The sequence below is a fragment of the Schistocerca americana genome, chromosome 10 (assembly GCF_021461395.2).
Source record: "Schistocerca americana isolate TAMUIC-IGC-003095 chromosome 10, iqSchAmer2.1, whole genome shotgun sequence".
Taxonomy (NCBI): Eukaryota; Metazoa; Arthropoda; class Insecta; order Orthoptera; family Acrididae; genus Schistocerca; species Schistocerca americana.
In genome coordinates, this window is record NC_060128.1 from 186,494,252 (window position 1) to 186,782,609 (window position 288,358).

Sequence of the window (288,358 nt, forward strand, 5' to 3'; positions counted from 1 at the left end):
CCTACACACATTTTTCCTTAAACAAATGACAGCCAAAAGTCTTACAGGTGGTTACCCAAAAACAAGCTGTAAACTAATTTCATATATGGTTAACTAACTGAGCAGTTTGAGGGACAACATTTGGTTGGTGAAGTTCCCAAATTGCACTGCAACTGTACCCTTCTCTTTTCAGTTCATAAATTTCCCACCTTTTTTTGGGGAAGAGTTTCACTGAGGAACATTGACAGCTGTTATATGACAAGCAAACTGTAATCCAAGTGAAAGTACCAGCATCATGTTTACATCTAAGAAAGAGACTGGGGTAGAAACTAGGTATACATTGCTATTGTTCCAAGTAGAGCAGTGTCATGAAGTTTTCAAATGATCACTGAAGACACTGGTACCAGAATACAAAAGTGGCTTCTGCTTCTCATGTTTCCAGTGCAATATCATGATCATCAGCGAACCTGGAACTACATTCCACTTGCTCAGCCACAAATAATGACTACTTGCATGCACTTTGCCCCATACTAATTTAGTTTATGTCTGACTGTGTGTAACAAGACTTTTGACGCACTTCAATAAAATGTTTGACTGCTTTTCAATCAACTTACCTACAGCAAAAATCTAAACTTTCTTTTTTAAAGAAAGGATATTAATAAAGCTGATCTGAAAAAAAAAAAAAAAAAAAAATATTTTTCATGTAGCTGTGTATTGAATGTACAGGATAAGACCTAACAGAAATTACTCTTAACATTTTTGATATCTTAACCCCTCAGATGTTTATTTCATCATTTTTACTGTTAGCACTGATCTCTTACATTTTAAATTAACAGCTAGCAGTCACATTTTCTGTTGTATATTTCTATGCTAAAACTACCAAACAACAGTGCAGGACATCACACACATGTATGCCCGAGGCAGGATTTGAACCTACGACCGTAGCGGTCGCATGGTTCCAGACTGAAGCGCCTAGAACCGCTCGGCCACAGCGGCCGGCAACAACAATGCAGAAACACGTTTTAATGCAACTATATTTTGACATGCGGTCCAGCTAACTTCCTGCCACAGTTAGGACCACACTCGGCACCACTCTGGAATATATAATCATTTTTATCTTTGAAGAGTTGCTCTATTTAAAAATGAAAAAGAACAAGTTGCCTCTATATCTCCATATAAGAGTTAAGTATGTCAAATTATTTGACCCCTTTGTATACTGTAGCAAGCCTGCAAATTTTGTTTGACAACATTAAGCTTCAAACATTGAAAGTGTCTAAATTACACGTGTCATGGCATGGAATGCATGCTAAGTCTCATTATAAACTGGAACCACAGAAAATTGGATGACTATCTGTGACCAGTACACTCTTCTGAATAACAGCTTTTGTAGAAGATACATCCCCTGAGATTGTATGGAGAGTTCTGACAGAAGAATATGTCATAGCCTGACTTTATTCAAGGAACAATTAGTGCCAAGAATACTGCAGTACACGAGAATTTATCACTTCTGCTGGGTACTCCTAGTGTGTCACCTTCCCGAGCCCAAAAAATCAACAACAAAATGGTCCCCACATCCATGAACATAGATTTGTTACAGGTACAGAACTGAAGTAGTGGAGGCAGTACAATTTTACTTAATGAGCTTTTTAAGTTACATTTTCTGAACACATTCTGTTTGAGAATCAATCAAGAAAGGAAAGACAAACCTGACAGACGCAAAAATATTTCCCACATTCTGCAAAGAGCTTTGTTATAATGTGTAATGCTGAAGTTTCTCCCCTTCTCCCCCCAAAGGGATCGTTATACAAATGTCTGCTTAATCACAATTTCAGAGAGCTGTGGTATTCTACAACACCTGTTATTCAATACCAGGACTAATGTTTAGAAGGAAAACCTGCTCTACGACGTATTCAAAAACTGAACATGAAGCCTACCAAATGCAATCAAATTTCCGTGAAACTTCCAGTCTGTATCACCCACAAATAGCTTGAGAACCACAAAGTTGTGCCTTATTTATGAAAGACAGTTTTCAATCTTTGGTAACTGAACAGCCTCTATTAGCTTTCCCAGAATCTTTTTGCAAACATCACTTACTTATTTAAAACCAACTTCAAGCAATACTTCCCAATTTCCTTTACTCTTTAAACCTCTAATCTAAGCTATTCTGTTTCTTAAATGAAACTAGTATCAAATATATACTTACAAAATGTAACCAATATTTATATTAATGGTACGTTAGTTTCATTAAGATTTTCCAAAGTTCAGAGAACAATAGCAGCTATTTACCAGCTGTAAAGTTACACTAATTACATTTTACAACACAATAACACATTTTTAATCTCATATTTTGTTACTTGTCTCCACTCTGCAGATGTGCAATACGGATATGGCAAATAAAATCAGCAGAGCAAGATTTTACAAGTACTACAGACACACCCCATTAGCAAAACAACACTCTCAGCGAAACAAATGGCAGAAGAAAAGAGACAAGCTGAAAATGTGTGCTAGACTGGGAATAACCCAGATACCTGAAGCAAATTCGGTTCAGTTTTTGATCAGACAGATATACACGTGTGAATTTATCAAATATAAAACAGGTTCTCACAAATTCAATTAAACACACAATTATGCAGAAAAAGGTAATTTAACAGTGCAAATAAATCAAGCACCTGCTTGCAATTTAACTGCACCCAATGAAATACAATAACTAATTATTTTACACAACAATCCACAAGAATAATTTGGGAATTTCAGTAGTTATACTTTTCCTACCTCACGGCTGTATCATTTATTTTGGTAGGAAAAATGCTACATTTTAAGATCGTCAGCCTGAGCTAAAATGCCAAATGATAAAGATTTCCTTCCAAGCAGTTTCACACAAATTTCTTGCCAACATACTGCACAGTTAAATAATTTTTATGATTAAGAATATTAACATTGGGAGATATGAAAATAGCTGAAGCTATTGTCAGGAAGAATAAAATCCACATTTACACAATTGTAAGTTTTTTGGTTAATAGTGTTCTCGTACAATTCAATTTATGACAGCTGTAGAATTAATTCTTTAAGTGGATTTTTTAAAATTGTTCTTTATAAAAAAAGTAATGAAAAAACCAATTCGAGTTTAAATACATGAACAAAAACTTGAGATTAACAGAGCTATTGTTTTTCTGTACCTCTCCTTAATATCTTTCAAGTATCAACACTTTTTATTCCAACACAGTTGTTTCTTTTTCCTTTTAGGTATCTTGTGTACGAAATTATTTAAGTACATCAAGTAGTAATGGTATGAATTTAGTACGAGGCATATACTATTAGTTACAGATGAAATAAATCCCAATAATATTACAAATCATACATGTAACCTACAAACATTTTTACTGGTTATTCCTATTTGGGTAGACTATTACAAAGCAACTTTTCATTACAAGGGGGCAAGGAAGTCTTCCAGAACTCCTGGCGCTATACGAAAAGGACACCACATGTCAAGACATGAATAACAAAAACAAATTACAAAAAAATTGTTTCATATGATCCATACAGACATTTAAACAGTATTTTTAATTTACTCCATGTGTAGTGAGTTAGAAATTAACATAAATGATGTGACTCACTTCTTTCAATTCACTGTTATCAAAAATGTAATACTAGAACAGTTACTTGCACATCATAAGAAACTTTGTTACAGCAAAGCAACACAGCTAGGGATATCGCCGAAACACTAACATTACACTACTCTCGAACTGATTGAATGTGTGCGCACGTGCACCAAGAATATGGCTTTGCTGGCAATGTTCTGCTAGCTTCCTCCAAAACGTGTGAGAAGCAGAATGTAGCTCTGTTTAAGTGCCCAACATTTGTCACTCATCTTCAGCACTTACAAAACAGCCTGTGTAATAGTGACAGGAACGTTGATAAGCTAATGCAGTCCATTGCCTCTTCGCCTAGTCAAAGCTAGGTCATTAAATGTAAATAGTGTTAAAACAGCTTAAAAACATTAAGCAGGGGATCGCCAGGACCCCCCTGGTAACATCGAAAGCTTCCAATCCACAGCTCCTCGCTGCACGTCTCTACTTGCCGAGCGCCTTGCGCAGCCGCTGCACTTCCTCTTCCAGCTCCGAGACGCGCCTCTCACGGTTTGCCAACTGCTTCTTGAGAAGTTTGAGCTCTTCACACTGCCTAGAGTACGCCCGCTGCAACTGCAGTAAGCAAAAATTTGTAACAGACGTCTTATTGCAAAAATAAGAGCATGCAGCACAGGGTGGGTTACCAGTGATGGCCAATAAAAATGTGGTGTTAGATCTAAGAAGAAATCTCTGCAAGGTGTTTAGTATTCTACCAGGTGCTATTCCGAAGTTCCCAAAATATATTAAAATTATGTTTATTGAACAATGGAAAAGCCAGCATGGAATAATGACGACACTATGAAAGGATGACAAAAGTCATTTACAAATAATGTGTTTCACCTGGTTCATGCTTCATCAGATTTCGTGAAAAGGTATCAAGAGCATTTCATACCATCAGACAGCAAGGCGATTGGTCAAAACTGATTGTGAAAAACCATCTACAACACATTTCCATCAGGATAGATCCACTTGGAAATCATGAACACCACCAAGGAAAGTGCAGCATAGACCCACACATAAACCTGATTTTCAGTAAATAATAAAATTAATGTGACGTGATAAATAAAAAGAAATAGAGCCGTGAAAAAAGTGTGTGTGTGTGTGTGTGTGTGTTTTGGTTTTTTGTGGTGGTGGTGGGGGTGGGGTGTTCATGGCATGTGTGTTCAAGAACATCAAATCAATCTTTAATAGCTGTTGCATTACACTGCTGGCGTAAAGTGTAGATCCCGCTTTACAGATAAAATAAAATGATAGGAGAGTACCATCAATTAGAGCATATACTAGTTTAGTAGCCAGGATCTGATGAACTATTGCAAATGTGTATAAATGAATTCTAAACAGTAACAGCAAAATTAGTACCTGGTTTTGAGACTTTGGACTTCCATCCAAAGCGATGACTTCATCCCTCTCCTCTGACGATCGTTTGTATTCTTCATTCAACAAGTTATTATTTGGCTGAAAAACATACACTATGTCAAAAACGAATTCCATTCACCCAAATCAAGGTATGTCAAAATAATATAAAACTCAAATGTTATACAATTAGCCATGTTCTGTATAGTACAAGGTTTGAAAATTCAATTAAACTTAAACAGAAGTGTTAATTAAATGGATTAGAAAATGAGAAATAAAAAAATAAGAAGAATGCAGACTGGCAATAGAGAAATTTGTTACCATTTCATGCAACTTAAAGTGTTAGATATTATTTTCTGAAGGTATTTGCTCAAGTGTAACCTAGAATGTGTTTGATAAATAGCATAGGCAAGAAGGGATTAACTTTTGAAACCCTCTGTACTGTTGTGTATGTTAGGTTCCCAGGTATCACACCTTCAACCATTCATCATGTTGGACCCTAATTTGCAAGTAATCAACAGAGGGGGGTGGACTTATTATGCATTGTGCTACAGAGATTTAAAAATATTTACAGTAAGCAGATTAGTGGCGTAGTGTAATGGCTAAGGTGAATTCCTCATATGAAGATGGTTGTGGATTTGAATTCTTTTCTGGTGCTTTGAAATATTTTATTTTTTAATCCTTGCAAAATTATTTTGATTTTGCTTTTTACTCAATTAAATGGTTTACTTGTAAATTCTTTATTTCTAATCCTCATTCTCACTTTAATCATTGCATTAGCTTTTTAATTTTCTCTCATGGTGTCATCATTTAATCTAGAATTTTGTTCATATGATTTAAATTAGTATTATTCATTTACTTTGATTTGATTTCTTTTGTTTCACCATTTTATAATTTTGTCCACTACTTTCATTATTTCTGTTTTTCATTTTTCTTGGCTTCCTTTGTAGTCATAACCCTGCCTTCACTTAAATCTTCATCTGCATTATTCTGACCATTGCTCAACAAGAATTTATGTCTTAAATCTTTGTGTTATGATTACAATCCAGAAAAATTTACATCTTGCAATGCAAAATTTAATTTTTACATCACTGCACAGTCAACATAAATTTCGTCTTTTGTTTTTAATTGATAGTCTTTAAACATTGAAAATTATGAAAGTTAAATTTAAAAAAAATTAAAATCATATGTGCACAGTTTCCAAATGGAAAAACACGAAAGGTAGAAAGCTTGACAGCAAATCAAAGTTAAAATGTTGACTAAAATAGCATGACATAGGATTAGAAATAATAAAAGAACACATTTAAACCAATTAACTAAATAGAAATAATAATCAAAATAATTTCAATAAAGATTAAAAAATAAAAAATCTCAAAGAACCTGAGTGGATTTTAACACACAATCTTCCGCATGTAGTTAACGCACTTTAACCGTTACGCTATGTTGCCAGTCTGCTTACTGCTACTAGTTTTGAAGCACTAGAGGATCACCCAAAATTACACAATTTCTTCTCGTTGACTACTTGCAAATGGAGGGCTGCCAGCATGACTAGCTGCAGTGCGTGATATGTTGGATCCTAAACTTTAACACCGTATGCACAGCTTAAAAAGCCAGTCAACCCTGGCAACCTCTCTTCGTGTCTACCGAGGCACCGAATGCTGTGCTGTGAGCAGTCACCTCAGCTGAGATGGATGGTGGGGACAGAAGAGGCAGAGGGAGGGACAGCAGGTTGGGGGTCGGGGAAGATGCTTTAGTGATGCATGGGAGTGGGGGAACTGGTGCAGCACTGAGAGGCTGTGCTTGGAGGGAAAGGTGAGAGCAGAGACACAGGAAACATAGTTGGAGTCCAACAGTGAGGTGGTGAAAACAGTTAGGCCAGCACCACTTGTGACTGATGAAGGACGGCACGTACATCATGACTGTCACCGTCACAGGTGTATTACGTAGCCCACGCCTCGTCACAGGTGCATTACGTAGCCCACCGCCCGACTGAACTCGACAGGGCAGTACAGCTCCACAGACACGACAGACACATTTGTCGATCTGCCTATTGTTACTGTCTATGTGGTATAGGCAGGGCTGCGCCCCTGTATGTTCAGTCACCACACTTGACCTATATCCTTCGTGGACCAAATACAGTCCCTGCACAACTTTGGAGGATGTTTGCTAATGGAAGAGTCACTGACAAGGGTGAATACCCAGGGCTGGTATAAACTTTTGAAACCATCCGTACAGTGATGTAGGTTAAGGTCTCAGGTATTCTGCAGCCACTCATCCAGATGGGCCCTTGTTTGAGAGTAACTGACAATAAGAAATTTTGGTATTTCATGTGATGATATACAACTTAAGAAGGAAATTTTATACAGACTGATTGTGTAGTATAATCGTTATTATACAGGTCTCACATGAGGTTGTGAGTTCAAATCTCATCAGGTGCTTTGAAATGTTTGATTGTTAAATCTTGATTGTATTGAGTTTGATAATTATTTTTATACAATTACTTGGTTTAAATGCAGTTTTCTTATATCTTTTTCTCTGTTCCATCATGTTAATCACTGTATTAACTTTTTCAAGTACTCTCATTTTTTCTTCGTATTATTCTTATTCCACTTTAAATCATTGTGTATGTGAATTTAATTATTTTTCTTTATCTACCATAATATTTAAATTGCCAATCAATCACTTAAAAAACAAAAGACAAAGTAATATATTTGTATTGACTTTACAGAGATGTCAAAACATATTTTTCCCTATGAGATGTACAGTTTTTTGGATGGTAATTGTCATAAAAACATTTGAAACAAATTCTTGTTGCTCTGTGGACAAAATAGCACAAGTGAAAATCTAAATGAAAAGAAAGGATAGTAAGTAAAATGACAGTCAATCAAATGCAGAACAGAAATAATACTTGCGATAACATGGAGGATAATACAGGATGATAAAACAGAAGAAATTAAAACAAAGGTAATAAACTCACATGAACAAACATTCCAAATTGAAAAAGAACAACTGGAAGAAAAATGAGAGAAAATGAAAAAAATAATATGATGATTAAAAAGATGTGACAAATAAAGAGAAATAAAAAATTACATTTTCCCAATTAACTGAATAGTAATAATAATAATTATTATTGCAAATCAAATCAAAGGATACACTCCACAAAACCTCTGTTTCAGGAAACAAAATGGAGAATTGGTACAAACTAAGAAAATTGTCAAGAATCATCCAATTATTTTTCATAACCAAGTACGAAATTCCTCAGATTACAACCAGATCACATGAATGAATAGCTTAAAACCTTAAAACTAATAAGCCATCAAGAGAAGATGGAATTGCAGCTTAACTACTGAAGAACCTTGGCCCAAATTCCTTAAGAGCGATCACTCAAATCATTCAAGAAATTCTGCAGACAAAAAATTCTAATGATTGGAAATGTGCACTAATTTGCCCATTGCACAAAAAGTGAGAGAGATCAGATGTAAACAATTACAGAGGCATTTCACCTTTGCCAATCACTTACAAAATTTTATCTGCGTCTCTTCTAAAGAGAGCATAAGAACAGCTACAACATACAATTTCCTATTACCAAGCAAGCTTTGGACATAATAAATCATGCCCAGAACAGATCTTTAATCTTAAGACAATTTTAAAAATTACAGCAATCAAGTCGAAACCAATAGTCTGCACATTTGTTAATTTTAAGAAAGCACGATTCTATAGACAGAATCTCTATGCAATATTCTAGAAGAACACAAACTAGACACCAAAACTGAAAAACTGATTGAACGAAGAGAGTCAGAAATCAAATAAAAAAATTAAAGTCATAGATGAAATTTCTGAACCAGTCTTGGCTAAAACAAGAGTAAGACAAGGAGATGGGATTTTGCCACTTGTTCAACGTAGTTTTAGACAAAGTAATGAAAGAATGGGAAATTGAACAAAGAAAACAAAACTTTTGGAAGCCAATCAAACTAGGAAGAGGTCAAGGAAAATAACACATTACATACTTAGCATTTGCAGACGACTTTGCGATTCGAAATGAAAGAAGAAAAAAAGAACGTGCAGAGATGGTTGGCCTGCAACTCTCCTTTGAGAAGACTGAATTCATGCATTCCAAACTCCGAAACTTAAAACAAATTATGGTGAAATCAACAGAGTCAAACATTTTAAGTACTTCAGGGAAATTATTGAACCAACAGGACTTGAACAAATAGTACACACAAACAGATTGCAGAAAATTAAGAAAGCGTCAGGACTTGTTTCGAATTTGTATAACAAAAAATTTCTGTCAAAAGGCCTTAAATTCAGACAACAACACAGCAACCAAGCCGACAGTCACACATGCAAGTGAGACACTTTCACTTAATTGAAAACTAGATTTACAAGAAATTAAGAAAATAGAGAGAAAGATTATTACAAAAATTCTGGGACCACAGTACACACTAGATGAATACGGACTGCAAACTCTTGAGACAACAGAAAAAGTATCAAAGATTGAAATTGACGTCAGAAAGAGATGAAGTTCTACCGACACCTAGACAGATTACCTGGAAACAGACTAGCTAAACATCTATTGAACTATGTGACATCCCTTAAAGCATCAGTATCTTGGGTAACTGAAGTTAAGAAGGATTTGACAAAAGCAAAAATTGATGTAACAAACACATCAGGCAGGGATACATTCAGAAGCAAAATTGGTAAGTGGAAGTTTATTCCAGAGATGGAACCAAAACGATACTGACGAAAGTGGACTGAAGAAAGAAGGCCTTCGGGGAGAAAATACAGAAATGATGGGAAAATAAGAAGAACCCTAAGAAAGACTGAAAATCACTTGCTTATTGTTCTCCAATGGGGACATTTGCTAATAATGATAATGATCATCATCATCATTTTGGAAAAGATTTAAAAATAAATTTCCAAGCATCTGATGAGATTTTAACCTACAACCTTTTGTAAGACCTTTACCTTAACAATTACACGATGTAATCAAAAGTGTTGATCATTACTTTTTAAAGCAGTGCAGCATCACGTGAAATTCCATTTTTTTTTCCATTGATTATCCATAAACAAAGGCCCATCAGGGTGAATGGCTGCAGACTGTACTAACCGGGACTTTAACCAACGTCACCATACAAATGGTCTCAAAAAGTTTATCCCACTGCTAGGGAACTCTCCTTCTGAACTGCGTACCATCGAGCCTCCAGCAGCTGCCATGTGTCCACGGGTGCAATCCACGCAACTACGTAGCAAGCAAGTCGTGGTACGCACTGCAACAGTTGAAGGCATCTACTCGTGACCACATAGTCACGAGTCCAGACGAAACTGCGCAAATTCTTTTCCACAGATGCCTACTTAGGTTGGTGCACTAGGCACTCCAACCTTCGATGGCCAGTTCCGCTCCAGGCTCCAACTGACCGACAGCCAGCAGCTACGAGACTCTGATATGGACCGACATCCACCGCTGTCTATTGAGGAACCATCTTACCTACACTGTGAACCCCACATGACACTCCATTTCCATCTCATTACCTTGTGCGACAGTGTTGTAACGACACTTTGCTGCTCGTCAGTGGAATGCTTGTGAGCTCCCAGCCTCGTGGAACTGTGCCATTACTTATCCTCCCTGGACCATGCACATCTCTACACTTCTAGTGTTCACCTGATAGGCACTGTCAAGTATTGGCATTTCTGTTATCAAGTTGCGTGGGAATTCATTCTCAGAAGCTGTTTGTAGTTTAGTCATGTTAATAAATAATTTTATTGCAAAGTGTGTACTGTCATTTACACTACTCGGCTACAGTGTACCTCAGCCTTTGTGAGACATTGTCCATCGACTTTTGAGCACAGTTTTGCAGATGTGCGGGAGGATTTTGGAACATATACTGTGTTCCAACATTATGAGGAAAAAAAAAAAAAAAAAAAGAAAAACCAGCAAATATCATTTTTGCAAAACACAACTATCTCCTTATTCACAAAGTAATGAGTGTTACTGATATGGAATCTCATACTGATACAACATTTTTACAATTATTGAACGTAAAATTTCACGTCTGCGTATCATCATCTCAGTTGTGTGATGCTATTCATGATTTCCTGTTTGAATGTTCACGGTTTGTAGTAAGTGGCAGGATGTTACCAGGTGAAACATAAGTGATATCTGGGTTCTCTAAGGAAGCGTTATAGACCCTTTGATGTTCTTAATCTATACAAGTGATATCTGAGACAATCAGAGCAGCCCCCTCTGATTGATTGGAGACAATTCTGTCTAACATCTAATGTAGTAATCAGAAGCTCAAAACGAACTGCAAAATGACTTACGCGAGATCTGCATAGAGCAAAAAGTGGCAACTGGACCCTAAAAAACCACTAATCGTGAGATCCTCCAAACGAGTACCAAAAAACCTTAGATTTTGGTTGCACGGTAAATACCTCAGATTTAAAGGTTGTAATTTCAACAAAATACCTATGGAGAAGAGTTACAAACAACAAAAATTCGAATCATCACATAGAAAATGTTGTGGAGAAGGTGAACCAAAGTCAGCACTTCATAATCTGCTCTGGAATATTATTCTGGGGTAAGCTCAAAAACGTGCTGTAGGAATAATATGTGGCGCTCACCAACAATCATCTCCTATAAATCTGTTTAAGGAGTTAGGGATTTTGATTACAGCTTCTCAGTTTTCTGTAAATTACCCACTGCAGTGGAAATTGAACAATGAAGTAGATAATTACAATACCAGAAGAAAAAAATGACATTTATTACTTCACATTAAGGTTGACCTTAGCACAAAAAGGACTGCACAATGCTCCAACTAAAATATTTGATCATTTAGCAAGTGATATACATTGTCTGACAGACAGAAAAGTAAAATTTGAAAACAAATTGAAAAGTTTCTCCTTTACAACTCCTCCTATTCTGTACAAGAATTTTTAATAGGGTAATGTAGAAAACATGGCAGGTAGGAATTACTTACTCAAATCTGTACAACCTGGGGCCACATTTAAAAATTAATTTGGGGTGTGAATGTAAAATGAATCATTTTGTATCATTCTGATTTATCATACAATTGATCTGTGTAACATTAAACTATGAGTGTGCTGAAAAGCAAGGGCTCCAATTTTTAATGTGAAAACTCTTAAAGCCACTAGAGAGCTCCGAATTTTAGCATGTAACATGACGGTACGTAACATAATAATGGCAGTGTGTGAGAAACAGCATGGCACAATTGAGTTTCGAACTCAAAAGAATTTGTCCACACAAGGAGCACCCTCTCTTTCGGCAAGACAATGCCAGACCACACAGAAGTACTGTGACATCTGAAACAATCCAACACTTCAGGTTCACTATCACCAATCATCATCCATACGAGGTGTGTTCAAAAAGTAAAGTGACTTTATATTTTTATGAAAAAATATTTATTTACGCAACAATATTCACGTTGTCCCCTTCAAAGTAATCCCCCTCACATACAATACACTTGTGCCAATGCTTCTCCCAATCCTCTAAACACTCCTTACAACCACTTTTTGGTATAGCTTTCAGTACTTCCAGTGACACAGATTTTATTTCCTCAATTGTTGTGATGCAAAAGCAATAGATTGTTTTTCCACAATTCTGGACATTTTCTGCTAATTGCTCCTCGCAAACGGTGCATAACGTCAAGGTAATACTCCTTATTGACCATACGACCTTGAGGCAAAAATTCATGATGCATTACGACAGGGTAATTGGAAGGGGGGGAGAAACAGTGAGCAAAACTTTGACATTTGACCAAACTTGGCATGCTTTTTTCGGTCTTGGCTCTCTGGGATGCTTCCATTGGGACAACAGGGCTTTGGATTTGACGTCACAACCATAAACCCATGTTTTGTCACTAGTTATGACCATTTTCAGCCAATCAAGATCATCACTGACGTCATTCAAGAGCTTCTGTGCGATGCTCATGCGACGGTTCTTCTGATCAAAATTGAGACGTTTTCAAACCAACTTCACTGACACACGTCTTGTGCCCAAATCATCTGAAAAAATTGAGCTGACCAATATGCCAACATCCTCAGCAACTTCTCTTATGGTAGTTTGACAATTTTCCAAAAGGGTCAATCCAAGAAAAAAAAAAATTGGTTGCTTGACCATCTCAGAAAGAATTTAGATTTGCTGGGTGAATTCCCCAATGTTTAGTAGTCACAAAAAATTTTTTTTTAAGATTTTATTGTTTATCATTTTGAAATGGCGGCCATATTTGTCCCAGGCCGCATGTGTTCTCTCTTATTTGCAAGCATCTACATTTTTTACTATTATTCAGTAGTGGATTGTCCTAAGCCTTTCAGATAAAATGCATTTAGTTCAACACACTATGGGCTACAAATTGACATCATTATCACTTAGCTGAATGTATTCTTTAATATATTTTTAATAGTTCAAAGTTATCAGCCACAAATTAAAAAAACTCAATTTTTGAACAGAAGTTTTCCAAAGAGAGATTAATTTCTCAGCTTTAATATTTTTTCTGCTATTACACTGTATAGTATAGTTACTTTTTATAGAGTATCAATGGTGAGCAGTTTGCACTTAAAAAATACATTTTAAAAAATGGAATTTTTTAATTTTGTGGCCTGCAATATCTTTGTTTGGGGGGCCAACTAAAAATCTGAAAATTTCACCTTTATGATATCAAACATCAGTATACATCTAACTTTGAGATTCAATTGGAATTTAAGGAAAAAAAATTACAAATACAAGTCAAAAATACGTTTTTTAACATCTGCGATATCTAGGCTTATGGAATAAAATATATCAGTTACTGTATATAATTTAATCATATCTATGATTACTTACTTTTTTATTGAAAATAAGCCTACTAATTACATTAAACTGTTCTCTTGTTGTTTGTTTTTAGTACATCGATCATTGTACATTTGAGAAATTGGTTCAATCATTTTGGGTGTTAGATTATAAGTCCACCCAGTCACAATTGTAAATTCCATGGGAGACAGCTTCCTCAGTACATTTTTAAGTGGCATCCAAACTTGATTCTTCTCAATTTTTTTAAAAAGATGTCCTTGGTCATGGAGGGTGACAAAATACAACATGTACATCTTGGTTTTGACAATCAATATTATCAACTTTGCCAATCCACCACTGTTCATCGTAAACACAAGCCACTATGTCTTTATTTTGAAGAACCAGTTGTACATGTTTTCCACAATGATTAAGTTCACTATCAGGCAAAGTTGATGTGATCTTACACTTCAGTAAGTTGTGTGAGTGGGGTACAAAACAATGAAAAGATCAAGTGCCTTTAACCTTATGACACCAGTGTTGCACCTTTCCTTCAAGACACTGTCATAGACTTCTTGTGTTTCCTCACATTGTACAAAAATGTAGGCAATTCCTTTGATGTGTTTTTTACAGAATTCAAACATTTCTTGAGGTGTTACGATATGATTGTCATCGGTCCGCTGCAGAGCTGCCTTTGCGACAGCTCGCTTTGCTGTACCCCCGACACCATCAAGCATTCTTTCCATGGCATGGAGTGAGAAAAAGCCATTCCAAATCAAACCCAAAATCTTCTTTATGAACGGAGATTTTAACATTTTTTTTTTAAATATTGACTTGTTGCCCCATCCGAAAAGTAAATCAGTTTTCTTATGGAAGGGTGCTGCTGTTTAGTGGTGCCCTTGTACTTCATCTTGAACAACAAAGGAATAATTTTCCGAAAAGTCAGCAAGAACTAAGCATTCATCAGCTGCCAAGGTTTGCTTTTTGTCTTTCAAAAATTTACTTTGAGCTTTTGCAATAAAATAATGCATTTTCAGATTTTCAAGGTTAGTCACCAACATTTCAAAAAATTCTTCTCGTGATTTTATGACTGTCACCATTTTAGTTCTGTCTTGTGTCACCCATTGTTTGTATTTTATATTGTCAGGCATCAAATCATCTTCTTCGGATTCTTCAAACATGTCAAGTAACACTTTCTTGGACAATCTTCACATTCTCCCTTGATCATACAATTGTGACTGTCAATATTGCATTCCATAACTGCCAAAAGGTCTTTATAGTCAACTCTAAGATTGGCCCCATCTATCATCAACTTTACGTTTTGATGATACAAACAAACAAACACAAACATTACGGGTGCCAGATGCCCCTGCAACAATACACCAGCTTAGTATCAACTCTTAAAACTTTGATCTTCCAATTTTAATGTCAGGAGTTTCTTTTTTAAATTCAGTGAATAGTTCATTTAAATTACACAATATTAACCTTTTTTGTCTTTGAATCTTCGAACCATTTTCTTTCAAAGAAGCAAAGTCTTTTTTGCAAGACATCAAACAGCTGTTATTGGCATCATCGTAATACTTAATAACTTTATTGATTGTGTTTTCATCAACCAAATTAGACGCACTTTTCTTTTTTAATGCTGGTAAAATTCCCTGTGCTTTTTACTAACTGCCTTGTTAACTTAAAAACATGTTCTCACACACTAAATTCATCACTAACTTTTGCTTTACAACAAGAATTCGCCATTAAATTGATGATCTTAATTTTATCCTCTTTGTTTGAAGTACTGCATTTAGTTTTTCTAACAAATCATCATATTCTGTCGGTGAAGTCTTAGAACTTCCATCTGTTTTAGTACAAATTGTATTTTGAAATGAAATTTCCAAATTCTATTCGGCTGTAGCTGCCACTTTCTCAATTTCTGTATTCAAGGCATTTGGTCTTTTATCTTGACTTAATTTTCTAATTTTACTAGCAGGCGATATACCCAGGATTTCACAAGCTGTGTCTACTTTTTAATGGTTGCTGATAAGTCACAAAATTCTGTACCTGAGGTTTCACTATCCTTTCTCTTGTGAGCTATAAATATCTTAGAATAACATGTTGGACACAATGATTTTCCTGGTATGAGACTGACAAAAGGGCTTTTATTTTTTGAATAACAATCAAATGTTATTTCTCGTAGACCTTTTGTTATAGGTTTCTTATGTTTCTCAAAAGGGTCCATGCAAGACTGACCAAAAACGTGATGAAATTTTTTTAAAGTATTTCATTTCATGCTACTTGCATGTTGATTTGACCTCTGGGCCGACTTGTAAGTAAAACAACACTTTTTCTTCTTCACTGTAATCGTCGATTAAAGTAATGTATTTAAGATACGCTCCATACTCAGCTTTATGATATGCTTCATTAATAATAACACCAACAGAACACTGAGACACTATTTTTCAACTGCACACTTCAAGAACTTCTAACTAAATAAGTGTGAGTAGACAATTGTTGGTGTAAGGGGGAAGACAACACTCAGACTTGTATAGGCTTGCCGATGCAATTGTTAGCCTGCTGAAACAATTACCATAGCATCGTTTTGACAGATAATCATTAGCTAGTGTAATGTGGTGTGTTACATTATGCAATTGGTATACTTTATGTGATTGACCTACCAGATATCGCAGATGTTAAAAAGCGTATTTTTGACTCGTGTTTGTAATATTTTTCCAATTGAACCTCAAAGTTGAAATTTATACTCAAGTTTGATATCATAAAGGTCTATTAACTGTGAAATTTCCAGATTTTTATTTGGTCCCCCAACAAAGATATTGCATGCCACAAAATGGAAAAACTAAAAAATGCCATTTTTTAAAATAGTGTATTTTTTAAATTTAAAATGGTGTATTTTTTAAAGTGTAAGCTGCTCATCATTGATACTCTATAAAAAGTAACTATACTATATAGTGTAATAGCAGAAAAAATATTAAAGCAGAGAAATTAATCTTTCTTTGGAAAACTAGTGTTCAAAAATTGAGTTTTTTAATTTGTGGCTGATGCCTTTGAACTATTAAAAATACATTAAAGAATACATTCAGCTAAATGATAGTGATGTTAATTTGTAGCCCATAGTGTGTTGAACTAAATGCATTTTATCTGAAAGGCTTAGGACAATCCACTACTGAATAATAGTAAAAAATGCAGATGCTGGCAAATACGAAAAAACGATGCAGCTTGGGACAAATATGGCCGCCGTTTCAAAATAATAAACAATCATTTTTTTAAAAAAATATTTTTGTGGCTACTAAACATTGGAGAATCCACCCAACAAATATAAAAATTTTCTGAGATGGTCAAGCAACCAGTGCTGGACCACTTGGTATGGATTGACCCAAAACAATTTTCTTCACAGATTCAACGTTATCATCTGTTGATGTGCTGGGGTGTCCAGAGCGAGGTTCATCAATGGCATCTGCTCGACACTGGAGGAGCTTGTACCACATGTAATTTTTTATTACTTACAGCAGGCTTGCCGTATGCCATTGTCAACATTTCAAGTGTTTTAGAGCACTTGATTCCATTTTTCCTCAAAAATTTGATGCAAATTCTTTGCTTCATTTTTCATAATAATCGAACATCGCCGAGCATACTAAAGTATGTCTAACCTTGTTATCTGTCAAAAACAAACTAAGTATGCTGTAGACTTGAAACTGTGAACATATGTTCGAGATATGTGCGCAAAAAAAAAAAAAGCAAGCTCGATAATCGAATGTACGTTGCCTGCGCAATTTGAAAAGTCACCTTACTTTTCTGAACAGCCCTCGTACACTCCCAATTGATCTGTTTCCAAAACACCTTTGAAGAGTTCAATTTGATAGTGATGAAGCACTGCAAAGTGAGGTGAGGTTATGACTCCATCAACACAATCAAATAGTCTACAGTGGTCTCTCGTTGGGAGAAATGTGTTCATTTCCCGGGTGACCGTTGAGAAATAAATATGTAGACATGAAGAGTAATGATGCACAATGTTAAGAAAGTTAGTTTGATTTAAAAAGCTTTAAGAGTTTTCACATAAATTCAGAGGCATTATGTTTCAGCATGCCCTTGTAACTAACTATTGGCAGAACAATTAGAAGGTGCAACAAATGTTTAATGCTATATGGGTGTATCACATAAATAATGAAGACATACCCAATTATACTGGTGACACAAAAAATCTATGGCACAACATGACTAAAAGACGAAATTAGCTGACAGACAGCACCCTGAAGCATCAAGGATTAGTAAATTTTGTGATGGAGGCAAGTGTGGAGGGGGGGGGGGGCGGGGGGGAGGGGGGGTAAAATTGCAGAAGAGACCAAGGGTTGATTTCACTAAGCAGGTTCAAGTTGATGTCAGGTGCAGTACTTATCCGGACATGAACTGGACAGGACAGAACAGAACAGAAGGCTGCATCACTAGCATTCAGACTGACGAAAACGGCAACAACAAGAACAACATGTACTATGTTACCCTACCACAATATTATTGCATTTGGCCTCCTATAGTCACCACTGGAACAAACAGTGACATTGCAGTAGAAAAGCACAGTACTGACTAAGGAAATTGCGTCATACTGTGAACGATTTCGAGACAGTTGTGCATGTACTATAAGATGTTCAACTTGCCCTTGTGAAATATCACGATAAAAACTCACGAAAAGCCGAATGAAATGGTCTCACTCCCAGGTGCAATAATATTATGGTCGACTAAAACTACTCAAAATCCCATACTGATACGCCTCATCGTTAGCGAAATATTACGAATATCGCACTACAGGTAATTTCCAAACGATGAAAAGGTGCTGGGTACTAACCTGTCCAGATGCCCTGTTTGCAAACATCTGCTGCAGCTGCTTGAATTTTGTGGTTTGGTTGCTTTGCGTACTGACCTGTCCAGATGCTCTGTTTGCAAACATCTGTTGCAGCTGCTGGAATTTTGTGGTTTGGTTGCTTTCCGTCTTCTGGCTCTTCTCTGTAGGAGGGCTAACCTGTGATATAAAGCATGTAGTGTACATTCAGCATATGGAAGGCAAAACATTCTGAGTAATACATACAATTATGTTACATATACAACGTCAAAAATTAGAAAAAAGGTGAATGAGGAACATTATACAAACTATAGGTAAAAGAAAAATCCAGCAGAGGAGATATTGAGTTGCAGACAGGCACAACAAAAAGACTGTTATACATTTGAGCTGGCCACTGAGGCCAGAGACAATGGTTATGTATGTGTGTTAGTTTTGCTTGTGTGAAATTGTGTGTGTGTTTTCTGCTTTAGACGAAGGCCTTTTGGCTGAAAGCTTAAACATACAGCAGTCTTTTTGTCATGCCTGTCTGCAACTCAACATGTCCACTATACAGTGAGCAGCAATCTATCCTTTCCTACGACAATGAATCAATCTATCCTTTTCGTAATACTGAAGTCAAAACTACACATTTCTTACATGAAATGTCCTTAAATTTGCAATATAATCCAAGCACTGTGTTGCCCTGTCATAATTTCCCTTCCCTTCTCATAAGCACTGTGTTCTATTAATTCTCCCTCCTCAAAGTACTACCATTGTAAATTGTGCATATTATAAAAAATATGAAGAACAGTTATCAAAATTATATGTGGCAATGTGTTGTGCTCTGAAATCACATTTAAATTTTAGTTTGCATTCTCATATATCTTACCAAAATGATGTATTGTTTCCCTATCACCTGTACCACTGTAAGGAATTTCTTCCTAGAGTAACAATTTTCTGAGCAAGATCAACTGGAAGCAAAGCATTTGCATGCTGGCAGGTGTTGCACTGCACTTGCACACAGCACCTAGAGACACTGAAGACTATTGGACACACCATCACTCCAATGAGAAGTATTAGCCAACACTTAATGAGATACTTTACCCACGTGCCACAAATGTTGGCACTTCTACACTGCAATGAATAACATGAAGTGTTACCCAAAAATTCTCAAAATTTGTACGAGCCCTACTTACAAACGGTAGTACAACCAAACACCACTAAGAGCAGTGTAATACATGTTTCGTGCATCAGTATGCCTAGTGGTTTCAATCTTAGAGGACACGTTTATTGTTGTCGAGCAGTTTCCCATTTTGACGTTTGCTCGTGTTTGCAATTTTACAATGACCAACCTGAGAGGACACAGTTGCTGTATCAAGTTATACATTAGTGCAAGCATTCATTAATGATGTGACCAGACACAAACATATGACTGGTTTACACATTTTAAAAATGGCTGGATATCTACTGATAATGTTGATGATTGATTGAGAAGACCATCTACCAGCACTACACCAGAAAATCAGTACTCTTTGGAATGCGACTACGAAAGAGTGAAGGCAGACCATCCACGACATCTATAACATAGTGGGATTATCGTATCACACATCAGTGGATTTTGTCAGAAAAATTGAACATGAGAAGGATTGTTGCAAAGTTCGTACTACGACTGCTTAGTGATGATCAGAAAGCAAAACATGAATGTCTGCAGGGAAAAGAAAGAACTCCAAATTGATTCAGATTTTCTTTGTAATGTCATTATAGGTGATGAATCGTCCCGAAGGTAGGGACCATTTCACCTCAACCAAAGAAAGCCTGTTAAGTTCAGAACAACATCAAATCCTCATTCTTTTGTTTCTTCGATACTGATGGGATTATCCACATACATCGTGGTCAGATGAGTAATGGAGAACTCTTTCACAACATCCTAAAGTGGCCCAAGCGAGGATGCGAGAAGGAAACATCTGGGGTTGTACTTAGTGATAGATTTTGGGGACTTTTAGGTAGCATTTCTTATATGAGGGGTACGTAGTCGTAATTATGACCTAGAAAAAATAAAGTTACTTAATTAATGTTTTGTTTGTTTGCTGATACACACGAGTGCCCTGGTAGACATTAAAGTCTTCGTGCCGCAGTGCTGTAGCACACAACTAGAGGAAACAGACCAAAATGGCACAATCCACTGACAGTGAAGTATTGTGAGATAACTTGTTTTCTGCAATTGAAGGAGAACAATAAGTTGATTTGGTGGAAATGTGTTACAACAATGCACCACCGTGGGACATGGCAGTGATATGTCTGTCCACTGTCCACATTCTTTGTACCCCTCATCCACAATTTGGTAAATTAAAATTATTGAAGAAAAAACTGAGCAAGTACAAGCATATTTAACTGCATTGAGAATCTTATTAGAATAGTTTTGATGAAAACCACAAAATGATCTTAGAAGTGGATCGTGAGATATTCAAGTTTCAATCCAGCTGATTGATCTTAATTCACGAGTGACCAAAGCGAGTGGGTTCTGCCTCTGTTGCAGAGGGGGGGAGGCAGTGGTCGAGATAGCGGGAGTCATTGGGGTGCGAGTGAAGTCGTGGGGCCTGGAAAGTTTTGAAGGCTGATGGATGGATACAAACTGTGTCCTCAGCTAAAATACTGCATAGTTTACAGCTCTTCCTTCCGAATGAGTGGTCAGGTCCGAGGTAACCTAGAAAGTCAGAGGCAAAGTAGGGTCTGAAAATGTTACGGACTTTAATAGTTAGGAGGAGATATCATTGTGTAAGGGTCTCACTCGTATCATCAGTGGAAGGCATTGTAATATAAAGAATATTAATAATTCTCAAAGGCAAGGTTGTAATTAAATTGTTGCCACTGCCAGGCAGTAGTGGAAGGGCGTGCCACTGTTCAAGAAGAGTGCAGTGGGAGCATCGAGCGAGCAGACTTTTATTAAGACGTGGCTCTACAGTTGTGGCAAAATATGCTTTGTCTTTGTATGTATTACATAAGTGATGTTTTGGGGAGCCAAGTTGCATACAAGTGAATTTGTTTGGTGAAGACCTTGTGCCAGTCACAAAACCATTACTACAATGCATGTAGGTAAGTTGGCTGTCTTCCCTGTTCCATGTGCACAGTCTCAGTGCTATGAATATATCATCACTGATTAGCATCCAGTTGTGACAGGGAGAGAATTCCATTATTTTGTGTTAGTTGAGAAAGTGCCAGCATTTCCTAAACTACCCTGGCTGTGTGGTAGCAAGACCTGCGTGACAGGTACAGGTTTCTCAGCATACCAGAATTCGAGGAGAGTAGTATTGTACCTTCTGGTGCCAGTAACTTTTCTCGTGTGTCAGTAGTCTATGACTGAGAGCTCAAAGTTATGTTTACTTTTCTGATCCAAGCAACTGGAACTTCGTGTTATTGCTGTAACAAATGTACGTCTACAATACTGGAGGACAGTGGGCCTCAGCAATATACTGAGGTTCAACTAGATTTGTCTGTGACATATTTGCAAGTGGAACAGCTTTCAGAGAGTATTATATTTGTAGCACATTCATTCTCAAAATTTATATGCCAGTGTGCAACATGCTGTAAACTGTCCTGTAGATAAGTAAGGTAAGTCTGACCGATATGGATACCATAGGTGGACTTCAGAGATGCAGAACCGACAAGGTACGTCAGCTAAGCACTAGATCTACACATCCCTGTTACACTACGGCTTCCTGAAACATGCAGTTTGCATGTGGTACATTGCAAGTTAGAGTATGAAGAGACTTGATGTCTCCCTGCACACATCCTGCACCTTTTTTTCATTTATGATGACAAATGTTTTGGAACACACTTTGCAAACACTTTCTCAAACATCATCAGTACAGTACGAACAATACAGTGGGCTGATCCGACACTGATGTTCATTGTTGTTGCAACATCATTCATGCCCATTTTCCCGTACCAACACAACTCTCGTAATGTTATTCTCTGTGGCTGCATAGACAGAGTATCCTGGGCACGGTGAATCTTCAACACTTGGCACATCCCGTTTGAAATTATCTGCCCATTCTTACACTTGCATTCGATTCAACTTTCACCACAATGCACTGCCATCCTACAGTGTGTTTCAATTGGTTTCAACAAAGAAGCACAAGTTTTATCAACGTTTTGTATTTTTCATACAACTTTTCCAGTTCTTTATTGGATGGATCTTGTGTAAATAGGACTGTGTATTTATAGGTTATAAAATCCAATTGCAATTACGTACATGTACGAGCATACCAATAACAGATAAACAGCAGCTGTATAGGAAAACTGAGGAGGAAGTAGCTGTTCTCGAAGTAGAAGCTTTCTTACAAATTTACTCAAATTTAGATGCCTAGGTGTGAACAGCATTAAGCAGTGTAGTGATAGTTCATTGTTAATGCAACAAATAGATAGAGTTTCTATGATGTCCTTGTCTCATGTTGATATACACCCAACTCATTCCACATCCCTGAAGGTTTTTCTTTTCGATAGTATCTACAGAACACAATGAACGAATGACCAAATGAATTGGTGAATGGACAAATTAATGAGCGAATGAAGCATCTCAAAAAGCTGTCCAAAGGGACATTTTTGCTCCACGACAGTACCCCAGTTCACTCTGCACACGACACAGTAATACATGCTGCTTTTCCACACTATCAAATTCAGCCTCACAGCCTGTATTCTCCTGACAAGAGGCCCAGTGACTACATCTTTCTTCAGGTGAAGAAACGATTACATGGCAGCCATTCCCAGACTGCAAGTTAATATTGTACTGGAAAATTTCCTGAACAGTTTAAATGCAGACTTTTGTAACTGAGGTCTCTGGCAAGTCATCAACCGTTGATAAAAATGTTTCGCTTTCAACGGTGGACATCTAGAGAAGGACGAACTCCATCATGGAGTTCTGTGGTCACAGTTTGATGTTTCTGAAGTAATAATTAAGGCTTTATAATAACCCCCTACATTTGTCGTAACATCGTTTTAACATGATAAACAAATATTTCAAATAATATGATTTTTTGGACTAGTTTTCCTATGTAGGGTTGATATTTTTAACTTTAAAAAGGAACAGTGATGACTGCTCATTTAATTTCCCGTATTTTCTACCTTTGTACAACATACAGCTAATTTCATTTTGAAATAAATATTGAGTGAAATCAGTTTGATTTTTACTTTGCATTTTATTTCTGAAGAATTAAGCACACAATTTTTACTTCGAAGAATTAAGCATATATCAGTTACAGCGTTTGAATGGAATGTACATCGAACCTCTACACACCACACCGGAAAATCCTTTGTGGAATACAAACAGTGGAATTCATAAAGACTCTTAATAAAGCAGTTTTTGTGCACATAACCAAGAACTTAAATGCAGTACCATAGCTGTGCTCACAAATTTCTGTTGTTGTTCAGAACACATGCACACATTGCCAGTAACGAGACTTTAATCACAACGGATGGACAGGGATTTGAATTTTGCACCTCCCAAGGAAGAAACAACAGTCTCTGCCACAGAATCACTTCCCTCCAGTTTTCTTTTCTTCTATCTTTACAAAGTGCTCTGTGTACAACTTAAGTGCAGTTGAAGATATCTACAAGACCTTAGATTGACTAAATTATAAAATTAGAGACATTGTAAGGGGAAAACAACAGGAAGAAAATGAATAAATGGCATACCAATTACAATAAAATTGTTAAGAGTAATATTGAGGTGCATCCAGGAAGTACTCACTCTACTCTACGGAAGGCAGCTGAGAAGAATGTCTGTGAGGGGTGAGAGTAAATAGTCCTATCCCCCCCCCGTGACCCTTTTCCTTTGTGCCCTGTACCTGACCACAAACTGTGTCATTGGATGCCCCAAAAATGATGGCTTACTAATAGACGTGATTGTCAGCCTTATGAGTCTATTTCCTGTGTACAGCCCCACTACTGAATAAGAAACCTCAAGTGAAATGTGAATGCAGACATGACATCCACCCTAGAAGCAAGAAACAGATGTGAAAATTATACCACTGGCAATGTTTAGACTAAATAAAACAAAATATGAATCATAAATACAGCAGTTGCTGATACCATGTACAAAAATAGAAAATATGACCAACAATATTCCAGAAGTATCAGTGCACTGGATACGTGAGATACTTTAACATCTTTATATCACTCACATCTTTTCGAGCTGGTCACAGTTACAATTTTCACGTAAGTGTCCGTGAAAATGTAGCATGCTATAGACTATGTCACCTCATTCCCCAATCATAGCAAAAAAGTTCCTATAGCACACATTCTTCTCAGCTGTGAATATTACAAACATTTACAATGTGGCATAATTCTTACACAAATACGTACCGCTCTCTTCTACAGAGAAAAGTTGATGCACAGAAATTATAAAAAAATAAATTAGTCAAAGAAGAAATAGATATACATACAAACACATGCTTAAGAATGAAGGCAAGAGTGAAAAAAACACTATGAAAAGTTAAAATAGTAGTTAAGAGTCAATCTTTCTTTTTTTATCATAAACTGGCAAAAAAAAAAAAAAAAATGCACACAAGTACACCCTCCACAACTCACACATGCACATCACAGTACATTACATATATCTAAAACCCTCAAGGACTTTTAAGAGGGGTTGTGGAGACAATACTCTGAAATTGAATTCATGTCTGGACACATACCATTTCCACGCTACAGCCATTTGGAAATGTCTTTACTAGGTACCTATGCAAAAAGGTAGCCACGATGGGGATTGGCTATGTTAGATATGTCGAATGTCATCGTTCTCCACAATGTCTGACTCCATTGCTCCATTGTGTACCCTTTTCACCACAATTACGGAAAGGCTTTGAGAAAGGGTACCTTCACTGTCAGCAGGCATAACTGCGGTGCTCCAAGGAGATGCTGCACACCCATATCGAATGAGGCCATACTGCATCACATCGTAGAGAACCCACTGACGAATACATGAGCAATTTCCTTGGATATTAATGGGTGGAATAGTAAAAACAAATGATGTACTGGGTCAGGCCCAATAAAATACTGGCTGTAGCATGGAAACAGCACATTTCCAGACGTGGGTCAAATATGATGTCTACGGATCACAAGCTTGTAAAATGTTAATGTGGTTATCTTTAAAAACTACATAAACATCTGCATGACTTACAGCATTAATTTCTCTTTTTCTTTTTTGTTTATAATAATGACCTGAAGATCTAAGGTGATGGTACAATCTGGTAACAGGATCAAACTGCAGAACATAGTTCTCTGTGACATTACTTAAAAAACTGTGAGATCGCACCAAGATGATCCAGTACTGCAGGAGAGTGTCCAGAGTTTGGAAGGTATGGGGAGCAGAATGTGGTCAGGTTGCACTGTTAGCTGATCCATGAAGAGTATAGGGTAAAAATGTATGTTATTTGCAAATTTGTTAAGTAACTAACACTGATAATCACTGTTGCTAACTTCGGGAGAAAAATTGGGTAGTCTCTCTCTCTCTCTCTCTCTCTCTCTCTCTCTCTCTCTCTCTCTCTCTCTCTCTCTCTCTCTCTCCCTACCCAATATTAGGCATAGATTTCTGTTAAAATTGTGTGGGAAGGGGTATCACAGAGAGCTGATAACAATGGAGGCCTCATTCATATTGGCGGGTACTGTTCACGCAGTTACAGTCTAGTTACTGAAATGTTATTTTGCCCAAAACTAGACAGAAGAATAAAAGGCAGGAACAATTTTGTATGAATGTGCCTCTACATAAGAGCCAAACAACACTGAATAACTGACAAATTGTGTGTTTTGTAACTCTTTTTACTGCTGGGGTGCAACCTATTTAATTTTTTAGTACATAATTTTTATTTCTTTACTACAAAATGTTTTCTAAATCTAAATAAATAGAACTAAACAACAATTCAAACATCGATTCTGCAATAATCAAACAGCCATTGCAGTAGAGTTATCAAAATTTATTTTATTAGATTACTGTGTGTGTGTGTGTGTGTGTGTGTGTGTGTGTGTGTGTGTGTGTGTGTGAGAGAGAGAGAGAGAGAGAGAGAGAGAGAGAGAGAGAGTACAAAAAGTTTTTCCAGGACTAGATTAACATAAAATAAAGGAAAGTTAAGACAGTGATTTTAAAGCTTATGGTGTTCCGTATAGTTTCCCCTCACTTGAGTACAAGACACAGAACATTCATATAAACATGTGATACTGTCACCAAAGTTCTTCAGGATTTTGTTCAACTAGTGTTTGCATTTGAACCAGATCACAGTAGTCACGTACAGCATGTGATCAAAAGTATCTGGACACTCCCAAAAAACACACATTTTTCATATCAGGTGCATTATGCTGCCACCTACTGCCAGGCACTCCATATCAGCAACCTCAGTAGTCATTAGACATAGTGACAGAGCAAAATGGGGCACTCCGCGAAATTCATGCACTTCGAATGTCGCCAGGTGATTGGGTGTCACTTGTCTGTACGCGAGATTTCCACAATCCTAAACAGCCCTAGGTCCACTGTTTCCAATGTGATAGTGAAGTTGAAACATGAAGGGACACGTACAGCACAAAAGTGTACAGGCCGACCACATCTGTTGACTGACAGACTGCCAACAGTTGAAGAGGGTCGTAATGTGTAATAGGCAGACATCTATCCAGACCATCACACAGGAATTCCAAACTGCATCAGGATCCACTGCAAGTACTACGTCAGGCGGGAGGAGAAAAAACTTGGATTTCATGGTCGAGTGGTTGCTCATAAGCCACACATCATGTCAGTAAATGCCAAACGATGCCTCGTTGGACGATTTAACAGTGGAAAAACCATCTGCCAGCGTGTGTAGTGCCAACAGTAAAATTCAGAGACTGTGGTGTTATGGTGTGGTGGTGTTCTTCATGGAGGGGGCTCGCAACCCTTGTTGTTTTGCGTGGTACTATCACAGCACAGGCCTACATTGATGTTTTAAGTGCCTTCTTGCTTCCCACTGCTGAAGAGCAATTCGAGGATGGCAATTGCATCTTTCAACATGATTGAGCATCTGTTCATAATGCATGACTGTGGCAGAGAAGTTGCATGACAACAAAAGCCCTGTAATGGACTGGCCTGCACAGATTCTTAACCTGAATCCTATAGAACACCTTTGGGATGTTTCGGAATGCCGAGTTCGTGCCAGGCCTCACAACCAATATCGATACCTCTCCTCAGTGCAGCACTCCGTGAAGAATGGGCTGCCATTCCCCAAGAGACCTTCCAGCACCTGATTGAACATATGCCTGAGAGAGTGGAAGCTGTCATCAAGGCTAAGGATGGGCCAACACCATACTGAATTCCAGTATTACCGATGGAGGGAGCTATGAACTTTTAAGTCATTTTCACCCAGGTGTCCAGATACTTTTGATCGGATGGTGTACGTGTTGTTATCTTATTTGGGATTCACGGTGAGTGGGACAAACTTTACACACTTGTCTCTTCTTCAAACCACACTGGAGACTATCTCTAATACTCAATTTACTCATGTTGCTCTGTTGCCGTCTGTGACGCAACACTGACACCCTATGGCCGCACATCCACAACTGAACATTGTCTGCTTGCAACTGGCTGGACCAAAGCATGTCTGTTGTTTATAGTTGTTACTTCAAGCAGCCACTATAGTTACTTCACTGACATCACTTACATTCCAGGAATAAAATCAGTCTTTGAACTTTTTGGACTGATGGAGTATACCCGCAATGCGTGACACTAAGAATAAAGACCCAACAACATGTATGCAGCTGCAACAACACCCCACCCCTCCACCCCTTATTAAAGCTGTCCAGAACACAACGAAATGTCTCATGTACAGGATTGCATAAAAAAAAGGAACTGACTCCAACTTGCATAAATAGCAGAATACAGCACAAAGAGCAGCAGCAAAACTTAATGCATATCAATGTAGCTGGCTAACTCAATATTAAATCTGAGGTACTGGGGGGGGATATTCATATCAGGTGGGTGACAGGGCATTGAGAATGAGCAGTGTAGCGGGACTTTGAATTTCGCCGCGCTACACTCGTTCCCTCAGATAAAAAATATCCCGTCGCAGCGGGAATCAGAAAATTGAGATCCAAACGCAAAGGAAATAAATAGGAGACAACTGGAAGTTCACAGAATTGCCACCAGAGGTCAGTGCTAACACAACAAGGTTCCTGCATAATAATAAGTCATCTTTTATGAGAAAACATGTGATGTGTCAGTGCTCGGGGTAGTGATATGTGGTGGGAATATCTTTGTCATTCCTATGTTGTTATTTCTGTAGTTGAAGGCGGGAAGAGAGAGGAAACGAGGGTGGGAAGTCGAGATCTGAGCAGTGATTATGTATTTCGTAAAAAAGTTATGAAAGCAAAGGACATTCATGCTGATTTTCATAACACTCTGGGGGATTCTGCTGCTTCATGTTCAGCTGTTGCTAAGTGGATGAACAAGTTTCAATTTTGTTAGGACAACTTGGATGATGAACCAGTGTAGTGGCCGACCAACATTTGCCACTATCCCAGAAATTACTGCGAAAGTGCATAAAGTGGTGATGGAGGATCACAGACAAAATGTGACAAATTGGGGAAGCTATAGAGGTGTCATCTGAATGGGTATATAACATTTTAACAATGGAACTGGATATGAGAAAATCTGTACTGGCTCTTAAAACAAAGCCAGATATGCATCAGAACGGAAACGCCCGAACAATGTTTGACCTGTTTTAAAAGGTACCAACAGATTTCTTGCACCAGTATGTGACCACAGACCTAACTCAAGTATATTGCTATACCCAGGAGACAAACCAACAGTCAAAAGCAGTGGAAACATGGTTGATTTACCACTGCAAAAATAAGCAGAGGAAATATGTTCAGTGAGAAAGATCACAGTATCTGTTTTCTGGGCTGTGAAAGGGATTCTGCTGATCGATTATCTACCCACTGGTCATACAACTACGGGAAAATGCAACGCTGACCTCCTGAACCAACTACAATGAGAGATATGCAAAAAATGGGCATGTTTGGCAAGGAAAATGCCGTCTTTCATTGAGGCAACGTGCACCCACAAGCAAGTGTCCTTACTGTGGTAAAAATACATGAACTATGACACTAATTGTTGCCACACCTGGCTTATTTGCCCAATGTCGCTCCTTCCCTACACTCAAAATTTTGCTCAGTGGATGGAGATTAGTTTCAAACGACGAACTGACTGCAGAAGTTGATAGGTACTTTGCAGGCCTGGAAGTATCTAATTTTCAAAATTGTATCAAGGCATTGGAACATGACTGTACTAAGTGTGTTAGTGTAGTGGGAGACTAAATGAAAAATAGTTTCACTGAGGCAAACTGTTTTTTTCCTATTTCACTCTGAGAACTTTTCAAACTATCCTCTTACACTACAAATGCAAACAAAAGAGAAGAAAATTGATTTTTTAATATGTTCTCTCAATACTTTAGCACTTCAACTTATCATAATTTTAAACTTCTACAAAGTCAACAGAAGAAATCCAAAAAATCCCTAGCAACTAGATAAAAAAATGGGGAAGAGAAAAAGAACTAGCAGTCTCAGTTGGATAAGGGAAACAAAAGAATTTTTTTTTTTTTTTGTATCTGTGTATGTGACAGACATGTGGAGATGACAAAACACCACAGCTTTCAATATTTATATTACTTTTTGATCAACATAATCAAATCATTTGCCAGCACTGTAAGACGTATTCTACCCCTCAACAGCACAGATACCACTGTTCTAAAGCTACAAAGGAGGGCACCTGATGACCGACTTCTTACAGGTCTATGTGGAACAACAAACACACAGGCCAGATCTCATTATGTGATTGTACTTATCATGCACACAGTACTTTCAGTACATGCCCTGTACTGGATACGAGGGAAGTTTGTTAAGTCTGGCAAATTTCTATGGGAGAATGGTAAATTTTGTTTTTGCTAACTGTGATTATTTTATGGTCCTGGGCATCTGAGGATCTTCAATGAATGGAACCAGTAGGAGAAACTGAACCTGTTCTCAACAGCAGCTGAGGTGGTGTTTTATGCACAGTGTTACATTAAACCTTTAAGATTTTACTGTGTCTTAGCTGCAACAGAAATATTTTCCCCCAATTTGAATCTGACGTATGCATTTGTGAATGTTCAAGCTTTTCATTACGTGCAAGTGCTGCCAACTGTTAGCCATCACAACAGTGTGCAGCAGCTCGTGACACCAGAATACCCTGATGTGGTTGGTTCACTATATTCCACTGTATAATTGAATATTGTTATTGTTATTTTGCATGATAATTATTGAATGGTCATTTTATTTATTACAATAGAGAATATTTCATTATTAGTTATTTTATTCAATAAAATGAAGCCAAGTGTACAAAGTATATTTTGAAAACGGGTACATATTTTTGCATAAATCTTGCATCTAAAATCATTTAAAAAATCACCTAAGGGCATTAATACATAAAGAAAAATGTTTCCTTCCTCCAGCAAAAAAAAAAAAAAAAAAAAAAAAAAAAATCAGGTCTGAAAGGGTTAAAGTATTAACAGCTGTGGCAGCAAATGCACAAAATTATTGTATCATTTTAAAGTTTTTGCTGAAGCTATCAGACGCATACTACGTTCATGTCAAGCAGGTGGTGTGACATGGGATACAGAAGATTGTTGGTATGTAGCTACAGGGGAACAGAAACAGAAGTGTGCTCCAGCTAGGCTGTTGTGGTCACTATGCAAAATTCGTCAAGGAAATTAATACTGAAGTAAAGGAAGAACAAAAAATTAATGTGTTACATATAATTGCTACTGTAAGCTTTCCAATGACTGACACACTGCACAAAAGCTTTGTTAGCACTGGGAACAGTGACAGTCTACTTTTGATCAAAGATGCATATAGAACAACTCTTCAATGCAAAATCCAGCAAGGTCCAATCTACAGTCCTTTCTGCACAGATTTTTAATAGTGGATGAACTTTGATCCTCACATTAACAATGAAAACTGCTGACAAAGTAGTCAAAGGTTTGGTGGTTGTGGAGATTGTAGTCTTGCTGTTTTTGGTATCCTGACTACAATCCTGATGAATTATTCTGACAACAGAAGCACTACAAGTGGCTGCAGTTGCACTTTGTTATTGGACTGCACACAGAATTACATTGCATATTGGTGGGGCCAGTGTACATTCACTGGGACAACACTTCAAACAGCATAATGAAAGAGAGAGTGGTGAACATGCATCAGCTATGATTCAAACCAGTTTACCACAGACCTCATTCTCCTAATGTAGCAACAAGTTCTTTTTCGTAACTACAGTTTGAAAATTTGACTTTGAGGGGAAATATTTTCCTCAAGTAAGAAAGTGATGATGGCTACAACAGAGTGTTAAACAGTTTGAAAAAACATACTTTTGGAATGGGATGGACAAATATGGATTCTTGGTGGGTCAAAAGTATAGCGATCAACAGACATTGTTAAGAAATAATAGCCTTTTTAAAAGAAATCTATTTTACGCTAGACTGATAAGCTTACTCTCTTAAAACCCGAAGTAGATTGTCCCAACTTCCTACTATCTAAGTGCAGAAATAAAAACACTTCTATATTATGACTTTTTCAATCAGCTTATCACAAAATTTAACTGAGTCCCAAGGAAGGCAACGTGATTATTAATGAACCAACCACTTTATTGAATCATGATGGCAAAATACTAACAAAAATTATTCATGCATGTATGGAAAGATGGATCTTAGGAGATAGGGAGGCAGGGACTGTGTAGGGAGTGTTACAGCCTATCCCTCGAATTTATTCAAGCTGTAAAGTACACAAAGGAGAAATTTGGAATGAGAAATCGAGTTCAGGGAAAAGTAATTAAAACTTTGAGGTTTGTTGATGAGGTTTTAATTCTGTCAGAGATGGTGAAGGAGTTCAAAGTGAAGTATGGATAGTGTCTTGAAAAGAGGTTGTAAGATGAACACAGACTAAAGTAAAGCAAGGGTGATGGAATATTAGTTGAATCAAGTCAGGTGATGCTGAGGGGACTACATCAGTAAATGAGACATTAAAAGTAGTAGATGAGTTTTCCTATTTGGGCAGCAAAATAACTGATAATTGTAGAAGAGAGGGGGATAAAACACAGACTGATGATGGCCAGAAAAACATTTCTGAAGAAAAGGAGTATGTTAACATTACATACAAATTTAAGTATTAGGCCTAGTAAGGTATTAAAATGGGGATGGTAGGCAGTTTAGACAAGAAGAGACTAGAAGGTTTTGAAATGTAGTGCTGCAGAATATTGAAGATTAGATAGGTGTATCAAGTAATTAATGTGTTGGATGAAATGAATTGCCTAATGAGCACAGAAGATGGAATGAGAGTAAACTGAAGAAAGACAAAAGTAATGAGAAGTAGCAGGGATAAGAGTAGCAATAAATCTAACATCAAAACCAGGGATTACAATATATAAGGAGCAGTCAAATGAAAACTTAATCCATCAAACAGGAACACAGAATGGTTCCACTGAAAAGTAATCACCACCTGCATTAAGACATTTACCCCACTAGGACATGAGACGATCAATTCCTGTTTTGTAGAACATGGTCTGCTGCTGATGGATCCACAACTGCACCTTGAACTTCCCCATCCAACTGAAACCAATGTCCACGCTCTTCTTTCCTCAGGTCGCCAAAGATGTGAAAACCACATGGTGAAAGATTGGGGCTGTACGGAGGACATTGCAATGTTTTGTAACCAAATCGCAGAAGCGTAGCCTTTGTCTGCTCGGCAGTGTCGGTGCGGGCGTTATCATGCAGCAAGATGATTCCATCAGACAGCACTCCTGGGCATTTCGACTTCATGGAGCAAAGCTGTTTCTGCAAAGAGCTTCATAGTGCTGCACACTCATTGTGATTCCACAGTGGAAGAACTCTGTAAGCAGACAACCCTTGCAGTCGAAGAAGAAAGTCGTCACAACCTACTGGAACTTGTGTGAACAGCTTTGGATTTCTTTGGCGGGGGAGATATGGGATGTATACACTGCTGGTTTTGTTGTTTGCCCTCAAGATGTCGTACAGAATCATCCTTTTACTCAATAACACCTGTCCCCATACTACCAATCTAGTGAAGGCCACGATCCAGCAATTTGGTTGGGAAACATTGCAACATAAACTGTATAGCCCAGATCTTTCACTGTGTGATTTTCAAATACTTGGCAGTCCGAAGAAAGACGTGTGGATATGGTTTCAGTCAGATGAGAGAGTGCTAGTGTGGGTGTGGCTGTGAAGCCATCAGTGGCCAATGGCATTCTATGAAAAAAGAATTAATTGTTTGACTCACAGTGGAATAAATGACTTATTGCATGTATGAATGTTTTTGAATGATCACAGATAAAGTTAAGGAATCCTGCTACTTTGGAAGCAAAATAATACATGACAGACAAAGGACATAAAAAGCAGAGTCTCACAAACAAAGACGGCACTCCTCGTCAAGAGAGGCAGCTACTATGGAACATCAAATGAGCAAGAAATTTCAGAGGATGTGTGTTCGAAGCACAGCACTACAAGGTAGTGAATCACAAACTGTGGGAAAACTGCAAAAGAGAAGGATCAAAGTGTTCTAAATGTGGTTTGTGGAAGGATGTTAAAAATATGAGGACTGATAAGATAAGGAATAAGGAGGTTCTCCACAGAACTGGGGAAAAAAGGAACATATGGGAAACACTGACAAGAAGAAAGGACAGGATGATCGGACATGTGTTAAGTCATCACATAATAACTTCCATGGTTCTAGAGGGAGCTGCCAAGGATGAAAACTATAGGGGATGACAGAAATTGGAATACACAAAGTAAATAGTTGAGGATGCAGGAGTGAAACTGCTACTGCGAAGTGAAAGAGGTTGGCACAGGAGAGGACTCTGTGGTGGCCGCATCAAACCAGTTACAATATTAGGTGTCAAAAAAATTATAATTACGGTGTTCATTTAAGAAGCAACGGAATAGTCATTTAACCTCAAACAGTAACTAAACATACCTTAACATCGATGGGCCGGTAGTCTGGCACCGTCTCTTGGGAGAGGAAGGCAAATTTGCGGCTGTTGTTGTTGTTAGCCATGGGGAGCACGTTGTCCCGCGGCTGACGGACTCGAGGTTTGTGCGTGTGTACTGTCACACCTTAGACAAATGGGAACACTATCAGCTATGAAAGGCAGGAACACTGCTACAACAATCAATAACTGCTAACAGCCTAATCTTTAAAGAGTCCATCCAAATCATGTGTCACATACTGAAATTCTCAAGAGTACTATAACTTCTTGTGCTCCTTTATATGTAAAATTTCTTGCATAGCACATTAAACTTGATAAACAACTATTCCTAAATTCGTCATTTACAAGCGCTTTGAACTCCTTAGCTTAATACCATGAGTTATCTAGTTTTTATTGTTTTGATAGCAACTTAAAATCCAGAGTATACTCGGCCAACTGAAGAACAGACCATTGGGAGGAGAGAGAGGGGCAATGCATATATACTTTTCAGCAGTGATAGTTAAGTGCTCACCCACTAAAGAACATCTGGTCCTACATTTGTAGCCCGGCTATTGTGTTTTGGTTGAGGTGGCTACCTCAAGATATCGTCTTTACAGTGTTCAGCTTTGGATACTCGACATCAAAACACGTGCTTTCATACACTCTCCTTGTTAAGACAATGCTTTCAACACAGAATGGCTGTAGTGATCCTGAGTCTGACACTGAATTTAGCAGGTTAGAAAGTGTAGAAGAATGTGATATTTCTTCAATGAAGACTGAAAGTAATGACAATTCGCCAATTGAGTGAGAAGTGCTCACCAGTGGTATGAGATGAATACATCCACTGTGCTCCAGCCAGCCATTCAAGATTTATGTTTACAGGAAACTGTTGTGAAATACATGGTTAGACTTTGTAGTTACACAGAAACTAAAAAGTGATTTCAAGTTTCAGGATATTTTAGTCAAAGTCCAGTGCACGTGTATACTAGGGATTTTATAATTTGTGCTCTTAAAATTTTGTAACTTATTTTGAGCTATAAAAGCTGTCTTTATTTGTCTTTAGGTAATGTCATCCATTTTTCATTAATAAAAAGATTATTTTTTGAACATAATTTGAAAAAAGTCATTAAAGGATTAATCTTACAGCCCATTTCCTCTTGCTCCACCAAATATGAACACCTTCAAATAGCTTTTAATTGCAGGTGTAACACATGGACAATAGCAAACACACCAGACACTTTGACATGCGCATAAATTTTTAGTTTTAAAACAATGCCACGTTTACTTTTAATCTTGGTCCAAAAATGCAAAATTCACAAAGAGAATGTCTTACTTTCTATTTTTTAAATGTGCTCATACACCAGATATTCAAAATCAACTAAATTTGAAATGTTTTGACTGCAATGAATAGATGTAACCAACTTTCATCATAAAAAATTATTCAGGAAAAGAACACGAACAAATATCCACACTGTAAAGCCCCTGATGCAACATTAGTGGCAATGCTATGATACTTCTCTCGAAATCTGTTTCTCCAATTGGCCAATCGTAACTGGTAGATTCTGTCAATTTGTTGATTTATTCAAATAAGGATTCATTTTCTCCTTCAGTAGCAGACTATGATACAGACAAAGGATTTAATTAATAACAATTAATGATGGGATCACAAAATGTACTGTTTATTGTTGGACTATCTCTCTGTCCAAAAAATTTAATTCACAGCTTTAATCAGAAACAAACACACACACACACACACACACACACACACACACACACACACACACACACACACAAAGCAACATCAAGAAGGAGTTGTGCGACAAACGAAAGTTGGTAGTGCATTTCTACATCTGAAAGATGATGTCTATTCAAATTTCACACCAGTTGTATAAGAGTGATGCTAGTAGCATCACTGTAAGTGTGCAAATCACACATGCTGTAATGGTCATAAGCATTAGTTACCTTTGAGATTTGACATGGTGAGTTGATGTTGGTAAGGACTGCCTATAAGGCGGCAAAGATGCCATTATCAACATTTCATTGAGTTTGAATGACGCTGGGTAATACGGCTGCGAGAAGCTGAATGGTAGGAATGTAGCCACTATACACGATCACTGGCAGCGCTGATCGTGAGAGTGTATCGTTGCAAGTAGACTGGGCTTTGGAATGCTACGTGGCACTACCGGGAGAGAAGACCATCGTGTTTGGTGTATGGTTTTGGCAAATTGTACTACATCTACAACAGCAATTATAGCAGCAGTTAGAACCACTGTGAAAGAACCAACTGTTACAAATCAATTACTACGAGGACAGCTCCTAGCAAGACACCATGTAGCATACATTCCACTTACCACAAACCACAGCCATTTGTGACTTCAGTGGTGTCAAGTGAGAGTTCACTGGAGGTCAGTTGTGTTTTCTGATGAAATATGGTTCTGCCTCAGTGCCAGTGGTGACTGTGTATTGGTTAGAAGGGGGCCACTGGCGACCTACAAACAACCTCTCTGCATGCTAGATACATTGGACCTACACCTGGAGTTATGGTCCAGGGTGCAACTTCGTGTAACGGGAGGACCACTCTCATGGTTACCCTACACACCCCGACTACAAATTTGTACACCAATCTGTTTATTCGACATCATGTGTTGCCATGTGTGAACAGCATTCCATGGGATGTTTTTCAAAAGTATAACACTGGCCCACATACTGCTGTTGTTACCCAACAGGCTCTATAGAGTGTCTACTTGTTGCCTTGGCTTGCTCAATCACCATATCTGTCACCAATCGAGCACATATGGGATCGTACAATGACAACTCCAGCGTCATCCACAAACGGCATTAACTGTCCCTGTATTGACTGACCAAGTGTGGGCACTGATCTCCATCCCAAAGACAGACATATAGCATGTTTGCATGCTCACATTCAACGTTATGGCAGTTATACCAGTTATTAATTTGTCAGCATTTCTCATTTGCATTGGCTTAATTTTGTGCTTACATTAACCTGTGATCTTGCAATGTCAATCACGTAAATATGATGCCTAGATTAAAGTATTCACAAAATTTCATTATTCTACATAATTTTTATTGTAATTTTTTCCCCATTGGTGTATTAAACTCTGTGTGCCAACAATTAGAATGAGAACAATAATTTACAAAAAATTTTCTGCAAGCAAAGATAATTTTTATTGCTGGATATAGCTTCACCAGCTGTCACTTCATGATTATTGATACTCTATATGCAGGCAAACTAAAGAATAATCTTGTAAAATAGTAAATAATATGACATGATGATAGACAATCCTTGCAACATGCTAGAATATGGTGGCAAAACTAATTTAAAAGTGGGAAGCACTAGATCTGACAGAAGACAAAGAGAAGGTAACTTGGTTAAGGTGCCATTGCTCTTACAGATGTTTTGAGGAGTAGTGCTGATGGCAGGCAATGAGAGAAGGGCAGGCAGAAATTTTTATAACTAGGAATTTGAAGTAAACTCTCACGCCCCAAATGAACCACAACTACAGGCAGTGTTACATACACAAAATAATAAGTTTTCAATTTCAGAATTAAAAAGACATCTGTTTTGTCACCTCTAGTTTGTTACCAAAATCCCCCTGTTGGCTATACATGACTGACTCTATGCTAATCTAGAAGCAGTATTTGAAAAACTGCCTGATGTAGCCTTACGCTTAATTTTAGCCAAAACCTAATTGACTATCAAAAACTCCCACTTTACTGCACTATTGGCTTTTTTCCACAGAATTAACAAGCATCTGTGGAGCCCATGACTTCTCTTTAATTGTTTTGTGCTGGTTTAAGTCTTACCACAACAATACCTTAAAGATAACTGGTGTCATTTATGTGTTGTGTCAGCAGTTCATAAAACAATCACATTAGTCAATTTAAATTAGTGTTCACTGCTTCATACATTAGTATCAACTAAACTAATTACTGTTTGAAGCATACACACTGCAACATTACCACAAACTAAGGGACCACACACTGTATCTTATTACAAAATACTCAAAATTCAGTAAAAATGCATTGAACAGGATGACAAGCAGATCAGGGTCAAAATAATTACATTAAGTTGCAAACTACCATTGTCACCACTAAATAATGGAAAAAACCTCCAAGTGAACAGATGAGCAAACTAACATTAGAATGTTAGTAATAGTGAAATTTCTGCTACCTAATGCCTATTATAGCTAGCTTGCCCTGACGTCTTTATCAAAACTGACTGAAGTACTGGCATAAGAGCATCACACAAAAGGAAAGTTGATACACCGCTGGGATAGTGGAACACTGATACTCGTATACCACACAACTAACTGAAAACGAATTTTTACTTGTGAAAAATAATTCATTCAACAGACAAAACTAGTAACAGCAACAGTTACATGAACTTCAACAGCAATTTGGCACACTATGAGGGTTCCTCTGAATGCCTTGAAAATGGCAGTGTTCTGAGCCTTACTGGCACAGCTATTTCGAAAACAGCATTCTATTTGTGTGTTACAAGACAGAGGAACTGTGTTCCTTACGAATTTTTTAATCTGCCATTAAACAAAGAGGTTTCCAAATATTTCAGAAGGGAACGAAAATAAACAAATATGATGATAGTGGAGGAAGCAGTGGTCGAACAACTGTGCCAGTCTTAATGACAAAAGATGATAATTCTCAATAGATAAATGCAACTATATTCTCTTAATTGACAATTACTCACATAAGTCTTGATTACAACTTTTTTCACTCCTTTAAGCGAGTTTCAGTTATCCAGTTTTGGGTCTTTTATGAGAATCTGAAGATGATGAATACAGAAACATGTGAGAGGTGTACTAGGTCCATTTTTCAGAAATTCTAAAGTACCTCAGTTTTTGTTTACCTTACACACCTGATGGCGGCTGTAAAGCCAAAAACCACTTACCTGTTACCTGTCCAAAGAAACTAAGACGTTGTCTTGACTGAATTCTACAGATTACCTAAATCCATACACATGCTAGATAACCGAGGACATCTGAGACATCATGGAATCAATCAGGATGTTACAGGAACTATTGTCCAATGTATAACAGATACTGATGAAAGGAAAATTGTTGAGCAGGAAGCCATTCAGGAACAAATGATATTCAGTCTGTCAATAAATGTAAGTGGAAACTATTTGTTCTCAGTTATTTAAAAGGGAACCTATTCCACTTCCTGTTCAGTTCAATACTGATGTCATATTACAAACAATTGTTTACATGCATGAAGAAGATGCAGTTAGACAAAGTACCTCAATCATCGTGAATGGCCTGCAAATCCTTCAGTGTAGAATTTTACTCGAAATGTTAATTTCAGAAAAACAGCACAATCAAAGTTTTTAAAAAAAGTAGTATTATTTCACACTTGCAAAATGAACTTACGGCCTACGCTAGTTACCAAACGTGAAGGTGGGTGTAGCCTCTCAAATTTCGCTTTCACCTGGAACTACTTAAGGAAACAAGAATTAATGCATAAATAATGTACACCTCAGCACATTCACACCACTGGAAATCTCAAACACGTCACAGCTGTGTTGGTTTGCTCCATTTACCAAATACAAGCCCATGTGCTAACTGTGTGTGTGTGTGTGTGTGTGTGTGTGTGTGTGTGTGTGTCCTGTGCTCAGACAGGAAGTGTGCGTGGCTGACCCCACAGGACAACAAAAAGCAGGAAGCTCTCTTTCGGATGAATGCCTACCTGTGCACAAAACAGCTGCGTCAAAAGAACAGGTGGGAAGACTTTCTGGGGGTGTGGCTTCCACCTCATATGTTAAATATATAATATATATAATTTCTCCACACAATAGCAAAGAATATATTCCAGAACACACACACACACACACACACACACACACACACACACACACACACGTGTGCACATGCATGGTGTGTGTGTGTGTGTGTGTGTGTGTGTGTGTGTGTGTGTGTGTGTGTGTGTGTGGGGGGGGGGGGGGGGGGGGGGGGGGGGTGTTTTTAGTACTCCACCTTTTCCTCGTTTCCTCATATTGTCTTTCCCTTTCTTCCATCCAAACTTCTAATTTTTTTCTGCCTTGAAAAAATTGTGAAGGAAAACCAGAGTTTGATTATGATGAAAAGGTTGAAGAGGATGTACGAGGCATGTCCAGAAAGTAAGAGTTATGAGCATCTAATCCTAAAAGGGATTTTTTTTGGACAAAGCTGGCAACAATGCCTACCAGAACAAGGTGTTGGCAGTAGAAGGTACATACATTTGTCTCAGTCTACTGAACTCTTGTTATAGTGTCTTGATGAGATGGTGAACCAGATCAAGTACACGATTTGTGATGACCAGCGATTGACTCTGACACGAGATGAATGCAGTGTTTCCAGAAATCCAGACCTCTTTTGCATGAAATCATTAATGAAACACTGTTTCTGAAAACCATGTCAGAGGTTGTATCAAAGCAACTCACATAAAATACGGGTCAACAGAATTGCATCTCCACACTAACCTCAAGAGCCCCTTGAACTGGAAGATCAATAATTCTTTGACTATTGTGCCTGACCACAAAACTAGTATGGTCTGTTACACTCTTGAGGCAAAACAGCAAAAGCAAGCAAACATTGAAAAAACTGTTTTGCCCTGAAAAATAATGAGCTCTGTCTTTTCAGATCACAAAGGGATTCTGTTCAGTGAATTTTTGCCCCATGGGAAGACAATGTTGTGCAGTACTGTGAAGCCCTAAAAAAAAAAAAAAAAAAAAAAAAAGAAAAAAAAAAAAAAAAAAAAGGGGGCGATACAGGACAAAAGAAGCTAAATGTCAACAAAGGAAATGCACTTGTTGCATGAAAATGCACTCCTCCGCACAGCCAACTCTTGGATTCAGGTATTTGGGACATCATCAAGCACCCTGCTCACAAATCTGATCCAGCACTTTCATCTTTTCATCTATTTGAAGTTTTGTACGGGAGGAAACAAGTATAATGTCAGCTTTTGGAGCCAATGGCTCCTTCTTGCAGAAGGGTTGAAGGGGAAAGACAAGAGACAAAGAAAAAAGACTGGTAAGGTTTAGAAAAGTCGCCTAGAACTCCGGGTCAGAGGAGACTTACCAAACAGGATGAGAATAAAATGTGGATTGTTAGTACCTGTACTGGATGAGATTTGAAAACCTGAGAGCTTAAAGCTGGAGGATAGGATAATTGGCAAGACAGAGTTTAGACAAACAAAAGGGGAGTGAAGAAAAGGAATAGGTAGGATACTAAAATGAAATTCTGATAATACATAAACTGACGCACATCTAGAAGAGGAAGACGGTGACAACCAAGCACAGTTGTAATGCCAGTTCTCACCTACACAGCTCTTAGAAATTGGTATCACATTGTATGTGTGGTGAAACAGGTATCAAAGTCATGACTGTCATGTTGTACAGTGTGTTCTGTACCAGGGTAGTATTTACTATCAGTACACAGCCTCTGAGGATGGCCATTCATCCTAACTGATAACTAGGTGGTAGTCATAACGATATGTACCAGCTGTTACGTAAACACTGTTCAGCCTTCTTTACTAGTGTGACTACCACAAAGTTATCAGTTAGGACGAACGGGTACAGACACAGTATCCTATTGCAGAACATGCTCTGCAACACGACAGTCTTGACTGAAGTACCTGTTTCACCTCGTCATCTGGATTCTCCCTCCTGACACCAGCTTCTCAGAATTCCACATGTGGGAACAGGTGTTATTTGTCCTCAGTTCTTACCGCCCTCCTGGCATTAATTTATGTTAATTTGTGCGGTCTCAGTATTTCTGCTCACCAACTATTCCTTTCTTCACTACCTTTTAATTTTCTACATCTTTTATTTTCTGACCTGTCTATTTCCCCTGCCCCTCACATCCACTGTATGCAATGTAACCTCTGTCTTGTGTATTATCCAATCTTCCACCTTTAAGCTCTGAGGTTTTCAAATCTCGTTCAATGCAGTCCCCAATAATCAGTACTTCCTTCTCGTCCCAGCCTGTACGTCTCCCCTGACCCAGGGTTCTGGACAACTTTTCTGAACTCTCCCCATTTACTAAACTTCACCAGCCCTTTTCCTTCATCTCTCTTCTTTTTCCTTTAATCCTTCTTCCAGAAAAAGGAGTCACTGGCTTTGAAAGATTGGACATTTCCCCATCATTCAAGTGTGGTTGCTCATGCCATCACTTGGTGAGTAATTTTTATCTATTCAATTTTTATATTTTCAAACATTGGTCATTTTTGTTAACTTGTTCATGGGTGGAAAAAGGTTTTCTGTCGACCACGAGGTCCAGAGTGGTGTCAAATAATGGGCTAAGAGGCGTTGGGAGGATTTTTTGAGGAAGGTATCAGAAAGCGCACTCCTCGCCGCACTAACTGTATCGAAAAGAAAGGTGACTACACGAAAAAATAGTATCCGACATATATATGTGAATCTGTAAATTTTTTGGAAATATATTATCTTTTCGATTGTTAAACAATTAATTTCTGGACACACTTTGCAAATTGCCTCAGTTATGCAGGCATGGCGAGAACAGCCCATGATAGACTAGCATTAAAGCAGTCTGTGAACTGAAAATCATGACAACAATAATTCACAGCAGTAGTCTCGTCCATGTCACTTAAATGACAGATATTAACAAAAAGCTGAATTTTAATGTTTGAAAACTGTTTGATGGTGTTTCAGCCAACAATTTTCTATGACACACTGTACCAGTTATCACATCATTTGAATGTTTCCAATAATCTAAGCCTCACACAGAAAAAGATATAATTTTCTAATTAACACTCACTGCTACAAAGATATCACACTCCACACCAATGAAAAACATAATAAACAGTACAGGATCTTAAACTGATATAAACTGCCTATAGGAGAAAGCAGACCGATTAAATACAGACAGGGCACAGATGGATTTGGAGATGCGACAACTGCTCGACACAACCCCCACCTACCAAAACCGGGTACAAAACAACTTCACAAAAGTGGAGAGAAGCCCGCGACAGGACGTGAAGGACGAGACACCTCAGCCACCCGTCGACGCTCCGCCACCTCCAGTACGAGTGGTAGCGTGCGTGTGCAGTTGTGAGCTACCTTTACAGTCCTGGAAAGGGCACACTGTGTCTTCGGCGGCTTTTGTTGACTTTTCACCTGTCTTCATTGACATCAGCACCGGGTTCCTGTTCTTGAAACTCAGCCACTCCTGGGCAGAGAGCGCCGGTGTTGGAGCTGCCGTGTCCGGGTACAGGTCATCCTGGAACTGGTCGCTCTGAAAAATAGTGCCAAAATTACTTCAGTCCCCACTCTCGTCATACTCTATCCTAGTGCAATTATAAATTCTCTCTATTTAAATATCTACAAACAGCAGTTCAAAAGTTGGTGTCAGATAAAGCACAATTCAAACAGAGTTTGACAGACTTTTTGATACGCAACTTCTTCTACTATATAGATGAATATTTTGACGGGGACTGTTAGACCAACTTAAGTAAAAATGTCTGCTAAATTTCAGTTTAGGCAGTACTTGGTCAGAACAGTCACGATCAGGTATTTTGTGTAAAAAAATTTATTAAAAATGTGTAACTATGTTTCATTCTGACAGTGTATTAATTCTGTAAATATTAGCAGTCTCAATTTACTGTAATGTAATCGCATATCTTGAAAATCACCTGACAAATTATCAGGATAGTGAGTGTTATGTTCAAATATTCTGTGTTTTTACATTACACTTTCTGGCGTTGTCCACACCCACAAGAATCATCTCTAGAATCATCTCTTTCCAGGTCTGTAGAAGGAAAACTGAAATTAATCTAATCTACTCTACTCTACTCCACTCTAATCTAATCTAATCTCAAATACAGGGAAAGGGTATTTTGCAACTATGGAACAAAAGAGCTAGTGTGTGGTATTGGTAATTTTTTAAGCAGTTTCTTCAAGGTGAGAGGGTAGAGAATAAAATGTACGGGTGACACACACACACACACACACACACACACACACACACACACAAAGGGGGGAGAGGGATGCTTCCATAAACCAATCCCGCAAAGCGTGAGAAATTGTCACCTTCAGATTGACACTAAAAAAAGCCTTCTGAATCATTTGATATAATTAAGTCAAAGCACAAGGTCAAAATATTTCAGTTCCAATAACAAGTTTTGCTTAAAACACAAAACACTGTCCAGCCACAGAGAAGCATTCTCCTCGTAACTCAGTACCACTCAGGACTGGAGCAACTGAATTACATTCACCGCCAGGGTTTCGATTACCTCTTGCCATGCCCTGAAATGAAAAATGTTCTGCCCACGACCCTTCCCACACTTCCCTCAGTGGTATTCCACTGTTCACCGAACCAACACAATATACTTGACCATCCTTACACAACCCCACCTCACAATCCCTTACCTCATGGCTCATACCTCTGTAATAGACTTAGATGCAAGACCTATCAGATACATCCTCCTACCACCACCTACTCCAGTCTGGTCACTAACATCACCTCTCCCATCAAAGGCAGGGCTACCTGTGAAACCAGTCATGTAGTCTACAAGCTAAGCTGCAACCACTGTGCTGCATTCTACATAGGCATGACAACCAACAAGCTGTCTGTCTGCATGATGGCCACTGATAAACTGTGGTCAAGAAACAAGTGGACCACCCTACTGCTGAACATGCTGCCAAACGTGGTATCCTTCATTTCTATAACTGGTTCACAGCTTATGCCATATGGATCCTTCCCACCCACACCAGCTTTTCTGAAATGCGCAGGTGGGAACTTTCTCTGCAACACATCCCACGTTCCAGTAACCCACCTGGCTCAACCTCTGGTAAGTCACTGTCCTCACCCATCCAGCCCTTTCTCTGTTCGCATTCCAGCACTACACAGTCATAATTCCACCACCACACCCAGTCTTTTTATTTCTCTCCTTTTCTGCTACTTCCCTTCCTCACATTCCACCTGTCCTCAGTCTGACCTGCAACATTTCGCTATCTGCCACCCCCGCCATACTATTCCCCTCCCTACCCGCTCCAGCCTCCTCCTCACCCCCACCCAGTCACCACTCCCATGATGCTGGTTAGGTTAGTGCTGTTTTAAAGTCCCGTCGACAACGAGGTCATTAGAGACGGAGCGCAAGCTCGGGTTAGGGAAGGATGGGGAAGGAAATCGGCCGTGCCCTTTCAAAGGAACCATCCCGGTATTTGACTCAAACGATTTAGGGAAATCACGGAAAACCTAAATCAGGATGGCTGGAGACGGGATTGAACCGTCGTCCTCCCGAATGCGAGTCCAGTGTACTAACCACTGCACCACCTCGCTCGGTTCTCCCATGATGCACTGGTGCTGCTGCTCACAGTGTGGTTTCAGTTGCCTGAGACTGCAGTTGTGTGTGTGAGTTGCATTTGCAGGAGTGTGAGTGTGTGTACTGTGTGAGTGTGTGTATTGTTTACAAAGGCCTGAATGGGAGTCTTTTCATTGTGTCTATCTGCGACTCGGCATACAGTAGGTACCAACTTTCCTTCTCATAATATTGTTACATTCCATCCTGGATTTTCCGTTGTTTGAATGTTTTAATTACTGTTCTGTAATACTTTGGCTGGACAAAATCCAGTTTCTGTTCCTTAATTCTCCAATCAAACAGAGTTGTTTGATATATATATAAAAGGCATTCAAATGAAAACTGAACACCTACCACAATGGGACCATGGAATGGTTCAATCCAAAAGTAATCACCACCCACACGTTAAGATCTTTATCCCACTGTGAGCCAAGACAATCAATTTCTGAAACTTCCTGGCCAGACTCGAACTTAGGACCTTTGCCTTTCATGGGCAAGTGCTCTACCAATTTAGCTACCCGAGCACGACTCATGACCCATCCTTACGGCTTTACTTGTACCACTACCACATCTCCTACCTTCCAAACGTCACAGAAGCCCTCCGGCAAAACATGCAAGATTAGGACTCCTGGAAGAAAGAATGCTGTGGATACACAGCGTAGCCACAGCCTCATTCTCAATCAATTCCGAATCCACAATTGCACCCACTTTTGAAATTCCATGTCCAACTGAAACCGGCATTCACACATATCTTTCTTCAGGTTGCCAAAGATGTCAAAATGAAGATCCAGGCTATATGGATGACGTTTCCCAGTCAAAACGTTGAACTGTAGCCTTTGTCCAATTGGCAGTGTGGGGGCAGGTGTTATCATGCCAAAGGACGATTGTGTCCCAAAGTATTCCTGGGCATTTTGACTTTATGGCATCCTGCAGTTTCTGCAAAGTGTCTTCCCAGTGCTGCGCATTGACTGTGATTCCACGCACGAGGAGCTCAACAAGAAGAGGATCCCTGCAGTCAAAGGAGGTCACCTTGATCTTATTTGGTGTCATCATTTCAAGCCCGAGGAAATGTCCCACATCTCCCCCATCAAAGAAACCTGAAGTTCCTCACATTAGTTCTGATAAGGTCACAATGACCACCTTCGATTGCAGGCACACTGCGGGTAAGAACATAGATCTAAGCTCCCAGCAGCCATAAAGTCAGCTGAATCCAAAGTGAAATTATAACCAAATTTAACCAATGTATTACAACCACTGTTGTTATTCAGTTGCCAATTTCAAATCTTAGTAAAAAACTCTTATCTCTCATCTGTGGCATACATTCTCTTCTCAATCAAAATTGTAATTTTTAAAACGCAATATGCTTGTTGTGAACAGCACACAGTTTAACTTGGATATCTGTAGTTATTCATAAAACCAAAAAGACATACAGTTTGAAATTTAGCAATGTCCATTATCTTTGAGAACAACAATGTCACTCTGCGACTAATATTAAGCTCTTGCTTACTGAAATACTTATTTTATTTTACTGATGGATACGTAGTACAGCCTTCCCACACACCAATGCTATGAAATACTGAACCCATTTGATCCACGAAAGAAATAAAAATGAAATGAAACAGAAGAAACTTAATGTACTTATCCTTAATTACCATATATAGAATACTGCTTTAAGTATTGAGTATGGATATTATATTGGAAGTTTCAAGTGTGCTTTTTCACTCACTTCATAACTACTACTCTCCTTGCGATTGTGGATTTTATCACAATATTATTTGACGATTGGACAGGTGGACTTCACTAAGCACAATAGATTGAGATGGCTCTAATAGTTTACTATACCTTTTGTAGAAAGCTGCTATTGAATTGCAGTAACAAAACAGTGCCAAGAAATTCATATAAAAATTATACTTTCACAGCTTGGCTTGTGTGCTCTCAAACAAGAAGCCTAATAACTCATTGTTGAGCCCAGAGATGGTCAACTGTGAATTGTCTCACCATACAGAGCTTAAACCCTAATGTGACAAATGTCATACGATAATGTTATGCACATATACAAATGGAGGTAGTGTCACGTACACAAGGTACTTAAGGGCAGCACATTGGCAGAGCTGTCATTTGTACTTAGGTTATTCATATGAAAAGATTTCTGATGAGATTATGTCCACATGATGGGTATTAATAGACTTTGAACACGGAACAGCAGTTGGAGCTAGATGATTGGGAGCTCCATTTCGGAAAACGTCAGGAATTCAATATTCGAAGATCCACAGTGTCAAGAGTATAACAACACAAAATTTCAGGCACTACCTCTCACCACAGACAATGCAGTGGAAGACGGCCTTCACTTAACAACTTCGAACAGCAGCGTTTGCGTAGTGTTGTCATTGCTAACAGACAAGCAACATTGTGTGAAATAATACGGAAATCAATGTGGAACTTACGTCAAATGTATCCATTAAGACAGTGTGGCAAAATTTGGCATTAATGGGCTATGGCAGCTACTGCATTTGCTAACACACGATATCACCTGCTGTGCCTCTCCTGGGCGCCTGACCATATTGGTGGGATCCCAGATGACTGGAAAACAGTGTCCTTGTCACACGAGTCCCAATTTCAGTTGGTAAGAGGTAATGGCAGGGTTTGAGTGTGGTGCAGATCCCACAAAGCCATGAACCCAAGTTGTCAAAATGGTGTGGGCTGTGTTTACACGGAACAGACTGGATCCTATGGTTCAACCAAACCGATCATCAACTGAAAATGGTTATGTTTGGCTACCTGAAGACCATTTGTAGCCACGTTCATGGACTTCAACAATGTTCCTAATCAACTATGGCATTTTTATGGATAACAATGCGCTATGTAACCGAGCCAACATTGTTCGTGATTGATTTGAAGAACATTCCAGACAATTCTCATGAATGATTTGGCCTCCCAGGTCGCGTGACATGAATCCCACCGAACATTCATGCAACGTAACTGAGAGGTCAGTTGGTGAACAAAATTCTGCATCAGCAACACTTTTGCAGTTATGGAGGCATCACAGCTTACCATTTCTGCAAGGGATTTTTAATGCCTTGTCGAGTCCATGCTATGTCGAGATGCTGCACTATGGCAAGTAAAACTAGGTCAGACACAGTATTAGGATGTATCCGACAACTTCTGTCACCTATGTGTATTTGTTCTCATATTAATTTAGATGCAGCAATGCTGACACCACAACAAGCACAAATTTCCAAAACTGTGGGCACAGTTTGGAGTAGATCTGGGACCTGTTGGTTAATATTCTAGTATTTTATAACGCATATATGTTTTGCTAATATTAATATTCTTGGTTTTGAGTCAGCTCAAAATCTTAGAAACAATCAAATTTAAAGGCAAAACTGTAGGCATATTGCAGTAGCTGCTTTGTGAAACTAGGACAGTTTCTAAGTAAATTTGTCCATCTCCACAATAGCTCCATTGCTCAACATAAAAATAACTCTGGTCCAATAGTTACCAATAACGAGGAATCAACTTTATACAACAAGGATATTACAACAGAAACTACAAACAATAGGAACTCCACATTGGAATATCACCAATTTAAGGAAAATATAACATAACTGTATAGATAAAAAATCTAGTCACCAAGTGGTGGCAGGACACACACATTACAGAAAGTTATAATTAGGCAAGCTTTCAGTGTGAGTGACTTCTTCAGGCAGAAGGGTTGAAGGGGGAGGAATAGAGAAGAAGGAAAAGGACTGGAGAGGTCTAAAAAAAAAGGTCAGACTTTAGAAAAGTTATCAGAACCGCAGGTCAAGTGAGACTAACCGGACGGGATTAGAATCCCGGTAAGTCTCCCCTGATCCACGTTACTGAATGCCTTTTCCAACATCTGCCCCCATTCCTAGACTCTCCAGCCCTTTTCCTTCATCCCTCTTCCTTTCCCTTCAAATCTTCTGCCTGAAGGAGCCACTGACTCTGAAAGTTTGCCTAATTATAGCCTTCTGTAATGTATGTGTTCTGCAGCCGCTTGGTGAGTAGATTTTTTTTGTTTATCCAATTACATTATATAGTCAAAAATTGTTTTCCTTGTTACAATGTAAGGCGACACTTTAACCTGCGGACAGGCACAATTACGACACTTACATGTAAGCTTTCAGCCACGGCCTTTGTCAGAAAAAGAAAGAGAAACACACATCATTCATTCACTCCAGCAAGCACATCACACACACACACACACACACACACACACACACACACACACACACACACACACACACACAAAATCGCCAACGCTGGCAGCTCGAACCAGAATGCCACTGTCGCACAGAATGGAAGCAAAGGTCTGGATGGGGCAGAGAAGGGGAAGGGCAGTGTACAGATGGGCAGAGCGTGCATTTACTAGACTGCCAACAGGTGCAACATCAGGAGGTTGTGAGCCAGGGAGATGGGGAAAATGAAATGAAAAAGGAGAGGAGCAGGGAAAGATGGGCAGATGCATTGGCAGAGGGTGGCACACAAAACGGTGGGATATGAGAATGTGGAGGAGCTGATAGAAGAGAGTGGTGGAAACTGTTGGGTGGAGGGTGTGGGAACAGTATGTTACCGTAGGTTGGGGCCGGGTTAATTACAGAAGCAGAGAATGTGTCATAAGAATAACTCCCATCTGTGCATTTCAGAAAAGCTGGTGGTGGAGGGAAGGATCCAGGCAGCTCAGATAATGAAGCAGGCATGGAAATCAAGCCATCTGGATCCTCCCCTCCACAACCAGCTTTTCCGAACTGCACAGATGGGAGTAACTCTTACAATATATTCTCCGCTCGCATAATTATACCGGCCTCAACCTACGATAACATACTGTCTCCGCACCCTCCATCCAACAGTTTCCACTCCCTCTGTCCTTTCAGTTCTTCCCAATTTTCATCTCCCACCCTCTTTGTGTGCTGCCCTCTACCAAAATATCTGCACATTTTTCCCTGCTACTCTCCTTTTCACTTCATTTTCCCGCTCTCCCTGTCTCTCAACCCCCCGACACTGCACCTGTCAGCAGTAGAGTCACTGTACACACTGCCAGACAACACTCCTCTCTCTCCACACCTGTTTTCTGCTATCTCTTCCTCTTCCCCACCACCTCCAGGTTCTGTTTCCATTCCACGCGACAGCTGCGTTCTGGTATGAGGTTCCGAATTTGGTGGTCGTGTGCATGAGCTGTGCTTGCTAGTGTGAATGAATGGTGTGTATTTCTCTTTTTCTGGTTGGTTGTTGTTGGTTGGTTTGGGGGAAGAGACCAAACAGCGAGGTCATTGGTCTCATCGGATTAGGGAAGGACGGAGAAGGAAGTCGGCCGTGCCCTTTCAAAGGAACCATCCCGGCATTTGCCTGGAGTGATTTAGGGAAATCACGGAAAACCTAAATCAGGATGGCCGGACGCGGGATTGAACCGTCGTCCTCCCGAATGCGAGTCCAGTGTGCTAGCCACTGCGCCACCTCGCTCGGTCTCTCTTTCTGGTGAAGGTTTACGGGTAAGTGTCTTAATTGTGCCTATGTGCAACTTAATGTGTCATTCTTACAACAGAAAATACCAAATATATACATCAATAACACAATTAATTGACTAAGCACAGCAGAAATTTTTTGCTAGCAGCAATTTCTCATACCTTACCTTGCGAGGTACTATCATAGAAATTGGCTCGCACATCCCCTTTGTTGCATGAAGCTTGTAGAACCGGAAAATCTCACACTGGTGAACATCACAGCCTCTCTTTGGCATAAATCCCAAGCCACGCTGCAACAAATCGAAACAAAAACAATTCTTAGATACGTGTATGTGCCACTGTTCCTCATTATAATCTCAATCACCATCTTCAGTCTACGTTTACCTCCAGTGTACTAGTGCCATATTAAGACAGTGTTTCATAAGGCGTGAAATTAAAGGCCAGAAGTGTACATACATACTTCATGACTCCATGTCTATTTTAATGATAAACTTTTAAGTTCAGAGAGATCCGATATACTGAAGTGTAGTAATATTCAGTTTTTTTCCTTTACTCATCATGACATCATTACTGCTACATCATTCGTAAGGAAATAAGCTTCCATTCATTAGAAAAAATAAAGAATGTCTTGCATAACAGCAGGAAGAAGTGAAGCTTGTGTCGATTCATCCTGTGAACATTCCACATCAGAGCTGATGAACAAAACTAGAAAGAGCAGAAATCAGTTTTACATTAATTTTCCTTGTGTTGTTTAATTTTTTGCCTATAAGCTCCTTACCTAGTGGGGTCATAACATTGGAGAGTGTTATACAATAACTGGTCAACACTTCATAACACTGGTTGGTGGCACACAGTCTGGCACACTGTTAAGGACTAGAGGAAAGGATGAAAGTTGTTTAGTAGTGTCAGGTCAGTTCATTTATATGTAATATTCATACTTTGTTTCGATCAGGATGAGAGTGGTAATTTGATGTACAGGGTCCAATCACATTCGTGAGACCACCACCTACATTTGACACCAACATACAATAACCACTCACAGATGGCATGTGGCAGCACTAGCAATGGAGGGTATATAAAGCGTGTCATGGGTGGTGTGGAAAACGGTGCAGTCGTTGCCATAATGCGGAAATGGAGCAATTTATCTGACATCCAAAAGGGCACGATCATTGGCTTTCTGGGCAAGGATGCAAGCATTTTCAAAAATGGCCAAGTTTGTAAACTGTTTGCATGTAGCTGCGATTGAAGTATGCTGTGCAAAAAAGCGCTATGCAAAACTGGCGCCGAGGCAACTGCAGTGAAGCACAGGCCATAAGAGGCAGAGGTGAATGATGAGTGCAAAGATACTTATGGTCAAACAGTGGTGCAACTGTTGATCAACTGACCGCACAGATGAACTAGGTGGGCCCCCAATACTGTCTCCTCAGTGACTGTTCAGTGAATGTTGCTGCATATGGACCTCCACAGCAGGCACCTGGTTTATGCACCCAAGGCCACTGCTGTTCACTGGATGGAACGAAGGATGGAATTTGCATGTCAATACTACAACTGGACGTCCAATGGGTGGCAACAGGTGATCTTTTCGCATGACTCGCATTTTACACTCCGTGGATCGACACAAAATAATGTCGACCCTTACCAAACTCCCCGGATTTAAAACCAATTGAGTATCTGTGGGACCATCGCGACTGGAATGTTTGCATCGTGGGCCCTCAACCGAGAAACCTACTGTAGCTGGCCACGGCACTGGCATTGGTTTGGCTCCACGTCACTTTTGGTATCTTCCAGAAACTCACTGACACTCTTTCAACTTGTCCACACTACAAAAGGTGGCTATTTAGACTTTTGCCAGGTGGTCACAGTAATGAGACTGGACTGTGTATTGTGTGTTGAGTGTTATAATAAGAACATAAAGTAGTCTAAAATTTTCTAGTACACAGAGTTATCAAAATAAACTATTCCGTAAAAGAATGCTTCTCACGCAAATGAGGTCAAATTAGATTTAAAAAAAAAAAATGGCCAGTGAATTTTTAAACCAGTTATTACACAAGAAACTGTTCACTGTGCAAAATTAATCTACAAGTTTTGGCCAAAGCAGGATTTGTAAAGTCAATTTTTTTCCAGTTCTTCACCTGGGGAGATCCAGACAGGAACTGGTTCAAATAATGCAGCCATGGGGCCTGGTCAACCACCTCATAGTACCTGATGTTGCCATCTCCCTGCAAATAAAGCCAAAATTAGATTAATTTCTGAGTGACGGTCTCCATGGCTACAGATTAAGTAGCTTTAAGAAATAGAGCCAGCTACTATTTTATATAATTTTATTTATGCCACAACACATTTTGGGTTTTCACCCATATTCAACTGGCTTAATACATTTATATCTTCATTACTACTACATTCTTGTTGACACCATTGGCAACTTGCTGCTGAAACACATCATGTTAATAAATACCAATAAAAAGTAACTGAAGCAGCTTACATTATTTCACACATTTAAAATACAGTCAGAGTTCACACATTTCCATAACCATAGATAACATTAAGTCAAATTATAGATTATCAAAAGAAAAACATTACTATTTTATAATAGTGATAAGAGAGAGATCACATCTATATTTTTTCTGATTTTGCTTCTGTTCTCAGCCTGGACTGAACATGCTACTAAAAAAAAATCTTAAGGAAGAACTATGGGGTCATCTGAAGAACAAGTCCCCATGTCAAAGTTGGTACCTCACAACAGAATCACAAGTGAGAATTGTTGCTGCCCGACACAGCAATGAACGAGAGGCGTCAGCATAGGCGCGCAACAACTGGAAGATTACTTACGTCACAGTGCAGCGCCACTCTGCCCCCCCCCCCCCCCCCTCTGTAATTGCCACCTACTACAAGAACAGCATCATCTTACTTCAGATCCAGAAGCAAGCGTTGGTTTAGAAGCCAGTAACATATATCAAAATTTACAGTCAACTGTACACTGATATGAGACTATCATTCTGTATTGTATCAAGTGATACAAGTACTAGTGTTCAGTGACAGTAGCCAATACATTTAGTCGTTCCTGTGGACCTGGCTTGTCCAGGTCTAGGGTGGCCTGGCAGACCTAATATATTCCCTGCCAGCTGAATTCTAAACTGATTGAAACAAGGTTTTTTTTTTCCCTGTCACTTTGTTTAGTAGAACATATGAACTGAAAAACCCAATGTCCATCAAGTAAGAGAAAATTTTCTTATATCCTTTATCACATCACTGTCACTTTTATTCAACAGTTTTGATTTCCTTGTCTGAGAATTTTTTTTTTTATATAGTATGGCACAGCTGCCGAAAAACCCTCAAAACAGATTGCTTGTAACTCACAAAATTTCGAGACAAATTGAGTATGTTATGCATCGCTAAATAGATTTCTCAGCCTTCCAATGTTATATAACATGTTGTGCCATCTATTGACAGAAAAGAAGAAACACTAAGAAGAAAGCATAGCTGCACGGCCCATCTTACAGCCGGCACTGTAATAACAGACTTGAAACCTGCAGCAGGCTGTGAGCCAGCTGTATAAACCAATGGGTTAATTGATTGAAAAGTTGGTATTATGCAGGCACTTAACAGGGTCGAAACTAGATCTTTTTAATGGCTATTTGAAAGATGCCATTTATCCTGCAAAATGTTAAAAATACTCCGTGCCTCAAGTCTTGTCGTCCCCATCCAAAACTACTGTACGGGTGCCCTTTAGAGGTAGTATTTAATAATGGAATGGGACAGTGTTTTAGTCCATGTCTCATAGCATTCAGCATGTATGTTAAAGAAGCAGTGAACAGACACAGGGAAAAATTTGTAAAGGAAATTAAAGTTCAGTGAGAAGAAATAAAAACTGTGATGTTTGCTGATAACATTGTAATATTGTCAGAGAGAAAATACCTTGGAAGAGCTGTTGACAGAATGGATAGTTTTTTGAAAAGAGTATGAGGAGGACATCAAAAAATACAAAACAAAGTTAATGCAAAGTAGTTGAATTTCATCAGGTAATGCTGAGGGGAATCAGATTAGGAAATAAAACACTAAAAGTAGTTGACGACATTCACTATCAGAGTAGAAAACTGATTGACTATGGTTGAAGTATAGGGCATAAGATATGCAGACTGACTGTAGCAAGAAAAGCATTCCTGGGGAGAAAAAATAATAAAAATAAAATAAAAAAGAGGTCCATTTGTCAACACTGAACACAAATTCAAGTATCAGGAAATATTTCCTGAAGGTATTTGTCTGGAATGTAGTCTTCTATGGAAGTCAAATATGGATTATAAGCAGTTCAGGCTGGAATGCAATAGGTGCTACAGAATAACAATGAGAATTAGGTGGGTAGATTACATAGATAATGAGGAGGTACTGAATCTCATTGGGTAAAAAAAGAAAATTTATGGCACATCCCGACTAAAAGAAGGGTTAGAAGTGGAAGTAACTTTGGGTGTGCCCCAGGGAAGTGTGTTGGGACCATTGCTGTTCATGTTTTATATTAATGATCTTGTAGACAATATTAACAGTAATCTCAGACTTTTTGTATGTGATGCAGTACTGTCTGAAAGAAGCTGTACAAATATTCAGTCAGATGTTGATGAGATGTCAAAGTGGTGTAAAGATTGGCAACTGGTTTTAAATGTTCAGTAATGTAAAATTGTGCACTTCACTTCCTATGACTACAATATCAATGAAGCACAAATGTAATGGGTGAACACATGCAAATACCTAGGGTAACACTTTGTGGGGATGTCAAATGGAATAATCACATAGGCTCAGTCATGTGTAAAGCAGGCGACAGACTTCGGTTTATTGATAGAATACTGGGTAAATGCAATCAGTCTACAAAGGAGACTGCTTACACATCACACATGCAACCCATTCTGGAAAATTGGCTGAAGTATATGGGACTCGTATCAAAGAGGACTAACAGTGATATTTAATGTATACAGCGGGAGCAGCACCAATGGTCACAGATTTGTTTGACTTGTGTGAGACTGTCGCGGAGATGTTAAAGGAACTGAAGTGGCAGGAACTTTGAGACAGACACAAACTATCCTTAGAAAGCCTACTTATAAAGTTTCATGAACCGGTTTTAAATGATGAGTCTGGGAATATACTAAAACCCTCTATGCATTGCTCACATAGGGATTGTGAGGAGAAAATTATTAATTACAGCATGCAAAGATGCATTTAAACCACCATTCTTCTCATGTTCCATTTGTGAATGGAACGGGAAGAAACATTAATAACTGGTATAATATAATGTACCCTTTGCCCTGCACTTCACAGTGGTTCACAGAGTACAGTTGTAGATGTAGACTGGTTGACATGACACATTCTGAGATATCAAGGAATTGTCAATTTGTTAGTGGAAGGAAGTCTGGGGAGTAAAAATTGCAGAGGGGAACCATAGGGATGAATATGTAAGCAGGTTCAAATGGATGTACGCTGCAGTAGTTATACAGAGGTGGGGGTCAAAATAAAATTCGTTTTGCAACACACCTTGCCTGCGAGGAACAGCACACGGGTGTCGTGGTCGTAGTAGGGGAACAGCACCCCCGAGGAGCTGTCGATGGTCTCTATGCAGAGCGGCTGGGACAGGTCACTCTGGCTCCACACGGCATACTGCCGGTCCGAGTGGCGGGAGAAGCCCGTAGTCAGGATGCGGCCCGTGTTGCCCAGGAACACCGCCTTGCACGCCTTGGTACCTGCGTGGCATACCCCTTCCTGCACGCAGAGATGAATAACAAGTCATTATTTTGTCCAGTGTGCTCCTCATCTTGACATACGGCATATGCAACTGCTGTTTCCAGTTTGATTAAATAGCTATTCCAGTTACGTAATAATGTCTTTGTTGGAAATAAGTCATTTTGCCAAAGCTTTTGGTCAGTCCAACACAGGCAGCATTCCCAAAACCTCCTCAGTGCTTATGTATCATATATCCTATCCAACTTTTCTTTCTTAATATTAACCCTTTTGCTGCTAAAGACAAGCTCTGCATTCCGTACTGAGGCTACTACACTAAGGCTGCAACGGCCTCCAAATGCTGATGCCTGTACTGGGCGATGGCATTCTGGCCAACATGAAATACTTATCATCCAATTTTTTGAAAACTACTAGGTGAAAAGGGTTGATTTTTGTATTTCTTACAGTCCTATACCTTCACTCACTAAAAAACTGAATTTCAGCATCAAATTAAGTAAAACATTGCACAAAATTGTAAAGATTTTGCAGAGGTAAAAAGGCATCGCATAAATTTTGCATGTGGTTGATTTTAGCTCATACATTGCAGTGAATGAAATAGAGATAAGATACCAAAATTTTATTTAAAATGGAGCAGAAGGATGTCTCATTTCGTTATTGGGTTATATATATCCAGCTCGAAGAAATGCATAACAACACAGTGTGCTGTCTTACAATGTATTTATTCAGTGCTGGTTTCGATCATGGACCACCCTCATAGTGGAAAAATATCTATTGTAACAACTTCACATGCCTTAAGTGTTATTTAACAAGAACTGTGTACACCACTGCTAACTTGAAAACATTAAAATGATACTTAACACCATTATACCAGCTTAAGCAAGCAGGAAACAATGAAAACAAGAAAAAAAATCTAACAGAAGTAAGTGCACAGCAACATTGCCTGAGCAATTAAGTATTATTTTAAAATTTTCAGGTCAAGAACAGTGTATACTTTTCTGGTTAAATAGCATGTATGACATGCGAGTTTCAACTCTTTGTCTTTAAAGATGTCTGCTTGTGTCTGTATATGTGTGGATGGATATGTGTGTGTGTGTGGGCGCGCGCGCAAGTGTATACCCGTCCTTTTTTCCCCCTAAGGTAAGTCTTTCTGCTCCCGGGATTGGAATGACTCCTTACCCTCTCCCTTAAAACCCACATCCTTTCGTCTTTCCCTCTCCTTCCCTCTTTCCTGATGAGGCAACAGTTTGTTGCGAAAGCTTGAATTTTGTGTGTATGTTTGTGTTTGTTTGTGTGTCTATCGACCTGCCAGCGCTTTCGTTCGGTAAGTCACATCATCTTTGTTTTTAGATATATAACCTGACATTCTGTGTCATATGTTTGTTGACTTTCAGTATTTTAAGCAGAAACATGACCCTAATGGAAATCAACAAACACATGATACAGAATGCCTGCTTAGTATTAAAAGATCATGCTCAGTTTCCTTTTTCCCCTTCATTAAATTAAGTTTCTATTATAAATACCAGGCTCACACTGTAAATTCACCTTATTTCTCATCAGTTGATAAAGTATCTCAGCATAAAAACTCTCTTCCCCCTTTTCAGGTTATGTAATTATATCTAGATGATAAAAAATATGATGTTTTCTATGCAAACACTCCATTTTCGTATCTTCTGTACAAATAATATCGTATTTATCTGTGCTTGTGACAATCATTTCTCACCCAAAAGTGGCCCGAGAATCCAAAAGATGGTTTGTGACCAAATAACTATAATTTTGCAGAACATTAGGTAGCGTTTTCCTTTCCAATAACAAACATCTGCTTGAAGAAAGCTGTTAATCACAGTGTCAGCATGTCTTCAAGAAATGGAGGTAATTTGTGCCTCTTTTTAGTAATTTTGGACTAAAATGTATTAAGAACATGCTGTGATACACTAATATACCCTGACCTACCAAAAAAGTAATAATATTTAAAGGCCGTCTTATGGTTTCACCTTAGCTATTGTTTACACGTGTTTACTCTATTTAGATTCACCTGACTGGCCAGTTTTGGCCTCACAGGCCATTCTCAAGCGCTGTAGGTGCCAACATCTCATAATGTATCTAATTATATAGCAATGGACATGCCAGTTCTGATAGCGTGCACACGTATGTGCAGACAGCAAATGTAAAACAGAATGCTTTCAGTAAAGAGTAACAGTCTCTGCTATCGTATATTTAGACACGGTATGTGCTCACTTTTGTACTTGACTGCTGCATCTACTTTATTATTATCTTCAGGTGTATGCACACCTTTTTAATATTACTTTTTTTTAAGTTATTTTTTAATTTTTGTGAAGTTTTTTAACTCTCATTATTTTCACTGTTGCTTAAATTTTTACGATGCGATTTTGTGATGACATGACACACGATTCATTGACATATTTTATTCGTTGTTTGGAATTTTTGTATCTCATGAGCAAGATGTCAGTGGATCAATCATTTCTGAAGATGGCAACTGATTGCCAAAATGTTTAATTTTCATCATATGGTTATTAAGAGACCTTGATGTGATAATAAATTAATCAATTCAAGTATTGCAAATAGACACAATTATACCTAGTTTTTGCAAATTATATGATTCTTCCTCAGGGAGTACAGAGGGATAAGTATGGGAAGGTTAGAAAGGAGGAACAGATAACACAATAGGTGATCAAAAATAGGGCATTGGTGAGCGGTCATGCCAGCTTCAGTCCAGAGATAATGAAAGGTTAGACAGCAAAGTAAAGACAAACTGAAAGACACAGAAATTAGTGGAAGCTCTATTACTAAAATGCTATCCTGGAACCCAGACCAGTTTCAGCATGTGGACAAACAAATTTGGTTTTCAATATTTCGTATGACTATTAATCGAATTTAAAAATTTAATGTGCTTTTATAACCTATTCATCAAGGGGTGTAATCTTATTTTAAAAGTTTAACACAATACGGCAGGTATTGCAGTTTGAAAGTGTGTGTTTTGAGGCAGCATAGGTCAAGGCACATAAATACACTGACTTCAGGTCCACTATTTGAGAAAGAGAGCACTAAACAATTTCCAATAAACTTCACACTTAATTTCAAACCTCTACGAAACTTTTCTGCACTGACACCTCCCACAAAATGAAAGGAAAAATGTTTGTCACTTATTACATTTTTGTTGTTCATGAAGTGAATCTAACATCAGGCATGACATTTTCATTTATCATTTCTTTACAACTAATTCCACTCATAACACAATTTGCAGACAGTATCCACATAAACCACTGAATATACCTGCAAAATTATATTCGTGGACAAAGTATAGGTCAAGAGATATAACATCGAACACTGAGATGTGTGGAAAACTAGCTTTTGCTTAAAATGGAGTACAAATTACCCAGTTATGTTCATCCAATAATTTCAAACCTTTAAAAAACGAAACTCCTCTCGAACAGGCCATGAACGCCCAAAGATACCGACCAGCCAGCGGCCCATAGGCATCATCAGATGCGGATGTGGAGGGGCATGTGGGGTCAGCACACTGCTCTCCCAGCCGCAGTCAGTTTCCGAGGTCGGGGCTGCTACTTCTCAATCAAGTAGCTCCTCAGTTTGCCTCACAAGGGCTGAGTGCACCCCACTTGTCAACAACGCTCGGCAGACCGGATGTTCACCCATCCAAGTGCTAGCTCATCCCGACAGCACTTAACTTCGGTGATCTGATGGGAACCGGTGTTACCACTGCAGCACGGCCGTTGGTTAACTTCAGACTTTTCCTGCACTTTTCCTTGCTTACATTCTTAAAATGAAATATGTAACACATTAACTCATTTGTAAAGTACTCAGACATCTGAAGCTGTTTTATGCATAGGAGTTTGATTATTTAAAGAATTGAGGGTTTACTGGTTAAGGGCGGGGAGGGGGGGGGGGGGGGGGGCGGCGGCGGCGGCGAGGATGAAAGGACGCAGAGAAATTTCAAGACTTAAAAGCCTAAAACACATACTAACATATAACTCTAAAATTTCTGCTCCCTTGATATGAATGAGTAAATGTGCAGAGTTGTATGTATTGATTTATATTACATGGTATTCTGCAAACTCATGTGACGCTTATGTATAGTAGACATTTGTCTCTGTTTGTTTTGTGCAACTTCTGTTTGAGGTATTCACTGGGCTACGGGCAGCACTGGGGCATGGCAGCCAATGTGACGCAGAACAAGTGCAGACACGTTTCACTGCCAACTGCAACTCCAAGAAATATGCAAGACAGAAAGCTTCTTTAACACTAACAAACAATGCTGGAGAAGAGAACATTGAGCTTGAGTGTACATTTTAAGCAGGCTCTTGTTTGACATATCTGAACATAATTCTCTTATTTGTCTACTGATTGAGTAGAATGAGCAAATAACTGTTTCGTGTGATGTACTACAGTTCAAGAACTGTACGGGAATACTGCACGATCATCACTGTCAGAGTTTAACATATCATTGTTAACAAATTCATGCAGCAGCTGCAGAAGGATAAGGCATACTACCAAAAAAATTGTGTGTAATGGTATTACTTAGAATTCCACTTTCTGGAGGTAAGTAAGTGGTGGTCAGAGATCCCATCCCCCTGCAATTTTACAGTTTTCTTGAGTGAATTGTTCTTTTGATACAAAGGCTACATTACAAGGGCATTAGAAATGTTATTCATTTATACAATATCAGCATAGGGTTCTTCAAGCAAAACATGCAATGCCATTCGAGACACCATCCAGATGATTCACAACAGCTTCTGCTCACCGAAAACACTATGCCTTTCCGTGGCTCGATGACCCTGAGCTTCTTGTCCTTGCACGTCGTTGCGATGAGCGAGCCGTCACGGTTGAACGACATGGAATAGATGACGTCGGGATGGCAGTCTATCACGTTTACCGCATCGCCGCTCCCCACGTCCCAGACAATCATCTGCAATGCGAACAGGGCAACCACACCCGGTTACATCACCATTCAGTCGACACACAATGCATTCCTCCAGAGGCCAGGTTACAGATGTCTTGTCTCTGAGACAGAAATAAGTTATGATTACTCTTTTCAGAAAACAAGATGCCCACAGCTTTGAACGTGCAGAGTTTCTGAGCAGAAGATAAGCAGTAAATATAGGCTATAAATACAAAATGTTATCTCTAGTATCACCAACACAGGGAAATCTAGCAAGACAATCACACTTTTATATTGATGTCCTTCTACGCAAGAAAGAATCATTCAAAATGAAAGTACAACAAACCAAAGAAAAACATATTGCTTATTATAAGCAACTGACCAACTGTTTTGTTACACAACAACATAACTAGAGGATGCAATGCCACACACAAGGAATCTTTCAGTTCAAATGTGTGTTTTAGATCATTCTTTCCACCCATTTCTATACATCTGGACCACAAACCACCTAATGCTTTTTGGTTGCGGAACAAAGTTGTCAAGCCATTTGCAGAGATACCAACCTGTTTGGAATTTCAGCTAGTCTCCTGCAAGACACCGGTACAGTCTCTGAACTTCTTATTTGTAGCTTTTGAGACATACAGAATGTGTGTCACTGCATGGCATCATTTTTTTCAATAAGCACAGTGCAGTAACTTACTCACTTTGTCCTGGCAGTCTTGGAAAACATTTATCTTGCCTCTGATGTGTAGCATTTGTATCACAGATCATCCTCTGCAATTCTATGAGTTGATGGTTTACTTCAATTGCAAATTATTGACTTGGATTTTCCAATATCAGAGCTTGAACACTTTTGACATCAGGGGTCCTCACCATTCACTGTCTACAGAGTGTCATTTCTTTATCTGCAACTGGAATATTCATTTGACAGTACCTACTGCAACCTACATCCTTCTGAATCTGCTTAGTGTATTCATCTCTTGGTCTCCCCCTATGATTTTTACCCTCCACGCTGCCCTCCAATGCTAAATTTGTGATCCCTTGATGCCTCAAAACATGTCCTACCAACCGATCCCTTCTTCTAGTCAAGTTGTGCCACAAACTTCTCTTCTCCCCAATCCTATTCAATACCTCCTCATTAGTTATGTGATCTACCCACCTCATCTTCAGCATTCTTCTGTAGCACCACATTTCGAAAGCTTCTATTCTCTTCTTGTCCAAACTGGTTATCGTCCATGTTTCACTTCCATACATGGCTACACTCCATACAAATACTTTCAGAAACGACTTCCTGACACTTAAATCTATACTCGATGTTAACAAATTTCTCTTCTTCAGAAACGATTTCCTTGTCATTGCCAGTCTACATTTTATATCCTCTCTACTTCGACCATCATCAGTTATTTTACTCCCTAAATAGCAAAACTCCTTTACTGCTTTAAGTGTCTCATTTCCTAATCTAATCCCCTCAGCATCACCCGTATTAATTTGACTACATTCCATTATCCTCGTTTTGCTTTTGTTGATGTTCATCTTATATCCTCCTTTCAAGACACTGTCCATTCCGTTCAACTGCTCTTCCAAGTCCTTTGCTGTCTCTGACAGAATTACAATGTCATCGGCGAACCTCAAAGTTTTTACTTCTTCTTCATGAATTTTAATACCTACTCCAAATTTTTCTTTTGTTTCCTTTACTGCTTGCTCGATATACAGATTGAATAACATCGGGGAGAGGCTACAACCCTGTCTCACTCCTTTCCCAACCACTGCTTCCCTTTCATGCCCCTCGACTCTTATAACTGCCATCTGGTTTCTGTACAAATTGTAAATAGCTTTTCGCTCCGTGTTTCCCATAAGGTGGCTGATAGCAGTACACAATAAAACTCAGTTTTCCCGTTTTATCGCTGCTAAAACTTTTGTTTTTCCTCACTACTGTATATAATAACTCTCATTCGATTCTGAGACAACTAACTAGCATACAGAACTAATGTCCTTCATAGCTTATAGTTTCATATCACACCTCGATGATGAAATGCATTTTTCTTTCTTTCTTTCTTTTTTTTTTTTTTTAATTCTGGTCATAGTGACTGTTACACTTAATTTCCTACAACTTAGCAACATAAAATTTGAAGGGTCTGCAGTGAAAAACGTGGTGGCCGACTACTTTACATTTGTTTCATTTTAGGTGATATGTTGCTGTGTACTGAATGTAGCTAACAAATCGAAATTGTTTTCAAGGTTGGAAGAAGCAACATCTCACTAGAGTATACATCAAATGTAAGTTGGAGTATTTTATTTGAGTGTGCTGCCTGCTTATGCAGTGTGTTGCTAGCCTGCAGCCCAGCCGTGAATGATTCATTTAAGTAGATACACGTTTCTGATATTACTTACAGTGATTTATTGTTGTACTTATAGCTGGAAGAAAATAATGACGAAAACATTCCACACCAAAAGTTACCTAATGGAAAAGTTGAAACACATCTTATATTTAGGACAAAGCCTGCCAAAAGTTTCTTGGTGACACTTATCAATCATCACCTGTTAAGCAAACATATTTTGTATTGCATTATACGTTAGAGCCAACTTGCAGGTGTGGGTCTAATTCTAAATTTGAAAACTTCATTTGAAGTCATTCCTAAGTTATTTCAAAATAAATTTGCTGACTGCAAATATCTTTGCATCACCTTTGTTAGGTATACTACCCATTAGCGACATGAAAATTTGTGCCGGACAGAGACTCAAACCCAGATTTTCCCCTCTCACCGTGAGCGGTTGCAGCAACCAATCTGCGCACACCAATTAATTTCGAATTAATTTCACGCAGCTGTCAATCATCATTAATTACTTTTCACCCATACATTCAATTAAATAATGCCAATGTCTTACTTTCAGGCTGAATACATGAATTAAAATTCCAGCATTGATACAAAGAGAAATTCATGCAGAGTATTCCATAACAGCTGTTTCTGTTGAAAGTGAAGTTGATTTATAGGATCAAAGTCTCAAAAAATAAAAATTAATAATGAAGATAAAATTGCTGCAAGGAAAAAAAAAATGAACAAAGTATCTTCGTTACCATCTGAAGCTAAAAGCAGTGGCAGTTCACAACTTGCACAGGTGGCTAGCTTGTGATATAATTTTTTAGCTAAACATTTATCATATGTTCCATTAGCATTCCCTTTTGTAGAAGTTTCCCTTTAGTCGGTTAGATTACTTCCGTTTCGTATGAATGTCCATTTCGCACCACAGTAATAAGCAGCCATCATTTTGCGTTTGCTTGGATTCAATATGGTATCAAGCACAATGCTTAACTTCATACAAATCAAAATAGCTGGCCTTTGCTTTCCTTTTTATATGCTGTCTATTCTGTTCCTCATAATGAAAGACTAGTGTTACTGTCATTGTGTTCTTGCTTGTAAGGTGGAGTAAAGACCATTGCTTATAGGCAGGAAGAAAATACAAAGAAAGAACTGCTTTACACTGAAGCTAATTGACATGAAAATATGACATATAAGCACAGTAGCATTTCATAAGCTCACCAGGTGGTCAAAGCCTGCGCTGACGAGGATGTTCTCTGCCGTCGGGTGCCACTCGATATAGCCGACACGGCGTTTGTGCCCGTGCAGGTCCACGATCCAGTCTGAGAGGTGTGTGGCCAGTCCATTGTCGGGTATGTACCACAGCTTCACCTGCAATGCATTATTAGGACATGTGCTTCCTATTACAAAATCACTGTAAATTAATAAGCACATAAATAACAGCAAAAAAGTTACGAAACTTCACATGCTGAACACCCAAGGGACTGGGTGATTATATGGTCTATGAAACATTTTAATTTGTGTAAGTGAATGACTGAACATAATTTAGCAAATGATGCAGTACGTGAAAGAGAAACATTCAAAGATTTTTTCGAACATTATGCTGACAAGTTAATTTGGAAAACCACGAAAAGGTGCACCAGTGGCTGTAGTTGCTGAAAATGGTAGTTAGAATTTGCCCGCTGCCACTGGAAGTGACTGGTCAAAGAACTTCCAGTGGCAAATTTCACAAGACACCACTGGTTTATAACAGCAAAGTGAAATGAAGAGGACGGATGTTTTTACAATGTGTAAGATGAAGAATGAACTTGGTTTGATTTAGAAATCCTCGCGATTTTTCACATAAAAAAACCTGGAGGCATTACTTTTCTGCACACCCTTGTACTTGTGAATGAAAATCTTAAAACAACTTATACATAAAATAAGAAAACTACAACCACTTACCTATAGAGGTTTGGTGCATGGCGCACCGAAATACGTAATACGAAATAGTTAACACTAGCTTTCGAGCTCTTACTATTTTTCTAGTAAGAGTACTGAGGTGTAACGTGATGCCCCACCTTTTCCTCACAATCAGATGAAAGATGTTTCTGTTAAAATGTTGTTTAGGTAGTTAGCATGTAGTGAACTTTCCACTGTGTGCACACTGGTTTGATGAATGTACAGAGTCGGAGCCAGACGTGTGAGCAGAGAATGTTACCATGGTGCAACACTGATTGGGTGTCCCCATCTGCTGTGAAGGAGTCTATTCTTTGGCACTGTGGGTTGGTGGTGGTTTGAAAGCCAGAGAATGTGAGGTGCTGCCTACAATGACAAATCCAAGAAACAGCTGAACGAAGTTGAAGAGAAATGTCATTCCCTTCTGTTCTGAGATTCAGTTCAGAAATGGTGTCCTAATTAAAAAGAGATCAGATCAACAACATACGTAAGAGTTCTTTAAAAAGCAATTATGCCACTCTGTAGCCTGAGTACTACAAAGTTCCCTTCCAGCCTTCGAACTTCTGTAGATGGAGAAGAAGCCACACAGCAAGAGTTGATGACACTTGGTAGGAGGTCCACTGTATCAAGAGAATTCTAGAAAGGTGACAGTACAAGAAGATAGATAGGGTAAAAAGCATAATCGATAGCATCAGGATGACAGATTTTTTGGAAGGTAACATGTCTTCTAGGCTCAGTACAGCTACAGAATAGCACTGTTATATGCCAGTACACACATTCAGACAAACAACCACACAGACAACCAAAAGCACACACTGTTAGTAGCAGCCAGACTGATTAGTGTATATTATCGAAAGCAGTTGTCTTGGTACCACGGAGGTCGAGAAAGACAAACGAGGTGAGGATGGGTAGCAGGATAGTCTGAGGCAGTTCTTTTGCAGGATGATTTGGAGGCTACACAAGACAATACCAGTTCTGAGGGTAGAGATTATGCGGGACAGAGAGAGCGACTTGGAAGGGAGTGGGGGGGGGGGGGGGGGGGGGGCAGGTGGGAGGAAGGAGAGGAGGGTGATAATGGAGAGAGGGAGGGCATGGATTAAGGGAGGGGGGAGGAAGGGAGGAGAGAGAGAGAGAGAGAGAGAGAGAGAGAGCTTATCTTCAGAAACACTCACTCTTGCAACTGCTAACTAACTTACCGTGCAGTCGTCAGAACATGATGCAATTATGTTGTCGTTGAAAGGATTCCACTTAATGTCGAGGACAGGACCCCTGTGGCCCGTTACCCTGCTGGCATTAAAATCCAAGCGACCAGTCTGCAAAATATACATTACGTTGGAAAAACCTTCCCTCTTAACTGTCAAGAAGCAGCAAAAGTTTTAACAACAGTATCCTTCAAACTGCCATTACATATATGCAACATTAATTCAGTATAAATTGTTTCTATGTTCAAAAACAGAACTCGTCAAGGTCTGTAATTATAGATGATGTTACATTAGGAAACGGAAATAAATTCAAAGATTACTGTATGAATTATTCTGAAGGAAAATCTACATATACTGATGCTCTTTTTATTCTTAACAGTTTATGGAATACAGTACATCCATTTGATAGGCACAGTATTTGCAGTGTTAACCAGTTACTGCCCACACAAATTGAGTTTACACTTGGCACAGTGGTTGATGGACGTGACTGTAAATGGGAAATTCCTTTACGGCCACTCCCATCAACCAGCATGCAGAGTGTCAACTTAGTTTGCACGGACAGTATATAGGAACATCATTTGCAATCCATCTTCACTAGATTGCTCTTTGTAAGGATGGGTAAAGACCACTGCCTACAGGCAAGAAGCATAAGCAATGGAAGAATTGCTTGCTCCCATTTTGAATGTGTGTGCTCAAGTTAAAGAATAGTCAAGACACCTGTTCTGCAGTGCTATATCTGTACAGGTGAGCAACAAAATTCACTGAAGTCACCTCTGACAGTTTTCCATATTTTATTTTAAATCTGCTTTGAGAAGGCACCATCTGTAGAGTTATTATCACCTGCATCATTCCCACTCCTGACATTTAACTATCAGTTATATCTGAGCAATGAGGATATGTTTGTATGAAGCATCCTCTTCAGAATCACCCATACTATATGCAACATTTCAATGCACACGTACGAACGGGAGTCAGATGAAAGCCTTGAATATGTATTTAAAAATCAAGATTTTATGTAAGTGTTCTGTAACCAATAATGTAGGGGATGCCCTATTGGCAGCGGCATACTACAGACAAGCGGAAGGTGGCTGCAACACCATTTTAATATGACTGCACCACTTGTGACATACATAGAGGAAGAACAGCATTCTGTTATATGTTTTCTGAGCAGTGAAGGTACAAAATCTATTTAAATCCAGTATCCATGAAACTATGAAGGTCCAGTGTGAAGATGTTTGGTTTGTGGGGCGCTCAATAGTGCGGTTATTAGTGCCCAGTTCCAGTGTGGTGATGCACATCTGTCACTGCAGCAAGTGTACAAATTGAGTAGAAAGTTTGGAAATGGCGTGACTTCTGTGACAAACGTTCAGTGGCCAGGTCAGGCACACTAAATTGTGACACCAGAGTCTACTGCAGCAGTTGAAGCCATTGTGATGGCAAATCACTGTGTGATGGTGGATGAAGTAGCCACAAATCTGACCATTAGTCATGGCTCAGCATATCACATTATTCAGAAAACACTTAAGTTTTGCAAAGGGTCTGAAATAGTAGCTCACTACGGAAGTGAAAAAGCAACACATTGACATCTGAGAAGAACTTCTGTGACACTTTGAATCAGAAGGTGACATCTCCTTCATGAGAATTGTTACAGGAGATGAAACTTTGGTATACTTCCACAAACCCAAATTGAAAAGTGCAAGCAAGGAATGGTGCTATTTCTCATCACCAAAACCCAACAATTTCTGGGTGCAGTCATCCACACAGAAGGTATCACTGACTCTTTTGGGATAAATGAGGTGCTGTCTCTGAACATTAGGTGATACACCATCACCAGCATGTTATAATCCAATATGTTAAAAAATCAGTTTTGGACAGTGATAAGATCAAAGCGACATGGATTTCTGACTGCAGGTGTCTTTTTGCAACATGACAATGCTCTGCCCCATAACACTCATGCAACACTTGCAGCCATCGACAGCCTGCAATCTGATACTCTGCCACAACTGCATCAAATGTTTACCACATGTTTAGACCATTCCAAGAAGGGATGGGAGGAAAGAAATTTCATTACGATGAAGAAGTGCATCAGGCTCTGTACAAGTGCCCATGCACATCAAGGGAAGATTTTTTTTTTTCTTTCTTCTTCTTCAGAGGAGTCAATGCAGTTCCTACATGCTGCAGGATCTGTGTTTAATAACAGGGAGACTATGTCAAAAAATGACACATTTGTGTTCCACTTTTGTTCAAAAAATGAAAACTTTAAAAAAAATTAAGGTTTTCACTGACACTTCCTCATATTTGTACCTGAATCACAGTGCGTATGAATTTCAGTGATTAAAACTTTCTGCACATTACCGTCATGTTAAGCTGGCAAACTGTGATAGACTGTGATAGCAGTCTGCTTTTTGATGCCTGCATAAGTATTTGACACTGAATAAAAATGGAGCCAGAAAAAATATTCAGGTTGTAATTACAATGTTTTTCACCGATCCTGTCATTCTGAAGACACTGTTGAACAATCAATCTGTTACTGTTGCAAAAACATACACAAGTGCAAACAAGAATGTGACAAAATATGCTGTTGAAGTTTGCCACTGTACATTTACTTGATAACGAAATAATAACTAAAAACTGAAATGTGCTGAATTATCATTAATTGATATATTAATGTGTGTTATGTACAAAGGTATATTATATGTAAAACTGTTAATATTAACAAAAAATCCAAATATCTCTTGCACATTGTGCAGCTGTAGATGAAATGGATCAATAAAAAAAATTATCTAAATAATTCAATTTCTGCAAACACAGTCCATGAGAAACTGATTACATGGAACAGTAAGAAACAACAATACCTTCTGATCACCAACCACTTATTACCACCATAGTTGTCAAATCCTCAATTTTTTTCAGTTATTTTACACAGTCAAAAACTTTCAGCCATATACTTTCACTTAATATGATTAAATTCTGCTGGTATGATTGCAGGAAACAAACAACCGTGATCTAATATTAAACAATATATCACATTCTTTCCAGAAATGTGTTTTGAATTAAAGAAATTCACCCTCTATCTATGAACAGTGAAAGGGAAAAGTCTTTGGAAAACCTGCAGAATTTCCTGCCAAAAAGATCATTCAGCAAACACTAGAAAGAAATTTTTCTCAGGTGATGAAGAATAGAGAGAGCAGTTTTAATACATACTCATTAAAAATAGAATATATCCACAGGAAGTAAGAGCTGTTCTACTTTTTTTCTTTTACTGTGCTTAAATCTGTAGTCTGTAAGCTACCATATAGTACGTGGTGAAGAAATAAAAAATACCAGTGTTGCCTTGTTATAGTTTGGACCATGGTAGTCACGGAACCACATATGTGCAATAACTTAGGTCAAAAAGAGCAGTCAGAGGAATTTCTCTCACTGTGGAGCAAGCCATTAGCAAGACATCCTTGGCAAAGTATTATGGAAAAAAAGGGAGAGATTATTGAATCACCTGTTAAGGCACTAGAAGGTGCAGATGAAGAGTAGAATGTGTGGAAGTGATTATTCAAGTTTGATGGGAAGAGCAGATACACGCAGCAGCACTGGGCTATTAAAAATAAACAAATGTTTGTAGCTATGTAGCAGATGCATGATTGGGAAAGGAGACTTTGAAGGTCACACTGCATCACTGTGTAATCAGCATGCAATTGAAATGGATAGTGTATTGTGTCTCCTGCCAGCTGCGAAGTATTTATACCAATCGCTTCATGTAAGTGGGAGACAATGCTGTAGAGATTTGTCATCAATTGTGTCATATAAGGGTGTGTGACTACGAGTGATCGTGTTGCAAAGGAGTGGTGCAGATAATTCAAGGTGGAGTGCACAGTTGAGCTTAATGAAAGTGGTCTAGGGAGACATTCAGATGCAATTGATAAACCTGAGTATTCTGTTTGTGAATTTGTAGGCATTAGTTATCGGCTAATAACTTCTGAACTTTCTGAAGGCGTGCCTCATATTTCAAGGACAACCTTCTTTAACACTGTCATAGAAAGGTTACCTTAAGTTATGCGCATAATGTCTACCAAAATGTGAACCGATGTTCACGCAAAACTGGAAGAGTGAGTTTGGCCTAAATGCTCCTTAAGCACTGCCATGAAGTGGGGGAACTTTGACAACAGATTTCATGAGTGTAACACATGGGAACACTGTGGTATCATAGATGTATTGAGACACTTACAAATCTCTGAAAGTCAATCCAAAACAAACAGTGCAGTATGATTACGAAAGGAATCACCCTCCTTCACGATAATGGTTGACCTCATACTAGACTATAGGGAGGATCTGCGAAAATCTTGCAGCCAAAAAGACTTGTTTTTCCTTCATTTGATTAATGAAGGAAAAAAGTCTCTTTGGTTGTGAGATTTTCAAAGATCCTCCCTATAGTCTAGACATGGCACCATGCAACTCATATTTATCCCAATAAAGAGGCGCAACCAAAAAATTACCATAAGGATTCTCTCAACAACTTGCTGAAGCACCAGGTGGCACCATTCTTTGATGATGGGATAAAGAAGCTAGTGTCACAGTACGACAGATGTTTGAATTTGGGTCACAATTATGTGGAGAATTAACGTCAAAATGTAAGCACAGATTGTATATTTAAGGAAATTAGTTTTTATAACACATCTGAGGTTAACTTATTATAAGACAACTGTGAGTATTCACTTATTGCATTAATGCAAGACAGGGCCCAATACAGAATGGTATCAAAGGATACGAATGACTGATGAGGGGTAGAAAGGATGCACATGGAGCCACCTTCATCACAAACTGACACCACAGATTAATGCGGTCAGAAGCTCCCTCTAGACTGTATTTGGAAATGAGCAGATAGGGCAAATTTTTGGGCAGGCCGCCTAAAAATAGCTGTCAAACAAAGTCAACTCTAATGAAACTTTTTCTTGGCCTTGTCAGAATTTAAAACTTAATTTTATCCATTGTTTACAGTGTTGCAGTGACTGTATTACTTTGGTAATAACAAAGAAAAACCACCTTCAGCAACAAATCACGATTTCATTAAAATGTGTGATGCATTTCGAGCCCCGGTGGCTTATCTTCAGTCTACGCCAACTTCACATTTCGTTTAAACAAAAAGTAAAGTTGATGTAGACTGTCAAAGCATCTGAAGATAAGCCTCCAGGGCTTGAAATGCATTGTCCATTTTAATAAAATCATGATTTGTGGCTGAAGGCAGTAGTTCTTTATTATTAAGAATTTCAAACATTTGAAGAAACTTTCAATTATTTTATCATTATACACTGCCTGACAAAAAAAAGCGAATTACCCAGAAGACACAGTTGGGTGCCAATGTAACTTTGGACACGTAACTTTGGGTACGTAAATGATCGAACTCGCAATTCTCTGGAATGGAAAAAATGGCCACCAGAGTGCACTAGGGCTGTTCGTGTTTAGTGCCATTACCAGGGCCGTAGGGTATACAAGGGCTGTGAACAGCGTCAGATGTTGACTCCTTACAGCACAGAACACAGGGATTGCTCATACTCTTGTGAGACAGCGTTATCAGCACCCGACAGAGTTAGAAAGAGGCCTCACTGTGGCTTGTCACTTGTCCAACTGGTTAAATCGTGCACTCATCAGACTTGTGGGGCATTTGGACATACTACTGCTGCTACTGCTGATTAAGAATTTAACTCCTCCCGAACAGGCCATGAAGGGCCAACACTACTGACCAGCCGTCAAGTCATCCTCAGCTCATAGGCGTCACTGGATGCGGATATGGAGGGGCATGTGGTCAGCACACCACTCTCCCGGCCGTATGTCAGTTTCCGAGACGGGAGCCACTACTTCTCAATCAAGTAGCTCCTCAGTTTGCCTCACAAGGGCTGAGTGCACCCCGCTTGCCATCAGCGTTCGGCAGACCGGATGATCACCCATCCAAGTGCTAGCCCAGCCTGACAGCGCTTAACTTCGGTGATCTGACGGGAACCCGTGTTACCACTGGGGCAAGGCCGTTGGCAATTTGAAGAAGCTAAATATCAAAGACCATCAGTCACTTATTCAACCCATACGACATAATATGTATATCCTATCTGACTGTGTCTGAAATTGATCCTATGTGAAAGTGAGACGACGTTTTCTAAAGGTTTCCATAAGGTGTATCAGAGGGAGGACGTGGGCACCAGTCTGGTATTCACTTAGTGAAATGTGGGATACTGCCTAAAAGCTATGTCCAGGCTGGTCGGCTCACCGACCTACACTGTTGCTCCGAGGGGCAGATTTGACCTGGGCCTGGCTCACCTTCCCTAGTCTGGGAAAAAGAGCATTAAAGGCACTTGGATTTGACAGTAAGACAAAGTTAAACTGCATGGGAATGTGACAGTAGTCATACTTGTCAGTGTTCCACCTGACCAAATCTGACCACCAGAAAGGCAGGACAGCCATATTGTGCATCGTGTACATCGTAAACTCTTCACATCTGTGAAGAAGTAATGGACTCCATGCAACATTCTGTGTCATTTCATACAATTGGTCAGACTAGTAACAGCCACCGGACTATGGAATTACTATCCCACGAGTAGGCCGCCACTAACACAAATGGTTGTGTTTGGAGTGGTGTTGCGACTGGGAAGCACGGACTGCTAACAAATGGGGTCGCATCGTGTTCAGTAACGAATCACAGTTCTGAATTAACCTAGATGAAGATTGTTGGCAGCGATCTGGGACGATTCCATTCTTGCAATGTCTTGAGATGCACTGCAGTGTTAGTCCTGGCATCACAGAGTGGGGAACAATCAGGTACGAATTCAGGTCAGGGCCAGTAGTGATTCGGAGAACTCTGACTGCACAGTGATATGTTGTACAAGTCCTGCATCCTTGTGTGTTACCCCTCATGGAACAATATCGTAGGATCATTTTTCAACAGGACTATGCCCATCTACACACGGCACGACCTCTCCGAGTTGTCTGCGAGACGGTGAGGCACTTCCACGGCCAACACGATCCCCAGATCTGTGCCCGATAGACCATGTGTGGGACCAGTTCAGATGTAGACTCCGTCAGTGCCAGTATCTGGGATGTCGAGGACCAGTTATGACAGTTGTGTGTCAGCTAGCCTCGGGAGAGGCTACAATCTTTTTATGACACCCTTCCCAACTGAATTAATTCACACGTTCATGGCTAGAGGGGATGCAATGTCATATTGGTAAGTGAGCTCATACTGCTAAGTCATTTGAAAATTTGACTATTTTGTTATCGGTGAAATAACATCTCGTACCCTCTTAATTTGTGAAATTTCATTTCGTTTTCTCATTCCCATCTAGGTGCTTCACTTTCTTTGTCAGGCTGTGTATATTATTAAAATAAATTTCCTTTTCAACTTACATGCTGCAATAAAAGAAGCAACAGACTGTAACAAAAATGTTGTGTGAAAACTGCCACTCACCTCAGAAATTGGCAGCACAACAAAAGTGCCCCCACCTGCAACCTCCGTAACGACGGCGACAAATTTCGGGTTGACTGCGCAGAAATGGCCATCGTGTGCATTTTTCGTTATCTTGATGTTTTCGTAGCAGTGCTCGCGTTTCGCCGGGGCTCCGTACACGTGGCGGAACTTGGAGCTCCGCACACCACGAAACCACAGCTGGTCGGAATGTTGAAATGATTTTTTAGCAAAGGACATAAAAGCAGCTCTCTACATCATCAGGTGAAATTTCTTAAACTTGTGGCATATATTATGCTTGGTAGGATCTTAAAAACCTATACTTATTTGGAGAAAACATCGGGTACAGGGGGAAGACACTACAAGAATGAGATCTATTCATAAATTTCCTCAGATTTTTCAGCATCACTTAAATAGGGTTTCTTCATATGGTTATGAAAGGACTAGTCTCTTAATGAAGAATTCCAGGCTGGAACTCTGTTCTTATTTTCCTTTACCCCTTCCCGAACCCCCCAGAAAAGTATATTTTTGGCTATGAAACTAAAACAGAGACCTGTCTAAAACTTTTATTCAAAAGTGAGATTTTCTCTAACCACAAAATATTTTTATATACATGATAATGGTGATTTATAATGCATATCACATAACAAAAGACATTTAAAAATGGAAAAAAAAACAGTTTTTGTCAGGTGTGTCCTCACACACAGTTTCACTGTCCATGATATGAAACAGGATAAAGCAATTTTTGTCAGTCTATCCACCTGATTGATGGACAAACTACCAAACTCTCCAAGGACATGAAAGGGGAATTATTTTGAAGTAAATTAAAATCTTTTCTCATAGGGTAATGTTTATATTCATTTGATGAATTTTATTATACTGCTTACTATATGAACCGGTAGTATAACAGCTGTAAAGTACTAAGGGTATAAAATTTATATAAGATGCAACAATTGTTGCAATAATTGTAATACTATTATTTCTGACTGTTGCGAAAGCTGTCATTTTGATGGCTCTACACAAGGAAAATGTAAATAAATAAAACTAAATAAAAAAAGACTTAAAATTTTCTTTTACTGCTGACTTTCCTGCAGATGTACTGAGAACAAATCTGGGTGGAATATTGCTACACATTTGCTCTGCCTATCTGCCACAGTTCAAGTTCTCAGTCCTCTTATTTATTTAAATTTGCACAACAACATTTTATGTATTAAAAAAAGAAAGAAAGAAAGAAAACAGTAGCTGAGGTGGGAGAGGGAGGAACACATTGTTTCACAGCATTTGAGTTCTTTGTCTCAGTGAATGAAATGTAGACAGCAAATGGGTTCCACGGCTCGAATACAGTACAATGCTGTAGGTAAGAGGGGAGAGCAGGGCAGAGCCTTGATGAGAGGGAATTGGAGCAACTCAGTAAACTGAGGGACAGGAAGCAGGGCCAACGGCCCGGACAGGCATGGCACCTCACCACCAACAGGCAGCCCAATACATACCGCTATACTGGGCAACCAACTTTCATTTGCTGCTTGCATCTCTGTTCTCCCTAAGGCTAATTACTTTTGCCTCAAATAAATGAACATCAAGGGTTTAATTGCCTTTGGAGTCACAATAATATATATTTTATTTCATGCGTTTCTAGGATTTTGGTGCCCATTACTTGCTCCAGATAACTAATAAAAAGTCTCTTCATCCTAGGATACAGTGTAAATTACATTGAGCTGTCAGAGAAAGAAAAAAATATATAAATGGAAATTGTTATTTTCTGCAATCCTTTCTTTATTCTTCCTGTGAATGAAAGAGACTTTTACAGTATCTTAATAATGCAAATGAATGAATTGGTAAAGTAGGTTTTAACTGGCAACTGCTAATGTGGTGTAAGGGATTTTGGTAACTTCAAACAATCAGACAGATCAGTTTTCTGTTACACCACACAGCTCTTAATTTATAGTCTTGATTGCTGAAGCAATTTTCAATAAAATCAACCCCCCCCCCCCTCCTGCTCAAGTATTAAAAAAACACCCAATTCCATATTTTGAGAGGTGGTAGGTAGTACAGACAAAAATGTCCAGTAAATAAGGGCTCTAAAATGCCTACCTTAAGTGCTATGAGCATTTGTTACGAAAAAAGATTTGTTTCAGAATAACAATGATGAACAGTTCGTCTTGCTTTGGTCCATATTACCACCTCTTGATATGTGGAATGCCAAGAGCTTGCAGTAGATGAGATCTGTTTCACAGTACTGAAGATGAAGAAGTGCTCACAGCTCCTGAGGTATGTATTTTACAGCCCACATTTTATAGACTTTTTCACATCCTAAGAACCAACAAGTGTATTTTCAGTGGTGTTTTGGATTTTGGAAGAAATTTGCTATTTTGTTTAAGTGTAGATGAAGCGAGCCAAAACAAATTACACTCATCAAATCTTTCATACTGCACCCAGCATCAAAAGAAAGTGTCGATTTGTTCGCCGCTACAAACAAAAAGATTTTTAAAGTGGAATTTCACATGGTCACTTATAGAGCCATCACCTCATGTGATATTTGTTTTATCAATATGTACTAACAGGGACAGTAAAACACATAGAATAACCAGTACTCCAGCAGCAACTGAGCAGCACTGTTGCAAGACAGTAGAGGTGGTGCTGCCACTGTTGGAATATTGGTTATTCTTCATGTTTCACTCTCCCTGTTAATACATATGAATAAAACAAAATCACACTAAGCTAATTTGGGAACAAAATCACACTAAGCTAATTTGGGATCGCCGCGCGGGATTAGCCGAGCGGTCTAAGGTGCTACAGTCGTGGACTGTGCGGCTGGTCCTGGCGGAGGTTCGAGTCCTCCCTCGAGCATGGGTGTGTGTGTTTGTCCTTAGGATAATTTAGGTTAAGTAGTGTGTAAGCTTAGGGACTGATGACCTTAGCAGTTAAGTCCCATAAGATTTCACACACGTTTGAACATTTTTTTAATTTGGGATCACCCTATCGGACATCACATTAAATTCCACTTTAAAAAAAATTGATTCTCGTGGGAAACAAACTGTCGCTTTCTGCCAACACTGGGCATTGGATGAGCAGTATTTGCTTGGGATGATTCCAGCTACACATTGCAAAAACGAAATTGTACATGTCACCAGAGACATCACAGGAAATGGGTTCAAATGGCTCTGAGCACTATGGGACTTAACATATATGGTCATCAGTCCCCTAGAACTTAGAACTACTTAAACCTAACTAACCTAAGGACAGCACACAACACCCAGCCATCACGAGGCAGAGAAAATCCCTGACCCCGCCGGGAATCGAACCCGGGAACCTGGGCGTGGGAAGCGAGAACGCTACCGCACGACCACGAGATGCGGGCTCAGAAAATGGGTCCAATGACTCCGTAAGAGGTTTACAAGGCTTTGAGAAATACCCAAGCTACCCCACATTTTGTTCCTGCAGTTCATATGTATGATACATCACTGTTTAGAAAACATTAATTACTGGGAAGTCAAACTGTCTGATGGAAAGTTAAAGAGAATTAAAAAATCTATTTAAAAGACTTAGCTAATGAAAACTGCCTTTAAGGCAAATGCTCAGTAAAAAATAAATAAATGAAAAAAGAGAAGAAAAAGTTTCTAATGTTTCTGGTATCTTGTTATAGTAGAAGTACTATCTGGCCTCTATAATCACTTTGAGTATGACATTAACAGTAATGAAAGAAGACAAATTGTAGTTCCTCTCTTCATCCACTTGCACAGACTTGTCATAATTATGCCCTGCTGCAGATGGAGATACAGTGTCTCATGGATTTATATGGGACAACATGAAAGAAGATACGGATTCCAGTATTCTCATGTATGCCCTTTACTGACTGATGAATTTGGAAGAGAGAATCTAGAGAGTAGGACATTGATTTCAATGTTCATTAGCATCTCTATCTTTGCAGTGAGTTAGCACCTGCCACGACAAAATTTGTGCATGTGGCATTCTCTTACACCAGGCAAGTTATTTGTTCAGTAATAATATTATGCCACCTTTAACCTGTCACTGCAGTAACTCTGAAGACATAATAAGGAAAAAGTAATCTAATGCCAAGTTGTGTTGGCACATATTAATGCTCCTTTGCTCCTTAACAAGAACTGAAGAGAGAGAGAGAGAGAGAGAGAGAGAGAGAGAGAGATTTTTTTCCCTGTAAATTAATTTAAGAAGAGGAACATTATGATATGGGGGACAACAGGGAAAAATTACAACTAGTGATAACAGCTAACAGTGAAAGACCATCATAATGTGAAGAGCAGACTCTTACATGTCCACTTTCAGCAGATAAAGAGACTGATAACACATTAGCATCAGGAAAATTAGATCAACATCTGCAAGTGTGAAGATTGTATTCAGCAAGCAAGTGGCAACTGCTCAGCAACATGATGTGTTGGGGCAGTGGGGATTGGGTTTCTAGAAAATGTTTGTAAATGTAGCAACTCCATTTGTTGTTATCGGTCTCTGCACTAAAAGCAAAATACTGTTCAGTTTTCCAAGTTATTACTTCATGTTGACCAATTTTAAGTGCTCAATAGTGTCTTCCCATTAGTTGCAACTGGTATCTAATCTCAAAAGCTTTAATGCAATAAGGCTGAAATTACACATTTAAAGAAGTTCCTGATGTGTATATCAAACCACTCAAGAAAATTATCATGGATCACGTTATGCGTCTAGAATTCAGGAATGCAAGGTCACTGACATGTATTTTCAGCAGCACTGAAAATACACGCACACGCACACACACACACACACACACACACACACACACACACACACACACACACACACACACACACAGTGCAACCCTCCCCCCCCCCCCCCCCACCCCCCCAAATCTTTTTTCCCCCAGGGAAATTACTTTATGGATGAAAATCTAATTTGTGACCAACAGAAGATCATTGCTTTATTTGTTAGGTTAATTTAATGGCTGCTGACAGAAAAGCGTACAACAACTAACAACAACTAGTGTCTTCTATATCTTATAATGGCGTAGTGTAAGCAAAATAAAGAGAAGACTACAACTAGGCAACATCCATGTAAAGTAGAGGCAAAACATATCTTGACTGCGGAGAAGTCAAGTTTATGAAATGAGAAACTTGTTTATTACCTGAAAATACACATTTTAATCTTTTATAAATAAGATTCATATTATCTGCACTTAAATATAAACGTATTTCAGCTTCTTCAATACGTCTTAAACAGATCTGGTAAACAATTCAGTACTTGTGAGTCTTCAAGCTTTCCCGATGGATATGTTGTAAATAGTCTTCACGGGTTTGCCACCAGATAACCTTGTGCAAATTCCAGACTATTTCCTTGAAGCAACGGTAGGCCACGAGCTGCCATCATCCTACACAATGCCGTAGTGCATTACATACCTAGCCACTGGCAAGGCTGAACCACCTGAAGATGTTGGACAGTTGCTCTGAGGAAATATTGAGGAATTTGCGCAGGATCCGGTGGTAAACCCGTGAAGACTATTTACAATTAAGTACTTATTCATGGCACAAAAGAGATATTCTCAAGATAACATTGTGTTTAACTCAATGACCATTGTATACTGAAAATATTGTTTATATAACTAAACAAAAAATAAACACAATATATGGTTATCAAAATAGTGGGATTACCTTCATTTATTAGCAGACTGAAGGAATATGGTCTGAAGCTGTGATGCAACATACTGGTTTGAGTTGACCACAAGGTCACTGTATGCAGAATGGAACTTGACAAAGCATAGAAACACAACACTTCTTCCAGCACTTGGGGTGATGACAAACTTATTAATTCTTTCTTCTCATTCTGTCCGGTAAGAAGCCATCAATGCAAGGTTCCCACTGATTTCTCTCGCACCTTTAAATAGGCACTGTGAGTGCATCTCCTGACCTGTTCAGTCATACTTTGACAATTTACTAATTAACTTATTGAATTAACCTTAGGAAAACTCGCTAAAATGTAGAAACCTGATTTGTGTGACTTTACCCTGAGAAATAAATAGAATGAATTTTTCACTCTGCTGCAGAGTGTGCACTCATATGAAACTTCCTACCACATTAAAATTGTGTGCTGGACCAAGACTCGAACTTGGTACCTCTGGTTTTCTTGGGCAAGTTCTCAACTAACTGAGTTAGCCGAGCACAATACACAACCCGTCTTCACAGCTTTACTTCTGCCAGCACCTCGTCTCCTACCTTCCGAACTTCACACAAGCTCTCCTGTGAAACTTGTGAGACTAGCACTTTCGAAAGAAAGGTATTGCGGAGATACGGCTTAGCCACAGCAAGGGGGATATTTCCAGAATAAAATTTTCACTCTGCAGTGAGGTGACAAGTTCACTTCAGTCATGAGTCTGGACATGATGAAGTAGTTAGACATAGGTTTAGAGTTCGTACACACAATTCCTTTTTCTTGTCATTCAAACATTTCCTACCTTAATACCAAAGAGGCTACGTAAAATCTTAATGTGGCAAAGGATACGGTGGAAGGAGGAGTGAAGTTAATGTAAAATTTCAATGGACTAAATAGTAGTTAAATACACACGCATAAACACTAATAAACAACACAGAGTGACACGACGCTGTTTCCCAGGCTCTGCAGCATGGGTTCCTTATGTTCATTTTCAACAAAGCAGGTCTTAAAATTCTTATTAAAACAAAAGTAGAAAAACCAGGTGGTGTGAGTGAAGAAACATGAAATTCGAAAAAATGAGGACCATCCTCAGGGGCCACGTATAAAACTTAAACATCAATTATCTTGGAAACTGGGGGCTGTCACATGAAAGGCCACTGACCAGGTTCTCAGGAAAGGTCCCTCTACGACATACCTAAGATTCACTAAAATCTGTGATTAACAGGTCTGATGGTCCCCTTGTGAGATTAACTTTGGTGGCTTAAGTTTTCCTTCTCATAAGAATCTTGTGAATAGGGAGGCAATTTAACATGCACGCATCTAAGAGAAGAAAAGACTGCTTTGAGCTAAGCAGTGTGTCTTATTTGTCCACTGCAACCATAGACTCACTGTAAGCCTACACATTTTGGTTTACATTTTTCAGTATCAGTTTTTCGGTCCATTTTCACGGCCAATTTCATTGCATCTGTATAGTATGTGGGTCATCAACATACATACATACATCTCTTTCATCGTCCCATTTCAAAGTCATCATAGTGTCTGTTGACCTAAATTCTATCTCATCTCTTTGTAGTTTGGCTTCAAGTTTTGGTGTACCTTTCCTATTCATGTGAACTGTACTTTTTGCATTTGTTGTTCTTTCATGCAAAGAAAGAGAGAGAAAGATGGACTTGCGTATCAACTCTCCAAACACAGTGTGCATTTACTAAGAAAACCTTGAAACTTATATATCCAATGTTAGCACTCTTGGTACGCTCAGCTCCTGTCGCACATATGGGGTGATTGAATCTAAACATATGTAAGTCTCATGTGATGCAGTTCAAACCCAAACAGTCAAAATGTGAGCAGATTAAGATAGTACACAACAATCAAGGTATAGAAGAAGCTGGCCAAGTCAAATTCTTAGGTTTAAATGTAAATAAAAATTTGAGCTGGCAGGCACAAATTGAATACCTGGCGAACAAACTGAGCAGCTTTGCATCTGCAAACTAAATATTATCAACTGCAACTGACATGGACACACGAAAAGTCGCATATACAAGCTACTTCGAATCCATTATTAGGTATGGTATTGTTTCTTGGTGTACCTTGACAAACACAGTGCGGATACTAAAACTGCAGAAAAAATCATTTGAAATATGTGCACTGCAAATCACAAAGAACCATGTCAACTATTATTTAGGAAACTTAAAATATTAACTCTGCCATCCTTATACATACATGAGATTATTATATTTTTGTACACCAGACATGAATTATTCAAGGGAAATCATTTTGTCCATTCACATGATAACTAGAAACAAAGAAAAATTTATGCTCCCCAGCCGCTGCCTCAGACTGTATGCCCAGGGACCTTAATACATGGGAATGAAAATTTGTAATAAATTAAAAGGGAACAAGTTGATGCAGATGAATTTAGGTTAACTTAAAACAAAGCTATGTGACGTACCGACACTGAAGTGTTATTACTCAGTCGATGAATTCGTGCAGGGCAAACTGGAAATTTGAGCTGGAGACAATGTGTTACACATTTCAAGAAATATCCTTATTGTGTTATTATTTATTACAGTGCCATTATTTATTAATGTAAAAATCACTGGAACTGTCTTATAAATTTCTGACATGTCTCCTGTACGCAAACCAAACAGATTGTAAATGTGCATCATGAGATGAATAAAACACAATTCACAATTCACAAAGCCAGGAGGAAATGTACATGGTTTGAGGGATAATAGTATTAGCGATTCTGGGCAAAAAATTATAATATGAACATGTCATGTTCTTAACAGTTTCCAAGGAGACTGATGGAAACAATAGGGAACAGGACAGATGCAAGTGATGGTAAAAAACATTGTGATCTAAAGTTTTGTTTAATCTGCACATTTCTTCACAAAAGACATTCAAAAAGTTAACCATCATCTGCAATGCATTTTGCAGCACTTGTAGAGAGCTACTGTGCTGCTGATCTGAGACCATTTGCATGGTCCTTTACTTACACACAAACACATAAAATATGAAGTAGAAGTCCTATGTAGTAAGCAATAGCTTTGTTGTTTCCGCTGAAATGTAAATAACCGGAGTAGCACCAGCCAAACTGTTGTACAAATCAACTGCTGTGAAGATGTACTGGAACCCTACTGCTGGACACTGTGGGCACACCAAGTGAATGTGTACGTGGGGAAAAATGTGTGGTTTCAGAAAAATAACCTATGGTCAGTAAAGACAACACTACAAAGCCCAATGTCACTTTTTTATTCGCAAGTGAGTGTCGGTGAAGGACATGTGACTGATGCCCGTGATTTTCAAAGAGCTGTATGCTGAATATGGTTAAGAAAATGTCAAATGTTAATTTCTTCTTCTTCTTCCCTTCAGAATCACCAATACTGTCCGTCCTCAAAGCATGTACCTCTCCTCTTGGCTCAATATGTATGTGTCAATAGCACTGGAGGCACAATGACTCTGCACAAGTATGTATTCCGCTAAAAGATAAAGGGTCAGTCTTAGAATTTGTTTCTTTTTATGTACCAATGGACTTAAAAACATCCCTTCCAGTCTGTTACACTGCCAACCTCGTAATAAAATAACAAACACCCTTCACTGTAATCTACATCTACACAATTATTCTGCAATTCACACTCAAGTGCTTTGCATGGGGTTCATTGGTTCACATCCAGACTATATCTCGGCCTTTAAACTCACGAATCTTTCTGAGGGCTCTGCATTCTCCAATTACAAAGGTCGCTTCTCTCTCGGTAGGCAAGCATTAACAAAGCATTTTGGCATTTAGAGAAGAAAGTTGGTGATTAAGATAGTGTAAAAAGATATTGAGGCAACAAAAAATGCGTGTTTTAATGACTGCTAACCCCACTCCCTTACTATATTCATGACACTCACTTCCCTATTTTGCTATAACACAAAATGGGAATGGGCTGCTCCCCTTTTCAATGTCTTCCATCAATCCTATCTGGTAAGGATCTCATACTACGAGGGTTGCCCAGTAAATAATGCCCCATATTTTTTTTCTCCGAAATAAAAAATATTAGAAATGTGACACTTTAGGTGCGAGTTATTTGAAGTTTTCCGCGTGTGTACGCAAAGTTTCAATTTCCTCCGACAGAGAGCGGTGGTGTAGGAATGTTCTAAAATGGCGTCTGCAGGTGACATCCGTTATAAACAACGTGCAGTGATTGAATTTCTCGTAGCAGAGGAAGAAACCGTGGACAATATTCATAAACGCTTGTGCAAAGTCTACGGAACATCTGCAGTCGATAGGAGTACTGTTGGTCGCTGGTCACAGAGGGTGAAAGCATCAGAGGGCGGTGCTGCGGAGCTCCGAGATTTGCCGCGGTCGGGAAGGCCTCCCACGGCTGTCACGCCTGACATGTTGCAGCGGGCTGATGTTCTCATTCGACGGGATCGACGCATTACGACTCGACAGAGGCTTATGTCAAAACATTAGACAAACTTAAGCAGCGCTTCCGGCGCCTTGGGCGTCATGTTAACCCACAGGATGTTTTGATTCAGCATGATAACGCTCGTCCTCACACAAGTTTGAGGACTTGTGAACACATCGCGAAAGTGGGTTGGATAGTGTTACCCCATCCACCCTACAGCCCCGATTTGGCTCCTTCAGACTTTCACTTGTTTGGGCCAATGAAGAATTTCATTCGTGGAAGACGTTTTGCCGATGACGAAGAATGATTCACGAAGTGACAACCTGGCTCCGTAGGCAGAGTACAGATTTTTACCGGCAGGGAATACACGCTCTTGTGTCTCGCTGGAAAAAGGCCGTCGAACTTGAAGGAGATTATGTGGAAAAATAAAGCAAGTAGACAAAACATCAGTCTTTCACATATGTAAATTTGATTGTTGTGGAATAAATACTTCTGGAGAAAAAAAATATGGGGCATTATTTACTGGGCAACCCTCGTACACGCTTATAATCCAGAAGATAACGTATCAGTTAGTTTCAGAATTCTCTTAGTAACCTACTGAATCTTCTTAGTATTCTGCCAATAAAACACCTGCTTTATTTAACTTTCCTACAACATTTTCTATGGGATGGTTTTAATTTCAATGGTCTGGTACTGTACTCCCAAGGTATTTAGTTGAATCTACAACAAATTTGTGTTATTTATTGTGAAACCAAAACTTAATTTTTTTGTTTTCATGTGGAGGACATAACATTTTTTATTGTTTAACCCTTCTAATACCGTGGGGTCTATAATGACCCCAGGCTGTAATTATCTGTAAAATATACCTTACTTCCTATTCCTAAAAATTATGAAAAATTCGGACTTTTCCCGAGTTAAGTAATGGGTTCATAATATATTAATATAACTTTTTGAAAATATTTAGTTTTGCATAAAATCAAGAGAGAACCACTGAATAGCATTGGGGTTAAATGCGACCCCATTTTTCTCTTGCGGTATTATTACCCAATAATGCTGCATTCAATCCATAACTGCTGCTGTATTTCCTTTGCTTTATTCTCGTAAATATTGTTGTAACATGTGATTGTTGCCAACACTTTATAAGCCGACAGTTGTTCGTTCCATACAAGGGGAGACTACTATTGTGTGTGTTGCATTTAGTGTAAAATGTCTCGTCACCTTTCCGAAGACGAAGTACTTGAAATATTACTGCAGGATAATCCTCTATCTGGAGAATAAAATAGTGATATCAGCGATATAGTTTCTGATGTCTGACGCAGCGATGAAGAAATTGACGTCTTAGAAGAGAATATTCCTCAATCTGATCGAAGTTCAAAAGAAGATTTGGACAGCGCAGATGTCCAGCCTGAACAGGAAGTAACACATATGTCTGACTGTTACATGTATGTACATGTTGTATTTTTGTAAATGTGCGTTATGGTCTAGCGCCAAGATATACCCTTTGTATTTTTTATTTTGTGTAGGTCTAAAAACAAAGAAGAATTGTGGCACAAACACGAGTTGAGAAGAGCTTGTGGAAGAGAAGAGAGATGGAACATAATGCGAGTAAAGCCAGGTCCAACAAAATTCGCAGTGAAAAATGTAGACCCCATAGAATCAGCTTTTCAGTTGTTTCTTAGAAGAAACATTGTTGATGTAATTCTAAAGTGGACTAACAAAGATGGTAGTCTTGTTTACGGTAGTAAATGGAAACCAGTGGATGCCATTGAACTGAAGTGCTTTATCGGTGTCTTGATCCTACAAGGCCCATAATGAAGCAGTTACACATCTGTGGAACAAAGAGGATGGTAGACCCTTTTTTAGTGAAGCAATGGCTAGAAATCGATTTACGCAAATTTCAAGGTGAATCCGATTTGATGACGCAGATGTGAGACGTTACAACTCCTGACAAGCTGGCTCCCATTAGAGAAATATTTGAAATGTGGATACACACATTTCAAGAAGCATATGGTTCTCAGTAATGTAACAATTGATGAACAACTTGTGGCATTTCATGGTAGATGTCCATTTCGGCAATATATTCCTTCAAAACCAGGAAAATATGGGTTGAAATTATGGTCTGTATGTGATAGTGCAACGTCTTACGTTCTCAATCTCCAAGTATACACTGGTTGACAAGAAAACAAATCTCGTGAAGTTGGTCAAGGCAAGAGAGTTGCTTTAGATATGGTGAAAGGCTTGGAAAACAGTGGCAGAAATGTAACAACTGACAATTTTTTCACTAGCCTTAGTTTGGCGAGAGAACTTCTGAAAATCAGTCTCACACTCTTAGGAACAATTAGAAAAAATAAAGGAGAAATACCACAAGCATTCACTCAGATCAAAGGTCGAGTCAAATATTCATCTATTTTTGGATTCCAAGAGCATGCTTCAATTGTTTCATATTATCCGAAAAAGGGAAAAGTTGTAACTTTGCTCAGTACAGTGCATTCAAGGAAGAAGTGGAAGACTGTGAAGAATGCAAGCCAGTAATGATTCTGGTTTATAATAAAACAAAATCAGGAGTAGATACCATGGACAGGCCTGTTAGAATGTACACTACAAAGAGGGTGAGCAGAAGGTGGCCAATGGAGTTATTTTACAACATGATTGATATCAGTGCACTGAACGCGTTTATCATATGGCTACATCTTACACAAGACTGGGCAGAAAGGACCAACTACAAGAGACGGGCATTTCTCATAGAATTAGGAAAGCAGCTCGTTGGAAGAAATTATTTCCCCAATACTCCCATCAAAAAAAAAAAAAAAAAAAAAAAAAAAAAAAAAAAAAAAAAAAAAAAAGAAAGAGAGAGAGAGAGAGAGAGGAAGGTGTCCATTCTGTAAAAGGTCTGAGGATAGAAAATTCACTGATAAATGTTCAAAATGTGGATGTTTTGTGTGTAAAAACCACTCTGCAATTTATTGCTGTAAGTGTAATGCATCATAAATGTCAATTTGGAACTTAATCAAAAATGTTTGTAGTTTCATGAGAATCGTTTGTAAATTTTACAGAAGTAAATAATTTAAAAAAAAAAATATGCATTTTAATTTAATGTAATGTCACTGAAATCATGTTTTAGATTGTGGAAGAAATAAGGAATGTGATTTTATTCTACCATTATTAAAACTATCCTTAATAAAAAATAAATTCCTTTGGGGTCACTAAAGACCCCAATGGTACTCAGTGTAACAAAAAATACTTGGTACTGGAAGGGTTACGGTCAAATGCCGCTTTTAGCGCCATGCAGATGTCGTGTCTAAATCATTTTGCAATTCACTTTGATTTTATGACAACTTTACGAGACTGCAAAGAGGCAGCATTATCTGTAAAAAATCCAAGAGGGATGCTCAGATTGTCTCGTAAATCTTTTATATCAGATATGAACAGCAAAAGACCTATAACTCTTCCTGGGCTGTAAAGAAACAAATTAGCCAGGAGTGAATAGGACTTGTGCTCTGACGGTCCCATAAAAATTTAATTAATTATATAGGCAGTTCATCCACCCCTGGAATCTAGAATCTTTATGATTTTTGCCTTTTATTAACATTTGATACTGGCAAGATGTTTGTTCCACGAAACCCAAGGCTTTCATGAACTGTTTTGGATTTACTTTAGGAGTCTGATAACAAATAATTTTTTTTTCATGTAATATAATTACAAATTAACAATTTTCTGATTTTTCTCCTTTACTTATACTGTGAAAACTTGCTTCTTCCAATCTGCTTGATACTACATCAAACAGAAGTACGCAATAAGTTTTGATGAGTGGATTTGCGAGTATCAAAATGTGTGACATCAGTGGCAGTACCTTTTGAATGCACTGACTTAGAAGCTTAAATTTATTACACTGCCGAAGGACCATAGTTCTTAGTATGCGTCAATTTTCAATTTGATACATCAACATGCTTCTGAGAAAAAGAGGTTTTAACAATTGGACAGACAGATGGATAATAAAGTGATCCTATAAAATTCTATTTTTATCATTTGAGGTACAGAATCCTAAAAATGGACTCATCCATTTCAAACAGCGGTAATTACACTGTGTGAAGGGCTTCCTGACAACCAAGTAAGCTGCTAACTAATTAGTGAGTGCAGTTGTTAACATGTCAAGCTGTGCAAGAAGAACCTAGAATATTTCCATTATTTTGATAACCATATGTATATACATGTATAGTTTAAAGTAACAGAAAATTTCCCACACCCACGCCATCTTGTGTTTAAGTTGATATTAATATACAGTAATGAAATAAGTGGCTCAAAGTTTGCCACTGGAGAAGAGAAGAAATAATACAGCACTTACCTGAGTGTTTGTCATTGTATCCACACACTCTTGCTAGACTGCCAAGTGCGTTAGAACAACATACTACTGGGGGGAGCAAGCAAAGTACTCACAACTGAAATCAAGACAGGGAAACAACAGACATAACTAAAAAACAAACAAAACAATATACAGAACAGAAACAGATAAGCACTAATTCAAAACAAAATTTCAAATTACCAAATCCAACAAAACTACAGGGATGAAAAATAAAGCATTCTTTACATGTTCCACAATGCATTTCAAACAAGTTTCTTTCAGGAACAAGTACCTCAATGCTACTTCTAAAAAGTCCAAATACTGTGGGCAGCGTACCAAGTTCCAAATAATTAAGAGGGTAAATACAAGCTATTGGAAGAGAGAATTATAAATGCTGCATCAGTACCATATTCCCACCTTTGTCAGTGACTTCTTTGACAAAATGTAATACAGTAATATTTCATCTGTAACAAACTCTTATACACACAAACAAAAATATAATGATTCAAAGCATGTAAAATGTAAGGAAGCATATCAAAACAAACTTTACTGGTGCTGCTCATAATAAAATTAAGTACGCAGTCAGATGAAAAGATTACAGCTTTTCTTTACCCAGCTTTTTCCTTAATGCACTAATAGAAGATCTGCACAATTTAATTCACGTGATCAGAATTTGTGAAATCATTACAGAAGAACAAATCCAATATAAAGAGACATATCCAGTGTCAGTTGCGCAAGACTAAAACCTTTTTTACTTTTTGAACACCTCACAATATTGAAAATTTTCAGCAAATGACAATATGCCATTTTTGTTACACTTAATTCTTTGATCAACTGAGCTTTTGTAATAGAGTGGAATGTTAATGGCATTGGAATTCTCTTGAAAATACATATACAGTAACACAGCAGTTGTTAACATTGGTGTTGAAACATTTCACGGAAGCATCTGAGAAATGTTCTAAAACAGAAACAAGACGGCCAGAATCAGTTATTGCAGTTACACACCATCAAGTGTGAGTGTCATGCCAAGCCCTGCTGATTATGGAGCTGTTTCTACAGAAACTGTTCACTGAAACCTAAGGACACCACAGAAACTGTTTAGTAAAACCTACTGAAGTTGTCCAACTGCATGCAGGCCCCTAAAGATTGAGCTCCTAGAGCTCTAAATACATCTTATATATGATAATCAAAACAATCTCGATTGACTAGCAGTTGAATATTAGAAAGTAAGCAAGTTATTCTTTCTAGTGTCGTTACTCACAAAATAATCACAAACATACCACCCCCATCAAACAACCCTGCATTCTTTTGCAGCAGTAACTCCTTTGTTTTGATCACAACCAGCATCAATATAAACAACAAAACAACATCTACTGAAATAGCATACCAATGCAGTTTCCACCTATGTACATAAGAACAGCAGCATCTACGATGCGAGTTTACTCTAGCTGTGCCTCAATTACACCAAAGTTTTGTTTCCCCCTCCACAACTCCCACCACTGTAGTGGCAAAGTGAACACCAGCTGTAGAGGAAGAACACACAACAAGCCAGTCAAGCATTTATCAGTCTCTTCTCTGGAGATAAGGCTGCTATGTGAGTATTGCCCACACCACCCTCCCATTGTGCGTCACTGATAAGATCGAGCACCTGCTACTCTGATGCAGTCAATAGTTTACATTACACTGAGACACTATCAGTTCCGGATGAGTGCATGGAGGCTTAAGTCTCTCCTGTTTAACAGTATCTCCATACATGAACATTCCAATACGGCTACCTTGTTTGGACAAGAACTGTACCACCACAAGATATTTCACAGCATGATGCAAAACCTAATTTCTTCAATAAATGCTAATGTATTTCCATGTTTTACATAAAAATTGTGCACAATGAGTTTATGGCACAAAATGGGAATTCTTTAAAAATCTGCCAATCAGAATCTCAGCCACATAACATTAACAATACAGTTCATAGCGGATTAAGAAAACAACAGTTTATAAATGTTGATGGTACATGATAATCTGATAACAGAAAAACCATTAGTGAAATCACAATGCATCAATACAAACAGAGAACAATACGTGGTGGCAATAAGAAGTCCACTCAGAAAGGCAGAAATATTATGGGCTGGACAAAAGAGGTGGCGAGAATAGTTTTAGGCTTAATGTGTTCCATAGTTGACTGATGCATCATGTTCCATAGATTCCTTCATGAAAGGAATCTTCATTGAAGTACAATGAGTAATGATATTTGAAATAAGGAAGAGTTGCACCAACTTAACAGCTATATGTGTATGTGTGTGTGTGTGTGTGTGTGTGTGTGTGTGTGGGCGCGCGCGCACGCACGCACGCACGCGTTTTTTTTTTTTTTTTTTTGTTTAACCATCCCGGATTTCCCATTATACAGAGTGTCCCTTTTTAAGAGTCGCCAGGCAGATTTTTTCCTGGTTTTTCACAAGATTTTTCTGTTTCACTTTTGTAATGTGTAGAATGAGTCGGCCCAAACAAATATTTTTCATCATATGTTCCCTGCGACTCTCACTCTCAACAGAAATTGTCAGTTTCCACTTTTAAAAAAGCAGAATTTTACATGCCCCTTTAGTAGAGCAGGCCCAATTTAGTCTAGTTCAGTGACGTGTTATTAATAGGGACAGTACTCCAGCAGCAATTGAGCAGCACTAATGCACAGCAGTAGCATACAGCATGGGTCTGGACGATATACGAGACAGCGCACATCAGGAAATGAAGCTGTGGCAAACAAAGGTTTTACTTTCAATGTTAATGCATATCATTCTTTGAAGTGAATATCACACTAGACTAATTTGAGACTGCTCAATTCAAAGGGTATGTAAACTCCATTTTAAAAAAATCTTTTTAAACAGATTAAATTTTGTGTTCTAGAGACCTTTCCAAACTTCAAGCTTCTATGCATATATGCAGACTGAAGCAATGAACGAAAGATTGTACTAAGGCCGGGATTCGTACCTGGGTCACCTGCTCACTAGGCAGATGCACGAACCAATGTATCACCTTGGCACAGTGGTTTGCACAACTGCACAGACTACCCAAGGACACCTCCCTCCTCAGTCGTCCAGTGCTGAGGCACTGTTCCAATACAGTTCGAGAGCCTCTACAATGCTGTTCGAATTCAGTGGGCTGAGATGCGAATGGGAATTTGGAATGAAGAGGGAGGCACGCCAGGGTAGTCCACATAGTTGTGCAAAGCCACTGTGCCAGGATGGCAAAGCAGTTAGCGCATGTCCCTAGTGAGACACACCCAGGTTTGAATCCCATTCTTTGTACAAGTTTTCAATCACAACTTCAGTCTGCATATATACAAAAAGAATTTTGTTCGTAACGGAAAAAAACCAAGACTTTCTGTTGACACTGGGGATTGCATGATGAGCACTACATATGTTTTCAGTCATTGAAAGCTACACTGCTGAAGGCTTTTTGTCTCCACCTTGAAGCAGGTGTAACTTCCTTGAGGTGTATTTATGGTCATTTGAACGCTTTTGCGCCTTATCCTCTGAGGGATTGTTTCCTGCAAATTGTCCCATTTAGCAAAATCACTGCGCATGTGTGTGTGTGTGTGTGTGTGTGAAAACAAAGTGCAGTGTGAACTATTTCTGGCCTGGCTGTCAGGTGGGAACATGTAATATAGAATCGACAGATATACCATGACAAATGCCTAGTATTTCATCAGAATGCAACTACACCTACAAAATTCAATTTGCACCTTCCAGTTTGGAACCTACAAAAGCTAATAAGCTTCCTACACATAGCTTCACAGAGACCATAAAGCTAAAACACAGTTACAATTAGTTCTCACTCTGCTGAACATTACTTTAAGATTTTCCTAACTTTGTTTCTGGTGTGCCTTATTGCTTGCTACCAATGGAAGTAGTGGATCAAGTCACTCTGAGGAGAAATTCTCAATGAAACACTAGAGCACAAGACCGTAGATGATTGTAGTGCAGGCTAAAACACCAAAGTGTACTGGCAGTCATTCTTTCCAGACTCCATCCAGGAATGGGACACTCGAGGAAACTTAGTATACTGACGTTCACAACGCTGCCATTCTGCAGCCACTACTGACAACACCATCCGTGCTACTTCTTTACATGAGGTTTGTGGCAGCAAACTAGCCTGTACCACAAAGCCAATAAACGGGCAATGGCAATTTCTTTTTATGCATTGCGCATTCCATATTTACATCCCCCAGTGAAAAACCATATTTTCCTACAGGGATGTCTTAACACTTTGACAGCTGAGAAGCAAGTGGTTTTATGGTGTCATAGTCGTAGTACTGATAACACAATACTGACAAATACCTGCATCACTGACACCCTCATCAGTCAAACTTGACAGGTTGCACTGTGCTTGAAACAGGTGGGTAATGGGGAGGCTACAGAGCTACAGACCCCGGAAAAGTTGTGCATAGGAAATTGTTATTTTAAAATTACTCATGGCACATTAAAGGAAACCAATCCCCTTGCAAGAACATTTGTAGATTTTAAGAAAGGATGGAACTGTGTCCATAGACCTTCAATATATGAAATCTCAAGAAACTTCAGACTGCACTCAAAAATAGTCAACTTTACAGAACTCACCTTAACACAAATCAGTCACGCTTAGAACAAAATTTCGTGAGCAGTTCACTGAAACACAGGGAGATCGGCTGTCACAACTGCTGTTCAACTGTGTTGAACTATATATACTGAGAAAATGGTAAAAGATTAAGCTGAAGAATGTTGAAACTGGAAGACCCAAAGACAACATTTTAAATTTAAACTGCCTTGCGTTCACTGACTGACTTGCTATCTTGTCCAACAACATTCAGTAAACATGGCATTGGTTAAATCACTAGAGGAAATAGCACAGAAAATCGGTCTTTGAATTCCTTAAAAAAGACACCCACCACTCAAATAACATAATACTAGTACAACAGAAAATTCAAATCTCTGAAAACTTTAAATAATTGGAAGAAATCATAAATATAACCTCAACAAGAAATTTATGTGGCACAACAGATTAAACTAACAAAAACACAAAGATCACTAAGAATACATAACCATTAAAGTGCTCTCAAAAAAAAAAAAAAAAAAAAAAAAACTGTATAAATAGACAGAATGCTCAAGATGGAAATGAGGATAAACAAAAATACTAAGAAAATAAAGTCACTCGAGACTAGCTGCTTATGAAATATAATACTACAAAATGGAACCAGTAATGAACACAGTAAGAAAGTAGAATTTTATTCTTTGGTCACAAGAAAACAGAAATTCAAGTACGATAGAAACATTATTCAACAGGAAGAACAGCATTAAACGGCTTGTGAAGATCAACGTAGGTATAAGGGTACACCAAAATTTCAAATTTTTTTTTAAAAAAATAACCAAAGCACATAAAATCAAAACATTCAAAGACACAAACACTTCTATAAACCAAGATTAACAAATGAGGGGAAGAGTGATTACAGAGAAAGAACAACATTTGAGGTATGCAGGACTGAAGCAGTGGTGGGGGAGGGAAGACACTTTCTATTTGTAATAGCTAACTGCTTGGTAAGAGGAGAAGGGAAGCCACATAGTCAGCAGTGTGGAAATGAGGTGAAGAAGATCAACAGCTTCCGAAGCAGGTGAAGATATTAATATCAAGAGCAAAAAAGACCGATGCGTCTTTCTCCTCACAATGATACCTCAATGGTATTAAAGGCGGAGAGTGTGGACTTCACTATGGTAGACCTAGTGAAAGCAGCAACCCAAAAAGCAGAACTGAAGTTCACGTCACGTCTGACTTGCAACTAGCAGTTAACACGTTCAGCGCCTGTCTGTATGTTGACAGCTGCTGTAAAAATCAGTAGTGTCTGTTCCCACATTGAGCAGCCTGTTAAGACCCATCTGGTGACTTAATCACATATGTAACATACCACATTCAGCCAAGACGTGACGGGAAACACTGAACGGAAAAGTACTCTAGCGGGTAAACAATCCTTCATCACTGGAGACATTGATGCAACTAGCAATTGGATTCTGGAGAGCCTAGAAAATCATGTAAGGAAGAGTCGGAGCTTTTTAGAACTTCTGCATATGGCCTATGAAAAAATATCTGCTAAGCACATTGAACATCAACACTTTAGTAAAGACTAGAAAACAGACAATTGATGGATGTATCAAACAGATGCAACATAGTGATATTAGCACTTCAGGGAACCAGATACTGAGATGAGAACATATTTGAATGGGAGTGCTACAAAGTTTATAATGAGAAACCAGCCATAAAGAATATACGGAAAGGTACTGCGCTCGGAATGGCTTTCATCATCAAATGAAATCCAACAGAATCCATAACAAGTTTTGCATCCCCATTGGAATGAATATTAACTTCTCTCATTTCGATCAACAAACAAGGATTATAGCATCACAACTGCAGAAGCACCTACCAACAATGACAACAGAAAAAAAAAAAAAAAAAATCCAGAAAAAGGCAAACAATTCTGGGAAAACCTAGAAAATGAGATATCAAAAATGCCAAAGCACCACACAAAATTAGTCGTAGGAGGACTTCAATGCACGGATCGGCAGAGACGAGAAATGCCAGTTGACGGCAGGAAACTTTCCTGCGCACAGACACGCCGACAAGAACGGAGAAAGGTACGTCAACTTCTACAGGCAATTCAACTTAAATCTAAGGTCAAAATTTTTCAGAAATTTACCAAGGAGACAGAAGACCTGGTCTGCTCCTAATACACATTTAGGTTTATATCAACTGAATCATGTGGCAATAACCAAACAAAACCGTAGAGAAATCACAAACGTACCGATCAGAAAAGGACTAACCGTAGAGCCGCACAATTTTTAATAGAAATCAAAGCCAAATTTCAACCTAAAAAACCAAACCCAAAAATTAAAGTAATCTATATGATTGATACAAAATTTCCATCAGACAGCAGGAATGAATTCGTTACAAAGCTTCACAGAAAAAAGATAGTAAATTGGGATGAAATCAGATAAGCAGCGACAGACACAGTGAAAGACAGAACAACCACGAAGAAAAAGGAAACGTAGGTGATCGAATAAGATATATGACAAAAGAATACAGGACAGACTGACAACTTGGAAAAAAATGGAACGTCTGCAAAAAGGAAAGACTGGAACACTTTCATTGCGATCACAAATCAGACATCAAAAATTATTCAAACAGAGAAATGAAAGTATGGTGAAAATGATTAGAGGAAACAGATACAAATTTCAGACGGAACAACACTAGAGATTTCTACAGAGTTTCCAAAAAAAGAAACAGCAGGGTACAAGCCGGTGCCCTACACTGCACAAATTCAATCGGAAAACTGATTACCGACAACAAAGACCACTGTGAGATACTAGCAAAATCTTCGAACTTGAAGGAACGGACAGCTAATTTCCAGAAAGCCTCAAAAGGAAAATCCACCTTTGGAACCGACAAACTGAATACATTCACCAGATGAAAAACAACAGAGTGACAGGTGAAGATAGCCCATCAGCAAAGATGTGGAAACTGGTGCCAAGTGGGTAGCTGAAACCATTTCAGAGGTTATTAAAGATAGCTGGGAGAAAGGTAGAACACCAGACAACTAGAAACAAGATATAATCCACCTGCTACACAAGAATTGTGACAGGACAGATGACAAAAATTATCAATGTGTATCTCTACTTTCAGTCACCTTCAAAATTATATCCAAAGCTCTACTGAATAAGATAGAAGAATAACCAGAACAACCAGAACAACTGGTGAGTACCAAACAGGATTCATAAAAACAGACTGTGCAAATTTTTAGCTTTAAAACAGTTGACAGGATCCGAACAATAGGGAACCTTAACACAGTCACCACATCCACTGATTTCAAAAAAGCCTTAGATTCTGTAGACAGACAGACAGTATTTCTAACAATTGATAAGCAGGTATCAACAAAACCAACAGACAATTACCACGCATTCCACAGGGCTCTCACCGATTCTCTTCAATCTCAGACAAGGCCACGAGAGAGATGGAGCAGGAACTACAAGAGAAAACCATTGAAGGAATCCATATAGGACAAGGAAGAGGAAGATTTGAGGTGAAATGTGCCTTTTGCTGATGATATTGCAGTAATTTCTAAGGAGAAAAGAAATGCAACGATAACGATAGAATCACTTTGCGACATTGAAGCTAAAACCGGCTTACAAATATAGGTAACATAATACATTGAACATATACGCAATAGTGAAAAGTACTTACAAACACAACACGGGATCACAAAAGAGCTAATAAGTTTAAGAATTTGGGATAATGGATATGATCAAATGGTATTATATAGTACCACAAGTAAATAAATATCAAACAAAATAGAATTAGCATACAAACTCACCAAAAACCGATATAATAAGTGATAAGTATCATTCCAGGAAAAAATTAAACACTGCACAAAAGCAATTAAACTGGAAGCACTTTAAGGATGTGAATGCCTTAAAAAAAACTGGGAAAGAAAAAAAGGAAAATACAAAAATTTTAGTATGACAAAAGAACAAAGATAACACTGGACAAAGAAGAAGTTACGATCTATACAGAAACATAGAAACAATCCCAGACACAATAAAGAAGAGTAGGTTAAAGTTTTACGGTCATATCTACAGAATGAATGACAATAGCCCAATGAAGAAAATTTTTAATTTCACTTCAGAATTAAAAAACAGCATGGGTTAACTGGAAGGGATAAGAAGGTACTTGAGAAAACTTAATGTCACAGAAGATATTGTACAGGCAGGAAACTATGTCCTATATGTGCCATTTAATCTCAGGAACTACTGTATGGATTTTGATATGGGTTTTACTAACAAATAAGTCTGAGTCACGAGACATTTTTGTGTGTGTAACTAACTAATGAATCCGGCAATGCTTTGCAACTGCTAAATACGCGCATCAAAAAAAGTTTTGCATCACCTCGGTTCAGAGAGTTCCGGAACCTGTACAGAAAACTGGAATAGAGATCAACATAAACATCATTTCCGCCCTTTTTATTGTTCACGAAAACCACACATTGCATGTTGTACCACCACACAGAGAGACCTTCAGAGGTGGTAGTCCAGATTCCAGCACACACCGGTACCTCTGATACCCAGCAGCACGTCTTCTTGCATTGATGCATGCCTGTATTCGTTGTGGCATACTATTCACAAGTTCATCAAGGCACTGTTGGTCCAGATTGTCCCACTCTTCAACGGCAACTTGCCGTAGATGCCTAAGAGTGGTTGGTGGGTCAGGTTGTCCATAAACAGCCCTTTTCAATCCATCCCAGGCATGTACGATAGGGGACATGTCTGTGCATCATGCTGGCCACTCTAGTTGAGCGATGTCTTTATCCTGAAGGAAGTCATTCACAAGATGTGCCTTTTAACCTTGCATTCACCTCTCTGTGACGCAGAAGTTCACCAGAAATGACCCATGGTTTGGATTCCACACTGAACTGTAGGTCCCCTTTCTCTGGTTAGATAACTGGCATATATTACAGACATGCAATTCACCAAAGTGGTGTGTAACTCAAAGACTTGCACCTGACATTGGAGCCACACAAAATTATTATTGCCAGAATCTATATACATCTTAATGTTCTATACATATTACAAATTGAAGTCCCCCACCACTCTTTTCTGTATGTATGTGAAGTCTACTTTCAGTTTTGGTCCAGTTTTCATTAATACGCACACTAAATCAGAGATACATAATTTTCTTTTGTAGCCCTGAAAGTCATCACCTAACAGCCAAAACTGGTAATCAACTACATTACGTTGTAGTACTATAATAAGTGATCCCTTACAGAGGTATGTATTTATACTCTCTCTCAACACAAATAGCATACACGTATTTGCTCCAAGCGAAACTAAGTCCAGTCGTACCTTTAATGTAGTCAATCTGTCAATCCTCTGTTGCTATTGATACTACATTCGTGATTTTTAGGGTAGGGCCATTTGCATGCAACCAAATGAAAGCAATATCCGTTTCAACATACAATTACACCTCAATTTATAGCTATCATCAGTACGTTGAAGTGACGCATACAAATTAAAATGCATATTTACTTTGGACTACTGATGGTGCCTTAATAAACTGAGGCAAAACATGTCTGGCAAAACAAATATTGCCTTCATTCAGTTGCACAAAGAGAGTCTTAATCAAAAGTCACTAATATAAATAAATCCAGTCTATACTGCAGCACAGATTTTCTCAACCAATATATATTTCTGTTCTACTTAGTAATATAGCAAATGGAATTGGAATTATTATCCTTATATCTAAAAGCTAAACCAGAATATGATAAGACAGCACAAACAAAATAGCAACACAGTGAGAGAACTTGTTGAGGCCACTTCACAAACCAGCTTCTGCAGGCAGACAACACTACAACCACCCATGAGCACCACAGCCAGCTGACTGACTGACAATGTGACACCAAGAACACAATAAAAGCACATTTCAATCCGCTGGCACCCCCTTCCCCTACATCACACACTTTGCGACCACCAAATGTAAGCTCCACCCACCTCCAGATGGTCTGAACAGGCCAGCTGCTGATGCTGAAAGCAACAGACAGCAGATGTGGAGAGAGAAAGAAGTGCCTGGCTAAACTTTCCCTGCTGCCTGCCACAGTGGGGGGCCGAGGCAAGCAGCAAGAAATGTGGCCGGCCTGACTTCACAGCTGCTGGTCACGCAGAATGCTCATAAGAAAGTGATGTCACTTCCATCTCCCCATCACAATTGCAGGAAATAAACCACATACCTAATACTTGCATCACGTGATTACTTACCATTATGTGAAATAGCCAAAGTGATGCCAAGATGCTATTTTGTCTAAAACTGACATACATTGATGCCAATATATTTTGAGAACTAGTCTTAAGTTTAAATCCATGAGCAGCATAGGTGGTATGGGGATATTTTTCACCATATAACTACAAAATCTGTTCACTTGCATTGTACTCTCAGCTACATATTCAACTACATATTCAACCCAGACAATTAATTTAATTAATTTGGTGCTGTGCAAGTGGCAGGTCTTGTCAAACAATTTTAACCTGTGGGAGTATTGTGGTCTGCACTATTGATGTATGACAACATTCAGTTTCAAAACAGAAGACAAGTATTTCCTGAGGTTTGTGCCAACAGACTTTAAGAGAACACCTGAATGGTTTCCTGTCAAGTACAGAGGACTTATGATGTGACAATGTGTTTTCTGAGTTATCAAGTACGTGACAAGTGCACTCCGACAGCTGATGAGACAAAGCTTTGACACAGTAATAGTGCACCACCCCATAGAACCCCAAATGAATGAAATTTATTTTCTGCATCAGAAACTGAACTACTGATTTGAAACTCTTAAACAAAATTTGGTATCTGCATAATGAAAAATCCTTCATACAATAAAAAAAAGGGACAGCTGCAGGTGCAGTGCATTCCACTGCAATGACAGGAAAACAAATCACAAGAGGGAATTGCAGGAAAATATAACAACTCCTTGACAGTTAAGAATTATTGACAAAAGTGGCAGACCAATCAGTCCATTCACTATTTTTTTACTACCACACAATATGGGTAGGATTGGGAAAACAGGAGAGGGAGAGTGGAGTTGGGGGGGGGGGGGGGGGGGGAGGTTGATTGTTGATGCTGTGGTGTTTCATTTATAAATGACATTTGAATGTACAACAAGGTAAGCAGTAATAAATCAAAATTATTTCTTGCAGGAATTCAGTAACAAAATAATTTTGGTACTTTTTCAAATGTTTTAATAGCCTTTACCACTACTTTTAGACACCACTGTCTTCTCTAAAAAAAAGTATTCCAACTGCAGTGCAACTTTAACAGAAAAAAAAACTCTACTAATTGCTAATAAGGCAATACTTTGTGCATACACACCATTAAAAAACATAGCGATGAAACTAATTATAATCATACACAAAAATACTACAGATTTACTTAAATATTAATATACAGACCACACGGCCAAATATTAATATACAGACCACACTGCCAGATAAAACTGCTGTCAACACAGCAGATGGCAAAAGTGAACTTGAGACTGTATGAAACTGGCATTACTGTGATTTCAAATTCCAGCTTTCGCACAGCCAGATCCATAAGAATTGCTAATGAAATAGTTAATACTACAGACTCCATAAATAGGGTGCCTTGGCATATTACGGTCGCCTCAGGCAAAAACCTATAAGCAGTGGACATCTCTTGGCCTATTTGTGTTGTGGCTTACTACAGTATGATGATTACATTTTGTGTAAAGTCATGAAAGGAAAGCTAATTAGAAAATATGGTACAGTTGTCATAAAGAACAATTGCAATAAATCAATGAAATTTCTAGAAAATGAGAAGCATTTAAGAAAGCAAACAGAAATATGTAAAGAGAGAAGTTGTTAGAATCAACAGACAGAGGAAGAAAGTTGTGTTCCTACATTTTTCTTAGAAGTCGTGACGACAGTTTTGTCATCACTACCCCCCCCTACACACACACACACACACACACACACACACAAAAATTAATAAATAAATCTGTAGTTCGTCCAAGGGCTGCTTGTGTATCCAAAAGGATTTTTATGGCCATTTTCTCAATACACACAGCAAATAACTTAATTTGTGGCACGACCACCACATTCACAGTTCAGCTTTTAGTACTCTTCTGTTGTCTACATTCTTTTATTTTTATCTACTTTTTAAACACTTTCACAGCTCTTAGGAATCTAATTTCAGATGCTTGAACCTTCTTTCTCTGTCATTTGGCAAGTGTCCAGATCACACTGCCACTTTAAGTTCAGGGACTGCTATAATTCTATTAAATTTAATTTTAGTTTCTTTCTATTCATAGTGCCACACACATATTCTTACATACATTTTGATCTGGATAGCTTCTTTGATATCCAATACAGTTAAAAATTTTTGCTTGCTGTATTATCTTCAGTTTTGATTTTATCAGTATTTTCTTTACTATTAAAAATATGCTCTTCTTCATACTCCACATATCACTGGAAAGCACACGACTACTCTGAACAGATATTAAGTTACATGCTTTGAAGTTAGCAACCTGAATAAGGAAGATTACCAATGGAAGACTCACTGCACGTAAAGCTTTAACATATTATTTCAGCGAGGAGCTTTAAAACAAAGTGAAGGTCCAGATGTGTTTGTTATGTAAGTAAGAAGCTCTGGAACAGCATTCCTGAGTGAAGGTGTTCACCCCGGCAGTGGCTAATTGGTGGGAAAGTGCGGGCACTGGGGCGTTGCAGATGAGCTGCCGCGCTCTGGTGGCCAGGAGAGAAGGCCGGCTGCAGCTCACACCTCCTGCCTCACTGGAAAGCACTCTACTTTATCTGCAGATAACTCCACTCACCAGGAAGTTTCTCAAACCCCTCCTTCCTCCTACACACTGTCACAGCACATACTCGTACTAATGGTTAGGAACTGAACCACCCAACACACAGCTGCAGTTATTTTTACTTCCACAATCTATCTCAGGCACAATCTGACCATTCTTGGGCCATGTCTGCCACAGAAGAACAATTGTAACTTGGAACCTTGCATGGTTATTTACTATAAAATTAACTCAGTGTGTAATCAGGTGTCAATGTGCATCTTAATTCACAGTCAGAACATGTTAATGATAAATTCTGTTTTTAAGTATTAACATAGCACAATTACAAAGAGCAATCTGTGCCTTCATGTATCTAACCTGACTAGGAAGTTTTACTATAACAACACAATCAGCTGTCAATGCCTTTATTTAAACGTAACACCAAGGCTTAGTGAAGAAATGATGCTGGAGACTTTTAGACTAGAATTGACATTATTCCTATATCAAGCAATCATAATTTCTTATGACTTATTAGTTAATATGGCTACATATACACCCAGTGTCTGGCACAAGGCAGAATTCCTCTCCAGTTGTACCTACTACTGTTTAACACAACTACACTTGCAATATTTTTTTTCCCCACAAAGTATTTGTGCAAGTTACTTTTGTTATTTGAATGCATACACATTTTTATAGATGGTATTTCAACAATTTAATCTGAATAATTATGATTGTAGAATCTAACAAAGGAATAATTAATGCAAAATCTTGATCCCGCAATAGTTTCTTGAATTTTAGAGCAATATGATGTCATGGTTATGTTGTTAGAATATAACAATTAAAATGTTTGCAATATCTAAGCCCTGCAACATAAGATATTAAGGACAGTCATAACAGTAGACATGTTTAATTGATGAAAAATGTTTTACAAGGCACTATGTACACGTTTGTTATATAGTTGTTCTAATTTGGTACAGATGGCCAGGTGTGTGTGTGTGTGTGTGTGTGTGTGTGTGTGTGTGTGTGTGTGTGTGTGCGCGTGTGTGGGCACGCGCGTGCGTTTTGTATAATTTAGAAGCAGGCCTTTTGGCCTAAAGTTCACATGTTTAGCAATGTTTTTGTTGTGCCTCTCTACGACTAAACGCCTGCTCCATATGAGCAGCCATCTACTCTTTTCATAAAATTGTCAAAGAAATTAAAGACAGTTTTATAGAAACGGAAGAGGAAGTGATTAAAAGGAGATGAGACACTGTAAGAATAATGTAACACAGTACCGAAATGTGTAAGTTGAAACTAGGCATCTGGAATAGGTATTCTTGAGAAGTCCAACAATGACTAAACTGTTACAGCTGGGGTGAAAGAGAGATATGACATGTGAAACACCCTGACAGTTCAAGAAGAATGTAATAACTGCAGTTTCAAGTAACACAGGTGTGAGTATTACCAAATAATTAGATTAATAAGTCATGCTTGCAAAAATGCCAACACAAATTATCCACAGAAGTTTGGAACAACTAGTTGAAGCAGATATGAGGGAAGATCAACATGGATTTAGGAGAAATGTAGGAACAAGAGAGGTCATATTGACTTTACAATTCATCTTAGCAGATAGATCAAGAAAGACAAACCGAAATTTACACATTTGCAGATTTAAAAAACACTTTTGACAAGGGAATAAACTCTTTGAAACTGAAGTTCTAAGGGATAAAATATAGGAAGCAAAAGTAAGTCTTCAAAAGATTTGAAGGGCATGAGAGGGAGGCAGTAAATGAAAACAGATAATAGAAAGTATTGAAATACGGTGCTACAGTAGAATTCTGATACTTACAAGGGTACATATGACGATTCATTACGTGGTACTGAATAAAATTGGCTTGAACATATTTTTGTGGTGCAACTAATGTTAAAGAAGGGATAGACTGGTAGGACAAATCTTGAGGAGGCATCAAGAAACAACTAGTATGGTGTGTGTGTGTGTGTGTGTGTGTGTGTGTGTGTGTGTGGGCGCGCGCGAGTGCGCGTGCTCTCTGAAGTCAACTGCAATACTAATTTTGATCCAAATGTAAGGGAGACTTTATGTTTACAACTTAAGTGAATTTTTATCCCACTTAATCAAGAGATTCTCAGTTTCCGGCTGGTATCATATTTGAGATTTTAGCACCACTACATAAAATTCTGTTCTAAATCCTAGGCGAGGATATGTAGTCTACACAGATATTAATTTTAGTATTGTGGTTGTAAATTGCAGTTACTCCTAAATTCACTCTTGTTACTAACCAAATACACATTTATGGAGGGTATTTGTATCATCCTCTAGCTAAGGCGTAGATTCTCTAGCTGAAAGCTTTTTAACACACCAGAAATTCTTATGACGACACTGCAATGGGGCTACATCTGCTCAACTGTGGGATTTGTGGCGAAAAACAAGAGTATATTCAAAATGAACAGTTTAAATTCACTGAACCCAAAAGAAGAATGACTCTTTTCTATCTTTGCATTGACAAAATATGTTCAGATAACAACTTCAACTCTTCTTTGTTGTTTCTTATTTTTCCAGTACTCATTCATCTGCTCTCCATGTTGTCTTTTCTTCTGTCCACATTGTTCCTAATTTCTCATTTCTTCTGTCTTGAAAGTCTTCTAAATGTAGTATTTTGTTCTTAAAAAGATTCCTTTTATTATTTTTCATTCTTTAATGAGGTTTCTTTCTAGTTCTCTTCTTACTTCTATAACCTACACTACTACTGAGTTATTTTTCCAAAATATAGGAATATTTGCTTCATTAGCCTGTTCCTGTTCATTCAACAGTGATGTCAAAAGAAGATTGATCTTCACTTTGCCACTATTTGATATTTCTGTATATTTTGGTAGATTTTTATATTATAAACTGATTGTAGGCAATGAAAACCTCATAACTCAATATGTCTCTGAAAACTCATCAATCCAGTAACAAGTAACTCCATAATCATAGAGAGATTTGAAAGTGCACGGATTTCTCTAATCCGTCAATAAATAGGCTTCTACTATTCAGTTACATGCGTCACAACCTTCTTAATCACTTTATATTATTTTTTAAGAAACCGTTTTTGCTTCACCTGCAAAATTTAACAAAATGGAGTTACAAGGTTTTCATTGCCTATTATCAAAATATTACAAATGATTTCTATATAACAAATATAAGGGGCGTCAAAAAGTTCCATTTTAGGATTCTGCTGAAACATATATGCAACCTAGTGTTATTCTGGTGCTAGTATATAAGCACCAAAATGTACACACGGGATCAGTGGGGGATTCACATCTTTCCAACATGCACGCGATAAATGCAAAATTGTGAACTATGGTGACTTTATTACCAATCGTGTAAAAGCAGGAACAACATTCTGTTATTCTTTTCTTGGCTGTAAAGGACAAACACCAGCAGACATCCATCAGAAAATGAAGAATGTGTGTCAGCACGTCTGTCGAAAACTTCCGTTATGGAGCAGTGCGCCAAGTTCTGTGCTGCTGCTTTATGATAATGCATGTCCTCATATCGCATGTGTCGTAATGCAGAAGTTAAATCGGCTCGAGTGGAAGACACATTACCACCTGCCATACAGCCGCAATCTCCCCCCATGCAATTATCACACTGATGGTCCCTTAAAAAGAAGCTTGAAAAGTCAACAATTCCTGTCGGATGAGGATTTGCAGCAAGCAGTTACAGACTTCATCACACAGCAGGACATGGTTTTTGCCAAACTGGTATTTTCAAACTGGTGCTTCAGTGGGACGACTGCCTCAATGCTCACAGTGGTTCTGCCTGATTTGACATACCAACTCTGGAGAATGGTACATTTTTTATCATCTCTTACATTTCTATGCCTACATGTGTATAATAAAGGTCACCTTACGACCTACCTCAAGCCCTTTTTCTGACAACTATGTAAGTACTATTAGGAGAATGTGTGCGGCACCCTGCTACACACATTTTCAACAAAAATCTGAAGGCTACATGTGATGAACTGTAGGTTTACAAGTTACCTACGTTGCACGTTTTTCTACTGATCATTCATTCACAGACTGCATTCTAAGAATTAGAACCTTTGGAGAGGTGCAAGGAGTCAAACTGCACACCGATAGACAGAGGTAGCCACGGCAGGCTACTTTTGTAAAGTATACTAACAACAAATGATGACTTGTGATTATCCACTCATTAATTCTGACAAGGAAATTGATTACTGCACACATTGGGCATTTAAACAATCATTCTCCCTGTAGTGTCATAGTTTATTGATAGTGGCACAGGTGGTACCTCGATGAAGTTTCCTGGGAGCGCAGTGAGTGGCACTTTGAACATCGCCACCAATAGGATGACCTGACCAATGAAGAATCTATGTGTTGAGTTACCCCAAATCATTATTCTGTATGACATTAGAGAGTGAAAGCATGCAAAGTACGTTAGCTCACTAATTTCTATATCCTCAAAATTGGCTATTATTCTGATTGCAAAAGTTGCTGAACCTAGTCGCTTCACAAGATCCAAAATATGAATTTTCCAATTACGATTCTCACCTGTATGTACACCCAAAAACTTAGTATGCTCTACCCTGCCTACTGACTTCTGTTGATGTGTTATATTTATTGAAGGAACTGTACTTTTTGCAGCACAAAATTGGATGTACTGTGTTTTTTCAAAGTTTGAAGCAAGACCATTTTTCCAAAGACCTTATTTGTATCATTTTCAATTGAGTTTCTTTTACTGGATTAATAATGATGCTTGTATCATCAGCAAACACTGTCAGTTCGGCTTCTTGTTTCCGGTAAGAAGGGAGGTTGTTCAAATATATCAAGAATAGAAACGGAACCATGACTGAACCCTGTGGAACACCTAATGTAATTTCACACCAGTTAAGATGAAGTGGCAAACTTATTTACATCACTTAACCCGTACAAAGAAACTTTTTGTACCATATAATTGTAATTTCTGTAACATAATGTCATCATTCACACAATCAAATGCTTTGGACAAGTCACAGAAAATTCCTATTGGCAACATTTTACTATTTAAAGACTATTATGCCGACAGTGAAATTGTATATTGCTGTCTCAGTGGAACAGCATTTCTGAAATCCGAACCGTGATTTACTAAGTGCCCCATTACCGTTGAGATGGCTAACAACTCTTCACTCATCAGTACATTACTTTCCCGAAGATTTTTGAAATTGCTGTAAGCAAGGATCCTGGCCAATAATTATTGGCATCTATGGTGTCCCCCTTTTTGGAGAGAGGCCTGACAATGGCATATTTTAACACGACTCGGAAGAAACACTAATAACTGGTATAATGGGACATACACACTGCCACACCATCACAATGGTTTGCAGAGTGTAGAAGTATGAAGAAGTCCTGCTTAATTGTATGAATTACTTCTACATCCCTTTATATTCATATGAAGAAATCAGCTACACCAAAGAAAGAAAAAAACATCACTGCTGCTACTCTTGTGCTAGTCAGTTGCCGATTTCACCGAATACTTCAAACCCAACACTAATGTAACATCACATAGTACATTGGCAGAAGAACAACATTTTGGACAAAAACATAAAACTTAATTCTCAGAACTGGTACAATGGGATGTACCCTTTGCCATGTACTTCACGACAGTCTGTAGACTGTAGATGCAGAATGCATAACCTGTATAGAAATTATTTCATCCCCAGGTATTGTAGATGCGAATTGTACTACTCATCCTCAATTCCATCTCTTTCACCACAAATATCGTTAAGAAGTAAATGTACTGGCATGTGAGCAACAATCCGTAAGTTGCTGAAAAGCTTTTGCAAGCTGTTCTGTCATCAACTTTATGTGATGATTTTACTCCAAGCTTCTGTTGTGCAAACAGTTTTCTGGTCTTAGCAGCACTGTCCCATAAGACTATGCCATAGGACAGTATTTGGGTGAAACTGTGCAAAGTACACTTCAACCATCTTCTGTTCCCAGTAAGAATAAATTAGTAAAATTTACTGAGTGCTAATGCACCGGACTAGAAATCCAAAGGTCATGCATTTGAGCCTTAGTAACTCTTAGCATTTTTATCTATACTTATCACTTCTTTTACCTCTGGCAACGTTCGTCAATGTGAAAAATGTCGAGCCGCAACTTAGTTTGGAGTCCACATTTAAGTACATATCATCCTACAATCGACTCTATACGGCAATTTAAAAGTCCGGAGGAAGCAGTGAGGTAAAAGGCACTTATAGCATCAATGACTTCTGCATAGCATGCTGATGTGGGCAACAACTCTTGTGATGATCACTGGGAACTGAATATGCCAAATTGTTAATCTGTAGCCAATTAGAATGCTTGTTCATAACTTCCTAGAGTTTGTAAAATAAAGTTGGATGGAATTTTTTATTTAGGTTAGAATTTAACTACACCGTTGGAATTTTCCGTAAAATCTGAAATAAGACTTACTGTGCAAGTAGGTTACTACAGTGGTGAATGTATATCTCATTGATACATATCAATCTATTACTGCAATCTTAGTTTTGCGTTCAGATTCACTGACTTTGCTAACTCACAAGCAAACTATCACTTTACAATTTAATGTAGGCTTCGAGCTATGCTACAGGTCATTCTGTCAGCAAAGCTATATTTTTCTTGGCACTAAAAAAAAACACGAAAATCAGTAACAAACATTAAAATTCTTAATATCAAGACCTTCAAATGTTATTCTGCTGCTCTCCGAAACAGAAACAAATGTAATCCATTAGTATTTTCTGCCAAAAGAAATCATATATTCAGTGATTCTCACAGGCAACCATGTGCTATTACCAACCAACATCAATGAATTGCCAACATCAGCATGCAACACAAGAGCTACTAACATTGTAAGCACACTTTAGCCACCAACAGCATACCACCTCCGACAGGATCTTATGGATCAAGAGCAATATTCGATACAAGTTATCTTTGACCACTGACAATGTTAATGACTGCTATTACATCACCTTTTGGTACATATACTCACATTTTAGTTGTTAGTTGGCAAAACCGGGAAATGTGACAGCAAGAAAATGTAGTTTGCGCCGACAGACTGATCTGTGTGTGTGTGTGTGTGTGTGTGTGTGTGTGTGTGTGTGTGTGTATAGTCACTATACTGTTTGGCCCATGTTCCCATGTTACTGCTCAAAGCCGACAACTTGTATTGGACATAACCCTTTACTCAATCATGCCTAGTAAAGCAAACCAATCTTTAGGCTGATAACAGCTTTATTTTACTAAATGTGTTAAAGGTCACTTTTAACTCACTATACAGAATTCAACAAAATAAATCCTCTAAAAAAGCTAGTTTACCAACACCAAAATAAAGGAAGGAAGATTAGGATTTAATGTCCCGCTCACATCAAGGTCATAAGACACAGAACGAGTTTGAATGGGATCCAGGATAGAGGAGGGATCAGTTTGTCAGGACAACCTACACTCCAAAAAATAATATGAATCCAAAAGAATTATTGTTAGTGTTCTGCTCTCTTTGTCTACACATGTATGACATCACGCACCACATCTCGTTATATTACAGAATGAATCCCACATCTGGTAATGGCAAATTCAGTTGACTCCACAGAACAGAAGGGCTATCAACCTCACGCAGTGCAGCCACTGTACTTAAGCTTTATATTGTTTGTTTATCTGAATTGTCAATAAAAATGTGTGTGCTTTTAAAAGGACATATCTGCTCCTTGTCTTTTGTTTTCTAAGTTCTGAATAGATCAACAATACAGGTGAGCCAAATTTAAGATGGGGCAATAACACCGTCAATAAAGCATGCCCCACCGTTGGCCCAAGTTTATATGATTACATTTAAGTTCAAGTCATGCCAATATTATTAACTGTTTCCTATACAAACAAAATACCTAATGAAATGTGTGCTTTGCTGAAGCATAGGACTCTGAATTCAGCACGAACAGGAGTCAAACACCCATCTCGCTACATGGGTTTGGATTTTTCAAGGTTTCCCTAAGCTCTGAAGATAAATGAGGGGTTGGTCCCACTGATATGGCCAAATAAATCTTCGTCACAATATTCTCCAATTCAAGCAAGTTACATATGTTTGTATATATGTGTAAACAAGTTAAGGAAGGATATTTGGTATGACTCACCAGCTGTGACCGGTGATACATGAAACATGCTGTAAACAACACATGATTATAGTACGATATTGGTGGCGATTTTTTCAAAAAGTACAAACTACAGATAAGTCTGCCCCACATTGAGGATTTTCCTTTTTCTTCCAGATTTTGCAACTAAACTGTCACCTTCCAACCTACCTAGACCAGGTATCCCCCCCCCCCCCTCCCAGTCTGTTGACCTCTCCACTAAGAAGACAACTGAATATACACACCAACAAGTGACTTCTTGGGAGCTAGTAACATTAAATCAGTAATCAAAGCTGACCACTCATATTGAATTTTCCTCTTGACCAGTGAGAATACATAAACCGTATTTGACATGTCCTATAATACTGTGTTAAATGACAAAGCAAAAATAAATGAGAAACCCTTTTTTTTCCAAGAAGCAGTCACCGGCTGTACCTGCAATAAATTAGCAACTGTTTCAGCACTATCAGGATAAATGTGACAAAGCAAAACAGAGGACATTCAACCAAGACGTCTTAATTACTACTGTAAAACACTATCATTTAGATGGCAAGAATTCTGGCCCAAAGTCTTCTGTCTTCCATTGATTCAGAACTAAGGAACCGAGAGATGAAATAATTTACAGACTAAGACAATTTTGTACCACAGTTTTGCTGGTTACTACACCCATAATAAAGATGACACAGAACAACCAAGATGTCAGGTAACACAAATGGTATTTTTCTATTTTCCAATAGTTACTCTGTAAATATATATTCAACAGAATACCCTGAAACCATCTCCTCCAAGTTAACTGAATTCTTTATTCATGTGAGGAGAATTGATTATTTTAGTCATTTTATTAATCCATGGAATCTTATTACTCTACAATTCACACATACAATAGCAGTTATAAAATAAACACTTTTCTTGATGTTCTACATCAAAAACATTAGCTGCAGAACTAAAACACCTTACTATTGCAATTTTAAATTATCATCAGAAGTGTTATTTGAGTTGAGTAGTGCAAAGTGTACACAGCGATCATAGTAGGCATACACAAGGTGATCACCTCCACCTCGAATCACAGAGCTGTGACAATCCCAAAACAAACTGTCAGATTTTGTTTTAGTCGACTAACCATTCGTAACTGATGAATATCATAGCTACCAGTATAATAACAAAATAATAGTGAAAAAATACACCAATTGATTTTGGGAAAAATCTTCATGGGGCAATCAACTTTCAAAAATATTTGTCCTGTCTACTTCAGCGTTTTTAATGATTTAACGAACTTATATGTGGTGCTTCATCAAGGGAATAAACAAGATGTCAATGACAACACAAACAATTTCCGTCATGTACGAATCATTAGTTGTATGTGAAATACAGATCTTTAAATAACCATGTAGTGGAAGACACTAACAGTATTCTACATCTGACAGTTACATTTTAATAATTTTTCTTACATCTTCCGATTACATAATTCAAAGTACAATGAAATGTCAACCATACAGTAATTTATGAACAGTTGCTCACTGTGTCAATAACTTACAACACACAAAACTACTATCGAAATGTCATTTCACCAATATAAAACACGCATTCATAAAAATTACTCATTTAATAAAAGTTGAGGTTGCCGCAAAGTTCTGTGAAAGATAAACAGATTTTTACTGGCGTATGAGGCATCGTCTTCGTCTTGTGTTGAGTGACGACAGTTTTAGGAGTGTTGTGTCCTACTGATTACCTCTAAATCAGTGAACGAAACTTTTATTTTTCTTCAATCTACAGGGAACTTTGGTTGCCGCCTCAAAGACAAACGTGCCTCTCACACAGTCCTATGGTTAACAGACATAGTGTACGACGCAGAATTTAGAGTAAGAGGGGCGAGATGGTAGAAGGAATATAAATTTTGGTAAATCTAAAGAACGTCACTCCAAACGCCGCACAGAGGTATTTTGCAATTTATTCTCATAAGTCTGACTTATCCAAATACGCAAACGTCAAACGTGTACAAAGTTCACCTGATTAAATTCCAATCAATACACAGTGATAGTACATACGCTTATGCGGATACTTTTGCTTATTTACACTATCACTTCTGATGCTAAAATGTCACACTGCAGAGGATGAAACTTTCGTTTTCAAAACTGTGGACACTTTTTCTAGCAAATAGGGGCCTACTTGGCAGATGACATTAATTTCAAAGTTTAGATTATAATTACCAGGACACGTCGAAGTGGCAAACATTCTTCGGAGTTCTGGTGGAATGCTAAATAACTACTACTAAACCTTCCAACACAAACGCCGCACGAAGCGCAACACTTAATTATTTAAACTGGGGTTAACTATTGATTTAAAAATTTATCAGTGCACTCACCTTCTCTACTGGTTTATTGCACGCTCTAACATCTATCATGTTGTTAGACAATGTTTTTTTTACATCCAAAACGCTGGAAGCATCTATATGAACGTCCGACACATCAAGCATGTCAAACGAGGTAACTCAATGTTATTACGTCAAGCGAAGCGCTACTGCTGACAGAACACCAGCGAGGGAGGAAAAAAAAAGGTACGGATATCGTAAAGCACTACTGTCGCGTTCGTCGAAGTAAATAATCAATTCTCTTTTAAAGGCACAGCGAAGTTCTTCAGTACATTACATTCGAGCTTGCTACAGGCATGACCACATGGCAATAAAACCGTTGCTTCGTACAAAAAATTGATCCCCGCTCTATTTACTCTGTCTCCGGCGTCTTCTGTTGGCGCACAATGCTTCCATCTATTGAGTAACAATGGAACTATAACCGTAAATCAATGTCGTGAAACTATTGACAGACGTGTTAAGAAATGAAACGAATACGGCGCAATGAACCGTTTACAAAGCACTGTATTGAATTTGTCGCATTTTTAGCGTTTCAAGCCAGTTACTCCAATGAATATGGCGTTAGCAAGTGGCTCTTTGTAATCGCTGTAATATCATGGCACAATCAGCTTACCAACATCGACAACGCTTGCGCAACAAAACGGATCTGTTACAATTTGTGATGAGCATGGACTCTAACAATAATAAATTGTCTCGAGAAACATATTTACCGTGGCGACTAACTATTTCTCACTTTTCTGCTATTTAACAGCCACCCATCATGTAGGCCTACATTATATGGGTTTGATGAATAAGTATGAATATGGCCATCGCTATTTAATCACTTGAAGGTGTTTTCACGTCCACATGTTCGCAACTAGAAATCTGTTTCAACTGCCATACACATTCAGCTGAGGATATTGCAATTTTCTTCCACGAGCGAGCTTTTTATTTAAGTTTCCTGATTCCGTAGACTAACATACGTTGTGTACATCAAGTCAAATTTGCATCACAAGCAAAGCATTCTCTTCAACCGGAACCACAGCTGTAGTACCTCACCTAGATTCGCGTGTATTCAAGTTTTCATGCACTTCAGACAGTGCAACTTCGTTATCCTTTGCAAAATTTTACACTTTTTATTAAATTTCTCATCGTTTGTATGCCTGTCTCATAACGTTGAGGTAGTTTTACTACAAGTTCGCCTTTCTCCAACATATCTACAACTTCTGATTTTTTTTTTCCAATCATTAGAACAACACTTTTGCGTTTTTCTCGCGTCTTTCTATTGAAACTATTGAAGAGTACTATCAACAGTGCTTTCCTTCTGACAATGTTTAACAGTATGCTTTCACTTTCTATCAACACAGAGCAAGAATTCTTTATTTACTTACAATTTTGTCATTTGGCCATTATGCCGATGACTTTGGCAAGTGACAGTTATTGCATTATATGAAAAAAAAACGTAAATTAGTTACAAACTACGGCGTGCACACACTTTATTCAATTTGTAAACGTCACCACAGATATTCGGATTTAGGTTGTGACATGTCCGATATATGCCTGTCACCAGCGACATTGTGCTTGACCTGCTGAAGTATTGGAACGTCGATGACCTCCTGAATGGCTGTTTTCAGCTCAGCAATGGTTTTGGGGTTATTGCTGTACACTTTGTCTTTAAAATAGCCCCCAAAATAGAGTCCTATGTGTCCAGATCCTGAGAATATAGATGCCCAGAGCCAGAATGCGGTCCCCAAAGTGCCACCCAGGACATCAAACATCTACATCTACATCTACATTGATACTCCGCAAGCCACCCAACGGTGTGTGGCGGAGGGCACTTTACGTGCCACTGTCATTACCTCCCTTTCCTGTTCCAGTCGCGTATGGTTCGCGGGAAGAACGACTGTCTGAAAGCCTCCGTGCGCGCTCTAATCTCTCTAATTTTACATTCGTGATCTCCTCGGGAAGTATAAGTAGGGGGAAGCAATATATTCGATACCTCATCCAGAAACGCACCCTCTCGAAACCTGGCGAGCAAGCTATACCGCGATGCAGAGCGCCTCTCTTGCAGAGTCTGCCACTTGAGTTTATTAAACATCTCCGTAACGCTATCACGGTTACCAAATAACCCAGTGACGAAACGCGCCGCTCTTCTTTGGATCTTCTCTATCTCCTCCGTCAACCCGACCTGGTACGGATCCCACACTGATGAGCAATACTCAAGTATAGGTCGAACGAGTGTTTTGTAAGCCACCTCCTTTGTTGATGGACTACATTTTCTAAGCACTCTCCCAATGAATCTCAACCTGGTACCCGCCTTACCAACAATTAGTTTTATATGATCATTCCACTTCAAATCGTTCCGTACGCATACTCCCAGATATTTTACAGAAGTAACTGCTACCAGTGTTTGTTCCGCTATCATATAATCATACAATAAAGGATCCTTCTTTCTATGTATTCGCAATACATTACAACACTGTCCTGCTTCGACTGGGTCGAGCTCCGTCTTGTATGAAACACATCTTAAGTCGAAATCAGGGTCACATGGGATAATGGGGATTAAATCATCTTCCAAAACCATCTCATATCGTTTGGTAGTCACCGTACCATCAAAGAACATCGTGACTGGACATTGTGCACCACACAATCACCCATTGAAGGTGAAGAGATTTCTTGATCGCGAAATACGGATTCTCAGTGCCCCAAATTTGCTTGTTGACGAACCCATCCAAATGAAATGGCCGACAACACGGCGCGTGCGCATGCACATACTAATTCCTTTCATGCCGCGCGGCCGACCGCCCAGTTTGAACAAGCTAACGCAAAACGTACATAAGTTATTACGATTTTATTTGATATAGTTCAATTATTGTCACCCCGTTTATTCATCTCGACAATCTCACTGCAGAAGTCCTGTAGCTTAGAATTCACAGAGTGAAAACAAACAAATATTTACTAGGAAAACTTTAAAGTTCCCGTGGAACAGATTTGCTTCACAAGTTTTTAAAGCATGTGGCAGCTTGTTGAACTATATCTATCCATTGATACACAGACTAGTGCCAGTTTTATTTAATATTGCCCTCCCCTTGAAGTATTTACTCTTGCTGTCTGGTGTCATAATTATGCATATCACTGCAATTTTTCTAATTTTGTTTCGACTTAGACCAAAAATATTATAATTTTACACAAATATAAATATTTATGTTGGGCAAAGTATTCACGTTAGGACTATCTTGACCTTACCGATAGTTTATGCATTAATCTAGCTGCACTTTTCTGCAATACTAATATTCTATTCAGGTCTGCACACAGCCTCATAATTTGGAAATGGATAAATTGTTCCCTGGTGAACACTTTTTAATGTTTAGTTTGGAAGTATTTTTTCCAGCTGGCTGATCAGATACAAGCCATTATTGATTTTCTCATTCACAAAATTGAGGTAGTTCACACAATGATGATTTTTTGTCAAACTGAGCACCAGAAAAAAGAAATGATACCATATCTATATCTACTGATATAATACCATATATATTGTTTCTTCAACTTGAGGAGAACAAGTTGTTTTAGATGTCAGTCCCTGGAATTTAATGCTAGTAATTAGACTTTGATGTGAAGGCGTCCGTCCCATAACGAAACCTAAACCAGTTTCTCTTACTGTCGGCTGTCAGTGACTTGAAAGTTATCAACCTTTTGGCACCTAGGGAAAATGCTAAACCACAACCCTCTTTGGGGCAAAGCCGCGGCCAGGCAAACATATCCCTGCATTGACCTACAGATAAAATGGGAAACAACGGGAAATTATTTGAGAGAAGTCTGGCAGAGGGACTGGTGTCCGCATCTTCATCCGATGGTAAATTATTCGTTATAATATAAATATAGTTTCGGAATTGACGAACAGAACAGAATGGCACGGTACAGAACGTCAGCACATTCCATATTGCATCTCAAATGGCGGCATTCGCAAAGGTCGTGAACTGAACGGGTCATCAACGTTTTTCGGGAAAAAATTTTTCATGTTAACTTGGGGAGGAGGAGGTGCCGTCGTCTGCTACGTCTGTTAACCAATTATTTTCACGTCGGGGACAGGGAAAAGTGCTGTTGTCTGCTAATCTATTATCTTCGCATCACTTATCTTATAGTAGTGGATTTCCTGCTATCCCATCTTTCGTCTTTATTTTATTATTTTGCCTTGTTTTCTTGACACTTTGCAAATGTTCCATGACGGAGACCAGCTGATACCTGAATGCTGTAAATGATTTAGGTTTTACAATACCTAGCCAAAGAAAAAGCCAACATTAAGCATGAATGAGAACATAAATTGATGAACCAACTTTAATTACATAACGTTTTTCAGCACTCAGAAGGTTGGCTCTCCCGAAGGAGAAAAATATATTTGTTTGCTGGTATTTGGTACTACACCAGAACTAACATAAAAAGGCTCAATATTGCCTTGTAAACATTTTTATGTATTTGTTTTCGATGGTAAATAAATGTCTATGATTTTGTTTCGCTTCTCAGTAGTTTATCTATAACCTTTATCAAGGGCACTCACTGGTTATGAAGTTGGCTTTCACCATTAATAAACTTCATCATTGCTAGTTTCGTACTAGCGTGTTTGTGTGAACGCACCGATATTTAACAGTGATGACTGCCGTTCCGTTAGTTCTAGTATGGACCGGTGTCTTGGTACCATATCTAGTCTTTCTTCCTCACTTTTGCTGCAAGATAAATACAATCACTAAAATAGTCATGTAGTCTAGAGCTGGTCAGCTTACTGGTCAGATTCATTAACTTTATCCTGCTATCGTGCAACTGGTCCACCCCCTGTCGTTCAGCTTAGCTTGCGGTAGTTGACAATCAAATGAAAACACAGCAAAGTTTATAATAAGTGAACAATGATTTATCCATACCAACTTCCGATCACAACGGACTTAATCTTTACCACTTTCTCACTCTATTTGCAACGACAATCACAAATCTAGATACTTATAAATCTTTGGTGCTGTGAAACATCTCTGGCCTTTTTTCTCTAATGTAGAAAAGCGCGCCAAAGTAGTGGCGGGTGTTTGTGTGTATACTTACTAGGATTTCTAATTTCATTGTTTTAGTGTTGTAAGTAAGTTTTAAATTTCATTCGATTATCATGGATGTAGCAGACAGTAATGTTGGACAGATAAGAGTGCAAGATGAGGTCGGAATTCGATGTCAGAAGCTATTTCGTGATTTTTTGGAGGAGTGAGTAAAAGGTCCATATGTTCTGTATGCTCATTTGCTGTAAAACCCGTTGTTTATACCGCAACTCGTTTCAGATTCCAAGAGGATAATCGTTATAAGTATGTGGACGCAGCAAGCATCTTCAAACAGCCAGAAAGAAGTGTGCTGGAAGTCAGTTTTGAGGATGTCGAAAAGTATAATCAGAATTTGGCGACAACTATTATAGAGGAATACTATAGGTAAGCAGAAGCTATTTTGAAACTTTTAATTGAGGTGCGTAATTACTCTGTTGTATACAAGTTGGTTATATTGACTAAAATGCTCGTGAAATGTAATGTAGTAATCTAGATATTTTATAGCAAAATACTGGAAGAGGGAACAATTTTTTTTAGTAACTTTTCGTTGAACAACGGGAAACTGAAATAAAAAAGATTATATGGAATTATTATACCGACTAGTATTCTACAAAAGTAAAGATATCAAAGTAATACTAAATCACTGTTGATCTCACATACATCTACATACAATTTTGTACATGATATATGTGTGTGTAGTATGAGTAACTGAGGTGAACAGCTCTCTCTCTCTCTCTCTCTCTCTCTCTCTCTCTCTCTCTCTCTCTCTCTCTCTCTCTCTCTGTGTGTGTGTGTGTGTGTGTGTGTGTGTGTGTGTGTGTGTGTGTGTGTGAGGGGGGGAGGTCTACTTAGCTTTGATTTAGTTGTTTTGCACTAATACTGCACAATCTGACTTTTTTAGGATTTCATCTTATATCAACCAGGCTATCAGCAATTTTGCTCAAGATCGTTGGGAAGCTAAGGCAGATCGTGAATTCTACGCAAGTTTTGTAGATGTACCAACGCGGCACAAAGTGCGAGAGCTGACGACAGCAAAGATTGGTACACTGGTCCGTATATCTGGGCAGGTTGTGCGTACACATCCTGTTCATCCAGAGTTGGTACTGGGAACTTTCGTATGCCTCGATTGTCAGACTGTCATCAAGGATGTCGAACAGCAGTTCAAAGTATGTAGTTCCCAATATATGTTTGGTTATCTGAATCTCTTTGGACTGAATTGTTTCTCCTTTTTATATCTCTAACATCTTGTGCATGCTGTTTTAAATCCAGAGATATTTTATTTTCATTTGTTTGCAGTGTGTCTATTTTTTTATCTCACTTAAGTCTACTTCTTAAAGACTGGCTTCTGCTTTCATGTTAGTGAAAGTTGGTATCTAATTTGATCTGCACACATTCATTGATTTCATTTTCTACACTATTTTTTTAACCCACTGTTTTGAGTATTGCATATGGTTTCCTTGCACGCTAGACTTACTTCATTTGGTGCTTTATTTGAAGTGTCTGTGAATAGTCACAATCAGTGATGGATTGAAATAGTTTACAAGTGACATTGTGGTCATTTGTGTCTGGTGGACACTGACATCAGCAGTTCAGCCTTGGACTATTTCCATATGAAATACGCTGGGAGAAGCTGAAGAATCATAATGTTATGTTGTCTCTTCGTTTGTGTTCCTCTGTTGTTTCTGAGGCCTGAGCAGCCAGAAATAAGTTTGTCTGTGTTTGTTTGTTTTTCTTTTTTTCTGATGAAGGCATTTTGCTGAAAGCTTAATGTGTAACAGTCTTTTTGTTATGGCTACCCGCTACTCAGTGTGTTATCTTTACAGTTAGTAGCAATCTTCCTTTCCATAGTTTTTTTTTAATAAGATTCAGGTAAGCAAAATTCAGTATGAAGTCGCAAGATAAATATGAACATCAAATTTTAAAAATAATGAAAATCAATAAATAACAGTTTTATGAAAAGTATAGATTGCTACTCAAAATATACAGGAGACATTGAGTTGCAGACAGGCATAACAAAAAGGCAGTTATACATGTAAGATTTCGGCCAAAAGGCTTTCTTCTAGAATGGAAAACACACATTCATTCAACGGTTCTGGAAATGTGTGATCTTCTGCATGGAGTGTTCCCACCCGAAGAAAAGCTGGTGTTGGTCGGAAGGATCCAGACAGCACCCCCTGGATTTTCTGTTGTTTGACTGTTTATAAATACACTCACAGTAACCTTCATGTATTGTTATTACACTTTATCCACTTAGGTTATCAAGTTATTTTGCGGAAAAAATCAAACTGCAATAATAGCCAGTGTTATGCTGGCCAGTGTGAGTGCAAAAACATGCCCATGTTAGTAACCAGCTGATGGTGGGTGTTTGGTGGCCACTGTGGGACAGGGAAACTCTTAAGCATAAGCTGTTCTGATGTTGATTCTGTGAGAGGCTCTTTTTCAGAAATGTTTCTGGATTGTTTCACTAAGTGAAGTTAGTAATCTTTGAGTTTTTATCAGGCTAATACTTTTAGCAGACACCTAAAATTTGTTTCAAATAAAGGAATGAACTTGCGACTTTGTCTCTCCATTGTGTGGTCTTTACCAGTAAACCTTGAACAGAATACACCATTGTAGGAGTTTGAGCAGAGGACAACTTCCTCCAGAAACTTCCGCATCCTACACAGTGCTGTAGGATCGCGCAGATGGATGGACTTGGGATTCTGAGGGCTGCCAGTTCAATTGGCACTTTAATTGAACATCTCAGACTTAACGACTGTAGTGTCTGGCCAGCGGCTAGGTTTTGTGGCAAAGACTGTATGTGATCGATAGGATCCCCGGTAATGTTTGCTACAAAGCATATGTGATAGGTGGAGTAGTTGTGGAACTGTAGCATCTCCGGTGACGGTGAAGCTAGTTGTGAATACCAGACGGATTTGGGCTTACAGCTGAAAAGTGTTGTTGTCCTTTTTGTGAAGTGATATCTGTGGTTTCCAGATGACAGCTGTATTGGATATTCACTTGGAAGGACTTATGTAGAAATAGTTGGTGGCAAGGGAGCATTATTTTTTTTTAGAGGAGTGGAAGGTGAAAAGTGTATCAGTATGGGGCCATGGGGGGTGCAGGCAGTCAATTCTGGAGTGAATGGTAACTGCAATGAAAGGTGATATTCCTAACTTGTCTGTACGAAGAGTCACAATGAAAGATAAAGTGCCAACGGGATCTCAGTATAGTTTATGTATTGAAGCAGGAATTTTATTCAGTAGAAGGGTGCAGGACATGTTTGCTGTTGAGGTAACTGCCTTTCTGGACAAACTTGAAGTGAAGTGTCTAAGGATGTTACTGTGGTGTCCTTAAACCATGTCTTAACCCTTTTGCAGGCCTTGGGGAATATACTTCCAACTAACTGTAGTTCTTTACAGAGTTTAAGGGAAGTATTATCACTTCTGTATGCTCATGGCATCTAGTGGCAGTCTGCTGCACCACCTGTAGTTTCTGTTTGTTGTGAAATATAGGCTTCAGGACTGTGGGAAGTATACAGGGTGTTCCATTGATAGTGACCAGGCCAAATATCTCACAAAATAAGCGTCAAACGACAAAACTACAAAGAACGAAATTTGTCTAGCTTGAAGGGGGAAACCAGATGGCGCTATGGTTGGCCTGCTAGATGGCACTGCCATAGGTCAAACGGATATCAACTGCGTTTTTTAAAATAAGAACCCCCATTTTTTATTACTTATTCATGTTGTTGTTGTTGTTGTTGTTGTTGTGGTCTTCAGTCCTGAGACTGGTTTGATGCAGCTCTCCATGCTACTCTATCCTGTGCAAGCTTCTTCATCTCCCAGTACCTACTGCAACCTACATCCTTCTGAATCTGCTTAGTGTATTCATCTCTTGGTCTCCCCCTATGATTTTTACCCTCCACGCTGCCCTCCAATACTAAATTGGTGATCCCTTGATGCCTCAGAACATGTCCTACCATCCGATCCCTTCTTCTGGTCAAGTTGTGCCACAAACTTCTCTTCTCCCCAATCCTATTCAATACTTCCTCATTAGTTATGTGATCTACCCATCTAATCGTCAGCATTCTTCTGTAGCACCACATTTCAAAAGCTTCTATTCTCTTCCTGTCCAAACTATTTACCGTCCATGTTTCACTTCCATACATGGCTACACTCCATACGAATACTTTCAGAAATAACTTCCTGACACTTAAATCTATACTCGATGTTAACAAATTTCTCTTCTTTAGAAACGCTTTCCTTGCCATCGCCAGTCTACATTTTATACCCTCTCTACTTCGTCCATCATCAGTTATTTTGCTCCCCAAATAGCAAAACTCCTTTACTACTTTAAGTGTCTCATTTCCTAATCTAATACCCTCAGCATCACCCGACTTAACTCGACTACATTCCATTATCCTCGTTTTGCTTTTGTTGATGTTCATCTTATATCCTCCCTTCAAGACACCATCCATTCCGTTCAACTGCTCTTCCAAGTCCTTTGCTGTCTCTGACAGAATTACAATGTCATCGGCGAACCTCAAAGTTTTTATTTCTTCTCCATGGATTTTAATACCTACTCCGAATTTTTCTTTTGTTTCCTTTACTGCTTGCTCAATATACAGATTGAATAACATCGGGGAGAGGCTACAACCCTGTCTTACTCCCTTCCCAACCATTGCTTCCCTTTCATGTCCCTCAACTCTTACAACTGCCATCTGGTTTCTGTACAAGTTGTAAATAGCCTTTCGCTCCCTGTATTTTACCCCTGCCACCTTTAGAATTTGAAAGAGAGTATTCCAGTCAACATTGTCAAAAGCTTTCTCTAAGTTTACAAATGCTAGAAACATAGGTTTGCCTTTCCTTAATCTTTCTTCTAAGATAAGTCGTAAGGTCAGTATTGCCTCACGTGTTCCAGTATTTCTACGAAATCCAAACTGATCTTCCCCGAGGTCGGCTTCTACTAGTTTTTCCATTCGTCTGTAAAGAATTCGTGTTAGTACTTTGCAGCTGTGGCTTATTAAACTGATTGTTCAGCAATTTTCACATCTGTCAACACCTGCTTTCTTTGGGATTGGAATTATTATATTCTTCTTGAAGTCTGAGGGTATTTCGCCTGTTTCATACATCTTGCTCACCAGATGGTAGAATTTTGTCAGGACTGGCTCTCCCAAGGCCGTCAGTAGTTCCAATGGAATGTTGTCTACTCCGGGGGCCTTGTTTCGACTCAGGTCCTTCAGTGCTCAGGTCCTTCAGTGCTCTATCAAACTCTTCACGCAGTATCGTATCTCCCATTTCATCTTCATCTACATCCTCTTCCATTTCCATAATATTGTCCTCAAGTGCATCGCCCTTGTATAGACCCTCTATATACTCCTTCCACCTTTCTGCTTTCCCTTCTTTGCTTAGAACTGGGTTTCCATCTGAGCTCTTGATGTTCATACATGTGGTTCTCTTATCTCCAAAGGTCTCTTTAATTTTCCTGTAGGCAGTATCTATCTTACCCCTAGTGAGATAGGCCTCTACATCCTTACATTTGTCCTCTAGCCGTCCCTGCTTAGCCATTTTGCACTTCCTGTCGCTCTCATTTTTGAGACGTTTGTATTTCTTTTTGCCTGCTTCATTTACTGCATTTTTATATTTTCTCCTTTCATCAATTAAATTCAATATTTCTTCTGTTACCCAAGGATTTCTACTAACCCTCTTCTTTTTACCTACTTGATCGTCTGCTGCCTTCACCACTTCATCCCTCAGAGCTACCCATTCTTCTTCTACTGTATTTCTTTCCCCCCATTCCTTTCAATTGTTCCCTTATGCTCTCCCTGAAACCCTGTATAACCTCTGGTTCTTTCAGTTTATCCAGGTCCCATCTCCTTAAATTCCCACCTTTTTGCAGTTCGTTCAGTTTTAATCTACAGGTCATAACCAATAGATTGTGGTCAGAGTCCACATCTGCCCCTGGAAATGTCTTACAATTTAAAACCTGGTTCCTAAATCTCTGTCTTACCATTATATAATCTATCTGATACCTTTTAGTATCTCCAGGGTTCTTCCATGTATACAACCTTCTATCATGATTCTTAAACAAAGTGTTAGCTATGATTAAGTTGTGCTCTGTGCAAAATTCTATCAGGCGGCTTCCTCTTTCATTTCTTAGCCCCAATCCATATTCACCTACTACGTTTCCTTCTCTCCCTTTTCCTACACTCAAATTCCAGTCACCCATGACTATTAAATTTTCGTCTCCCTTCACTATCTGAATAATTTCTTTTATTTCATCATACATTTCTTCAATTTCTTCGTCATCTGCAGAGCTAGTTGGCATATAAACTTGTACTACTGTAGTAGGTGTGGGCTTCGTATCTATCTTGGCCACAATAATGCGTTCACTATGCTGTTTGTAGTAGCTTACCCGCATTCCTATTTTCCTATTCATTATTAAACCTACTCCTGCATTACCCCTATTTGACTTTGTGTTTATAACCCTGTAGTCACCTGACCGGAAGTCTTGTTCCTCCTGCCACCGAACTTCACTAATTCCCACTATATCTAACTTTAACCTATCCATTTCCCTTTTTAAATTTTCTAACCTACCTGCCCGATTAAGGGATCTGACATTCCACGCTCCGATCCGTAGAACGCCAGTTTTCTTTCTCCTGATAACGACATCCTCTTGAGTAGTCCCCGCCCGGAGATCCGAATGGGGGACTATTTTACCTCCGGAACATTTTACCCAAGAGGACGCCATCATCATTTAATCATACAGTAAAGCTGCATGCCCTCTGGAAAAATTACGGCCGTAGTTTCCCCTTGCTTTCAGCCGTTCGCAGTACCAGCACAGCAAGGCCGTTTTGGTTATTGTTGCCGGCCGCGGTGGTCTAGTGGCTCTAGGCGCGCAGTCCGGAACCACGGGACTGCTACGGTCGCAGGTTCGAATCCTGCCTCGGGCATGGATGTGTGTGATGACTTTAGGTTAGTTAGGTTTAAGTAGTTCTAAGTTCTAGGGGACTGATGACCACAGAAGTTAAGTCCCATAGTGCTCAGAGCCATTTTGGTTATTGTTACAAGGCCAGATCAGTCAGTCATCCAGACTGTTGCCCTTGCAACTACTGAAAAGGCTGCTGCCCCTCTTCAGGAACCACACGTTTGTCTGGCCTCTCAACAGATACTCCTCCGTTGTGGTTGTACCTACGGTACGGCTATCTGTATCGCTGAGGCACGCAAGCCTCCCCACCAACGGCAAGGTTCATGGTTCATGGGGGGGATATTCATGTAGTACATAAAAAAATATGAATGTTTTGGTTGGATCACTTTTTCACTTTGTGATAGATGGCGCTGTAATGGTCACAAACTTATAAGTACGTGGTATCACGTAAAATTCTGCCAGTTCGGACGGTATTTGCTTCGTGATACATTACCCATGTTAAAATGGACTGTTTACCAATTGCGGAAAAGGTCGATATCGTGTTGATGTATGGCTGTTGTGATCAAAATGCCCAACGGGCATGTGCTATGTATGCTGCTCAGTATCCTGTATGACATCATCCAAGTGTTGGGACCGTTCGCCGGATAGTTATGTTATTTAAGGAAACAGGAAGTATTCAGCCACATGTGAAACGTTAACCAAGATCTGCAACAAATGATGATGCCCAAGTAGGTGTTTTAGCTGCTGTCGCGGCTAATCTGCACATCAGTAGCAGACAAATTGTGCGAGAATCAGGAATCTCAAACGCCAGTGTCGAGATTGCTACATCAACATTGATTGCATCCCTACCATTTTTCTATTCACCAGGAATTGCATGGTTCGAATTTGAACGTCGTGTACAGGTCTGTCACCTGGCACAAGAGAAATTACGGCACGATGACAGATTTTTTGCACGCTTTCTATTTAGCGGCGAAGCGTCATTCACCAACAGCGGTAACATAAACCGGCATAATATGCACTATTGGGCAACGGAAAATCCACGATGGCTGCGACAAGTGGAACATCAGCGACCTTTGCGGGTTAATGTATGGTGCGGCATTTTGGGAGGAAGGATATTTGGGCCCCATTTTATCGATAGAAATCTAAATGGTGCAGTGTCTGCTGATTTCCTATGTAATGTTCTACTGATGTACTACAAGATGTTTCACTGCATGACAGAATGGCGATGTACTTCCAACACGATGGATGTCTGGCACATAGCTTGTGTGCGCTTGAAGCGGTATTGAATAGCATATTTCATGACAGGTGGATTGGTCGTCGAAGCCATCACGTTCACTGAATCTGACGTCCCCGAATTTCTTCCTGTGGGGAAAGTTGAAGGATATTTGCTATCATGATCCACCGACAACGCCTGACAACATGCGTTAGCGCATTGTCAATGCATGTGCAAACATCATGAAAGTCGAACTGCTCGCTGTTGATAGGAATGTCGTTACACGTATTGCCAAATGCATTGAGGTTGACGGACATAATTTTAGCATTTATTGCATTAATGTGGTATTTATAGGTAATCACACTGTAACAGCATGCATTCTCAGAAATGATAAGTTCACAAAGGTGCATGTATCCCATTGGAACAACCGAAATAAAATATTCAAATGTACCTACGTTCTGTATTTTAATTTATAAAACCTACCCGTTACCAACTGTTTGTCTAAAATTGTGAGCCATATGTTTGTGACTATTACGGCGCCATCTGTCACAAAGCAAAAAAAGTGGTCCAACCAAAACATTCAAATTTCTTTATGTACCACACGAATATGTAAAAAAGAATGGGGGTTCCTATTTTTTTTTAAAAATGCAGTTGATATTCGTTTGACCTTTGGCAGCACCATCTAGCGGACCAACCATAGCGCCATCTGGTTTCCCCTTCAAGCTAGACAAGTTTTGTTCTTTGTAGTATTTTTGTTTGACGCTTATTTCGTGAGATATTTGGCCGGGTCACAATCAATGGAGCACCCTGTATATCCCACCAAACAGCGGTGTTATAATGGTTATTGGGAAGTATGGTTACCACCAAAGTAGTTTCTGGAAGGGGCTAGCGAAGTGTACTTGCCACAAAATTAATCTGTCATTAGTGGTTCTTGGCAGCATACTTACCACCAACTTGGGGGTATCCCAAAGCTTTTGGGAATACGTCTTGCTGTCAATGTCTATTCCTGACATCTTGTAGTACATTGTACAAGGTGTATGAAAGCTGCTACAACAATCAGTTTCTGTTTGTCGTGGAATCACTTCTATTATTGGAACACATTGCTTCGCCTCTGGAATTTACGTTGTTGTGACCTGTATTGGTTCATACCTTTGACCTTTGTTGCATGATAAAGTTCCAAGGATTGTTTTCACATTTTGATAAGTAAACTTTAATATTGGTAACAATTATTTTTAATTAAAGTAAAAGAAAACAAAATAAAAACAGAAAACACTGTTCATTATTTTTTATATGCAATGACAACACATAACAGCTCAAAAAGAGAAGTGGGAAGTCCATTTACCACCACAGTTTTAATACCTCACAAATGTGCTGTGGTGATGTATGCATCACCATATATGTTTTGACGCTAAATCATAAAATAAAATTAACAAAAATTAAATAGTCAGTTGATCACAATTATAACTGGATAGCAAAAGAAAAAAATTGTCTTCACTGAGCTGCTACAAAAAAAGTGCCCATGAAAGGGTTGTGTGTGTTACTGAGGTTAACTTAATTGTTCATTTCAAAGTGTGGAAAAGTACGGAGGAGTTAGTTAGTGGACAGTAACAAAACACCTTCCCTTTCAATTTATATTGATGTGTCCTTTTTAATTGCATTTTTCCCAGTAGGATACTTTGTTCCGTTGTTCTTTTGTCAGTATGTGCCCTAATCTTTGTGTGATATAAATAAGTGAATGGAAAAGGTGATTGTCTAATAGGTAATTTCCAAGAACGCTTGCAAGGTATGTATATCAAACGTGCGACTGCCACCGTGAGATATCGATTTTGTTATTAGCAATGGCAGTTATGACGACAAAAGATGAATGACATGGAATTTGTTTATAGTGTTGGTACTGAGAACAACCATATGTGAATATTGTCCAATGATGGCATTAAATGTAATTTCGCTTGTTCATCATCAATATCTTGGTCCTGGATATTTCCAAGTAATGTGTATGTTGACGGTAGGAGTTTTCTCATAGCTGGAGTACATTCTAGCAGTAGCTCTTAAGAACATTTACCAAGTCTCACGGGGAAATTTTATACCACGTAAGTTCAAATTATGGAAGTAGAGGTATTGAAAAATGGAGAGCTTGTCTCAGTCATCTGTCATCCTTCTCTTTTATAGAGGATTACAGAGATTTCCATGATCGCTCACTGTTTTGCAAGTGAATAGATGGATCCTCAGAAGACACGAATTCGAGATAACGGTTTATAAACTCATGGTGAACTACTACTTTCTTCAAAGTATTGTGCGATTTCCATCTGTCTGTTATATCTTTGGTTCCAGGCAAGATGAAGTTCTTAACAAGTGGCAGCTAAGTTTGTTAGTCCAGGAATACACTTAAACAATGAAACATTTCCTAGGTTATTTTTCTATACCTCCAAATAATAAAATTTGTTCACTTTCATTCTTGAGAAGTGACCTTTCCTCAAATTTCCAAGTTGTGTCGGACTTGTCTTTTTCTGCAACCTTGTTGACACTACCTATTTTGTCACTGTCATTAGTCACAATTACATCACATACCTCCCGACAGAAACTGTATTAAAAAAAAAAAAAAAAAAAAAAAAAAAAAAAAAAAAAAAAAAAAAAAACAGTATTAATCAACAATCCAGTTTCCGAAGCTCTGTTTTGTACACTCCTGGAAATGGAAAAAAGAACACATTGACACAGGTGTGTCAGACCCACCATACTTGCTCCGGACACTGCGAGAGGGCTGTACAAGCAATGATCACACGCACGGCACAGCGGACACACCAGGAACCGCGGTGTTGGCCGTCGAATGGCGCTAGCTGCGCAGCATTTGTGCACCGCCGCCGTCAGTGTCAGCCAGTTTGCCGTGGCATACGGAGCTCCATCGCAGTCTTTAACACTGGTAGCATGCCGCGACAGCGTGGACGTGAACCGTATGTGCAGTTGACGGACTTTGAGCGAGGGCGTATAGTGGGCATGCGGGAGGCCGGGTGGACGTACCGCCGAATTGCTCAACACGTGGGGCGTGAGGTCTCCACAGTACATCGATGTTGTCGCCAGTGGTCGGCGGAAGGTGCACGTGCCCGTCGACCTGGGACCGGACCGCAGCGACGCACGGATGCACGCCAAGACCGTAGGATCCTACGCAGTGCCGTAGGGGACCGCACCGCCACTTCCCAGCAAATTAGGGACACTGTTGCTCCTGGGGTATCGGCGAGGACCATTCGCAACCGTCTCCATGAAGCTGGGCTACGGTCCCGCACACCGTTAGGCCGTCTTCCGCTCACGCCCCAACATCGTGCAGCCCGCCTCCAGTGGTGTCGCGACAGGCGTGAATGGAGGGACGAATGGAGACGTGTCATCTTCAGCGATGAGAGTCGCTTCTGCCTTGGTGCCAATGATGGTCGTATGTGCGTTTGGCGCCGTGCAGGTGAGCGCCACAATCAGGACTGCATACGACCGAGGCACACAGGGCCAACACCCGGCATCATGGTGTGGGGAGCGATCTCCTACACTGGCCGTACACCACTGGTGATCGTCGAGGGGACACTGAATAGTGCACGGTACATCCAAACCGTCATCGAACCCATCGTTCTACCATTCCTAGACCGGCAAGGGAACTTGCTGTTCCAACAGGACAATGCACGTCCGCATGTATCCCGTGCCACCCAACGTGCTCTAGAAGGTGTAAGTCAACTACCCTGGCCAGCAAGATCTCCGGATCTGTCCCCCATTGAGCATGTTTGGGACTGGATGAAGCGTCGTCTCACGCGGTCTGCACGTCCAGCACGAACGCTGGTCCAACTGAGGCGCCAGGTGGAAATGGCATGGCAAGCCGTTCCACAGGACTACATCCAGCATCTCTACGATCGTCTCCATGGGAGAATAGCAGCCTGCATTGCTGCGAAAGGTGGATATACACTGTACTAGTGCCGACATTGTGCATGCTCTGTTGCCTGTGTCTATGTGCCTGTGGTTCTGTCAGTGTGATCATGTGATGTATCTGACCCCAGGAATGTGTCAATAAAGTTTCCCCTTCCTGGGACAATGAATTCACGGTGTTCTTATTTCAATTTCCAGGAGTGTAGTTTGTAGTCTTTAACCTAGCAGGAAGCTGAGATTATTCTCTGCTGTATTGTCAGTTTTGAAACATCAAACCACATGTTTCTTCTTATAGTAGTTATTTTCTGACATTTGGTGCAGTATAATTGTAATGGGAAGTCAAAATCACTAATTTTTGAACCAAGTTTGACAATCTTTGTTGATCGATTATGGACTGTGGGACAACGGCTGGCATGTATTTCTTGATGCAATAATTTACCAACAGCCGCATGTATTGCAGAAATTTATTTTATAAACTTCTTATATGCTATGAGTTTCGGCATTACATTGATGCCACCTTCAGGCCCCAAACGTCATAGTTGTAAAATCTCTATACATGGAAGGAGCCATATAACTGGATCCATGAATCAAATCGCTATGCAGCAGCTCTTGGTGGCCAGGCGACGCAGACTTGAGTCTGTATCAGACTTGAGTCTGTGTCGCCTGGCCACCAAGAACCTGTTATAACAAGGGTGCTGACACAATTAATTTCTGTAAAAACTATTTGTGGGGCAAAAAGAGACAGCTGGTTGTGAATATCTTTATTTAGGTAGCTAAATGAACTGGTGGAATGTCACACTTGGCATTCTCTTTTTGTCTCATATGCTTATGTGTTTTTCCACTGCACGTTGTTTTAAATTGCATGTGAGGATTTTTGGTAAGGGTAATTTTCTATGTTTCTAGTTCACATACCCTACAATTTGCCGCAACCCTGTGTGCAGCAACCGCCGTCGTTTCATGTTGGATGTGGATAAATCAACATTTGTTGACTTTCAGAAAGTTAGAATTCAGGAAACACAGGCGGAACTGCCTCGTGGTTGTATACCTAGAAGGTAAGTCGAACAGATTTAAGAGTTCAGGGTTGGCGAAATGGTATCTTGAGGGATCAGTTAAGCTGTTGTGAAATGCAGAGATGGCAAAATTTCATTCTAATTATCAACCTCTAATATCATTAGGAAATTCGTGTTGGCATGTTGATTATCAACTTTATATAGTATTATTATTATTGCACACTTCTGTGGAGTTCTTTTGTCATCTTTGATGCAATGCCCCAGAGGATTTTGCCTTAGGATAGAATTGAGTGAACATGTGCTATTAAGTCAAGAAAGTGAGAGTGATTTCTGGGTGTAAAGCAGCCAAAAGTGAGGCTTTTCACAAACTTATATCACACATTAGTGCCACCTCAGTCTGTTATGTCTGATGGCTGGGAACTTCACATATGGGGCCTCAACCAGTATATGACCATTGATTTCTTTCCTTTTTATTTTTACTTTTTTATTATTTTTATTTATTTATCCATCCTTAGACAATATACATCGTATGGATGTCAACAATGAAAGTACAAATTATGGTATGAAGTCTAAATATTTTTTTAACAAGTGCCGTTCTACATTGTTTAATAAGCATAGGTATTTTGATGTAGAACTTACATAAATACAATGCCCTGCGTACATATTACATTATATTGTTCAAATAAATGTACTAGGAGTGTTGACATGGAACTAGCAGACATAAATACATAATACATGAATGGGGGGGGGGGGGGGTGTAAGTCAGGTATATCTTATGCTACATGTTCCCAACAATTCTTTGGTTTTCATTTAAGATATTCGTCGAAAGTGTAGAAACAATGCTCTTGCAAAAATAGTTTTACAGTTTTTAAAAAAATACATACTGCTAATTTCTTTTATATTCTATGGTAGCTTATTTTAGATTATCACACCTCGATAATAGAGACTGTTCTGAGCTTTTAGCTTATTCTTTCTATCTAAATGGAGGCAATAACCCAACCTTGTGTTATGATCTTGAATAATGTTAGTCAAGCTATTATTTTCAAGATTTTTTCACATATACATTATGGTCTGAAAAATAAACTCGCAAAGAACATTCAGAATGCTCAGGTTTTTAAATAATTCTTTGCAATGAGCCCATTTATTGCATTTTGTTATTATTGTTATAGCTCTCTTTTGTAATCTGAAAACTGTTTGCAGATTCTGGGTACTATTTCCCCAAAAGATTATTCCTTATCTAAGCATGGGATGCACATAACCAAAGTAAGCTGACCTTACACAGATGTCACTGCATACTGATGAAAGAACTCTAAGCACGTAGCATGCTGTGGAGACTCTCTTTGAGATAATCATGATATGTTCATTCCACTTTAGTTGGCTATCAATGTACAGTTCGAGGAATTTAGTGTTAGTTACATATGTTATTGGAGTGTTATATAGTTCTAAATTTATGAACTTGTACTTCTTGTTTATTCTAAAGTACATGCTGTTTGTTTTATTAATGTTGAGAGACTGTTCTCTGTAGACCACCTTGCTGGAAAAGTATCCATGGTTGATATTCTTACAACTGTGGGGCAATGAACTGTTGCAAAGCATCTAACTAAATGTTAGCAGTAATGGATTTTCCCACAAAGGAGAGCGGTCCAAAACCTTTGTTACGCATGAGGTTGCACCTAACATTCACTTTTTCGCTGTCTTGCTGTAACCGTACAGTAGCATGTGGAGACTCTGAACCCTATATACAGACATTATGCTTATTTACCATTCCACTGATGTGAAAGGTGGATTCATTGGTAAAGCATATGCAATTTAAGTAATCATTAGCACCATCATTCCTGCTGGGAATCTCAGTTGCAAATTCAGCGCGTGTCAGTAAATCATTCGGTTGCAAGGCCTGCACGATTTGCACTTTGTAGGGTTGCAACCTAAGAGTTTCATAAAGAATCTTCACCACACTTGCTTGTGGTATTTAAAGTTCACGTGATGCTTGACGAGTTGATTTAGATGGGCTCTGTTGAAATGATTGCTGAACACGATCAACAGTTGCATCTCTCACATGAGACCCGCCACTTCGAGGATGATCATTAACGCTGCCTGTTTCGTTAAACTTTGCATACCATCGCTTTATTGATTTAACATCAGGAGGGCTGCATCCATAAGATGCCCGAAATTTACACTGAGCACTGATGGGCGATTTCGTTTTGTGAAACCAAAGCATCCATTGCCCTTTCTCCTGCTTCATCGCCATTTTGCCAGTAACTAACGTGATCTAACAGACTGCGTCGGTGTTGTTTAGCACTAGCGCCATCTATTGGCCACAACAACTAGTAACACTAACCTATGTAATGGCATCAGATGTAATTATTATGTGAAATGGTTATTCTGTTATACATTTTTATAATCAGGGCAGGACTTTGTGCTCACCCTGTACTTCCTGACACTTACAACTGTATTGACGTTAACAAATTTCTCTCTTCCAAAAACAAATTTCTCTCTTTCAGGAACGCTTTTCTTGCCATTGCCAGTCTACATTTTATATTCTTTCGATTCAGTCATCAATTGCTTTGCTGCCCAAATAGCAGAACTCGTGTACTACTTGAAGTATCTCATTTCGTAATCTAATTCCCTCAGCATCACCAGCTTTTAATTAGACTACATTCCATTATCCATGTTTTGCTTTTGTTCATGTTAATCTTATACTCTGCTTTCAAGAGTCTGTCCATTGTGTTCAACTGGTCTTCCAAGTGCTTAGCGATCTCTGACAGAATGACGTAAAAGTTTATATTTCTTCTCCCTGTACTTTTAATTCCTTCTTCAAATTTTTCTTTTGTTTCCTTTGCTGCTTGCTCAGTGTACAGATTGAATAACATGGGTGATAGGCTATGATCCTGTCTCACTCCTTCTGAACCACTGTTTTCCTTTTATGTCCCTCGGCTCTTATAACTGCCGTCTGATTTCTGTACAAGTTGTAAATAGCCTTTCACTCCCTGTGTGTTAGTCCTGCGGCCTTCATAATTTCTAGGAGAGTATTCCAGTAAACATTGTCAAACGCTTTCTCTAAGTCTGCCAATGCTGCTAACTTTGGTTTGCCTCTCCTCAACCTACTTTCTAAGATAAGCCATAGGACCAGTATTGCCTTGGTGTGTTCCTACGTTTCTCCGAAATCCAAACTGATCTTCACAAGGTGAGCTTCCATTCTTCTGTAAAGAATTTGTGGTAGTATTTTCAGCCGTGATTTATTAAACTGATACCTTGGTAATTTTCACACCTGTCAGCACCTGCTTTCTTGGCAATTGCAATTATTACATTCTTGTCGAAATCTGAGGGCACTTCACCTGTTCCACACATCTTGCACAGCAGATTGAACAATTTTGTCATGGCTGGCTCTCTCAAGACTTTCAGTAGTTCTGACAGAATGTTATTTACTCCTGGGATCTTGTTTCAGTTTCAATCTTTCAGTGCTCTGTCAAATTCTTCTCACAGTATCATATCATCTCATCTTCTTCCATTTCTGTAAAATTACCGATAAGTGCATTTCCATTGTGTAGAGCCTCTATATACTCCTTGCACGTTTCGGCTTTCCCTCTTTGCTTAGGACTAGTTTTCCATCTGAGCTCTTGATATTCATACAGCTCTTTCTCTTTTCTCCAAAAGTCTCTTTGGTTTTTTTTAGGCGGTGTCTATCTTTCCTCCTCACTGTACGTCCGCACTAGTTCTGATTTTACCTCATGACCATGATGTCTATAACCACAACATTCCAGCTGCCCAGGGTAAAAGGATTTTCACCACAGAAAAGCCTTGTCAGGTTGTTGAATTTTTTTCAGCATGGGATATCCTGGTTTTTTGAAGGCAGCCCATGTAGCTGAGAGGTCAGGACAGCCAACTGCCATGGAGGGGGCCCAGGTTCGATTCCCGGCCAGGTTGGAGATTTCATTCACAAAGGGACTGAGTGTTGTATTTTCCTCATCATTTCACGATCTTCAACACACCAGTTGCTGAAGTGGCATCAAATAAAGATTTAGCAGTAGGCGGCTGAACAACCCCAAATGGGATCTCTTGGCCAGTCTACATCTGCATAGATACTCCACAAGCCACTGTACGGTGCATGGCAGTGTGTACTCTGTAGAACTAATTGTCATTTCCCTTCCTGTTCCATTCGAAAACAGAGTGAGGGAAAAGTGACTGTCTGTATGCCTCCGTATGAGCCCTAATTTCTTGTATCTTATTTTAATGGTCTTTACGCGCAATATATTTTGGTGGCAGTAGAATTGTTAGGCAGTCAGCTTCAGATGCTGATTCCCTAAATTTTCACAATAGCGATTCCCAAAAAGAACATTGCCTTCCCTCCAGGGATTCCCATTTGAGTTCCCAGAGCATCACCATAACATGTATGTGTTGCTCGAATCTACCAGTAACAAATCTAGCAACTCTCATCTGAATTGCTTCGATGTCTCCCAGTAGTCTGACCTAGTATGGATCCCAAAGACTGGGGCAGTTCTCAAGAACAGGTCGCACCAGCATCCTTTACGTGGTCTTCTTCACGGGTGAACCATTCTCTCCTAAAATTCTCCCAATAAATCGAAGTCGACCATTAGCCTTCCCTGCCATAGTTCTCACATGCTCATTCCACCTCATATTACTTTCCAACATTATGCCCAGATATTTAAATGATTTGACTGAGTCAAGCAAGACACTAGTAATACTGTATCCAAGCGTCACAGGTTTGATATTCATATTCATCTTCGTTAACTTACATTTTTCCACATTTTGGGCCAGCTGCTATTCATCACATGAACTGGAAATTTTATCGAAGTTGTTTTGTATCTTCCTACAGTCACTGAACTTTGATACGTTACTGAACACCACGGCATCACCAGCAGGCAACACCGTATTGCCGCCCATCCTCTCCGCCAAATCATTAATGTATATGTAGAATAACAGTGGTCCTATCACACTTCCCTGGGGGACTCCTGATGATACCCTTGTCTCTGATGAACACTTGCCATCCAGGACAACATACTGGGTTCTGTTATATAAGGAGTCTTCAAGCCATTCACATGTCTGCAACTTATTCCATATGCTCATACCTTCGTTAACAGCCTGCAATGGGGCACCGTGTCAAATGCTTTCCAGAAATCTAGAAATGTGGAATCTGCCTGGTGCCCTTCATCCGTAGTTCTCAGTATATCATGTGAGAAAAGGGCAAGCTGAATTTCACATGTGTGATGCTTTCTAAAACCATGATGATTTGTGGCCATAAGCTTCTCAGTCTCAAGAAAGATAATTATGTTCGAACTGGGAACATGTTCAAGGATTCTGCATCAAACAGAAGTTAGTGATATTGGTCTGTGATTTTGCGGGTCTGTTCTTTTACCTGTCTCATATACTGGAGTCACCCTTGCTTTTTTCCAGTCACTTGGGACTTTGTGCTGGGTGAGAGATTCAAGGTAAATGCAAGCTAGGTAAGGGGCCAATGCCAGACAGTGCTCTTTGTAAAATTGAACTGGGATCCATCCGGACCAGGTGATTTATTTGCTTTCAAATCTTTGAGATACTTTCCTGTGTCAGGTATGCTTATTACTATGTCATCCATACAGGAGTCTGTCTGATGGTCAAATGATGGTATACTTATACAATTCTCCTATGTGAAAGATTTATTGAATGTGAAATTTAAAACTTGGGCTTTAGTTTTGCTATTTTCAACTGCCGCACCAGACAGGTCAACAAGGTTCTGAATGGAAGCTTTATACCTGCTTAGCGATTTTACGTATGACCAGAATTTTCTCAGGTTCTCTGGTAGATTCTTTACTAAGGTGTAATGGTGGTAGTCGTATGCTTCGTGCATAGATCTTTTCACAGACATATGAATCTCTGTTAACCTTTGCTTGTTTTCGTTTATGCATTCTCCTTTGAACTGATAGCACAACAGCCTCTGCTTCCTCACCGTCTGCTGAATTTCTTTATGAAACCATTGTGGGTATTTTCCATCCTTTATCCACTTACGAGGCAGCTCATGATACCCAATCTACTTAAACTTTGTCCATAATTCCTCTACTTCCATGTTACTGGAACTAAGTGATGCCAGTTCACTGCCTAAGTGAGATGTTAATAACTACTTACGTGCTCTAACTAACAGAAACTATATCCTAGCCTTCTTGACTGATTTATTAACTTCTGAAATCATAGTTGCTATGATGACATCATGATCGCAAATCGCCATTTCTGTATTGACATAGTCAATAAGGTCCATCATATTTGTAGCTACAAGATCTAAGATATTTCCATTCAATGTGGGCTGCTGAGCTAGTTGCTCAAGACAATTTACCGTAGACTCTCTCTGAATGACTAGAACTGTCACAGCAGAATCGGATAGCCGGTAGAAACATCCAACAATTAACTTAATTTCACCTATACCTGTTATCGTGTTCATGTGACCTCACTGCCGCACTCAACTTCGATCTCAATAGAGGCAATATTTTTGTCAACTGCAATGAACACTAACCCCTCCTAAGGCCCGTAATCTGTCTTTCCAATATACGTTCCATGACTTCCTAAATATCTCAGAGCTTTCCACTTCGGGTTTCAGCGAGCTCTCGGTCCCAAGAGTAATTTGAGTGCGAGAACTTTATTACGAGTACTTCGACGGTTTACTGATAAAATTGTGATAGTTGAAGTGTTTTTATTCTGAATGCCACGTGTCTTCCCTTGCTGTGAGGCAACTGGCGAGAGTTTATCAGAGCATCTCAAACCACAGCCTAGCCTAAAAAACCCTCATTTACTCTTCACAAGTACTCCATTGCTGTAGTGCACACTTGACCTATCAAGGGGAGTCCTACAAATACCCACACAATAATGGAGGTCTAGAAATATGCAGCGAAGACCATCACAGAGTCGACAAAGGCTTTGGTTGAGACCCTCCTCTCGGCTCGAAACCGAAGGACCCTGATCAACTCTGGGAACAATTCTGCAAATTGCGAGCTCTGCTCGCACCCCGCATGCGAGGGCGGCAGTATTCCCCCCCTCTGCCAGCTGCCTGTATGAACTGAGGATCGCTTCGGAATCCGTGTGACAGAGGTCACTGGTGCCGATGTGAGCCACAACGTGCAGATGACTGCAAGCTCGATAACCACAGGCAAGGCCGCCTCCATATCTCAGATTAGGTCCCCAAGCAGACATACTGAGTGCACACAGACATTCTGTCCAGCCCTGAATGCTATCTGCCTAAGGCACTCCTTAATGCACTTGACATTGGAGCTTCCAATAACTAGTCAATCCCCTCCTTCCGTGTGACTTCTCAGACCCTGCTGAAGGAGCGGACAGCTGTAGGTGTCCACTCAGAGGGTGAATGGGTGAGGCCAGGCAGCCAGTCTCCTCATTGGACCTCCGCCTCGAGCAAAGCGAATGCGTTACCACCCGCCACTCACTCTGCTGTAAGAATGGATCCACTGTGTTGGGTGCACTAGCAGGTGCCTTAGAAGCAGAGTCCGTGGGCAAGACAACCAACATCTGAGGTGTCCCGTACGACATGCCAGATTCTCTGCCTCCGCTAAAACCCGAGGCAGCAGCCTGAAGGTGACCGACCTTGCCAACACCACATTGAGCTGTTCGCGAACTGTGGCCAGCTGCTCATGCGTCTGCACACAGCACGCACACATCCTATCCGTCATAACGAGACTAACTGAAGAAGTGAACTATAAAAGCAGACAATCCTAAATATGCAATCTGCAACCCTGCTGATCTGTCACCAATGGACGCCGATGCTTTAAAGAGCTACGCAGCTGTTCAGTGAGCAACTATTCTGCTTCACACTGAAAGAACTTACACTCACAAATACACAAGATTAATCCTCCTAAACAGAGAAATACGCAGGCGATAATTTCATTTCATGAGAACAATTCGGCATGAACAAAACATATTCTGTGAGAAGATTCCACTCTATCTGCTGAAAAATTGGAAATGCTAGTCCAGCAGCAGCAATAAGTAGGGCCACAGGTGTGTGTGTGTGTGTGTGTGTGTGTGTGTGTGTGTGTGTGTGTGCGCGCGTGCGCAGAATAGTTGCTCACTGAACAGCTGCGTAGCTCTTTAAAGCATCGGCGTCCATTGGTGACAGATCAGCAGGGTTGCGTGTTGTTCTAGTTTGTCAAAGAGTAATCCCAAAGCTAGCAAGTTTTCTTTCCTTTGTGTGTGGCTATTGACAATTCAATGTTTCGGTGAGAGCTCTCCTTTAATCCAAAAGTATTTACATTCTCCAAGAACCTACCTGCAACACGGACGTTAAGTATAGTTGTCTTTATGTAATGATGCACTTGACTTGATCATGATCATTTAAAAAAAAAGTCCTGGAATTTAATTTTGTATGTATTCTATGGTATAGGTGTTTTTTAATTAAGACACTGCTGGTCATCCATGGAAGTGAGTCGCGTTGTCATCTGCCACCAGAACTCTCCTTGTTCTCTCTGTGTTTATGAAACATGATACAAAGATGTATTTATGTGAACAAATAGTAATAATTCTAATTCTTACAATTATGTAATGCTGTCAATTTTCTGTATTGCAATTAGAAAAGGGAAACATAGAAATTTACTTATAGCTGTGGGGTTTTTGTATGTGACAGGAACATACATATAATTGTTATTTATGATATTTCTACTTCAAAAGTAAAGCTATAATTATTTTGTCTGTATTTTGTGAATGAAATGGTAATCAAACTTACCAATACCTGTTGAAATGAGTTTCCATACATTAAACACATTACATCATCCAGAAAATCATGTTCTGTGTTGCAGATAGTACGACAGTGTCTTTTGCATTTGGCAGTGCTGTAAAGTGATAGTGTGAGGCGTCTCTTAGGAATGAATGTAAAACAGGGATACTTGTACTAGCATGGTTTATTTTAATTATATAATCCAATCTCTGTCATCCTCTACAGTTTTTATCCCCTCCAGCTCAGTTTCATTACCATACAATGCTGTGCTCCAAATGTACATTTTCAGAAATTTCTTCTTCGTATGAAGGCTATGTTTGATACCAGTAGACTTTTCTTGGCTGGGTATGCTCTCCTTGTCTGTACCAGTCTGCTTTTCTTGTCATCTTTGCTTCATGTACGACATGTTACTTTGCTTTCAAGGTAGCAGAATTTCTTAACTTCCTTGTCATTGTAGTCCTCAATTGTGATGTTAAGTTTGTCACTAATCTCTTTTCTGCTTCTTATTCTTTGGTTTACTTTCAGTTGATATTATCTACTTATTAGACTGTTCCTTCCATTTATTACGTCCCAGTGGCAACTTACTGAGGTAGCATGCTTCAAAATCTTGCCTGTAATGTGATACTGTATTATACTTCCTCGTATATTCTCGAGTGACTCATCACATCATTTATTTAGCAAAACATGAAGTTTACTGTGTCATAGTAATGCCCCAACTGTGACTGATGACTTAGATTTCCTTCCCCTGACACTTTCTATACAAAAATGGATTATTGTTGTTAATATTTATGATTGGAGTTATTCTCTGAGTTAGCTGTGATCCATACAATGTTTGAAAGATGTCCTCACACAGAGTCCCACTCCACATAGCACTGACTTGCTAGCAGCATTGCACAACATGGTGTATGTGCTGAACAAAGTCTCCCTGGCTGTAGGAATGCTCCCCCCAGCCTGTTAACTTGTACAATGGGATGTCCCCACTACCATGCACTTCACTGGTTTGCAGAGTATAGATGTAGTTTGTTAGTTGTGTAAGTATCTGCTTGACAAAGTATTGTAAATTTTGAGTCTCTGTAATAACTTAAGACACATGAAGTCAAAATTTAAGTTCAGAAATATTATTTTATGTGTCGTATCTGCATCTTAATGTGTGTTGCTTGATAAACAGAGTTTTTGTGTATTACTTGGTTTCTTACCAAACTGAACCCGATGTATCGAAGAGTGTTAGCCATTGCAGCAGAAGTACTGAGGTTAATATTTAGGATTTTTTGTGCTCTTACCTGGTTATGAGGATTTTGTTTAATTGAAAAGTTTTGAAATAACATATTTCTTTATTTATTCACATAAACAGAACTGAAATCAACAGCACTTAATACTGAGTCTCTACTACTACAACTACTACTAATGCCAGCAGTAGCACTTCTACCAATAAATAATAATAATAATAATAATAATAATAATAATAATAATACCGAGTGGTTGCAGCTGCAATCTCTGATATAACTTGCCGACAATGTAAGCAGTCTTGGGTATTATCAGAAATGCTATTTTAAGCAACTTACAGTTAATGATAATCTGTAAAAAATCATTTATGCTTGACAGCACACTTAGCAGGAAACATACACAGCCGGCCGCGGTGGCCGAGTGGTTCTAGGCGCGTCAGTCCGGAACCGCACGACTGCTACGGTCGCAGGTTCGAATCCTGCCTCAGGCATGGATGTGTGTGATGTCCTTAGGTTAGTTAGGTTTAAGTAGTTCTAAGTTCTAGGGGACTGATGACCTCAGATGTTAAGTCCCATGGTGCTCAGAGCCAATTTTTTTGAAACATACACACATCTTTTGTACTCGGTCAACTTTCCCACTTCACTGACGTAAGTTGCAACATTCTGCCACTAGAGGACTCCAAATTGTAGCATGTGACATAGTGGTGTGCAATGTAACTGTCAGTTGTGAGAAATAGTTCAGAAAACTGAAAGCATGAATTCAAATAATTCATCCACACATGGACAATGCCAGATTGCACACGAGCATTGCATCATCTGCAACAATTGGTGCCTTGGATTCACTGTCATCATCTCAACTTGGTCCCATATGATTTTCATCTATTTCCAAAGCTTAAAGAACATCATTGAGGACTTGACTTTGATAGCGATGAAGCGATGCAAGTAGAGGCGAAGTTGTGGCTCCGTCGATGAAGTCAATCATTCTACAGTGACGGTATCAATAAGCTGGTCTGTCGTTGGCAGAAATGTGTTCAGCACCAGGGTGATTATGATGAGAAATAAATAAAACAATGAAAAATCCAGGACAGAATGTAACAGTAGAATGAAAAGGATAGTTTCTACTCACCATATAGCGGAGATGCTGAGTTGCAGATACGCACAGCAAAAAGACGGTCGGAAATTTAGCTTTTGGCCAACAAGGCTTTTGTCGGAACACACACACACACACACACACACACACACACACACACACACACACACACACACACAGTCACAGTCACAGTCACAATCTGGCTTCAGCTATCATAGACTGTGCTCATCTGTGCGTGCGTGAGTGAGTGTGGTCATGGGTTTATGTTGTCTGACAATAGCCTTGTTGACCGAAAGCTAACTTTCCGACAGTTTTTTTGTTGTGCCTGTCTGTGACTCAGCATCTCCGCTGTATGGTGAAGAGCAACTATCCTTTTCATTACATTGTTGAGAGATAAATATGTAGAAATGAAGAATAAAGATGTAGAATGTTAATAATGTTTTCTTTAACAAGCTGTAAGAGTTTACACACAAAAAATTGGAGGCATTACTTTTCAGTATTCCCTCATACAGTATGAGTATTTTTAACAATTAATTTTACAGTATGTATGTTTTCATTAGTACACCGTCATACGTTTTACATAGTAAGTAGTGCATTTTTACTTTATGAACAATAAGGCATGAACAAAATTCTGTTGAAGTATTTGCCATATTGTCTCAAATGTCACTAAACAAAATTTAGCGTAAGGTGAAAAATAGAGAACTCACCAAAATTATTTATATAACCATGTAATAAGATCACTCTGTATGTGTTCTATACTACAGTAAGTTAATCTCAGTCTTTTACACAACACACATCACAGACTTCACTTTGAATCCTAGACAAGGAGCCATGGTTTACATGAAAATGAATTTTGTATCTTGTATTGCGATTGTATCACAGTTCAGGGAAAGTGATGTCTGTCAATGAAAAAAACCACTAAGGAGTAAATGTACTTTTAATATGAAAACATAGGAATTAATACAGTATAAAATTCCGCTTTTACATTCCCGGAATTAACATTTTCTTTCCGTTACATCATTTTTTAACACTCCTGTCAAATTTCCTAGGTTAACAATGTTAATTCACACCTGATTTTGTGTTAACATATTTAAACTTTCCCACAATTTACCCTTTACGAAACACTGTTCATGGAGAAAAAACTGACTTAATTGACATAAAATGACTCTGGGATGGCGTTGGCTTTCAGTTAGTGTTTACAAATATTATGCTGTTAAGTTTCTCGACACCAGTGTGCTCCTCTCAACAGTTCGAATCCAACAGATCTGAACTGGCAAAAATTGGAACAATTTGTGGTGGCTGATTGGAGTAACTTCCTTATAGGTTCGTTCGAATAGTGACCGATCACAACAGTTTTGAAAGTCTCCACTGTGTGTGTTCAACATTTTGATCATCATGACACATCAAGTACATAACTCAAGTGTTTCATTTGTTAACCACTTGAGCACTAGTTGACAACCTTTGCGCTTTTTGAGTTGTTCAAATGCTTCCAGTTTGAGTAATGAATCACTGCACAAGTTGTGTATTTTTTCATGCTTCGCAAAATATTTTGAAAATTTATATAATATGTTTTTAATAACATATACCTAAGTATTTTTTGTGATGTTTCACACAGAAATAATGTGAGTGATGGTTTGTGTGTCTGAGGATTTTTTTTTGCAGGGTGGAGGTGGCACAATATCTTATAACCTCAAAAATATGATTATGGTGCTTGAGATGCAGACCAGCACATATGCAAACATCTCACAAAATAGTTATGTGGATATCTGTGCTTGGCAACGAGAATAAATTCTTGAAAAGTGTTGTGCTAAGCATGAAAAATATGTAACTGATGCAGTGTGTAATTGTCAAATAATGAATAACACAACTGCAGGCTTTCAAAAAATATAGGGTATGATAAATGACATTAAGTCAAACGTTTCTGCTTCCCAGACAGTTACCGCTTCCAGTTACATCAGTGGCTAAAGATATTACAAGATTCGGATAATGTTTATTGGATAATAAACAAATCCCTGACAAGTATCTTCATGGCTATTATGTCCATATATTATAAAGAAACTACAAAAATGCAATGGGGATCACAAATGTAATTTTACCACTAAAGAGTTATTCCCCACATTTTACATTTTCCCTACTTTATACACCATTTTTTAAAATTCCCTCAAAAAGTTTAAATGCAGGGTTTCACTGTACATCAAAGACAACAAATGTTTGTAGTGGGTTTTGACAAGTACATTTTGTGATCATAAAAATGTCCATCCACAGTGTAGAGGTGGTGCTGAGAGCCGAGATTGTGGACATGGTGCAGGCGGGCGATCAGTACGATTTCACGGGCACACTGATAGTGGTGCCGGACGTGGGCGTGATGTCGACGCCCGGGCAGCGTGCCGAGCTGGCCTCGAGGCACAAAGCGGGAGACCAGGCGGCGGCGCAGATGGCGGGAGAGGGCGTGCGCGGTCTGAGGGCTCTCGGCGTGCGAGAGCTCAACTACCGCATGGCCTTCCTCGCCTGCAGCGTCGCTCCCACCAATCCCAGGGTAAGCGTGCCATGTTGTCTGTGCTGCCAAATTGAGTCTGCGGGTAACTGTGAATCAGTTACAGAAACATTGCATGGAACTGACAACTCGGGACGTGTTCTTTCAGTGGTAGGTACATTGACAGACACTGTTCTTGTCGTCGTCATCATTGCCTTCGGCCTGTAGACTGGTTACTTACAGCTCTACACAAAAGTCTATTCTGTGTGGTCTCCACCTCTGCGTAATTACTGCAACCTACGTCAGTTTGAACCTGCTTAATGTAGTAGTCTTTGTCTCGCTGTACAGTTCTTACCATTCATACTACCCTCCATAATCGTGATTTGTCATATCAGTTAAAGCCCAAGTTTTGCCGTAATGCTGTTTTCTCCCCCATTCTGTTCAGTATCTCCTAATTAAGTCTTTGAATTACCTATATAGTCACAGCATTCTCATGCGGCATCGTATTTTAAATCAACTTTTACCACATAATTACAATTTATCGTGCATATGATCTGTTGAAGTAACCAACCTACCCCTAACCTTCTCACCTGTCCTATTTTTCGTGCATGTATCACTTGTGTACGAGGCTGCACTCTGAACAGATACTTCCAGAAAAGACTTCCTAGTACTTAAATTTATATTTGATGTCCGCAAATTTATGTTTTTCAGAAACGGTTTTATTGCTATAGCAACTGGGCCTTTTATATCCTCTCTACTTCAGCCATTGCCAGTATTTTGGTACCCTACAACACAGATCATCAGCTATTGCCAACATCTCATTTCCTCATCTTATTCATCCAGCATCGTCTGATGTGTATATGTATCACCTTCGTAGTCTCTGCTTTGTCCCAGGGGTGGCATCTTTGGGGCAGAAATTAGAACATGATGTGCCCCAAGGCTGTGTCGCAGTTCCTCTTTCTCCTCATTTTTGTAAATGGTCTAAGCCAAGATAGTAACATACTGCACAGGGAATCAGATGAGTCATTTGGAAGGGTGGAAAAGTGATTCTGTCAAATAAGATTGAAATAAATGAAGGAAAAACTCATCGTATGAAATGTGGCTGTGGTAAAGGACATTCCTGGACCTTTTAGAATTTTTAAAATTGCTGGAATTTGTAATTATAACAAACTTGTGAAGTAGACACAATGAGTGTGTATGTGAGGAACTCTCACATATAGTATACTTTCTGAGGCTGATGGAAAATGTAATTACAGACCAGTATCGGGTAACTACAGGGAGACATAATAATGGAATGTTTGAAATGAGTAGTGGCAGCCATGGGCAAATGGCAGCACTGTGGGTTCATGACACTTAGCGAGTAAACAGTCTGCTATTTCAGTAATCGTGGATCAGTGGAAAGGAAAACAGCGTGCATTAGCCATAAAAATGTTTTATAGAAACAATGATAGTTTGATAGCGTACAGAGGGAGTTTTGATGTTTATAATTCAGGACGTCATCATGCCGGTCCGTCGAAACACGTGATAAAATGTTGGCTTAATAACTTTGAAGTGACTGGATCTGCCCGCAAGAAGAAACCAACAGGACGATCAAGAAGTGTGCGTTCACCAGCGAACATTGATCTTGTACATGAGTGTCTTACAGAGCCCACGGCATTCAATTCGTAAGCAAGCAGCAGTGGTTGGAATGTCCCGGGAGTGTGTTCACAGAATTCTTAATCTCCGTATAAAATTTCATCTGTACAAACTACAAATGGTGCAACAATTGAAGAACAATAATTACTGGTTTCAATTAGGATTCTGTCAACAAATGATGACAAAAATAAGCAATGACGATGAATTTCTAAAAAAGTTGTGGATGTCAGATGATTCACATTTTCACCTCACAGGTTATGTGGATAAACAGAACTACCGTTACTGGTCAAACACAAATCCTAATGACATTCATTAGTGCGCTTTACACGCAGTAAAGTGATAGTATGGTGTAGTGTTTCACGACAGGATTATCGGAGGGTATTTTTTCCGCAAATGAACAGGGAAAAACAATAACTGTCAGTGCCGATTGTTATGTGGAGATGTTACGAACTTTCGTTACACCTGCATTGAACAACTTTCAAAACGTTCAAGAAGCCTGGTTCCAACAGGACGGAGCGACTCACACACTGCACGGCAATCGATGGCATATGTGCGAGAACTGTTTGGCAACCGTGTGACCTCACGATTTGGTAACATTCCCTGGCCCCCTAGATCACCAGATTTATCCATGTGTGGTTTTTTTTTCTTGTGGGGCTACCTCAAGAGCAATGTCACATGATTCAGCCAAGAACCCTGGACAAGTTAAAACAGAGAATTCGAGATGCAGTTCACAGTATCCCAGCTGAGATGTTGCAGTGGTCAACGAGGAATCTCAGCAGCAGGTTTCACGAATGTATTCATTTAGGACGACACCATCTAAAGGATGTAACTTTTTAAAAAGTGATAAATGCTATCAATGTTTCGTAAATGGCAAAGTTGTAAGGTTTGAATTACTATGAATGCAATTTCTTTCCTTCATCACTTCTAGTTTTATTGGACTGTGGAAATGTTCCCATTTTTCTGTCTCTTCCTGTATGTGCCGTGCTCTATTCCACAGCCGTATTGACTGTGAAATGCAGCTGTGGGGTCATTGATCAGGCTGCACGGGCATCCTATTTCTACAAAAGAAGCCAGTAAGAATTGTCACACTTTAATATTAAGCAAGGGCACTGCAGACGATTATTTTGGGAATAAAAAGTGTGTTGTATGAATAACTTCCATCTGCACAGCTTGAAAAAGTTGGTGGCGGAGGGGATGGTCCAGGTGGCCTTAGTTGTGAAGCAACCATTGAAATCAACCGTGTTATGATCAGATGCATGTTGTGCCGCAAGATGGCTCTCGGCCACAGTTTGGCGTTGCTGTTCATCCTGGTAGACAGCTGGTCCATAGTCATACCAATATAAAAAGCAGTGAAATTGTTTGCAGCACAGTTGATATAGGACATGGTTGCTTTCACAGGTGGAGTGATGTCTGATTGCCTACAACCCGGACCATCTGGATCCTTACATTCACCACAAGTTTTTCTGAACTGTACAGTTGGCAGTTATCTTTACAACACATTTTCGGCTTTCAAAGTCATCCCGGCCTCTGCCTGTGGTAAATTACTGTTCTCACACCCTTCACCCGACAGTTTCTGCCCGTCTATCCTATAACTTCCTCTCAGTTCAGGTTCCCTCACTGATATTGTGCACCGATCTCTGACAACACACCCACCTGTCTTTTTTCACCTTCTCAGATACTCTTCTTCTTACAGTGACATCCTCGTTGAGTGTTGCCCGAGTGTAATGTTCAGGTGTCAATTTATTTGAATCATCAATTTGCATGTTGTAAGCTGGTCGGAGTACAATAGCGAAATGTGGTTTCAGTTTGGGGGTGCAGAACTGCACATGGAGGAGATGACTGCCGAGATAATGAAGCAGCAGATGACTGATGCCGAGTGGAACAAGGTGTACGAGATGAGCAGAGACCGAAACCTCTACCAGAACCTCGTTTCCAGCCTCTTCCCCACGATACATGGCAACGACGAAGTCAAAAGAGGTGAGTAGCGGTGCAGTGAGAAACACTGCACGTAGTTAGTACTAGTTCAAGGGATCAGGAAAGAAAATCTCAGACAGCGCAGGTTTTCAGCAGAGGTCTTAGCATACGGAATGTGTTCTTAGATATGTGAGTGGCTCGAAGACTTCATCTGTACTTTGCAAACCACTGTGGGGTGCATGGCAGAGGGTATGTCCCACTGCACCAGTCACTAGGGTTCTTCTCATTCCATTCATGTGTGCAGTGTGGTAAAAATTATCAATCAAATGCCTCTGTGTGTGCTGTAAGTAATCTAATCTTGTCTTCACTGTCCCTATTTGAGTGATACATAGGAGGTTGTACTATATTCCTAGATTCATAATTTATAGCCAGTTCTTGAAACTTTGTAAGTAGACTTTCTCAGGATACTTCTCGTCTGTCTTAGTCTGCAAGTTCAGTTTCTTCGGCACATCTCTGACACAGTCCCACAGGCCAAACAAACCTGTGACCCTTTGTGCTCCCCTTCTTTGTACATGTTCAATGTCCCCTGATAGTCTTGTTTGGTACAGGTCCCACACTTAAAAAATATTCTAGGATGGGTCGCGTGAGTAATTTGTTAACAATCTATTTTGTAGACTGATTGCACTTCCCTAGTGTTCTACCAATAAATCAAAGTCTACCACCTGTCTTATCCACGACTGAGCCTGTGTGACCATTCCACTTCATATCCCTACAAAATGCTACACCCAGGAATTTATGTAAGTTGGTTGATTGGACCTGTGACCCATTGACATAGTCACAGGATGCTACGTTTTTTTGTCTTGTTTTGTGAAATGAAATGCATAATTTTACATTTCTGAACATTTAAAGCATGTTGCGTATCTCTGCACCACTTTGAAATCTTATCAAGATCTGACTGAATATGTATGCAGCTTCTTTCAGATAGTGCTTCATTGCAGATAACTGCACCATCCTCAAAAAGTCTGGGGCTACTATTAATATAGTCCGCAAAATCATTAATATGCAACATGAACAGTAAGTGCCCCGACATATTTCCCAGGAGCACGCCTGAAGTTACTTGTACATCTGTCAGTGACTCTCGAAAAAAATATGCTGCAGCCTCCCTACCAAAAATCTTCAGTCCAGTCACAAATTTTACTTGATACCTCATATGACTATACTTTAGCCAATATACAGGGTGTTACAAAAAGGTACGGCCAAACCTTCAAGAAACATTCCTCACACACAAAGAAAGAAAATGTGTTATATGGACATGTGTCCGGAAATGCTTACTTTTCATGTTAGAGCTCATTTTATTACTTCTCTTCAAATCACATTAATCATGGAATGGAAACACACAGCAACAGAATGTACCAGCGTGACTTAAAACACTTTGTTACAGAAAATGTTAAAAATGTCCTCCGTTGGTGAGGATACATGCATCCACCCTCCGTCGCATGGAATCCCTGATGCGCTGATGCAGCCCTGGAGAATGGCGTATTGTATCACAGCCGTCCACAATACGAGCACGAAGAGTCTCTACATTTGGTACCGGGGTTGCGTAGGCAAGAGCTTTCAAACACCCCCATAAATGAAAGTCAAGAGGGTTGAGGTGAGCAGGGCATGGAGGCTATAGAATTGGTCCGCCTCTACCAATCCATCGGTCATCGAATCTGTTGTTGAGAAGCGTTCGAACACTTCGACTGAAATGTGCAGGAGCTCCATCGTGCATGAACCACATGTTGTGTCGCACTTGTAAAGGCACGTGTTCTAGCAGCACAGGTAGAGTATCCCATACGAAATCATGATAACGTGCTCCATTGAGCGTAGGTGGAAGAACATGGGGCCCAATCAAGACATTACCAACAATGCCTGCCCAAACGTTCACAGAAAATCTGTGTTGATGACGTGATTGCACAATTGCGTGCGGATTCACGTCAGCCCACACATGTTGATTGTGAAAATTTACAATTTGATCACGTTGGAGTGAAGCGTCATCCGTAAAGAGAACATTTGCACTGAAATGAGGATTGACACATTGTTGGATGAACCATTCGCAGAAGTGTACCCGTGGAGGCCAAGCAGCTGCTGATAGTGCCTGCACACGCTGTACATGATGCGGAAACAACTGGTTCTCCCGTAGCACTCTCCATACAGTGACGTGGTCAACGTTACCTTGTACAGCAGCAGCTTCTCCTGACGCTGACATTAGGGTTATCGTCAGCTGCACGAAGAATTGCCTCGTCCATTGCAAGTGTCCTCGTCGTTCTAGGTCTTCCCCAGTCGCGAGTCATAAGCTGGAATGTTCCGTGCTCCCTAAGACGCTGATCAGTTGCTTCAAACGTCTTCCTGTCGGGACACCTTCGTTCTGGAAATCTGTCTCGATGCAAATGTACCGCGCCACGACTATTGCCCCATGCTAATCCATACATCAAATGGGCATCTGCCAACTCCGCGTTTGTGAACATTGCACTGACTGCAAAACCACGTTTGTGATGAACACTAACCTGTTGATGCCACGTACTGATGTGCTTGATGCTAGTACTGTAGAGCAATGAGTCGCATGTCAACACAAGCACCGAAGTCAACATTACCTTCCTTCAGTTGGGCCAACTGGCGGTGAATCGAGGAAGTACAGTACATACTGACGAAACTAAAATGAGCTCTAACATGTATATTAAGCGTTTCTGGACACATGTCCCCATAACATCTTTTCTTTGTGTGTGAGGAATGTTTCCTGAAAGTTTGGCCGTACCTTTTTGTAACACCCTGTATGTGGTGCTAAGTGAAATGCATTTCAGAAATCAAGTAGTTGTTAAGTACAACAACTAAGTTTCATTCCCTGGACAAGAGTGTTCATCAGAGGCAAGGGTCTCATCAGTAATGTCCCAGGGAGGTGTGACAGGGCTGCTCCTGTTCTCTCTATACATAAACGAGGTCATGGATAGGGTGAGCAACAATCTTCCAACTGTTTGCTGATGATGCTGTAGTGATCGGGAAGTGTCATTGTCGAGATATTGTAGATGCATAGAGGCCGTCTTGTACGTAGATGTAGATTAATACTGAGTATATTCTGTGGTAACTATCCTGACTTCACCATTAAGCAGTTATCCCTGAAACTTCCCGGGTTAGCTGAAGCCTTCAGTACCATTTTGCAGTCTCACAACCAATCTGGGAACTTTCACCCAAACCTACACACTGAGGCGACAAAAGTCGTGGGATAGCGATATGGACATATACAGGTGGCGTACACAAGGTATAAAAGAGCAGTGCATTGGTAGATCTGTCATTTGCGTTCTGGTGATTTGTGTGAAAAGTTTTCCAACTCGATTATGGCCACACAATGTGAATTAAGATGTGAAATGATAGCTGTAACTAGAAATGAGGGACATTTAATTTTGGAACTCATTGCGGAATTCTATATTCAGAGATCCACGGCATCAAAGAGCCTCCCACCGTAGACAATGCAGTGGACGATGGGCTTCACTTAATGACTGAGAGCAGTGGTGCTTGTGTAGAGTTGTCACTGCTAATAGACAAGCAGTACTGTGTGACACACCATAGAAAGCAGTGTCAGTGTGGGAAATGGGACGAATGTATCTTTTATGACAGTGCCGTAAAAGTTGCTGCTAATATGCTATGGCAGCAGACGACTGATGCAGGTACCTTTGCTAACAGTAGCACATCCTCCAGCACCTCTCCTGGGCTCGTGACCATATCGGTTGGACCGTAGGTTGAATGGAAAACCGTGCCACGGTCAGATAAGTCAAAATTTCAGTGAGTTGGTAAGAGCAGGTGGTAGAGTTAGGTGTGGTGCAAACCCCACGAAGTTGTCAACAAGGCACTGTGCAAGCTGGTGGTTGCTTCATGATGTTCGGGCTGTGTTTACGTAGAATGGACTGGATCCTCTGGTCCAATTGAACCAATCATTGACTGCAGATGAGCTACTTGGAGAGCATTTGCAACTGTCTGTGGACTTCATGTTCCCAAATAACGATGCAATGTTTGTGGATGACAGTGTGTCATGTCATTAGGCCACGATTGTTTGCGATTTCTTTGAAGAACATTCTGGACAATTCCGGCAAATGATTTGGCTAGCCAGATTGCCCGACATGCGGTATAACCCCTCTTCTACATTCCCGGAATTAACATTTTCCCGCCGTTTACGACATTTTTTATCGGTCCTGTCAAATTTCCTATGCGCGCAATGTTAATTTGCACCTGATTTTGCGTCAACGTATTTATAATTTTCCCGCGATTTACGCATTACGAAAAAATGTTTGTGGAGAAAATATGATGCTGGCATAATGTTGACCGTCCAGTAGTGTTTACAAATATTAAGTGGTTAAGTTTCTTTGCACCAGGGCACTATTCAGCAGATTTGAACAGGTAAACGAGTAAAAGATGTAACGATTCGTGCCATATCTCCCGTCGCTGCCTAGCTCTCGCAAACAATTGTGACCCAGTGACATGACACATTGTCATCCATAAACATTGCGTTGTTATTTGGAAACTAAGTCTATGAATGGTTGCAAATGCTCTCCAAGTAGCTCATCTGCAGTCAGTGATGGCTGATGGGAGTAACTAGGTTCATTCGAATGAAGATATCATGACCAATCACAACCATTTCTAAATTGTCTCTACTGCACAAATGCAGTTTTGTGATTGTTGTGATCATCGTGACACCTTTGTCGAAACGTATTTAGTGTGTTTCAGCGTATGGCCACGTGGAGTGCTAGTTGATACCATCTTTCACTTTGTGTTACCCAAAAGTTTTAAGTGTAAACACAGTGCCGGTTACGCATTGTATTCATGCTGAGCAAAATGTGTTTCGGGAATTTATTCTCGTTGTCAGGTTCAGTATTTACTTATTTATTTTTTCTGGTGTTACTCAAACAAAAAATGTGACTGATAGTTTGCGCGCTCTGTGTGTGTGTGTGTGTGTGTGTGTGTGTGTGTGTGTGTGTGTGTGTGTGTGTGTGTGTGTGGTTTTCTACGTAACTGAAGAGGCAGTACCTACTAAAGTATTTCATTATTTAAATAATGAATGACAGCTGCAGGATTTTCAAAACCATCGAATATGAACTTTGAAATAAAGTGAAACGTTTCCACTTCCCAGACAGTTATCAATTCCAGTTACATCAGCAGTTTTTATTAGATAATTAACCTTTATTAGATAATAAAAAAGTCCCTGACAAGTCTTCTGATACCTGTTATGTACATACATTATACATAGAGTGCGAGAGGGGTATCTTAAATGTAACTTTAACAGCTTAAAACACTATTTCCCACATTTTACATTTTCCCGCATTTTACACTATTTTTTTGAAGTCCCTCGAAAAGTGTAAAAACGGGGTTTCACTGTAAATCTCATCGAATATGTACGGGGCGTAATTGAGAAGTCAGTTTGCATGTAGTCCTGCCCAGGCAACACTTTTGCAGTTCTGTATGGCTGTGCAAGTAGCATGGCTCAGTATTTCTGCACGAGACTTCCAATGACTTGTCGAGTCCATACTACATTGAGTCGCTGCGCTGTACTGGGCAGGTGGAGGTCTGAGAGGATATTAGGAGGAATCCCATGACTTTCATCACCTTAGTGGACTTCAGACTATGCTACAGACCACAACCTAAATTCCAGAAAATAATATGGACAGAAAAATACTGCCAGTGTCCGTCTTTTTTCTGTTTGCACACGTCACATGCCTAACACCGTTACGTCGTGGGGCCATACCCAAATCTTGTATCGGTGGATTCAATTGACTGATTTTTCCACACCAGGTCACAATAATTTTACATTTTTCTAAAATTTGCCTCATGTATAGTATACACCAAAATCTAATATTTATCGATATACGTGAAGTCCAGGTTGAAGGGGAAAAAAAAAAAATTCGGGAAAGCTGATCTACAGGCAAGTACCGTTGACACTGATTCCTGTGGCCTTTCAGTTTTTCTAGAGAATCAGTAAGCAAATGTCATTACCAGCTTGTTTTATTAGTTAAATTTACAAATGCAAATGTTCAGCTTCACAATTCTATGCTCACAATTATTTTTCCTTTAAAAAGGAATAATGGTTAAAGGTAACACACTGCCTGACAAAAATATGGAGCACTCAGAAGGTAAGGAGGAAACAAAATGAAACTTTTCAGACAAATTTCGAGCATGCAGCGTGTCATTTAATACATTCCACTATATTTTAACTGGATACTGTTGAAGAATTGCTCTGTTACGCAATATATATATAGAATGCTGTAAGTATCCTGCGCACGTGTCAGAATCGAGTTCACGGGCAGACCACACCTTCTGGCAGCAATGCCATTGCTGGTGGAACCGCGGAACTCAGCTGTCCTCTGCATTACCGTTCACCGTGGCCATTGGTATGCCCTCTAATCTTTGATTGGAACAAATTGTGGAGATGGCAAGGTTCTGTGCACTGTCCAACTGGTAGCCACTATCACGGCTCATTAGATTTTCTGCCGGGCATATTTCTACAGATTCTTTAATGATGGAGTCTCAAAAAGATGTTACTGTTGTCAGAACCGTAGTTCTATCCTACTCCGTTGAATGTCCAGTGGAAGCTGAAGTGTTTTTCTTGTTGGTTAAGGTTTGATTTAGCTTCTGGCTTACTCCTTATAGTAGAAGCTGAGTCAGAACACTTCACGAGATCTGTCTTCCAGTGCAATGTCTGACATATTTACCATTTTGTTTTAATCCCGTTGCCACGGTTGATTCTCTTGAAGTAGAGATCCTGCTAAGCAATGCCTCTGAAATCCCATGTGTAGCCAAGGAAAGGCTTAACTTCATGTTCTGCAGCTGTTATTGGAGCAAAAAAAGATAACTTCTACTCACATCATGAAATGGCACATCCACTATTTTCCTTTTACAAACACACATTTATTTGAGTGGTTGTACAGATCATTAGAGTGACTCATGAATTATATTAGAACACAACTTTACATACAACACACACCTCGAAGGCTCAACATGACATTCAAGATTTCGCTATATTTATTTGTCACGAAACCATCTTGCCATTGGTTTTCATTCTTGAAGAGTGTGGTTGCTCTTTGACAGTCAAGCCACTGCCACGCTGCGACACAAAAAAGTAAAAGGCCCTGTCCAATGCAGGTGAAGCTGTTTGTTGTCATACCTTGCCATTTCTCATATTCCACACGTCCCGTTTAATGCCTGCATATGAAAACAAACGCCCGTTCACAGTATATGTTCAACTAACTCTCTACTTAATATTATTTTTTAATATTATTTTGTCACAATCCTCTTTCCTACCACTACACAAGGAGTGTGAAGTTTCAGTTGTCTAAACGGCATGTTACACTTCAAAATACAGTGTTCAGCAATAGTGGAGTTGATTGGTTGCAAAAGGAGGGTGCAACATTGATGTTCAATGCAACATTCTTTTACAGTGCGTGTGGTCTGGCCCTGTTGATAAGCTATTTGGTAAATTCTGGCCTTGCACAGTGTCAACTTGTCCTTCACTGATCCCAAAAGTTGTACAATCTTAGATGGTGGACAAATCACCTTCACCTGAAATTTGGATTCTTGATGTTTGAAATGTAATGTTGCTCACAAAGGCAAGATTAGCTAAAAATTTTGTAAGAATGTTCTCCTCTTTATCCACTTCCTGATTCGTCATTGTAAGACAGTGCCCTATTAATCTGCCATGTGGAATAAACCCCCCCCCCCTCCTCCCAGAACACTGTCTTTAGTCAGGTGAGCTCTTTACGCAAAATATCCACATCTGAGACAGTGTGAGCTCTGTGTATGAGTATTTTAGGCATGCTCACTTCCGTGAAGTTTGAAAGGTAGGAGACGAGGTACTGGCGCAAGTAAAGCTGGAAGGACAGGTTGTGAATTGTGCTCAGTTGGTAGATCACTTGCTCTCGAAAGGCAAAGGTCCCAAGTATGAGTCTGAGTCCAACATACTGTTTTAATATGTCAGGAAGTTTTTACTTTTATTTTTTTAATTCGTCTGGAAGACACTCACTTCCAGGGTGCTAAAATTGAAGAATTACCCACTGATAATCATTGTGACAGTGATGGCGGTGAGGTGGTGCTTGTTGTTGTTTTGTTGCTGTTACATTGATGCCTTTCTTGCAGGTATTGTCTTGATGTTGTTTGGTGGAGTTCCAAAGAAGACTGAGGAAGGTACGTCTCTGAGAGGAGACATCAACGTATGCATTGTGGGTGACCCAAGTACAGCTAAATCCCAGTTACTGAAGCAGGTATGTGCATTGGCTTTCTGTAGTGTTGGTAATAAGGTGCAAATAATTCTGTAGTGCCATTTTCGAGCAGTTTACAAAGCTAGCATTTGTGTGTATTTTCTAATGTAATCTCCATTTTTTCATCTTCATAAGTGCTTGCTCAACTTTTCATGAACATTACCTTTTAAACCAGAGTTACTGCAAAAATACAAATACAGTTTTAGTGCCAGGTTACGTAAATTATATAATTGCGAGTGAGCTCTCATTTCTAACATAATTATCCATGGTTTCATATCCCAATTTATCACCACATGCCAGTAACAAAATGGGTAAAGGGTTTTCACCCATATAAATGACCTGAGTCAGAACTGTCAAATCTGTTCAGTGATTAATTCAAGCTGTGACAGCTAATAACACTTCTTTCCACAGTCCTCAGTTCATATGTACTTAGAAATTCTAGTTCAATCTGCATTCATAACACAGTACAAAAGGCAGCTAGTATTCCCGTTCAACAACCGCTCAGAACTGACTCACGTGATCGCTGCTGCATTATACAACTTTGATATTCAGCTTGCACTTTTCTTTGTTACGACTTACAATTATAAAGTAATTGGATGGATAAAAAATCGACCCATCAAACAGCAACTGGAGAATGCACATACAAAAGTATTAATATTTGTAAGCTTTCGGAGCCAATGGCTCTGGATGTGATGAGAAGGAACCTCTCTTCTTATCCCTTCTGGTAAGTCTCCCCTGCACCGGGGTTCTGGGTGACTTTTCTGCACTCTACCCTTTTTCCTAAAACTCACCAGTCTTTTTTCCTTCGCCCATCTTCCTTCCCCTTGAACCCTTCTGCCAGAAGGAGCCACTAAAAGCTTGCAGACATTAATACCTTTGTATTTGTTTCTCATTTCGCTGCTTGGTGAGTAAATATTTTTATTTAACCAGTTACATCATATTTGCAAAAACTGATCATTTGCGTTGTTACAGTCTAATTAGATTTTCACAATTCAGTTGATTTCACAAGATATTTCTCCAGATTACTTCAGGTTTTTAACTAATGTAATTTACAACTAAAAGTTTTGACAAAATTTCTTTCGTCTCGCCAAATTACATAATTGCCCAGTCTAATCTCTTGCTTCTTGACCCTGAGCCTGTCTTATATCACTGTCTTATTAGGTTGCTAAAATCAACAGATCACTGGCTGTTAAAATTTTTTTGCTGAAATGTTTAGTGTGGAGACCATCGTCAGGACATCATAAGAGTATAAAATGCCTTAATACAAAGTAATATGTGACATAATTACATTCTTGGCATTGGTGATGAACCAATCTTGAGAAAGTAATTATGTGACACAATACTGTGTATTAAGACAATATGACTTGTTCTGATGATGGGCTATGCACAAAATGTGCCAGCAAGTTAATTTTGAACAGCTAGTGATTTGTTGATTTTAGCAACCAAGTAAAGCAGTGATACAAGATGTACCCTGAGTTTCCACAGTGGTTGCAGTCCTCCTTGCGTGACTCTGTTGCGACTTAAGCATGTTGTGCATGTTGTGACTTAAGCATCTTGCTTCTTTCCAGTAAACACTTTTCTCTGTTATTAAGGTATTTAATGTTCACTCACAAGAATTGGAATACTCCTCATCCTTCTGGGAAAGAAGTCTTCTAGAAAACTGACATCTTTTCTATGAATATTCCTTGAATTAAGTGATGTTAACAGTACAATACATTATGCATGCTTATTTTTGATTTACAGTGTTACTTTCTCATATTGCTGAATATGATTATAAAGAATAGATGGTATACAGAAAAACAATTGTCTGAGGGGTTCTAGGCGCTTCAGTTCGGAACCGCATGACTGCTACGGTTGCAGGTTTGAATCCTGCCTCTGGCATGGATGTGTGTGATGTCCTTAGGTTAGTTACATTTAAGTAGTTCTAAGTTCTAGGGGACTGATGACCTCAGATGTTAAGTCCCATAGTGCTCAGAGCCATTTGAACCAGAAAAACAATCAAAATTGAGAAATATCAAACCGAAAAACTGAAGGACAATGAAAGATTGAAAGGTATATTATGAATATGAAATATATGTTTGTATTGGGTTATCTACAAGTTGTGTGTATTGTGTTCTCCAATACTTATGAGTGGCAGATGAGAAATAATTACTGACATCTCAAATTATCAGATCGCGGAGGTGAGTCCACGAGCAATATACACCTCCGGCAAGGCGTCCTCGGCGGCAGGTCTGACTGCAGCTGTCGTCAGGGACGAAGAATCGTTCGACTTCGTCATCGAGGCAGGCGCTCTGATGTTGGCCGACAATGGCATCTGCTGCATCGACGAGTTTGACAAGATGGACCCGAGGGACCAGGTGGCGATCCACGAGGCAATGGAGCAGCAGACGATATCCATAGCGAAGGTCAGTGTTACTGGCCCACACTGAGGAAGGAAGGTTTCCAGTTCTGTGAAAAATTTTATGATGTGCAATGAAAATAGTGTACTCTTTGAGTCGATTTTGTCACGGTCCTTGGCACATTTACATCTGCACGATTGCTCTGCAATTCACAATTAAGTACTTGGCAGACAATTCATCGAATCACCTTCAGACTATTTCTGTACCATTTTAGTCTCAAATAGCATGTGGGAAAAACAAATACTTAAATCTTTCCATATGAGTTCTGTTTGTCTTATTTTATGATGATATTCATTTCTTCCTGTGTAGGTGGAGAGCCAGCAAAATCAGCAAAATCGTGTCATTGTACTCAATGATATTGCAGATAAGCTGTCCGTCTTTGAACTTTGTCAACATGCTGTATCAGTCCTATCACGTAACGACCGCAAATGATGCGGCAATGCTATAGAACAGAATGGACGAGCTTAGTATAGGTAGCCTTTTCAGTATGCTTGTTGCATCTTCTACGCACTTTGCCAACAAACACAGTCTGTGGATTGCCCTCCCTATTATTTCTATGAGGTGATCCAATTTAAGTTGTTTATAATTATAATCCCAAAGTATTTAGGTGAACACCATCATTTAAATATGGGTGATTTGCTGTTTAAGTGAAATTTCCTCTTAGTACTGAAACAGAGGAATTCATACTTTCGTTGCTCTGTACAGGTATCTTGGGTAAATCATTTTGCAATTAGTTTTGATCTTCTGATGACGTCACAAGACAGTAAGCAACAGCATCATCTGTGAGAAATCTTAAGAAGCATGCTCAGATTGTCTCCAAAATGTTTTGTATACAGGGTGACTATATGAAAAAAAAAAAAAATAAATAAATAAATAAAATTTAGTTACAAACTATGACATGCGAACACTTTATTCAACATATAAATGTTACTACAGATATTGGGGCTTAGGTTATGATATGTGCAATATGCCTGCATCATTGGTGGTGATGTGGTGCAGACTATTAGCAGAATTCTGCATGACCCACTGAAGTGTCAGAACATCGATGCTGTCACTGACCTCCCGAATGGCTGTTTTCAGCTCAGCAATGGTTTTGGGGTTATTGCTGTACACCTTGTCTTTAATATAGTCCCACAAAAGAGTCGCATGTGTTTAGATCCGGAGAACATGGTGGCCAATCGAGGCCTGTGCCAGCGGCCTCTGGGTACCCCAGAGCCAGGATGCGGTCCCCAAAGTGCTCCTCCAGGACATCAAACACTCTCCTGCTTCAATGGGGTTGAACACCATCTTGAATGGACCATATCTTGTCGAAATCAGGGTCACTTTGGATAATGGGGTGAAATAATCTTCCAGAACCTTCATATAATGTTTGGTAGTCACTGTGCCATTGCAGAATATCACACCTATTATTCCGTGACTGGACATTGCACACCACACAGTCACCAATTGAGGGTGAAGAGACTTCTTGATCACAAAATGCACATTCTTGGTCCCCCAAACGCACCAATTTTGCTTATTGACGAACCCGTGCATGGGCATATTAATTCTCATCGTGCCCTGCAGCCAACCGTGCAGTTTAAACGTCCTAACACAAACCGTTCGAAAGTTATGACGATTTTATTTTGTATAGTTCAGTAATTGTCGCCCTGTAGGTTAGCAGCTGCAGAGGCCCTAGAACACTTCAACAAGGGTTGCCATTGTTTTGTATAATTTTTATGAAGTTTCCTGAATGAATGTTTCATTTTGCAACAGAATGTATGCTGTTTTTGAAACTTCATGGCAGATTAAAACTGGGTGCCAGACTGGGACCTGAATCTGGGAGCTTTGCCTTTTGTGAGCAAGTGCTCTACCAGTTGAGCTATCCAAGCACAACTCACGACCTGTCCTCACAGCTTTACTTCTGCCAGTACCTTGAGTCCTGTCTTCCAAACTACGCAGAAGGTCTCTCGCCTACCTTTGTGGATACCTCAGTCGTAGCAACACTGCCTGTAGAAGGCGAGATCCCAGGTTTGAGTCGCAGTATGGCACACAGTTTTAATCTGCCTCAAAGTTTCAAAAACAGTGCATTATCCCAGGAAGTAATTTATTACAATAAGATCGCGACTAACACAGTAAAAGAGGACATGTTAACTCCAATCTTAAGATGTGATGATAATCTACAAATAGTCTGATAAAGAAACAAGGTACTAAAGACATTGGTTGCCAGTGGGAATTGATTTATTTTAATGGGAAAAGTTGAAAATTTGTGCCAGACAGGGATTCGAACCCAGGTCTCCTAGTTACTAGGCAGGTGCACTGACCATTACGCCATCCGCACACGGTGGTCACTGCAAGTGCATGCACTACCACAGCATGCCTCCTATCGGACCCAAATTCTCAACTTACACCTCACATCACTGATGTAGTGCCCCTGCTCGTGATCCTCTTTACCTGTGGTCTCTTGCCAACTTCAGTAAGATTTTGAGCTTGATGTGCATCTGAACCAAAGGAGTCATTTTGTGTCAAGCCCTAATTATATGTGTGTTACACATAACCTTTAGGGACTGGAAAATGTAGCACCCCCCTACACAATATTAGGCAGGTGTACCAGTTTCTTTGGCTCTTCAGTGTATATCGTTTATGCAAAATCCACACATATCTTTTCAAAATTAGCATCTACCTTTTTCACAAAATTTGTATATATCTTTTTTTGCAAAATTCATGTATATATTTTCTGCAAAAAAGTCAGTATACATTTGAAAACTTAATAAACCACAGAATAATGTAGATAGAGAGGTAAAAATTGACACACATGCTTGGAATGACATGGGGTTTTATAAATAATAATAATAATAATAATAATAATAATAATAAAAAGTATTGCTAGACATGTGAAAGATCTCTTGGGCGCGTCGTTTGGTGATGATCGTGTGCTCAGCCGCCACTTCCGTCATGCTTGGCCTTCCAGGTCCCCAGACCTCAGTCCGTGCGATTATTGGCTTTGGGGTTACCTGAAGTCTATCATGATCGACAGACATCTCTAGAGATGCTGAAAGACAACATCCGACGCCAATGCCTCGCCATAACTCCGGACGTGCTTTACAGTGCTGTACACAACATTATTCCTCGACTACAGCTATTGTTGAGGAATGATGGTGGGCATATTAAGCATTTCCTGTAAAGAACATCACCTTTGCTTTGTCTTACTTTGTTATGCTAATTATTGCTATTCTGATCAGATGAAGCACCATCTGTCGGACATTTTTTGAACTTTTGTATTTTTTTGCTTCTAATAAAACCCCATGCCATTCCAAGCATGTGTGTCAATTTGTACCTCTCTGTCTACATTATTCCGTGGTTTATTCAGTTTTCAAATTTATACTGGCTTTTTGATCACCCAGTATATATTTTTTAAAAATGCAAGTCTTTTTTGCAAAATGAATGTATATCTTTCTTGCAAAATGCACATACAAGGTGTGATTCAGAAGTTTCAAGACTGATTCATTTCTGAGTAGCGGAGTGCGTGCGGACTGGTTGGGGGAAGTAGTGGGAGTCTCAGGGAAGGAACTGAAGATGCGGCAGTTGCCTCCAGAACCCTGGAGAGTGCGCATCACTTGCAGCGTGGGTGCATGTCATTGACCTCGGTCAAAATGTGGGAGAGGCGAAAATGGAGGAGCACTTGGAGCAGTGTTATGTGATTAAGTTTTGCATGCGACTGAACCAGACTGCCACGGATACTCTCAGTATGATTCAAGAGGCCTTTAAGGAAGAAGCCATGTCCCGTGCAATGAGTTTCATGTGACACAAATGTTTCAAAGAAGGCTGCGGGAATGTTGAAGACGACGACCACTCTGGGAGGCCATCAAGCCGAATGGATCAAAATGTGGAGAGAGTGCAGGAACTTTTAAACAATGACCGTCGTCTTAGTATTAGATTAATTGCCGATGAACTGGGACTCAGTCTGAGTATGGTGTGGAGGGTAGTGATGGAGAATTTGATGTTGTGAAAAGTGTGGGCCAAACTGGTGTCAAAAGTTTTGTCGGTGGATCAGAAGAAAGGGCGCATGACCTACAGGAAATGCTCCAATGGTTGAATGTTGATCCGAACCTTCTGGAGAAAGAGGTTACTGGTGATGAGACCTGGGTCTACAAGTACGATTCTGAGTCGCACCGACGCCCAAGAAAGCTTGCATGAGCAAGTAGTATGTGAAGTGCATGCTGATTGTTGTTTTTATTTTAAAGGTAAAGGAGTGATTAACAAGGAGTTCGTTGCTTGTGGACAGACTGTCACAGGTGAATTTTACGTTGGTGTGCTCCGCCGTGTGAGGGATAGAGTTCGCCGCGTCCGCCCGGCGATCGAGGGCGATTGGATTCTCCACCACAACAATGCGCCCGCTCACGTCTCGTGCTCCGCCGCTGAAGTTTTGGTCAAGTTCAATGTGACAACACTGCCACAGCCACCGTACAGCCCCGACTTGGCTCCAAGTGACTTTTTCCTCTTCCCCTGAATCAAGACAGGCCTAAAAGGGAAGCTATTAGACTCCATCTTGCCATCCAGCAGGCTTTGACGATAGCCCTTGACAGCATGACGTCCGAGGCCTTCCAGAAGGGCTACAAACATTGTAAGATGCGTTGGCAGCGCTGTGTTGATGCTGAAGGATCATATTTTGAAAAATTTTAGTCCACTACACTTAAATGTCCAATAAATTTCTAGTTCTGAGTTAAGTCTTGAAACTTTTGAATCACACCCTGTAAATATTTTTTGCAAAATTCACGTATATATATTTAATAAAATATAAATGATTTGCCACACAAATTCAAAAGGTTTTCACCGCTATGTGAGTGAAGACAAACAGAGCCATACTACTTTGAAATTGAGTGTTTTAAAAAAAGTGCTAGTTGGGAACTTTATGACTGTAATGTCTGCTTTTGTAAAAACTTCAGTAGTTTCTTTTTCTGAAATGGCCTTTGTTTTCTGTGTGTGGATGTATGTAAGCTTTCAGAATTGATTGTTTTGTTGAATAGCAACAGCATTTTGCCGCCAGTGAACTGACTGTGTCTCCGGTTTGAGGTGTTACTAGACTTTTCTTTTCCCACCCAATTTGGTAATTATAAAATATGCAGCATATTAATTTTGAACTATCATGGGTATTGGTAGCCATGGGACCCATGCTTAACAATCCCACAGCTGGAACTGACAAGGCACTTATCTTTAAATGTGCCAATCAGCAATACTACACACTTTGACTCAAGTTGTTGCCCAGTATTGTGGTTAAATAAACAAAATGTCTTAGTATTCCTTTAATGTCATTGAGAACACTCTCAGTGAAAGCTGCGGAAATTGATTTGTGTAATGAAGTGTAATAAAGATTTTGAAAATAATGGCTCAGCTGTTTCACATTCACGGAACCACCTGATGCGGCAGTGTGGAAACGCACATATTGTCCTCGCAGGCCGGAGTGCGGGCGACCCTGAACGCTCGCACCTCGATCCTGGCAGCTGCAAATCCGATCGGCGGCCGCTACGACCGCACCAAGTCACTGCAGCAGAACGTCTCGCTCAGCCCACCCATCATGTCTCGCTTCGATCTCTTCTTCATCCTCGTTGACGAGTGCAACGAGGTAAGTGCCAGGATGACTGAATGTACTTTGACTAAACTTTGGCGAATTTTTTTGTGTTGTACTTTTTAATTATTAGTCAACCACAATATTATCGCACCTGGGAGTGATGGCTCTTCAGTCGACTTATCACGAATTTTTATCATAGTATGTCATGAGAACATTTGATAGTGCGTGCACATCTCTCTTGAAATCATTCACAGTGTGATACTTTTCTCTAGTCACAACTGTACTTGTTTACTTTAACATCACCATGCTTTTCCAATAACATCCACGGGAGGTGAGTGCACTAATAATGTGGTCGGTTAGTATCCATGTAGTTTGGTAGAAAATGTAAATACGTAGTTCGCAGACATTTAAAATGGTGATGATTCCCAAGTTCGTGGTGAATTGACCTGTTTGATGTCTCCTTTTCTAAGGCCATGCCTTACTTTTTCCTTCACAGTAGGATTTATAATCGAGCCTTCTTAGCCAAATTCACGTTTTAAAAGTTTTGGGCTTACAGCAGAGTTGTTTTTGCTTTCCCGGTATTTGAGCAGCTTTCCTAGTTGTCAGGATAAGTTGTCGAGCAACAAAACCTGTACCATACGCCTGATAAAGACACTAGGGAATTTCTCAAAATGTTGAGTAAAGAGAAAATAACAACTCTGATGCAAACCCAAAAACTTTTACTTTCTTTGTAGTTTAGTACAAAACGCAAATAAGTAGCTCACCAGGGTTTGTAATGTGTTAGATTTAAAAAGTTATTCATAAAGTTATGTAAAATTGTTATGCTCTGATTTTTATTTCTTTTCAATGCAGCAGAGATGTGAGCATTGAAAAAGTGTTAATATGAATGATAACAGAAAATCAAAGCTCAAGATATGGTCATGGTCAAAAGTGAGTGATAGTGGAAGAGCAAGGTTTTTATAAAATATTTATGTTAGGAATAGTCAAGGAGTAGAATCTTCCAAGATGGGAAAGGGAGATTATAATTAATGACAGAATGTTTTCAGTGAACATAGACAGCTGAAATCACTGTGGGGGTAAAAACCACCTAATTCAGGAGACACAACATGATACACAATTAAATGCTTGACAAACTGCTGCATCGTGTATGACAATTAATTTCATTACTTTTGTGCTAGGTACTCTATTCCCAATAAATTTTGCAGACAGAATCCACATTTGCTGCTAAATGCAGCTACAAAATTACATTGTGGTACTGTACATATTTCAGGAGGTTTGAAGCCGTAAACACTGAGATGCATGAAAAACTACTGCATTGTGCTTTATGTTTAAATTTATTAATTCTTTGCTACTAACTCTATTTGCAAAACACATTTAGCAGACTGTATCCACATACGCCACTGAATGTATTGATAAAAGTGTATGACAGAGAGAGAGGGGAAGAGGAGATAGCTGGGGAGAGGGGGGCAAAATGATGTGGAAATAGAAAGGAGGTGGACAGAGGGGGAGGGGGGCAGGGAGGAGGAGATTGGAAAAGAGAGAGGAGGGAGTAGGACATGGACAGAGAGAGGGGGCAGGAGGAGATACACAGAGAGTGGGGTGGAATGAGGAGATGAAATGCTGGAACTGAAATAAATATATCACCTGGTACTCAACTGGTACTTCCAGAATTTGATCAAATTTATGGCTGATGTCACTAACTCCAGTTGAACTCTCTCTCTCTCAACTGAGAAAGTAATGCCTCATTGTTTAATCCCTTTATCCCACAACCGATGAACCAACCAGGCACCCAATCTCTGTTAGTCTCCATCCCAAGGCCACCTCCACCCTTGTACCCCTTCCCCCCCCACTTCACTCTCCACTCTTACCACAGTTTCCTCTTCCTCTGTTCAATTTCCTCTTCCCAGGCTACTCCTCCACACCTCCATACGCTGCACACAAGGCCCCTCCTTGCAGCCAGAACGAGCCCACTGGTGCCGCATCCGTAAACTGTACACCTACTGTGTCTCCCTTCCAGCTGTCAACCGTTCATCCGACCCTTCCTCTCGCTCGGTGCCTCCTTTCTCCTGTCACCCCCTCCACCTGACACGACCCCTCGTCCCAATAGAGCAACAGTGTCAGCCCAGTGTAGTCGGCCTAGACAGTGTGAGTGGGTGAGTGTGATGGCTAAAAGCCGTATTCACTGTTAATTGGCTGTGGCTGTTTCAGAAATATAGAAAGGTTTTTCAGAGATCACTACCAGTCACAACATTTTTTGCTTAAATTATTTAGTAAATCGGCATGTGTCGAGGCACAGACCTCAACTTTAGGCCACAATGGCAATAATTAACAAAACTTCTGCATATGTATTAAAGTTGTTCTTTACAGTCTGGCACGTGCTGTGGCTATCTCGTGTAGACACACGATGACCTAGTGTGGGGGGAACATGTACTTTGTTTATTACTCTGCCGTTTCCATAAAAATAATATTTTTTAATAATCACAGCCAGATGAGAAAATGAGTAATTTGGTAACTTATAAAGTGACATGCAGTCATTGTAAGAAATAGTACACTTTCCAAATGGGCAGAAATTTTAAAACTTGCTTTGAAGAACATATTGGCTGTTTCAGACTTGATAAAGCTAACAAGTCAGCTATAGCAAAGCACGTAAATGAAACTGGATACCATGTTCCGATAGATAAATGTCTTAAAGTACTGTACACTTCAGAGAAGAGCCATAAAATGGATATCTTGAAGGAAATGTCCATCTGTGCCAACAAGTGGAATAACAAGATCCAGAATCAAATCGCAGATTTCAAGAACTCAAATTTATTCACCAAATTCTTTTCAGTAGTTTAAAATTAGGAAATACGTGATGACTAAGAATATGCATGAATCTGTGTTCCAGCAGCAATATCTTTGTAATTCTGTAAAGTAAATTTTATGCTGTCACTAGCTGCTCCCTGCCACACACTGCTGTGGCTCACTCTGGTTAAAATGAAAAGAAAGAAAAGAGAACGCACGTGTTTATAACACAGAGGGGTCCAGAAAAATGTATCCGCTGTTTAAAAGTCCATAACTTGCAAACTAATTGACAGAGTTCTCTCATTAATGTTTTCGTACTTAAATTACCACTTCAAAACTAACTTCCTTTCATTGAATGTAAGCCTTGCGCCAGCCATGTTTACTCGAGTAACTAGGTGCAACTAAGAACAAAAACACTGACTATCTGGCGACTGTCATCTGACAAAACAAAACAATGCAATACAAAGCTTGTGTGGCGATTGCTGGAACTACAAACTATTACACTACCAAAGATGAGACAGCTCCGTCAGTTAGTTTGCCAGTTATGGACTTTTAAACAGTGGATACATTTTTTTGGACCCCTTTGTATATATGGGAATTGGATACACGTCCTAATCGCCTTCTCCCTCCTGTTTCTATTTCCTCCTCCTTTTCCTTTGGCCATCTCCTTCTCCTTCCCCCTTCCTCTGTCCAGCTCCTCCTTTCAGCTCTCCCTGAACGTGGTAGGACGTATGGGACAGGTCTTGCATATAGGTCTGTTACAGGAATATGAGGCAAGGGGTTGGGAGTAGGCTTCTGCAGGGATGGACGAGAATATTGTCTAGGTTCGGTGGGCAGCAGAGTACCACTGTGGGATGGGAGGGGTAGGGAGGATAGTGGGAAGGACATTTCTCATTTCAGGCCATGACGAGAGGTAATCGAAACGCTGGCGGAGAATGTAATTCAGTTGCTCCGTTCCTGGGTGGTACTGACTCAAAAGGGGATGCTCCTCTGTGGCTGGATGGTAGGACTTCGGAAGGTGGTGGATGACACGAATGATAAGGCACTGGAGATTTGTTTTTGTACAAGGTTGGGAGTGTAATTGCAGTCTGTAAAGGCCTCAGTGAGACCCTCGGTATATTTTGAGAGGTACTGCTCGTTACTGCAAATGCGACAGCCACAGATAGCGAGGCTGTATTAAAGGGACTTCTCGGTATGGAATGGGTGGCAGCTGTCGCAGGAGAGGTATTGGTGGTGGTTGATGGGTTTGATATGGACAGAGGTACTGGGGTGGAGGTCATTGTTGAGGAAGATGGCTTGTTGGGTTGAGTAGGACCAGGTGAAGCGAATGGGAGAAAAGGTGTTGAGTTTCTGGAGGGATTTGGATAGGGTGTCTTCAACCTCGATCCAGATTATGAAGGTGTCATCAGTGAATCTGAACCAGGAGAGGGTATAGGGATTCTGGGTGTTGAGGAAACATTCCTCTAGATGGCTCATGAATAGGTTGGTGTGGGATGGTGCCATGCGGGTGCCCATAGCTGTAACCCGGATTTGTTTTGTATTTAATTCAAATGCAGCATTGTGTCAAAATTCCAGAGGAATAGGTGAAGATCTTTCAAGAATTTAAGATTTTGAACAAACTAACTCTCATTTTTATTTATATAAATTATAAAGTTGTCACCCTCTCTCTTATTTAATATATTTTGTGAACTAATATCAGAGATGCACCAGCGAGATGTGCAGATAACGTTGCGAATGACAAGAGGCCACCAGAATACACACATCACCAGTTAAATCAAAACGAGTGTTGTTTTGACCACCATCTTCTGTCTATTGCACAGCAGAGATAATTGTGATGACATGTTTTTGAGTGTCCTTTGCAAGTTTATAAATAGTAGTAAACAAAATCCAAGCAGCAATAGCAATAGATGTAACTGTACACACCCCAAGAAGACATGTAATGTGAACAAAGTGCGTGATTTTTTTATGTAAAGCAGGGTAAATATTCCCTCATATTAGGTCATACTTCTTTTTCTCCCCAGGATGGCCACAGCACATGCAAAGACTGAATAGAACAACTTTACTATGTACTTCTGTTAAATGTTTTTTTTTGTGCTGCCATTTTAGCCTTAAGATTATGCTTATGCTTCAAAATAAGTTGCTTTATAAAATGATTTAAGTAAATCAACAAAAACTTGTGAATGGTGTCTCTCTCTCTCTCTCTCTCTCTCTCTCTCTCTCTCTCTCTCTCTCTCTCTCTGTGTGTGTGTGTGTGTGTGTGTGTGTGTGTGTGTGTGTGTGTGTGGGTGGGTGGGAAAGGGGGGGGGGGGTTGTTTCTTTTCTTTGGTTTACAGTCAAGATAGTGACATAATGTAAGATTATACAATTTCTTAAATTTTACAAATTGGTTCATTTTTTCTGGCATTGTGATTTTCTGCAGGTGGTGGACTATGCCATAGCCAGGAAAATCGTTGACTTGCACAGCAACGTCGAGGAGTCGGTGGAGAGGGTGTACTCGCAGGAGGATGTCATAAGATACATTCTGTTTGCGAGGCAGTTCAAGCCGTTCATCAGTGATGTGAGTCAAACATTTTGTATGCTTCTTTAGCCTAGTTTCTTTCTTTCTCAGTTTGTCTCTACACTTGTTAGTTCTGATTTTTCCGTGGTTAACTTTTTGTTTTCGTTAAATGAGATATAACACCCCTCTTACCAAAGATCAAATTTCAGTGATGTGTCTTTCATATGCAGATTGTGTCATTCAGATTCATACTGTCAGAAAACATGCTCACTTTAAAAAAAATTCTAATCTAACACTTGCCTCGGTATACAAGGCGTGTTTTTTTTTAAGTAAGTATCATTGTGAAATAAAAATAAAACAAACAGACTTTTAGTAACAATTTTAATTTTACTTGAAAGCGCGTACTTTAATATATGCTTTTACATAATTCCCATCAATATTAACACACTTATTGTATTGTACAACTGGCTTTTGAATGCCATCCTCGTAAAAACCTGGTGCCTGATCAGGCAAGAATTGCATAAAACACACTTTTTGATGCTTGAGGACACTCATCACACGACATTGAAATCTTAAAGTGTCTGTTCTCTCTCTTTTTCATCAACTTTCTGCACCAAATCATTAGTGATTGAAGGTTGCCCATTTCATTCCTTGTCGTGCACTTTTGTACAACCACGTTTAAAAGCTCTCACCCATTTCCGTACCGTACCATTGCTCATAATGTTTTCTTCATACTCTTTGGAGACCTGATGATGCATTTCAGCTGCATTCACTCCTTTAGCACTAAGAAAATGAATCACTGCATGTATTGCACAATCAATGGTATTTTCAATTGGAGGAGGCATTTCAGATTCTCACAAAAGACGAGGCATTTCAGATTCCCACAAAAGACATAAACACACCAATTACTGGTGGGAACTGTGTAGAAAAGTAGATTAAAGTGTGTGCTTTCATGTAAAAATTAATTGCAAATAAAAAGTTTGCTTTTTTTTTCATTTTTATTTCAAAACAGTTCTTACTTATGATGGCAAGGTCTTTTTAGGGATGATGTACAAGGGCTATCCACAAAGTACATTATGTTTTAGTTTGTGTCCGTTAGGGGCGGGGCTAGCGCGGCCATCTTGGTGTCATGGCATTCCGCCGCTCAGTCGGCATCCTGCCGTGCTGGTGAGAGGTTCGTGCTGTACTCCGTTGAGTTACTGTGACAGTTTGAAATGTCAGCGTTAATTGAAAATGCCGCGAAGTGTGAAGTGCGTGCTGTAATAAGGTTTCTGACTGCAAAAAACTGTACACCGATAGAAATCTATCGGCAACTTTGTGAAGTGTATGGGGACAACATAATCACTGAAGGTGGAGTGCGTCAATGGGTCATAAAATTTAAAAATGGCCGAACTAACGTTCAAGACGAAGAACGAAGTGGAAGACCCAGCATAGTGACTGCTGAACTTGTCGAAAAAGTCGATGCCACGGTCCGTGAAAACCGTAATTTCACAATAACTGAACTCTCTATGGGTTTTCCACAAATTTCACGAAGTTTGTTGCACGAAATCATTACCGAAAAGCTTGGTTACCACAAGTTTTGTGCAAGATGGATACAAAAAATCTTGACAGAGATTCGCAAAAATCAGCGAATGGCTGCAGCGTTAACGTTTTTGGACGCTTACGAGAAAGATGGCGACTCATTACTCGATCGCATTGTTACTGGTGACGAAACATGGGTTAAGCATGTGAACTGCGAGACAAAATTGCAGTCAATGCAGTGGGGCACACAAATTCCCCCAAAAACCCAAGAAATGCATGCAGACAATGTCGGCAAGGAAGGTGATGGTGACTGTCTTTTGGGACAGAAAAGGTGTGATTTTTGTGGATCTCCTGGAAAGAGGCACTACAATAAACTCTCAAAGGTATTGCCAAACTCTGCACAACCTCAGAAGAGCAATACAAAACAAGCACAGGGGAAAGTTGGGCTCAAAAATCTTGCTGATTCACGACAACGCCCGGGCCCACACGGCAAATGCCACTCGTGAAGTTCTCAAATCTTTTAAGTGGGAGTTGTTTCCTCATCCGCCGTACAGTCCCGACCTGGCACCGAACGACTTCCACTTATTCCCAGCAATGAAGAAGTGGTTGGCTATGCAGCGTTTTGATGACTACGCACAGCTTCAAGAAGAGGTAACCACGTGGTTGAAGGCGCAGGCGGTTGAATTTTGCGACGAAGGAATTTCCAAGCTCGTCCATCGCTACGATAAGTGCCTTAATTTAAATGGCAACTACGTAGAAAAGTAGTATTTAAGTGTGGCTTTCATCTGTATATAATAAAAAAAAAATTCCAATACTTTATTTATTTTTAATTCCAAAACGTAATGTGCTTTGTGGATAGCCCTCGTATGTTGGTTTACATTTTGCATCACAAAGAAGGTACAATTATCTATAACTAGCAACCCACCCTTTTTCACATGAATGTTACTAAGTATTCACATATGCTGGATGACTTGCTATCCATGAGTTAGACAGACAGAAAAACACGGTGACTGACTTCAGTCTATAATATGTACAGAAATCGAAATAGGTCATGCAAGTGGTATCTGTTATTAAATAACACAGATTTCTTTTGCATCCTCTCTTCTGTAATTTGCCTTCAAAATAATCTTCTAAATGACAGTACATTTTTTCTTCACAAGAATGACACTTCAGAAAATAAACACCCAAGTGGCCATTATGAAGTGCTAACTTGAGCTGATAACATGAACTACAATTACGTCAAGCATGGTGTGAACAAACTAATTTTACATGCTTAAATTTCCAAATTAACTTGTTATCAAAATTACTTTATCCATAGCAAATGAATGCAGAAAGCTCATATGCACATAACTTCAAAGTTAATTTCCATATATTTTTTAAAATTTTTCTGCTGTAGTTGCCAATTGCCGAATGATATCGGTATGCCCAGGTAAAGTATCCCCCTTCTCTAATGCTGTTGCCGGTAGCCAACTGTATTGTTAGGTACACGCAGGATGTCCCAGGAGGAAAGGCCAAAACCTAGGGATAGGACAGGAACGATCATTCAAAGGAAAGTTATGAAGTAAACATGGACTCTAAAATGCATACACTAATAATCATGAGCACTTACTCAGTAACAAAAATGAACCAGTGCTTCTAACTCATAAGGTACGCATGTAAGGTATGCATTTTAGAAGCAGCGTTTACTAGACTTCCTTGCTACAAATAATCGTTCCTGCTGTATCTCCGAATATTGACCATACCTCCTGGGACACCTTATATAAGTAGTTCCACTTAATTACAACACAGTGATAAGCTAGTGAAATGTCTTGTATTACCTTTTTCTTGAGCTTTCCTTTCATCCACATATTAAGAATGGGCACATGACAAGGTTTTGTATTTTGTTTGTTTTTGTGTGTTTCATAAGAAGTTTTAGGCAATATTTTATTAATGTATTCTAAAATCATTTAACACACATTTTATTACACTTATTAGGAAATATTTTATTCTAAAGTTGTTTAACACACATATTTTAAGCATGTTCACCTCTGCAGACTTAAGTATGTTGATGATGTGCACCCAGATATGTCCATGATGATGATGATGATGATGATAACAACCACCTCCTCCTCCTCCTCTTCTTCCTCCTCCTCGAATTTGTCAAATAAAGTTAGCGAAATGGTCATTGCAGGTGGCCGGTGAGCTGATGGTGGAAAATTATGTGAAGCTGCGGCAGCGGGACGGCTCGGGAGGCAGCAAGTCTACGTGGCGCATCACCGTGCGGCAACTGGAGAGCATGGTGCGCTTGTCGGAGGCCATGGCCAAGATGGAGTGTGCGGATGAGGTAGGGAGTGCAGACGTGGTGCTTAAGATATTAGTCGTGAGCAATCAATTTCTGAGTGGAGCTAAAACAGGTGGTTTCTGTCTGTTCATTTTACAGCGCATCATTTGTCACCCTTTCGAGTGATTTGGTATTCCATCTTTCCCTCCACTTGATGCATTTGACACTCCTTTATAGCAGTTCTGTTGGGCAAGCTGTCTCCCCCCCCCCCCCCCTTGTTGTTGTTGTTGTGGTCTTCAGTCCTGAGACTGGTTTGGTGCAGCTCTCCGTGCTACTCTATCCTGTGCAAGCTTCTTCATCTCCCAGTACCTGCTGCAACCTACATCCTTCTGAATCTGCTTAGTGTATTCATTTCTTGGTCTCCCTCTACGATTTTTACCCTCCACGCTGCCCTCCAGTACTAAATTGGTGATCCCTTGGTGCCTCAACACATGTCCTACCAACCGATCCCTTCTTCTAGTCAAGTTGTGCCACAAACTTCTCTTCTCCCGAATCCTATTCAGTACTTCCTCATTAGTTATGTGTTCTACCCATCTAATCTTCAGCATTCTTCTGTAGCACCACATTTCAAAAGCTTCTATTCTCTTCTTGTCCAAACTATTTATCGTCCACGTTTCACTCCCATACATGGCTACACTCCATACAAATACTTTCAGAAACGACTTCCTGACACTTAAATCTATACTCGATGTTAACAAATTTCTCTTCTTCAGAAACGCTTTCCTTGCCACTGCCAGTCTACATTTTATATCCTCTCTATTTGGACCATCATCAGTTATTTTGCTCCCCAAATAGCAAAATTCCTTTACCACTTTAAGTGTCTCATTTCCTAATCTAATTCCCTCAGCATCATCCGACTTAATTCGACTACATTCCGTTATCATTGTTTTGCTTTTGTTGATGTTCATCTTATATCGTCCTTTCAGGACACTGTCCATTCCTTTCAGCTGCTCTTCCAGGTCCTTTGCTGTCTCTGACAGAATTGCAATGTCATTGGCGAACCTCGAAGTTTTTATTTCTTCTCCATGGACTTTAATACCTACTCCGAATATTTCTTTTGTTTCCTTCACTGCTTGCTCAATATACAGATTGAATAACATCGGGGAGAGACTACAACCCTGTCTCACTCCATTCCCAACCACTGCTTCCCTTTAATGTCCCCCGACTCTTATAACTGCCATCTGGTTTCTGTACAAATTGTAAATAGCCCTTCGCTCCCTGTATTTTACCCCTGCCACCTTTAGAATTCAAAAGAGCGTATTCCAGTCAACATTGCCAAAAGCTTTCTCTGAGTCTACAAATGCTAGAAACGTAGGTTTGCCTTTCCTTAATCTAGCTTCTAAGATAAGTCGTAGGGTCAGTATTGCCTCACGTGTCCCAACATTTCTACGGCATCCAAACTGATCTTCCCCGAGGTCGGCTTCTACTTTTTCCTGTACATGGCAAAATAATAAGTGAAAGGAAAGGAATATTAATTTAGATAGGTAAACCTAAGCAATGTTACTCTTGTCTGCAGAGTTATGAACGTAATTTATTTAGAGATAGATCGCTTGGTGTGTGGGGACAGCCACAGCTGTAGGAATCAGTTTTAATAATAAAAAACTGTAACAGTTGCCGTGAGAAAATTTATTGATCTCCTGCCGGTTCGCAACTAGTTTTGTGCCTGTAGTCACATCCTCAGATGCCAAGCAACCTTTTTTTAATCACATGGACTATACTCTGACTACTTTTAATTATTCATAAATAACAAAGGAAAGACCGTGGGCCTTTTCAGACGTGGAAGCTGGCCCTCAACAAAACATTGTCATTTACCCTCATGTTGTTTGTGACCTAAAATCTGAACAGTCAAAAACTTGACAGTGGACTACATGCGAGACGTAACTAAGAGCCCAATCAAACTATAAAAGTATCCCAGTGATAAATAATGGTTGATCAAGGGAAGTTGAGAATCCATTTTAAAAATCCCCTATAATAAATTGTGCGTACACAGGCAGTGGGGGAGAGGATGTGCCCAGAGTGGCCTTGCCCAAAGCATACATGTAGTGAAAACACGGGAGTAATGCACAGAAATACTGCGCTGTTGCGCATGTGCGGGAACGTGTGTTACATCTGAGTTGTCTGTATACACTGTGCTTTGGGCTGTGCCATTCGGGGCATGGCCTCTCACTGCTGCTTGAGTACGCACCATTTATTATTGGGGGGGGGGGGGTTCTTTTATAATTTAATTGGGTTCTTAGTACCAATTTTTGCTCTAGGTTACATCCCACAAGTTTTTGACAGTTGCATTTTTATGCTACAATCAGCATGAGGACGGGGCCATCTGTGATTTTTATGAGGGGCAGCTTCAATGTCTAAAAAAGTCCATGGTCTTTCCTTTGTTGTTCACAATGTAACTAAAATTGTGTCATACAACTTAGCCTATGTTGATTGACAAAAAGGTTTTTTCCCCGCCTTCTTTAGTTTGATTGTTTGGCACCTGAAGATGTGACTTTTTAGTCGCGAAACAAGGCGTGAGCCAGTAGAAGATCAATAAATCTTCTCACGGCAGCTGTTGTGATTATTTCTTATTCAAATAGTTTATGTAGTTATTTTCCAGAGAGTTACAACCTCGAGTTGTGTATGGTGTCGTCGTTTCGGTCCTCCCATTCCAACCCCGATCTTGTAGCTGATGATGTACTTAAACCAACTATTTACAAATTAAAGTAAATCAGTTTCTACCCAAGTTGTACGGGCAGATATAACATGCTGTACGTTATTAGCTTTGTTCAGATGGATGTTCTGGTTGTGCAGTATTCACTGAAGTCATGTGTTTTCCCGACTGCACAGCTCGGTGCAACTTCACAATGATGTGCGGAAAGTTGCCGATGTTGCAGAGTGCCAGATGTCCTTGATGTACTGTTCGAAGTCATCTAGTGTTGTGAAATAAGCACGATACTTCAGACATCCCCACAAAGAGAAATCTACCAGTTCTAAACCTTGCAACTGTGCAGAGCATTCCTGATGACCACTGGATTCTAACCACCTTCTAGGAAGTCTGCATGTCATCACACACAGAATGGGCATGTGACCAACCTGCACCATCCACGTATGTCTCCTGTGTCTATATTGGCATTTTCAATACATTGTCAGTACATCTCACATGCCGGAGCACCTTTGAAATAAGGATTCCACACCACACGTTAATGGAACACCTCACTTTGTCTATTAATGTGGCATACCCACCTAGGATTTTCTATGTTGCAAAAATGTATATGACTGTCACTGCACCGTAACTTGTGGATATGGGTGTTAGGGTGGCTGGCTCAGCTTCAGTGTTGCAGCAATGAACAGTCTGCCGTTGGCATGGTGTGTTTCTCGTACACTTGATGTGAAATAGAAAAAAAACACACATTTATGAAACGTCTGTTTCATTCAGTGTTGTAATATACAGCAAAAATAATTTGAATAAATAAAAAAAATCATTTTAACATGCATTATATTACTGCAAAGTCTTCTCACCTGTAACTGCTGAGGTGGAATGTGCAGCAGCGTGAAAGCTCCAGTACCTTGTTACACTACAATCTATATTCTCAATCATCACATTCAAGCCTAACATAAAATGTTTGCATTTCAAGAGCTCTTTTTGTTGGAGAAAGTTTTCATCATCTGCAGCGAACTATTTGTTAGAGCTTCTTTTCTTCTACCATTCTCTATAGTATCACCTCCCAGCTACAATAGTTGTATCAGTTTTTCTCCTACCACGTCTCAGCCATTTTTGATCTTACACTCGACATCGTACTCCTTTCTACTAATATTTATCCTCTTTGTGTTTTCTGTCTTCACCCTTAATCTCTACTGTCTGCTGACTGAATTCAGTCATACATTGAAGCATAAATAATCTGCGAAAATTTGTTTTGCTGTCTCTCCCTCTTGCACTTTGTTTCACTGTGCAGTTTTCTGTCACTGCCTTTTTCGTTAGATGCCTTGAGTTTGATTTTCTAAATGAAATGGTTTGGTCCAGAACTGCTGATGCCTGATAAGCTATTTTCCAGTAGTTTTTTTGTCACTTATTGTCACAAATTTTGGTGTTTTCTTATTGAGCTATCTTGCGACCATACTTGTGACACTGGATAAATTTGACACATTTTATGGCACATCATTAGAAGCAGTAATTGCCACAGCAGGCAGTATAGAGCTTGTGAACTATATAATTCAGTCTTAGTCCCATATGAAATTATTTGAACAGATGACTGATTCCCACTTAAGGCCACTGAGGACACTTCCTCTGCCCTGCTGCTATTTTAATATCTGATGACATCTGTATATCTGAAACCAGTTATGTGTTAACGAAAAAGTGGCAAGTATTGTAAATTCTACAGTTTATGTATATACTAGCCTCTTCTCTAAGGCTTTGCCCACATACACGTTCCACACCCTCTTCATTCTTGTGTCCACTTCATCCTCCCACCTATATATGCCTATCCCCTCCTCCCCATTCTTTCTATCTCCTCCACCCCCTCTTTGACCATATCTTTCTCCCTCTCCCTCTAACAGTATACTCCTCCCCCTTCTCTTTTTGCATCTCCATGTCCCCCTCTTCCTTTTCCACCAGCCCTCTACACCTCTGACCTGCCTCATGGATCTCGCCCTCCTCCCCCCTCTGTTCCATTTCCTCCTCCCTCACAATTTGTCTGTCCCCTCCTCTATCTCTCTCAGCTTGTCTCCAGCCATGCTCATTTGCCCGTGTAGCTTCTGCAGTACAGTTCAGTAAATCAGCCTGATTTTGGTGCCACAAAATGCCTCTACAGTTCAGGCTATGCATCATGGGATTGAAAAACATTTATTTGCCCCTGACTTACAGGCTGTCATCCAAAGCAGGTTGATAAGCAGGGCAGTACTATAACACAACAACACACGAGTCATGTAGGTTATCCTACCTTTTGGTGCCTGGAAAACTGTTTCTTGTCCCTGAGTGTAAGACTGCCGTGCAAAACAGGATGATAATGCTCAGGTACAACATGCGTCTTGTGCAGGGCTGCCTATATGCCGCAGACTGGGAAAAACATGTTTTTGCCTGTACTTCTGCCCCTGTTGGAGCTAGAAAGTTATAAATCCTACCGTGCTGATACCTGTAAAGCCTGATGTTTCTGTGCTGTTTTTTGTTGAAATCTATGTAGGGTTTGGGAGGAGATCCTGGACATTCATACAAACACTATACATAACAAACAAATGTCACTGGTCTCCTTCAGAGGTGAGAGTGAGCCTGTTACCCAAGAAAACTTGTTAGCCTACTGTCACTTTCAGATTCTCAACATTTTCACTCGTGAACAGGGGAAATTAAGTCACTAAAAGTACCTCTGATGTGTAATTCGCCAGTTTATTGTTGGAACAAATTTTTATACGTCTTTAATTACACACTACTCCAGGTACAGGAGAAGCACGTCCGTGAGGCGTACAGGTTGCTGAACAAGTCGATAATTAGAGTCGAGCAGCCGGACATCTACCTCGCCGAGGATGATGAGGGACTCGGGAATGCGGACGAACCGATGGATCTGGACCGGGACAACCTCAGTGGTGTCGAGAGGATGGACGTCGGAGACGACGCACGTCCGCCTAGCCGGCAACGCCACCAGTCACCCCGTTCCCCAGGTGAGTATCTATTTTTCTTTGCATGGGGAACCCCCTAAGCTACAGCTAAGCCATTTATCGATAATATCCTTTCACGAAGCAGTTTGTCACGCCAGGTATCTGCGAGAGCTTTTGTGAGGTTCGGAAGGTAGGAGATGAGGTACTGGCTGAAGTAGAGCTTTGTGAGGGTGGGGTTATGAGTTGTGCTCAGTCAGTAACAGCATTGCCTGCAAAAGGCTCTGGTTTGAGTACTGGTCTGGCACACAGCCTTAATCTGCCAGGAAATTTATATATTGCTTTGTTTATCAGAAGATATTGTTTGATGGTGCTGCCATCATAGCTGCTTGCAAGATTTTATAATTTCAGTTTCACTTAATAATCAATTCTTATGTAAGTAGTAAAAGACCTAATGTTTTAAGCAGTGAAAGTTACATATAGGTTGCACTTTTGAATTATTGTAATTTATACACGGTATATGTGCATAACGGGCATCAAAATACTCATCAGGTACTATTTATTACCTAATAAGAACACACTGTCAGCTTTCATGTCACCTGCTAGGAAAAAACATCAGCTGTAACTAAAGAATAAATCTATGCTCAGAAGTAAGGAACCATTCTTTTTTCTTGCGTGATTCTGTCTGATACATCACACGTGACCCTCTGTGCATTTACACGGTTGAGTCACATTAATATGGCCACTATCTGTATGTTTTATGTCAACATGCAATAACCCACTCACAGATGACGTGTGGCAGTACTAGAAGTGGAGGGGGAGGGGGGGGGGATGCAGCAAAGAGTGCAGTCACTATAGTAATGCAGAAATGAGCAATAAATCTGATGTCCAAAATGGCAACTGTGGAAGCATTTCCAAAGCAGCTAAGTTTGTGAACTGTTGGCATCCTGCCGTTGTTAAAATATACTGTGCACGGCAAAATGGCACTATCCATAACTGGTGCCGAAGCAACAGTGGTGCAACATGGCCATAGACTGTGGGTGAAGGACAGCTCCTGAGATGTCTACGGATGAATAGACATGCTGCTGCTGAGCAAATGACTGCCCAGATGAAAGGTGCTGCTAACAGGGTCCCCCCAGTGACTGTTCAGTGGATACCCATACGCAGCAGTTGCTCGGTTCGTGCAACTGTGCTGACCGCTCTTCATCAGCGATGGAGACTGGAATTTGCATGCCAATACCGTAACTGCACATCCACTGAGTGGTGACAGGTGGTCTTTCGGATGAATCACGTTCTATGCACCATTAGATAGATGGCGATTGGCATACCCTACAACAAGGTCCAGGCTGGAGAAGGGAGCATTGTGGTACAGGGAATGTTTTCGTGGCATTCCCTGGGTGATTTCATCATTCTGGAAGGTACAATGCACATCTTGCAGTGGTCTGTGCTGCAAAAGGTGGTTACTCAGGCATTTGATAGTTGGTCACATTAGTGTGACTGGACCCTGTGTAAATTAAGACTGATATCGAAGCTGACGCCTTCCAAAACGATCGATCGCCGTGCTGGTAACATTGCCTCACAGGATTTACCTCTCTCTCATTTCGTACCACTTCAGATTTCTGTCTATCCCCCTGTCCTTGTTTTAGAAGAGTTGTTTCACTCTCATGAACAACCCTTCATATCTCCTGCTTAGAACAGTTTACTGGTTCAGAATTAAAATGTAAACTCCGAATAACTTGTGTTTACCTTATTAAATTGTGTGCACCATTTAATTTGTTGTATTTTTACTTTATGTTTGCTTTTTTGTTCAGCTCTCGGGAGAGCCAGCGCCCCCAGGAGTCCGGCCCCCCCTTCGAGCCCCCAGAAGAAGAAACTGACGCTGTCGTTTGCCGAGTACAAGGCACTCTCCAACATGCTGATAATCCACATGAGGCAGGAGGAGGAAAAGAGCGAAGAGGAAGGTGAGTGAGGCCAGGCTGTTGGATGCCACACACAGTGTTTCCTTGGAGTGTGGGCACGAAACTTGCAATTCGTCTCCACCTCCACACAGTTTCAGCACAGCCGTATTTACACATGGGCGAGCTAGCTTGCATCCTAGATTCCTACATAAAAAAAATATTTTTAATGAAAATTTGCCTTCATTTCAGTACTTCGCTGTGGACCTCCATATAGTGGGCAATTATGGCAGAATATAATAACTTAGGAGTAATGGAAACAACTCGCCAAATATTGGAATTGAGTCATTGACAGTCACACATGAATGAGAAAACTTCTGGAAAAAACAATATTCTGGTTAAGGAGATGGTGATAGAGATATAATAAAGTTTTATTTTTTACACAGTCACTTTTAACAACACAGAGGTTACCAGTTCCAGCCCTCAGTGGCCATCTTCAAATGCTACCATAGTAAAAAATAAATAAAAAGCTTGTATCAAGACCTTAAATCAACTAAAGTATTTTCACTAGCCCCATTTGTGAGTTACATAAAGTGCTATTAAAGTATACATGGATCGTACCTATGAGTGGTGGTTGGTAGATAAAGATTCATGTGCTGTCAAAGTAAACATGATACCGAAAATCTGGGAGCTATGTAGATAGGAATACTTTTCGTTCCCTACTTTATCTACTTGTTGTGCATGTCCTCTGAAAGACAGTCATTACTTCTGAAAACTGTAAAATTTAATGAATTTTACAGTAACATTCAGTCAGTTTTTATAAAAAATAAAATAGAATATAGGTTGTTAAAGCAGTAAAACCATATTTTAAATGGAGTAAGGGCCTTGCAGTGAAAGAATAAAACACAGGAACCTTTCTTGTGGTACATATTTCTGCTGGCTGATGGAGCTGCAGTTTGGGCTGCTAGTTGTTTACACCATTGTCCGTAAGTTCAGAAGATAAGACACGAACTGGATTATGAGGGCAGCTTTGTGACTCCCAGGTGCTTATGATAACTGGGCAGACGCAGATGCTCGATGTGGCCCGGACCGCACTGTGCAGCACTCAGTTGCAGAAAGCCCCCTTCATCAGCCGGAGACTGCACGCAGGACGTAGCTACTATCTCAACTGAACAGATCATGAATATTAAAATTGCACCTGTAGCATCTTGTTACATACATGGCCATAAATCAGCTTATAGCTTCTCAGTTGCTGTGATCACAGCAACAAATTGGCCGTGAATATCGGTGGGTACAGCAGTATCTATTTCCAGTAATGTGGTAAGCATACACGCACACACAAACACACATGTTTGGTTTCACAGGTTTTACTTCTGTAAACGTCAGACCACCTTGTAGAATTAGTTATGCCCAGTTCGTGGTCTCAATTACGTAGTTAAGTCTCACTTCCCAGTTATGCACATACTGCACCTTCTAATTATATGACAATATGCACTGTGCAGTATAACCTAACCAACCTACAACAGTCTTGCACATATGAACAATATGTTGGCACTTTATAATATTGAAGTTAATCGGCAATCATTGTTAATTGTCCCGCTTCACTGTTCTTCTTTTTTTATGGCCATACATCATTGCACCATTGCTGACATGGGTTCCATGCTCAAAATCTCAGTATCGACTGGCTTAAAAATGGCTTCAGGCCTGGTGCTTATATAGCTTTACAAAAATGGCTAATAAAGTTTCACATGGTTAAATATGTAATTTTGATGATTTACAGTTAGAATTTTACATCTCAGATTCATTGGACAGTGTGGAAAAAAACTGTTTTTGGTCTGAACTTTATATTACAATAAGAGTTTCTACTGAAATAAGCCTTCTTGATGACAAAACCGCAAAAACAGCTAAATAAGCGATACCATACATAAGTGTTAATTAGCTGGAAACTAATTAAGTGCCGATGTTCCTACCGTGGTTTTGAAATTAGCTACGTGAATAGTTTAAGGATTTCAATGGTTTATTTTCCTAACATTATCAGTAATAAAGTAATTACATCTGTTTGTGTCAACAATGTGACCAGAATAGGAAATAATCACTTTTAGTTATTTGAGTTGAGCTTTACCAAAACTAGTTACTTGAAATGGTTCGCATTATTTAGGAAATTCTTCTAATTAATGGAGTTTAGCGAAGTTGGTCTTGGCCTTATACTCAGAATTACAGAAATGACAGCTTTATCTTGTGGCAAATCTCTCACTGACACTAATAATAATTAAGAAAGACAAAGGAAAAAAGGTCATTTAAGGAGATAATTAACAAAACAAAATGGGAATGAGACCCAGCTAGCCTTCCTACAGTCTGAGGACAGCGATTGTGGCCCAGAAGTGATTTAAACAAAGCTTGGATTGCATTTTGACGATTAATTTTGCAAGCTCGAGTACACGCACATGTGCATATGCCGCCCACTGGTCTGCCGGTACACGATGCCGGGACTGCAGTTTGACAGGAACACTGGGATGATGATGGGAGAAAAGAGCGGGGGTGTGGGTGGAAGGATTGGGGAAGGTTTTCTAATGGCTCTGAGGGAGTCAGCAGGCGTATGGAACAGGAATGTGATACACCAGCACTGGAGCCGGTGCATTTGTGCCACAGATGGTGGTTGTTACAGAACAGAAGAAAGGGGAGACTTGGGTAAAGGGGGTAGCAGAATAGGGGTCAGGATGATTACAGAAGTGAAGGTTGTGTTGCAAGGGGAAGTCCCTTCTCCGCAGTTCAGAGAAGGTGGTGCTTGGAGGAAGGATGCAGATGGTGAAGCAGGCATCAAAATCGAACATGTTGTGCTCAGCAGCATATTCTGCCACTGTGTGGTTAACTTTGCTCTTGGCCACAGTTTGGCAATGTTCATTATTCATTCATTGGTGATACATTCAGGGCCAACATACCCTATCCTCATTCCTCCACAGCATCCACTTTAATTATATATAACTTTTGAAATATGTTTTTGGAAACATAAGAAATTTACTGCAAAGAGTAACTGAGGAGCTTCCATAGGAGATATGTCAATACAGTCAATGTTACTCACTCTGATTTTCATTTTCAAGTGTTAAATCATGAGTATATTACCACATAAATTATCTCAAAGTGTGATTATTATGTAACATAACTGAAAAATTACATAGCGAGTGACAGTTTCAGTTAATCACTATGTATATCTTTCAGAAAACGAGATGAAAGAAAGGAAGAAAAAATTATTAGGAGTGGAACAACAGAAAAAGTGGATAGTTCCAGCTTATATTGTTACAGATACCGTAATGAGTTCAGTTCTTTCCATTTCTCGTCAGTTCTTTAATTATAAATTGTGTAGTAAAATTTCACACAGTTAAATGATAAACTTCAAATGCTGTGTAATAGGCTCTTAATTCAAAAATTGCCATAAAATGCTATGTTTGGCAGGCTGCACGTCACAAGTTCGGCACACCTGCAGGTACACCTCAAAGTTATGTTTATTCATGACAGGGTCAGCTGGTAAACTGACAACGTAAACATATTATGACTGTTAGAATTTGACATTTAATAGGCATCTTATTTGTTCAAATTAATTTCACATTGTAGGTATAAGGTTAAAGTACATCATGTATTGGACATCACTTGGATAGAACAGCAGGCAACGTCACAGTCAAATGTAGACGTGTCACACCCTAAGGAACATCAACGTGATGTCATGGCTCTAGTCCTGTGCAGGTTGGTCTGAGTGAAATTGTGAAATACAGTTTGTCTTACAAAAAGGTGCAGTATAGCATAAGAATTAAGGAACCAGCAATGATAGTAAAAGTTTTATCAATGACCAAAGGAAAATTTGTAAGATGTTCTTGACGAAGATTCATGACTGTGAACTAAAAGAATAAGAAAAGTGTTGTGAAAACATTACGTCATTTGATTGATCAAGAAAATATATACAACAAATAACATCAAAGAATATTTAGAAGGTAATACTTTATCCTCTGTGTCTTTTTTCTTTCAACTGCTAAGTAGCACCAAAAATGGAAATAGAGCTTTCATTTTCACTGTTTAAAAAAAGTATGTTTAATGAAGATTGTGTAACCTATTTTGCGTACTTATTTACGCAGTGAAGGCTTTTTTCTTCGTGCAGGTGTTGTACAATGTGAATCATTTTTCACTTTCATATATTTAGCATCTTTTGTGGAAGAACACTTACAGGAAAAATCTAGAGGTCTTTTGCGTGGTTCATGAAAACAGAGCAACCAATAAAGGTCTAGAAGACACAGAACTCAATACTGTAACACAAGTGAATAGTCGCCATTGTCAATATGACAATCAGAATTATCTTCCCGAGAATATTTGGCAATGACGCTTCATTTTGTTGGTGGTCTGTGTGAATGGCTTCCTTTGAAATTTGGTGTGGAATGTTCGGACATTATGTTCCATGACATCTAGTGTGAATCGGCCTTTATTAATGTGTAGTAAATTAGTGGGTATGTTGTTTAAGCAAGTAATTTGTGACATATGACACTTGTTTTTGCAGGTGGAAGTACAGAGGGCATCAGGAGGAGTGTGATAGTGGCGTGGTACCTGGAGCAGATTGCTGAGGAGATCCAGACGGAAGAGGAACTCCTCGAGAGGAAGGCGCTAGTTGAGAAGGTTCTGGACCGGCTGGTGCACCACGTAAGTAGAGCGCTGGAGTAACTGAATGAACCGTTTGATTCCACATCACCACCTCACAACTAATGTGTTACCTTTCAGGATACCTAGACTTCGGGCTGCGCTACAGATTAGTCTGTTGCCACATCCAAGATTTTTATCAACATTCGTTGACTTTGGCAGTTCGTCCAAACTGTCACCCTCCAATCTAACATAGACCTCAAGCGAGGATATAGATCAGTCTGTCATGCAACCGACAGTACAAAAGAAATATTGTCATTGTTCCATTCTCTTTCTGTTTGCACATGGGTGGGCATGATGTGCCACACCATTATTACATTTCGGGACAAAGCTGACATCTGATACTGGTAGTTTTAGTTGACCCACTGGTCCATCTAAGCAATACCTTATATCTCTGACCGAGCGAGGTGGCTCAGTGGTTAGCACATTGGACTCGCATTCGTGAGGACAGTGGTTCGATACGGTGTCTGGCCATCGTGATTTAGGTTTTCTGTGATTTCCCTAAATCGCTACAGTCAAATGCAGGATGGTTCCTTTGAAAGGGCACTGCCGACTTCCTTCGCTGTCCTTCCCTAATCCAATGAGACCGATGACCTCGCTGTTCGATCTCTTCCCCCAATCAACCCAACCCCCCCTCCCCTAATGAAACAATGAATTAGATTTCTGTTGCAAGATAGTATTCCATGTGATACAAGGGATGGGTCTCGTGTTGTCATATTGTAATACCCTGAAGGGATGGACATTGGTTTCTGGTGTTCAAAGGTGATGCAGGAGGTGACGTGACTGGAAAACTGAGAATTCTCAGGGGGATTGAATTTATTGGAAAGGTCACGTATTTTAGAAAGATTCGGGAAGAGTCTGAGAGAGACTAGTGGGAGTTGAACTTTTTGGTGGTGAAAACAAATGTACAGTCTTTTTGTTTCAAAGATCTCTGAGATTCTGCTTTGGAAACAGTCAGTTGAGGAGCCATGTAAAGAAAGGTGAAGTAGTTCACTGAATTGTGGTAATGTTGTTTGTCGCTCAGTTGCTTTATTGTAGACAGGTGATCATCTTCTGGAAGCAAGTAATTCGCCGCTGTTGAAATGTTGTTTGTTGCTCAGTTGCTCGCTGACCTTCTAAATCTTCACTATTGATTGTGGGTCTCGGGGGTCCAAGTCTGTGTTTCATTGCACAGTTAAGAGTGGGATGGAATGTAATATGACCAAGAGAATTTGTTACCTAGCTGCAGAATCTTTGTCCACACAAAATTAAATATGGCTTTTTCAGTTTCATGAAAAATATACAGGGTGGAGCAGAGGAAATGCATGTTTTTTGGTATTGAATGACTGGGACACAGTTTGATAAAAATAATAAAAACAAGCATTAAGTGATAGATTTTTTAATGCAGTTTTGAAATATACATACTTTAATTAGGGTCGAAAAATAATGTCTTTGATATGACGTCCTTCTTGCTGGATACAAATTTGGATCCTCTCTCAAAAGTTAAGCTTGACTCTCTCCAACATTTCATTCGGCACAGCTTAGGTTTCCTGACGAATGGAATTCTTCAGGCCATCGACTGTGCGAGGCTTGTTCATGTAGACTTTTGATTTTAAATATCCCCACAAAACGAAGTCGCATATCAACAAATCGGGTGAGCGAGGGAGCCAGTAAACATCACCATATCTCGAAATAACATGTCCTGGAAACATTTGTCAAACCACTTCCATGGATGCTCTCGCCGTGTGAGCTGTGGCACCGTCCTGCTGAAACCATATTTCTCTCATGTTCGCTCGACACCTTTCAAGTTCTGGATGAAGAAAGTTGTTTAACATTTTAATGTAGCACACTGATGTCACAGTAACTGGAGTTCCTTTCTCTTCAAAAAAGTGGGGTCCAACATCCTCATCTTTGAAACGCAGCACCACACTGTTACTTTTAAACTGTGGAGAGGTCTTTGACGTAATTCATGTGGGTTCTCTGGTGCCCAATACTGACAATTTTGAACATTGACGCAACTGTCTACATGAAAATGTGCTTCATCACTCATGAAGACTGTAGCATCTGTATCTTCTGTAAAAATTTCGTCCATTACGCGACAAAACTCTGTGCGCTGCCCAAAATCCCCTTCACTAAGCTGCTGGACGATAATTATCTTGTACAGGTGAAACTTAAGATCATCATGTAAGATGCAGTAAAGCGAGTGACGTGACATACCCAGCACTAGAGCCTGTCGTCTAGCCGATCGTTTCGGACTAGCAAGTCTACATTTTCCGGAGTATGAATTGAACGGGGAAGACCAGGTGATTTCTTTTTCATCACAGATCCAGTCCTACTAAACACTGCAACCCATCGGAGTAAAATATTTCGATCAGGCACTGCACCTCGATGTGCAAGTCTAAAATTTTGACGGAAAAGACGTTGCACTGAATTTTGACGGAAAAGACATTGCACTGTGACTACAGAATCATTGCTCCTAAAGTACTGCTTGACAACGAACACATGATGCTCTACGCTCCATAGTGACTGAAACTGCATTGTCCGGGCAGTCTGCCAACATTCATTCAAGGTCAATACCCCCTCTTGTCGCTGGATACTAGCGGTTCAGAAAACGTGCGTTTCCTCTGCTCCACCCTGTAAATACAGATCCTTATTTGAACACACCGGTTTTGTAGATTGGCAATTAATATTTAGGCTTCAATTCTTTTTACTAAATTGAATATGAAGCAGTGCTTTCATGTATTTCTCGCAGTGTCATGCTTCAAGTTAACAATGATCAGCATCAAAAGAGTTGGCTTTGGAACACCGTGCTTTGTTGCTTTAAAAGTGTGGTGACTTTTCCGCTTCGGTATACTTGGCTGGATGCAAATAGCTTTTGAGAGCCAGAATTGTTTGACCACATGTGACGACTAAAAGAAGTAAACTTGCAATGAGATTGCGGGTCTCAGATTTTCAGCATGTTGTGTGAAGAGATAAGCAAATTCAAATTTTGATCTATATATATCCTACAATATAATTTGAATATAATACAGGGAAACATTCCACGTGGGAAAAATATATCTAAAACCACAGATGATGTGACGTACCGAACGAAAGTGCTGGCAGGTCGAAAGACACACAAACAAACACAAACATACACACGAAATTCAAGCTTTTGCAACAAACTGTTGCCTCATCAGGAAAGAGGGAAGGAGAGGGAAAGATGAAAGGATGTGGGTTTTAAGGGAGAGGGTAAGGAGTCATTCCAATCCCGGGAGCGGAAAGACTTACCTTAGGGGGAAAAAAGGACGGGTATACACTCACGCGCGCGCGCGCGCATACACACACACACACACACACACACACACACACACACACATATCCATCCACACATATCTTTGAATGGATGTGTGTGTGTGTGTGTGTGTGTGTGTGTGTGTGTGTGTGTGTGTGCGCGCGCAAGTGTATACCCGTCCTTTTTTCCCCCTAAGGTAAGTCTTTCCGCTCCCGGGATTGGAATGACTCCTTACCCTCTCCCTTAAAACCCACATCCTTTCATCTTTCCCTCTCCTTCCCTCTTTCCTGATGAGGCAACAGTTTGTTGCAAAAGCTTGAATTTCGTGTGTATGTTTGTGTTTGTTTGTGTGTCTTTTGACCTGCCAGCGCTTTCGTTTGGTAAGTCACATCATCTTTGTTTTTTTTTACAATATCATTTGCTAATTATGTGATTAGGATATAGAAAACTTGGCCAGTGTACGCAGTCCAGTCACTTTAGTGTGCCACCACGTAGGTCCGACATCTACGTACAATCACCACCCAGAGATAGCAGGTTGGAGCACTAGCAGTGGAGGGTATATAAAGTGTCTAGGTGGGACGTGGAAAAACAGTGTATTCCTTGTTGTAATGTGGAAACGGAGTGATATATTTGACATCCAAAAGGACACGATCACTGGGGTTTCAGACCGAGGATGGAAGCATTTCTGAAACAGCCAGGTTTGTAAGCAGTTTGCATCTGGCTGTGGTCAAAATATACTGTGCATAACAAAATGGGCGTGTCCAAAGCCAGTGCCAACGCAACTGTGGTGTGCAGCAGGCCACGGATGTTACGTGTGTGGGTGAATAGGCGTGCAACTTGTGAGCAATTGACTACCCAGATGGAGCAAAGGGCTGCCAGCAGTGTCTACCTCAAGGACCAGTCAGTAAGCATTGCTTTGTATGGGCTGTGCAGCAGGTGCCCGGTTCTTGCACCCGTGCTGACTACTGTTCATCAGCGACAAAGGCTGCAGTTTGGACACCAGTACTGCAACCGGACATCGGTCGAGTGGCGACAGGTGGCCTTCTCAGATGAATCGAGTTTTATGCTTCATCAGACGGGAAGCAAACAACCTGCAACAATTGTGGGAAGGGTCTAGGCCAGAGGAGGGACCATTACGGTCAGCGAAATGTTTTCGTGGCATTCACTGTGTGATCTCGACTTTCTGAAAGGGTATCGGGTGAGCACAAGTATGTACAGTGAAAACCCTATATAATGTTTTTCAAGGGCCGCAGGTTCTGAACACTGTATAGAGGAAAACACTGTAAAGAGGAAGGCTTCCAAATAATGATTATAGGGCATTACTGAGGATCAGGATACCACTAATCAGCTTTGACAGATGGTGCCATAGATGACATTTTAAATTTTCACAACACTGTAATATGATATTCATTGCAATTGATCAATGTATCAAATAATTAGTTTTTTGTAATTAAAACGTGGGGCCCAGTAGGTGGATGGGTGAAAGTAAATGGATCAGTTTGTACTGTAAAAAGTTATAACAGATTCTTAAGATATGGCATCATTGTCCAAAGCTGACAGGTGGTATCCCGTTCTTCAGTTGACCCTGAATATGAGCCAAATTTTGTTTACGATATACTGATCATATTACAGAAAAACACAGTAAATGGTACAGATTATAAAAGAATCAGTTACAAAAAAAAAATACTTTAATAATTAGATTATGAAATGGAACTTATATTTGCACAAAACTCTAGGAACCTATGCAATCTGAAAATCACATACCTATGAGTATTTAAAATATTCAAGCAAGTGTGTTTGTTTTTCTATTTCTCCAGGACTCTATGGCAATCATTTCTTGCTCCAAATGAGCAAGTTGAACTACTGTTCTGTCCTCAAGTCTATGGGTCGTTATATATCTCCTGAATGTTTCAAAGGCTTCAGCTGCCGTAATATATGCGGGCACAGGGTCATCTTCCTTGTCACTGTCGCTGTCACTTTCACTACCACCATTATTCTCCAAGCTTCTCATTGCAGTCAGCTCCTCAATACTTTGTACTCCTGTGGCTGCCACGTTGTCATCCACATCCACAAAGTCCTCAAAAGTGACAAAATCACTGCCTAGTAATTCCCGAAACTCTTGCAAATCACTTGCAACATTTTCCACAGGAGCTGACATCTCAGTCTCACAGAATCCTGCTTTTGTGAAACAGTTTTTAATAGTTTCAGCACTGATCTTCCATCCACGAATACATAATTAAATTCATTGCCTGTAAAATATTCAGCTTCAGTTGTGAGATCTGCTAGCTTCCCGGTTTTCTTTGGTCCATGAAATTCAAGGCCTTTTTTACAAGGGCTGTCCTATATTTAACCTTAAGAGTGTGTATTAGTCCCAAGCCCAAAGGTTGCTGTATCAGATTAGGGAGCATCCGCATCCACTGAACTACAGTTGATTCATCCACACTTTTACTTTCTCCACATTCCGCTTTGTATATAACACCATGACACTGTCAAAATTTATCAATCCATCCATTGGACACCTTAAAATTTTCCAATCGTAACTGCAGTGATATTTGAAGCGCCTTGTCCTTCGAAATAGTTCCGTTTATAGGAATGTTTGCAGCACGTGCTTGCTGAAACCAAGTTAATAAAACTTCCTCCATTTTGTCGTAAGTCGATTGTTTCAAATGCATACCTTTCAAATTTCCACAATTCTCAAACCCTTTCATTATCAACAATCTGTTTTCCAAAATAGTGTTGAGGGGGCCAGTTCAAATTGCTTCGCTAGCTCCATGCGACTCACAACATGAGATGCTTCCACTTTTTTAATAACAGAAACCTTCTCTTCCAGATAAATGTTCTTCTGCTTTTCACTCATATCCACTGATGACAGCTTCTTTTTTTAAAAAAAAAAAAGTTATATCGAATACACACTCTCACTAGACACACAAACTGTTTGCTGCTCAGCTCACACAACACGCAACGAATACAAAGCATTGACTGAAATGGCGCCAAAAAGATCACAAGCAGAATGTGCATCACATGTCACGTGACCGGTTTCTGCCGCTGACATATGAAACACGCTGAGTGCGGCATTTCCAAGCCAGTGCAAACTGAATCCACAGAATGGAAAAGATGCGCCTACATCCAGTCACTTAAACGTTATAAAGAGGTAAATAATTGACCAGGGTTCCAAAAATATGAGCCTTACATGGAGGAAATTGTAATATAGAGGAAACGCAGTAAAGAGGAAAATTTAACATTGTTTGTATGGGCTTTTAGTCACAACCGAAAAAAACCGACGTAACATAGAGGAAAACATTATATAGAGGAATGTTATAAAGAGGTTTCACTGTATCTATCCTCGAGGATCACGTACACCCCTACATGCAGTTTGCTTTTCCTTGGTGCGATGGCATCTACTGACAGGACACTGCCACCTGTCACGCAGCCTGCAGTGTATGTGCGTCTTTCGAAGAGCACCGGGGGGTGTATTTACCGTACTCCCCTGGCCGCGAAACATCTCAGATTTAAACTCGATTGAGAAAATCCGTTTGCGCCACGGATGCTCGAACACGAAACCTAGCACAACTGGCCACGGAACTGGAGTTGCCGAGGCTCCACAATATGTGTCTGTACCTTCCAGAACCTCATTGAGTCTTATTTTTGTGTGTTCAGTGTTGGTATGTGCTGCAAAAGTTGGTTATTCAGGCTTTTAACTGGTGGTTACAATAATGTGACTGGACAGTGTATAACATAATTTCCTCGGTATGAAACTAGTATTTTTGCTCACTGTCTTTTTGTTTCAACATGAAAAATCTTTGTATCGTCAACAGTGAATGAGGGTGACGGGCATATATGACGAACAAGTGCTTTGGTGCGGTTGTGTCAGGATGGGGGCATTAACCTAGCAGCTACTTAGCTCATATAGGAGATGATATTCGGTCCTGTGATCTTAGTGCAGCAGTGAAGATGCAAATGAAAAGCATTTCTGCCTCTCTTAATCTGTGGTGTTTATTACAAAACCTTGTCACGGCCCTGAAAACTGAATAATACACATTATGATGAGTGAGCATTGAGTCAAAACTAAGAGTGTGGCAGACAAATTGTGAAAGAGCTGTAGCTGAGACGGTGATAGTAAAGAGCCTAAACAGTAATGAATTGTGAATGAACCTGACACTGCCGTGCAGTCACAGCTGCCGTCCTATTTATAATCATTTAAATGACAGTACAGTTCTTGCTTTGTTAAATTTTACTCTTATGATTTAATTTATTCCACTTAAACAATTTTTAACAGATTATCCATGATAACATATGTGCAGACTGAAGCAACAAATAAAAATTTGTACGAAGACTGGGATTCTAACCTGGGTCTCCTGCTCGGCAGGCAGGTGTGCTAATCACTACGCTACCCTGGCACAGTGGCTTTTCACAACTGGACAGACTACCCCAGCAAGACTGCCTCCTAAATCCAAATTCCAGTTCACGTCTCAGCCCCGCTTGGTATTCCCCCTTAATTCAAATAGCATCTCAGCATTGAATGAAACCACAGCTTAGATGCTTTAACCCTTTGACTACGAATTTTATTTAAAAAACATTAATCCGTGCTTGTTTTAATTAAATGTCTTAATCATATGTAACAATATGGAATGGATGTTTCCTGCCATTTCATTTTCTGTGTGGCAAAAGGGGGGGGGGGGGGGGTGTAGGACATACAGGATTATTCATAAGTACCTGCAGCATTTCAGACGATGACTGCACAGAAAGTGCAAGACATTCTGAAAACACACACACACACACACACACCTGTGGACAAAGTATTTCTCCAAGTTTGTGACACATTACAGGTGCTGAATATGGTCTTAGTTTTGTAATGTGGCAAGCGTGTGGGTGCAACTCGTTGACACGATGTGTCCGGGAAGGCGTGAAGGCTGCCCATTTCGCAGGGCTGCTAATCGGGATGCGTATCTGCAGGTGTGAACTGATTCGATGTGAAAATACAGTTGATTGTTAACAATGTAACTTGAGGACAGCAAAACCTACAGGTGCAATCTGTGATTATAAGAATTCTGCTAACCATTAGTAGGCTTCCCTTTATCTGTGGTACATTGATACATAGTAGTAACATGCAGCATTTCTCTGATAACCTATTGTTGGACTCGTACATCCCGATGTCAAATGGTTAATTGAATGAAACGGTACGGTTCCAGAGACCTGTGCTTCGAATCTCGGACATCTGTGATTTATATATGCAAACTGAAGTGATAAATAGAAATTTGTACCAAGCCTTGGATTTGAATACGTGTGTCCTTCTCACTAGACAGATTCTCTAACTGCTATGCCTCCACCACACAGTGGATTTGCACAACTACCCTAGCACACCTTGTGTCTCAATCCAAACTCCCACTTATGCCTCAGCCAACTTAGTACACCTCCTTGGCCTTGGTCTTCAGTCTGCAAATATACATCATAGATTTTTGAGATTTGAAGAGGTCTCTGAAACCACAGAACTTCATTCAGTTATTCTTGATAAGTTATTCAGTAAATTTGTTGACCTGTAATTTTCCAGAAAATTTGTTTCTCTGAGAGAAGCATTTCGTCTTTCTCATACAATTCGCCATCTGCTATACTTTTATTTATATTCCTATTTTTTTAAAAAGAAAGTGATTGCATGTATACAGTAATTAATCATTATGTAGAATCAAGTAAGCTCTGATTTACATCAGTTAATTCATTTTCACATGACAATTTGTGATTTTAATGGCAAAAATCAATGATATACGTGTCAGCCACATTATTATTATTATTATTATTATTATTGTCTGTAACTTATGCAAATAGTGATATTTTTAAATCAGGGTAAAATACTCAAATTATTGACCTGAAGGGTTAGTTGTGTGCTTAAAAACTGTATGTGAAGGGTTAGTTGTGTGCTTAAAATCTGTATATTATTGACAATATCAAATGACATGTTACAAGATTGAAGTATATGAGTGCATTGGGTTGTTCATTAAAAGTATAAGTCAAATAGTGTACTGAGAAACAGAAGGTGGTTTGTTTGTGAGTGTGGGAAGGGGGGGGGGGGGGGGTGTTACAGCATGACAAGCTAATAGTTGTATAGATTATCTTTTAAGGGTAGTTATAACTGATATGTTGCCCGAGCCTGCATCCACGCATCCACTTGGCTTGTCTTTTCACAGGACCAGGTGATCATCCCCCTGAGTAGTGTCGGACTCCGGGGAGAGGAGCAGTCGGAGGAAGATGACCCGCTGCTCGTAGTGCATCCGAACTACGTGGTCGACATGTGATCAGTGTCTCGAGGCTTAAGGAAGAAAGTTACTTCTGTGGACTTTTAAGCACACAAATAGTAGACATTTACAAATGTGAAACTGCAGAACATCACATTTGTCTCCATGTGGCACTAGTTTCACCAGATTTTTGGCTATCTGGGCTCGTGGGCAATATTATTTTTATAATATTTTATGCTATATCCAGATGCACTTTTTAGTATGACTTTAGAAATGTGTAAATAGACCAACCCTCCTGCCACTGTAAAGAAACACCATTTATTTTTGTCATGAAATGCAAATCCTCAATATTTTATGTAAGACAAAATAAACATTTTTTTATACATATTTTCAGACATTCAGAATTTTTTACTTAAACCTCAAGTGGGTGCACAGTTTTTCATAACACGAGTAGGTACACGGCATACTTCGCACACGTGCAAAGAGTTGCTGCCTTTATGTTACCAAGATAAGCATGTATGTATGAGCAAAATCATAGTTTAATCTCTGTTTAATGAAAAAACAATAAACGTAATTTACATAATATGAGCTAAAGCACTGTTAAATTAAACAACAATGAAATAAACTTTCATCACTATGTTACCATGGACAGGTGTTATCCCACAGTAATGACCCAGCTAAGCATTAAACAGCACAGTCGTATGAGATCCCAGCCAACTGCATATTCAGTTGCTAATTATCTTGTAGACAACTGTCTCATTGTGGGTCGTGCTGCTAGCTCATAACCTGGGTCATTTTCTTTCAAGGAACATAAATCTTTTCCTCAGGTTAGGTGACTGTTTGGATATATGACAACACAGTTTATCACTGTGTTAGCGAAGCAGTAATGAAGGATTAAATATGGGCTCACAGTTGTGAAACAACAATGGAATGGTGCAAAACAATTTTATTTGTGGTCGGTGCACTTAATTCGTAGGCAGGCTAGAGATTTAAACATGCTCATGTGACCTTTTGATAAACAGCTGTGAAACTACTGGTTTACACTGTGGCAAACATTAGTGAATGAGCAACAATGAACAAGAATTCTCTCTGGTGTCAAAGGTATGTGGACACAACCGAATGGCATCACACTTGTTCCACTAGTTGTCGCCTTTTGGTGAACAGTCAGAGAAAGTTCACATCATCTTTGCTTCCACACTACCAGCATAGAGAGCATTCATCTGCTGTGTTGTCTGTTGTTTACTTGTGTTGTCATTAGTTGTGTGGGCAGTGGAGTGGTCAGAAGCGAATTTAATGTTTCTGATAAAAGAATATGGGATCATTCGTGCTGCTGGGATCCAGCAGATCCACAGCATAAATCTTCGTCACCAAATTACTGAAGAGCTCGATGGCATAATTGAAGGTGTGTGAAAGATGATGAATTCACTAGATGCTTCGATTAGGTGGAATAAATTTCCTTGAAAGTATGAATATGTATCGATTATGCTGATAAAAGTTGAGAAGTGGTCATTTTTGTTGTTCACAGTCACGGTATCTCTAATCACATGGCTGATGTATCACTGTATCATTAGAGATTTCTGGTGATTAATAAAAAGACTTTAACCATGATCACGACATCTGCCTGCCCTCTAATAAACTGTACTGGGTGTCCCAGAAATGTTGCAACAAACGTTCAGTGGTTGTAGAGGATGTCTCGGGGGAACGTCATCCGAGTGCCGAACTTATAGGTGCCAGCACCTGCCACTAAGCCACTGTTTCGGCAGCAAATGTGACTTTGTATGCTGACAGACCGTAGGGGGAATGTCTTTCAATGTTGTTTGTTATTCAGTGATCAGGACTGACTGTCACAATGGAGTTAGCTGCTGCATAGGAAGGCCTTGCCTCCTCTGAATGTGAGGTTCTGTTGCCTCGGTGAATGATGGTTTCGGAGACAGGTTTCCATCTGAAGTTTATTTTTCTCCTATATATTGAGAAACTGGAGATTTTATATGGTTCCACATGGAACATGTCCGTATCTCACCACTGACTTCTATTATCAGCCGCATGACGTTGTTCCAACGTTGGAACTAGTTACCAAAATAAAATTGACACCTTAAATACAGCTGGAGGAATTTCTTCATTTTTAATATAAATTTATACCAGCTGACTTCCCACTGTCCTCCATTTCAACTATGGATGTACGAAGACTATATGGTTCCAGTTTCTGTCCATTCTAGAGCTGTTGTTGGAGGGCTTTCTTGTCTCATTCTTTTAACATGGCCAGACCATTTCAGCCTGTTTGTTTGCATTTTTCTTTTAGGAGATTTATGTATCTGGAGGATGTTTCGTATCGTTTCATTCCTTGTCCTGTCCCTTCTCTTGCTCAGGATATCTTTTAGAAAGCTCGTTTATGTCACTTGTATTATACTCAGATCTTTCTTTGTCCAGAGAGAGAGAGAGAGAGAGAGAGAGAGAGAGAGAGAGAGAAAGAGAGAATCACAGCAAAGTATTTCCTCTTTGTATGTAGATATACATATTGTTATTGTGTATGATGCAATTCTTCAGTATTATTGAAGAGTCATGATAGAATTTTGCCTTTTTACCATAAGTTTTATTAAAATACTCATATGTACAGAAAATTATATACACATAATAAATAACAGATGTTTCTAATTCTGCAGGCTTGTGTGATATGCAATTTTAATACAACACATATTTGCAGATGACAAAACTTTCATAAAATCCCAGAACACTGCCAGCAGTGTTTCACATGCAACATACACACTGATCAGGCACACAATGGCGTAAATATTCACAACAGCAAAACAAAATGCAGCATTTTGTAGCAGTCATGAGTGGAGATTTTTTTAAGTACAGTACAACTTGAAATAAGTGAAGGTAATGATGTCAGTTCCTTTAAGATGAACATTAAAGAAAGATAGAAAACAAATCTACATGTTGTATTGTCAACTGGTACATACATTAGAATGTGTTTTGGAAGGAATCCTTTACTAAGAATGAAAGTGAAACATTGAAATGTCTCTTTCATTATGAATAAATGTCAATTAAATGTGTGTAATACACAACATAGATGACAAAATTCTTAAGATATTTACAAAACTATACAGAACTTTTCATATGTACATTAAAGAGCACAACCTTGTGAAATAGGTAGAAGTTTGCAGGCAGTGGTTTCTGATCCGCTTGACCTGTTGTCTAAAAGAAGCACATACAGCATTGTACTACTAATAGAAATTGCTTCAACACAGTGCTGTATGCACTACATTCTTATTCAAGAAAATAAATACAACAGGTTGTGAGCTGCCTCAGTATGACAGTAAATGTAGGCATGTTCACTGTAACGGCAGTGCACTTTCTTGCTAGTCTTTCGATAGTTGAGTGCTGTAGGAACGTGGAACTTTTTATGTGCAAGCTTAACTGAGCCATGACACCGAATCATGGCTAGTAAGGTTGTAGCTCTCAATCTTCCACAGTTTGCGAACAAAGACATTCCGACTGTTGAGAGGTTGCAAAACACGGAAATTGTTTACCATACGATCTTCACCTGAAGAATAGATACGTCGGAACTTCTTGATCTGAAAGAAAAAAAAAATTTATCAGAGATGAGTGTAATTGTAGAATGTAGAATCGTAACTTATGTATGTCACAGAATAATGTGTAATATTGGTACCCATGTAATGTAGATTACATTTAGACAGCATAAACATAAATAGTATCAAGTGATACAGTGTCAACGTGGCACTTCATATATCCTCATGCCGATACTGAGCTTTGCCCAGTCAGTCTCACATGCAGCTTCAGTTTCTATCTCAGTGGATTTGAGTTTTTTGTCTACTGTGGCAAGTACACTACCTCCATTGCCCCCCCCCCCCCCCCTCCCCCCAGGAAAAAAAAATCTTATTGCCATCAATTTCCGGTTTCACCCAGCTTTCTGTACCTAGTATTGTGTGAGCTCACTGCTTTTCATGAGCGCTTCAAGCTCTGGCACTATGTTGTGAATGCTTCGGCACTTTACAGTTCAAATTTTAATATTCTCACCTGTCGGAGGCAGTGCTTCTATCTTACACTGATACTTTTGGGTTTCTTATGGCTATCGTTATCTGGATTGGATGGAGAGTCGCCTAATCAAAAATACCTTGTGTGCACCCTACGCAGTGTCGGCTATCTGAGTAACAGCCTCTGATGTGTTGTGCACACCTTACATATTTAGGGAGGCCCTACAGTTCTCAACCCTAAAGTGCCAGTCCAGGAACTTGTACCGGCCTAGCTTGTCACAGAACCTCGAAGTATCTGGTTCAGTCCTTCCACCCGACTCAGAACCAAGGAGTCATGACCAGTTCTAGAGACAATGCTCCAAATTGTGAGCTCCATTGAAACTCCACGTGCAGTGCTGGCCTCCTCAACCTCCTCTGCCAATCACTGGAATGACCCAAGAATTACCTTGGAGTCCAGACGACAGGCATCATTTGTTCCAATGTGCACCTCTATCTGCAGTTGGTTGCCCCCCCACTTATTGCCATTTCCCTAAGGAGTACAACCATTCGCCGTACGTTTGAACTGCCGACGATTAATGGACCCCTACCCTTTTGCGTTTACCTCCTCCTGACACCACACAAAACAGGTGAAGTGAGTCCCACTGCCTCTGTTTCAGTGAAAGACAGCACCTCAAACTTGTTGGTCAGGTATGAAAGCAAAGCACATTCATGCTGATTTACGTAGCACACTGGGGGACTCTGCTCCTTCATATTCAACTGTTGCCAAGTGGACAAATGAATTTAAATTTGGTCAGGAGAGCTTAGACGATGACCCAGCTGTGGTTGGCCAAGAGTGTCACTACTCCAGAAATCACTGCAAAAGTGCACAAAATGGTCATCTAGGATCGCCAATTGAAAGTGCGTGAAATTGCTCACACTTGCCAGATGTCATCTGAAAGGGTATACCGCATTTTGACTGAAGAATTAGAAATGAAGAAATCTGCAAGATGGGTGCCACGACTCTTGACACTGGATCAAAAACGCTTGAGAATGGACGTATTGGAACAATGTTTGGCCCGTTACAGGAGAAACGAACAAGATATTTTGTGCCGGTTTGTGATCACAGATAAAACTGGTGCACTACTATATTCCAGAGACAAAATAACGGTCGTAGCAGTTGAAACGTGCTGATTCTCTGCCACCAAAGAAAGCAAAGACAATACCTTTGGCGGGAAAGGTCATGGCATCAGTGTTCAGGGACGCGAAGGGGATTCTGTTTGTAGATTATCTCCCCACTGGGCAAGCAATTCCTGGAGAATACTATGCTAACCACCTGGACAAATTGCAACAAAAGATACATGGAAAAAAGGGCAGGCTTAACAGAGAAGAAAGTCATCTTCCATCAAGTCAATGAGCGCCCGCACACGTGCTGTCACCATGGTAAAATTACATGAACCAAGGTATGAATTGTTGCCACACGTGCCTTATTCACCTGATATGGCTTCATCAGACTTCCATCTCTTCCCAAAACTGAAAATTTTTCTTCGTGGATGAAGATTCACTTTAAACGAAGAACTGATAGCCGGAGTTGACAACTATTTTGTAGGTGTGGAGGAAACTCATTTTCGATATGGGATCAAGGCACTGGAACATCGTTGGACCAAGTGCATTAATCTAGGAGGAGACTACATAGAAAAATAAAAAAAAGTTTCAGTGATGTAAGTACTTTTTTCTATTCCGTTCGAGAACTTTTCAAACCACCCTCGTATCTTTTAATCTGTTGAGCTAAAAATATCTTCAGTACAGGGGCGTGTGCAAATGGTGCAACTGCGGACAGCCCCACGCTTCTAGGTGCCCTGTGTAGAAACTTACAAGGTAATCTGAAAACTGTCACCTGTAATTTTGTTGTATAGATAAACTGAAAAAAAAGGTAAGATGTTTCTGAAACTACTTTTAATGTATTGTAGTTGAATTGTATACTCATTGTGACACAACTATGACCACTGGAATCCATCTCAGAAAATTATGCCTACATCTACATCCATACTCTGCCAGCCACCTGACAGTGTGTGGCGGAGGGTACCTTGAGTACCTCTATCGGTTCTCCCTTCTATTCCAGTCTTGTATTGTTCGTGGAAAGAAAGATTGTCGGTATGCCTCTATGTGGGCTCTAATCTCTCCGATTTTATCTTCATGGTCTCTTTGCAAGATATATGTAGGAGGGAGCAATATACTGCTTGATTCCTCGGTGAAGGTATGTTCTCGAAACTTCAACAAAAGCACACACCGAGCTATTGAACGTCTCTCTTACAGAGTCTTCCACTGGAGTTTATCTATCATTTCCGTAACACTTTCGCGATTACTACATGATCTGGTAACGAAGCACGCTGCTCTCCGTTGGATCTCCTCTATCTCTTCTATCAATCCTATCTGGTACGGATCCCACACCAGTGAGCAGTATTCAAGCAGTGGGCGAACAAGTGTACTGTAACCTACTTCCTTTGTTTTCGGACTACATTTCCTTAGGATTCTTCCAATGAATCTCAGTCTGGCATCTGCTTTACCAACGATTAATTTTATATGGTCATTCCATTTTAAATCACTCCTAATGCCTACTCCCAGATAATTTATAGAGTTAACTGCTTCCAGTTGCTGAACTGCTATATTGTAGCTAAATGATAAAGGATCTTCCTTTCTATGTATTCGCAACACGTTACGCTCGTCTACATTGAGATTCAATTGCCATTCCCTGCACCTTGCGTCAATTTGTTGCAGATCCTCCTGCATTCCAGTACAATTTTCCATCGTTACAACCTCAAGGGAACCAGGGTGCTGTGGTAATGACGCGCTATAGAATTATCTATGATCAACACAATTATTACTCATGCGTAAATTAAGAGGTACGTGATTCATCGTTTCTTGGCGCCTCTCTGCACGCTTTCTGCACGTTGTTATGGCTATCAATCAAGCATTACATTCTTCCATCAGCACGTTTTTCCCCCAAAATTATTTGTTCGTTGTCATCAGTTTAAATGTTCGGTACTTTTCCAGTTCACCCTGTTTCATGTATTGTGAGTGCACTGTGTGAAGATACAGTGTTTTTGCTTTTCCTGTGAAGTTCAAAGTGCCAGCAGGGAAATGTCGTGTGAAAGGGGCAGATTTAGAAAATACAATGCAGGTGCTCAAAAGATTAAGAATATACTACGACATGAGATGCTGCTTTCGAAAAATTTCTTTGACCAACAACTTCAGACACTCAGACTGAAGTGTGCTTAAAGGACGATGGCATTAGCAGTAGCCTCACATCGTGTGGTGCTTTAGATACAAGTGAACATCGAGTACTGGAATGTGGACCACCTCCTATCCAATATTCTGGTAGGCCTAGTAGTAGCAATTGTGAAGTAACCACAGATTCGGATTCAGTCACTAGGCCTAATACATTAACATCCTCCACAATAAATGAAATTGTACAGAAAGGTCCTACGAAAATTGTAAATTTTGAGTATCCCTTAAATGATAACAGAAGAAAATTTTCAACTCATTTTTAGTAAGAACATCACCAAATGGAGAAGAAGATATCACAAATGGCTTCCGTATTCGAAATCTACTGGCAAAATTTTTTTTAAATAAAATTTACTCAAGCACATCTCAATATTACAACACCCCCTCCTCACCCCCCCCCCCCCCCCCCCTCCTCCCCGTGACCCCGCCGTAGGAGCTCCGAAAAAGGCAGGGTAATAATGCATAACTACCATCCCCTGCCGTGAATATCGCGTTTACATTTCATCAAATGGTTTTGAACAGCGCCTGGTGGTTCTAATCTGTACCGAGGAGCAAAACTTGCGGTCCTGCTGCCCTCGAAAGCGGTCAGATCGCATTTAATGGGAATGCAGCCCAACAGTGTCCTAAGAGAAGGGCTGAAACATCTGAGGGAGTCAGCAGTGTCAAATGTCATCAAGAAGTCTTTCTGTTTTTCATTGCAGTGTGAAATGTCATTTCCATCTGTGAAATGTGTGGGAATCAACATCCCAAGAAAAGGGGTGGTTTCACTTTACAAATTGTAATTTCAGTCCCTGTTCACATATTAGAATAACAGAGAGAAACGTTACCAGTCATTTTAAAAGCAAGATGACAACATTCAGATGAAACAATCAAGACATTTAATCAAGAATTAAATGCCAAAGTAACAAAATATAATAAAGTGATTTTAATTTTTATCATGAGAATGAACTACAGCGGCAAGACCCATCTGGGAGGTAGTACTATCATGATGATTGCACTCTTTTATTTATTTATTTATTTATTTATTTATTTATTAGTTTCCTTTGTTACACATGACCTGTACCTTAGAAGATATTTCAGTCCGTATTTCACGGTTATTATTACTATTATTTTTTTTTACTTAAATCCGTAGTGCATTAAAAATGCTGACAGGTCGTTGTGATAGTACCAATAAAAAGCACTAGATCACAGGCCACTGAAAAGATCGAACAGACCCGAATTTCCCGAACTGTGACATAAACTGTTCGGACACCTTGAGCCGTGTTCCAACACAGCGCTAGCTGTCCGCAGCTTGTGGTCTAGTGGCCAGTGTTGCTGCCTGTGGATCTCGGGATCCCGAGTTCGATTCCTGGCCAGGTTGGGGTCTCTGCCTGGGGACTGGGTGTTTGTGTTGTACTTATCATTTCATCATCATTCTCATTCGTGAAACTGGCTAGATTGGAGTGTGTCAGAATTGGACTGTGTAAAAATTGGGACTTTGTACGGGCGCTGACCACTGCGCAGTTGAGTGCCCCACAAACCAAATGTCAACGTCAAACAGCCCTAGCTGTCAATAGAAAGGGTGAAATATGGCTTTATGCCATGTTTCAAACTACTGTGTTACAGTGATGACAGACAATTACGGGTTTTCGAAAATGTGATACTTTAATTGTATTGTGGAGTGTAGATATCACTCCTGGTATCACGTTCTCCGAGAAGCACCGTGCGAGGTGACACAGTGGTTAGCACACTGGACCTGTATTCAGGAGGATGACAGTTCAAACTCGCAACCGGCCTTCCCGATCTAGGTTTTTCGTGATTTTCCTAAATCGCTTCAGGCAAATGTCGGGATGGTTCCTTCGAGAGGGCACGGCTGACTCCCTTTCCCATCCTTCCCCAATCTGACGGGATCGGTGATGTCGCTGTTTGGTCCCGTTCTGTGACTCAAACGACCGACCGACCTCTGAGAAGCACCGGACTGCGATGTGGAGAGGAAGTAGGCCGCTCACCTGGCTGAAGGAGATGGGCAGCGCATCTGGGAAGATGACCCACGTGACGGACTCGGAGCAGGGCGGCGTGGTGAGCGAGCCGCGGTATGTGTAGAAGGCGTCCATGTCGGCGGTCAACAGCGACGACAGTGAGAAGCTGATGTGCAGCGGCGAGCTGTCGCCGGGGAACTTGACGCGCTCCAGCACATCCAGGATGGGCCGTAGCGCGTGGTTGTTCTTCTCCTGGGCCTGCGTCAACAAACAGGGATGCAGTCAACACACCAATCGTGTTGCTTACACTAGAACACTATATGGGCCTATGTCCCCTGGATCTACAGGCTCCAACAAAAAGACCTCCCGTATCTTGTGTGTATGTGAGTGTGTGTGTGTTGTCCGATGGCTAGGGTTCTACCTCCGGTGGAGGTTGGTCCGTCAGGTGTAGGGGGTAGGGTTGCTTACTGGGGACACCACTTATTTTCATAAAATGGGCCTTTGGGCACTAATTTTGGTCCTTGAGGCACTCATTCCTGGCATAATTAAGAGTTTCCTCTTGTTCTTGATTTTTTTTAGTGATCTTAAATTACTTGTGTCCTAATATTGCCATTGGTACTCTGACTTTGTGCCAGGGTGCTGGTTCCACTGTTGCTAAGTCTTGAAGTTGGTTTGGATCTACAGGGTCCGACAAAAAGACCTCCCGTATCTGGAGAGGCTGTTGTGTGAGTTGTGGTGTGGACATTGATGTGAAGGGGGTATCTATCGATAACGGTCTCCAGTAGGAGCAATGGCTTCACTAGGTAAGCATCGTGCATTTCTTTTGGAGGAGTATATCTACGTCTACACGATTAATCTGTTATTCACAGTTAAGTGCCTGACAGAGGATTTATCAAACTACCTTCAAGCTCTTTCTCTACAGTTCCACTCTCGAACAGTGTGTGGCAAAACGAACACTTAAATCTGTCAGTGTGATCTCTGATTTCTCTTATTCTATTACGATAATCATTCTCCCCTAAGTAGGTGGGCGGTAACAAAATATTTTCACACTCTGGGGAGAAGGTTGGTGCTGCCAACCAGTCGCATACCAACCATTTCTTTAGAAGAGGGGGTGGGAGGGACAAGAAAACCCATTTAGCGATTTCGTCTTTTAGCAAAACTGTTAAGAACACACGCGTACCGATAGTGTGAGAAGGTGCGTTTGGTAGCGCTATGTTGTTCTACAGAGAGAAACAACTTATTATACCAATATGGACCCAATTTCATAGGTCGTGCTCTTGAAAACAATTTCGTTGCTTTAATTTTTAAAAAGACATCATTTATCAGGGTCCTACTTTGTTTTGAGACCATTTACGAAAAGGAGCTCGTATTTACTGTAGACTGCATTATCAATCGGCCAGAGAGAAACCTTTTCTTATTATTACTATTTTACAAAGACTGTGCATCACATTTTTAATGAAAAAAAGGAAAACATAATTCGTTTGAAAAAGAAGGCAATTATTTTGTTTTTATTTAGACTAAAAATTTTACGTACAATTTCCAAGAGTAGTTTTTCTTTAGACTTAGGGAAACAAATTCTTTCATGACATCCGTAAGATTAATTTTTCCAGCCCTGTCTTGCTGAACATGGAGGAGGAGTAGATGGGTGAGCCTTGGGTGAGTTACTGTTGATCTGAGGCAAGTTTTAAGTCGTCTCAAGGCACTGAATGACCTCACAGAGGGAATTGACGATACTGGAACTGTCAGAATCAGAATGATGAGGCGAATAACTTCCCGAAAGAGTTCTTTAACGCTACCAAGTTCAGCAAAAAGTTTCCTTCCAATGGGGGGTACAGTATATGGGTGTATACCAGTCGTAATGGTTCGCAGCATTTCGAGCTTTGCATGAAGCCTGTCCAGGTTAAAATCTGTTGTAGGTACTCCAAGCAATTCTTCCAAATATCTCGTAGATGGGATAGTCACATTGAATCCTCTTGATTGAACCTTCAATCAGTCTCATTCAGAAGGAGCTCAAGAATTTGAAACAAACTTTTCCTAAATTTTCGTACTTTACACAATTTATTGGGAACAGACAGTGTTTCTGTGTGTTGCAATTTTGCTGGTAATTTTCTTGGCTGTGACGTATTTAGGTCTTCCATATCTAGGTTTTTAGAATAGCCTTTGGATTTCTCTAACAGCGTATCTAATGCTTCCATATTCCGAGGATTTTCCTGAGCTACTTTTAGAACCTCTACAGAATTACATTTACGTTCTTCCATGAACTACTGAGAGCAATCAATATTGAGCCAGGAGGTTTATGACAAATAAATGACATTAAATAACAACACACCTTTCACCACAAAGATTCACCTCGACATTGCAAAGTAAATGTTTGTGTCTTTATCTCTGTATGGAATACTGGAGAAAAACCAATGGCTATACTGTACACGTTACACATTCGTTACCAGAGCAACAATGCGTAGCGCTGTAGCTACGGGGTGAAGACATGGTGGTCGTGAAGGGAGGGAAAAGGGGGAGTGTTAGAATTCTGCCTCTCCTCACATTTGGGTTATCACGTTGTTTTTCTTAAATGTTGGATAGTTCGTAGAATGCGGCGGACATTGTCGTTGCGGCGAGCCAGGTTAGGAGTACCGACTGCTGTTTGGGCATCGTACGCCGGTGATTGTCAATTTCGAATGGACCGCACGTGGCTTCTGCCCGCGTGACCGCGAGACTAAACTGATCAAAAAATGTTTTCCACCACCTGCAAATCTGCGAACGTGTATGGTCTTAGATTCAAGGGGAACCGAATACTAAGTAATGAGGGTGGTGGCAATATTTGTTTTGAACAATATATTATTACGCAGGTGCAGAGGATGACTGTTAACAACGTAAAGGGACAGCAAAATCAGATATTTACAGTAAAGATATCTGCATTAAGTCTGGGGCTCCTCCCCCAGATTCGGCGCACTGGCCACTGTATATACGACATATTTTGTCTTAATAGCCCTGAGGGCCTTATCAGTCTCAACTACTGTTCGAAAGCGCTACGCAGAATTTGTTACATATGCATGCAGAGGTTATCCCCCATTAGGAGTCACAGGGTGAAAAATGGACGAAGGGAAAGGACAGAATTTAGTGGGTGTTGTAAGCTACTTCAGCCAAAAGCAAAAATCGCTGCCAACAAAAATACTGATCCCATATTTCTTGACGGCATCATAGTTTATTCACTGGCTCTGCATATATATATATATTGGCCACGACATCTTGGTAGATGATTGTTGCAGTGTCTGTGTGTATATTTTCATATGACTTGTCAAGCCAATGGCAGCACGGCATCTCTTGCCGCAATTGTCACAAGTGTTATTACGGTATATTGATAATTTTTACTTATGGACCGTGTCACAAGTGTATCTGGCTGCTGCGGCAGGAGCAGTGGTAGCATTGCGAAGCTTTTTCTGCCTTAATCTGTCTAACAAGCCTTCATCATGCTTCGACATTCCAGATGATATATCATCACGCCACTCTGGTCTCATGCTAGCCCCTGCCTCCCATCTGTTTGTGTCGATTCCAAAGCTCTCCATATCTCGTTTACAGGAGTCCTTGAACCTCAATACAGGACGTCCTACAGGTCTTTTGGCTATAGAGATCTCTCCGAGCATCACCTCACGTGGTAATCTGTCAGGATCCATACGGTGGACGTGTCCCAGCCAGCGGAGTCGTCTCTGCTTCAAGATAGCTGAAATACTGTTGCAGTTAGTTTTAGATAGCACTGCTTCGTTGGTCACTCGGTCCTTCCACGTTACTCCGAGGATGGATCTCAGGCACCGCATGTGGAAAGCATTAAGGCGACGTTCTTGTTTGGCATAGGTAGTCCATGTTTCCGATGCATACAAAAGGATGCTGAGGACGCAAGTTTGATATACAAGAATTTTGGTGGTCAAAGAGAGTTTGTTGTTTTTCCAAAAACGTGTGTAGAGAGTTTGCCAAAAGTTGTCGCAGCTCTTCCAATGCGAGCATCAATTTCCTTGTCAACAGACATGTTTGATTCTATAGTAGATCCAAGATAGAAGAAGTTATCTACGACTTACAGAGTAGTGCCATCTAGTGTGATATTCGGCTTTTGTGTCAGCACCCTGAACCATAATTACGATCTTACTGCTGTTTACACTCATCGAGAATAGGTGGCATGCGTGACTAAATCTTGATACTAGCTCTTGCAGCTCTTCTGCGGAGTTCGCAACAATTGCAGCATCATCAGCATACAGGAGTTGACGAGCGACTATCTCGTAGCGCTTTGTCTTACCCTTCAGAAGACTGACATTGAAAAGCCTTCCATCTTTCCTAGTATGCAGATGTACTCCAACATTGCAATTCTCGAAAGCCACTTGGAGCAGACCCGAGAGGAAAATTCCAAAAAGTGTAGGTGCCAACACACAGCCTTGTCTTACGCCACGGTTCATACTGAATGGTTTAGATGTACTGCCATCGAAGATTACAGAGCCACGCATATTGTCATGAAAAGATCTTATTAAAGACAGAAAAGTTGGGGGACGTCCAATTTTTTCCAGTATGCTGTAGAGAGTCCCTCCCTACTGACGCTGTCAAAGGCTTTGTTGAGGTCAACAAAAGCACTCTGTGTTCGCGGCACTTCTCTTGTAGTTGGCGCAAGGTGAATATCATGTCACTTGTGGATCTGTCAGTTCGAAATCCACACTGTGACTCAGGGTAGATCCGAGCAGCCAAGTTTTTCAGTCTTTTTCAGGATTATCCTTGCGTACGCCTTTCCAGCAATGCTCAAGAGAGATATTCCTCTACAGTTGTTACAATTACCTCTGTCGCCTTTTCCCTTATAGATTGTTACTATATTTTCATCTCGAATGTCTTGAGGTACTGTGCCTTCTTCCCAGCACTGCAGTAGGATTTGATACAATATTGGCAAAACACAGTCAAGTTTGATGATTTCTGCTGGTAAGTTATCACGGCCTGTACTCTTGCCTAGCTTTAGACTTTTAAGTGCGAATTTTAATTCGTCAACAGTGGATCATCAAGCTCAGACATAACTGGGTAAGTTGGTAAAGTACCCAGAGCTTCTGACGAAATGTTGACCTCTTCTGAGCATAGTTTGGCATAGTGCTGCACCCATCTATCTAGCTGCTGGTTTTTATTGTTGATTGGGTCTCCATTTAGATCTTTTTTTGCAGCGAACTTTCTGCCTTCCCGGAGTTGGAAGTGGACGGGGCGACTGCCCCCTCCCCCCCCCCCCCCCCCCCACCCGTTGCTTGATAAGCTGTTGCTGCCACCCCAATTCGTGTATCATATCCATGGCACTCTCTCTTGTTGCGATAACACAAAACGAGCTGCCCTTCTTTGAACTTTTTCGATGATCTCCGTCAAATCCTATCTGGTGCGAATCTTACACTGCACAGCAGTATTCCAGAAGAGGGCAGACAAGCGTAGTGTAAGCAGTCTCTTTACTAGACCTGTTGCATTTTCTAAGTGTTCTGCCTATAAATCACAGTGTGGTTTGCTTTCCCCACAACGTTGCCTGTGTAATCGTTCCAATACAAGTTATTTGTAACTGTAATTACTAAGTTTTGAGATGAGTTTGCAGCCTTCTGTGATTTATCGAGCAACTCAAATTTAGAGGACTCTTTTAGTTCTCATGTGTATGACGCCACACGTTTCATGATTTACAGTCAATAGCAATCTTTTTCACTATGCGTATATCTTGTCTAAATGATTTTGCTATTGGTTTTCATCATCTCATGACTTTACAAAACAGTAAATGACACCATCATTTGCAAACAATATAAGAGGGCTGTCTTCAGATTGTCTTCTAAATCGTTTACGTAGATGAAGAACAGCAGAGGGCCTGTAACACTTCCTTGGGGAACACCACATATTACTTATGTTTTACTCGATGACTTCCTGTCAGTTACTTTATACTGTGACCTTTATGACACAATATCACGCATCCAGTCGCTCAATTGAGACGATACTCCATTAATGTGCAATTTAATTAGAAGTCGCTTGTGTGGAACCGTGTCAAAGCCTTCTCGAAATTCAAAAATATGGAATAAATTTGACGTCTCCTGTCGATAGGACTCATTACTTCGTCAGAATAAAGAGCTAGTTCTGTTTCACATGAACGGTATTTACTGAATCCTTTTTGGCTATCTGTCAATAAATCCTTTTCTTCGAAGTGATTCACAATGTTCGAACATAATATTTGTCACAAAATCTACTGAAAATCGACATTAATGAGATGGGTCTGTAATTCTGTGGATTACCCCTATTTTCTTTCTTGAGTATTGGAGCGACTTCTGTAACTTTCTAATTTTTAGGTACGGATCTTTCTACAAGGGAGTAGTTCTATATAACTACGAAGTATGGAGCTACTGTATCAGCATGCTCAGAAACGAACATGACTGGTACACAATCTGCACCGAAAGCCTCACCTTTCTTAAGTGTTTTAATCTGCTTCGGTACATCGAGAATTTGTACTTCTTAGTTACTCATGTTGGCATGTTGTTTCTTCATTCGAATTCTGGAGCATTTACTTCGTCTTCTTTTGTGAAGGAATTTCGGAAAACCGTGTTTAGCAATTCTTCTTTAGTGGCGCTGTCATCAATAACATCACCATTGTTATCGCACAGTGAAGACATATTTGTAAAGTTTTTTTTTTGTTTTTGTTTTATATGTCATGTTCTGTAGGTCCAAATTGAATAGCAAGTCCCCATGGTTATGGAACGTGTCAGTACATGAAATTAAGATCAGAGAAGTAATAACAGATAAAATAAAATGTTTACGAATCCTAAAAAGACGACACGCTGTAAGTGTATATAAATGCAATCAACAATGTAACACAAGAATTAGCTTAATTTTTCAAGGAACTCCTCGACAGACTAGAAGCAGTCTTTCTATTCCGTTCCGTTTGGATTTGAAAGCGCCTGGAGTGGTGCTAAGATTTTTTAGTTCTTGTGGCAGCTTACTGGAAATGGATGCAGCAGAATGCTACACGCCTTTCTGCCCAAGAATCAAGGAGGTGCGATCCAAATGCAGATTGGATTTCTGCCTGAAAGTTGCCGACTGTTGGGAACAAGCTGATACTGTTAATATATACATATACATATATATATATATATATATATATATATATATATATATATGTATATATATATATATATTTATTTATTTATTTTCTGTGAGCCAACTATGTCAGTTGAAGAACAGTTTTCCAACCCAGAAGTATCACACGATCCTGCTGATTATTTTCACGAAAATTTTGCAGAAAGAAATCGCGAAATTTTGATTCGTAAGGCACCTGTATATTTTCAAAATAAAGATTCTGACTTTTCCGAGACATCCGGAAGCTACAGAGATGGTAATAAATCGGTAACTAGGTATTTCAACGAAGCACTGTTTATTCGCAAGTTAAAGAACAATGAAAGCGTCGAAAGAAAATGGTTGTAGTACTCGCCTTCCAAAAACTCTGTTTTTTGTTTTTCATACTGCTTATTTAACCATTCTGATGTAAATCTATGCTCTCCGAGTGGATGTAATGATTGGAAGCATGTATTTTAACACATGAAAATAGCCCAACACCCAGGCAGTCTATGATGACTTATCTGGCACGAAGTAAAGCGGTTGGTAGGATAGATATAGACTTATTATCTCAACATCGAAAAGAAGTGGATTACTGGAGGAATGCACTAAAGCGGATTGTAGCTGTTTTAACATTTTTGGGATCAGAGGGCCTCTATTTCGCGGCGACAATGAAATGCTAGGATCGCCCAACAACGTAAATTATTTGGGACGTATGGAATTGAGTAAATTCGATCCATTTCTTGCAGATCACTTACCAAAATTTGGGAATACTGGAAAAGGTAACATTTCTTACTTTTCAATGAATATCTGTAATGAGTTTATTGATGTCATGGGAAAACGCCCTAAAAATTATAAATGAAGTTAAATTAGCAAAATATTTTTCCATTGGCGTTGACAGTACGCCAGATCTGTCTCATGTTGACCAGCTAACTTTTGTAATTCGATACTTAAAAGGTCGTGTCCCTGGTGAAAGGTTCCTGGAATTTATGCTTATTAAAGACCATAAATCTGAGTATTTAGCGGAAACCATCTTGAATTTTTATAGGAATCATGATATTCCCATAAAAGATTGCAGAGGACAATGCTTCAAATATGTCGGGGAAGTATACTGGTCTACAAGCAAGAATTAAGGAGAAATATGAATTTTTCACCTTTGTTTCATGTGCGGGACATTCACTAAACTTTGTAGGTTTCCAAGCTACTGGGTGTGTATCAAAGGCAACCAAGTTTTTTGAAATGGTTCAGAAAGTGTACAACTTTTTTTCGAGGACTACCCACCGATGACATACATTGACAGAACATTTAGGTTCAAAAAAAGCCATTAAAAGTCTTTCACAAACCAGATGGTCATCCCGAGCTGATGCAGTAAGCGCCTTGCATGAACGACATAAACAAATTATAGAAACTTTGATGTCCGTCACAGAAGATACAGAACACGCAAGAGAAACTAGAGATGGAGCCCTTAGTCTGTCGAGAAAAACGGGAAAGCTAGAATTTATTATACTAACGGAAAATCGGCGCTCTTTATTGGAAAGAATAGACAAAACAAGTTATTGTCTTCAGAAAGAAACAACAACACTGCACGTTGCAACTAATTTATTCGCTCCATTTGATGATTTTATCATTAATCTCTGGGATAAATTTGATGACTTCGAATCGCCCGCCAAAGGAAAAAATCCGGAATCTGATTATAAGGACGTATCTCAAACTACGAAACGCATAAGTTCACGCCAGAATTTTTTTTCATGGCTCTGCACCGTCAGTCCAACTGAATGGAAAAAGAGAAATTCAAAGTAGAAACCTTTCTTCCCATAATTGATACCCCGAGCGTTTATCTATAACAGCGATGAAGCTCGTATGAGACTGTTGGTCAACGTTTTGGTTTATTTTTTCGTTACTCTGAATTCCGAAGAGTAGAGACTAAGTTACAAAGAATTTGCTGCAATTTATTTTGAAGACGTTAACGAACAGGAGTTGGAACCAGAATGTCTGCATTTAACAGAATACTTGAAAATTGTTCATATAGTAAAAATGGAGGAAATAGTTGGATATTGGAAATATATCACGTTTTCAAAGAAAACAAAATTGAAGACACATTTCCAAATGAAGAAAACGCGTTGACAATCTTTTTGAGCATGATGGTAACCAACTGCAGTGCGGAATGCCCCTTCTCCAAGCTGAAAATAATAAAAAATGAATTAAGAAGTACAATACTTCAAGAGTGATTAACCAGTTCATCGCTAATGTCCATAAAATATGATATGCTCAAAAATATAGCTTTTGAAGAACTAATTAACGATTTTGTCCATCTTAAATCTAGAAGGGTACCTCTTTAATCAACATAGATTATTAAGCCCTAACCTGTGAATGCTAAAAGAATCACTCTTGTCGATTATATTATATATTTATTTAATGTGACTGTAAAGAAATAAAAATATATCTAAAACCTCGCTTACCTACTTTCTTTGTCTATTTCAACAAAATAGTGCTCTTTCAAGCCCATAGGGGCTCCATTATCCTAATGTGCGTAGGGCCTCCAATAGGCTCAAGTGTACAAGTCTCGCCTCTCAACAATGCAAGGACTTACGGAGGCAACCACCCAGGAAGAGGCTGCCATTCCACTGGAAAGGACACTAACAATTATTGACAACTTGTGGGAAACGCTTCGTCAATGTGTCAACAATGGAGGACACCATTTACCGGAAATAATTTGTAAATCTATGTTATGTAAGGGGTAAGATAGATACTGCCTACAGGAAAATTAAAGAGACCTTTGGAGAAAAGAGAGCCACTTGTATGAATATCAAGAGCTCAGATGGAAACCCAGTTCCAAGCAAAGGAGGGAAAGCAGAAAGATGGAAGGAGTATATAGAGGGTTTATACAAGGGCGATGTACTTGAGGACAATATTATGGAAATGGAAGACGATGTAGATGAAGATGAAATGGGAGATACGATACTGCGTGAAGAGTTTGACAGAGCACTGAAAGACCTGAGTCGAAACAAGGCCCCGGGAGTAGACAACATTCCATTAGAACTACTGATAGCCTTGGGCGAACCAGTCCTGACAAAACTCTACCATCTGGTGAGCAAGATGTATGTGACAGGCGAAATACCCTCAGACTTCAAGAAGAATATAATAATTCCAATCCCAAAGAAAGCAGGTGTTGACAGATGCGAAAATTACCGAACTATCAGTTTAATAAGTCACAGCTGCAAAATACTAACGCGAATTCTTTACAGACAAATGGAAAAACTGGTAGAAGACGACCTCGGGGAAGATCAGTTTGGATTCCGTATAAATACTGGAACACGTGAGGCAATACTGACCCTACGACTTATCTTAGAAGAAAGATTAAGGAAAGGCAAACCTACGTTTCTGGCATTTGTAGACTTAGAGAAAGCTTTTGACAATGTTGACTGGAATACTCTCTTTCAAATCCTAAAGGTGGCAGGGGTAAAATACAGGGAGCGAAGGGCTATTTACAATTTGTACAGAAACCAGATGGCAGTTATAAGAGTTGAGGGGCATGAAAGGGAAGCAGTGGTTGGGAAGGGAGTGAGACAGGGTTGTAGCCTATCCCCGGTGTTATTCAATCTGTATATTGAGCAAGCAGTAAAGGATACAAAAGAAAACTTCGGAGTAGGTATTAAAATCCATGGAGAACAAATAAAAACTTTGAGGTTCGCCTATGACATTGTAATTCTATCAGAGACAGCAAAGGACTTGGAAGAGCAGTTGAACGGAATGGACAGTGTCTTGAAAGGAGGATATAAGATGAACATCAACAAAAGCAAAACGAGGATAATGGAATGTAGTCGAATTAAGTCGGGTGATGCTGAGGGAATTAGATTAGGAAATGAGACACTTAAAGTAGTAAAGGAGTTTTGCTATTTGGGGAGCAAAATAACTGATGATGGTCGAAGTAGAGAGGATAAAAAATATAGACTGGCAATGGCAAGGAAAGCGTTTCTGAAGAAGAGAAATTTGTTAACATCGAGTATAGATTTAAGTGTCAGGAAGTCGTTTCTGAAAGTATTTGTACGGAGTGTAGCCTTGTATGGAAGTGAAACATGGACGATAAGTAGCTTGGACAAGAAGAGAATAGAAGCTTTCGAAATGCGATGCTACAGAAGAATGCTGAAGATTAGATGGGTAGATCACATAACTAATGATGAAGTATTGAATAGAACTGGGGAGAAGAGGAGTGTGTGGCACAACTTGACAAAAAGAAGGGACCGGTTAGTAGGACATGTTCTGAGGCATCAAGGGATCACAAATTTAGCATTGGAGGGCAGCGTGGAGGGTAAAAATCGTAGAGGGAGACCAAGAGATGAATACACTAAGCAGATTCAGAAGGATGTGGGTTGCAGTAGGTACTGGGAGATGAAGAAGCTTGCACAGGAAAAGGTAGCACGGAGAGCTGCATCAAACCAACCTCAGGACTGAAGACCACAACAACAACAACATGTAATGTAGAATTCCATAGTATTTGTTGTTCAAAAATAAAAATATTTTCCCTGAATCTTCCTTTTTTTTTGTTTGTAACTACCTTTCGAAATACAAGAGATCTTTTTGTCGGTGCCTGTAGAAGGGTTGTCCATAAAGCAACTGCTGTTTATTTTTTAAAAACATGTAAATGAAGTTATCGATTTTATCATACAATTCTACTTAAAATTTCATTTTAATTTAATTTTCCGCATAGTTTCCAGCCTCATCGAGAGATCTCTCGGTGAGACACCTTTCGTAGCGTTTGATGAGTTTGAAATTCTGCAATCGGAGAATACAGCCCACCTATACCGAAACTAATCTACGTCAATGGTTTTCAACGCTTTGTCATTGCCAAAGCGCTTCGGGCCAACCGCTTCTTCGTGTGCATGAAGAGATGATGATCGTTAGGCGCCAAATCAGGGTTCAAGGGCGGGGGGGGGGGGGGGGGGAGGGGGGTTGAGAGTGATCAAATACTTCTCATTTGAACTCTCGCTTTTTTTATTTTATTTTTTTTTCCCACGGTACGTCGCATTGCATGCAGGCAGGCATTGTCATGCACGAAAATCTCGACAGAGGTCAACATACCACAATGTCAGTTTCGAATGGCCCTTCGCAAATTTGTTAGTATGTTAGGATAACTTTCAGCGTTAACTGTGGCACATGTCTCCAAGAACTAAAACTAAACTAAACTCCGCCCGAACAGACCATGAAGGCCCAACGGACCGACCGGCCGCCGTGTCATCCTCAGCCCACAGTCGTCACGTCGCCAAGAAGCGCACTGGCAAAATTTCTCTCCTGTCCCATAAGACAGTTGCCCTGAGTTTCCTGCTCGAAAGTGTTTGACGACACATTGTGGGCTTTTCCGGCGACCATATATTGCCCCACTGCATTGGCTGAAGTTTTACTTGTGCATTCACATACTGCACCCACGTTTCTTCTCCTGCCACGATCTTCCTCTTTTTTTCATAACGCACAAAAAAGACAGTCTTCTGTTTTTAAGAAAGGAGTTTAGGCATACACATGGTATTAAATTTCCGGTAGCCCAAATCTTCGGTAATTACTTTGTACAAGAAGAGCACGACTAATCAGTGGAAAATTAACCCAAAGGCTCCGAGATGGTAAATCTGTGGTTTTCTCTAACATTTTCGTCAACCAAACGCATCAGATCTGCACTCACGGTACTCGGTCGACTGCTTTCCTCCTAATTACGGATATTTGTTCACCTATTTTTCAACGTACGGCACCACCTTTTAGGGTTCCATACCACACTCGATAAAAACGGAACCTTTATAGGGCCACGTTGTTGTCCAACTGTCTGCTGTCTGTCTGTCCAACTGTCGAAAACCATTTTTCTCAGGAGCAGGTTGAAACTGATGTCACATACTAAGGTCTATGGTCCCTTGGCGGTATAATGAAGGTAAGTTTGCAAGTCAATGCAGTACGAACATACGGCCATTTATGTCACTTATTTTGATACTCGTAAACCGACTTATCAAAACGTGTAGGGTATGTCCAGTTGGCCTAGAATCATGTGATGTAGCGAGAAGCAAGTTTTCACACTACAGGGCTATTACAAATGATTGAAGCGATTTCATAAATTCACTGTAGCTCCATTCATTGACATATGGTCACGACGCACTACAGATACGTAGAAAAACTCATAAAGTTTTGTTCAGCTGAAGCCGCACTTCAGGTTTCTGCCGTCAGAGCGCTCGAGAGCGCAGTGAGACAAAATGGCGACAGGAGCCGAGAAAGCGTATGTCGTGCTTGAAATGCACTCACATCAGTCAGTCATAACAGTGAAACGACACTTCAAGACAAAGTTCAACAAAGATCCACCAACTGCTAACTCCATTCGGCGATGGTATGCGCAGTTTAAAGCTTCTGGATGCCTCTGTAAGGGGAAATCAACGGGTCTGCCTGCAGTGAGCGAAGAAACGGTTGAACGCGTGCGGGCAAGTTTCACGCGTAGCCCGTGGAAAATTGGCTCATGCCACAACTGGAGACCGACAGCGCCGACTTCATCTTTCAACAGGACGGTGCTCCACCGCACTTCCATCATGATGTTCGGCATTTCTTAAACAGGAGATTGGAAAACCGATGGATCGGTCGTGGTGGAGATCATGATCAGCAATTCATGTCATGGCCTCCACGGTCTCCCAACTTAACCCTATGCGATTTCTTTCTGTGGGGTTATGTGAAAGATTCAGTGTTTAAACCTCCTCTACCAAGAAACGTGCCAGAACTGCGAGCTCGCATCAACGATGCTTTCGAACTTATTGATGGGGACATGCTGCGCCGAGTGTGGGAGGAACTTGATTATTGGCTTGATGTCTGCCGAATCACTAAAGGGGCACATATCGAACATTTGTGAATGACTAAAAAAACTTTCTGAGTTTTTGTATGTGTGTGCAAAGCATTTTGAAAATATCTCAAATAATAAAGTTATTGTAGAGCTGTGAAATCGCTTCAATCATTTGTAATAACCCTGTATAAGTAAACGAAAAAATCCGAAAACTGTTAATTTGTGATTATTTCACACCAAAAAACATTTTTTTTTTGGTATTTGTTGTCTGACTGTTGGTCTCTTTGTCCATCCATCAAGATCCCTTTCTCTCATGAACGGGTAGATGTATCAAGCTGAACTTTATGCCACATAGTAAGGTATCTGGTCCCTTGCCAGTGTAATATATGTAACCTTCAGAGTCACTGCAGTCGGAACATACGGCCATTTGTGTCTCATATGTTGATACTCGCAAATTTACTCATCAAAAACTATATAGGATACTTCCCGTTGACCTAAAATCATCAAATTTGGCAGGCGGCAAGCTTTCACACTGGAAGTAAAGGGAAAAAATCCGAGAATTCTCAATTTGTAATTATATCATACGAAAAAATATTTCTTTTGTTATTTGTTATCTGACTAACCGTAAGTCTGTCAATCCGTCTGTTGAGACGCCTGTTTCTCAGGAACAAGAAGAAGTATACAGTTGAAATTTATGTCACATACCATGGTCTACCGCCTTTTGTAAGTGTAAAAAAGCTGAACCTCTAAGTAGTGCAATCAAAAGGTACAGTTTTTACGTCACGTGTTTTGATACTCGAAAACTTACTCATTAAAATGTATAGGGTACTTTCCGTTGACCTAGAATCATGAAATTTGGAAGAAGTATGGTTTCACAGTACACGTAAAGGGAAACAAATCAGGAAATTGTTAATTTGTAATCATATCTCATGAAAAAAAAATTTGTTTTGACATTTTTTATCCGACTTCAAACTTAAAATTAAAACATTCTGGAAAGCCTCGGAATTCTGAGATGCGATATCTTGCCAGTATTGAGGGCAGCATAAGAGGCAATAAATCGCCAAGAATCTCGAGTCCCAGGATGGATGAACTGTCTATATACATAATTAAGTTTGTACGGAACCTTCACAGCGTGAGTGCTAATTGCACCTGGCCAACTTTTTACACTACCTTCACTCATTACATTTGGCCCATAAACTCCACAGAGTTCGCCATGAATTTCACTAGCTTTTTAGTTTTTTGCGGACAAGAAGCTTTATTAGAGAATGTAACTCACAACCGGCGGGACTTGTGATTGTCGCACACAGTTTGAAAGCACGTGGCTCTGGGAGGAACAAAGACATGACCTTGACTCTCCGATGCTCACAGGGTACTGGTTCAAGGTGCATTCCACCATAAGAACGGCACTACTATCTCTACTATTACACACGATATATGAAAACGGAAGATACTGACTGAAATATGCCGTTGTCAAGCACTTATACAAGAAAGGTCGTAGGACAGGTGTCAATAACTACTGATCTATTTCACTGCTAGTACCATTTTCCAAATTGTTGAGAAGGTAATGTGTTCTGTTTTAGTATCTCACCTGAGCAACAATAATATCCTCAATAAATCGCAGTCTGGATTTCAGAAGAGTTTCTCTACTGGGACTGCCATTTACATGTTCATGCAACAAATTCTACAAGTGTTGTTGTTGTTGTGGTCTTCAGTCCTGAGACTGGTTTGACCCAGCTCTCCATGCTACAGTAAAGCTGCATGTCCTCGGGAAAAATTACGGCTGTAGTTTCCCCTTGCTTTCAGCTGTTTGCAGTACCAGCACAGCAAGGCCGTTTTGGCTAATGTTACAAGGCCAGATCAGTCAATCATCCAGACTGTTGCCCCTGCAACTACTGAAAAGGCTGCTGCCCCTCTTCAGGAACCACACGTTTGTCTGGCCTCTCAACAGATACCCCTCCGTTGTGGTTGCACCTACGGTACGGCCATCTGTATCGCTGAGGCACACAAGCCTCCCCACCAATGGCAAGGTGCATGGTTCATGGGGGGGATTCTACAAGTATAAATAATAAAACAGTGGAATTTGACTGTGTGAATTACAGTAATTGAAGCTCTATCTGATCGATGATATAGCCTACAACTGGGTAATATCAAATCTAACCAAAAGAGTGCAGGAAATTGTACTTAGTAATTCAGACTGGGGAGAAATCACGTATGGGGTTCCCCAAGGCTCAATATAAGGGCCACTATTGTTCCTCAAATATGTAAATGATATCCAGTCTAATATAGAACAAGCATAATTAGTTCTTTTTTGCAGATGGCACTAGTATTGAAATCAATCCAAGCACACACACAGAAACAGAAAAGATGGTAAACTATGTCCTTGAAAGTATGATTGATTGGTTTTCTGTAACTGTTTTCACCCTCAGTTTTAAAAAGACACAACATATACCGTTCTGCACATCTTTAACATTGGTAAATTTAACACATGGTGAGGAAATAATAAATAGGGTGGAAGCTCCAAAATGCTTAGGCATCCATACTGATGAGAATTTGAACAGGTGAAAGCATGCTTTGAAACTCCTAAAACAGCTCAGCTACATTTGGATTTAGAATTATTGTAGATCTTGAGGAGAGAGAAATCAGAAAGTTGAAGTATTTGGGATATTTTCATTCAGTAATGTCATATGGAATAATGCCCTGGGGTAACTCCCACTTATGAAAGAAAGTGTTCGTTGCTCAAAAACATGCTGTACGAATAATATGTACTGCTCACCCACGATCTTGTTGTAGACATCTGTTTGAGGAGTTGGGCATTCTCACTACTGCTTCCCGGTATATTTATTCCCTCACGAAGTTTGTTTTAAATAATCCACTGCAGTTTAAAATGAACAATAATGTACATAATTACAATACCAGAAGGAAAAATGACATTCATTACCCCACGTTAACGTCGACTTTTTTTTTAAGTACGAAAAGGGGTGCACAATTCTGCAGTTAAAATTCTTTGTTAAATTACCAGTGATATAAAATGTCTGACAGACAGCAAAGTAAATACGCGGCTTCTGTTCTTTCAGACAGGAAATTTACAGGGATCAGTGAAATGTTGCGAGTTCTGAGGGTAACGGGCAGGGACATTACGTCAATAATGTGTGGACAGGTTGAAGATTTGAGTCGCTCGAGGACCGTGTGTGAATGACCAAGATGGAGCCGGCACGGTAGCCCAGCGTGCTCGGTCAGAGGGGTAGCTGTCCTTTGTAATAAAAAAGAAAAAAAACTGAGTTAATGTATCAACGATGAACTTCGACAAGTGTCATAGGACATATGCCCTGAACAAATACACCGATCAGTTACGAACAAAATGATATTAACAAGCAAAAAGGTGCTCAAGGCAACCAATCACTAGAAATGGAAAAGTCCGGGTTTGAGTCCAGGCCTGGTCAAAATTTTCAACTTTCCTCATTGATGTATTTAATGCCCAATGGCTGCTTATGTCTTCATTTCCCTTTTATGCTGAAGTTTTATTATTCTGTGTCTTTTATTCACATTCATCTGATAAAAAGCTTTATTCGGGTGCTGAAGACTTTGCTGTCATGTGACCAGTCCAATAGATTACGATGAACAGTATCATCATCAGTTGTTCACCCATCTACTTTGAGCTTCAGTTTGGATTTTAGAACCTCAACGATCAAAAGATCTCACCTGGAAGAAGAAAGCGAGGACGACGAGCCCATCTGGTTTCTGCATGGCTTCATTCAGCGACGAGTACTTCATGTTGCGGTGGACGATGTGCATCTCCATCGGAAACCTGTGAACAGGGAGCAGACAAGGCAGGTAGTTCAGACCGCATGAAATCAGTGAAATACAGAACACTATTTGAACATGCTAATTATACACTGCAAGACAAAAGAAAGAAAAAAAAATCGACGCACCATGAAGGAATTGTCCGAATGGGCTGGAAATCTGAAGACGTGATGTACATGTACTGCCAAACAAATTAGCTAATGTAAGCTAGATTATGTGCTGTGCAAGCCTAGGGACCGACGACCTCAGCAGTTTAGTCCCATAGGAACTTACCGCCACGATGGACATGAATGCACACTCTGCGGTGGGCTCCCACACAGGCCACAAGATCGGTAAGGAGTTCTTGTGGTAGGGCATTCCATTCCTCTACCAGCACGTTTGACAACAGCTGGATGGTTGCTGGTGTGTATGGACGTGCTGTACATCTACCCAACGCATCCCACTGGTAATCGATAGAATTTAAGTGTGGGTAACGGGCAGGCCGGTCCGTTCGTCAGACATCCTGTCGTTTCGAGAGCTCCTGCACCTGCGCTGTCCGATGCAGTCACAGTCGCACGTTCTCATTCATAAAAGGGACATCAGGGCTGAATGCACCCCTGGGAATACGCTCACAGGGAAGGAGTACAGTGTCGCAATAATTTTAACGGGTGGGTGTACTGTGTTCGAAGAGCTGGGTGTTAGTATGTGTGCTGGCGTACGCTGGCGCCATCACACCGTGTGGCATAAAGGTTAAGAGAGTATCGATGGAGGCCGACTACAAGACTCGCTGGAAACGAGCCGCCAACGCCCTCTCCGCCGCCAGTATTTAGGATCGCCGCCGCAGAAGGGAGGGCCAGTTAGTCAGTCAGTTCGAGTCTGTACGCAGTGGGGTTCCAGCGTGTCACTGGGACGAGCTGCAGACTTAGCCTCCAGTGCAGAGACAGCCAGCACACAGCAACCTTACAGTGAACATAGCGGACTTCCACCTTGACCGCATTGAGGCTGAGCCATGGCGCTCGTTACTGGCGCGCCAGTCCCTTGGATGTCCACTATCGATCCTTCGATGTTTCTTATCTTTGCTTGCCTCATTGTTTTCCGCATTTGCGGGGCGAGTGGCAGTTGACGTTTGCTCGGGCGACCTGTTGAGACGCCATGAGGTACGAGGTGGGAAGCAACCGCGTATATGTGGAGTTGGTCGTACGCAGTCTGCCAGTTCAGGATGGAGGATATGTGTTGGCTGCCTGCCTGTCTGCTCTCCTGATTTTTCTCACCGTGCCTTGCGACCACCTAGCTTGGGTTGCTGCCTGGTGTATCCTTTTTTTTTTTGGTCATCAGTCTACTGACTGGTTTGATGCGGCCCGACACGAATTCCTTTCCTGTGCTAACCTCTTCATCTCAAGAGTAGCACTTGCAACCTACGTCCTCAATTATTTCCTTGACGTATTCCAATCTCTGTCTTCCTCCACAGTTTTTGCCCTCTACAGCTCCCTCTAGCACCATGGAAGTCATTCCCTCGTGTCTTAGCAGATGTCCTATCATCCTGTCCCTTCTCCTTATCAGTGTTTTCCACATATTCCTTGCCTCTCCGATTCTGCGTAGAACCTCCTTATTTCTTACCTTATCAGTCCACCTAATTTTCAACATTCGTCTATAGCACCACATCTCAAATGCTTCGATTCTCTTCTGTTCCGATTTTCCCACAGTCCATGTTTCGCTACCATACAATGCTGTACTCCAAACGTACATCCTCAGAAATTTCTTCCTCAAATTGAGGCCGGTATTTGATAATAGTAGACTTCTCTTGGCCAGAAATGCCATTTTTGCCATAGCGAGTCTGCTTTTGATGTCCTCCTTGCTCCGTCCGTCATTGGTTATTTTACTGCCTAGGTAGCAGAATTCCTTAACTTCATTAACTTCGTGACCATCAATCCTGATGTTAAGTTTCTCGCTGTTCTCATTTCTACTACTTCTCATTACCCTCGTCTTTCTCCGATTTACTCTCAAACCATAATGTGTACTCATTAGACTGTTCATTCCGTTCAGCAGATCATTTAATTTTTCTTCACTTTCACTCAGGATAGCAATGTCATCAGCGAATCTTATCATTGATATCCTTTCACCTTATATTTTAATTCCACTCCTGAACCTTTCTTTTATTTCCATCATTGCTTCCTCGATGTACAGATTGAAGAGTAGGGGCGAAAGGCTACAGCCTTGTCTTGCACCCTTCTTAATACGAGCACTTCGTTCTTGATCGTCCACTCTTATTATTCCCTCTTGGTTGTTGTACATATTGTATATGACCCGTCTCTCCCTATAGCTTACCCCTACTTTTTTCAGAATCTCGAACAGCTTGCACCATTTTATATTGTCGAACGCTTTTTCCAGGTCGACAAATCCTATGAAAGTGTCTTGATTTTTCTTTAGCCTTGCTTCCATTATTAGCCGTAACGTCAGAATAGCCTCTCTCGTCCCTTTACTTTTCCTAAAGCCAAACTGATCGTGACCTAGCGCATTCTCAATTTTCTTTTCCATTCTTCTGTATATTATTCTTGTAAGCAGCTTCGATGCATGAGCTGTTAAGCTGATTGTGCGATAATTCTCGCACTTGTCAGCTCTTGCCGTCTTCGGAATTGTGTGGATGATGCTTTTCCGAAAGTCAGATGGTATATCGCCAGACTCATATATTCTACACACCAACGTGAATAGTCGTTTTGTTGCCATTTCCCCCAATGATTTTAGAAATTCTGATTGAATGTTATCTATCCCTTCTGCCTTATTTGACCGATTCTAATACTGGATCCCCTATCTCTTCTAAATCGACTCCTGTTTCTTCTTCTATCACATCAGACAAATCTTCACCCTCATAGAGGCTTTCAATGTATTCTTTCCACCTATCTGCTCTCTCCTCTGCATTTAACAGTGGAATTCCCGTTGCACTCTTAATGTTACCACCGTTGCTTTTAATGTCACCAAAGGTTGTTTTGACTTTCCTGTATGCTGAGTCTGTCCTTCCGACAATCATATCTTTTTCGATGTCTTCACATTTTTCCTGCAGCCATTTCATCTTAGCTTCCCTGCACTTCCTATTTATTTCATTCCTCAGCGACTTGTATTTCTGTATTCCTGATTTTCCCGGAACATGTTTGTACTTCCTCCTTTCATCAATCAGCTGAAGTATTTGTTACCCTTGGTTTCTTCGCAGCTACCTTCTATGTACCTGTGTTTTCCTTCCCAACTTCTGTGATGACCCTTTTTAGAGATGTCCATTCCTCTTCAACTGTACTGCCTACTGCGCTATTCCTTATTGCTGTACCTATAGCGTTAGAGAACTTCAAACGTATCTCGTCATTCCTTAGTACTTCCGTATCCCACTTCTTTGCGTATTGATTCTTCCTGACTAATGTCTTGAACTTCAGCCTACTCTTCATCACTACTATTTTGTGATCTGAGTCTATATCTGCTCCTGGGTACGCCTTACAATCCAGTATCTGAAAGTTCGTATAGCATGTACTAATAAAATTGGTTCATTCGATCTTAATCCCGAGCGTTCTGCTGGTGTTCCATGGCGTAAATATAGTCGCAGGAATAAATTTAAGTTTGTGACGTATTCTAAACCAGAAACAAGTGCTGATATAGATATGTAATCTAATTGAAATCTTCCCGTATCTCCCGGCCTTTTCCAATTATACCTCCTCCTCTTGTGATTCTTGAACAGGGTATTCGCTATTACTAGCTGAAACTTGTTACAGAACTCAATTAGTCTTTCTCGTCTTTCATTCCGTGTCCCAAGCCCATATTCTCCTGTAACCTTTTCTTCTACTCCTTCCCCTACAACTGCATTCCAGTCGCCCATGACTATTAGATTTTCGTTCCCCTTTACATACTGCATTACCCTTTAAATATCCTCACACACTTTCTCTATCTGTTCATCTTCAGTTTGCGACGTCGGCATGTATACCTGAACTATCGTTGTCGGTGTTGGTCTGCTGTCGATTCTGATTAGAACAACCCGGTCACTGAACTGTTCGCAGTAACACACCCTCTGCCCTACCTTCCTATTCATAACGAATCCTACACCTGTTATACCATTTTCTGCTGCTGTTGATATTACCCGATACTCATCTGACCAGAAATCCTTGTCATCCTTCCACTTCACTTCACTGACCCCTACTATATCTAGATTGAGCCTTTGCATTTCCCTTTTCAGATTTTCTACTTTCCCTACCACGTTCAAGCTTCTGATATTCCACGCCCCGACTCATAGAACGTTATCCTTTCGTTGATTATTCAATCTTTTTCTCATGGTAACCTCCCCATTGGCACTCCCCTCCCGGAGATCCGAATGGGGGACTATTCCGGAATCTTTTGCCAATGGAGAGATCATCATGACAGTTCTTCAATTACAGGCCACATGTCCTGTGGATACACGTTACGTGTCTTTAATGCAGTGGTTTCCATTGCCTTCTGCATCCTCATGTCGTTGATCATTGCCGATTCTTCCGCCTTTAGGGGCAATTTCCCACCCCTAGGACAAGAGAGTGCCCTGAACCTCTATCCGCTCCTCCGCCCTCTTTGACAAGGCCTTTGGCAGAATGAGGCTGACTTCTTATGCCGGAAGTCTTCGGCCGCCAATGCCGATTATTTATCAAAATTTAGGCAGTGGCGGGGATCGAACCCGGGACCGAAAACGTTTTGATTATGAATCAAAGACGCTACCCCCCCTTTTTTTTTCGCGGCCAAGTGCTCTACCATCTTTCTTTTTTATTATTTTTTTAAATCTCATTTTGTTCGTTTTCGTTCGTTGTATTTGCTCTGGGCGGACGTCGAAAGACACCCGTTTCAGTTCGTTGTTGATCCATTAACTCAGTTTTTTTATTACAGAGGGCAGCTAGCCCTCTGACCGAACACGCTGAGCTACCGTGCCGGCACCCCTAGACCACGGGTGTATCCTACACGAGCTGTACCGGACGTCAGGCAGAAGTTAAGCAGCCTTGTGTTTCTTTTAAAGAAAAGGAGCAAATGAATAAGACTTTTGTAACCAATTTTGGTGGCCTCTTAAGTGTGGCCTTAGCGTTTACACTGCCTTTGGCGAGAGCTAATTCTTTTAAATTTAAATAGTTGGGGTTCCCTGTCATTTATAATCTTCTGGGGGTATTATTTGAATTTTCTCTTTGAGGTTGCTTCCTTGTGCTGGTTAAATGTTTACTTGTTAGCGGGAAGTGACTCCTGGTTAAAACTCGGAGAAGGTATTTGATGTTACTGCCGCTTCCGGCATTTGTCTTTTCAATTAAGTGTTGTCATCCCTTCGAGCGACCTGGTGTCACTCCTCGTTATGCTGGTTTATGCGTACTTAATTTTGAATTGGCCATTTTAATTAATATTTTGGAGCGCAGTATAGCACTAAGGCAACCTCATTGTATATCACCGTGTGGTCCAGTCTAGTACCTTACTTTTCAGTGACACGAGTTAGCTCCACTACCGGTTTTACTGATGTGCTCCCTTCAAAATCTTATCTTGTATAAGTTTGCCCCATGTGTGTCTGGGAACACAAACATGAGCTTTAGTGTGACTTCAGTGCTAGTCAGTTAATGGAATCTTCATTTTGGCTTGGCTTCCACTGAAGAGTTTGAGTGGAGCGTAGTGTGTTTGATTTGTTATTCATTTAATTACTATAAATTTGTTTATTTAATGGGGAGCAAGACGTTTAAAGACTGTTGGTATTAACTCCCCTAGTTGCTGGGTGTTGCTAATTCGTTCCAAATGGCCTACTACTTATTCGATGGCAAGGCTGTTGATTAGTTGTGAGTACAAATTCACGCTATTTATTTGTTGCCGAAATTGTTAAAGTGTCTGTCGTAATTCCATCACTAGCTACGTGTTTGAGCTGAATTGATATAAACCTTACATTGCCTCCTTAAAATGTGTTGCCAGCAGAAACCCTTAAGAGAACTAAATTTTGTCACTGTTTCTGTTAACCTTTACTGGGAGCAATATTTCATGTAGTTAAATTTTGTCTTAAAATGTGTACTTCTCTGATGTAATAAACGAGTGATAAAAGAAAAAAGCAAAGGGGGCTGGTCCTTCCTATTGTGTCCGGTTTGTAACACGTATCAGAGGCTACGTGGACCGCACAGAAGAGAGCTTCCACGACAGCACATGGAACTTTAAGTAGCTCTTTCTTTATGAATAAAGAACTCAGTTATTAATTGCGTGCAGTTTGTGTTAATAGAACGAGAATACCAGCCACCAACCAACATCCTCTCCTTATTTCCCACGGCTCTACAGACACAACGAGATGACATAAAAGCGGCTGAAGAGAATACAACAGTATGCCCATGCAACACTATGCCTTCGCACACCATAATATTTGTACAATCAAAAGGATCATGTTCGACAATGACATAGGGCAAGAAGTGGGGAACACACAGCAAACCCTCAAACACTGCAATACCCCTACTTTTTGGTTGCTATGGTCTAGGTTATGCACTGCTGCACACAAAATGTAGCCAACATATTGAAATAATTTTTATGATCATGTTGTGTTGTTGCTCTGGTCTTCAGTCCAGAGACTGGTTTGATGCAGCTCTCCATGTTACTCCATCCTGTGCAAGCTTGATCATCTCCCAGTATCTACTGCAACCTACATCCTTCTGAATCTGTTTAGTGTATTCATCTCTTGGTCTCCCTCTACGATTTTTACCCTCCACGCTGCCCTCCAATACTAAATTGGTGATCCCTTGATGCCTCAGAACATGCCTTACCAACCGATCCCTTCTTGTAGTCAAGTTGTGCCACACATTTCTCTTCCCCCCAATTGTAGTCAATACCTCCTCGTTAGTTATGTGATCTACCCATCTAATCTTCAGCATTCTCCTGTAGCAGCACATTTCGAAACCTTCTATTCTTCTCTTGTCTAAACTATATATCGTCCACGTTTCACTTTCATATATGGCTACACTCCGCACAAATACTTTTAGAAAAGACTTCCTGGCACTTAAATCTATACTCAATGTTAACAAATTTCTCTTCTTCAGAAACGCTTTCTTGCCATTGCCAGTCTACGTTTTATATCGTCTCTACTTCGACCATCATCAGTTATTTTGCTCCCCAAATAGCAAAACTCATTTACTACTTTAGGCGTCTCATTTCCTAATCTAATACCCTCAGCATCACCCGATTTAATTCGACTACATTCCATTACCCTCGTTTTGCTTTTGTTGATGTTCATCTTATATCGTCCTTTCTAGACACTGTATATTCCGTTCAGCTCCTCTTCCAGGTCCTTTGCTGTCTCTGAGAGAATTACAATGTCATCGGAAAACGTCAAAGTTTTTATTTCTTCTCCATGGATTTTAATTCCTACTCCGAATTTTTCTTTTGTTTCCTTTACTGCTTGCTCAATATACAGATTGAATAACATCGGGTATAGGCTACAACCCTGTCTCACTCCCTTCCCAAGCACTGCTTCCCTTTCATGTCCCTCGACTCTTATAACTGCCATATGGTTTCTGTACAAATTGTAAATGGCCTTTCGCTCCCTGTATTTTACCCCTGCCACCTTCAGAATTTGAAAGAGAGTATTCCAGTCAACATTGTCAAAAGCTTTCTCTAAGTCTACAAGTGCTAGAAAAGTAGGTTTGCCTTATGATCATAAAAGTCATATATCTCTTTCGTGCCAGTGGGATTCATTTGCCAGTCTTATGAATAATTTCAAACATGAAAGTGTAATGTCTGTCCTTTCAGACATGTCCGAAAAAAACAGACAGCATGCTCTCGCATAATTGGTTCATCTTGATGGGCACTGATTTCACAACCTACAGTATGGGTAAACATTTACGTTCGACTGCCAGTGGGGAGCTAAAATTGGCCAGCATGTAGAGCATGGCTGGGGCCTGCAGATAGGGAATGTGAGTATGGGGATGTCAGGTGTCTAGGGAGTGTGCCAAGACAGTCCGCATATTTGTGGTAAACACTGTGTCTGGATGGTGCAGTGCTTAACGCAACTGCCTAGTAATAAGGACAACGCGGTTTCTAGTACTGATCCAGCACACATTTTCATTCGTCACCGCTAATTCTGCATAAGGTCCCAAGTCCCAATGCAGCTGATATCATTAGTTCCTTCCCTTTCTTTCTTTCACTCTCCCCTCCACCTTCAATTTACATAATTTCAGAGTAACCAAACAAATAATATGTGAATACGATAAAGTGTGTCCACACTGAGTGCACCACGCCAAATTGTACATTCTGCCACTTGTCGGTGTATCAAAGGAAGTGGAGTATCTGCACTTGTTCAGTTTGGACAGGACTGCATCGTGTCACACAGAATTGGGATCGCAAGGTGTTCTGACATTCACCCCTAGATGGAAATGGCATTCTTTGTGCAGAGTCTTGTACCACAAGGAAGCAAGAGAGAGGATGTTGTTTTGCGTGGCCGATATCTTCTTTCTGCAACACCAATGCACATGTGGATTAATACGGTTCTTTGTTGAGATGACGCTACTACGAGGGTCACTCCAAAAGAAAAGCCGGCCGAAGTGGCCGTGCGGTTAAAGGCGCTGCAGTCTGGAACCGCAAGACTGCTACGGTCGCAGGTTCGAATCCTGCCTCGGGCATGGATGTTTGTGATGTCCTTAGGTTAGTTAGGTTTAACTAGTTCTAAGTTCTAGGGGACTAATGACCTCAGAAGTTGAGTCCCATAGTGCTCAGAGCCATTTGAACCATTTGAACCAAAAGAAATGCACACTATTTTTGTAAAAATACAGTTTTCATTCTGCATGTGTTTTCAAACTTAGTTCAACCTGTTCCCGGGAGTGGCGCCGTCACAGCACGTCTTCAAGATGGCTGCTACACTTGACGTTCGTCAGAAGCAACATGATGACATAGAATTCCTGTGCTGTGAAAACGAGACAGTGGGAAACATCCACAAGAGGTTGAAAAAGGTGTATGGAGATGCTGCTGTCGATCGCAGTACAGTTAGTCGGTGAGCAAGTAGGTTACTTAATGAAAGCGGGCACGGCAATATTGAGGATTGTCCTCGGAGCGGCGGGCCTCGTACTGCACACACTCCAGTCAATGTGAAGAGAGTTAACGAATTGGCGACTGCTGACAGACGCATCACAGTGAACGAATTGTCACGCTACGTTGGGATATGGGAAGGATGTGTTTGCAGAATACTGAAAGTGTTGGCGTTAAAAAAGGTTTGTGCCAGGTGGGTTCCCAGGACTTTGACAGTGGCTCACAAAGAAATAAGAAAAACGGCATGCAGTGAACTTTTGGAACAGTACGAGAATGGTGGAGATGAATTTCTTGGAAGAATTGTGACAGGTGATGAAACATGGCTCCTTCATTTTTCACCAGAGACGAAGAGGCACTCAATGGAGTGGCATCATGCAAATTCAGCCAAGAAAAAAAATACAAAACCACACCTTCTGCTGGAAAAGTTATGGCTACGGTGTTTTTCGATTCCGAAGGACTCTTGCTTGTGGACATCATGCCAAGTGGAACCACCATAAGTTCTGATGTATATGTGACGACACTGAAGAAACTTCAAGCTCGACTGAGTCGTGTTCAACCACATCGGCAAAAGCAGGATGTTTTGCTGTTGCACGATAATGCACGGCCACATGTCAGTCACAAAACCATGGAAGCGATCACAAAACTCGGATGGACAACACTGAAATACCAGCCTTACAGTCCTGACCTGGCTCCATGTGACTATCATCTCTTTGGGAAACTGAAAGACTCTCTTCGTGGAACAAGGTTTGAAGAAGATGACTCCCTTGTGCACGCTGCCAAACAGTGGCTCCAACAGGTTGCAACAGAATTTTACCATGCGGGTATACTGGCGCTGGTTCCAAGATGGCGTAAGGCAGTTGAGAGGGATGGAAACTATGTGGAGAAATGAAAATATTGTTCCTAAAGGATGTGTCTACACACTGTAAAACTTTCAAATGTGTAGGATGAAAGATGGATTTAAAAAAAAAATAGTGTGCATTTATTTTGGAGTGACCCTCGTACTTAACTTGACTAGAGTCTAGATCCGTGGTACAAGCTCATCAGGAATAGTCCTCTTGCAGAAAGTATCGGTAATCTTGCTATTACAAATTTTAGCCTCACTGCTAGTCCCACTGCAGGCACTAATCTGGTCACTACGTACTGTCATAGCCTGCAATGAACTGAGCCCACTCTGTGAAGATACTGACAGACGTCAAACTAAAAGAGTGAGTCAGTGAGGCCCTCCACTCAACAGCAGCGGCCTCAATATATGGTGTCACGAGGGTGTTGGCGGCGTGTTGCTCGTCAGTGTGTCTCTGGCCCCTCTTGTGATACGCACGCTTCATCCAGCGCCCATTAATCGATACTCGTGCTTCGTCCTTGCTGACAGGTGTGCTGGAGACAACTTATGCTGCACAGTTGTCACAAGGGTGGTGGAGGTTAATTCGTCAGAGGTCAACCAGTTTGCACGAAATATTTATAGAGCACATGCGCAAACCTTCCTTGTCAAATGGTCTATCTACTACTGAGAACATTATCAAAATCCCTACAGTAGTTGCTGAGATTAATTCAAACATACAGACTGAACCACGTCGACTGCCTTTATTTAATATACACTACTGGCCATTAAAATTGCTACACCACGAAGATGACGTGCTACAGACGCGAAGTTTAACCGACAAGAAGAAGATGCTGTGATATGCAAATGATTAGATTTTCAGAGCATTCACACAAGGTTGGCGCCCGTGGCGACACCTACAACGTGCTGACATGAGGAAAGTTTCCGACCGGTTTCTCATACACAAACAGCAGTTGACCGGCGATGCCTGGTGAAACGTTGTTGTGATGCCTCGTGTAAGGAGGAGGAATGCGTACCATCACGTTTCCGACTTTGATAAAGGCCGGATTGTAGCCACGCGCTTGCGGTTAATCGTATCGCGACATTGCTGCTCGCGTTGGTCGAGATCCAATGACTGTTAGCAGAATATGGAATCAGTGGGTTCAGGAGGGTAATACGGAACGCCGTGCTGGATCCCAAAGGCCTCGTATCACTAGCAGTCGAGATGACAGGCATCTTATCCGCATGGCTGTAACGGATCGTGCAGCCGCGTCCCGATCCCTGAGTCAACAGATGGGGACATTTGCAAGACAAAAACCATCTGCACGAACAGTTCGACGACGTTCGCAGCAGCATGGACTATCAGCTCCGAGACCTTGGGTTTGGTTACCCTTAGACACTGCATCACAGGCAGGAGTGCCTGCGATGGTGTACTCAACGACGAACCTGGGTGCACGAATGCCAAAATGTCATGTTTTCGGATGAATCCAGGTTCTGTTTACAGCATCATGATGGTCGCATCCGTGTTTGGCGACATCGCGGTGAACGCACATTGGAAGCGTGTATTCGTCATCGCCATACTGGCGTATCAGCCGGCGTGATGGTATGGGGTGCCATTGGTTACACGTCTCGGTCACCTCTTGTTCGATTGACGGTACTTTGAACCGTGGACGTTACATTTCAGATGTGTTACGACCCGTGGCTCTACCATTCATTCGATTCCTGCGAAATCCTACATTTCAGCAGGATAATGCACAAGCGCATGTTGCAGGTCCTGTACGGGCGTTTCTGGATACAGAAAATGTTCGACTGCTGCCCTGGCCAGCACATTCACCAGATCTCTCACCAATTGAAAACGTCTGGTCAATGGTGGCCGAGCAAGTGGCTCGTCACAGTACGCCAGTCACTACTCTTGGTGAACTGTGGTATCGTGTTGAAGCTGCATGGGCAGCTGTACCTGTACTCGCCATCCATGCTCTGCTTGACTCAGTGCCCATGCGTATCAAGGCCGTTATTACGGCCAGACGTGGTTGTTCTGGGTACTGATTTCTCACGATCTATGCACCAAAATTGCGTGAAAATGTAATTGGCTGGTTCAAATGGCTCTGAGCACAATGGAACTTAACATCTGAGGTCATCAGTCCCCTAGAACTTAGAACTACTTAAACCTAACTAACCTAAGGACATCACACATATCCATGCCCGAGGCAGGATTCGAACCTGCGACCGTAGCAGTCGCGCGGTTCCGGACTGCGCGCCTAGAACCGCTAGACCACCGCGGCCGGCCGAAAATGTAATTCTAGTATAATATATTTGCCCAATGAATATCCGTTTATCATCTGCATTTCTTCTTGGTGTAGCAACTTTAATGGCCAGTAGTGTATGTGTACAACAGAATGAAGAAGATAGATAGATTAACGCTACAAAGGGCTGGTTGGTTGATTGGGGGGGGGGGGAGGACCAACAGTGAGGTCTTCGGTCCCATCAGATCAGGGAAGAATGGGGAAGCAAACCGGCCGTGCCCTTTCAAAGGAACCATCCCGGCATTTGCCTGGAGCAATTTAGGGAAAGCACGGAACACCTAAATGAGGACTGCTGGGCGCAAGATTAAACCGTCGTCCTCCCGAGTGCGAGTCCAGTGTGCTAACCATTGCGCCACCTCGCTCGGTCACTACAAACGGTCAGAGTACTGCGGAACTATCTATTGGTTCACGCTTAACGACAAAGCTGCCTATATGACGAACGCTGGTGGATCTTGAGCACCTGCGCCGCTTACCTGATGCTGTTGAGGACGTGCTCGCTGCCCCTGGAGAAGCGGTGGCCCCAGTGGAAGTGGAAGCTCTCCAGCTGGTACTCGTGGAGCAGCAGAGCACCGAACACCTTCGGCCATGATTCCCCCGTCACCGCCGGCCGCAGGGACACTGCCAACACACACAAGCAGGCGGCTGTCCGTCATCCTGTCTACATCTACATCTACATCTACATCCATACTCCGCAAGCCACCTGACGGTGTGTGGCGGAAGGTACCTCGAGTACCTCTATCTGTTCTCCCTTCTATTCCAGTCTCGTATTGTCCGTGGGAAGAAGGATTGTCGGTATGCTTCTGTGTGGGCTCTAATTTCTCTCTGATTTTATCCTCATGGCCTCTTCGCGAGATATACGTAGGCGGGAGCAATATACTGCTTGGCTCTTCGGTGAAGGAATGTTCTCGAAACTTTAACAAAAGCCCGTACCGTGCTACTGAGCGTCTCTCCTGCAGAGTCTTCCACTGGAGTTTATCTATCATCTCCGTAACGCTTTCGCGATTACTAAATGTTCCTGTAACGAAGCGCGCTGCTCTCCGTTGGATCTTCTCTATCTCTTCTATCAACCCTATCTGGTACGGATCCCACACTGCTGAGCAGTATTCAAGCAGTGGACGAACAAGCGTACTGTAACCTACTTCCTGTGTTTTCGGATTGCATTTCCTTAGGATTCTTCCAATGAATCTCAGTCTGGCATCGGCTTTACCGACGATCAACTTTATATGATCATTCCATTTTAAATCACTCCTAACGCGTACTCCCAGATAATTCATGGAATTAACTGCTTCCAGTTGCTGTCCTGCTATTTTGTAGCTAAATGATAAGGGATCTATCTCTCTATTCGCAGCACATTACACTTGTCTACATTGAGATTGAATTGCCATTCCCTGCACCATGCGTCAATTCGTTGCAGATCCTCCTGCATTTCAGGACAATTTTCCATTTTTACAACCTCTCGATACACCACAGCATCATCTGCATAAAACCTCAGTGAACTTCCGATGTCATCCACAAGGTCATTTATGTATATTGTGAATAGCAACGGTCCTACGACACGCCCCTGCAGCACACCTGAAATCACTCTTACTTCGGAAGACTTCTCTCCATTGAGAATGACATGCTGCTGTTCAAACAGCTCTCCACACAGGGGACTGTGTGTCAGGTGGAAGGGTTCAATAAAGGAATAGGCGCACACGACTAATGCATTGTAGGGCGCACATTTCAGTTTTTATGTAATGATCAAAGGGAAACACTTTTGTGCTACAAATACACGGAAGTACCACTGGTGTAGGCATTCGTGTTCAAATACAGAGATACGTAAACAGGCAGAATACAGCACTGCGGCCCGCAACGCCTTCATAAGAAAACTAGTGTCTGGCGCAGTTGCTAGGTCGGTTACTACGTCTACATCTACATTTATACTCCGCAAGCCACCCAACGGTGTGTGGCGGAGGGCACTTTAAGTGCCACTGTCATTACCTCCCTTTCCTATTCCAGTCGCGTATGGTTCGCGGGAAGAACGACTGCCGAAAAGCCTCCGTGCGCGCTCGAATCTCTCTAATTTTACATTCGTGATCTCCTCGGGAGGTATAAGTAGGTGGAAGCAATATATTCGATACCTCATCCAGAAACGCACCCTCTCGAAACCTGGACGGCAAGCTACACCGCGATGCAGAGCGCCTCTCTTGCAGAGTCTGCCACTTGAGTTTGCTAAACATCTCCGTAACGCTATCACGCTTACCAAATAACCCTGGGACGAAACGCGCCGCTCTTCTTTGGATCTTCTCTATCTCCTCTCTCAACCCGACCTGGTACGGATCCCACGCTGATGAGCAATACTCAAGTACAGGTCGAACGACTGTTTTGTAAGCCACCTCCTTTGTTGATGGACTACATTTTCTAAGGACTTTCCCAATGAATCTTAACCTGGCACCCGCCTTACCAACAATTAATTTTATATGATCATTCCACTTCAAATCGTTCCGTACGCATACTCCCAGATATTTTATAGAAGTAACTGCTACCATTGTTTGTTCCGCTATCATATACTCATACAATAAAGGATCCTTCTTTCTATGTATTCGCAATATATTACATTTGTCTATGTTAGGGTCAGTTGGTACTCCCTGCACCATGTGCCTATCCGCTGCAGATCTTCCTGCATTTCGCTGCAACGTTCTAATGCTGCTTCTCTGTATACTACATCATCATCCGCGAAAAGCCGCATGGACTTCCGACACTATCTACTAGGTCACCTTGGTGACCAAGTTGCTTATAAATATAGTTATTCATCTATGTCTTTGTTTACATCCGATATATACTATTCATGAAGAAATTGGTCAATTATTTACTGTGTTTTAGAAAGTACAGAGACATTAGTGTACTGGCTTACTTCTGTTCTATTCCTTTGATATATGTTTATTTAATTTGTTTATGTATTTAATAAAGTGTGTTAGAGCGTGTTTATGGTCCAGCCCTAGGAATATTTATTTAATTTCAATTTATTTAAATGTAAACACAGTATTTCAAATCTGTTTGATTATGTTTGTGAGTGTGCGTTGGCTTGGAGACAGAGCGGGAGCGCTCTATCCAATCACAGTGATCGTTGCAAAAAGGACAACTGGAGAGACTGTATGGAAGTGGGGAGGACCTGACGCGATCGATAGTAATTGGCCACTTTGACCTCCAGTAACTCATGTAGTATTTAAGTTACATGCCTGTAATTCATAGCAATTTAGGTTTACACTAATAGCTTTCTAGAGACACTTCGATCGAGAAAATCGGATGAACCGTTTAGATTTTGGAAATTCGTTGCTGGGTGTTACTTGTATAATTTATCGTCAAATACTAAACTTTAAGCTAATAAAGATATTGAAAATCTGATTACACCATCAGAATCGTCGCGCAAATAATGGTTTTCTACATGTTTCTTTTTGAGGTATCATGATTCATCTGAGTACTATTACTTTCTTAACGAACTGTGAAATGTCTGCCATTAAGGTTTCACAAAGTCCGCCATCTTTGGCACTTTCGGCATGTCTCCTTCATCGACACAGCGTCACCATGGAATTCCCAGGCACGCAGTCGGCTGGACCACATGGCTCGCGCAATTTGTCTGCTACTGATGTGCGGATTAGCCGCGACAGCAGCTAAAACACCTACTTGGGCATCATCATTTGTTGCAGGTCGTGGTTGGCGTTTCACATGCGGCTGAACACTTCCTGCTTCCTTAAATAACATAACTACCCGGTGAACGGTCCGGACACTTGGATGATGTCGTCCAGGATACCGAGCAGCACACATAGCACTCGCCCGTTGGGCATTTTGATCACAATAGCCATACATCAACACGACATCGACCTTTTCCGCAATTGGTAAACGGTCCATTTTAACACTGGTAAAGTATCACGAAGCAAATACCGTCCGCACTGGAGGAATGTTACGTGATACCACTTACTTATGCGTTTGTGACTGTTACAGCGCCATCTATCACGAAGTGAAAAATGTGGTCCAACTAAAACATTCATATTTCTAGAACGAGATTTTCACTCTGCAGCGGAGTGTGCGCTGATATGAAACTTCCTGGCAGATTAAAACTGTGTGCCGGACCGAGACTCGTACTCGGGACCTTTGCCTTTCGCGGGCAAGTGCTCTACCAACTGAGCTACCCAAGCACGACTCACGCCCCGTCCTCACAGCTTTACCTCTGCCAGTACCTTTGGAAGGTAGGAGACGAGGTACTGGCAGAATTATAGCAGGAGACACGAGTTCGAACCCCTGCCTTAGTACAAATTTCCATTCGTCTCTGCATATATACATCATAGATGTTGGAGAATCATTTGATTATTGGCGGTTACAATAGCCAGATTTACCACAGCTACTGGGCTGATTTGGGAGTGTGGGGCCCAATCAGCTTGAGTGTCCAGTTTTGGTGGTAGCAACTTCGCCTGAAAGCATATGGCTGGCTGGAGCCAGACCCAGTCTATGTTACTGACAGTTTCAGATATGTCCACGACAACTACAAAATCTGGGCTGTCAAGATTGAATACTGGCGTAATCTAGGTGCCTCCTACGGCCCAGCTACTAACCACACAGGAGTGTGCAACGGGTTGCCGCACTTGTAAGGCGCCTGCAACATAACGATGGGACATTGTGCCTGCAGCAAACTCTCTGGTACCTGCTGGTGCTACATTCGCCAGATATCTACATCTACGTGAATACCCATCAAGCCATCGTACTGTGAATGGCGAAGAGTACCCTGTGTCATTACAAGCCATTTCCTATCCTGTTCTACTCGCCGATAGAACGAGGGAAAAACGACTATCTATACGCGTCTGTATGAGCCCTAATTTCTCGTATCTCATATTTGTGGTCCTTACGCGAAATGTATGTTGGTGGCAATAGGAGCGTTCTGCAGTCAGTTTCAAATGTCAGTTCTCTAAATTTTCTCAATAGTGTACAGTGAAAAGAGCGTCGCCCCCCCCCCTCCCCTCCAGGGATCCCCATTTGAGTTCCCAAATAATCTCCGTAACTCATGTGTATTGTCTGATCCTATCAGTAACAAATCTAGCCCCCCATCTATGAACTGCTTCGATATCTTCCATTAATCCGATTTGGTGGCGGTCCCAATCTCTCGAGCAGTACTCAAGAATAGGTCACACCAGCGTCCTATATGCGGTCTCCTTTACAGGTGAACCACTCTTTCCTAAAATTCTGCCAATAAAGCCAAGTCGACCATTCGCTTTCCCTACCACAATCCTCGCATGCTAATTCCATTTCGTATCGGATTGCAACGTTACGCCATGATATTTAAACCACGTGACTGTGTCAAGCAGGACACCGCTAATATTGTACCCGCACATTACGGATTTTTTTTCCCTACTTATCCGCAATAATTTACATTTTTCTACGTTTAGAATTAGCTGCCATTCGTTTACCACAACAACTAGAAATTTTGCCTACGTCATGTTGTATCTTCCTGTAGGCACTCAACTTCGACACCTTAGCGTATACCACAGCGTCATCAGCAAACAGCCACAGATTTCTGCCCACACTGTCCGCCAGATCATGTATAATATATAGAATAACTACGCACTGAAAGACCTAAGTCGAAACAAGGACCCGGGAGCAGACAACATACCATTAGAACTACTGATAGCCTTGGGAGAGCCAGCCCTGACAAAACTCTACCATCTGGTGTGCAAGATGTATGAGACCGGCGAAATACCCTCAGACTTCAAGAAGAATATAATAATTCCAATCCCAAAGAAAGCAGGTGTTGACAGATGTGAAAATTACAGAACTATCAGTTTAGTAAGTCACGGCTGCAAAGTACTAACACGAATTCTTTACAGACGAATGGAAAAACTGGTAGAAGCCGGTCTCGGGGAAGATCAGTTTGGATTCCGTAGAAATGTTGGAACACGTGAGGCAATACATACGTACGTCTCACCTGTCAGAGCCGTATCTAGACGTATTAGAGGTCGCATAACACTCCAACTGCACACGTCCCACACCATTACAGAGCCTCCACCAGCTTCAACAGTCCCCTAATGACAAGCAGGGTCCATGGATTCATGAGATTGTCTCCATAGCCTTACACGTCCATCCGATCGCTACAACTTAAAACAGATTCGTCCGACCAGGCAACATGTTTCCAGTCATCGACAGTCTAATGTCGGTGTTGACGGGCCCAGGTGAGGCGTGAAGCTTTGTGTTGTGCAGTCATCAAAGGTCTTCGAAAGCCCATATCGACGATATTTCGTTGAATGTTTCGTACGCTGACACTTGTTGATAACCGAGCATTGAAATCTGCAGCAATCTGTGGAAGGGTTGCAGTTCTGTCACGTCCAACGATTCTCCCTACTCGTCGTTGGTCCCGTCTTGCAGAATCATTTTATGGCCGCTGCGATGTGGGAGATTTGATGTTTTACCGGATTCCTGATATTCACGGTACACTCGTAAAATGGTCGTACTGGAAAATCCACACTTTATCGTTACCTCGGAAATGCTGTGTCACCTGCGCCGACTATAACACCACGTTCAAACTCACCTTGATAACCTGCCATTTTAGCAGCAGTAACCGATCTAACAAGAGCGCCAGAGACGTGTTGTATAGGCGTTGCCGACCGCAGCGTCGAATTCTGTCTGTTTACATACCCCTGTATTTGAATATGCATGCCTATACCAATTTCTTTGGCGCTTCAGTGTAGAAATAAGTGTTCAAACTGACATAATTCTAGCCTTCATAGATTCTGAGAGAAAACGCAATTTTCAGGAAATGCTATTTCAAGATCAACCTAACGTTTTTTCTTATCACCTCTTCAGAAGGTCCCAGATTTATACTGAAGCTCCTCTTTCCCTTAAAGACTTTTGTAATGATTTCTTTGTTCTCAGCCTTCTTTCCTTTAGCAGGTCTTCAACTGACTTTTCAGCTTCAGACAGGCGCTTTAAATCTATTTTTTTCACGATTTCTTGAGGAAAATTTCCTACCTTAGAGCCTGTTCTCTCTAATACCTCCACCCTCCCTACGTTCCCGCCATTAAATACAAGAACTGCATCATAAGTAGGAATTAAACTGTAGCAGATGAAAATGTGGTTTTAGGGCATCGTTCCCAAATGATTGAATTAAGAGACTCCTTTCGATTCTGGGTTTTGCCATGAACATACTTTTTTAGAAGTTCAGGATCGGCCATAAACCTATAAGTGGGCTTGAAAACGTGCTGGATACAGTTTAGAAGCCTCTCCTTGTGAATGTAGTGGATGTTATGTCTATGAGCCTGTACATGTTTACACGAGCTAAGGTGGCACAGATGAATGGGATATTCATCTGTTGACACCATGTGGAAATATGTAGTCCATACTGCTCTTTTCATATCACTCACAGTGCATAGGTTTAGGCATTATTGAATGATGAAAGTATCGAACACTTGCGTAAAACAAGAATTGCTTCTCTGTAAACGAAGCAAGTTCTTTGTTATTTATTCCAAGATACGGAACACAGTCACAGATGATCTATAAAACCAAAGAGTACATTTCACAGCCTGCTAGACGTATGCTGTGCAATTTTACTTGAAGGTAAAGCACGGAATCGTTTCTAACATTCTGCGTGGCGTCTGTTTGTTCTAAGTCGTGTCTCCCTACCACTTTCGCGCAACGACGCTCTGAGCGTGTTTTTTAGGGAATTGACTAGTTTGAACCTGGGACCTGTTGCTGGTAAGGAGACACCAGACCACACATGACATGTAGAGTTCAGAAGAGTTCAGTGAGACTAGCGATGATATAACCAAATACTTAATGATTTCAGCGTCAGCTCCACTGCACTCCCTGTAAAAGAATCTTAATACTAACTAAATTTAGTGGAAGGGGTTCAAGGCTTTCCTATTTTTAGTTACCTGGTGAAATAACGTCGAAAAAACAGTTAAGTTTACCACTGGAATTTTTATTCTACTCAAAAAACATTGTTTATAAATTATACTATTGATAAAAGGAAATATTTTAATACAGGATGATAAAAACCAACTGCGTTCAACAAAAATGTGAACGAAGATTCCCTGAATGGGTTTCCAAGTTCTATAATGGATCAAAGGATGACCTATGCCATATCACATCTATAATCTAGGTTTAAATTAAGTTTCATAAAAGAAAACTATCAAAAATGGTCTACAGTGAGCCTCAATTATCTTTAATTACTTATTTAACTTGTTGTAAATTACAGTGGCTGATGTGGTTTTTCAATAATTATATAACAGAAAAATCATCGCGTTTCAGATTTTAACTTCAAGTAGCAAATGTGAATACCACGAAGTTTAATTGACGATCGACACTAGTATTACGTAAAAAGGGGATGTAACAGATGAGACTTCTGCAGTTCTGTGTGAAGCCTTATGCGCTCTTATGCGGCATCGCGTGCGTTCATTACCTTCTCGGTGTTCGTCAGGGGGTGGCGGACAGCACAGCTCCACACACCTCGTCGTCTCGGTAGCGACTCTCTCGAACGTATCCTTACTACTGTTTACTGAAGTTGGTTTAAGAAAAAGGTATCTGGCTGTGTTTTCAACTGACCAATCAGCATCTCAATGTTAACCTTAAGCTCCACCTACAAAAATTCTGTCCATCCAATGAGAAACGTTACACTTTTCATGGTGGGGCAATGTTTTTAATGTTTGTTACGTAACAGAGACGCGTATAGTCTCACGCTAAAATTTGCAGCTGGTGTGGCCCTTTTAGTGTTACCGTAAGATCTATACTGTTCTTCTGGAGGGCTCTATCTTTTAACATGGGCTGGGGGGTGGTCCTCCCGGCGGTCGGCCAGTGATGTGGGTGCCCCACTGTCCCGCTCTTATCGTAGGGCCTTCTAGCCTACACGGCTCTGCTCTCGGCTTCTGTTCTCGTTTCTCCCCTCGGAGCTGCGTCTGCTTCACGGTGGGAAGGTATGACATGCATTTAGGCGTTCTTGTGTTAGTCTGCTATGCGACATATTGCCGGATTTGTTATCATGTCAGGGTTTTCATGGAAGGTGTTGGATTTGCCTGAACCTTATACGTTGTTCACGGGGCTAGTGTTGAAGTGCTGGTTCAAAAAGTAAATGTGCCAACACTGTCATGTCACACGTTTAATTATTTTTCAGGAACTTCGGATGCAATTTCATCATGGAAACTTTGGGAAGCTGTTGTCCATGAGTTCTACCAATAAATAAGCCTTTAGGAGCTGTGTTAAAAAAGTTTCATCGTTCCTTGGCTACCTGAGCACATCTATTGATTATACTCTGTTCATCATAAGAATAAACCTGATGTAAACAAACACAGATGCGATGATTGCTCAGAAGCCGTATCACACGTACACTGCTATTGTTACGCTCTTGGAAGTAGGTCCTATTTATGTGTTAGATACCTTGTTACTATGTTACGTTAAATGAATCTTTAAGATATTCTAATCTATTGACAGACATCGACGTTTTTCTTAATCACACTTTAGCTGTGTACCTTTTATTTCAAAAATCGTGTACAGTCACAGCCTCTTTACTGTTGTGCTCTGATTGTCGCTCTGTTAATACGCAGTAAGAAAACCGCTGAGGCTGCTTACTGTCCCGTAATGAAACACGCGGATGTAACACAGTTAAAAAGTGCAAAAAACAGGTGGTTCCTGATGTTTTTGAAAAAATTACAGACAAAATGGGCTCTGAAGTTTTCCGAGGTACAGTATTTGATACAGTTGAGATACAACTAAACTTCGGATGTATAGCGGAATGAGTAGAGTAATAGACAGATAATCTGGTGCAGTTCACGGATCGCTGGTTCAAGTCTCGCCTTGACCATCTTCTTTTTCGTTCAGTTTCAAATATCTGCATCTTTTACTGTAAAATTCATCATAATTTTGATTTTATCCATACTGGATGAGAGGTCGTGGTTGTGAATGTCGATGTTTAAAAATATATCGGCTCAACCACTTGTTTATAGTGTAAAACACTAAGATTGACGCGTTTCGGAAGTCAAGCTTCCATCATCAGAATAATAAAAAGTAAAAGAACCTGTTAAAACTCGCTAAAATGGAACATGCACTAAGCGAGTTTTAACAGGTTCTGTTACTTTTTATAATTCTGATGATGGAAGCTTGACTTCCGAAACGCGCCAATCTTATTGTTTTACACTATAAACAAGTAGTTGAGCCGATATATTTTTCAACATTCATCATAATTTTTTATGAATAATGTACGTCTTCTTGTTTCTAATTACATATTGCAAGCGAAACTGGTGTTTTCATTTCAAACATAAATTATTAATTTTCAATATTCCATGAAACATAGTTAATAAAGGTTGCTTAAATTATAAAAACATAACAATTTAATTTTTAAGGCAAAAATGAAAAACTAAATACTCTTTATTTCGACTGTGTCCACTGTTTTATACCGCAGATGTAGAAACGTGTCGTAGAAACATGAAAAACAATCATTTTTCACAGCATCGAGTACGCCGTACCGACGCTGCATTTTACATTTGCCATTACAGTATGAACCCAACAGAAGTGACCTGGAGCCAAGTTAAGGGTATTATCGTCAGAAGTGACAAGACTATTAAGCTGCCAGACTAACGCACGCTGGTTTTTCACAGGCTGTTGCCGAACGCTGGCGGGATATAGAACGGCTCGTCATAAAAGAAGAGGAGAACCTGCACCGCCTGTGTGTCTTCGTGGATTTTGTTGTTGATCGACTCGTTATCAACGTAGCAAATGACAGTTCCAGAACTGAAATGTTTTTCTCGGATTCGGATAAGGAAGAAACTAAAAGATTACCAGACGACTGCCTGTAATTAATGCCTACAGTGTGTTCAGTATTCAACGTTACGGTGAAATTCCTACAGTATGCTTTTGCATCACACACAGGTCGCTCAGAAAAGTTAACCCGTGTTTAAGTTGGGAATTTTCATCTCTCTTGTTTGTAATTAAAATACTACACTACTGGCCATTAAAATTGTTACACCAAGAAGAAATGCAGATGATAAACGGGTATTCATTGGACAAACATATTATACTAGAACTGACATGTGATTACATTTTCACGCAATTTGGGCGCATAGATCCCACCTCTGGCTGTAATAACGGCCTTGATACGCCTGGGCATTGAGTCAAACAGGTACAGCCGCCCATGCAGCTTCAACACGATACCACAGTTCATCAAGAGCAGTGACTGGCGTATTGTGACGAGCTAGTTGCTCGGCCACCATTGACCAGACGTTTTCAATTGGTGAGACATCTGGAGAATGTGCTGGCCAGGGCAGCAGTCAAACATTTTCTGTATCCAGAAAGGCCAGTACAGGACCTGTAACATGCGGTCGTGCATTGTCCTGCTGAAATGTAGGGTTTCGCAGGGATAGAATGAAGGGTAGAGCCACGGGTCGTAACGCATCTGAAATGTAACGTGCACTGTTCAAAGTGCCGTCAATGCGAACAAGAGGTGACCGAGACGTGTAACCAATGGCACCCCATACCATCACGCCGTATGATACGCCAGTATGGCGACGACGAATACACGCTTCCAATGTGCGTTCACCGCGATGTCGCCAAACACGGATGCGTCCATCATGATACTGTAAACAGAAGCTGGATTCATCCGAAAAAATGACGTTTTGTCATTCGTGCACTCAGGTTCGTCATTGAGTACATCATTGCAGGCGCTCCTGTCTGTGATGCAGCGTCAAGGGTAACCGCAGCCATGGTCTGCGAGCTAATAGTCCATGCTGCTGCAAACGTCGTCGAACTGTTCGTGTAGATGGTTGTCTTGCAAATGTCCCCATCTGTTGACTCAGGGATCGAGACGTGGCTGCACGATCCGTTACAGCTATGCGGATAAGATGCCTGTCATCTCGACTGCTAGTGATACGAGGCCGTTGGGATCCAGCACGGCGTTCCGTATTACCCTCCTGAACCCACCGATTCCATATTCTGCTAACAGTCATTGGATCTCGACCAACGCGAGCAGCAATGTCGCGATACGATAAACCGCAATCGCGATAGGCTACAATCCGACCTTTATCAAAGTCGGAAACGTGATTATAAGCATTTCTCCTCCTTACACGAGGCATCACAACAACGTTTCACCAGGCAACGCCGGTCAACTGCTGTTTGTGTACGAGAAATCGGTTGGATACTTTCCTCATGTGAGCACGTTGTAGGTGTCGCCACCGGCGCCAACCTTGTGTGAAAGCTCTGAAAAGCTAATCATTTGCATATCACAGAACCTTCTTCCTGTCGGTTAAATTTTGTGCCTGTAGCACGTCATCTTCGTGGTGTTGCAATTGTAATGGTCAGTACTATAATTGACGCAAAACCTCGGCAATACACTTCTTAGGGGACCAAGCAGAGAACATAACACCTTGTCGTTCTTAGCTAACATAGCAATGTAATTAAAAAAAAGAGTGATGAAAATTCCTAACTTAAACACAGTGTATATTTTCTGTACGAGTAGTGCGTGAAGTAAAAACGTGTCGCGTTGCAGGGACTTCACCGGATATTCAAGCCACTGAAGGTATTGGCTCAAATGGCTCTGAGCACTATGGGACTCAACATCTTAGGTCATAAGTCCCTTAGAACTTAGAACTGCTTAAACGTAACTAACCTAAGGACATCACACACACCCATGCCCGAGGCAGGATTCGAACCTGCGACCGTAGCAGTCTCGCGGTTCCGGACTGCAGCGCCAGAACCGCACGGCCACCGCGGCCGGCACTGAAGATATTACATACACTCAGTCGTCTGGTAATCTCTGAACTCCTTCAATATTGGAATACGAGGGATGCATTTCAGTACCGAACCTGTCATTTGCTACGTTGATAACGAGTCTATCAACAGCAGAATCCACGCAGCCGCCCAACGACCAGAGTTTCTCCTGTTATATTATGGCGCGCTGTTCTGCATCGTGTCACCGTCCTCCACAGACGTGTAACAAAGCTTGCTGCATTACTTCCAGTACGTCCGGCAGCTAAAACGTCTTATCGTTTCTCGCGTCAAATTCGTCATCTTGAATGCAGATAAATTACGTTGGGCTCAGATTGCAGTGGCACAGCAACAGCTTAAGAAACGCAGCGTTTGTACGGTGTGCTCGATGCTGCGAAAAATTATTGTTTTCCATGTTTCGGGGGACGCTGGCCACTCTGGTTCGTGTGAGACCACATTTGCGGAATACAACAATGGACGCAGTCCAAATGAAGGGTTTTTTATTTTTCATTTTTGTCCCAAAATTTTGATTCGTAATGTTTTCCTAATTTCTTCACAGCAAGGGTTAACAGCGCGACAATCAGAGCAGAACTGGCGTTCTCTGAGACAGCGGCAGTACACGGTGTGTTCAAATGTGTGTGAAATCTTATGGGACTTATCTGCTAAGGTCATCAGTCCCTAAGCTTACACACTACTTAACCTAAATTATCCTAAGGACAAACACACACACCCATGCCCGAGGTAGGACTCGAAACTCCGCCAGGACCAGTCGCACTGTCCATGACTGCAGCGCCTTCAGACCACTCGGCTAATCCTGGGCGACAGTACACAATTTTTGAAAGAAAAGCTGCATAGCCAATGTATAGTCATACGTTGATGGCTGTTGATATGTCAGGATTTCTTAAAATTTAATTTGCAGTAGCATAGTAATAGGATATCTACACTGAGGTGACAAAAAGTCGCGGGATAGCGATATGCACTTGGTAGTAGTGTCGCATACACAAGGTATAAAAGGGCAGTGCATTGCCAGGGCTGTCATTTGTGATCAGGTGATTCATGCGAAAAGGGAATTACCAGACTTTGAATTCGGACTGGTTGTTAGAGCTACACTCATGCTCATAAATTAAGGCTAATGCTGATACATGGTGGGCGGTTTGCGGGTTTAAATCACCTCGGGGTATGACCGTGCGGTCGTCGCACGGTGGCGCTGGCAGCAGTCCACATACGCAGAGGTGTGTTGGTGCATGTCAGAGTATGGTGCACCGAGTAAGTGTGTAGACGTTTTCAGACTTGCTAATGGTGACAGTGTGTTGAAAATGGCTCAAAGAACACATATTAATGACGTTACGACCCGGCCGGAGTGGCCGAGCGGTTCTAGGCGCTTCAGTCTGGAACCGCGCGACCGCTACGGTCGCAGGTTCGAATCCTGCGTCGGGCATGGATGTGTGTGATGTCCTTAGGTTAGTCAGGTTTAAGTAGTTCTGAGTTCTAGGGGACTGATGACCTCAGATGTTAAGTCCCATAGTGCTCAGAGCCATTTGAACCATTTTTTTGAGAGACGACTCACCCGAGTGTCCGGTGTTGGTGGCGACGACGGGCCCGGGCAGCAGGTTGTGGAAGCCGACCATCTCGAGCGCCGGGATGGGCAGCCGCTGCGCCCGGTGGCTGATGATGCGGATAGGCGACTGGTACTTCCCCGCACACGCGTCGCTGTGTTCGCTCCACAGCTCCTGCTCTGCAACCAGACGCGACCTTTTCCAACGTGCGTGACTCGTGTACATATGCACATAAACAAATAAACGAAAATTTGAAACCTCCTGGCAGATTAAAAGTGTGTGCCGGACCGAGACTCGAACTCGGGACCTTTGCCTCTCCCGGGCAAGTGCTCTACCATCTGCGCTACCCAAGCACGACTCACGGCCGCTCCTCACAGCTTTACTTCTGCCTGTATCTCGTCTTCTACTTTCCAAGCTAGTTCTGCAAGGTTCTCACAAGGAAACCTCCCCACCGCACCCCCCTCAGATTTAGTTATAAGTTGGCACAGTGGATAGGCCTTGGAAAACTGAACACAGATCAATCGAGAAAACAGGAAGAAGTTGTGTAGAAGTATGAAAAAAATAAACGAAATATACAAACTGAGTAGTCCATGCGAAAGATAGGCAACATCAAACACAATGCGAGCTCAGGAGCGCCGTTGTCCCGGGGTTAGCGTGAGCAGCTGCGAAACGAGAGATCCTTGGTTCAAGTCTTCCCTCGAGGAGAAAGTTTATTTTTTTTATTTTCAGACAATTATCAAAGTTCAGTCACTCACACATAATCAACTTCGCTCCCCAAAATTTCAGGATATGTTCAGATTTACTTGGACATACGCAGCGCTTGACGGTCTACACACGGAAAAATTTGAAAACGTTAAAAACATGTTTTGACAGAGCACAGTGAAAACTGTGCGACTGTGAAACTGTTTCATTCATTTGTTGCAGTTTATGTGACAAACTCTTATGTTTTCATCACTTTTTGGGAGTGATTATCGCATCCGCAAGAAAACCTAAATCGGGCAAGGTAGAAGAATCTTTTCACCCATTCGCCAAGTGTACAAGTTAGGTCGGTCGACAACAAATTCCTGTCATGTGACGCACATGCCGTCACCAGTATCGTATAGAATATACGTATGAGAGTTGTGTTTTCCTGTGGAGGAATCTGTTGACCTATGACCTTGTGATCAAATGTTTTCGGTTCCCACTGGAGAGGCACGTCCTTTCGTCTACTAATCGCACGGTTTTGGGGTGCGGTCGCAAAACACAGACACTAAACTTATTACAGTGACCAGAGACGTCAATGAACGAACGGACATACCATAACTTTGCGAAAATAAAGAAACCAAACTTTCCACTCGAGGGAAGACTTGAACCAAGGACCACTCGTTCCGTAGCTGCTCACACTAACCACGGGACCACGGCGCTCCTGAGCTCACACTCTCCTAGATGTTGCATATCTTGCGCATGGACTACTCAGTTTGTATATTTTGCTTATTTTTTTCATAGTTCCACACAACTTCTTCGTGTTTTCTCGATTGATCTGTGTTCAGTTTTTCAAGGCCTATCCACTGTGCCAACTTATAACTAAATGTGAGGGGGGTGCGATGGGGAGGTTCCCTCCCTTGTCAGGAGAGCTGCTGTAAAGTTTGGAAGGTAGGACACGAGATACTGGCAGAAGTAGAGCTCGTCTTCTACCTTCCAAGCTAGTTCTGCAAGGTTCTCAGGAGAGCTTCTCTTAAGTTTGGAAGGTAGGAGACGAGATACTGGCAGAAGTAAAGCTGTGAGGACGGGGCGTGAGTTGTGCTTGGGTAGCTCAGATGGTAGAGCACGTGCCCGCGATAGGCAAAGGTCCCGGGTTCGAGTCTCGGTCCGGCACACAGTTTTAATCTGCCAGGAAGTATCATATCAGCGCACACTCCGCTGCAGAGTGAAAATCTCATTCTGGAAATGAAAATTTGCACCGAGGGCAGGATTTAAGCCCAGGTCTCAAGCTCACTAGGGAGGTGCGTTGCCTACTACGCCATCCTGTCACAGTGGCTTTGCACAACTCCGCAGAGTTCGCTACCAGGCCGCCTCCCTCAATCCAAATTCTCGTTCACGCCTCAGCCAACTTGGTATTCCCTCTAAACTCGAACAACATTGCAGAAGCTCGTAACGGGACATCCTCCTCTAGCATTACTGTTCCTCAACGGTAGTTGTCGATACCAGTATTATTTTTCGAATTTTGGACAGGTCAGTATTATGTCAGCTGATTTTCTGAAAACTTTCATGTAATTTTATAGATAATATGTTATATTAATTACTTTTGAATACATTGTGGGAGTGAACAGAGATCAATGTTGTTACAAATATTTACTATCAAAAACAGTCTTCATCACCCCAATTATTTATTTTGGTGACCGGTTTCGACCACAACTGTGGTCATCTTCAGACTAATGAGTAAGAACATCTATCTGGTGGTAAATCACTACTAATTTGCCACCAGAAGGAGGTTCTTACTCATTGGTCTAAAGATAACCACAGTTGTGGCCGAAACCGTTCACCGGAATAAATAATTTGTGCTCAAGACTGTTTTTGATAGTAAATATGTTATATATCAAGCTAAAATTTATCAAATGAAAGTATTTTTTTATGTTACAATGTATAAGTACTAGCTCTGAATGTACAATTAAATTTTTCTTAGAAATATTTGAAATTACAAGTTATTTGGTACATTTAAAATTTCTATTACTAATTACACAGTCTAGTACTGTCTACTATGTTTGTTTCTGCATTCCTTTATTAAATAACAATCGAAATTAATAGAAATTCATTTCTGAAGAAAAATTGTAAACCCTTTGGAATGTGGTTTTTACTGTGGACTGAAGTAGTACTAAGCATATCTCTGGTAATTTCGCCTTTGTTAATGTGAAAATTCAAAGACTGTATGATGACAAAATATATTAACGTAACACGAAAATTCTACAACAATCTTCAAATTTATTTAGGGCAATTCAACCATGAGGACCTAAAATGTGATAATTTCGGCTTCAGGAATCAGACTCTACACGAAAAGCTAAGTAGACTACAAGGTTATAGTAATCTGCGCTCCGCTCAAATTTTTTCATAAAAGATTTTGCTTATTGTGGAAACCAGATGGTATTGGGAAGGATGGGGGTAATTACAGACTCTTCAGCTGTGTTGGAATGGCACCTTAGCATCGAATGAAACGGGGAATCCGGCCTGAAACTCAGGCACAGATGCTTTAATCAAATTACTCCATACGGTTCCAGAGACTTTTCCGAGTCTCAAACATCTATGATGTAAAACTTCCTGGCAGATTAAAACTGTGTGCCGGACCGCGATTCGGGACCTCTGCCTTTCGCGGGAAAGTGCTCTACCAACTGAGCTACCCAAGCACGACTCACGCCCCCTCCTCACAGCTTTACTTCTGCCAGTACCTCGTCTCCTACCTTCCTAAGATGTATTCAGGGTGGTCCATTCATAGTGACTGGGCCAAATATCTCACGAAATGAGAGTCAAACGAAAAAACTACGAAGAACGAAACTCGTCTTGCTTGAAGGGGGAAACCAGATGGCGCTATGATTGGCCCGCTAGATGGCGCTGCCATAGGTCAAACGGATATCAACTGCGTTTTTTAAAAATATTAACACCCATTTTTTATTAAATATTCGTGTGGTACGTAAAGAAATATGAATGTTTTAGTTGGACCACTTTTTTCGCTTTGTGATAGATGGTGCTGTAATAGTTACAAACGTATAAGTACGTGGTATCACGTAACATTCCGCCAGTTATGACGGTATTTGCTTCGTGATACGTTACCCGTGTTAAAATGGACCGTTTATCAATTGCGGAAAAGGTCGATATCGTGTTGATGTATCGCTATTGTGATCAAAATGACCAACCGGCGTTTGCTGTGTATGCTGCTCGGTATCCTGGACGACATCATCCAAGCGTCCGCACCATTCGCCGGATAGTTACGTTATTTAAGGAAACAGAAAGCGTTCAGCCACATGTGAAACGTCAACCACGACATGCAACAAATGATGATGCCCAAGTAGGTGTTTTAGCTGCTGTCGCGGCTAATCCGCACATCAGTAGCAGACAAATTGCACGAGATTTGGGAATCTCAAAAACGTCGGTGTTGAGAATGCTACATCAACATCGATTGCACCCGTACCATATTTCTATGCACCAGGAATTACATGGCGACGACTTTGAACGTCGTATACAGTTCTGCCACTGGGCACAAGAGAAATTATGGGACGATGACAGATTTTTTGCACGCGTTCTATTTAGTGACGAAGCGTGATTCACCAACAGCGGTAACGTAAACCGGTATAATATGCACTTTTGGGTAACGGAAAATCCACGATGGCTGCGATAAGTGGAACATCAGCGACCTTGGCGGGTTAATATATGGTGCGGCATTGTGGGAGGAAGGATAATTGCCCCATGGCAATCTAAATGGTGCAATGTATGCTGATTTCCTACGTAATGTTCTACCGATGTTACTACAAGATTTTTCACTGCATGACAGAATGGCGATGTACTTGCAACATGATGGATGTCCGGCCCATAGCTCGCGTGCGGTTGAAGCGGTACTGAATAGCATACTTCATGACAGGTGGTTTGGTCGTCGAAGCACCATACCGTGGCCCGCACGTTAACCGGATCTGACGTCCCCGGATTTCTTTCTGTGGGGAACGTTGATGGATATTTGCTATCGTGATTCACCGACAATGCCTGACAACATCCGTCAGCGCACTGTCAACGCATGTGCGAACATTACGGAGGGGAACTAGTCGCTTGTGAGAGGAATGTCGTTACACGTATTGGCAAATACATTGACCTTGACGGACATCATTTTGAGCATTTATAGCATTAATGTGGTATTTACAGGTAATCACGCTGTAACAGCATGCGTTCTCAGAAATGATAAGTTCACAAAGATACATGTATCACATTGGAAAAACCGAAATAAAATGTTCAAACGTACCTACGTTCTGTATTTTAATTCAAAAAACCTACCTGTTACCAACTGTTGGTCTAAAATTGTCAGCCATATGATTGTGACTATTACAGCGCCATCTATCACAAAGCGAAAAAAGTAGTCGAACTAAAACATTCATATTTCTTTACTTACTACACGAATATGTAATAAAAGTTGGGGATTCCTATTTTAAAAAAAACGCAGTTGATGTCCGTTTGACCCATTGCAGCGCCATCTAGCGTGCCAACCATGGCGCCATCTGGTTTCCCCCTTCAAGCTAGACAAGTTTTGTTCTTTGTAGTTTTTTCGTTTGACGCTTATTTCATGAGATATTTGGCCCGGTCACGAACAATGGATCACCCTATATATGGGTCTGGATCAGCCATAATCTCTCTAACCTTATCTTTGTGGTCCTACGCGAAATATACATCAGCGGCAGCAGAATCGTTCTCCATGCAGCCTGAAATGGCGGTTCTCTAAATTTGCTTAGTAGTGTTCCTTGAAAATAACGTCACCCTCCCTTCAGTGATTCTAATTTCAGTCCCCGATGCGTCTCCGTAATACTTGCCCGTCTTCCGGACGTACCACTAACGAATCTAGGAGCATCCCTCTGAAATACTTCAATCCGATCTTGTGCGGATCCCAATCAATCGAACAGTACTCAGCAATGGGTCGTACTAGTGTCCTACATTCGGCCTCCTTTACACATGAACCACAGTTTCCTGAAATTCCCAATAAGCCATTCGCTTTCCCAACTACAGTCCTTATATGCTGATTCCATTTCATACGGGTTTGCAACGTTACGTCCATACATTTGACCGGCATGTCTGTGTCAGGCAGCTCACTGCTAACACTGTGTTTGTTTCTGCAACTCATTTGCATTACCTTACATTTTTCTACATATAGAGCCAGCTGCCGTTCATGACACAAACTAAAAATGTTGTCAAAACTAGACATGATTGTCTTATTGGGATTGCCACGATCGTTCTTTAAATAAAAATATGGCATTTCAGTCTTTGATCGCTATTCTTTCATTTTCAATGACCGGTTTCAGGCAGGCTGCCCATCTTCAAATCTGTTAGATAAAGTTAAAAATGTAATTAACAAGAGAGATACAGTTACTGACAGAACTATCCTAGTTTACAAAAAGAAATTTTGGAATGTATTAAATGCCAACGTACCATAATTGCAGTTTGGAGAAACCTCATTGGTAACAGTAAAAAATGCCCTCTATCTATAAGTTGGTTCAAATGGTTCTGAGTACTATGGGACTTAACTTCTAAGGTCATCAGTCCCCTAGAACTTAGAACTAATTAAACCTAACTAACCTAAGGACATCACACACATCCATGCCGGAGGCAGGATTCGAACATGCGACCGTAGCGGTCGTGCGGTTCCAGACTGTAGCGCCTAGAACCGCTCGGCCATCCCGGCCGGCCTATCTCCAAGAATTGTGCATATTTACTAAGATGTTACTTTTTGCACCCTACATATTAATGGCGAATATACTTCTTAATAATAAGACAATTTTTAAAGAAATAACATATGAATAATCTTTTTTGAGTGGACCATGAACTGAAATAATTTTCACTAATTTAAAAATTTATAAAGAAAAAAATGTAATTAAAACATATAGATATTCTTTCGAAAATGAGCCTTTCCTCTTCTTTGTATTGATTGGTGGTGGAGAGGATTTCCCTACGTCAGTACGCATACAGCGCCACGCTAAGTCTCTTCTTCTGCCGCGCCAAATTCACCTCGCCGCCAGTACGCTGAGGGCCGTTCCGCTGCAGCTGGTTCTTACCGAAGCGTGCTGTTGCATTCAAGAGCAAGCCGAAAATAGGTCTTTAAAAATCTCATAATAACTCCTATGTGCCGGCCGGTGTGGCCGTGCGGTTCAAAGCGCTTCAGTTTGAAACCGCGTGACCGCTACGGTCGCAGGTTCGAATCCTGCCTCGGGCATGGATGTGTGTGATGTCCTTGGGTTAGTTAGGTTTACGTAGTTCTAAGTTCTAGGGGACTGATGACCTCAGTAGTTAAGTCCCATAGTTCTCAAAGCCATTTGAACCATAACTCCTGTGCATAAAATCACTTTGCTCATTAAGTAGTAGGTCTGGGTTTTTCCTTTGTTGAGCGTATATTTCAGTCTCTTCGAGCACGTTCAGATAGAGACTTTGTAAGTAGGCTGTTTAGGTTTTTGTGTTGGTAACGTCACGTAGCGCTCTGTATGAAAATCACTGGCTGTGCTGTGTGCAGTCTGTGGCTGGTTGGCTATTGTAGTGTTGGGCAGCTGGATGTGAACAGCGCGTAGCGTTGCGCAGTAGAAGGTGAGCCGCCAGCAGTGGTGGATGTGGGGAGAGAGATGGCGGAGTTTTGAGAGAGAATGATCTGGACGTGTGTCCATCAGAAAGAATAAATTTGTAATATTGGATATCATGAACTGATATGTATGTATGATGACTTTAGAACATTATTAACGTAAATACATTGTTTGTCCTCTATCAAAATCTTTCATTTGCTGACTATGCCTATCAGTAGTTAATACCTTCAGTAGTTAGAAGCTTTTATTTAGCTGGCACTATTGGCACTCGCTGTATTGCAGTAGTTCGAGTAACGAAGATTTTTGTGAGGTAAGTGATTCATGAAAGTTATAGGTTATTGTTCGTCAGAGCCATTCTTTTGTAGGGATGATTGAAAGTCAGACTGCGTTGCGCTAAAAATATTGTGTGTCAGTTTAGTGCTGATCAGAATAGGTAAAGAGCGAAATGTCTGAGTACGTTCAGTTCTGCTCAGCTGTTTGAAAAGCAAATAACGTATGAGGTTTTCCAGCATAGTAATTCATAAATTTTCCAAAGGGGCGTTCCAACTTTTTGGAGCTTTATGTAGCACCTCTATTTGTTCATTTATATTGCTCACTTCATGATTGCTATCCTTTACATGCGCTCCAAATGCTGTCCGATTGCTATGACTGCAATGTTCCCTGTATCGAATTTCAAAATTCCGCCCTGTCTGCCCTATATAATAACTGTCACATTCAGCACATTTGATCTTGTATTCTCCGGAATTGTTGTATTTAAAAAAAATGGTTCAAATATCTCTGAGCACTATGGGATTTAACATCTGAGGTCATCAGTCCCCTAGAACTTAGAACTACTTAAACCTAACTAACCTAAGGACATCACATACATCCATGCCCGAGGCAGGATTCGAACCTGCGACCGTAGCAGTCGCCCGGCGCCGGACTGAAGTGCTAGAACCGCTCGGCCACGGCCGGCCTGTTGTATTTCATTTGTTTCGTCGTTGCTGGTTTATGTCTTAGTCTATGCGCCATTTGCCCTTCATTCTGGAATGCCACAGCGATGTTTTTTTGGAGAGCATTTAGCAGTTCTTTCCGACACACTCCCTTTGTATGCCAGGGTGATTATTCGTATGCTATTTCTTTAAAAATTGTCTTAGTATTAAGAAGTATATTCGCCATTAATATGTACGGCGAAAAAATAACATCTTAGTACATATGCACAATTCTTATAGATAGAAGGCACTTTTTACCGTTGCCAATCAGGTTTCGCCAAACTGTGATATAAGGTTTTAACAGATTAAAAATTACTTTAGTTATGACAGCGAACCAAACTATATCTCTCTTGTTAATTATGTTTTTAACTTTATCTAACAGATCTGAAGATGGGCAGCTAGCCTGAAACCGATCATTGACAATAAGAAATAGCGATCAGAGACTGAAATGCCATATTTCTATTTTATAAAAATGTTGTGAAGTAATCTTGTATCTTGGCCCGCCCGGTTAGCCATGCAATCTAACGCACGGCTTTCCGGATTGGGAAGGAGCACCTGGTCCCCGGCACGAATCCGCAGGACGGACTTATGTCGATGTACGGTGAGCTGGCTAGTCTGTGGATAGTTTTTAGGTGGTTTTCCATCTGCCTCGGCGAATGCTGACTGGTTCCACTTATTGTGCCTCAGCTACACTTTGTCAGCGATTGCTGCGCAAACAAGTTCTCCACGTACGTGTACCCCACCGTTCCTCAACCACGCAAACATAGGGGTTACACTCGTCTGGTGTGAGACGTACCCTGGTGGGTGGGGAGGGGGGTGGGAGGGGGGGAAGATGCTCTGGAGGCTGAACCGCACAATAACCCTGAAAGAGTAGTTCGGTGTGGGGCGGCGGAGGGGTGAAGTGGACTGCGGTAGTCGTCGTGGGGTTGTGGACCACTGCGGCTGCGGCGGGGACGGAGCCTCTCCGTCGTTTCTAGGCCCCCAGTTAACATACAATACAATACAATCTTGCGTCTTCCTAGTCACTGAACTTCGACACCTCCCCGTACACCACAGCAACATCAGCAAACAACTGCAGACTGCTGCATACGCTGTCCGTTAGATTATAATCTAATTATTTGTGTATACAGAGAACTACAGCGGTCCAATCACACTTACCTAGGGCACTCCAGATCTACATCCATACTCCGCAAGCCACATGACGGTGCGTGGCGGAGGGTACCTTCAGTACCTCTGTCGGTTCTCCCTTCTATTCCAGTCTCGTACTGTTTGTGGAAAGAAAGACTGTCGGTATTCCTCCGTGTGGGCTCTAATCTCTCTCATTTTGTCCTCATGGTCTCTTCGCGAGAGAGATATGTAGTTGGGAGCAATATTCTGCTTGACTCCTCGGTGAAGGTAAGTTCTCGAAACAAAAGCCCGTACCGAGCTACTGATCGTCTCTCCTGCAGAGTCTTCCACTGGAGTTTATCTATCAATCTATCATCTCCGTAACGCTTTCACGATTACTAAATGATCCTGTAACGAAGCGCGCTGCTCTCCGTTGGATCTTCTCTATCTCTTCTATCAACCCTATCTGGTACGGAATCCACACCGGTGAGCAGTATTCAAGCAGTGGGCGAACAAGCGTACTGTAACCTACTTCCTTCGTTTTCGGACTCCATTTCCTTAGGATTCTTCGAATGAATCTCAGTGTGGCATCTGCTTTACCGACGATTAATTTTATATGGTCAGTCCATTTTAAATCACTCCTAGTGCCTACTCCCAGATAATTCATGGAATTAACTACTTCCAGTTACTGACCTGCTGTATTGTAGCTAAATGATAAAGGATCTTTCTTCGCATGTATTCGCAGCACATTACACTTTTCTACATTGAGATTCAATTGCCATTCCCTGCACCATGCGTCAATTCGTTGCAGATCCTTCTGCATTTCAGTACAATTTTCCGTTGTTACAACCTCTCGATACACCACAGCATCATCCGCAAAGAGTCTCAGTGAACTTCCGATGTTATCCACATGGTCATTTATATATATGGTGAATAGCAACGGTCCTACGACACTCCCCTGCAGCACACCTGAAATCACTCTTACTTCGGAAGACTTCTCTCCATTGAGAATGACATGCTGCGTTCTGTTATCTAGGAACTCTTCAATCCAATCACACAGTTGGTCTGATAGTCCATATGCTCTTACTTTGTTCATTAAACGACTGTGGGGAACTGTACCAAACGCCTTGCGGAAGTCAACACGGCATCTACCTGGGAACCCGTGTCTATGGCCCTCTGAGTCTCGTGGACGAATAGCGCGAGCTGGGTTTCACACGATCGTCTTTTTCGAAACCCATGCTGATTCCTACAGAGTAGATTTCTAGTCTCCAGAAAAGTCATTATACTCGAACATAATACGTGTTCCAAAATTCTACAACAGACGTTAGAGATATAGGTCTATAGTTCTGCACATCTGTTCGACGTCCCTTCTTGAAAACGGGGATGACCTCTGCTCTTTTTACAATCTTTTGGAACGCTACGCTCTTCTAGAGACATACGGTACACCGCTGCAAGAAGGGGGGCAAGTTCCTTCGCGTACTTCTGACGATGCCCTCGTCTCTGATGAACGCTCGTCGACGAGGATAACGTAGTGAGTTCTATTATTCAAAACTATACGGCTTGGACCTCTCACATACCTGGGACGCTATTCCGTATGCTCCTACTGTGGTGTCACCGCCAGACACCAAACTTGCTAGGTGGTAGCTTTAAATCGGCCGCGGTCCATTAGTACATGTCGGACCCGCGTGTCGCCACTGTCAGGGATCGCAGACCGAGCGCCACCACAAGGCAGGTCTCGAGATACGGAATAGCACTCGCCCCAGTTGTACGGACGACGTAGCTAGCGACTACACTGACGAAGCCTCGCTCCTTTGCCGAGCAGATAGTTAGAATAGCCTTCAGCTAAGTCAATGGCTACGACCTAGCAAGGCGCCATTAGTAACATTGCATGTATCTAAAGAGTCTCACTTGTATCGCCACAATCTCCAGATGTACCAAAAAGGATGGATTAAAGTTAAGTATTCCAGAAGCTACGTACTTTTCTTTATAGCATTCATTACGTATCCTGTTTCAGACCTCACGCCATCCTGCTTTAGCTTAGCGCGTGCCCTTCGGCTTCCTCTCATTGTGTCTAGGCTGTCTTGTCTAGACACAACACCTACCTTCGTTAACAGTTGACAGTGTGGCACCGTGTCAAATGCTTTGAGGAAATGTAGGAATGTGATATCTGCCCGTTGCGTAAACGCTATCCTTGATCTAACCTCACAAGAAAAAAGTCGCAAGTCGTCAAGTATGGTGCCCGTGTTGAGCACTCGAGTAGCGCCGGCATAGCTCTCGCAACCCTGCCTATCAAGCGCCAGGGAACGTCTCCTCTAGGTAACATCGAACACTGCTGTGGAAGTCTGGAGGGCCCCATCTTGTTGAAAGATGAATCCCTGCTATCAGCCCCAAGTTGTGACATGAGACACACTTACTTTACTTTACTTTTTCGTGTCCGGAAACTACAATTTGTTTGCCCAGTATTGGGCAAAGTCCAGTGCTTCTTCTTTAGCCAGACATAGATCGTCGAGGGTGCATCTGTGGGGGCAGGCACGACATGTAGGAGATGTTCCATTTCCTGTCGAATGCCGCAGTCTCATTTGTCGTCATTTTCGTCCAACAAACCCCATTTGATCAGATTAGATTTCACAGGAGCCACCCCAGTTCTGATGCGGTTAAGCATTCTCCAGGTTTCCAATCACCAGAAACGCCGCTTGGTGGACAGTAGATGGGGGGCTCATCTAAGGCGCAACTTAGGAAACGGCGTCTGGATTTGAGTCTGATGGGGCCACACTCTAGGCCACATATTGAGTGACGGGCATCAAAGGTTTGTTTTAACTTCATGGGCTTTCCTACTTGAGTCAGGGTTTGTGAAACCTGCGGCCCTGTGAAGATTTTCTGTGGGGGTTGGTTTCATGCAGCCTGTCACTATCCTGCATGTTTCATTCAAGCTAATATCTACCTTTTTTGCGTGGGCGGATCTGCAGCATACCGGGTAGGCATATTCGGCAGTTGAGAAGCACAAAGCTTGGGCTGAAGTTCTGACCACGGTAGGTTTGGCACCCCATTTGCTATTGGACAGCTTTCTTAATAGGGAATTTCGTGCTTCTACTTTTTTGCGTGTCTTTTCGCAATGATATCTGTATGTCAATGTTCTGTCCAGCACGACGCCAAGGTAGGTGGGAGTATCTGTGTGTTCTGGTAGAGTCCCGTCCCAGGTGACACTGAGCCTGTACTTTGCCTGCCTCGAGTTCAGATGGAATGCATTCACTTGAGTTTTGGAGGGATTGGGTTTTAGAGAATTCTTTTTGTAGCAGGTTGACATTGTAGAAAGGGCGGTTTCTAGTTTCTCCTCGATGGCTTCAAACCTGTTGCCTTGAACTGTTATTGCCAGGTCGTCTGCATATCCAAAATTTTGGTTTTGTCTGGAGTTGGTTGGTCATTTATATGTATGTTGAATAGGATTGGCGCCAACACGCTCCCTTGGGCGAGCCCATATTTTGGTTCCGCCATCGACTCTTTGTCCCCTCAAGCATTACGAAGAACTGTCTATTTTGGAGCAGGGATTCGATTATCTTGACTAGGTGGTAGTCTTTCAGGGTCTCGTAGGTTTTATGCAGTAGTGTCCGGTGATCTACTGTATCATAGGCGGAACTTAGGTCGACTAGTGCCAACCCGGTGATTAGTTTATTTTCTAACCCATCCTCGATATGTTCCGTCAGTGCCAGAATTTGACTGGTACAGGACTTTCCAGGTCTAAAACCTGCTTGGTGTGGAATTAGCTTCGAGTCAACGAAGCTAATTCCACACCAAGCAGACACAGTAGCAGCATGTCAAGGTAGGCGAAGTAACTGACAATCCTTTCAGTAAAGACGAAGGGTCCGTAGAGTGTCTTGTCGGACACGGCGCAGAACACGTTGAAGTTTCTCGTAATCCCAGAAGTGTTCGACATCTGCCTGTCGACTCAGTGTCTCCCATACGCGTGTACTGTGTCTGTTGACGGTTGCCGAAAGACGAAAAGCTATTTCGTCATCGAAGATTAATTTCCTTGCGAAGTCATCATTTTCAAGGTGGTTCTGTATATGAATGCGGAACGGCAGCAGCGAAATTTGTCCTCATGGCTTATGGTTTGAGGGAGTTGCGCTAGCTCCATAGACAACACATCTCTCAGACTGTTGTTGTGGTCTTCAGTCCTGAGACTGGTTTGATGCAGCTCTCCATGCTACTCTATCCTGTGCAAGCTTCTTCATCTCCCAGTACCTACTGAAGCCTACATCCTTCTGAATCTCCTTAGTGTATTCATCTCTTGGTCTCCCTCTATGATTTTTACCCTCCACGCTGCCCTCCAGTACTAAACTGGTGATCCCTTGATGCCTCAGAACATGTCCTACCAACCGATCCCTTCTTCTAGTCAAGTTGTGCCACAAACTCCTCTTCTCCCCAATTCATTCAATACCTCCTCATTAGTTATGTGATCTACCCATCTAATCTTCAGCATTCTTCTGTAGCACCACATTTCGAAAGCTTCTGTTCTCTTCTTGTCCAAACTATTTATCATCCATGTTTCACTTCCATACATGGCTACACTCTACAAATACTTTCAGAAACGACATCCTGACACTTAGATCTATACTCGATGTTAACAAATTTCTGTTCTTCAGAAACGCTTTCCTTGCCATTGCCAGTCTACATTTTATATCCTCTCTACTTCGACCATCATCAGTTATTTTGCTCCCCAAATAGCAAGACTCCTTTACTATTTATGTGTCTCATTTCCTAATCTAATTCCTGCAGCATCACCCGACTTAATTCGACTACATTCCATTATTCTCGTTTTGCTTTTGTTGATGTTCATCTTATATCCTCCTTTCAAGACACTGTCCATTCCGTTCAGCTGCTCTTCCAAGTCCTTTGCTGTGTCTGACAGAATTACAATGTCATCGGCGAACCTCAAAGTTTTTATTTCTTCTCCATGGATTTTAATACCTATTCCGAACTTTTCTTTTGTTTCCTGTATTGCTTGTTCAATATACAGATTGAATAACATCGGGTATAGGCTACAACACTGTCTCACTCGCTTCCCAACCACTGCTTCCCTTTCATGTCCCTCGACTCTTATAACTGCCATCTGTTTTCTGTACAAATTGTAAATAGCCTTTCTCTCCCTGTATTTTACCCCTGCCACCTTCAGAATTTGAAAGAGAGTATCCCAGTCAACATTGTCAGAAGCCTTCTCTAAGTCGACAAATGTTACAAACGGAGGTTTGCCTTTCCTTAGTCTTTCTTCTAAGATAGTCATAGGGTCAGTATTGCGTCCCGTGTTCCAACATTTCTACGGAATCCAAACTGATCTTCCCCGAGGTCGGCTTGTACCAGTTTTTCCATTCGTCTGTAAAGAATTCGCGTTAGTATTTTGCAGCTGTGACTTATTAAACTGATAGTTCGGTAATTTTCACATCTGTCAACACCTGCTTTCTTTGGTATTATATTCTTCTTGTATCTCTCAGACTGGAGATGTCCAAAACTGCCGCGTTAAAACTGATACCAGTATTTTAATTCTAGGCAGTATTTTAGTTATAATGTGAAGTTTTATTTTAATAACAATGCCAACAGTTAGAAACTGGCCACAGACATATGCCATACGAATTGGTACAGCACTGCCGAGACAGTGATATCCCTGTTGCCGTCTATCGTGACGTAAGACACTCGTGTGCGCGCAGCGTGCAGGACCCGTCACTACTCCATTTGTACGGTAGGTCCTCGCTATCGTCGCTGGACATTCGTTGTACTCTGGAATGGCACCAGTGATAGGCCAGAAACAACTTTACGAAGTGACGTAGCAATGAAGTACACTGCTGCATTTGCTTTAAAAGATTAAAGATTTGTCTGCCATTTCTGTGAAATAATAAGGGAGGAAGGAAATTATGGTAACAATAATAAATTAAATGATAATTAAATCGACACCCTAACTGCAAACAGGCGTTGATATACATCATTGGGGACATGTTGAAAATGTGTGTCCCAACCGGGACTTGCACACTATTCTCTGTGCCCTCGGTGGCTCAGATGGACAGAGCGTCTGCCAGTTAAGCAGGATGTAAGACGTGTATATTTCTATTGTCTATTGTCAAATCACAATTTATAAAAGATGTTTATATTTTATTAATAGTATTAAGTAGGAATAATTAATATTTGTCATGTTGGAAATAATTGTGGTAGCGGGGAATGTCTGCACCAAAGTATTGTTGGCAAGAGAGGCAGCACATTGATATAATTTTAAAAAGGGCGGGAGAGACCGCGTATGGGTACATTTTTAAGAAAAGAGCGGGAAAGACCGCGCATTGATACATTTTGTAATGGTAGCAGGGATTGTCTGCACCAGAAAGCATTGTTGGCAGGAGAGACCGCACTTCAGCGTTCGTAGGAAGTCAGCAGTAAGCGAGAAGTGAAGCGAGTCGGTAGCAGGTCTGAAGCGAGAGGTTGAGAGGAGCGGTGTGCCTGCCAGCCACCAGCTATGATTTACAAGAGACTATAAACGGATGTACAGAGACATCAGCTAACTATTATCATAAGAGGAACTAATATTATTGAATTATGTTTTTCAGAAACTCAAGACTACTGAAGGTATGTTTGCGCAATGCTAGTCGTAAGATTATTGTAAGAAGTAAGTCGCATTTGAACGTTTGTAAAATCATTTCATTACCAACAGAAAATATTTGAAGCGTTTTCAGAATATAATTAATTTTTTCCAGCAATGTTGCATTACTGATTATAATCCATCCCAAAAACCATCATCATAAAACTTTGCAAAAATTTTATTGTTGTCAAGAAAAAGTGTAACTACGAATTACGTAACTTCAATCAAATTAATTAAAGAATAACTCAGCTTTGCTAAAAAAGAATAACGTCAGCTTTGGTAATAAATACAGCCACTTATTATGACAGCCCACCAGCAGATAATAGAGTATAATAAACCAGAGTACGTATATTCATGTCGCAGTTCGGTGTAGCAGTCAGATGGCGATCCAGTAAAAAAAAAATAAAAAAAAAAATAAAAAAAAATAAAATAAGAAACAGTTTTGGGTTATTGCAGATAACGACTGAGGGCCACGACGACGACACATTCTATGTTTCGTCGAAATAATCAGAAAATAACTTTTAATAAGCAGCAATTAAATTTGTATGAGAAGATTGAGAAAGAGAATAAATTTCAAAGGGGAGATTTCATTTGTTATTATTAAGCAAGAGATAGAAATTCTAAGGGAAGGTTACATAGGTTATTGTAAAAGGGAAGGTTGTCATTAACAAAAGAGGTATAGAGGAGACGGGAAGGTTCAAGGAAATCCCGGGTTTGAGTCCCGCTCGGGACACACATTTTCAACATGTCCCCAATGAAGTATATCAACGCCTGTTTGCAGCTAGGGTGTCGATTTAATTATCATTTTATTCATGAGAAACTGCATGGTCATCTATGGTATCTGTTCTTTCGGGAACAGATATTACCTTCATATATAGTTAATAATAAATTAAAAACTTAACAGTTCATTTGTAATATACAGTAAAAATAGAAATCCGCCGATATGCTGCCTCTGTCAACATAATATATCTTTATCTGCTTGTAACCCTTCAAAACGGAAAAGTTACCACGAAAAATTACCTCGAGTTTCTTCAACCTGTTTTCACCCCCTAGCACTGACTAACGTAATGCCCAAATGGTACGATTCTCGATTACAACATGATTTTCGAGCAGAGTTTCGAAAAGATAGAATCAATAGGAGAATACTGGTGATTTTTTGCATTGCATTCCACTTATCATTTTTCGAGAAAAGCAGCGAATGGTCGACGGACTACGTTTCCTTTTATCCGCCTAATTAATGCAATATTTTGATTGTATGTATCTTCGAACTGAGACAGCCAAAAGTTTTCAATTTTTTAAATTGATTTCTACATTTATTACAGGAAATAGGAATAACAAACCGAAAATCGGTTATTTCAGAAGTCAGTTATTCTGAGCGGTTTTAACAATCAGGTTAAACTGGCGTGGAGAAAAAACCGATACGTGGTGTGGTATCAACGAAGACGCACGGGCGGTTTACGACGATAGAGGAGAGAGCCATGTGGTTAGATGTTGAACACCATAGGCGACACCATTTTAGAGTTTTTTATATTTTGACGACTATGTGGAGATGCACCTTGGAAGACGCAGCTGCAACAAGGGAAGTAGCCACGATGTTTTAATTTTATTATCAATTTTATTGTGCCTGGTGCAGTTCAATTTTAGCAAGTTTTAACAGGTTCTTTATTGGTGCAATTTTTTGTCATGTTATTAATGTTAGACAGTTATTTCATCTCGAAGCTCCTTACTTTTTATTATTCTGATGATGGAAGCTTGACTTCCGAAACGCATCAATCTTAGTGTTTTACACTATAAACAAGTGGTTGAGCCGATATATTTTTTAACATTGACATTCACAACCACGACCTCTGATCCAGTATGGATAAAATCGAAAACCGGTTGTCTCAACGTTAGCCGCCACAGTTACCTCACACTGTCCACTGTCTGTACGGATACACGCAGTTGGCCCGAATGATTCGCATCGCACTAACAACCATCCTATTCGAATTTCTAGTACTACTTCACTATGCTGTTACAGCATCGTGGCGTCCTGAGGAATTTGCCAAAGGAATGCTCTTTGCACACCCACTACCGATTGATAACGGGCGAGTCCTAGCACACACAATGCTTTCTCCGCCTGCTTTTCTGCCGTTTTCAGCAATTACTGTCTCTGGCACCCGTGTTGGCTGTTTTCCAAACTAACCTGCCAGCAACGCGTTAAAAAGAAAGAACCACTGTAAGAGTTTATCCTTCACATACTGTATCGTTTGCTTTGTTATGATTAGCCATTTTCCACTCCATTTTCTTAAAAAACATTTATCTTACCTTCTTTTGTGTATCCGAAGAAATGGTTCCCATGACTAGACACTGCAACAAAGAACAGAATAAATATAAAAATTGTGTCCTCGTATTTTTCATGCAGGTGATTTACGTTTATTAAGGGGACCACGCCGTGGTTCAGGTCGAAAAAAATTGATTTTAGGTTTTCATCATATTTCGATAGATTAAGGTCTTATTTAAGTATCCTGAAAAGGATTTTGCTGAAAAATTTTTTTTTTGATCATTTAAAGAGCATTTTCCTACCATTTGTGTTTATATGCCACACCCACTTTTCTGTCACCCACTTTCCTGCATATATTTTAGATCTTTATATCCCCAACATTGCACGTTAGGGATTTTTTTTTTACTCCCGAGTATGTTGGCTATCCTTGGAATGCAACGGTCGGTATTCTTTTGTTTCTGCTGTTTGTAAACAATGCTCTTTCAAACACGCAGTTAGTTTTGTTCAAGTGTGATTGCGAGTAGTTGTTATACTTACGTTTGCAGTGCTTGTTTACGTGTGTTTTGTTGTGTTTATTGAAGATGACGAAACGTAAAGGCATTTTCAAGAAACGACAATTTAGAGGAAACAAGTTTAGAAAGCTTTCTGTAAAAGAGGTTATGTTGCCTGGCAACGATGTTTCTAATTGTAATTCTTCAACAAGTGCATCATCAGAGAAGCTCTCACCATTTCAAGAGAGTTACAACGAATTTACTGTAAGTGACAAGGGGTGCGTTAACATTATTATACATTTGAGAATATTATCAAATGTAATTTCTAAATTTCTACAATGTAGACAGTGTGGTGGTGAGTCACAGAGTGTGTAAATTTGTGAGAGTGCCAGTGGGAGAAAAGGCCTACCAATTGGTTTGGATTTAATTTGCACTAAATGTTCAGCTGTGATTTCATTTATGAGTTCTTCAAAACCAGATGCAAGTGGCCCTAATGAAATCAATTATAGATTAATTTATGCCTTACGATCCATTGGCAAGGCCAGGGCTGCAGCGAGAACATTTTTTTCAGTGATGAACTTACATCAACCACCAAATAAATTTGAAAAACTGACTGCAATATTAGAAAAAGCTGTATGTGAGGTCAGTGAGGAAAGCATGAAACTGGGTGCTAGGGAAGCAGTGGAAGAAAATTATGGATGTTCGGATATTGCAGTTGCACTTGATGGAAGTTGGCAGAAAAGAGGACATACTTCTCTGAATGGAGTAGTGATTGCCTCGAGTGTAGACACCAGTAAAGTGTTAGATGTGGAGATAATGTCTAAATATTGCAAATGTTGTAAAGTCAATGAACATAAAGAACACAACTGTGTGGCTAAATTTAGAGGAACAAGTGGTAGTATGGTAATTCATGGAGCACAACAAATATTTCATCACTCCGTAGAAACAAGAGGCGTACGGTACAACAAATATTTGGGCGATGGTGACAGTCAGGCATACAACAATGTGGTGAAGTCTAAGCCATATGTTCAAAAATGTTTCGGAACAATAATGAGAAAACTAACTGTTGATATGAGAGGAAAAAAATTAGAAGATGGAAAATTGTTGACCGTACAGTGTCAGTTAACTAAAACTGAAATAGAAAACTTGCAGGTATACTATGGGCAGGCAATTAGGAGAAATAAAGAAAATCTGGAGGCAATGAAGAGAGAAGTTTGGGCCATATTCTTCAATAAGTCCTCTACTGATGATAAGCCATGTCATGGATTGTGTCCATCAGGAGAAAATTCGTGGTCCAAATACAATAGGTCTCAGGCAACTGGAGAATCTTATTCTCACCAGCATTCTCTTCCTGCTGCTGTTATTAAAGCAATTAAACCTATTTTCAGAGATTTGGCTCATCCTGGCCTTCTAAGGAAATGTCTGAATGGGCAGACACAGAACCCAAATGAATGTTTCTGCAGCATAATTTGGAACTGCCTTCCTAAAGCTATATTTGTAGGCATGCATACAATAAAACTGCACACAATGATGCTGTTATTACATTCAATTGTGGTAATATTGGAAAATGTTGGGTACTGGTACTGAAAAAGCTGGGAATTAATCCTGGTGAAAATATGGTCACTGGGCTGCAACATTGAGTTAAAATACGGATAGCCGATGCAGACAGGTCTGCATCTAATATGGCCAAGAAAGCAAGACAAACATCCAGGATGGTGAAAAAGACGCTGGAAGATCTGCTAGAGGCCAAAGGAGGGCCATCATATGCAGCAGGACAGTTTTAATTAACTGTAAGTAACAAATTTCAAAAGTTTTTTCTTTAAAGTCAATTTCCTGCAAACAAAAATTTTCAGTACATATGCTCCATTTCCAGAGACTCCTCTGGTACAACATTCATTAATATTCCCTCATTAGGAAGTACACAAAAAAATATTTTCTGCAGAAAAACTTAATACTTTTTCTTAATAAATTTAAAAAAGTATTTCTTGAAAACTATAAAATGGATAAAGTAGATTTTAATACAGCTGACTCTTTCAGCATCATGTAACATACAGTAAAAATATTAAGGTCCTGCATCAAATATTTTTTTCAGAAATGGGTCAATTACTTGCCTAAATTAGCATGGGTTAGATATGCAGTGTGCGATCCCATTAAGAAGCTAAACTACACAGAGCGGTCAAAAGTCTTGGGAAGGCCCTGGTTGTTATGCTAATAGCGAGTCGCTCCTCGAAACTAGAGCAACACATCCAGGCGTGGACTCTACAAAACGTTGGAATCGTTCTTGGCGGATACTGATCCACACAACGATATCAATAGTAGTTGCTGTGTGGTCGGTGCTGAGAACATCGAGCGTGCGAAAGCATTCCATAAACGCCTGTTCTTTAGATCACGGGCTTTTCTGTAAGTTTCTGTTGTGATAACAATACTACTCTCGAAGAAGTAGTATTCTTTGAAGAAAACACGACAATCTATGCCGGTTTCACATTTGGTTTGTTTTGAACAAATAGATTCTGAAAAATGTGTGTCAATATTAGTACGATCAACCATTCGAAATTCGCTCAAGGCCGTGTCCCCTTGATACAACTATTTGTGTTATCCACAGGTGGTCTGGGAGATGTGGTATGCGCATCAAGAATCGAGGGATTTTTGTCTGGGGAGGAGGGAGGCTTTTCTTGTTATATACTACTACACTAACGAAATTATACTACCACACTACCAACTTGTTGCTCCATTTCTGGTGAAAGCCTGTTCCTGACACACAAACGTTTTTGAGAACTTCAGTATGCGAAAGGGAAATATTGATCCTGGCGATACCACTCGACTGCATTCGCCCAGGACGTCATCGACATGGTAGACATGAACCGCTCATCGACATCCAGTAAGCGCAGAAACGCGCCTGTAACAGTAATTGCAGTTCTCCTGATGACAGGCGCTTGAATGTGATTTGCAGAATATTCGTGCAGACATCATGGGGAAAGTTTTGAAAAGAGGTCATACCATGAACATCAACAAACGTGCAGCGAAGGTAACGGAACGTAGGTAAATTGAGTCAGACGTTTCTGAACGAATTAGATAAGCAAATGAGATTGTAAAAGTAGTAGACGATTTCTGCTATTTTGGGAGCAAAATAACTGACGATGTCCGAAGTGAAGGAGATAAAAACTGCAACGGCAAGAAAATGCCATAGCAAGAAAAGCATTTCTGAAAAGGGGAAATTTCTTAACAATGAAAACTGTATGAAATAAAGTGTTAATTGACTTTTCTGAAAGTATTTGTGTGGAGTGTACCCACGCATGGAAATAAAATGCTAACGTGAGTGGAAGATTTTGAAATGTGACGCTTCAGAAGACTACTCAAGATTAGATGGGTAGCCACATTAAGTGATTAAGAGGTACTGAATCAAACAAAGGGAAAAAGAAATTTATCGCATAACTAAAAGGAGGGATTGGTTGATGCGATATGTTATGAGGCACCAAAGAATGTTTGGTAATGGGACGGAAGTGTTGGGATTAGAAATTACAGAGGGAGAGCAGGACATGGGTACGTAAGTAGGTTCAAATGGATATGGGCTGAAGTACGAGGGGCGTTCAGTAAGTAATGCAACATATTTTTTCCCGGCCAGTTTCGGTTTAAAAAATGTGGAATTTCCTGTGGGACATGGTGGAATATTCCAGCTTCAGCGCCCATAGTTTCATGAAGTTCCGATAGGTGCGGCGCGTACGTAGCCTTCAAAATGGCGTCTAGAACTGAGGTGCGTTCCAAGGATGATGATGACGTTTGGTCTGTGGGGCGCTCAATTACGCGGTCAGGAGCGCCCGTACAAAGTCCACAATTTTTACACAGCCAAATTTTTGTACACAGGCAAATCTAGCCATGGTCACGAATGATAACGGTGATGAAATGATGAGGACAACACAAACACCCAGTGCCTGGGCAGAGAAAATCCCCAACCCGGACTGGAATTGAACCCGGGACCACGTGATCCAGAGGCAGCAACGCTAGCCACTATACCACGAGCTGCGGAGAGGAAATCTAGCCATGGTCATGAATGATAATGATGATCAAATGATGTGGACAACATAAAGACCTAGTCCCCGGGCAGAGAAAATGCCCAACCCGGCCGGTAATCGAACACGGGACGGCATAATCCAGAGGCAGCAATGCTAGCCACTGGACTACCAGCTGCAGACAGGAAATCTAGGCGTGGTCACGAATGATAATCATGATGAAATGATGAGGACAACAGAAACACCCAGTTCCTGGGCAGAGAAAATTCCCCAACCCGGCCGGGAATCGAACCTGGGACAGCATCATCCAGAGGCAGCAACGCTAGCCACTAGACCACGAGTCTAGCCATGGTCACGAATAATAATGATGATGAAATGATGAGGACAACACAAACATTCAGGCACTGGGCAGAGAAAATCCCCAACCCGGCTAGGCATCGAACCCGGGACTGCGTGCTCCAGAGGCAGCAACGCTAGCCACTAGACCACGAGCTGCGGACAGGAAATCTAGCCATGGTCACGAATGATAACGGTGATGAAATGATGAGGACAACACAAACATTCAGGCACTGGGCAGAGAAAATCACCAACCCGGCCAGGAATCGAACCTGGGACAGCATGACCCAGAGGCAGCAACGCTAGCCACTAGACCACGAGCCTAGCCATGGTCACTAATGATTATGATGATGAAATGATGAGGACAACACAAACATTCAGGCACTGGGCAGAGAAAATCCCCAACCCAGATGGAATCGAACCCGGGACTGTGTGCTCCAGAGGCAGCTACGCTAGCCACTAGACCATGAGCTGCGGACAGGAAATCTAGCCATGGTCACGAATGATAATGATGATGAAATGATGAGGACAACACAAACACCCACTCCCCGGGCAGAGGAAAATCCCCAACCCAGCCGGGAATTGAACCTGGGACGGCGTGATCCAGAGGGAGTAACGCTAGCCACTAGACCACGAGCTGCGGACAGGAAATCTAGCCATGGTCACGAATGATAACGATGATGAAATGATGAGGACAACGCAAACACCCAGTCACTGGGCAGAGAAAATTCTCAACCCGGCCGGGAATGGAACCCAGGACCCCGTGATCCAGAGACAGCAACACTAGCCACTAGACCACGAGCTGCGGACAGGTGCGTTCCCAGCAGAGACCTATCATGCAGTTTCTTTCGGTAGAAAGCCAGATCATCGCTGATATTCACAGGCACTTGCGGAATGTCTGCAGAGACATGACAGTGAACAAAATCACGGTGAGTCGTTGGGCGAGGCGTCTGTTATCATCGCAACAAGGTCGCGCAAACCTGTCTGATCTCCCGTGTGCCGGCCGGCCGCACACAGCTCACTCCTTTAATGTTGGATCGTGCGGACACCCTGATTCGAGGTGGTCGATGGATCACCGAACACCTGGCTGCTCATCTGGACGTCTCTGTTGGTAGTGCTGACACATTCGTCCCCCAGAAGGGGTACTCAAATGGGTGTGCCCACTGGGATCATGGCCGGCCGCTGTGGCCGAGCGATTCTAGGAGCTTAAGTCTGGAACCGCGCTACTGCTACGGTCGCAGGTTCGAATTCTACCTCGGGCATGGATGTGTTGATGTCCTTAGGTTAGTTAGGTTTAAGTAGTTCTAAGTCTAGAGGACTGATGACTTCAGATGTTAAGTCCCATAGTGCTTAGAGCCATTTGAACCATTTTAACTGGGTTCCTCACCGCCTAATACAAGACCATAAAGAGCAACGAAGCACCATCTGTGCGGAATTGCTTGCACGTTACAAGGCTGATTGTAACAATTTTTTGTCGAACATCGGCACAGGCGATAAAACATCGATATGTCACTTCAAACTGGAAACCGAACGACAATCAATGGAGTTGCACCAGACCAACTCCCACGGAAGAGAAATTTCAAAACGGCACCGTCAGCTGGTAAAGTCATGGTCACGGTCTTCTGGGACTCTTAAGGGATTATTCTGTTTGACGTCTTCCCTCAAAAAATGGTTCAAATGGCTCCAAGCACTATGGGACTTAACATGTAGGGTTATCAGACCCCTAGAACTTAGAACTACTTAAACCTAACTAAACTAAGGATATCACACACATCCATGCCCGAGGCAGGAATCGAACCTGCGACCGCAGCAGCAGCGCGGTTCAGGACTGAAGCGCCTAGAACCGCTCGGCCACGGCTGCCGGCACGCCTTCCCTCGTGCTGCAACGCTCAACCCTGAAGAGTACTGTGATATACTCAGGAAATTGAACAAACGACTTCAGATTGTTCGTCGTCACAAAAATGCAAGTGAACGTCTTATTCTCCGTGAAGCATGCACACAAGAGCCAATAACTACACTGAAGTGACGAAGAAACTGGTATAGGCACGCATATTCAAATACCGATATACGTAAACAGGCAGAACACGGCGATGTGATCGGCAACGCCTGTATAAGACAAGTGACTGCTGCTACAATGGCAGATTTAAGTGAGTTTGAAGGTGGTGTTATAGTCGGCACTGGAGCGATGGGACAGACAATGTCCGAGGTAACGATGAAGTGGAGATCTTCCAGTACGACCATTTCACGACTGTACCGTGAATATCTCCGACATCGCTGCAAGAACGGGACCAACGACGACTGAAATAAATGAAATGTCGTGTGACGAGGGCCTCCCGTCGGGTAGACCGTTCGCCTGGTGCAAGTCTTTCGATTTGACGCCACTTCGGCGACTTGCGCGTCGATGGGGATGAGATGATGATGATTATGACAACACAACACCCAGTCCCTGAGCGGAGAAAATCTCCGACCCAGCCAGGAATCGAACCCGGGCCCTTTGGATTGACAGTCTGTCGCGCTGACCACTCAGCTACCGGGGGCGGACAACGACGACTGAAGAGAATCGTTCAACGTGACAGAAGTGCAACCCTTACGCAAATTGCTGCAGTTTCAATGCTGAGCCATAAACAAGTGTCAGCGTGCGAACCATTCAACGAAACACCATCGATATGGGCTTTCGGGGCTGAAGGCCCACGCGTCTACCCTTGATGACTGCACAACACAAAGCTTTACGCTTGCCTGGGGCCGTCAACACCGACATTGGACTGTGGATTACTGTAAACATGTCGCCTGGTCGGACGAGTCTCGTTTCAAATTGTATCGAGCGGATGGACGTGTACGGGTACGGAGACAACCTCGTGAATCCATGGACCCTGCCTGTCAGCAAGAGACTGTTCAAGCTGTTGGAGGCTTAGTAATTGTGTGGAGCGTGTGCAGTTGGAGTGAACCCTGACAGGTGACACATACATAAGCATCCTGTCTGATTACCTGCGTCCATTCATGTCCATTGTGCATTCCGACGGAGTTGGGCAATTCCAGCAGGACAATGCGACGCTCCACACGTCCAGAATTTCTACAGAGTGGCTCCTGAGACGTGAACATTATTGAGCATATCTGGGATACCTGCTGTTCAGAAGGGATCTTCACCCCTCGTACTCCTATGGATTTATGGACAGCCCTGCAGGGTTCATGGTGTTAATTCCCTCCAGCACTACCCCAGACACTAGTCGAGTCCATGCCATGTCGTGTTGTTGTATTTTTAAGTGCTCGCGGGGTCCCTACACTATATCTGGCGGGTGTACCAGTTTCTTTGGCTCTTCAGTGTAGATGGGGGGAGGTTACTGATGCAAGGCATTGGCTCCTACGTCGACCAGTAGAGTGGTACCACGAGAGCATACAAACTCCCCGAGTAAGGTGGCGTAAGATCGTCGCATTGAATGGAAAAAATGTTTTTGAAAATAGGGTTTTGTAGCCAAAAGAGTGGGGGATAATATTTTACATTAGAATCCTGTATAAAACCGACGTGCCTTCAGAAAGAGCCAGCCGAAGTGGCCGAGCGGTTCTAGGCGCTACAGTCTTGAACCGCGCGACCGCTACGGTCATAGGTTCGAATCCTGCCTCTGGCGTGGATGTGTGTGATCTCCTTAGGTTAGTTAGGTTTAAGTAGCTCTAACTTCTAGGGGACTGATGACCTCAGAAGTTAAGTCCCATAGTGCTCAGAGCCATTTGAACCTTCATAAAGAAATGTGTTGCATTGTTTACTGAACGCCTCTTGTAATTGTGCAGAGATGAAGATTAGCAGGTGGCGCTGCATTAGACCAAACGTCGGACTTATGACTACAACAGCAACAATAATGATGACGATATTTTTTTGGTGTGTCGTTGATTCTTAAGTTCTTGCGACAACGAGCGATATTTATTAATATTACAAACTATGTCGTTCAAATGGCTCTAAGCACTATAGGACTTAACACCTGAGGTCATCAGTCCCCTAGAACTTAGAACTACTTAAACCTAAGGACATAAGACACACCCATGCCCGAGGCAGGATTCGAGCCTGCGACGGTAGCAGCGCGGTTCCGGACTAAAGTGCCTAGAACCTCTCGGCCACAGCGGTCGGCAACTATGTTGTGATATATCTAAAATATGTTACACTTAATTATAAGTACGTCTTAGGTTCTTACCTTGTGCAAAGAGAAGACAAGCTATGAGGCGTACAGCTGTGGTGTCCATACTCATCTGGAACAAACAAGAGCAAGTTAACGATATTTACGGATTTAAAAACATCCATTCTGGGTGTCAGTTTTGAAAGCGGTATAAGTGTAAACAATAAAGAGTTTGCATACACAGCAGAATTCAAGGTCTTGGTAAAATTTTGATTTATCTGAAGAGATGAACAGTTTTGACTTTGCAGCTGTCACCAGATCTTAAAAAGCGTTAGGATGCATAGGATACATAGCGAAGTTTTAAGACCTGATTATAAGTGTCAGGCCAAAACCAGTCACTTGTCCAGCTTATTTCAATATCGAGATCACGTCCCATTGTAAAGTCCTAAGGTCCATGTGACCGCACTTCATGATGTAAATTAACAGTTGCCTTTTTAAACATGTCAGTGCCGTATCCTCCGCCTAGTTTTGTAGTTTCACTTATTGTCAGCATGCGAGCCGCGCGAAGTGGCCGCTTGGTTTGAGGCGCCTTGTCACGGATTGCGCGGCTCCTCCCGCCAGAGGTTCGAGTCCTCCCTCGGGCATGGGTGTGTGTGTGTGTTGTTCTTAGCTTAAGTTAGTTTAAGTAGTGTGTAAGTCTAGGGACCGATGACCTCAACAGTTTGGTTCCTTAGGAATTCACATACATTTGAACATTTTTTCTGAACATGTGCACCCAGCACGAGTCACTCGTTTGAAATATCACATGCCTTGCAAGTTTGACCGCCCGCCAGGAGATATCTTTACGCTACTTCACATGTCATATCTCCAGCAGTTCGGGAGCTTTGACTGGCGTGTGCCAATGGGAGTGCAGAGAGGCTGCCAAATTTTATTTGTGCCGATATGCTCTGAAAGACAACGCTACACTCTTGCGTTTGGGTCCTGCATTAGTGTGGTTTAGACGTTCTGGGGGAAGCTGATGGTATTTTGGTGTTTCAGCATGCTTTTTGGTACAGTTGCGATCGATAGCTGGCTGTTGTGGGCTTTAGCTGTCTATGTCATTTACGTTTTATTCATGGTGCTTCTATCACAAGTACTGGGTGTTTCAAAAAGGACTTTACAACTTAGAAAATTTATATAGATTAATTCATAGTATCTACAGAGGTGAGTGTAGCGTCAATTTGTGGGGAAATGCACCGTGTTTTGTCTCGCGTATTTCGCTAGTGCCGAATCGCACTGTAAGGAGCGCTAGCGGCAGTTGCGTTAAAGATGGCTGCCTTAACTGGACCCGAGAGTGCTAGCTGTGTGTTTTGGTTTGAAGACTCGAAGTCGGCGACAACGGTTCAACGTAATTTCCCTACCAAGTACGCAAAAGATCATCCTAGTAGGCCTACAATTTATGGGTGGCATAAATGTTTTGTAGAAACACGGCTGCTCGGTAAGGCTTGGGAATTCATCAGGTAGTCCATATCTTGACGACGTCGTTGAGTGAGCGAAACAACGCTTTGTCAACAGCCCTACGAAAACGACTCAGCGTGCATCTCGTGAACTGCAAATCCCACATACGACTGTTTGGCGTGTATTGAGAAATTGCTTGCATTTGAAAACGTACAGATTGACGATCGTACAAGCTATAAAAGACACTGATAAATTTGCTCGCAAGACCTTCTGTGTGCATATGTTAAACCAATCCATGAGAATGAACATCGTCTTTTCTGACGAGTCGACTTTTCACTTAAGTGCCAAGGTTAACACACATAACTAAAGGATTTGGGGCAGTGAAAATCCACATCAAACATTGCAACATGTTCGTGATAGCCCTAAACTGAACGCTTTTTGTGCATTGGACAAGAACAAAGTGTACAGCCCATTTTTTTCCGTGAGAGAGCCGTCAATGGGATAGTGTACCTGGATATGTTCCCAAATTTTTTAATACCACAGATCGATATGAGATGGTGCACCACCCCACTACCTGGCTGACGTCTGGGATTTTCTCAGTGACCGCTTTCCAGGTCAATGGATTACTAGTAATTGCATGGACCCCACGTTCTCCAGACCCAACAACACTCGATTTTTTTAATGGGGAGTTATTAACGATACCGTGTTTGTACCACCTGTGCCGGCTTCTCTAGCAGAATTTAGAACAAGAATTTACGCCGCCACTCAGCAAATTACAGCTGCAACGCTACAGCAAGTTTGGGAAGAAATTGACTTCGAATGGGATGTGTGCAGGATAAGCAACGGAAGCCACATACAACATCTTTAGTTTAAGGTAAAAAAACTTGAGGTGTTTTCCTACAAAATAGCACTAAATCCAGCTCTATATCTTCTTTCAATAAATTTATATGAATTTTTAAAGTAAAGTCCTTTTTGAAACATCCTGTATATTTTCAAGTAATGTTTTTCAGAATAGCTTCTCATGTCACGTATTTATCACCTTGCAATGGAGTTTTATTTTAAATTTTTTTTTGGCTGAATATACTAGAATAGTTTTTATGAGAATATTGTTGGCTTTAATTTTCCTTTGTGACTCATTCGAATCCATGAGTGCACTAACACTTATTTGTATTGTCCATCTGGGACTACAATTTCTGTACCACTAGTTTGAACATTGAAACATTCATTTCTCACATTTTCATCCACATATTTATTGCAGTGGAGAATACCCTACATCTACATGTGGCTTTGTTCATCCAGATTGATACTAAGTGAACTCCTCATGGAACCTTTTCCTGTGTGGTCCGATTTGAAAGAAAAACACCTACTCACTTTGCATTGTATATGCCCACTATCTTTAGTACTATTATTCTCCATTCAGGATATGACACTGTGACAGTTCTTTCGATGAAGCTTGTTGTAGTAGTTGCATAATTTTCAGATCCATCACAGCTCACTGTTAAGCAATTTTTCAAGTGAAAACCATAACAGATGCCAAGCACATTTGCCCTGCACAAACTGAGCTTATGATGCAAAGTTAATTATACACTACTGGCCATTAAAATTGCTACACCACGAAGATGACGTGCTACAGACCCGAAATTTAACCGACAGGAACAAGATGCTGTGATATGCAAATGATTAGCTTTTCAAAGCATTCACACAAGGTTGGCGTCCGTGGCGACACCTACAACGTGCTGACATGAGGAAAGTTTCCAACCGATTTCTCATTCACAAACAGCAGTTAACCGGCGTTGCCTGGTGAAACGTTATTGTGATGCCTCGTGTAAGGAGGAGAAATGCCTACCATCACGTTTCCGACTTTGATAAAGGTCGGATTGTAACCTATCGCGACATTACTGCTCACGTTGGTCGAGATCCAATGACTGTTAGCAGAATGTGGAATCTGCGGGCTCAGAAGGGTAATACGGAATGCCGTACAGGATCCCAACGGCCTCTCTTCACTAGCAGTCGAGATGACAGGCTTCTTATCCGCATGGCTGTAACGGATCGTGCAGCCACGTCTCGATCCCTCAGTCAACAGATGGGGACGTTTGCAAGACAACAACCATCTGCACGACCAGTTCGACGACGTTTGCAGCAGCATGGACTATCAGCTCGGAGACCACGGCTGCGGTTACCCTTGACGCTGCATCACAGACAGGAGCGCCTGCGATGGTGTACTCAACGACGAACCTGGGTGCACGAATGGCAAAACGTCATTTTTTCGGATGAATGCATGTTCTGTTTACAGCATCATGATTGTCGCATCCGTGTTTGGCGTCATCGCGGTGTACGCACATTGGAAGCGTGTATTCGTCATCGCCATACTGGCGTATCACCCGGTGTGATGGTACAGGGTGCCATTGGTTACGCGTCTCGGTCACCTCTTGTTTGCATTGACAGCACTTTGAACAGTGGACGTGGCTCTACCGTTCATTCGATCCCTGCGAAACCCTACATTTCAGCAGGATAATGCACAACCGCATGTTGCAGGTCCTGTACGAGCAGTTCTGGATACAGAAAAAGTTCGACTGCTGCCCTCGCCAGCACATTCTCCAGATCTCTCACCAATTGAAAACGTCTGGTCGATGGTGGCCGAGCAACTGGCTTGTCACAATACCCCAGTCACTACTCTTGATGAATGGTGGTATCGTGTTGAAGCTGCATGGGTGGCTGTACATATATACGCCATCCAAGCACTGTTTGAATAGATGCCGAGGTGTATCAAGGCCATTATTACGGCCAAAGGTGGTTGTTGGAGAATCCAACAGAAAGGGGTTCCTACTCAATGGTCTGAAGATGACCACAGTAGTGGTCGAAACCGGTCACCTTGTAAAATAAATTGTGATCAAGACTGTTTTTAATAGTAATTGTTACAAGATAAATGTGAATAAGCCAGCTCACAAACCTTCGCATTAAAGGCAGTTACCAAAATGAATTTTCCTTATCTCGGTGAGAGAGTGACACGTGTAAAGGGGCCCAAATCACTATAGTCGGAACAGTTGTTGGTGGTCTACAGGGCCACAGCAGGTCAGCCCCAAAACTTCCATTACAAGCCGCCACCTCCCCGACTTACCCAAAACCAGAAGATGTAGTAAGGGCGGTGCCTTCACAGACTCTGAACGACAGAGACACGCGACACCGACCCTAAATCACCCAATCGAGGTGTGAATGAAACGGCCCGACCAAGGAAGAATTACTACATTCCCGCGGATAGGCAAACGAATACTGTGGTGGGAAGACCGCAACAAAACCGCTGGTGAAGAAACTCATTATATATATATATATATATATATATATATATATATATATATATATATATATATATATATATATATAGGGTGTTACAAAAAGGTAACTTTCAGGAAACATTCCTCACACACAAAGAAAGAAAATATGTTATGTGGACATGTGTCCGGAAACGCTTACTTTCCATGTTAGAGCTCATTTTATTACTTCTCTTCAAATCACATTAATCATGGAATGGAAACACACAGCAACAGAACGTACCAGCGTGACTTCAAACACTTTGTTACAGGAAATGTTCAAAATGTCCTCCGTTAGCGAGGATACATGCATCCACCCTCCGTCGCATGGAATCCCTGATGCGCTAATGCAGTCCTGGAGAATGGCGTATTGTATCACAGCCGTCCACAATACGACCACGAAGAGTCTCTACATTTGGTACCGGGGTTGCGTAGACAAGAGCTTTCAAATGCCCCCATAAATGAAAGTCAAGAGGGTTGAGGCCAGGAGAGCGTGGAGGCCATGGAATTGGTCCGCCTCTACCAATCCATCGGTCACCCAATCTGTTGTTGAGAAGCGTACGAACACTTCGACTGAAATGTGCAGGAGCTCCACCGTGCATGAACCACATGTTGTGTCGTACTTGTAAAGGCACATGTTCTAGCAGCACAGGTAGAGTATCCCGTATGAAATCATGATAACGTGCTCCATTGAGCTTAGGTGGAAGAACATGGGGCCCAATCAAGACATCACCAACAATTCCTGCCCAAACGTTCACAGAAAATGTGTGTTGATGACGTGATTGCACAATTGCGTGCGGATTCTCGTCAGCCCACACATGTTGATTGTGAAAATTTACAATTTGATCACGTTAGAATGAAACCTCACTCGTAAGGAGAACATTTGCACTGAAATGAGAATTGACAAATTGGTGGATGAACCATTCGCAGAAGTGTACCCGTGGAGGCCAATCAGCTGCTGATAGTGCCTGCACACGCTGTACAGTGTACATGGTACGGAAACAACTGGTTCTCCCGTAGCACTCTCCATACAGTGACGTGGTCAACGTTACCTTCCACAGCAGCAACTTCTCTGGCGCTGACATTAGGGTTATCGTCAACTGCACGAAGAATTGCCTCGTCCATTGCAGGTGTCCTCGTCGTTCTAGGTCTTCCCCAGTCGCGAGTCATAGGCTGGAATGTTCCGTGCTCCCTAAGACGCCGATCAATTGCTTCGATCATCTTCCTGTCGGGAGACCTTCGTTCTGGAAATCTGTCTCGATACAAACGTACCACGCCACGGCTATTGCCCCGTGCTAATCCATACATCAAATGGGCATCTGCCAACTCCGCATTTGTAAACATTGCACTGACTGCAAACCCACGTTCGTGATGAACACTAATCTGTTGATGCTACGTACTGATGTGCTTGATGCTAGTACTGTAGAGCAATGAGTCGCATGTCAACACAACCACCTAGGTCAACATTACCTTCCTTCAATTGGGCCAACTGGCGGTGAATCGAGGAAGTACAGTACATACTGACGAAACTAAAATGAGCTCTAACATGGAAATTAGGCGTTTCCGGATACATGTCGACATAACATCTTTCCTTTATTTGTGTGTGAGGAATGTTTCTGTGGTGTCACCGCCAGACACCACACTTGCTAGGTGGTGGCCTTTAAATCGGCCGCGGTCCGTAAGTATACGTCGGACCCGCGTGTCGCCACTATCAGTGATTGCAGACCGAGCGCCGCCACACGGTAGGTCTAGAGAGATTTCCTAGCACTCGCCCCAGTTGTACAACCGATTTTTATCGATGGTTCACTGACAAAATACGCTCTCATTTGCCGAGAAGATGGTTAGCATAGACTTCAGCTACGTCATTTGCTACGACCTAGCAAGGCGCCATTATCAGTTGCTATTGATATTATAAAGAATGTACAGACAAGAGCTACGTTCAACATTAATGGATTAAAGTTAAGTATTCCATCAAGTACCACCTTTTTTCTGAAGTCTAAATTCCTAGTCCTGTTCCAGACCCCACGCCAGCCTGCGTGAGCTTAAACGCGTGCCTTTCGGCTTCCTCCCAACTCCGTGGGTTGGCTCCTGCCAATCCACAACAGTTTCCTTAAAGTTTGGCCGTACCTTTTTGTAACACCCTGTATATAACTCTGTTACATAAAAAGAGTACTCACAAACCACCACAGCGCCGGGAACACGTTGCACTTCCTTATGCTCGTCAGAGCCAACCGCTACCAGTGGTTTCAACGCCTGATAAGAAGACATACGGCCCCACGCGCTGATCTCCTGCACCACGGCTTCTAAGCTTCATAAGCCACGTACATGCGGGTGAGGCAGACCCAGCCCCTGACAGCCGAGAGTTCGGCCAAAGCACGTGGCGAGCAGCTGACGACCCCCAACAGCTGGGCCCCGCTCGCACCACCACCTCTCTCGGTCACCCCCAGTACGTACCCCTCGATCGTCACGCGACCGTACACTTGCTCCATTTCCCGCCAAAGGGCGGTAGCGATCCAAACAGCGCGCCAAAGTGAAAGCGCCACCGCAAACACAGGACGCGAAGCGAAAGCACTCCGCCTGGCGCGCTTTTCGAAGAGCCGGACACAACTAGGGGTCAGTCTGGACGTGGTTTCTCCTTGGTTTCGCCCCGTGTTGAAGATACTCTCCACAGCACTCCTCGAACACCCGACAAGTCGTGCAGGTTCCGAACTGCTCGTGCCGAGCCTCCGGGTCATCATAATCTGCCTTCGGTCAATCTCAGATAGATCGCGCGCCTTCCCCATTATACAAGCTGACAGCACGCTCACTGACGAAGTAAATATTCCAGAATTCGAAACGAGAACAGCTGTCAACATGAGTAACGCAGAAGTAAATATCCTCGGAGTAGTGAAACAACTTAAATCACTTAATAAAAGCAAGTCTTCTGGTCCAGACTGTATCCCAATTAGGTATGCTGATGGATTAGCTTAATACTTGACAGTCATATACAACCGTTCGCTCGAAGAAAGATCTGTACCCAAAGACTGGAAAGTTGCACAGGTCACACCAATATTGAAGAAAGGTAGCAGGAGTAATCCACTAAATTACAGACCCATATCGTTAACGTCGATATGCAGCGGGATTTTAGAACATATATTGTGTTCGAACATTATGAATTACCTCGAAGAAAACGGTCTGTTGACACACAGTCAACATAGGTTTAGAAAACATCGTTCCTGTGAAACACAACTTGCTCTTTATTCACATGAAGTGTTGAGTGCTATTGACAAGGCATTTCAGATCGATTCCGTATTTCTGGATTTCCGGAAGGCTTTTGACACTGTACCACACAAGCGGCTCGTAGTGAAATTCCGTGCTTATGGAATATCGTCTCAGTTATATGACTGGATTCGTGATTTCCTGTCAGAGAGGTCACAGTTCGTAGTAATTGACGGAAAGTCATCGAGTAAAACAGAAGTGATTTCTGGCGTTCCCCAAGGTAGTGTTACAGGCCCTTTGCTGTTCCTTATCTATATAAACGATTTTGGAGACAATCTGAGCAGCCGTCTTCGGTTGTTTGGAGATGATACTGTCGTTTATCGACTAATAAAGTCATCAGAAGACTGCAAAACGATTTAGAAAAGATATCTGAATGGTGCGAAAAGTGGCAGTTGACGCTGAATACTGAAAAGTGTGGGGTCATCCACATGAGTGCTAAAAGGAACTCGTTAAACCTTGGTTACACGATAAATCAGTCTAATCTAAAAGCCGTAAATTCATCTAAATGCCTAGGCATTACAATAAGGAACAACTTAAATTGGAAGGAACACATAGAGAATGTTGTGGGGAAGGCTAACCAAAGACTGCGTTTTATTGGCAGGACACTTAGAAAGTGTAAGAGACCTACTAAGGAGACTGCCTACGCTACGCTTGTCCGTCCTCTTTTAGAATACTGCTGCGCGGTGTGGGATGCTTATCAGAGAGGACTGACGGAGTACATCGCAAAAGTTCAAAGAAAGACAGCACGTTTTGTATTATCGCGAAATATGGGAGAGAGTGTCACAGAAATGATACAGGATTAGGGCTGGACATCATTAAAAGAAAGGCGTTTTTCGTTGCGACAGAATCTCCTCGCGAATTTGCAATTACTAACTTTCTCATCCGAATGTGAAAATATTTTTTTGACAGCGACCTACATACGCAGGAACGATAAAATAAGGGAAATCAGAGCTCGCACGGAAGTCAAGTGTTCATTCTTTCCGCACGCTATACTAGATTGGAATAATAGAGAATTGTGAAGGTGATTCGATGAACCCTCTGCCAGGCACTTAAATGTGATTTGCAGAGTATCCATGTAGATGTAGATGCAGAGCGTAGATGTAGATACTACATGAACCGTGCTTGTGTCTGACTAGCAGCCAATCCTCGCCAGGTGACGCTACTATCACCTGGACAGGTTTATATCGATAGTAGATCGGTGTATGTTCCAAAATTCTACTGCACATCGACTTCCGCGATATGGGTTTGTAATTTATCGGATTACTTCTGTTTCTTTTGAAAGTATATCGTTGTGAGCTGTGCAACTTTCCAGTCTTTGCCGGACAGGTTTCTCGTCGAGCGAGTGATTGTATATGATTGCTACATTAAGTGCAGAAAGAAGCAGTACTTCTCGTCAAAAAACTGCAGTGCGTCTCTTGCTCGGGATGCAGTCACCATGTCCACGCAATCTTCCGACAGCTGCATAGATAAGATAAGGGGTATCAGTGGGACATTTCCACGTCGTGAGCCTACCCGTGTTATCTCTGCACGGAGTGACTTGCGCAGATGCATCAGACATCCTTGCGATAAGCACTTGTTGTCCGCACCACTCATTACTAGGACAGGAGGGTGTTGCGTAGTACTGCAATGCAAACACGTGGCGTTTTGTAACCACTGGTAAATGTTTACATTACACTGAAGTCCCAAGGTTAAGGCAACAGGGCAACCCTCTCAAGAACCATATTTAAAAATGTCATAAAATACGAAAAACGCACTTCGAAACGTCCGCTTAGAAAACTTAGTGAATTACTGTGCTGATAAACCTCTTACGTTATTTGATTTTCAAACAGCTGAGCAAAACCGAACGTACTCAGACATTCCTCTCTTTACTTATTCTGATCATCACTAAACTGACATACAATATTTTTAGCGCAACGCAATCTGACTTTCAATAATCCCTACAAAAGAATGGCCCTGACTAACAATAACCTATACCTTTCATGAATCACTTACCTCACAAAAATCTTCGTTACTCGAACTACTGCATACAGCGAGCGCCAATACTGCCAGCTAAATAAAAGATTCTAACTACTGAAGTCACTAACTACTGATAGGCATAGTTAGCAAATGAAAGATTTTGATAGAGAACAAACAATGTATTTACCTTAATAATATTCGAAAGTCATAATATATATATCAGTTCATGATATCCAGTGTTACAAATTCACTCTCTGATGGACACACGTCCAGATCATCCGCTCTCAAAACTCCGCCATCTCTCTCCCCACATCCACCACTGCTGGCGGCTCACCTCCAACTGCGCAACGCTACGCGCTGTTCACATCCAACTGCCCAACACTACAATAGAGAATATTTCAACAAAGCCAATCAGCCACAGACTGCACACAGCACAGCCAGTGATTTTCATACAGAGCGCTACGTGGCGTCACCAATATAAAAACCTAAACAGCAGCCTACTTACAACTTGATAATGGAAATTATTTACAGAAGCATCTTATGTGGGTGGATGACAAACTGAAACTGGGACCAGCAGCAGGAAATGTTAGCTTCTAACAACAAAAAAACCTTGAAAATTCGTGAGTTGGTTGTTCTACGAGTTCATTTTACGGGAACGGCGGAAATGTTTTGGCCAGTTAAGCCAGAACGGGCATCAGACTTTTGTTACAAAGCACACACATAAAAAAATTTCGCATCACCTCTGTTCCGAGAGTTCCGGAATCTGTGCAGAAAAGTTGGAATAGGGATCAACATATACACCATTTCCTCCCTTTCTATTGCTCATGAAAACCACACATTGCATATTATACCACCATACAGCGAGACCTACAGAGGTGGTGATCCAGATTGCTGTAAACACCGGTACCTCTAATACCCAGTAGCACGTCCTCTTGCATTGATGCATGCCTGCATTCGTCGTGGCATGATATCTTCAAGTTCATCAAGGCACTGGTGGTCCAGATTGTCTCACTGCTCAACGGCGATTCGGAGCAGATCTCTCAGAGTGGTTGGTAGGTCACGTCGTCTATAAACAGCCCTTTCAAATCCATTCCAGGCGTATTCGATAGGGTTCATGTCTGGAGAACATGGTGGCCATTCTAGTCGAGCGATGTCGTTATCCTGAAGGAAGTCACTCACAAGATGTGCACGATGGGGGCACGAATTGTCCTCCATGAAGACGAATGCCTCGCCAGTATGCTGCCGATATGGTTGCACTATCGGTCGGAGGATGGCATTCACGTATCGCACAGCCGTTACGGCGCCTTCCGTGACCACCAGCGGCGTACGTCGGCCGCACGTAATGCCACCCCAGAACAGCGGGGAACTTCCGCCTTGCTGCACTCGCTGGACAGTGTGTCTAAGGCGTTCAGCGTGATCGGGTTGCTTCCAAACACGTTTCCGACGATTGTCTGGTTGAAGGCATATGCGACACTCATCGGTGAAGAGGACGTGATGCCAATCCTGAGCGGTCCATTCGGCATGCTGTTGGGCCCATCTGTACCGCGCTGCATAGTGTCGTGGTTGCAAAGATGGACCTCACCATGGACGTCGGGAGTGAAGTTGCGCATGATGCAGCCTACTGCGCACAATTTGAGTCGTAACATGACGGCCTGTGGTTGCACGAAAAGAGTTACTCAACATGGTGTCGTTGCTGTCGGGTTTCCTCCGAGCCATAATCCGTAGGCAGCTGTCATCCACTGCAGTAGCAGCCCTTGGGTGGCCAGATCGAGGCATGTCATCGACAGTTCCTGCCTGTATCTCCTCCATGTCCGAACAAGGTCGCTTTGGTTCACCCTGAGACGTCTGGACACTTCCCTTGTCGAGAGCCCTTCCTGACACAAAGTAACAATGCGGACGCGATCGAACCGCAGTATTGACCGTCTAGGCATGGTTGAACTACAGACAACACGAGCCGTGTACCTCCTTCCTAGTGGAGTGACTGCAACTGATCGGCTGTCGGTCCCCCTCCGTCTAATAGGCGCTTCTCACGTATGGCTGTTTACATCTTTGGGCGGGTTTAGTGACATCTCTGAACAGTCAAAGGGACTGTGTCTGTGATACAAAATGCACAGTCAACGTCTATCTTCAGGAGTTCTGGAAACCGGGTTGATGCAAAACTTTTTTTGATGTGTGTATTTTATATCGTGGGCATCCACGGCTTTTGAAAAGCATGATGTTAAGAAGAATTCCGCAAACATTCTTGCACCTCACGATGGCGTCTTAACGCTGCGAAACCGGTTGTGTAGCAACAAGACAACAATTTCACCAGCTGTCAGCGGAATTCTTCTAAACACCAAAACTTTTGCTTTTGTTTTGAAACAGGGTGTAACTGCACAAGATTTGTAACCAAAATGACACATACGAAGGAAAAATCTTGTACGATTTCCTGTTCGAAATGGTGGGGGCATACAACAAAATACAGGTTTTTAAACAAATACGGTGTTTTTGTGGTTCACAAACAAATCAATTTGTTTATAAATCAAAAGCACAGGATAACAAGAAAGAGTTGGTTAAAAAACGTTTCAAATTATGATCGACAACGCACTAAACTTCTGGACTGGGTGCCTCTTCATAAAGGTTTGATACAAACCTTTACCATCCAATTTCTTTTCTCTCTTAAATCCTTGAGGCATTTTAAAAT

At 40.7% G+C, this 288,358-nt stretch overlaps 3 protein-coding genes across 6 annotated transcripts; 1 reads left to right on the forward strand and 2 right to left on the reverse strand.

The window, feature by feature from the left end:
* Positions 1 to 1,218: 1,218 nt before the first annotated feature.
* LOC124552411 (coronin-2B-like) lies at positions 1,219 to 113,619 on the reverse strand. 4 transcript variants are annotated; one of them, XM_047126679.1, is made up of 14 exons: positions 113,172 to 113,302; positions 89,309 to 89,402; positions 74,927 to 75,124; positions 67,477 to 67,593; positions 65,564 to 65,713; positions 61,887 to 62,051; positions 56,906 to 57,130; positions 53,521 to 53,607; positions 51,556 to 51,678; positions 43,666 to 43,840; positions 34,583 to 34,722; positions 18,584 to 18,757; positions 4,965 to 5,060; positions 1,219 to 4,178 (listed from the first exon to the last, which is right to left on the reverse strand). In XM_047126679.1, exons 2-14 carry the CDS (start codon positions 89,321 to 89,323, stop codon positions 4,050 to 4,052), a joined length of 1,794 nt encoding a protein of 597 aa, XP_046982635.1. In that variant the 5' UTR covers positions 89,324 to 89,402; positions 113,172 to 113,302; the 3' UTR covers positions 1,219 to 4,049. The 4 variants fall into 4 exon arrangements, with proteins under 4 accessions (XP_046982635.1, XP_046982632.1, XP_046982633.1 ...); XM_047126676.1 differs by lacking the exon at positions 89,309 to 89,402 and having other exon boundaries at positions 113,172 to 113,619; XM_047126677.1 differs by lacking the exon at positions 89,309 to 89,402 and having other exon boundaries at positions 43,723 to 43,840; positions 113,172 to 113,617.
* A 4,579-nt stretch (positions 113,620 to 118,198) lies between these two features.
* On the forward strand, positions 118,199 to 195,636 carry LOC124552439 (DNA replication licensing factor Mcm6). Its single transcript, XM_047126712.1, has 15 exons — positions 118,199 to 118,394; positions 118,469 to 118,612; positions 119,130 to 119,394; positions 131,148 to 131,296; positions 144,537 to 144,807; positions 148,185 to 148,356; positions 156,448 to 156,572; positions 158,741 to 158,974; positions 164,400 to 164,567; positions 169,717 to 169,854; positions 173,486 to 173,638; positions 179,041 to 179,263; positions 181,009 to 181,158; positions 185,633 to 185,772; positions 195,202 to 195,636. Exons 1-15 carry the CDS (start codon positions 118,303 to 118,305, stop codon positions 195,307 to 195,309), a joined length of 2,532 nt encoding a protein of 843 aa, XP_046982668.1. The 5' UTR covers positions 118,199 to 118,302; the 3' UTR covers positions 195,310 to 195,636.
* A 2,254-nt stretch (positions 195,637 to 197,890) lies between these two features.
* On the reverse strand, positions 197,891 to 282,950 carry LOC124552374 (carbonic anhydrase-like). Its single transcript, XM_047126638.1, has 8 exons — positions 282,804 to 282,950; positions 275,795 to 275,849; positions 266,824 to 266,865; positions 248,545 to 248,712; positions 234,740 to 234,884; positions 222,048 to 222,153; positions 204,494 to 204,721; positions 197,891 to 198,824 (listed from the first exon to the last, which is right to left on the reverse strand). The coding sequence occupies exons 1-8, from the start codon at positions 282,948 to 282,950 to the stop codon at positions 198,663 to 198,665; spliced, it is 1,053 nt and encodes a 350-aa protein (XP_046982594.1). The 3' UTR covers positions 197,891 to 198,662.
* Positions 282,951 to 288,358: the final 5,408 nt, after the last annotated feature.

What these genes read in the sequence shown, in the direction of transcription:
- LOC124552374 (XM_047126638.1), bottom strand. Translation starts at nt 282,950, where the DNA reads ATGGAGCAAGTGTACGGTCGCGTGACGATCGAGGGGTACGTACTGGGG. An exon ending in CACGTCCTCAACAGCATCAG is followed by an intron (nt 222,154 to 234,739) that starts GTAAGCGGCGCA and finishes CCCTGTTCACAG; the next exon opens with GTTTCCGATGGAGATGCACA. An exon ending in TCCTCGCTTTCTTCTTCCAG is followed by an intron (nt 204,722 to 222,047) that starts GTGAGATCTTTT and finishes TTGTTGACGCAG; the next exon opens with GCCCAGGAGAAGAACAACCA.
- LOC124552411 (XM_047126676.1), bottom strand. Translation starts at nt 113,282, where the DNA reads ATGCTTGATGTGTCGGACGTTCATATAGATGCTTCCAGCGTTTTGGAT. An exon ending in GCGCAGGCTTTGACCACCTG is followed by an intron (nt 62,052 to 65,563) that starts GTGAGCTTATGA and finishes TTCGCATTGCAG; the next exon opens with ATGATTGTCTGGGACGTGGG. An exon ending in TCCTGTCTGGATCTCCCCAG is followed by an intron (nt 51,679 to 53,520) that starts GTGAAGAACTGG and finishes GATTTGTTGCAG; the next exon opens with CGTGGCTTGGGATTTATGCC.
- LOC124552439 (XM_047126712.1), top strand. Translation starts at nt 118,303, where the DNA reads ATGGATGTAGCAGACAGTAATGTTGGACAGATAAGAGTGCAAGATGAG. An exon ending in TTTCGTGATTTTTTGGAGGA is followed by an intron (nt 118,395 to 118,468) that starts GTGAGTAAAAGG and finishes AACTCGTTTCAG; the next exon opens with ATTCCAAGAGGATAATCGTT. An exon ending in ATGTCGAACAGCAGTTCAAA is followed by an intron (nt 119,395 to 131,147) that starts GTATGTAGTTCC and finishes CTATGTTTCTAG; the next exon opens with TTCACATACCCTACAATTTG.